The following is a 243,793-nucleotide window of genomic DNA, read 5'->3' on the forward strand; positions in this document are numbered from 1 at the left end:
TTTTGAGTCAATACAAACTGATTCTGGTATAGCGCTGCATGTGAGTAATGCAAGAAAGTCAGTTTATCTGGACCATAGAATGAATGGAAAATATATAGTGAGATTAAAAAACGGGGTTAAAGGCAAAATTGTGCAGGATTTAAAATGCCAAACAGAAGAATTTGTATTTGACCCTACAGGCCATTGAGAGTCACCAAAGTTTATTTGAATAGAGTAATGCTGTAGGAATACTAATTTGGTAGATTATGGGACAACAAAAGTCCTAGCCAGCTCATTCATTTTGGGGGCAGACACAATCACTAAAATCATCCTCCAGAAGGTGCTGAAAGATCCCTACAAAATAACCAATTCTCCTTGGAATAGTTCCAGTCATTGTGACTCATTTGGGAGTCTTGTTCTCATCAAGTTGTCAAAGTCTCCTATGGGAAGAAGCATGGCCATCAAAGAGTCTAAGCAAACAAATTAACTGTCTAATCCCAATCAGATTGATTTGGGACTGGCCTTTGACCTCACAGTAATCATGAGAAATAGTAATAATTAGGAACTCCAATAATGTTTGGGAGAAATGAAATGAGGTTTGGTTTGGTTTTTATAATAAAATCAAAATTCTAGAGGACAAAAAAAAAGTGGAATTAAAAACATCCATGAAGACAATATAACCCATAGCATAGGATCTGACATGACATTTTAGTAGCTACCAAAGTTTCTAAGCTCTTACCAATGTATTATCAAGATATATAAACTCTTCACCATGACACTAAAAACTTCTAAACATAAAATATTTACTTAATGATAAGGTAAAAGCAAAAATAATCACAAAGTGTAGTCATTAGGAAGCAAAAGCAAGAGTTATTAAATATCACAGTTATTCAACAAAATAAAAGTTGGAATAATCAAAACATTACAATTCATCCCTTTACACACATATAAATGGAAGGAGATGGCACATACTTAAGACACACACTTAAACAGTAAGTACATGAGTCATGAGAAAATCCATATTCCAGGGACAACACAGAAGTCTGAACTATAAGTCTTGATATTGTTGATCTTTCAGGAACAATCTACACCACACAAAGGCACTGATCTACTAATTGCTCCCATTTTTGTCTTCACTGCAATTCCACTGGACAAAGCTGCCTGTCTTCTGCTTTGAAACTGATAAACGTGTTTAGCTCGCAGCCATCGTTAATAGGGTTCTGAGAAAGTGGTAATATTTTGGTAAAGAAAAAAATTAATTTATTCAGTGACAAGTAGTTCCCTTAAACTAAAGTATTACAAAATTTCTCAGATCTACAAATAGTAGGAGATTTTGCTATGTGAGGCAAGTAGTGGCACAGCAGATAGAGCACTGAGCCTGATTTCAAATCCAGCCTCAGACAACTGTGTGACTCTGAGAAAATCATTTAATCCTGTTAGCCTCAGTTGCTTCATCTGTAAAATGAGCTGGAGGATGAAATGACAAACTACATTAGTATCTTTGCCAAGAAAATCCCAAATGGGGTCATAAAGAACAGAACACAACCAAAAATGACAACCACCATTGCTTTGTTCAGTCAGCTCACAGCCAAATTTTTTGCAGCAAAGTCAATGGAAAACCTATCTTTGCTTCTTTCTTCCCCTCAGAGTTGACAATAGAGATCAGGGAAACATTCCTGGGAAGCTTATTCTCTCTCGGGTTATTTGTTGTTGGCACTAAAAAGTCAAAGAAGCTCATTCAGGAATAGGATTCATTTCTCTTCTAATTCACAGTAAGAACTTTATAGCCTTCTCCAGCCTCTATTCCAAAGAGAAGGGTCTCAGAAAAAACAGCTGCAAAGTCTTCCTGTCATTTCAGACCTGAAAGATTCTAGATCTAGATACAAACAGTTTTTCTCATAGATTTCTATGCCATCTTTTTATTTATTTTTAAAATTTAACAAAAATCTAAATTCTCTCCCTCCCACTTCCCCCACCCAATCCCTCATTTTAAAATGAAGGGAGAAAAATACCTTCTAACAGTATGCATAATTAAGCAAAATAAATTCTAGTATTACCCATTTCCAAAAGTCAGATTTCAATCTGCACCCAAAGTCACCATCTCTCAATCAGGAGATGGACATACTTCATCATTAATCCTCTGGAATCATGGTTGGTCAAACTTCTAAAGTTGTCTATACAGTGTCCTTTTTGCTGTGCAAATTTAGGGCAGAATTTGGCTTCATTGTACCCAGAAATAGGAGTATGGGTCAGAATGTTTTATTGATACAGTCAAGCACAGAATTGGAAGTGACAGACAAATGCTATCAATTCTGTCAGGGAGAAAGTTACATGAGGCCTCTCTCACTACCATCTTGCTTTGGGACAGCATGTGGGTCAGAAGCCAGGATCCAAAGTAGAATACTGGATTTCTAACAGAAGATCCACAATAGTAGTGGGGTGATGTGATCAAAGAACATGGACCAATAGCAAAAAGAGAGGATGGCTAATGATTGAGGAGGCCTACTCAGGATAAAGAAAATAGAATTATAACTGTGCCACATAAGCATGCTTGTGAGAGGATTTCAAAAGTGGGTTTTTGCCAGAGCTAAGGGCAGTTATACCTTAGGAGTAGCAGCATTGTGTAGCAAGAGCCAGGAATGGGAGAGTAGGATCAAAGATTCCTCTGGCTATTCATTGTAATTCTATAAATCATTCTCCTGGTTCTACTCACCTCATTCTTAATCTGTTCAGACAAAACTTCTCAGGTTTATCTGAAATTGTCTTTTCATAATTTCTTATGGCATGATAGTATTCTATTACATTCATTTGCTTTAATTTGTTTAGCTATTCCCCAGTTGATGGGTAATCCTTTAATTTCTAGTTAATTTTGTAGTTTTGTAGTTTTTTGTAGTTTGTAGTTCACTACAAAAAGAGTATAATTTTTTTTTTTTACATATGGATCCATTTCTTCTTCCTTTGATCTCATTGGACAGTAGAACAGTGAGTCCTAAAGTGTCTATAATCTAGTAACTTTTGAGGCATCATTCTAAATTGTTTCCATAATGGCTATCCCAATTCACAGTTTCAATAATACTTCATTAATATGCTTATTTTCCCACAGTCCTTCCAATACCTGTCATTTGTGCTAGCAAAGAATTGGAAAATGAGTAGAAGCCCATCAATTGGGGAATGGCTGAATAATCTATGGTATATGAAGTATAGAATATTATGTTCTATAAAAAAAGATGAACAAGCTGATTTTAGAAAGGCCTGGAATGATTTACATGAACTGATGCTTAACAAGCAGAACCAAGAATACATTGTACATAGTAACAACAAGAATCATCAAATATCAAAGATTTGGTTCTTCTTAGTGATTCAGTGATCCAAGGATAGAAGATACCATCTGCATCCAGAGAAAGAGCCATGGAGATTGAATGTAAATCAGCACATGTCATGTTCACTTCTTTTTTCTGTGTTTTTTTTCTCTCCCTCGGTTTTTCTCTTTTGTTTTTATTTTTCTCTCCCAAAATGATTCATAAAGAAATATGTATTAAAACAAACAAATAAACAAAAGGGGGGAACAAAAGAAATTTGCGTTTCTTTAATTAGTAATGATTTCAAGCATTTTTTCATATGACTACTGAAAACTTGAATTTCTTCTTTGGAAAAGTACCTGTTCATAGCCTTTGATTATTTATGAACTGATGGATAATTCTCATAAATTTGAATATATTCATATAGATATAAAGGAGATCTTTATCAGAGAAACTTATTGCACAAATTTTTCCCCCTTACCTTCTTCCCTTCTAATTTTACTTCCATGTAGTTTTTGTTTATACAAAAAATTAAAATTTTATATAGAAAAATTGTTTATTTTATCTTCTTTGACCCTCTATCCTTTGTTTAATCATATTCATAGATCTAAAAGGTGATTTCTTCCTTGTTTCTCTAATTTATGATAGCACTCTTTGTGTAATACTATCACTTCCTCAAACTAAATTTTTTGCACTTTCTCATTTATAAACTTCAAAACTCTAAAGTAGTCACATGTCAGGGATCTCATGAGCCACAATGCCCTGATAGCCATCATTGTTTGACTCTCAAGCAGTTCTATCTGAGGAATATTTCTCTAGCTTGTCCTCAGAATAGTCTGTTTCTCATCAATATTTTTGTGAAGACAGTTTCATCACAAGTTGATTATTTCAATTCTCTTTATGAAAATATTTTTGTCCCTCTTAGAAACAAAATTGTTGATATGTAAAAAAAATTTATATGTAATATCTTACAGCCAAAATCAAAAGCTTAGAAAAGTATAAAAAATAAGATATCTAATATCAAACCTGGAAAATAGATTGAGGAAAGATAATATAAGAATAATCAATCTTCCTAAAAACCATGATCAAATTAAAAAGCCTGATCATAATATTTTAAGAAAAGTGCCCAGATCTATAAAAACTAGAGATCAAAGCTAAAAATAGAAAGAATCCACTAATCTCTCCTGAAAGAAACACCAAATTGAAAACATCTAGGAATATGATAGCTAGATCAGTTCAATTCAATTCAATTGATACAATTTAATTCAGTGTAAGGGAATAGTAAGGAGCTGATATAATCTTTATTGTGGTGTGATACTTTACAATAGAAGAAACCCACCTTATGGTTTGGAGCTTGCTCAAATACTCTATAGATGGCTCCAATCTGCTGATCACATGATTAGAGAAGAGTCTTTTTAATTGTGCATCCAAACTTAGGAAAAACCAAAGGCCAGAGGATGGTCCTGGCTGGCTAGTATCTTCTGAAAAAACTGCTATATTCGAGGGAAATTAGCACATAAAAAGCAGAAAGAAAGGTAGTAATGGTCCCTACTTGGGGGCAAGACTGCTAGGGAGGAGATAAAAGAAATCCTGAGAAAGAAATGGTGGTTCTGGTCTGGGACTCACCAATTGGAGAAGAATGCCCCAGGGCAGGGTCAATCCAGACTGCTGATTAGGAGGTAGAAAATTCTACAGAGTGAGAAGTAGTGTAAGAAACAGCAATGGAGATTTATTTGCCTACTGACCGTGCCATATTTGGAACAGAATTTGTAGAAATTGCACTGAGTTTGCACTCATTCTCCCCAGAGTCTGAATTAAGATAAGGGAAAGTGTGCCCAAGATGTTGGGGAGAAATGTTCATAAATTCAGTGTCCATCCTATCTTTGAAATAAATATCTAATTTATATTAATTGGCTAAATGGAACTGAGGGCTAATAGCTGATGGTTAAGGGGAGGAACAGGCTTCCTACTGAGATGGCTGCTTAAACAGGAGGCAGGCTGTTTAGCTCTCCCACACCAATGTCAGCAAAATCTGGATATTCACACCAGACTGAATAGTAATTAATTCAATGGCCATAAGTTACTTCTGCCATCACAGAACAACACAAAAAGTCAGCCACAAGTACGTGGCTAATATCCAGAGGGGGCATCTTAGAAAGGTGAACACTAGCATTACCTAGAGGCAAGATGTAAGGCAGCAAGAGATATCTCATTGGCTGCCATGAATCTCTCTTGAGTGTCCAGAAAGCCCCACAATAGGAACTTTGGAGGTTCTGGGGCAAGGCAGTAGGCATCAGGTAGAGAGCATCATAGTGTCACAAAGTTCAAGCTTTTAGGAAGCTGGTGATACAGTGGATGGAGTACTGGGCCTGGAGTCAGGAAGGCCCGAGTTCAAGTGTGACTTGAGAAATTTACTTGATGTGTGATCTTGAGTTATAGCTCCTAGGAAGAATGTAGCAATTTCTGACAAATCCTAAGGTTACCTGGCTTTGGAAGTGCAGCAAACAGTGCTGACTGTCGGAGTACAATCTGTTGGTCAGTAAGCCATAGAATTCAATGATGGCTGCTGCTCCACCTCTATTCAATACTCTTTAAGAAGCCATAGAATTTAACAACAGGTACAAGCACTCTTCAGTTGTACCTCTAAGCCATAAAATATGCTAATTTTTGTGAGTTGAACCTGATTTTTATTTCTCTTTTCTATAAAATTGTCTTCTTGCTTTTGACTCTGTGAAAAATTTCCTTGGAACTTAGCCCTCTGTCAAGCAGCTGTAATAAATATTTTAATACTTATTTGGAGTCAAATTGAGTTTGTGAATTCTTTCACCATACCTGGGGACCCTAATATTGTTGGAGTGTCTTCTGTCTCAATAACTTTAAACAATTACACATTTTCTGTAAAATGGGGATAATGTTACTCTCATTTATGGAATTGCTACCTGTGTAAATTCCAGTAGAATGCAAATTACTTAAGGTCAGAGACTTCTTCCATTTTATCTTTGTATTTGTACATAGCCACTCTATGCTGGCACCAACAGCTATGTCTGGCATTTCATTCATAATAAATTATTACTGATGAAGTAATGATTTTGGAATCGTTCTCCTACAGCAATTATGGCAACACGACCCTTTCAGGTTCTAAGAGTTCAGAAGTGTTTTCTCTACTGCTTGAGCCCCCATTCCAGTTTGTGCTCCTACAGTATTTTTTATTTTACTTTTTATTTTGAACCTTATTAGACACACAAAAAAGCATTTCTTTACACAAAACAGAATTAAAAAGAAAATTCTATATGGAACTATGAATTTCCATTTCTTATTTTTTTTAAGTAGATATAAATTCTACCTGTTACTTTCAAAAGTATCCTGCTTATTTGTGCTTCCTTCTGAAGTCCTTTTGGTTGTCTTCGATGCATTTCATTTATTTATTTATTTATTTTGCTGAGGAGTCACACAGCTAGAAGTGTTAAGTGTCTGAGATCCAGATTTGCCAGAGTACTCTGAATCTCTGTCATTTCTTACAGCTAAATACTATTTCATTATATGCATAAACCACAACTTGTCAAGTTATTATCTAATTGAGACACTTGTATTATTTTCAGTTCTTATCTACAAGAAATGTGACAATTTTTTTTTGTATGTGTAACAGTTACACAGACCAACCACTCATATATAGGTCAAACTTCAGTCCACTACTTGACTTGGTAACATATTCATTCTCATTATGCTGAGCTCAAGATAATCCAAGAATAACTTCATATGTTTCTTCATTAATTATTCAATGATAACCTTTTTATCAACAATAAACCAATTACATTGGAGGTTTTAGCACAGTCTAATCAATGTTGTTTATTTAATAAGCTAGAGAAATTACTTTTCCCATAAGCAATTGCTCATTATCTCTATATAGCAAAACCTCTAATCTCCTAGGATTAAATAAATATTGAAGTTACTGGCTACTCAATTCATTAATGATGCAATCATTAATAAGGAAATCTAAAATTATGTTTTAGCTGTGAGAATAAGTCAGTCAGTTACCTCTAGCGTTCATTGTATCTTGATTTCCCATTTAACCCTAATAACAACACTGATTAGTATCCCCATTTTACAGATAAGGAAACTAAGGCTAATAAAAGTTATAACGTTTTCAGGGTCACAAAGCAAAAGTCTAAAGTAGGATTTGAAACCAGGTTTATTTGATTTTTTACTCTTAGTCAAAAACTCTATCCACTGAGCCACCTAGCTGAGAATGTTTTATAAGAATTCTCCATATGAGATAAATCAATATAGTTTCATCAAGAAATAAGATTTCTTATCTACACCATTTAGATAGAAGAAGAAGCCAAAAGAGAAGAGCCAAAACAAAGAAAGAAATTTACAGACCAATCTCCCTAATGGATACTGATGCAAAATTTTTAAATAAAATATTAGCAAAGAGATTATAACAACTTCTCAGCAAAATAATATACTACAACCAACTGGGATTTATACCAGGGATGCAGGGCTGGTTCAATATAAGAAAAACTATTGGTATAATTGACCATATCAACAACAAAACTAACAGAAATCATACAATAATCTCAATAGATGCAGAAAAAGCTTTTGACAAAATACAGTGTCAATTCCAATTAAAAACACTAGAAAGAACAGGAATAAATCATGTTTTCCTTAAAATGATAAGCATCATCTCTCTGAAACCACCAGGTAGCATTATTTGTAATGGGAAGTGTAATGTCCGAGTTAGCTTTCTGGAGATTCTCCGGAAGGGCCTTGGTCACTGACAGTCTGCCAGTCACAACCATCTCCCCCACTTAGTGCAGGAGGCAGGAGAGCCACCAGGAGGATGGTCAAAGATAGAATGTCTATCTTCCAGTCTTTTTTATCCCTTATATAACTTATTGTAATTACATCATTATAGCATACTGATTATGTGTGAACTAGAGAACCATTACATCACCCATACTAAGTACTAAGTATATATGTGAACCAGAGAATCATTATCTCATCAGTTCCACTGAGTTAACACCTCGTTTCAAGCATACTTCTCCAGAGTTTCAGTGTTCTACAGGGGAGAAGCTAGATGCATTTCCAGTAAGATCAGGAGTGAAACATGGATATCCATTATCACTACTATTATTCAATATTGTACTAGAAATGTTGATTTCAGCAATAAGAAAAGAAAAAGAAATCAAAGGAATTAAGAGTAAGCAATGAGGGAGTAGGCAATGAGGAGATAAAACGATCACATTTTGCAGATGATGGTATACTTAGAAAACCTAGAGAATCATCCAAAAATCTACTTGAAACAATTAACAGCTTTAGCAAAATTGCAGGATATAAAATAAACCAACACAAATCATCAGAATTTCTATATATTACTAATGAAGCACAGCAGCAAGAAATAGAAATTCTATTTAAAATAACTGCACACAAAATAAAATATTTGGTTGTCTACCTACCAATACCAACCAAGGAATATGAACACAATTATAAAGCACTTCACACGAAAGTCAGATCTAAACAAATGGAAACATATCAATTGCTCATAGACTGAGCTAAATAAAAATGACAATTCTATCTAAATTAGTCTACTTGTTCAGTGCCATACCAAACTGTCAAAGATTATTTTATAAAGCTAGAAAAAATAATAACAAAATTCATCTGTAAGAACAAAAGGTCAAGAATATCAAGAGAATTAATGAAAAAAAATAGCAGTATCAGACCTAAAGCACTAAAGCAGCAGTCATCAAAACCATATGATACTGGCTAAGAAAGTGATGCCTCAGTGGAATAGGTTAGATACCTACGCCACAGTAATCAATAACTATGGTAATCTAGTGTTTGATAAGCCCCCAAACTCCAGATTCTGGGATAAGAACTTCGTAATTCACAAAAATTGCTGGGAAAACTGGAAAATAATGTTAGAAACTTGGCATAGACCTACAACTCACATCCCATACCAAAATAAGGTACCTAATTTAAGCATAAAGGATGATACTGTAAGCAAATGAGGAGAGCAAGGGATAGTTTACCTATCACATCTTTGGAGAAGGGAGGAATTTATGGCCAAAAAAGAACTAGAGAACATAATGAAATGCAAAGTGGACAACTTTGATTACATTAAATTTTAAAGTTTTTTCACAAATATAAACAATATAATCAATATTAGAAAGGAAGCAGAAATCTGGGGAGGAAATTTTATAGCCAGTGTTTCTGATAAAAGCCTCATTTCTAAAATATACAAATAACCGAGTCAAATTTATAAAAATACAAGTCATTTCTCAATTGATAAATGGTCAAAGAATGTGAATAGACAAGTTTGAGATAAAGAAATTAAAGTCATAGTCATGTGAAAAATACTCTAAGTCACTATTGAGTAGAGATATGCAAATTAAAACAACTGAGAGACCACCTCATACTTCTCAAATTAGCTAAGATGACAGAAAAAGAATGACTGTTGAATAATGCATTGTTGCATTGTGTCAGTGGAGTTGTAAAATGATCCAACCATTCTGGAGAGCATTTGGAGCTATACTCAAAGGGCTATAAAACTGTACATACCTTGTGATCCAGCAGTGCCACTACTGGGTCTCTATTTCAAAGAAATCACAACAAAGGAAATGTGCAAAAATTGTTCTAAACAGGGGCAGCTAGGTAGTGCAGTGGATAGAGCACTAGCCTTGAAATCAGGAGGACATGAGTTCAAATGTGATTTCAGACACTTAACGTTTCCTAGCTGGGTGACCATGGGCAAGTCACTAAACCCCAATTGCCTCAGGAAAAAAAAAAAAGTTCTAAGCAGCTCTTTTTATGTGGTAAAGAATTGGAAAATGAGTAGATGCACATCAATTGGGGAATGGCATGTGTGAGCTATTAGTTTGTGCCTCATTTTTGTCAGAAAACTGTTTTCCAGTTTTCCCAACAATTTTTCGCAATGCTGAGTTCTTTCCCCATTATCTAGGATCTTTGAGTTTATAAAACTGAATTACTATGTTCATTTGCTAGTGTATATTATGTACCTCATCTATTCCATTGACTCTCTTTCCACTACTCTCTTATCCCAATTTTGATAATTTCTGCTTTTTGATATAGTTCAAATCAAAAAATTAATTTAATTCATTATTTCTTGAAGCAAAAAGACAGTTCCCTCCCTAAGGAGCTTAGAGTCTAATAGGGGAACCAATATGCAAACAAATATATACAAAGCAAGCTATGGATAAAATAAATAGGGAAAAATTACAAGAGGGAACATCAGAATTCAGAGTTCAGAAAACCTTTCCTGTAAAAGGTGAAATTTTAGTTGGGACTTAAAGGAAGCCAAGGGGGTCTGTAATCAGAGCAGAGGAGGGACAGTTCCAGGAATGGGGGACAGCCAGAGAGAATGCCTGAAGGCAATAGATAGGAATCTTGTTCACGGGGGAGTCAGGAAGCCAGATCACTGAATGAAAGAGTAGGATTGGAGAATAAGATATGAAAAGCCTGGAAAGGTAGGAGGAAAGAAGTGATAGGAGCCCCTGGCAGTTTGGGGTGGTGAGAGATGAGATACAGTCAGAAAATCAGGCTTTAGGAAAATCATCTTAGTGATTAAATGGAGGGTAGACTTCAGTGAGGAGAAGCTGGAGGCAGACAGATGTACCTGCAGCTATTGCAGTGATCCAGTTGTGAGGTGATGAGAGCCTGTACCAGAATGGAGAAAGCATCAGCGGAGAGAAGGGGCAGATGAGGGATGATACAGAGTATTAATAAGTATTGGCAACAACTTGGATATGGGTGGGATGAGAGTAAGGGGTCCAGGATGCCTCCTGGGCTATGAGCCTGAGGAACTAGAAGGAGGATGGTGTCCTCTACAGTGAGAAGGAAGTGTAGAGGTGGAGAAGGTTTAGGGGGAAAGGTAATGATCTTTATGACCCTTCGTGGGATTTCCTTGACAGAGGTATGGGAGTGCTTTGCCATTTCCTTTTCCAGTTTATTTGAAAGTTGAAGAAACTGAGGCAAACAAGGTGAAATGACTTTCCCAGAGTCACACAGTAATAGCTGAGGTCAGATTTGAACTAAAAAAATGAGTTTTCCTGACTCCAGGCCAGGCACTCTGTCCACTGTGATAAGCCTTAGCTGCCCATGCCAGGCGATATCAGGAGTCAAAACTAGGGAGAGCAGCAGATGCAAAAAGAAGTGGAAGAACAAAAGGTCAAGAATATCAAGAGAATTAATGAAAAAAATTTCTGTCCTCTGTATAGGAAGCCTTTAGGATGAATTTGGTCCTCCACCCTCTAGTCCTCTAATCATATCATAGAAAAGAGGCTGAGGAAGGCTGTGTCCATCAAGGCTAGTTAAATTAGGGGAGATGAGCTGCTCTTGGGAGAGACATGAAACTCTATGGGGCTGAAACCAGGCAGAGCATCCCATGCAAAATGGAGTAAGTCTTGATCCAACTGAACTTTTGTTCTTCCGGATGAACTTTATTATTGTTTTCTATCTCTATTTACTGAATAAGTAAATTAATTTAGATAGCATTATCAATTTGGTTCAGCCTATTCATGAGCAATTAATATTTCTCTGATTAACGTGGAGTGTTTTGTAATTGTGATCATATAGTTCCTCTGTGTCTTGGCCAATGGATTCCCAAGTATTTTATGCTATCTGCAGTTATTTTAAATGGAATTGCTCTTTCTATATTTTCTAGCTGATATGTGTGTGTATGTGTGAAGATATAGATAGATAGATACATACAGATGTATATATGTGTACATGTATGTGCATATGCCAATGATTTGTATAGGTGTAGTTTATGTTCTACATTTTATATTTTGCTGATAAAATGCATCTTTGTTTCACCTCTGATCTTATTGGAAAAATTTCTAGTTGATCCCCATTACAGATAATGCTTGCTCTTGGTTTTAGATAGGTATTACTTATCATTTTAGGAAAAGTTCCATTTATTCTGGTGCTTTCTGATGTTTTTAATATGAATTTTATCAAAAAACCTTTTCTATATCTATTGAGGTAATCATATTTTTTGTTGTTTTTGTTATCGATATGTTCAATTATGCTGATAGTTTTCTTGTTACTGAACCAGCCCTGCATTCCTAGTAGAAATCCAGCTTATGTGTAAAGTATATGATCTTTGTGATATATTGATGTAAACTATTTGCTGGTATTTTTTTTTGCATCAATATTCAATATGAAAATTGGCTTATATGTATTTTCTCTTTTTTCCCCTCTAAGTTTAGGTATCAAAACCATATTTGTGTAACAGATATAAATTTGACAGGACTTCAATTATTTTTTTTAATGGCTTACATGTAATATTGCAATTAATTGGGTTTTTATTTAATTTCTTTTATTAAATGTTAAACTTCAAATTGTTTCCCTCCCTCCTTCCTTCATATCTTGCACCCTTCCCACTTACATTTGACATAGATTTATAAATATATGTAAAGCCATACTATTCCTATTTCTATCTATCAGTTCTTTCTCTGGAGGTGGATTGTATCTTCCTTTGTAATTGATTTGAGTATAATATTCAAAATGACTTGCTTGTTCAAATATTGCTGTTACTGAATCCAATTTTCTCTTGGTTCTGCTCTTTTCACTTTTCATTATTTCATACAAGTATTTTCTAAAATCAGCCAGCCCATTTCTTACAATGCAGTACAATTCCATCACAATCATATTTCACAACTTATTCATGCATTTCTAATTGATGGACAGCTACTGATACCTGTTCTTTGCTACTACAAAGAGATCTGTTGTAAATATTTTAGAACATTTGTAAAACTCACTTTTACATTGCAAATACTTTTTAAAAAAGGATATTTTCTTGGATCTATCATTGTGCAGTTTAAGCAAAAGAATATGGTGTCTGTATATGAAGATCATATAGCGTCCTCCAAAATCTATAAAGAAATTAGGAGGGATGGATGGTTGGGGAAGCAAAGGGTAAGGGAAGAAGACAAGGGAGGGATCCATAGATTGGGTGAGATTAAGTAATAGGAAGGCAAGTTAGGAGTATATTTAAAGCAGAGTCAACAGGAATAGGAAAGATGTGTGTGTATCTATGTATGGTGATGTGTGTGTGTGTATATATCTACATATGTATAAATATATCTTTTTCTAACTATAGCTTCCTTAGGGTGGTAGGGGAAATTAAAGGGGGAACAGTTTACAAGGAAGTAAAGAAAAGATCAATATGCTTTCTTACTCTGGTATTTGCTGTTATATATCTTGAGTCCTGCCTGATATTCTGCTGGTCACATGACAATGTTCTATTTTGTTTTATATCCCATTTCTGTTTTTCTTTATTTTTATTCTGTTTCTTTAAATAAAATAAATTTGAAAACTGAAAAAGAAAATTTAACACGAGAGCCAAAATACGAGATTAATTTCAAGGAACTTAATATAGACAAATTGTTTAGTTTTTTACATGTAAATGTATATCATATGTTTAAGATTAACATCAATAATTGGGTAGGTCAGAAGAAAGATTTATACAAATGAGGTACAGAGGAAGAATAGACCAAAGGCATTAGAAGGGAGAGGAGGTCTTGTAGTTCTGAAAACCTGCTCACATGAGAAATGAGGCAACATTACATATGTACCATAAAGAGTATAACACTCTCCAAAATCTATAAAGAAATAAAGGGGAAGGGATGAGTGGAAGGGGAAGCAAAGGATAGGGAAAGAAAACAAGAAAGGAATGCATGGAAAAAATTTTATATCTAAGGATTCTGATAAAGGTCTCATTTCTAAAATATATGGAGGATGAATCAAATTTATAAGAATTGAATCCATTTTCCAATTGATAAATGATCAAAGGTTATGAACAGATAATTTTCAGATGAGCTAGAGTAGCTTGGTGAAAATCATACCAGTCAGGTTCATTACTGAGAGATGACCTATATTATGGATTGGAAAAACTATGAAAAGGGGTGAGAGGATTGGTTATTACTGTGACAGAAAAGGTGCAGAGAAAAGATCTTGTAGAAGCCCCTTTATCCCCACATCAGATTGTTTGCTATCTTGGAGAGGCGGAAGATAAAGGAGAAAAAGGAGAAAAAATTTCAGAATTTTACAAAAATGAATGTTAAAATGTTAAAAATCATCTTTACATGTAATTGAAAAATTAAAATGCTATTAAATGAAAAAGAAAAAAGAATATCTTTATCCATAAACTGAAACTATTTGGGCAAGATCATCAGTCTTGAGAAAAGAACTTGTTATGAAATCAGCTTAATGAGAATTTACAAGTGTGCTTGTAATATTAGAAGTGATTTTTAATGATTAGTCTTTATAACCAGATGAGTCAGCTCAAGAAGAAAAACTTAAGTATATAGGAGTTCTGGTAAACTTTATTGCTTATTGCAACTCAATGAGAGCAAAAATAATTGTATCTAGACCTACACCGTGATTAAGAAAACTTACTATTTTAAGTAAAATATTCTGGGACTATAATTGATACGGTTTTGAGTTTTTAATGCAATATGGTTGTCTGATGAATCATTAAATCAGTAATCCACCATTCAAGAGCTATGCCACAAGCTACTCAGAGAGATGTGATCCATAACTATTAAAGATAGAGGTCTATATCTGAGAAAAGGCTAAGAGGACGAACTTGGAGTAGCCAAAGATAGGGTCCTTTTGACTCAGTTCCTTCCCACCACCCACCATATCCCCATTGTATTACATCCTTTTGAACAGTAATGTTTCCCACCTGGTTACTCCTGAGTCTGACTATGAGACAGAATTGTTACTACATGATTGGTTGTCAACTATGACTTTTACCGAAGTCAAACAGGACTAAGAGTGATTTATCCTGCTCTACTGAGTCATTAAGGACCAGTTTAATGTTGTTATAATCATCTCCCTATTGTTTCCTTTTATAGCAAATTTCTATGACCGGAGCAAGTGGTCAGTAGAAGATATGAGCACAATGTAAGTATATAAGATTTTTACTGTTTTCAGTATAAATGTATATGCATTCCATATCCCAAACAAATAAGTAAATTAGTACTTACTTAATCATATTAATCATCTGCCTGCTAATACTTACACAGTCTTATGTGAGATTAAATCCCTGAGGGGCAGCTAAGTGGCAGTGGATAGAGTACCAGCCCTGTTGTCAGGAGGAACTGAGTTCAAATCTGTTCTCAGACACTTCCTAGTTGTGTGACCCTGGGCAAGTCACTTAACCCTAATTGCTTCAACAATATATATATATAATCCCTGAAACATTCTTTCAGAATGCTATGGGAATAATTGAATAAAGGTTTAAAAAAAAAGCTTGTGAAACAAAGATATGAATCTATTAATATAAAAAGTTAAAGTTAGAAACTTCTATTTTATTTTAAGGAATAGAATTTCAGTAACATCAGTCATCTTAATGGAGAGTAATGTTTTTCTAATATCTATTCCATTTGAATATGATTAATAACTGAACATATTGTAAGCAATTCGATTGATACACACTGTTTTCTGTATGAGTCTTTTGTTACAATTGGAATAAAGTCAGCCTATTGTAGGCAAATTCATTGAATCTAGAGGTGGAAGGCTTCTATCTACCAAGAGTGATATCACCTATTTTTTCATATATAGTTTTAGATCTTCAGTAGCAACAGATCTTCCTAAAGAAATTGGAATTATTTCAAGTGAAAAAATTTGAGAAAGCAGTAAGATCAGACCTTCCTGTATGTCAAATATAAGTGATTTTATGGGGATATAGAAAAACCTAAAATCTCTGAAGTTTCAAGTGAACTAGGGATTCCTAAATTGCCTTTTATCTCTATTGTTAATAAAGTCAGAATTATAAGTTTGCTCTGGTTTTCATCACATGAAGTAGTTATTGGAGAACAACAGTTTGAGAAACTATAGTTATTTGTATTGAGATCTGTTTTGCAAAGGTTTTAGTGAGAAAATCTAAGGCATTTCTACAAGTAACCGGGTACCAAGGAAGCAAGCCTACTGAATAGGTGCCCCTGAAAACAAGACATTTTGTAGAATCCCCCAGAGGCCAGACAGCTTACTTGGAACATCTAAAATCCAAGATGAAATGTGTTGATTAGATAGAGATTGGGAGTGGGTTGAGAGTCATTAATGGTACTTCTTTGGCTTTTTACTTTACTGTACCTGTATACTTAGTTCTTAGTCAATCTTGTTGTCCTTATATTACCTCATCAGGAAAAATTGTCACAAGTCTACTAATTACATAAAGGGGAAATTGAGAAAATCAAACTATTCTAATCCCATTGTAATTGATTCTATTCTCTGTTATGTCCAACCCATGTTTCTTTATTTCAAACTTAGTTAAGTTCAGAACTTCAGTTTTCCCATTAATCACCAAATGCCATTGATTCTTCCTTTGTCTCCTTAAGGTTGGGATGAAGGAAAATTGTAATAGGCATGTGAAATAATTCATTTGGACCTCTACTCTATTCCAATCAATGTTAATCAACTTGATAGAATCATGTCAAAGTTCTGTATATAAGGCAGCAGAGCTGTAAACTCTCAGATTCTAAGTTCACTCACTTAATTATAAAAAGTGAACTGGAGGCCCTCCACCTTTGTTTTTCCTTGTTATTGTGACAAAGTCCAATGTGGCTGAGGTGACAACTATATAGAAAGTCTCCCAAAGTATTTTTGTACTTTCAGACCAATCATTTGTCCAATAGAAGAGGTTACTATCTTATGAGTATTTAGATCACTGACTGTGATATCTTATACCTTTTTCTCCTGCCTAACCTAAGGAGAACCCTGTCCACCTTATGTGGAGATATTCCTTGATTTATCCATTTTGTGACCCTGTTGACATTTTTTTTTAATAATTTTTTATTGATAGAACGCATACCAGGGTAATTTTTTACAGCATTATCCCTTGCATTCACTTCTGTTCCGATTTTTCCCCTCCCTCCCTCCACCCCTTCCCCAAGATGGCAAGCAGTCCTTTACATGTTGAATGGGTTGCAGTATATCCTAGATACAATATGTGTGTGCAGAACCGAATAGTTTTCTTGTTGCACAGGGAGAATTGAATTCAGAAGGTATAAATAACCCGGGAAGAAAAACAAAAATGCAAGCAGTTTATATTCATTTCCCAGTGTTCTTTCTCTGGGTGTAGCTGCTTCTGTCCATCTTTGATCAATTAAGGCTCTCTTTATCGAAGAGATCCACTTCCATCAGAATACATCCTCAAACAGTATCGTTGTTGAGGTATATAATGATCTCCCGGTTCTGCTCATTTCACTCAGCATCAGTTCATGTATTGACTTATTATTTTGCTCATTCAATGGAATTATTCTGTATGTGGTATAGCCGTTCTTGAATAACTGGAAATTTAACTCTATAAAAATAGGGCCCTGGAAGAAGGAGGACTCTTAGAACATGAGGAAGATCTGAGTTCCATTTCATTAGTGGGGACCATGTACCCTTTAATAAAGTGTCATTGACGCAAAATGCTGTCTCAGTCTCTTATTTTTTCAATAAGTTTTTTATTTTCAAAACATATGCATGGATAATTTTTCAACATTAACCTTTGCAAAACCTTGCGTTCTAATTCCCCCCCCCCCAGCAGATATGGCAAGTAATCAAATATGTTAAAGGTGGTAACAATATATGTTAAATCTAATATATGCATACCTTTTTATATAATTATCATGATGCACAAGAAAAATCATCAAAAAGGAAAAAATGAGAAAGAAAACAAAATGCAAGCAAACAACAACAAAAAGAGTGAAAATGCTATGTTGTGATCCACACTTAGTTCCCACAGTCCTCTCTCTGGGTACAGATGGCTCTCTTCATCACAAGATCATTGGAACTGGCCTGGATTATCTCACTGTTGAAAAGAGCCACGTCCATCAGAATTGACCATCATAGTGGTTATTTAGCATCAGTTCCTGTAAATTTCTCTAGGGCTTTCTGAAATCATCCTGCTGATCATTTCTTATAGAACAATAACATTCCATAACATTCATTTACCACAATTTATTCAGCCATTCTCCAATTGATGGGCAGCCGCTCAGTTTCCAGTTTCTTGACACTACAAAAAGGGCTGCCACAAACATTCTTGCACATGTGGGTTCCTTTCCCTTCTTTAAGATCTCTTTGGGATATAAGCCCAGTACTAACACTGCTGGGTCAAAGGGTATGCACAGTTTGATAGCCCTTTGAGCATAGTTCCAGATTGCTCTCCAGAATGGCTGGCTCCATTCACAGTTCCACCAACAATGTATCAGTGTCCCAGTTTTCCCACATCCCCTCCAATATTCGTTATTATCTTTTCCTGTCATCTTAGTCAATCTGAGAAATGTGTAGTCGTATTTCAGAGTTGTCTTAATTTGCATTTCTCTGATTAATAGTGAGTTGGAACACCTTTTCATATGACTAGAAATGGTTTTACTTTCTTCATCTAAAAATTGTCTGTTCATTGACCATTTATCTTAGATAATGGCTTGAATTCTTATAAATGAGTCAATTCTCTATATTTTAGAAATGAGGCTTTTATCAGCACCTTTGAATGTAAAAATGTTTTCTCAGTTTATTGCTTCCCTTCTTATCTTGTCTGCATTAGTTTTGCTTATACAAAAGCTTTTTAACTTAATATAATCAAAATTATCTATTTGTGTTCAATAATGAGCTTCAGTTCTTCTTTGGCCACAAATTCCTTCCTCCTCCACAGATCTGTGATTCTGTCTGTCAATAAAAGTATTGTAGATGGAAAAATATTAATCCCCACATAGGAATATGACCTCCAGTCTTAGCAAAAGAAGCTCCAATGATCCCATGAGCAAAGTTGCATCCCTAAAGTCTGGTCTTCTTTGTTCTATTTCTATATCATACCTAGCCTGGCTTGGGTCAGTGTCAGGATCCACAATATTACCTTGTCCTGCTGCTGCCTCTTGTGAACATACTCCCTTAACCAACTCAATTAACCTAATTAACCCTAATAAAACCTACCAATAACCTGGTATGAGTGTTTCGGGCCAGAACTCTGAACTTGAAACAAAGGATTCTTATAAGGTACTAAGTCAGTGGAATTGATAGAGACAGTACTTATCTAGTTCAGCATGGTTCAGTACGATAAATTTAATCCTACAACAAATAATGGTTTCCTAGTGATATAATGATTTGTTTATATAGAGCATATAAATTAGGAGCCTTAGCCAGGATTCAATTCGGAGAGATTCAGAGAGCAGAGAAGGAGGCAGGACCTCAAGCTCTGGGAACCAAGGAGAGAGATAGGCCTCTAAGAGAGCTAATTGGGCTCTAGGAAAGGACACAAAACTTTGAAGGAGACAATAAAGGATTTGCATTTTAACACCTGGCTGTTCTTGTGGTGATTACTGAACTGAAAGGAAGGCTGCCTCCAGAGACCCCAAGGAAACTGAAACAGAGAACATTACAAATGAGCCCCTCTTACTTTAGTATCTCACGATTCTCTGAGAGTATGTCACCCTATAATTGGCATAATGAGGACAGATCTGCCCCCCTCTACAGATAGTGCTCAGCAAAAATGTTCACTACACTCTGCCATCTTGGCTTTCCCTCCCTCCCCAATAACATATGTGTGTGTGTTTATATTTTAAATAAAATAAAATATAAGGGAGGCTTTGATCACATATCTAGGAAAGAGCTGAGAGACCAAATTCAGCTCCCTCTTTTTATAAAACCCCAGACAGTTTAAATGATTTTCCTAAGATTCACATAGTGTTCTCATGAGAAGAGAATTTTAATCCAGAACTTTGAACTTCATAATTAATTTAATGAGTTGAACTCAATCAGCCTGATGAGATGATAGGATTCCAACTTTTGTCTAAGCTGGAAGAATGTGAAAATAGCTCACCTCCTCACCTTATACACACATTAGTTCCCAGTGACTCAAAGAGCCTCTATGATTTTGGTGACTGAGAATGATGGGCAGGTTCAGACCCACCCCAAATCAGGATCAATAAAAATATACACAACTTTTTTGCTCTCCATTATCTTTCTTCTCCTTTCTCTTCTTGCCCTCTTCCCAGAGTGCAGCAAGATGGGGATTTCCTTTTTCCACCTCAGGCCCAGAAACAAAAACTGAGAACATAAGAGGAGAAACCTGAGAAAGGAATTCTTGGACACCTAGCTCCTGGCTATCTTTTTTTACTTATTTATATTCCTGCGCCTAGGTCTGGAATTATAGATCATTTTCCCCATTTGGGAAATGACCCAGATTTGGAAGTTTTCAAGTCCTAGTATCTGGAAATTGGCCTCCCAGCCCTGTTTGTAGTGGCTAGAAGCTGGAAAATGAATGGATGCCCATCAATTAGAGAATGGTTGAGTAAATTGTGGTATATGAATGTTATGGAATATTATTGTTCTGTAAGGAATGACCAGCAGGATGAATACAGAGAGGACTGGCGAGGCTTACATGAACTGATGCTGAGTGAAATGAGCAAAACCAGGAGATCATTATATACCTCAACAATGATACTGTTTGAGGATGTATTCTGATGGAAGTGGATCTCTTCGATAAAGAGAGCCTTAATTGATCAAAGATGGACAGAAGCAGCTACACTCAGAGAAAGAACACTGGGAAATGAATATAAACTGCTTGCATTTTTGTTTTTCTTCCCGGGTTATTTATACCTTCTGAATTCAATTCTCCCTGTGCAACAAGAAAACCGTTCGGTTCTGCACACATATATTGTATCTAGGATATACTGCAACCCATTCAACATGTAAAGGACTGCTTGCCATCTGGGGGAAGGGGTGGAGGGAGGGAGGGGAAAATCGGAACAGAAGTGAATGCAAGGGATAATGCTGTAAAAAATTACCCTGGCATGCGTTCTATCAATAAAAAGTTATTAAAAAAAAAAAAAGGAAATTGGCCTCCAAGAGGGAAATTTCCTCAATAGCAGCTTTCTGGGGCAACCGTTGCCCTAACAGCCAAAGGATGAAAGCTTATGGAAAGGGAAAGAGAGAGCACATGGTATTGGGAGAGATGCCATGTTGTGGTCCACACTTGTAACACCAATAATGATGTTACAAGATCAATGTCTCCCAGGGGTAAAATTTCTTAATATTTTTATTTGAACTTTTGAGTTTTAAATCTATCCCTCTCTCCCCTCCCTGATCCCTTAGGTGGTAAGCAATCAGATATAAGTTACACATGTGCAATCATGTGAAATGTTTCACTATTGGTCATTTTATATAAGAAGACTCAAATAAAAAAAATTGAAAGAAAGTTTTTAAAAATAGCATGGTTCAGTTTGTATTCACTCAATATCAGTTCTTTTTCTGGAGGCAGATTGTATGCTTCATCATTAGTGCTTTGAGGCTGGCTTGGATCATTGTATTGCGGAGAATAGCCGTGTCATTTGCAGTTGATCATCATACGATATGGCTATTCCTGTGTAATGATCTGGTTCTGCTCACTTCACTGGGCATCAGTTCATGTAACTCTTTCCAGGTTTTTCTGAAATCATGTTGCTTATCATTTTCTTGTAGCACAAAAATCTTCCATTACAATCATATACCACAGCTAATTGAGCCACTCCCTAACTAATGGCTATCCCTTTGATTTCCAACTCTTAGCCACCACAAAAAGAACTGCTGTGAATATTTTTTGTGCAAATAGTTTCTTTACCCTTTTGTGGATGTCTTTGGGATATAGACCAAAGAGAATGCACAACTTCATAGCCCTTTGGGTGGAGTTCCCAAATTGCTCTCCAGAGTGATTGGATCAACACAACTCCTCTCACAGTGCTCTGCCCTCCCAATTTCTCACAACCCCTCCAACATCCAGCATTTTCCGTTTTTGTCATATTAACCGCTCTATGGTGTGAGATGGTACCTCTTTTAGTTTTAATTAGCATTTCTCTAATCAATAGTGATTTGGAGCATTTTTTTATATAACTTTGATTTCTTTATCTGAAAACTACCTCCAAACTCCAACTTTTAAGAATGAAAGTTGCTTAAAAATGGAATAGTTTGCCTATATACATCATGGTTTCCTTTCTCAAAGAAGAGATTGCATGTCCACTCTGAGGAACATAGTATAGTGGAGATTTCTTCTTAGGTAAAGATTAAACTGATCTGAAATTCTGTAATTTTTAATTCTATTGCAAAAGATATACCACATTCTCTGTGGAATAAGGGTGCTGTCTAAATCCTAGGTCCCTTATTGTAAAGGGTAGAATTGTGAAAGAGTATACTTGAAAGAAGGTGTTAATTCAGTGGAATTGATAAAACAATAATTATCTAGTTTAGCGTGGTGATTAATAGTTCTCTAGTTCAGTGTGATTGATTTAATCTTACAACAAGGTGTTAACTCAGTGGGATTAAGATAATGGTTCTCTAGTTTACATGTACTTAGTACTTAATATAGTTCTACAAGATTGATACCTATGATGATGTAATTATAATAGAGTATGTAAGAGCCAATAAGGACAGGGAGAGAGACGTTCCATCTCCCACCATCGTGGTGGCTGTCCTGTCCTCCTGCTTTCTCCACTAAAACGAAGGCTGGTCCAGAAATCTCCAGAAAGCTAACTGGGACCCTACATCTTATGATGAAAAAATGCTATTCGAAAAAAAAAAGAAAAGAAAAAATGCTATTCGTTCCCAGAGAAAGAACCGATGCAGTCTGAATATAGGTCAAAGCATACTTTTAAATTTTCTTTATTTTTTCTCAGTGGGTTTTTTTGGGTCTGTGTTTTTGTTTACAATATGACTAACGTGGAAATATGTTTTGCATGATTTCATTGCATAATCTATATCAAATTGCTTGCCTTTTCAATGGAGGGACAGGAAGGAAGGGAATTTGGAACTCAAAACATTAAAAACAAATATTAAAAATTGTTTTTATGTTTTATGTAATTGGAGGGAAGTGAAAGACTAAATGGAAAAATAAACAAATAAAGTTACAGAAAAGTTATTAAAGGAGGTTAAATAAATAAAACCTAGGTTGCTGCCTAGAGAGAGTTCTGGGGGGGAAAAGTCTCTCCTCACCTCCTTTTCTGGAGTCCTTGCTGAAGAGAATAGGACTGAGGCTAGAAGTTTGGGAGATCTGCTAGGAGGCAGGAGCTAGTGGAGCATCCCAGAGCAAACCCTGCCCCTCCTCCCCAGGGGGAGTTGAGGTTCAGACCTCAGTGAATAGGTCTTTCTTCTTGAAGCTGCCTCGTGGATAATGATGACGGAACCGGATGCGGTTTCCTTGACCATAAGGAAATGTCCTGTCTGTATCTGAGGCGGATGGGGACTGAAGTTCCTGAACCTGATTGATGTGATTGGGGGAGGCGGGGGGAGGCCTGCAGAGTCCAAGGCCTTCCCCATCCCCGCTTTTTCCCAGTTCTTGAGGTCCTTGAACTGGACACTCTCAGTCAGATGCAAGGATGCTGGTGGAACTGGAAAGGGGCCAAGTGGGCAAAAGGGAGGAGAACTCTGGGATGATGTTGTTGTCTCGGATAAGCCCAGCACTTTGCTGGCTTTGTCTTTGTTATCTCTCTCTCAGCCTTTCCTGGGTATTTACTTTAACTCTTTTTCCTCATTGACTTTGGGCCCAGATCAACTCTAGTCATTTATCAGTTACTGATGGAGACCCACCCTGGGTGTGGGGAGGGAGCAGCTCTCAGAGGCCCGAACTCCCCAGGGAGGAGAGGTCAGGGCACCCACCTCAGCCAGTGGGTAATAAGTGGGGAGGAGCCCCTGGAGCAGCAGCTGCCAAGGCGTTGTACAGCATTGCCCTGCCTTACCAGTTGGGCTCGGGCCAGACGCCATGATTGGCAGCCCCTTCCCACTCTGTGGTTCATAATTCTCTTTTCTCCATCTCATCTCTGTTCCCAGGAACGTGGATTGGGGAGTTCCGATAGAAGGAAGAGGGGGTTTAGAACAAGCAAGACCAGTTCTGCTAGTCACAAATGGAAGTGGTGGGCTTAAAAACCCCCTCCTGGGGGCAGTTTAAACCTGATAGAACTAGCAAGAGCGATCCAGGAACCAGGGACTAGCTGCCTACAATCTCTGCCTGCGTCCCAGCTTAGGGCAGACTTGTCCATCCTAGGGTCTGAGTGCTGAGGTTGGGAAGGGGACCCCAAAAGTCTGGGATCACAGACCGGTGTCTGAGGTGTCTCAAAAGAATTTGCAGACTTGAATTCATCTCCTTAGGCAAGGGGCAAAGTTGATTGTAATAGTAACGCCATTACAAAGCAGACTGAATTCTAAGAGAATTCAGCAGAGAAACAGGAGCAAGGAGACACATCTCTGCAGCTTTCAATCATTGATAAGCTATTTCTATGGCTCATGGGTAGGAAGGAGGAGTGGGCTCCAATTTGGTTCTCCCTGACCCACTGACTATCCATCTGCCAGTCAGCAGTGAATTGGGGAGCAGAGTATCCAGAGGCCAGAAGCCATCAAACAGATGGGGTGTGGAAGTTTCCTGAGGCAGACTCCAAAGCCAGAAGAGCTAAAATTGCTGACTAATTGCCAGAACAGAAGCCCCTGTAAAATCAAGGGACCACCTATTACATCATGGGAAAAATCCAGATCTGGAAACTCTAACTAGAATTAGGGGGTGGGGAACAGGGAGACAGCTTGGCTATCACTTCACAGGCCATAACGCAAAGCCATTGGGCCAAAATCTGCCCCTAGTCAGGAGTCCCAGGACTTAGAGTTTCCTATCCCAAGCCCCTCACTTCTCAGAGAGGTCACTCCCCTAGGATCAAAGGCCAGATTTGACAGGGTCTCCCGATCCCAAGCCCAGAAGCCCCCTGGAGTTAGCCCCAGGCCATGATGGATCAGTCCCGGAGCCCCAACCTCTCCAAAGATGCTGGCATATTGGGGGGGGATGAATAGAGAAAAGCTGTGGGTGCTCCGCCTCTGGCTGGGGCATCTGGGTAGAGCACGTGCTCTGACAGAACTCCTCAGGGGCAGCCTGAGCAGTGAGCCCCAGGCCTCATCCCAAAGTGAGCCATGCCGGTGTGAGCAGCGCCAGAGGCGAGGGGCCACCCCCACTCCATTCAGTTCAGTCCAACTCTAATTAACAAGCATTTGGGGGCTGGATGCTGGGGGTGTGAGACAAGAATCAAGTAGCTCGTACCCTTGGAGGGCTTACGGAGGAGGGAATGGGGAGAGGGGAAAGGACAGGAGGTCCCAAGACTGAGCCCCAGCTGAAGACTAAGACTTGGGAAAGTGCCAGGACCCGGATATAGGTGTTGGTATTGTTGCTGGCAGAAACCAGAGGAACCTTGTGTTGGGGAAAAGGGCGGAGGGCCAGCGGGTAAACAGGGGCCCACCACCCACCCTCAGCCTTCCTCCTCAGCCCAGGGCCCACCTAGCTCCCATCTGGCACCCTGGTCTCAGGGCACCTCAGCCTCCATCCCCCAGCTGTCTACCGCAGGCTTAGATACAGCTTCGCTGCCTTCTCGGGGAGCTCCCCTATCCTCCCAGCCCCAATTCCTCGACTCCATCTTCCCTAGGACCAAGGTGTGGGACTTGCCCCTCCCTCCAAGCCCTTCCTCACTCCCAACCTTCCCAAGATGGCCCCTCTTCGCCCTCCCACCGGCCCACCTCAGCCCCTGCCCTGGACTTCCCCTCCATCCCAGAATTTGTGCTCACCCCGCCCCAGCACCCCCTCCAGGAAATTGGCACCCTGTGGGCCCAGCTGACCCAAGGTGTGGTCCCAAGCTCCCTTATAAAACCCGCTCGATGGGGCTGCTCTGGAGCTCCTGGGACCTGAAGGTGAGCTGGTCCTGCCCCACCCCAGAGCCCGGCCTTCGGCTCTCAGCAGGGCTGCGGACATCCCCCTCTCCGGGTCTCCCCTCCTCCGGGGCCCTCCTGGGGTCCCAGCCCAGGCCTCCCCTTGCCCGGTCCTGCCTCCATCCCTCCCACCCCAGAAGCTGGCTTAGACGGGCCCAGCCCCCCAGGGACAGTGTTCTCCAGGCACAAAAGACTTTCCTTCTCCCTTACAGAGATGGGGGCCCAGAAGAGCTGGTGGCCAATCTGGGCTGGAGTCAGCTTCTTGCTGGGTGAGTATAAGCCCGGACTCCTGGGACGTCCGTGGCTCCTCTCCTCCCGGGCTCCCAGGGCTGCCGTCGCCCGCCATTACTGTCCGCCTAGAACCCGCGCTGGCTCTTTGTGAGGTTGCCTAGTTGAGAGCCACGCTCCCCTTTCTCTGCCTCCCTTTCTCTCATGGAGTGCTCCTCGGCCTCCCCCCAGTCTCTGCCCTGGGGAAACTGAGGCACGGGGTGTCACCTCCATGAGCATTTGGCAACCACAGGATGGCGAAAGGCAGAAGGAAGGAGAGAGCGCTGGGGAGGGGGAGGATTCGTGAGCTGCCTGTGCTCAAAGTCTGGAAGACCCAAGGAGAGACTTTTATCCCCGCTTCTCCCCTGGCTTGTGATTGGGCCCGAGCTCTGGAAATACCCATCTTGCAGCTGGGCAGCGGAGAGCCCTTCGCCGGCCCCCTCGGGGGGGTGTGACTGGCATGGGGAGAGAGCTTGGTGATAACTTTCACAGGGCGGGGAGAGGGATTAGAAAGTGGGGGAGGGAGAGCAGAGGGGGAAGAGCTGGGGGCCCGGTGCCCGAGAGGGGGAGGCCAGCAGAATCAGGGGCCTCCGAGTGGGAACCCCAGCAAGCACCGGCTGAGACGGGAAGAGAGAGGGGTTGGGTAAGAGTTGGACACCTTCTGTGTCATTGCATAGACACGTGTGGGCAGATACATACGTGTACACTGTGTACATGTGTGTATATATGATGCATGCTGTGGGTGCTTATACACTTGCATAAATGAATACACACACATGCTTAAATATATATGCCCCCATGGAACACATTTATTCACATGTTACAAATGCAGTAGACATGCTCATATACATGTAGATGTGGCACATTTGTGCACATGTTTAATATGTTTATATCCATGGACCATGTGTTTATATGTATGTAGCTATAGCATGTGTGATATATTGATATGCTATATATGAACGTGTAGTGTGCACACTATACACACAACATATGTGCACATACATGTGTATATGACGTGTATATGTGCACACTGTGGTCTATATTTTATACACGTGTGTATGAATACACACATGTGTTTAGATGTCTCCATATCACGCTGGGAGCGATATATTTCTATATGTAAGTAAAATTTACATAGGCTTCTAGGCACATGTATGCACACTGGGTATGATCTATCTGTGTGCATCTGTCCATAATGTGAATCTGTATTAGGAACATATTTGTCAACACGTTTCGCTGCCTATGTTTGCACACTGTGTGGTGCATCTGTGTGCATGGGGGTACGAATGTTTATTGCAGGGTGTGGGTGCGCTGTGCTGACATGTTTAAATACATGTGTGTTTGTGTACATGTGTGCATTGTGTGTGTTATAGTTCGGTACAAATGTACATGCGTGCGTTTGTGTATGTATTTGTATATAAATGACACGGCTGTATCAGAGGCATAGACGCTGCATGGAGACATGCACCCTGGGTAATATTTATATGCACGTGTACAAGTAGACCTAGAGTGTGCATTTGCCCATATTGTGTAGCATGCACAGAGAGGAGCTGGAGCCTTTCTGGGGAGCGAACGAGGGAATGCACAGAGGAAAGGCCAGGGGGCCTAGGGCAGAGCCCGGGGACGTGCTCATGCACACCGTGCAAAGGGTAAAGCCCTGAACTCCCCAAAAGCCAGGGAGAGTCAGCACCAGCCAGCCCTGGGGAGGTCGTTGGCGAATCTTAGAGAAAGTAGCTGTGATTCATTGGCCGGGAGAGGTGAGATGGAGAAATGGAGGCACGGGGTGGACAGCTTTCCCCGGGCTCTCAGCTGCAAAAGGGAGAGAGACCCAGGATGACAAACAATAAGCACCTCCTCTCCCCCACCCTGCAAAAAAGTCCTTGCACGCAATAGCCCAATTCTGTTGTCAGTCTCCTGGCATTTATTAAGCACCTATTGTATACCAGGCACTGGGATAAGTGCCAGGGATATAAAAATAGGAAAAAAAATCCCTGCCTTTGGGGAGCCCACAGTCTAATGGAGGAGAAAACATGGAAGCAATTCTGAACAAACACATTATAGCAAGGATAAATAGTAAGAAAGCAACAGACTGGGAAAGGCTTCCTAGAGAAGTTCGGATTTTAGGGGGAGTTTGAGGGAAGCCTTCAGAGGGAGGTGAGGAAGGCAAGCATTTGGCCTTGAGAAGGCAAGAGAGACACGGGATGGAAGGAGGAATAGGGAGGGAAGGAAAGCTAAGAGGCCCGGAAAAGTGGGAAGGGACAAGGGCATGAGGGGCTTTAAGGGTTAGAGCATTTTATATTTAATGCTGGAACCAGGGGAGGTTAGTAAACGGTGGTGGGGAGGGGGGAGACCTGAATTTTAAAAGATTTGATCACCAAAGAAAGGATGGATGGGAATAAGAAGACATTGGAAGAGGCAGCCGCCATCCTAGCAGCTACTGCAGCCGTCCAGGAGTGAGATGATGAGGGCCGGTACCCAAGCAGGGGCAGTAGCAGAGAAGGGGACTTTTCAAGAGCTTTAGAAGTGGCAGGATTTGGCCACAGAGAGGGTACAAAAGGTGAGAGACGGACGCTATTACTTAGGTTGTAAGCCTGAAGGATTTGGGAGGGGGAAGAAGAGTATTACCCCCTACAGTAATAAGGTAGCAAGGGGGTCAGCTTCAGAGATAAAATAACACGGGGGGTTCTGGATGCTTAATTTAAGGCATCCAGGAGACATGCGGCTCCAGGCAGGTGGAGATTTGAGACTGGATGGTCCTCCTCAGCCTCTCCCCATGGGTGACCCCAACCTCTCTCCCACTCCCTAGGGCTGGCTCCCAGGGCCTCTGAAGGGTGGGTAAGCGCGGCTGGCTGGGAATTCCTCACTGCCTTCCTGCAAAATGATGACCCTGGCTACAGCTCAGCCCACCTCCACCTCCTTCTCTCCAGCCTTACCAGCAGCCCCGCCACTGTCACCATTCTAAGCCAGGTGACTAAGACCTCAGAGACTGTCACCGTGGGTACAGGACAGACGGTTACGGTCAATGTCAGCAGTGCGGCTGAAATGACCAGCAGTGCGACTGCCCCCCGAGCCATTGTCGTCCGCTCGGACCAGGCTATCATGGTCCAGGCGGTCAGCGCCAAGCCAAACTCGGCCGAACTGACCTTAGTTTACCCCATCGACATTCTGGGCACTGAGTACTTCGTGCTCACCCCTCCAGGGACCTCGGCTAAGAATGTCAAAGAGTTTGCGGTGGTGGCTGGGGCCTCCGGGGCCTCCGTCACCGTCCAGCTGAAAGGCTCGGCCACTTTCCAGGGCCGGTTCCACCCGGCGGGCAGTACCCTGGCGCTGGAGCTGGGGCCCTATGCCGTGGCGCAGGTACAGAGCTCGGCCGACCTCTCTGGCTCTCGGGTGGTGGCCAGCCGCCCGGTGGCCGTGCTCTCCGGCCATAGCTGTGTCCAGAAGCACACCTCCTGCAATCACGTGGTGGAGCAGCTGCTGCCCCGGGCTCACTGGGGAACCTCTTACGTGGTCCCTGCCGTGTCCTCCCAGGCTCGCTACGACATGGCTTATATAGTGGCTGGCGAGACCACACGGCTGACTTTCAGGCACGGGGGCTCTTCTGGCTCTCGGGGGCTCCAGGCTGGCGAGGTAATGGAATTCGATATCCGCCCGTCCTACCCCCTCTACCTCTCAGCCAGTGCCGGGATCCAGGTCCTGCTCTTCGGGACAGGGGCCGAGCGAGGGTCAGTGACCTACGGCCCCTTCCTGGCCTTGGTCCCTCCGGTGGATAGCTACTGCTCATCCTACGTGATCAGTGGGGTGCCTGGGACCGAAGGCATCGCCCTCCTGGTGGCAAAGACAGACGCCGTGGGAGGCGTTACTATGGACGGCCAGACTCTGGGGCCAAAGATCACGTGGGCAGCTGTGCCCGGCAGTGAGTTCTCCTATGCAGAGATGAGTCTTGGGACAGATGGCGGGAGACACAGTGTTGAGGCTGGAAGTCCCTTTGGGCTGCTGACTCTTGGGCTGGCTCCTTCTGTGGGGCTTGGGATGGCAGCTGCATGTGGCCAGGGTGAGTGACGGGAGGAGGTGGCGGCAGTGGGAAGGGGTCAGACCCATCGGCCATCCTCAGCCTCATCCACGTGTCCCTTTGACTTTCCTCATCACCAGCAAGGAGGCTTCTAGGCGGTACATTTTTTAGTTCATCAGAGTGCTCTACAGACCACTAGGACAGAAGGAGAAAATAGATGAGCAATTTAACAAGCAGATCAGAAGTCCGGCAGACGGATGTGGCCTAATAGTAACAGGAGATCTCATTTTATAGACATTTACAAAAGCAGCTTCTTCTTGTTGTCTTAATTAGATTCTTTACAAGGTAGAGAGAAACCAATAAGGCAGAATTCTATATTGGACTGGACGTTTAGCTAGTGCCGGGATAGAAAACTGACCATTGCATCCTGGAATTTGTGATAGAAAAAGAAAAAAAAGTCATTTTGTTTTATTTTATTACATTTTTAAATTTAAATTTTTGTTTAAATCTCGTATTTTCCCAATATATCTTTTTAACCAGAGAGCAATCCCTTGTGACACAGAATGAAATAAGAAGGGGAAAAAAGATAAGCAAAAGTGACTTGTCATCCAAGTCAGAAAACATACGTAGTGTAGTGTTCCATATCCATCATTCCCCACCCTGGACTTTAAGGGAGATTTCAAAGCGTCCAGAGGAAGAATACATAGAGGATGAAGATTGACCCTATAAGAATGGGAGCGTCATAATTAAGAATAAGTTATGAGTGATGAGAAGAGCTAAAAAAAAGTTATTTAAAAAGGTTTTGGAATTTTTTTTAAAGCTAAATTTAGGAAAAGGTAAAAGGTAAAAACTTCTGCCTGAGATGGAGAGGAATTAGAGAGATTAAATTCTCATCTCAGTTCTTTTTTTTGCCACCAAGTCTTAGAGTAGAAAGCAAATATGAGAAATGGCCAGTTGGGATTCAATACCCCCGATAAGCAATGAGCTTAGCAGGGAGCGCCCAACTGCCCCCTGGGAGTCTGAGCCACCGTGGCAGATGAATGTGCCCCTGGGTGATCGAGTGGCAATGGGAGGGCTGACCCGTGGTCAGCCATCTCTGAAAGACCGTGCCCTTGGATGTGCTCAGACCTGGATGAACGGCATTTTCTATTAACGAATGAGTCTCAGCTGGGGAGGGCTGGGGGGGGTGGGTAGATAGCCCATGTTTGGTCTCATTTTGTTTTAATGTTCTATCAGTGGCTAGTATGAAAGCATGAATAGTCTTATCAAATGTATCAAATGATCACATCACAGTAGCAGTCAGGAATTAACAAAGGATGAATTATTAAAAATTAACAAAAGAATCCCATTAATGGGAGTCAAGGTAATATTAATTTGGGGGTCTAAGAAATTTCCACCTAAGTACAACAAGGTCAAGATCTGGTTAGATTGCAGTTTGTTTGGAAAACAAAAAAAAGAGCCGAGGGTTTAAGTAGACCGCATCTCAATGTGAGACAGGGCAGCTGGAGAGGTTGGGCTTCCCTCACGGGGTAGAGGGAATTGAGTAAGAGCACCGTTAAAGGGGGTAAATGTAGAGACTCGGCCTTGGGACTAAAAGCCCCTCAGGAGTACAAGAGGGCGAAGATCTGGGAAGAACGTGCTTTTTCTAAGCAAGAGCTGGGGGCTTTCGCACTCAAGTCCAACGTGAGTTGCCAGGAAAAGGTCCCAGAGAGAAGCAAAGCTGCTAAGGATGAGGAGCTCCTCCTCTTCCCTTTAAACCCCGACTGTGGAATAGTGGTGGGTCCTGGGCGCCGTCTGTGGGAATTACACTGACAATCTGGAGCGGGTCCAGAGGAGGGCCGACAGGATGGGGAGGGGTCTCTGGTCCGAAAGAGGACCCCTAACTAAACTATAAGTTTCACAGCAGGAACTGTTCGTGGTTCGCTTCTGTCGTCCCCAGCCTTAGTACCTTTGTGCCTGGCACACAACTGATGCTTAATTAATGCCTGTAGAACTAATGTAATCTTTCCCAACAGTTTCTTGCTTCACTCCTCAGCTGCCCTTCCCATTTCTTCTCCCCGAGTTCTCTCCCCTGTACCCTCCATCCGCTCACCAGCCCTTCCTCCGCAAGGGCTACCTCTCCGCCTCTCCCCCACCCGTAACTGCTGTTATTTTTCTCTCTTCCCAGTCCCCCTGCCCACCGCGGACGCATCCTGCTCTGGGGTCAAATGTGGGCCCCAGGAGCGCTGTCAGATGGTGGCTGGCAAGCCCACGTGTGTGGCCGCCTCCAGCGCCACGTGCTGGGCCCAGGGCGACCCCCACTACACGACCTTCGACGGCCGCCGCTACGACTTCATGGGCACGTGCTCCTACACGCTGTCCGAGCTCTGCGGCTTTGACTACTCCCTGCCCTCCTTCAGTGTGGAGACCAAGAACGAGCATCGGAACAGCAAGAAGGTGTCCTCCGTGAGCCTGGTGACCATCAGCGCTTACAGCCAGGTGGTCTCCCTGGCTCGAGGGGAGCACGGCTTTGCCCGGGTGAGCTGGGCACTGGGATGAGGGCCCTGCCAGCCACGCCGGCCGGGGCCCACCCCTTGAATCCCACCCTTGGGCAACTCGGGAACAAAGGCGGGATCTCGGATCTAGAGGAGGAAAGGATTTCGGAATGCATCCAGCCCAGAAAAGCAAACCCCGTCCAGAGAAAATAAAGCCACGTGCCCAAGGTCTCCCGGGCAGCAAATGCTAGAACCCGGTCTCAGCCACGCCCAGTAGGGCCGGAGCCCCTGTTCGGGGGTGGGGGGACATGATCCTGTCCTTGGGAAGCCCTTCCTCTACCCCCCTGAGCTCCTAATTCCCAGAGGGACCGTTTCAGGAGAGGGGAGGAGTCGTTCTGGGGGCTCTGAAGGGGAAGAGGGCACCCGTGGAGCTGACCGACCCTGCTTCCTCCGCAGATCAACAACCAGAAGTCTCGGCTGCCGGTGTCCCTGCACGACGGGAAGCTGAAGGTGTTCCAGAGCGGGACCCAGGGGGTGATCGAGATGGACTTTGGGCTTCGCATCACCTACAACTGGGACTGCCGGCTGAGCCTGACCCTACCATCCCGCTTCCAGAACGAGGTCTGCGGGCTCTGTGGGAACTACAACGGGGACCCCGCAGACGACTTCCTCAAGCAGGACGAGACCCTGGCCGCCGACGCCGTGGAGTTCGCCGAGAGCTGGAAGCTCGACGACGGTGACCAGTTCTGCTCCAACGACTGCCAGGGAGGCTGCCCCAGCTGCACCCCCGGGCAGAACCAGCACTACGAAGGCGACAAGGTCTGCGGGATGCTGAGCCTGGCGACGGGCCCCTTCGCCCTCTGCCATGGCGTCCTGGACCCCCAGAGCTTCCTGAAGGACTGCGTCTACGACCTGTGCGCCAACAACGGTGACCGGCCCAGCCTGTGCCGCGCCCTCGACTCCTACGCCACGGCCTGTAGGGAGCAAGGGGTCACCATCCGGGACTGGCGGACCGCTGCTGGCTGCCGTGAGTGTCTGGGGAGGGGGACAGAGGCCCCGGGGAGGAGGAGTGGTGGGAAAAGCCCTGCGGGCCCCAGCACGGCTGGGTGTCCCAGCTGCTTCTGTCCTTCCCCTGCCTGGTGCGGACCGTGGGGGCGGGCACAGGGGGGCAGCACAGCCGGCCCGGGCGCTGGGCTGCTAACGCCCCTCTGCCTTCCCCACAGCCATGACCTGCCCTCCCAACAGCCAGTACTCCCCCTGCAGCAGCGCCTGCCCCGCCTCCTGCTTCGGGGACTTGGCCCCCGCTGACTGCGACTCCCGGCCCTGTGTGGAGGGCTGCGTGTGCAAGAAGGGCTTCCTGCTGAGCGGGGACGCCTGTGTGCCCAGCGCGTCCTGCGGCTGCCAGCACCAGGGCCTCATGCTGGCCCCCGGGGAGGCGGTCTGGGGCGATGAGCTGTGCCGCGAGCGCTGCGTGTGCAACGGGAAGACGCAGCAGGTGGAATGCAAGAACACGGGGGGCTGCCCGGCGGGAGAGCGCTGCCGGGTGCAGGGTGGGCTCCAGGGCTGCTACCCAGACCGCTTCGGGACGTGCCAGGCCTCCGGGGACCCCCACTACATCAGCTTCGACGGGCGGCGCTTTGACTTCATGGGCACCTGCGTCTACCTGCTGGCGGGCTCCTGCGGCCAGGACGCGGCCCTGCCCTCCTTCCGGGTCCTGGTGGAGAACGAGCACAGGGGCAGCCAGACCATGTCCTACACCAGGGCCGTGCGCGTCCAGACCCGCGGCGTGGAGGTTGCCGTCCGCAGGGAGCACCCCGGCCGGGTCCTGGTGAGTGCAGGGGCTCCGGGGGGCGGCCGGGCCGAGCAGGAGGGGGCAGTGCAGCGGGAGGGACCGGTCACTCAGAGGCCCGACACCCTCGGGGGGGCTTGCAGGCCACTTTGGTCACTCTCGCGCCTCCCACGGGCACCGGGGGTTACCGAAGGCCCCCTCGGCCCCCGATGACCCTGCGTCCCTCCGCCTGCCTGCAGGTGGACGGTGTGCTGCAGTACCTGCCCCACCAAGCGGCCGGGGGCCAGGTGCAGATTTTCCAGAGCGGGTACGACGCCGTGATCCGCACCGACTTTGGCCTGACCGTCTCCTACGACTGGAACGCCCGCGCCAAGGTCAAGGTTCCCGTCAGCTACGCCAACGCCCTGTGCGGCCTCTGCGGCAACTTCAACGAGGACCCCAAGGACGACTTCGCCCTGCGGGACGGCTCCCTGGCCGCCGACGCCTTGGCCTTCGGCCAGAACTGGCAGGAGGAGGCCCTCCCCGGCTGCGGGGCTGGGAGTCCGGGCGAGTGCCCACAGCTGGACACCCTGTTAGCGCAGCAGGCGCAGAGCAAGAAGGAGTGCGGGCTCCTGAAGGACCCGGCGGGGCCCTTCCGCGACTGCCAGGCCAAGGTGGACCCCGACAGCTTCTTCCGGGACTGCGTATATGACCGGTGCCTGCTGCCCGGCCAGCCCGACGCGGGCTGCGATAACCTGGCTGCCTACGTGGCCGCTTGCCACGCCGCCGGGGCCACCGTCCACCCCTGGAGGACTGACCACTTCTGCCGTGAGTAACAGCTCTGGGGGGCCGGGGCCCAGGTGGGGGAGGGGGAGGGTCCTGGGGGGAAAGAAGAGTCCTAGAGATCGGGCTTCAGGCCCCGCCTCGGACACTCGGCCCCATCACTAGTTTCCTGGGCTCAGGGATGGTCCCCAAGGGAGAGATGAGCCCCCGGTCCCCGGAGAGACCCCTCCCCGCCAGGGCCCAGGTGACCCCCTCCTTCCTCCCCCAGCCGCGGCGTGCCCCGCCCACAGCCACTACGAGGAGTGCTCCCGGGGCTGCCCCGCATCCTGCAGCGACATCTCTGTGCCCGGGGGCTGCGGCTCCGAGTGCCGCGAGGGCTGCGTGTGCGACGAGGGCTTCGCTCTAAGCGGGCAGGACTGCGTGCCCCTGGCCCAGTGCGGCTGCCTCTTCCGCGGCGTGTACTACAGCCTGGGCCAGTCCTTCTACCCGGGCCCCGGCTGCGACTCCCTGTGCCAGTGCGGGGAGGGTGGTGTGGTCACCTGCTCGCCCTCCGCCTGCGGCCCCCACGAGGACTGCCAGGTGGCCGGCGGCGCCCTGGGCTGCGTGGTCGTGGGCTCGGCCACCTGCTCGGCCTCCGGGGACCCCCACTACACCTCCTTTGACGGGCGCAAGTTTGACTTCATGGGCACCTGTGTCTACACCCTGGTGCGCACCTGCGGCTCTCAGAGCGGCCTGGAGGGCTTCGAGGTCCTGGTGGAGAATGTGGCCTGGGGCAGCGGGGCGGTCAGCGTCACTCGGGTGGTGACCGTCCGCGTGGCCGACGTCTCCTTGGTGCTGGAGCAGCACCAGTGGAAGGTCAAGGTGAGGGTCACCCGGAGAGGGCGGGCGGGGGGGGGGGGAGCGGCCCTCGAGGATTCTGGGCCGTCCCGCAAGAGGGGGGAGGCCGGAGGTGGGAGGCCAGCCCTGAGGCCCCTGCATCAACTATTACTTCTACCCAAAAAGGGCTCATTAAATCTTATTTCTTATCATTTATAGTCTCCATGACACTTGTCTTGCTCATCATAAATTAAAGACCTCGAATAACTTCTAAAACTACTAAAATAGTAATAAACAAAATTCACCCCTCCCTCCCTCTCCCAGGTGGACGGCGTGGCCCTGAACTTCCCCGTGGTCCTGTCCGGGGGCCATGTCCGAGCCTACCAGCACGGGGCGGAGGCTGTGATCGAGACTGACTTTGGCCTGCGGGTGGCCTACGACCTCGTCTACTCCGTCCGGGTCACCGTCCCCGGCAACTACCACAGCAAGCTCTGCGGCCTGTGCGGGAACTACAACGGGAAGCCCGAGGACGACTTCCAGAAACCCGACGGCCAGCTGGCCAGCAACCCCGCGGCCTTCGGGGACTCGTGGGAGACGGCCGTGCCCGGCTCCCCCTGCCGCCCCGTCTGCGACCCCGACTGCCCCAGCCCGCCCCAGTGCCGGCCCGAGCTGGCCGAGACCTACGGACAGGAGCGCTTCTGCGGCTTCCTCACCAGCCCCCAGGGGCCCCTGGCCGCCTGCCACGCCCTGGTCAGTCCCGGGGGCTACTTCGACGACTGCGTCTTCGACCTCTGCCTGGGCGGGGGCAGCCAGGACATCCTGTGCAACAGCATCCACGCCTACGTGGCCGCCTGCCAGGCCGCGGGGGGCACCGTCCAGCCCTGGAGGAGCGACAAGTTCTGTCGTGAGTGACCCGCGGGGGGCGGTGGCAGCCTGAGGGGCGGGGTGGGAGCGCTAAGGATGGGGGGACGAGGGACAAACGGGGACTGAGGGGCAGAGGGGACAAGGGAAAGAGGGACCGAGGGGACAGAGGGACAGAGGGGGACGGGGGGACAGAGGGACAGAGGGACAGGGGAAAGAGGGACAGAGGGACAGAGGGACAGAGGGACAGAGGGACAGGGGGACAGAGGGACAGAGGGACAGGGGGACAGAGGGACAGAGGGACAGGGGGACAGAGGGACAGAGGGACAGAGGGACAGGGGGACAGAGGACAGAGGGGACAAGGGAAAGAGGGACCAAGGGGACAGAGGGACAGGGGGACAGAGGGACAGAGGGACAGAGGGACAGGGGGACAGAGGGACAGAGGGACAGAGGGACAGAGAGACAGAGGGGGCCTGGGGGACAGAGGGGGACGGGGGGCTGGGGGACAGAGAGGTGACAGGAGAATTGGGGGGGCCAGAGCCCTGTCTTTTCACTCCTCGGCCATCTGGGACACATTGGGTGGCTCCCCTCCTGCCCTCACCCCTCGCCTATCCCCTTCCACCCCCAGCCCTGAAGTGCCCCCCCAACAGTCACTACGAGCTGTGTGCCGACACCTGCTCCCTGGGCTGCGCGGCCCTGAGCGCGCCCCCCAACTGCCCCGGCACCTGCTCCGAGGGCTGCCAGTGCGACGTGGGCTTCGTCTCCGACGGCCGGGCCTGCATCCCCCTGCAGGACTGCGGCTGCTACGTGGACGGCAGATACTACGAGGTGCGTCCCCCGCTCACGGGCCCCCGCCCCCCGGACCCTGCTCCGCTGTCTCCCGCCGCCTCTGACCCGAGGGGGCTGGGCAAGGCCCAGGCTGGGGGTGAAACGCCCGTTCCCTTCTCCCTCGCAGCCCAACCAGCCCGTGCTGCTCCACAACTGCAGCCAGCAGTGCACGTGCCGCCCCGGGCAGGGCCTGCAGTGCCAGGACCACAAGTGCGGCGCCGGGCAGGCGTGTGAGCCCTCAGACGGCCTCCTGAGCTGTGTGACCAAAGGTGAGCCTGGGGCCGGGAGGGAGGGAGGGAGGCCCCGCGGGGCAGAGGCGCTTGGCTCCTGGGGGCCGGGAAGGGACCCCAGGGACTGGGCCGAGGGCCCCGGGGGCAGGGGCTGAGTGGTTAAAGGGAAGAGAGACCTGGGGCCTCTGCAGAGAGGGCCCGAGGGTCTCAGCCCCCCCCCCCGGTCTCCTTTGTGCCCCCCAGACCCGTGCCAGGCTGTGACCTGCCTGGAACAGGAGACGTGCCAAGTGCAGAACGGCCAGGGCGTCTGCGTCCCCAACTACCAGGCCACCTGCTGGCTGTGGGGGGACCCCCACTACCACTCCTTCGACGGCCGAGACTTTGACTTCCAGGGCACCTGCTCCTACGTGCTGGCGGCCCTGTGTGGGGGGCCCTCGAGTCTCCCCGCCTTTACAGTCACCACCAAGAACGAGAACAGGGGGAATCCCTCCGTGTCCTACGTGCGCCTCGTCACCGTCACAGCCCACGGGACCAACATCTCTGTGCACAAGGGCGAGGCCGGCCGAGTGCGGGTGAGGGCCCGGGAGCCTCTGGGCGGGGGCAGCGGGGGCTCGGGGCCACAGCAGATGGAGCCTGCGCCCGGGGCTCGCTTTTGGGCCTGCGCAGCCGTGCCCTCATGGGCAAATCACAAGGTCCCCCCCGAGCCTTGGTCCCCCCATCTATCAAATGGGGATAATTATTCCTCAGGCATTTGTTTTGTTTGGGGTTTTTTCCATTCCATTTTCTTTATTTTTTCCTTACTTTTTAATTAAAGTTTTTGTTTCTAATACAAACACGGATAATTTTCAACACTCACCTCACGACACCCATGTCCTGATTTTTCCCTCCCTTGCTCCACCCCCTCCCCCAGGCGGCAAATGACCCAGCATAGGTTAACCGTGTTTCCACAAATCTCATGCCAGGGAACTGCTGGGAGGTTCAGACTGAGGGCCGGGCAGAGGCGTCAGCCCTCCTCGGGGGGGTCTCTGGCTGAGTGGGAGGAAGCCCCCGGGGTCCTAGATTTGGGGAAAGGAGACTCACCGAGCTGCAGGGAGAGGCTGAGAAGGGAGAACTTGAACTCAAGCCCAGCCCTCGGTCTCTCCCCAGTCCTTGGGTAGGGAGGGCGGGTGCGGGAGGCTCTGGGCCACCTTGGCCTGATGCCGCCCCCGGCTGTGCCCTTTGTCCCCCAGGTCAACGGCGTGCTGACCACTCTTCCGGTGAGTGAGGCCGGAGGGCGCCTGGTGGTGTCCCAGGGCCCCGGCCTGGCCGTGCTGGACACCGACTTTGGCCTCCGGGTCACCTACGACTGGAACTGGCGCGTGGAGGTGACCCTGCCCAGCAGCTACCACGGGGCTGTGTGCGGCCTGTGCGGGAACCTGGACAAGGACCCCGCCAACGACATGGCCTTCCCCAATGGGACCCTGGCTTCCTCCATTCCCAGCTGGGGCGGCAGCTGGCGGGTGCCCGAGTGGGACCCTTTCTGCTGGGACGAGTGCCACGGGAACTGCCCCATGTGCGAGGAGGACAAGAAAGAGCAATACGGGGGCCCCGACTTCTGTGGGCCCCTGGCCCCCGGCGCGGGGGGCCCCTTCTCGGCCTGCCACGCCCACATCAAGCCCGACCCCTTCTTCACCGGCTGCGTCCTGGACGTCTGCCTTGGAGGCGGCTCTCAGGACATCCTGTGCCCGGCCCTGGCCTCCTATGCAGCCGCCTGCCAGGCTGCTGGCATCGCCATCGGGGAGTGGAGGACCCAAGCCAAATGCCGTGAGTCTGGGGAGACGCTGCCCGGGGGGGGGGGGAGGAGACGCTGCCCGGGGGGGGGGAGGAGACACAGCCCGGTGGGGGGGAGATGCTGCCTGGGGGTCCCCGCAGCCAGCCCCTCTCCCTGCGGCTCTACCTCTCACCCAGACTCTGCCACTTCCGTCTCTTACAGCGTACCCTTGTGGGCCAAACAGTCACTACGAGCTGTGTGGGCCAGCCTGCCCGCCCAGCTGCCCGGGGCCAGACCCCGCCCCGCCGTGCTCCGGAAAGTGCTCCGAGGGATGCCAGTGCGACGACGGCTTCATCCTCAGCGGCAGCGTCTGCGTGGCCCGCGAGGGTGGCTGCGGGTGCTGGGCCAACGGCACCTACCACGAGCCCGGGGCCGAGTTCTGGGCTGATGCCAGCTGCTCCTCCCTGTGCCGCTGCGAGCCCGGCCAAGGCCAGCTGCTGTGCTCCCCGGCCAGCTGTGGGCCCGGCCAGGAGTGCGCCCTCCTCGCCACCGGCCTCCACGGCTGCCGCCCCCTCAGCACCGCCACGTGCCAGGCGTCCGGCGACCCCCATTACGTGACCCTGGATGGGAGGCTCTTCAACTTCCAGGGCTCCTGTGAGTACCTGCTGAGCGGCACCTGCACCGACCCCCAGCCCGGAACGGAGACCTTCTTCGTGACCGTGGCCAACGCCCCCCGTGGGAACAAGGCCGTCACCTACACCCGGGACGTCACTCTGCACATCTACGACCACAGCTTCTCCCTGGGCAGCTCCTTCCCCCGCAAGCTGAAGGTCAGTCAGAGGGCTCCGGAGGCGCCTGGGGGGGCTCGTGGGACGCCCACACCCACCGGCTGAACTCTCCTACCCTCCCCCGGGGGCCCAGAGACTTTTATCCAAAACAGCCCCGACATCAGAATGCCCCCAGAGGGATGGGGGGAGGGGGGCACTCGATGTCATCGCTCTAAAACCTCCTGGACCAGCTCGGCAAGCCCTTAGAGTTAGTGGTCAGAGACCCCGAGGGTTAATCACCTGCCCCTGGTCAGCCGGCAGCGGCCGGTCTAACAGCAGCCTCTCCATCAGGGGCTGGACCATAAGGAGTCACAAGTGAGCAGATAGCGATCCGAGGGGGGAAGCGGGGGGGGGGAGAAGGGCGGGAGGGGAGACAATCTCACTGACTCAGGCCCAGAAGGGGGGGCGGGGAACCGTCATGGAGGGGCCCCTTGCGCTGAGCCTTGGTGGATGAAAGAAGAGGTGAGCCGTCCATCCCAGCCAAGGACCCCACCGCGTAGAAAGGAAGGCAGAAGGGAGCAGCCCCCACAGACCGCGCCCTAGTTTGTCAGCTGCCCCCACCGGCCCAAGGGGAGGCCATCCTCCTTTCTCAGGCCCCTTCCTGCCCTTTCCCCTAGGTGGACGACCAGCTGGTGGCCCTGCCCTTCCGGCTGGACACGCGTCTCCAGGCGTACCTCAGCGGCGCGAGCGTGGTGATAGAAACGGTTTTCGGCCTGACTCTGACCTTTAACGGGGACAGCCTGGTGCGGCTGCAGGTCCCGGCTCCGTACGCAGGCGCTCTGTGCGGCCTCTGCGGGGACTATAACGGGGACCCCGCCAACGACCTCACCCCCAAGGGCGGCCAGCCGGGCAGTGATCCCGTGGCCTTCGGCAACAGCTGGAAGGTGGGCGGCGGTCCGGACTGTGGCGTCTGTCCTCCCAGCGAGTGCCCGGACAGCTGCAGCGAGCAGGAGCAGGCCCAGTTTGGGGGCCCGGAGGCCTGTGGGCTGATTTCGGCAGCCCAAGGACCCCTCGCCGCCTGCCACAGCCTGGTGGATCCCACCCCCTACTTCAAAAACTGCCTACTGGACGCCTGCCACGCCCAGGGTCATCCCAGCGGCCTCTGTCCTGCCTTGGCCGCCTACGTGGCCGCCTGCCAGGCTGCGGGGGCCCAGCTGAATGAGTGGAGGCGACCAGACTTCTGCCGTAAGAGCTCCTGCCGCCACCCCCCATCCCCCAGCCACTTTTCCTTCCCCATTCACTTCTGCCCCTGCTTCCCCCCCACTCTTCAAATCCCCTGATCTCCCCCATCTGCATCGGTCACCCTAACCCTCCCTCCCCCCTGCATCAGTCACCTCTCCCCTTCCCCTTCTCCCGCTCTTCCCTCCCTCTTATTCCCCCTCCTCTAACCATCTTCTTCCCCCCCCAGCCTTTTCCTGCCCTGCCAACAGCCACTACCAGCTGTGCAGTGACTCCTGCCCGCGGAGCTGCCCGGACCTCTCGCCCCCGCCGGGCTGCGTGCCCGCCTGCCGTGAGGGCTGCGTGTGTGACGCGGGCTTCGTTCTCAGCGGGGACGCCTGCGTGCCCGTGGGCCAGTGCGGCTGCCTCCACGAGGGCCGCTACTACCCACTGGGGCAGACCTTCTTCCCGGGCGCGGTCTGCGAGCGGCGCTGTGAGTGCGGCCCCGGCGGCAAGGTCACCTGCCAGGAGGGCTCCCCCTGCGGGCCCCACGAGGAGTGCCGTCTGGAGGGCGGCATCCAGGCCTGCTACCCCACGGGCTGCGGCCGCTGCACGGTGTCCAGCAGCATCCACTACGTGACCTTCGACGGCCGCGTCTTTGACCTCCACGGCTCCTGCTCCTATGTGCTCACCCGAGTGTGCCAGCCCCTGCCCGGCTACGAGGACTTCGCCATCGTCCTGGAGAAGGGCGCCGATGGAGACCTGGAGCACGTGCTGGTGACCGTGGGAGACCGGACGGTGGGCCTGGGCCGAGGCCTGAAGGTAGGGGCCGCCCAGCTGGCGGAGCCCAGGCTCGGGGCAGGGGGGAGGGAGGAGACTCAGAGAGCGTGGGCGCCCGGGGATGGGCGTGTGGCGGCCCCGACGTGAGTGCAGATCCCGCGGTCACCTTCAAGCCTGGTACGGCCCCCCAGGAGGAGGTCGGCCTAAATGCTTCCCTGCCCTGACCCGGGGCCTGGGCCGCAGGGAGCATCATCCTACCCAGGAGCACCTGGGGCCAGAGCGTTATCCGGGGGCAGGGGGGACCCTGAGGGGGCAGCAGGGCTGATGCCCCTCCCGGGAACCTGTGCCCACAGATCACCGTGGATGGGGAGCTGGTGGCGCTGCCCGTGGCCGCCGGCTCGCTGAGGCTGACCCCGGAGGGCCGCAACGTGATCCTGCAGACCACACAGGGGCTGCGGCTCCTCTTCGACGGCGATGCCCACTTGCTGCTGTCCGTGCCCAGCCCGTACCACGGCCACCTCTGCGGCCTCTGCGGGGACTTCAACAGCAACTGGAACGACGACTTCCGGCTGCCCGGGGGCAGCCTGACCTCGGACGTGGACACCTTCGGGGCGGCCTGGCGCGTGCCCAGCTCCCCCGGGGACCGGCCCTGTGGCGAGGGGGCGGGGGCGGGCTGCTGCCCCGTTTGTTCTGCGGAGGAGACCGCCCCCTACGAGAGCCTTCAGGCCTGCGGGCGGCTCCGTGACCCCCAGGGCCCCTTTGCCGCCTGCCACGCTGTGCTCAGCCCTTCCGAATACTTCCGCCAGTGCGTGTACGACATGTGCGCCAGCCGCGGCAACGCCAGCTCCCTGTGCCGCAGCCTGGGCACCTACACTGCGGACTGCCAGGCTTCTGGGGTCACTCTGAAGCCGTGGAGGAGCGATAAATTCTGTCGTGAGTGACCGTGGCCGGAGGACTGGAGCGGAGGGAGGGAGGGAGGGAGGGCCAGGCAGCTCCTGGGTGAGGCAGGGGGCTGCCCCCCCCCCAAAAAAAAAGCCCTTCTCTTTCTATGTGAAAATCACAAATAATGTCCTTATAACGTGTAAGGAGCTGAGGCCCTGCAGCCGTATGTCTGAAAAGGCTCCAGGGCTTTCAGTGGACCACAAGCTCAATGAATAGCAGTGATGGGGCGGGCCAAAAACACTCTCGGGGTCCCACAGGGGAGACGGGAGGAAAACCTGGGCCCCCGGCCCTCACCTGCCCCCCTTTTCTCCCCCCCAGCACTCAGCTGCCCGGCTCACGGGCACTACTCAGGCTGCGTTCACGGGTGCCAGGCCTCCTGCGCCGGGCTCTCTGGCCTAGGGGGCTGCACCCCCCGCTGCTTCGAGGGCTGTGCCTGTGACCACGGGTTCCTGCTCTCCCAGGGCGCCTGCGTGCCCATCCAGGCCTGTGGCTGTGTCCACCAGGATAGCTACCTCCCGGTAAGGGGTCGGGGCAGGAGGGAGCCAGGGCACCCCGGGGGGCACCAGACACCCTGAGGAGCACAGGGCACCCCAGGGAGAAACAGGACACCCTGAGGGGCACAGAAAGATAAAGGACACCCCAAGGGCACAGGACACCTCAAGGGGCACAGAGGGGCACAGGGCACCCTGGGGGAAGCCACACTTAATCTGAGCCCCCTTTCCACCTGCTGACAGGCCAACTCAACCTTGGTGAATGCGGACTGCTCCCAGCAGTGTACCTGCTCCCTGGGAGGCAAGCTGAGCTGCCAGGCCATGAGCTGCCCCGCAGGCAGCATGTGCCAGCTCCAGGGAGGCTCCAGGGGCTGCAAGGGCCCCATCGGCGTCTGCTCCCTCTCCAGCAGTCTCAACACCTTTGACGGGCTGGAGGTCCCGGCCGGCGCCGCCGGCATTTACGAGCTCTCGGCCCTCTGCTCCAAGGCCAGCGCGGGCGACTCGTGGTTCCGCGTGCTGGCCGACTTCCGGGCGTGCGGGAACGCCTCCGCGAGGGTGAGCCGGGCCCACCTCTTCTTCCCGGACGGCCTGGTCACCCTGACGGCGACTGGACAAGTGTGGGTGAGCACCCGCCCCTGCGCGGCCCCGCGCCCTTCCTGGCCCGGCCCCACGCGCGCTCCAGGGGCGCTGGGTCTCGGCTTCTCAGCCCCCTTTTGTCTCCCCCGCCTCAGGTGAACGGACAGCGGGCGACCCTCCCGGCCGAGGTGCTGAGCTCGGTGTCGGTGCGTTCGGCCGCCGACAGGTCGCTCCAAGTGCGCCAGGAGCGCGGGGTGCGCGTCTGGCTCAGCCCGGCTGGGGAGCTGCACGTGACGGTGGACGAGGCCCAGGCGGGCAAGCTGTGCGGCGCCTGCGGGAACTTTGATGGGGACCAAAGCAACGACGGGAAGGACTCGGGCACCCTGCGGGGCTGGGAGGCCCAGGACTTATCGCCGTGGTGAGGCCTCGGGATGTGGGATCCGGGGCCCCAGGGGAGCGGGGCTGGGGGAGCCCGGAAAGGGCCGGACTTGGCTTGGGGGGCCGAGGGCAGGCCTGGACCCGCTCCCTCTCTTCTAGCTCCGCGTGACCCACGGACCCGCCTCTGCTGGGACGCCTCCGCATCGGCGCTGGGACGCCGGCGCCCTCCTGTGATGGCTCTGTGGCCCCCCGGAGGGAGGGGGCGGGGCGACAGACCCCCCCCCCATTAGTCAATGAGACCATTTCTGAGAAATGTTAATAAATGGTTAAATACCGTCTGGAACAAGTCTGCGCCTCGTGTGTTCCGTTCCCTAGGGCACCGCATGCGCCTCGTGGTCCTCACCCGGGCCGGGCAGTCCGGGGGGGGGGGGGGGGGGGGGGGGGGGGGGGGAGCGCTGTCGGGCACACTCCCGTCCCAGGGCCCTCCTGCCCCGTGGGCTCCGCTTTCCCCTCCCCCTGCCTTGGAGGAGAGGGAGGGACTCTGGGAAACCGCGGCCAGTTCTGTGTCACCTCCCATTAACTTCCCCGGGAGCTGAGATTCCCACGCACAGCTCGGCCTTGTCCCCCAAGTCCCGGGCCCTCCGTGGCGGAAAGACGCCGCACCCGCTGCTTCCGACTAGAGGCCCGCTCAGACGCTGGGGGTGCGGCTGGGATTGGGGCCGGGCACTAAGTGTTAGCGGGCGCAGAGGAGGCCAGAACCCGGACCCATAACAGCGGCCCACCAGACCGCGAGAACCGACCGGAGGGAATCCCAGAAGGGGGCGAGGAAGGTCTCGGGTAGTGGGCCTGTAGCTGGAACCGGAAGGAAGTGAGGAACGACAGGGCGTGGAGATGGGGGAGGGGGGAGACAACTGGAGGCAGGAAATCCAGCCCGTAAAACCGTCCGGAGCCCGGTGGGGCGCCTTGTGCCCGCGCCTCTGCGGGGAGGAGGGGGCTTGTGGAGGCCGTGGCAGCTTCTGAAGGCCTGGAGGCGATAAGGACCCCCGGCTGGTTCTTGAGGAGGAGAGTTCGGAGTCAAACCCCCGCCTGAGGAAAGTCCTTCAATAGCTGAGTGGGAATCATTCTAGAAAACAAGGCCGGGAAGTTAGCTCTGGAGTCAGGAGGTTCAAATGTGCTCTCCAGGCACTTGACACTTACTGTGTGACCTTAGGTGAGTCACTGAATCTTGATTGCGAGAGAGAAAGGAAGGGAGGGAGAGAGGGAGGGAGGAAGGAAGGAAGGAAGGAAGGAAGGAAGGGGGGAGGAAAGGAGAGAGGCAGGAGGGAGGGAAAAGAGAGAAGAAAGAGAGGGAGGGAAGGGGAGGAGAGAGGGAGGGAGGAAGGAAGGAAGGAAGGAAGGAAGGGGGGAGGAAAGGAGAGAGGCGGGAGGGAGGGAAAAGAGAGAAGAAAGAGAGGGAGGGAAGGAGAGAGAGGGGAGGGAGGGAAAAGAAAGAAGGAAGGGAGCGGGGAGGAAAGGAGGGAGGGAAGGGGAGGAGAGAGGAGGGAGGGAGGGAAAAGAAAGAAGGAAAGGAAGGAGGAAGGAAAGCCAAGATGATGACTATATTTTCCATGGCTTGGAAAGAACAGATAAGCATCAATAATAATAGAGTTTGAAGGCTCACAAAGCATTTTTACATACACTAGTTCATCTGGCATTTATTATATACTTAAATAATTTGAACAAGAGGACAAACACTCCCAAGATGGCCAGAAAAAGGTGACACAAGGACACTCTCGAGGTCTCTTTCCAGAATTTCACAATTGATTGTATGACACAGGAGACACAGGCACAAGACTGTGCTCTATGAGCAAAGTACAATTGAATTAGCCCAAAGAAAACTCGAGATGCACAAAATTGAGAGCTAACCCACATGAAGGGACGCTTTCTGCCCGACCTGTGGCGGCACTCTGCTCCCAGATTGGTCTGATCAGCCACAGTCGCACTCGCGGTAACGCAACCCAAACACAACCATGTCATTTTGTCCTCTTCGAGAATGAAGGACGACAACAACCACTTAAGTAATTATTGTGTTACTGAAGAAAATCCAGCAGCTTTTAAATGTCACCCAGACACCGCTGGCTGTGGGGGATTACTAAAATAATCTACACAAATAATTTTAGCTCATGTTTGACTAAAATCAAAATGTGTCATTCGGTTTAAAATTCCTTCAAATGGCAACTGATCGGTTGTTCTTGAATTCGTTTCACGTTGAAGTTGGAGATGTTTCAGGAAGCCAGGTCTTTGAGAACTAGAGCAGATACTGCCGCCCCTTTTAATGTCATACCCGAAGATTATTCAGCCTCGTGGGCACAGGATCCATGTGACGGCGCAGCCAGCAGCTAGAGCCACAAGTCAGCCGTGCTACGGGACTCTGCCAATTGGCTGACGGTCACAGCCGCAGATCACTCCCCCGTGGAAACGGGTCCCAGGGGCCCCAACGCCAACTTGACCTTCCTTGGGCACACGGTATATTACATAATCGCCGGGCCACAGCCCTGTCAGTCAGAGCAAATTCACCAAGACTGAGCTCACTTGTATTGATATTGGTTTTAGCTTTTTTTTCCATTAAAAAAAAAAGTGAATGTGTTGATGTGGAATTGAACTAAAAATATTCAATAATGTTGACCACCACCTTGTGGCTCCCTTTTTGACTCTTTCCTGGACTGGGAAGATCCTACAATTTGGAAAACGATGCTTTATGGGGAATAAAAGGAGGTGGGAGTGTGGAAAAGAGGTTGTAAATCCCATCTGAAACTGAAGTGATGTATGAACCCTTTAATTTTTTTTTGAAAACCTAGTTCTGAGGTGAAATGTTCTTATCTCTCAACGCTGAACAATCTGGTTTCAGAAACACATTTTGTTCGATTTATTTGTCTCCTTCCCCCCAACTGGAGTTTTCTGCCTAGAGATACAGTACCTACAAGCCCCTTAAGCCCAAAGGGCCCACCCTGCAAGGAGTCAAAGCAATTCATTCATTCATGATTCATAAACTCCGTATCTCCATCTTTTTGCCGCACCAAATCTCTTCCCACAACTTCAATCTGCTTAGTTATGACTCAGGCTCCTGTTAAAGGGAACTCAGATTCAACTCTGACTCTCTTTAGGAAAACTAATGTAGCAGGGTGTCACGTGGGGCTCAGAGGGAGGCAAGGATAGGCATCTCTAGTGTCCCTTTCCCCCATCCTTCTCCAGGAGAGACTTGTAATCCTACAAGAATTCGGGGCCAGAGGCTGACCACTCTGTTCTTCTAAGAGAGAGGGGATACTGGGCAGGAATTAGATCTCTCTGCTCCCTTCAATGTTATTAGTCTAAACTGCAGGGCCCTCAAACTACAGTCCGCAGGCCAGACGCAGCAGCTGAGGACACTTATCCCCTTCACCCAGGGCTATGAAGTTTCTTTATTTAAAGGCCCACAAAACAAAGTTTTTGTTTTTACTAGAGTCCGGCCCTCCAACAGTCTGAGGGACAGTGAACTGGCCCCTATTTTAAAAGTTTGAGGACCCCTGGTCTAAAGGATGCAATCTTTAGGGTCAAGCTAATCTCCTGATCCCTATTCATTACTGGGGAAAGTGAGAGCCCACACTTTATATCCAACTCTTGATCCCCTTCCTGTCAAACACTAGGCCTATAGTACAAATAGTAAATAAATCCATTTATCCAACCCAATAATGAAATAGAAATCAGAGAAAGCATATGCATGAGAACATGTCATTTTAAAGATTGAAGAAGCTCTCCCATGAGAAACAAGGTAATTCAGCTCAACTAACAGAGAATCCCAGATCTCACCCAAAAGGAAAAATGTCTTGAATTCCCTAGAATACAAAATTGTGGATCGGGACAAAATAGAGACTGCCAACCTTTCTTATGATGGCTTCTTCCCAGAGTCTTTCTCTCCCTTTAGCTACTTGAAGAGAGGTTAGAATGACCCAACTTCTTTCTCAGAGGTGGAACCAGAACCCAAACACACTAAAGAGTGATGTCTTTTGTCTCTTGGATTCACCAATTCTACCTTGCCCCTCACAGTGCATTAACTTCTACTGATGAGGAAAGGATCTTATTAGGTTTAAGACTCAGGTTACATTCATAAAATACAATAATCCATAAGTCTCTAACATTACTCTCATCAGTGAAATGACCAACCAAAATTCTAGAGGGCTGATGATGAAATAGGTTACCCACTTCCTGATAGAAGTGATGGACTCAAGATGCACAATGAGATACACAGTGTATTATTTTTCAACACAGCCAATTTGTTTTGTTTGACTATGCACATTTATTATAAGAGTTTTTTTTTTTTTTAATTTGGGGATAGTGAGTAAAAATTAAAATATTTTTTGAAAGATTCTATCTTAGGAGACAAGATGGCAAAGTAAAGATGGGGGCACATCCCGGTCTCTCCCAGACTCCTCCAAAAACCTTTAAATAATTACTTTAAACAATTTTAGAGTGTCAGAACCCACAAAGAGATGGAGTGGAACAATTTTGCAGCTGAAGACAGCTAAGAAAGTCAGATCAGGGAAGGTCTTTTGTACTAGAGTGGAACTGATGCTCAGCTATCCTGGTCTCAGCAAACCAGGAATTGGCCTGGGGTCTCTAAGTCAGTGGTGGCAGTTGGGGCAATCCAGACCAGCTCAGCAATACCAAAGACTTAGAAAGTTGTAAAAAAAAAAAAAGTATCACACTACTATGTGAGGGGAGCTCCAGCAAACCAGGAACGGTCCTTGGGAACCACTGAATTAGCAAGGTTAGTGGAAGTAGCAACAGCTTTCAGAGGTCTACTTTAACAAAGAGTTACGAGTCAAGTAACAGGCTGGGAGCAAACAACAGAAAAAGATTCTGACCATAGAAATTTACTATGGTGACAACAAAGATCAAAACACCCACACAGAAGAAGATAACAAAATCAAAGGTCCTACATCCAAAGCCTCCAAGAAAAATAAGAATTGGATATGGAAGAGCTCAAAAAGGACTTGTGAAAATCAAGCAAAAGAGACAGAAAGAGAAGGAAAAGCGGAAGAGAAATGAGAGTGATACAAAAGGAAATACAGAAAGTCAAAGAGGAGAAATATGCTTTAAGAAACAAATAGGCCAAATGGGAAAAGAAGTACTAAAGCTCACTGAGAAAAAAATTCCTTAAAAATTACAATTAAGCAAGTGGAAGCTAATGACATTATAAGAAATCAAGAAACAAGAAAATAAAACCAAAGGAATGAAGAAATAGAAAACAATGTGAAATATTTCATTGGGAAAAAAAAACAACTGACTGACCTCTATAATAGATCCAAGAGAGATCATTTTAAAATGATTGATATATCTGAAAACCATCTTCAAAAAAAAAAAATTATCAAGGAAAACTGTCCTAGTATTCTAAAAACAGAAAGTAAAATCAAAATTGAAAAAAAAAAATACATCAATCATTTCCTGTAAGATATCTCAAGATAAAAACTCCCAGGAATATCATAGCCAAATTCCAGAACTCCCAGGTCAAGGAGAAAATATTGCAGGCCGCCAGAAAGAAACAATTCCAATGGAGCCACAGTCAGTATAATACAGGATTTAGCATCAATAAACGATCAGAGGGCTTGGGATATAATATTCTAGAAAACAATGGAGCTAGGATTACAACCAAGAATCACCTATCCAGAAAAATGAGTATCCTAGAAGGGAAAAGGTGGATAGTCAATGAAATAGAGGACTTTCAAGCATTTGTGACAAAAAGACTAGAGCTGAATTGAAATTTTGACTTTCAAATATAGGATTCAGAATAATCATAAGGGGGTAATTAGAAAAGGAAAATCCTAAGGGACTTCATAAGGTTTATCTATTTACATTCCTACATGGGAGAATGATACTTAAAACTCACAAGAATTTTCTCATTAAGGCAGTTAAGAGGAGTATATATAGACAGAGGGTAAAGGTGTGAATTGAATATAAAGAGATAGTCTAAAAAACTAAAGGAGTGAGAGGAATAAACTGATAGAAAGGAGAAGGGAGAAGTGGAATAACATAAATAATCTGCTATAAAAGAGATAATAAAAAGTTTTTAGAGTGGAAAGAGCAGCAGAGGAGGAGGAGTGAGTGAATCTTACTGTCATTTGAACTGGCTCAAAGAGAAAACATATATGTTCAATATGGGTATAGAAATCTCCCCTACCCTGCAAAAACATAGGAAGGGAAAAGGTTAGGAGTAGGAGGGAGGGGGATAGAAGAGAAGATAAATTGGGAAAAAGGTGATCAGAAGCAAAACACTTTTGAGGAGGAACAGGGTGAAAGGAAAGTGATAACAGACTAAATAATGTAAGTGGGGGGAACACAGCAATAATAATTGTGAAAAGAATTTTTAAAGCAAGTTTTTCAAATGAAGGCTTCATTTATCAAATATAAAAGGAATAGGGTCAAATATTTTTTAAGTCATTCCCCAATTAATAAATGATCAAAAGATATAATCTGTGCCCAAAGAGCTATTAAAATCATATATACCCTTTGATCGAACAATATGACTAACAGACATGTAAACCAAAAGAGATTTTTTTTAAAGAAAAGGATCTGTAAGTACAAAAATATTTATAGCAGCTCTCTTTTCTCAGTGCAGAGAATTGGAAATTTAGGGGATGCCTATCAACGGGGAAATGGCTGAATAAATTGTGGCATATGTGGTGATCTTCTTTTTAAAATAAGTAGGATAGTTCTCTCTGGGGGAGAGGGTGCAGATTTCTCGAGGAAAGTTTCTCGGGGGAGATTTTTTTGGAGGCAGCCTTAGTATCAGTTCAGATCAATAATTACTCCAAATGCAGCCAGGTGATAAAAGTTCAGATGTTTTATTGCCTCCAATATAGCCCGGTTAGCTTAGAGCCCTCCAAATGTCTCCAAATCCAAAGGTTCTGTCCTTCAGCCTCTGCCTCTGCTTTCTTCAGCATCCAGCCAGCTCCACTCGTCATGTAATTCTGGTGAAATCTCGACTCGTAGCTTCTTCCTCTGAAAACTCTTCTGCCATGAGCCAGCCAAGTGGGAAAATATTCTCTCTTGCTTCGGAGAGAGGGCTTCTGGTGTAATTCAGCCGAAATCTCCCAGAGTGCTCTGTGTCTGCACCAGAGTGCTCCTCTCCAACCCAGCTGAACTCTCTTCTGCAACGAGCCAGCCAAGTGGAATATATTCTGGAATAGATTTCTCTTCACTAGCCTTATATAAGACTCTTCTGAGAGAATGAGATTATGGGTTTTCTCCCATAGTGCTCTCTGGCCCTAAGAGCTTTAAGGGAGGTGTGAATTCACAAAGTTACAAAGTTTACTTTGTGAATCTGGCATACTTATGAACTCTGATGAGTAAAGGTGTAAACACAAGCATTGTACTAATTAGTTCTACTTAGTACCTTGTTTCAGGTTCTGGCCCAAAACATCTTCTTGTAAGATCAGATCAATAATCTTATCAACTCTAATGAGTTAGCAATTTGTAAGGATTCCAACAATGAAATACTCTTGTTCTGTAAGAAATGAAGAGCAGGATGCTCTCAGAAAAACCTGAAAAGTCCTCCATGAGCTCATGCAAAGTGAAATGTACTGTATACAAAGTAACAGCAATGTTACTTTGGGATGGTCAGCTGTGAATGACTTTGCTATTTTCAGCAGTACAATGATCCACAACTATTCTGAAGGACTTATGAAAAATGCTCTCCGTGCCCAGAGAAAGAATTTATTGTGTCTGAATGCAGATTAAAGCAGGCTTTTTTAAACTTTATTTTTCTTGGAGATTTTTTTTTGGTGGGGAGGGAGATGTATGTTTTCTTTTGTAACATAACTTTTATGGAAATGTTTGGCATAATTTCACAGGTACTTTCTTAATGTGGGGAAGTAGGAAGGAAAGGAGAGAATCTGGAATCGGCCAGTACTACCATTCATCAAACAGAAACAGTTTCAAAGAACAGAGATGTGCTTTGAATTTTGGGGAGTAATGAATAGGTTTGCAGTACATGAGAAGTGACACAACAGGAAAGAAGAAAAGATCTGGACACTAATAGCGAGGATTTGGCTTCTCTTCTGGCTGTTATTCTTAAGGTTTCAGATTTCCCAATTATCATACAAGCAACAGGAAGCAAAGAGATGATACCACTGAGTTGACGTGGACTTCCATATGAGTTTAGCCAGTGTCTCATTGACATTCAACAGAATCTCAGACCATCCAGACTGATCCAAGACCTGAAGCTGGCACAAGGAGAGCCTTGTGTTGGTGAACTGTGAAGACAGACCCCTGTCGCACTGTTCTTTAACTGTTTTCCCCTGATAGAGCTGTACCCTTCTACTTTTTCCATTATCTATGGGCATGAATAGTTTGGAAGTTTCTCCAATGACTTGAAGACTTAAAGACAAATAGAAGAATATTTGGGGACATGGTTTTAGGTGGATGGCTCCATTTGTGGTTGGAATTGTTCACTCATTTCAGTCGTGTTGACTCTTCATGAAACCATTTGGGGTTTTCTTGGCAAAGATACTGGAGTGATTTGCCATTTCCTTCTCCAACTCCTTTTATAGATGAGGAACTGAAGCAAACAGGGTTAAGTGACTTGCCAACAAGAGTCATCTAGCTAGTAAGTGTCCGAGGCTGGATTTGAACTCATGAAGATGAGAGTGGCTGATTCCAAATCCAGCTTTTCATATAGTTTAATTTTTTCCCTTCCATTTTTTGCTATGTCCAATAAATTAGGCGATCACCATTTGCAGAATAATTCAGTTCTGTGAATGGAATTTGAGGAGTGGGGGAATCATAACTAGAGGCACTCTTGTAGATATGTATTTTTTAAAAAATATGTTGGCCAAGATATCACTTCGTCCTCTAGATCAGTAGTTCTCAAAATATGGCCTGCAGATTCCTCAAAACAGCCCAAGGCTTTTTCAGGGAATCCATGAGGTCAAAACTAATTTTTATTTTTTATGACAGCTTTTTATTTTTCAAAATGCATGCAACGTGTTTTTCATTCATTGCAAAACCTTGTGTTCCAAATTTTTCTCCCTCTCTCTCTACCACCCTCCTCCCCTAGACAGTAAGTAATCCAATACACATTAAGTACGTGCAATTCTTCTAAACAGACTTCCACATTTACCATACTGCACAAGAAAAATCAGATCAAAAGTGAAAGAAAATGAGAAAGAAAAAAACAAGCAAGTAAACAATAAAAATGGTGAAAATGCTATGTTATGATCCACATTCAGTTCCCATAGTCCTGTCTCTGGATGCAGATGGCATTTTCCATCCTGAGGCTATTGGAATTACCTTGAATCACCTCATTTTGAAAAGAGTCAAGTCCATCAGAACTGATCATCATATAACTTTGTTGCCTTGTATGATGATCTCCTGCTTCTGCTCATTTCCCTTAGCATCAGTACATGTAAGTCTCTCCAGGCCTCTCTGAAACAAAACTATTTCTATAATAATATTGTTATTTACCTATTCAAAAATATGTCCCTTTTCCGACTGCTTACCTGGATGAGGTCAAATTTTCTTCCTCCCTTTCAACCAAAATGAAATATCACAAAAGCCTGAATGTGGCTGAAATAGAAATACAGCTGTCTCCTATTAAAAAGCTTTGCAAATAAATATACACATACTTATATGTAAAAGAATTCAACCTTCTCCCTAAATTTTTTGGAAAATGTTTGCTAGAAATATCATTTCTAACAGCGTGGAATAGGTTTATTACTGTACTCTCTGGACTTCATATACCTGCCCCCTCCCCTACTTTTCAACTTTCTCCTTTTAACTCCTTAGATGGATAATAAATATGAGACACGCGGCTTTTCTTTAGAGAGAGAGAAGCAATGTGGGAACTGTTCTGGAATGCGCGCAGCGGCCGGGCTGTCAGACAATCGTCCCGCAAAGACACGAACGTAACGTTCCGCTGCAATGACGTTCTGCTGAGATTTCATCCAAGACGGTCCTTGTCTGCTCAACAGAAGTGGAGTATCTCCCAACACTTTGGGGGGAGGGGGGAGGGAGAGGGGCTCCCATGGAGGCCTCACTGGGCGGACAGGGTTAGGGTGCATCCAGTTGAGATGGGAGTAGAAAGTAAGTTCCCTGAGGGCCTCCATTTTGTCTTTGTCTCCCAATGTCTAACACAGTGCCTGGTATACTGTAGTCGCTAAATATATGATCGTGAAACGTAACTGAATCCAGCATGTTTATCACGGGATCTGGCTGGTACCAGAGGAGGAAGGACAGGCAGGGAGCGAACGAAACCGCCATCTGGCGACCGTCCGACACACTGCGGTAGCAGACAACTCGAACATTCACAAGGCCACGAGCCACTTCCGGACGCATTCACGCCGTCTCCTAGGAGACTGACTGATTTCCCTTTCCCACCATGAGTGGTGAGCGCATGTGTGAAAAGAGCAACTACAAAAACTACATTTCCCATCAGGGTGCTCCGCTTCCAGTGGAGCGACTGACGTCATGACGCCCTACGCATACTCCCTGCCCCTTTTTCCTTTCCCCACCTTCTCGATCCCGGAAATATTGCGGCCGCGGCCTGGGACGTCGTAGGACTACTTTTCCCAGGATTCCACCATCCTCGCCGAGCTGACGTAGACGGACAACTCGGGAGGAGGGCACAAAAGGAAACGTACTGGGTAAACCTAGATTGCGCAGGCGAAAGAAGACTGGCCTCTGGCGCTCCTACGTATAGGCGTGTATGCGTACTGCGTGCGTACGCCCACGACTCAGCGCACGCCAATCCCCTCTTGCCTCCCTAGCAGGTAGTCAGGGGTGTTGAAGGCTCCGTGGAGCGTGGGAGCCGCGTGTCCGCTGGCGGCCACCGTACGGGCCGACCCCGCTGCCGCTTCCGCTTCCTTCGCAAAGCGAGCCGCGTGCCATGAAGCCAGGTGAGCGCGAGACCGGGCCCGGGAGCAGAGGCGAGACCGGGGCTCGGCCTGGTCAGCGAGCACAGACTTTGGTGTCCTGCCTGTGACTCGGGTTTCCTTTTCTGTAGCAAGAGGGCCGGGGGTGGAATTCTACCTGTGGCCGCCGGCTCTCACTCCAGCAGCCCCTGCTACATTATTTCCTTTTAAAAACCACACCACCACCCCCTCCCCGGGGAAGGGGGGGGGGGGGCGGCTCTATTATCCCTGCCTTGTGAACTAGGAAACAGACGGGCCGCCGAGAAGGAAGTGACCTGGGGTTACAACTACTTCTGGGGCAGGGTTTGAATTCGGGTCTCGCCACTTCCGGCGTTCTCCCCCTAGAGCTCCTGGGCTTGGGGCTGTTACGACCCTCGAAGAGGTGGAAGCCGGCAGTTTACCCCCTTAGGGCTGGGCCCCGAGACCCTTTCTCGCGGGGGCTTCCTGCCTCCTTTCTGGGGCATGGGAGCCTTCGTAGGGGGTGAGTCGAGCCCGCAAGTGGACTGACAGCACTTTGGGAGATGAGGGAGGCTCCCGTGTCCGTTACCTGAAATGAGGGGGCACAGAATCTTCCCCAGAATACTCAGCCTGGGGCTTTTCTTCTGCCTCCACAGGATTCAGCCCCCGAGGTGGGGGCCGGGGTGGATTCAGAGGGCGAGGGAGAGGCGGTGACAGAGGAGGCTTCGGGGGCCGAGGTGGCTTCGGAGGCCGTGGCCGTGGCGGCTTTGGAGATCGCGGAGGCCGAGGAGGGGGCCGAGGTGAGTGGAGGTCGTGGGGCTCACGGGGCTGACAGGGGAGGGCAGGCAAAGAATGAGTCCTCACTTCTGCTCTGCCTCCTGCAGGTGGCTTCCATTCCCCCGGAGGTCGGGGCAGAGGCACCCCCCGGGGCCGAGGCCGGGGCGGTAGAGGTGGCTTCCAAGGAGGGAAGAAAGTGACTGTGGAACCTCATCGACATGAGGGTGAGTGAGGCCCCGGGTGGCGCCGTCCTTGGGCTCTGGTACCGTCCAGGGGCGGGTGGTCACCCCGGGCCTTACTCTTGCAGGAGTGTTTATTTGTCGAGGAAAGGAGGATGCCCTGGTCACGAAGAACATGGTACCCGGGGAGTCTGTGTATGGCGAGAAGAGAATCACCGTGGAGGTGGGAGCTCCCTACGATGGGGGGGAGGTGGGCCTGGAGACAGTGGGATGGGGGGAGTGCGGGGCTGACCCTTGCTTTCTCACCCCTCAGGACGGTGAGGTGAAGATGGAGTACCGGGCTTGGAATCCTTTCCGCTCCAAGCTGGCCGCAGCCATCCTGGGGGGTGTGGATCAGATCCACATCCGACCTGGGGCCAAAGTGCTCTACTTGGGAGCAGCTTCAGGCACCACAGTCTCTCACGTCTCTGACATCGTGGGTCCTGTGAGTCTCCGGGGTACCTCCCCACTTTTTGGGAGGGGGGAGGAGCTGCCTTTGAACATAGGGTAAGGGGTGTGAGGGTGGGCTTGCTCTGGGAACAGCCCTGTTTTTTGCCACCTAGGAAGGTCTGGTTTATGCTGTGGAGTTTTCTCATCGATCAGGCCGAGACCTCATCAATGTGGCCAAGAAGAGGACGAATATCATTCCCGTCATCGAGGATGCACGACACCCCCACAAGTACCGGATGCTCATTGGTGAGGGCCTGGCATGGGGCCCTAATGTAGTGGGCACTGATTTAGTGGCTGAGGAAGCCGACATTGGGGGCAGAACTGATCAGCCCTGGGTCACAGAAGGTCCTGAGTTCAGATCCCACCTCTAGACACCACTTGTCAAGCAGTTTATACACATCTTAAAGCCCCATGAAAACGCTGCTGGGGGTTGGGTGGGCACCTGTCCTCAAGAGTCTGGTCAAGGGAATCCCTTGAGGTTGGATCTGGATCTGCAGGCTGCTGGGTTGAATGGGGGGAGGAAGAAGAAATGAGATGAGGAATAACCTCCTTAGGCCAACCCTCTGTGCTGCCCTTCCTCTCCTCTGCCTTCAGGGATGGTGGATGTGATTTTTGCCGATGTGGCCCAGCCAGACCAGTCCCGAATTGTGGCTCTCAATGCCCATAACTTCCTGCGCAATGGTGGACACTTTGTGATCTCCATTAAGGTATAGTGCCCTGGCCAAATTCATGACTTGGGGATATTGGGGGAGGAGGCTCCTGAGGGCTGGACAGAGGGACACATCCTTCTCATGACCATGAAACTTCTCCCAGGCCAACTGCATAGACTCCACAGCCTCTCCTGAAGCTGTGTTCGCCTCAGAAGTCAAGAAAATGCAGCAAGAAAACATGAAGCCCCAGGAACAGCTCACTTTGGAGCCTTATGAGCGAGATCACGCAGTGGTGGTGGGCGTGTACAGGTGAGCCTTGGGGGGGGGGGCCTTTGGCTTAGGGGATATCCTTGGAAGAGAGTAGTTCATGGAAACTAGAGGTCTCTTTGATTTGGGGGAGGGGTCCTTGACTTGGAGGGGTTTCACTGGAGGAAATGATCCTTGGGCTCAGCAAAGGCTGTGGGCTTCCCCAGGGGATTGGTTTCCACTGGAGGGCATCCCCAGGTGCTACCTGGGTTCTGAGCTCATCTTTCTCCCCACAGGCCTCCCCCCAAGCAGAAAGAAGTAGCTGCCAAGTAGCTGTCTGCCTCCGTCCTGTCCTGCCCCCCCCCCTTTTTTTCTACTCTAGCTGTTTTGTCAGATCTTTGTATTTTCTATTAAAAGGTGTGATCCCATGTGACTGCTGGATTCTCAAAGGGTTAAGGTGGGAGGTGGGGAGGATGGAGAAGCTCGCGCCTGCGCGCTAAGGCGAGCTGCTGACGCTCGCCCTGTTGTTACCCGGAGAGGTCGGGCGTCGACCTCTGCGACGCATGCTTGGTCTCGCTGTCTTCGGCGAGCCCTGGGTGGGTTCTTACCTGTGTTGTGCGCATGTGTCTTGAGAAGCTGGCGCAGGCGCAGCGAGTGGCAGCCTGCTGCCCGAGTCACGTGTCAGGGGAGGATGGGAGGGGGCAGGGGGCGGAGTCCAGGCCGGGGGGGCCGGTTTGTTGTGGTCGCCATTTTGCTGGTTGCATTACTGGGTAATTGGGGACCCCGGGCCGCTGCCGATCTGACTGGAGCCACCCGCCCGCGCTGCCGCCGCCGCCGCCGCCAGCGTTCCCGCGCGGGGATGAGCCCGGGGCGCTGAGCCGCCACCGCCTGCCCCTTGCGTTCCGCTCCGCCCCTCCCCCTACGGCCCGGCACCCCCGCCCACAGGTAACGGCCGCGCGCGCGCCCGCCGGGGCTGGGGGAGGGGAGGGAGCGCGTGCCCGTCCGCGCCAGCCCATCAGTCCTCCGGCGCGCTGCCCTCCACCCCCGCGCCGAACGTTAGCCCCGGGGAGGGGGGAAGCGCGGGACGCCCGTTACGGCCGCCCCTCCCTGGGCGGCGGGGTGGGGCGGAGCGGGAGCGCGCGCTGTCCCGGGGCCCGGCGGGGTGGGGGAGGGGCGCCGGGCCGGACCAGGTGCCGGGGGGGAGGGGAGGGGAGGGGGCGGGGCCGCTATTTATAGCCGGGTTCCTGGAAGGGGCCGGCCCCGGGGGAGCGCGGCGCGGGCCGGGGCGGGGTCGGGCAGCCGGGCCGGGGGCGGAGCCGCGGTCTCTCCGGCCCCCTCCCCCCGTTCCCCTAGCTCTCCCGCTCTTTGTTTGGGCAAGAGCCGGCGCGGGCCCCCACCCGCCGCATCGCGGTCGCTTGGCAACAGCGGGCCGGCTCCCCGCCATTGGCCGGCGCGCTGAGCCCCTCGGGCCAATGGCAGGCCTGTTGCCATGGCAGGGGTCATGTTGCAGCCGCCTCGTGTGCGCCGCGGGGAGCGGGAGCCCGAGCCCGGGAGGCGGGAGGCGGGGCGGGGCGGGAGCCGGAGCGGGCGCCCCTCGAGCTCAGCGCCTCCTCCCCCCTCCCCCGCCGAGGGGGGCTAGGGGAGGGGGGGCCCGGGCCGGGCCGGGCCGGGCTGGTGGGGTGCTATGGGCGTCGGAGGAGAGGCTTCTCTGGCCCCCGGTGCGAGCCCAGGCTTCCTTGTGAGACAGGCCGGGCTGGAAGTTGGGGGGAGGCCAGTCCTAGGCCCAGGCCAGCAGCTGTAGGGTTAACCCCATCCTCCCTTCCGTCCCCCGCCCTCCTCTCCCCCTTCCACCTGCTCAGCTCCCCCCTCCAGGCAACCTCGGCTGACCCCCCTCCCCCTCCCAGCGGCTGCTGCTGTCACCCAGCGGACGGGACAGGACAGGGCAGGGCAGGGGCTGGGGGACGCCTAGGGGCCTAGGGCCTGGCCAGGCAGCTCGCATTCGAGCACCCGTCCACTTCTGTTCCCCCTCGGGGCTCCCACCCTCCCTGCCTGACATGCTGACTGCCCGACTGCCAGACTGGGGACCCCGCCGGCCACCCGCCCGTGGCTCCCGACAGCCCCCCAGCGTGGGTATGAGAGAGGGAGGGGCGCAACCGCAGGGGGACTCCCCGGTGTCAGATGAGACCCCCCCCCATACCTCCATGCGGCCAGGAGCTCCCTTCCCTTTGTGCTCCCTCCCCCATGCAGAGTGGCTATCAGCTGGCGAGGGGGGACCAGGAAATTGGGGGAGTTCGAGCCTTTCTTCTGTTGTTGGGGGGTTGGGGGAAAGGGCTGTCCCAGGATCCTGACCCTTCCTGGCTACAGTCCCTCATATTCCTCCTCAGCTGCCTTTGCTCTTCTGTCTGTCCCTTCTGTCTGTTCTGTATCACTGATCCCCTCCCCCTGCCCCCCCCATCCCATTTCTTCTCTGTCCTATATCACTGATCTCCTCTCTGCACCCATCCTCCATTCTCTCCTCTGCCCCTCTGTCTGTCCTGTGTCCTGTCCCCCTCATCCCACATCTCCTGTCTGTCTGTCCTGTGTCATTGATCCCCTCCCCTCCCTATCTCTTCAGTCTGTCCTGTGTCACTGATCCTCTCCTCCCTGTGCCCATCCCCCATCCCATCTCGCCTCTGTTCTGTGTCACTGATCCCCTCCCCCCCTGCTGCCCAGGCCCCCCATCCCATCTCCTCTCCTCCCCCTCCTCCAGGTCCCGGCGGTGCTGGTGGCAGCAGCTGTGGTGCAGGATGCGAGAAGTCGCCCCCCAGCCGGGCTCCTGCTCCGGGCCTTGCTTCCCTTCGGCCCTCTGAGCCGGACATGGCCGCCCCTCCCAGCCATGGTCCTTTCTCCGGCTTTCCAGCCCCCCAGGAGCATACACAGGTATCGCCTACCCCAGCTCCTGGGGGGGAGGGGTGGGCAGGGGCAGGAGAACAGGCCTGAGGTGGAAGGGTCTGGGGGTCGAGTGACCAGACAGAGGTGGAGAATCTGGGTCAGGAAATGGAAATCATGGTTGAAGATCTGAGGGTCACAGACAGACCCTTTGAGGTCATCTCCTGGAGGAGGCAGCTGGAGCCTGGAGAGGGTTGTCCCAGCTCACATTGGGGGGAAGTGGCTGAGCTGGGATTTGGGCCCAGGGCCTCCGGCTCCAGCTTCAGTCATCAGACATGGAGAATCTGTGGGAAAAAGGAGCCGGAAAAAGGACAAAGTCATGGAGAGAGCTTCTGATTTCCCTTTTGTAAATTGGGTCAGAGCTCACGATTGTCCTGTTCTGGCACAGTGGAAGCTGGGAGTGGGAGGGGCGGAGGAGAGGTCAGGGGTGGGAGGGCCCGGCCCTGACGTGCCCTGTGTCCCCCCCCAGGTGGTGCCAGATGTCCGGCTGCTCCAGCGACGGCTCCCGCTGGCCTTTCGGGATGCCACCTCCGCCCCGCTCCGGAAACTCTCTGTGGACCTTATCAAGACCTACAAGCACATTAATGAGGTGGGCTGGGCCCCGGGCAGGGGCCGGCAGTGACTTCGGGGGAGGGGGTGTCTCCCAACAACGTCTTCACCACACTCCCCCCTCCCCAGGTGTACTACGCCAAGAAGAAGCGTCGGGCGCAGCAGGGACCCCCCGAGGACGCGAGCACAAAGAAAGAGAGGAAGGTTCTGAACCACGGCTACGACGACGACAACCACGACTACATTGTGCGAAGCGGGGAGCGGTGGCTGGAGCGCTATGAGATCGACTCGCTCATCGGGAAGGGCTCCTTTGGGCAGGTGAGGACTGAGGGAGGAGCCTCCTTTGGGGACCCGCGCCCCCACGCGCTGGGCCCGGCTGCCTCTGGTTATCGCCGCCTCCCCAGCTTGTGGCCAGCGGGATCTCCTCGCTTTAGGACCCATTCTGGGCCCCGATGGCCTCATCCACCCTGGCTCTTGTCCCTCCCAGGTGGTGAAGGCCTATGACCACCAGGCCCAGGAGCTGGTGGCCATCAAGATCATCAAGAACAAGAAGGCGTTTCTGAACCAGGCGCAGATTGAGCTGCGGCTGCTGGAGCTGATGAACCAGCACGACACGGAGATGAAGTATTACATCGGTGAGCCTGGGAGGGGGGCGAGCGGGCGGGGGCGGGGGTCAGAGGCCAGGGTCCGAGCCGCCACCACCTGCCCCTCTCCCTTCCCCCTCAGTGCATTTGAAACGACACTTCATGTTCCGGAACCACCTGTGCCTGGTCTTCGAGCTCCTGTCCTACAACCTGTACGATCTGCTGCGCAACACGCACTTCCGGGGCGTCTCGCTGAACCTGACCCGGAAGCTGGCCCAGCAGCTCTGCACGGCCCTGCTCTTCTGGCCACCCCCGAGCTCAGCATCATCCACTGCGACCTCAAGCCCGAGAACATCCTGCTGTGCAACCCCAAGCGCAGCGCCATCAAAATCGTCGACTTCGGCAGCTCCTGTCAGCTGGGCCAGCGGGTACGCGGCGGCGGAGAGGGGGGGCTCCCGGGCTGGGGGTGCGGAGGGGCAGGGGGAGTCCTGACCCCACCTCCTTTGTCCCCAGATCTACCAGTACATCCAGAGCCGCTTCTACCGCTCCCCTGAGGTGCTCCTGGGGACCCCGTACGATCTGGCCATCGACATGTGGTCTTTAGGCTGTATCCTCGTGGAGATGCACACGGGAGAGCCCCTCTTCAGCGGCTCCAATGAGGTGAGAGGCTCGGACTGCGGGGTGCAGGGGCTGGGCTGGGGACCCCAGGCGGAGGAGGCGGGACTGACGGCTCCACGCCTCTCCGTGGCCCAGGTGGACCAGATGAACAGGATTGTGGAAGTGCTGGGACTGCCCCCAGCCCCCATGCTGGAACAGGCACCCAAAGCTAGGAAGTACTTCGACCGGTTGCCTGGAGGGGGCTGGACCCTGCGGAGGAGCAAAGACCTCAGGAAGGTGAGCCATCCCGCGCCCCAGCACCCGTCCCCGCACCCTCCCTCTCTCCCCTCCTCCCTCCGTCTCTCCCCTTCCTCCCGTCGCTCCGGCCGCCCCTTCCTTCACGCTGCTCACCCCCGTGACTGCTCTGCTCCTCCTCCCTAGGAGTACCAGGGCCCCGGCACGCGGCGGCTGCAGGAGGTGCTGGGTGTGCAGACAGGCGGCCCCGGGGGCCGGCGGGCAGGCGAGCCCGGCCATAGCACAGCCGACTACCTCCGCTTCCAGGACCTGGTGCTGCGCATGCTGGAGTACGAGCCGGCCGCCCGCATCAGCCCCCTGGGGGCCCTGCAGCACGGCTTCTTCCGCCGGACGGCCGACGAGGCGACCAACACGGGGCCCTCGGGGAGCAGCACCTCCACCTCGCCTTCTCCGGCCCCCGACGCCTCCCACTCCTCCAGCGCGGCCAGCTCTGTCTCCAGCTCTGGTGAGGAGGGCGCCGGGGCCCCCAGCGGGGCTGGGGGGAGGCAGCCCACACACCTGGGGTGGAAGTGCTCGGTCCTTGGGCGTCCTGAGCATCGGGCTTCCCTGCGAATCCGGCCCGTGACCTTGAACCGAAGGGTCGCCCTTCTCTCCCTTGGCACACGGGGAAAGGGCGTTCTGCCAACCTGCTCTTTCCTACTTTTAGGTGGTTCAAGCGGATCGTCCAATGACAACCGAAGCTATCGATACAGCAACCGGTACTGTGGGGGCCCGGGGCCCCCGGTGACGGACTGCGAGATGCACAGCCCCCAGGTATGGGCCAGGGCCGGGACAGAAGGGGAGGGGGCTCTGTCCTAGCGGCCCATTACAGGATGTGCCTTTCTTCCCCGACAGGTCCCACCTTCCCAGCCGCTGCGCCCTTGGGCAGGGGGAGATGTGGCCCACAAGCCTCCCCCGGGCCCCGCCCCAGCCTCTTCTTCCTCCTCTTTCCACGGGGCCGGTGGCCGGCCTTCGGCCCAGGCTGGCTCTTCTTCATCCTCTTCACCGCCTCCCCCTGAGCTGATGGACGTGAGCCTTGGAGGCGGCCCTCTGCTGCCCCCACCTGCTCCACAGGACTGTGCCCCACTCCGCCCCGCTCCCCCTCTCCAGCACCCGGCCGCTTCGGCCTTCCGGACTCGGACCACAGGGGGGGGCGGCCCCAGGGGCGGGGGCCGGCCGCCGATCCCCCCACCTGAGGACCCGGCCCTAGGCCCCCGCCTGGGCCTCTGTGGTGTCCCCCAGAGTACGGCCGCCAGCTCGTGATCCCCTGCCCCCCTGGGGCCCCCCGAAGCCATACCCCTTCCCCCTTGGGGCCCCTGGGCTCATGCCTTCCCTCCCCCAGCCTTCCTCCCCTCTCAACTGGAATTGCTGCTACCCAGTGGGGGGGAGGGGGGGCACCTGCACTGACCTGACTGGGGGCTGGGGCCGAGAAGAGGAGGGGGTATGACCCCTGCCCCCCTTGTCCCCCCATGGACTGGCTCCTCGGCCCTGCTGGCCCCTTTGTTTTCTATTTATTGTACCAAAGACTGGCAGCCCTGGGGTGGCTCCCCTGCTCTCCACCCTGGGGCTGGGGGGGGTGGGGTGGGGAGGCATCCGCAGGAGTCTGGGGCGCCCTGTGCTGTACCCAAGTAAAGAGCTTTCTCACACGCCCGACAGCTCCTTTGCAGGGTCGCTCGTGCACTCCCTCCCCAGAGCAGACACTGGAACCCCAGAGGGGCAGAGATGGGAATAGTGGGAGACAGAAACGGCCCACCGGAAGTCACGGGGAGACTTCACCAGCCCGGGCATGGATGTGGACAGGGAGACTTGGCTGTCCCAGTAGGGACTATCCTGGTCTGCAAGGTGCCAGGGGAGAGCACCACCTTATGTGCTCCGGCACCCCATGCATTCATCCCCAGAGGGAGGGAGGCCAGGCCTGCTGGTCACCCCCCCAGAGCCCTAGCCACACTCTCCTGCAGCTGCTTCAGGCTTCTTGTGGCAATGGCGAGGTGGAATGCCGTCCCTCAGCTCCCAGGCTGGTGTGCCAGGCAGGACGGCCCGTGAAGGTGCCCTGGTGCCTCGGCTCCCCATTGTCCTCACTGCCAGTAATGACCTTGGGCTGGGGGGGGAGAGAGGGAAACGGGAATGGTATCTCAGGTAAGTGTCCTGCCTTTTCTCCCCCTTGCCCAGGCTTTGATGGGGGGAGGTTTTCTCCGAGGTCGGTGAGAGTTAGAGTAATTGGAGCTTTAGGGACTTGGAGAAGGTGCTCCCCCAGCCTCGGGCCTAGTCTAGAGGCAGGCAGGGGCTGGGTTGCTAGCACCCCCCTTACCCAGAGGCCTTTGCGCTGCTGCCGCTCGGGGGCATGAAGACCGTGGGGCTTCACTTTTTTAAGAACTTCTTATCTGGGGGAGGGGGGGATGCCATTCTGCAGTAAAGGGCATACCCTTCGAGAGGGGAAAGCCACAGTCCCAAGCCACAAGGCTAAAGAGGGTAGGGACGGGCCCTGCTCTAGCGCCAGCCAATCAGAAATCCGTCTCGCGTGAGGTCGGGGTGTTCCCGGCGTCCTCTTGGAGTCTCCGAAGGACAGAGCCAATCAATTCTCCGCCTTCTCAAAGCTGACCAATTGCCAGGCCAGGAAGGGGGGGGGGTGAGGGAAAGTGAGGCTAGGGAGGGATTGGTTGCTGCAGGCCGAGTAGTCGTGGATTGGCTGGAACAGCCACCCTCCTGCGGGGTGGGAGCGATGGGACCTCGCCCCCGGCTGCCCGCCCCTCCCTGCGCTCGGGGCTTCCCGGCTACCCCGCTCGTGCTCGGAAAGGCCCGGAAATCCCGGGGAGAGCCCTGAGCCGGAACTACCGCCTCCCCCCAAATGGGGAGACCCGGGCCCACGACGCGACGCCGCGGGGGGCCTGGGCGTGCCCCAGCTTCCCCATTTATAAAATGGGCGGGCATCTTAGAGGCCGCCTCCCGCGGGGTGGGGGGGAGAGGGAACGAAGATCCGATCTCTGTAGCGTCTTCGGGCTTCCGTTGCTGGCTCCACCGGGGCCGCAGTTTGAAGTGTCCGGGTTCAAACCGTTCCCTGTGCCTCAGTTTCCCCATGTGTGCGTGAATGGAATTCCTTCCCAGGCCCCCCCTCCCCTCCGAGTCGGGATTGCACCACACACACCCCTGTTCGCCTCCCCGCCCCCACCTGCCGGCTCTTGAGGTGCAGGAACGCACCGCGACATCCGGAGCCAGTGTTTGAAACCGCATCCAACCCCAGCAGAGCGTTTCCTGAGAACAGGCTCCGGGGCGCGTCCGCATGGCCCCGCCGCCCGCTGCGGAGCCATCCTGGGGAGCTCCAGGGCAACAATGCCGGCTGAAGGCTACAGTGCTGCGGCGGGGCCGGGAGGGGGGAAGAAGGATCAAACGCCTCCGCTTAAAACGGACGCACGAGCCCTGCCGAGGAACCCAAACGATTGTCGTGTCCGGGAGCATTTCCCTGGATCCGGAGATCCGGGGACGGGGAGCGGCCTTCCTCGCTGCTCCTCTGGCAGCAGGTCGGCCGCGGCCCGGGGACTTTCCAAGGCGCTTGCCTGCACCTGGTGCTTTCCTTCGAGCCATTCTGCTCCGGGCTCTCTCTACCCGGTATATCCAAGGTGTTCCCAACCCTCTCGTCATTTTTTGTGGCCAAAAAAAAAAAAAAAAAATCCCATTACAATTCCCATTCCACAATTTGTCTTCAAGTGTTTTGAGAGAAAGTTAAGGTTTTTTTCCCACCCCCACCCCCACCCCCCCAGCCTGCCTTTAATCTCTCTGGATCAGTAAATTTGTTTTTTGTGGGGACAATTCTCCCATCAAGTTGTCGTTTGTTTGTATAGCGGCTTTGATTTTTCTCCCCCAAACTGTTCAGCCGTCCACTGTCCATTTCAGATAAGAGAAAGCTTCATCTGAGGCCCTTCCATGTTTGTGCGCTCTTCGCTCATTCACACAAGAGAAAAAACCATGCTCCATCCCCTTCTTCCTCCTACACTTGCCTTTCCCCCTTCCCCCACTTATCCTTCTCTTCCAAGTCCCACATCAGAACTATTCTGCCCCTCCAGGACCTCTCTTCCTCAATTACCTCAATAGCGGTTGAAAACATCAAGGTTTTAATGTAAAGGGACACTTGTTTCCTCTCTCATTAGACAGTTAACACTAGATCATCACACAGCCCCCTCAGATTAATCAGATTTTTACAATGGAGCTCTGGATGGGGCGGCCATTCCTGGGAGATTTCCTTTTGGAGTGTCTTGGAGGAGATGATGGGTGGATTCTTTCTAGCTTCGCTTTGCACTCTGGTTCTGAAAAAATCTAGGCAATTTTCCCACTGATGATTTCTTGAAAATCTATGGTTTGTTTTTTTTTTTTTTTTTTTTTAAATCATGGTTTTCAGGACTCCAATGATTCTTAGGTATCTCTACTTATTTTTCTATTTTTTTTTTAATAGCTGGACTGGGTTAAGTTATTGGGGCAGAGAGAGACTAGAAGAGTTCAAGACCCAGGTCATTTTATCAGACAAAAAGAATCTCCTTTTTTCTGAGCTGGAAGAATAAGGTACAAACACAAATAATTGATAAAACATTAAGTACTTTCTGTGTGCCTGGAACTGTTCTAAGACTGGGGATATAAAAAGAGGCAAAAGACATTTCCTGTCCTCATGGAACTTGGGGGGGAAGAGGGGTGCGGCAATTAGGGTTAAGTGACTTGCCCAGGGTCACACAGCCAGAACATGTTAAGTGTCTTAAGGGTAGATTTGAACTCGGGTCTTCCTGACTTTAGGGCTGGTGCTCTATCCACTGCACCCCCTAGCTGCCCTGGAACTTATATTCCAATGGGAGGGAGGGGACAACATGCAAACACATTTATTCAAAGCACTCTACTGTATAAACAAAATTATTAACAGAGGGGAAGGCACTAGAATTAAGAGGCCTTGGGAAAGGCTGAACTTTATAAAAAAAAAAAAAAAAAAGCCAGAGGCAGAGATGAGGAGAGAAGGCATTCTAGGGTTGGGCAATGGCCAGAGTCAACATGATTGTATCTTGTTTATGGAACAGCCAAGAATCAACAGAGACTTGGGGTAGGAAAAGTAGATGTAAGAATCAGTACAGAGATGGTAATTAAATCCACGGGAGCTGATGAGATTGACAGGTGCAGTTGTTTGTCCTTAGTTCCTGAAGAGGACCAGGACGTTAGGAGCCAGAACAAAGGAGTAAATTGAATTTCCGGGATTGTGCAAAGTCACCAGCCTCACTTTCTCACTTTCTCCTCTGGAGCCATGTGGGGATGCAGGTGGCTCTCTCCATCACAAGCCCATTGAAAGTGGCCCCAATCATCTCATTGCTGGAGAGGGCCACGTCCATCAGAATGGATCCTCATATAGTATTGTTGTTGTTGAAGTGTATAACGATCTCCTGGTCCTGCTCACATCACTCAGCATCAGTTCGTGTAAGTCTCTCCAGGTCTCTCTGAAATCCTCCTGCTGGTCGTTTCTTACAGAACATTAATATTCCATGACATTCATATACCACAATTTATTCAGCCGTTCCCTGATGGACATCCACTCAGTTTCCAGTTTCTGGCCACTACAAACAGAGCTGCCACAAACATTCGTGCACATGTGGGTCTTTTTTTCCTTTTTTTATGATCTCTTTGGGATATAGGCCCAGTAGACACACTGCTGGGTCAAAGGGTATGCACAGTTTGATAAAAATGCGCACACACACGTGGAAGGTTGCATTATTTTTAGTCACCAACAAATGTGCAAGCCAGTCAACAAATACATTTGTATATATATGTATATATATTTTAATACACATTTCTTTATTAATTATGTTGGGAGAGAAAAATCAGAACAAGTGGAAAACAGAAAGAAAAAGGAAAAAGTGAATATAGCGTGTTCAACAAATATTTTTTAAGAGCCTACTAAGTGCCAGGCAGCTAGATGGTGCAGTGGACAGAGCCCCAGGGCCGAAGTCAGGAAGATTCTTTCCTGGGTTCAAGTCTGACCAGACACTCACTAGCTGTGTGATCCTGGGCAAGTTACTTCACCCTGTCTGCCTCAGTTTCCTCATCTGTAAAATGAGCTGAAGAAGGAAATGGCAAAGCCTTCCTGTATCTCCTCCAAGAAAATCCCAAATGGGGTCATGAAGAATTGAACACGAACGAACAATCGTATTTGCCAGGCACTGGACTAAGTCCTGGGGCTACAGAAAAAGGCAAGAAACCACCTCTTAAACAGCTCACAGTATAGTGAGGGAGATAGGAAAAGGACTACCATGGGGAGCAAGGATACAATGAGATATATTGGGGAGGCACTTTCTGATGTGATTGTATCATTGTTCATTTTCATAAGCAAAGGCAAACTGGGACATGAACCTGTCCCCCGGTTCCAGGTCACCTCCCTCACCCCAGCTTGTTATCACTGTCCCTCTACTGATTTTCCTAGTTTAAAAGAAAACTGAAAAGTATAAAACGAACCCCCAGAGCTTTTTGGTGTTTGTTGAATAAATGGCCTTTCTGTGTGGCCTAAAATGTGGGCATAAAGATTTAGGGAAGGCATTAGATGGCCACCATAAGTTGGGGTGCTCAGCCCTTCTCACCAAAGGGACCCAACCGTGTAGCATCAAAAGGAATGGCCTTTGATTTCCAACCTTCTGCCTGAGCTAAAGCTCTGAGAACAAAGTCAAGAAAGTTCTGTCGATCCTAAAGATCCCTACTTTTATTTTTAAGAAGAGCTGGGGCATTTCCATGGGGCGGTCCTGTAATTCTGTAGCATAACAAGACCTTAAGGGCCAGCAATTTCAGCACACTGGCCACACACGTTCCTAATTAACACTGTCATTTAAATTTGTACTCACTCCCCTAAGAACACTGTGGGGCCCAAGTAATAAGGGGAAGAGGACAGGGCTTCCTGTCCCCAATTCTTTCTGGGGCGTTTGAGTGATAAATGACTTTTCTGAGAACTAAGTAAGTCTACAGGCCGATTCATGGGAAGAACAGTGGTGGGGGCTTGTGAGCTACAATAGCATCAGGGGGTTCTCCCTTCAAGCTGAGAGAGGCCCCCAATTTGTAAGCGCAAATCCAAGTTGGGAGAGTCCTGCTGAAGAGCTGTGTGTATAATGTGGTTCCCCTCAGAGGAATAAGCTTCCAAAGGGAGAGACTCTTTCATTCTGGCTTGATAGCCCCAATACCCAAAAAAGTCTTAGTAGGCGTCCTATAATAATGCCAGTAACTCACGTTGGCTTGGAAATGGAGCCGGCCCAGCTCTGCGTTGGCTTCTTGGTGAAGATTCATCGCCAGTTATCTAAGCCACGTCGTGGTCTAGAAAGCAGAGTCCAGGATCACGGCCTGACCTTGGGCTCGCGGGAGATAATTTGGTACAAAGAAGAATTCTGTTATCCCTTGTATGGGCAGCAGCCCAAGTTGGTGCTGGGAACCACAGAGAGCTGCTACCCTCGGGCTGGGGAGACTGTGGAGATTTCACCTGAAGAAAAGATGTATGATAGGGGGATGAGGGGGGGCAGCTTTCCGTATCCATATTCTATTGGACTAAAGAGTCAGAAAGACCCAAATTCAAATCCACTCCTGCCCTCTCCTAGCTCTGTGACAAGTTACTTTCTCTCCGTTTGGTGGGTGGTGGGAGCCTTTAATCCCACTTATAAAATGGAATTAATAATACTGTAGTACCACAAGAGGTCGCATATGGTAAGCACGCTGCAAACTTTGAAAAGCTAGATAAATGTCAGTATTATAATTACATAGTGTTGTTGGTCAATCATCACTCAGTAATATGGAGTTTTCCTGGAAGAGATAATGGAGTGGTTTGTTATTGCTTTCTCCGGTTCATTTTACAGATAAGGAAACTGAGGCAGAAAAGGTTAAATGACTTGCCCAGTGTCACACCGCTGGTGTCTGAGGCTGGATTTGGACTCGAGTCCTCCTGATTCCAGGGCCAGTACCCTTGGCCACCCAGCTGCCCCAATTATTACCAAGTACCCAGACTCACCCTCCGGGATGAGACAGAAGTGGAGGGTGCAGCTTAAAAGGGAGAAAGCAGCCAAGGGAACTTTCCCAAGACAGACACTCATGAAAACTACTAGCTGGGGACAGAAAGAGTGAGGTCTCTGTGCAGAGGAAGAAGGAGGGGGAGGAAAGGGGAGAGGGGGGAGAGGTAGAGAAGGACAGAGAGGAGAAGAAGAGAGAGAGAGAAAGGAGGGGAGGGAAGAAAGGTAGAAGAAAAGGAACAAGAAGAAAAAAAGAGGAGGGGGAGAAGAAGAAGAACAAGAAGAGAGGAAGAAAAAGAGGAGGAGAAGGAGAAGAGGAAGAGGAAGAGGAGGAGGAGGAGGAAAAGGGACATAGTTACAACCTCCCTTCTCAAAACCCCATTTGAAGGAGACAGAGAGGATTCTTTTAGGTCTCCTCCAAAGCAAACTCACTGCCCAAATCACTGTAAACCATAAAAGGGCTGAGATAGTCCTGTCTCTACTCTCCAGTTGCACACATCTCCACCCCCCCCCCAAAAACTGGATACCCGGGCCTCCTGGGCACCTCCCCCCTTCCCACAGAGGCATTTATCTCTTTGTTTTGTCCTGTGTCTTTTTGTTCCAATCTGGCCTCCTACATTTGTTTCTTTTCTCCCTGGGCCATTTAGCTGGCCACACAAAAGCCCATTAAGGCAGCAGCTGGGTCCCCAGCTCCTTCTGCCAGTCCTGCCGGGAGCCGCCTCCTCTGGGGACCCTGGGGAGCCGCTATTCTGCCAGACCCCATCTGTCCAGAGCCGTCTGACCTCACGCGGTTCTCCGGGTCCTAGTCTCTGTTAATGCCATTTAAAAATGGGTTCCTCGTAAGTGTGATCATGAACAGCCTTTTGGGGGGGATCAGGACCCGGGACTTCAGAGGTCTGGCCGGAAACTCCCCAAGCAATGAACTCTTATACTGTATTTTTAAAATTCAAATTGTCTGAGGGTACTGTCCCTGTAGACAGATTTGTCTCAGGATGATTCCGGCCTTGAAGTCCTCCCCCTGAGCTAATATATGGAAAGTACTAGAGTAATAGCACTTGTTACTCTACCTCAGAGGTAATCAGTGAGTGTACTGGGAAATATTTTACACCCAGCTCTCCAAAAAAAAAAAAAAAAAGATACATACAAGATATATTTTAAAATTTAATCTGCGTTGGATGAATACAGAGAGGCTTGGAGAGACCTACATGGACTGATGCTAAGTGAGATGAGCAGAACCAGGAGATCATTATACACTTCGACAACGATATTGTATGAGGATGTATTCTGATGGAAGTGGATTTCTTTGACAAAGAGACCTAACTCAGTTTCAATGGATAAATGATGGACAGAAGCAGCTACACCCAAAGAAAGAACACTGGGAAATGAATGTGAACTATCTGCATTTTTGATTTTCTTCCCGAGTTATTTTTACCTTCTGAATCCAATTCTCCCTGTGCAACAAGAGAACTGTTTGATTCTGCACACATATATTGTATCTAGGATATACTGCAACATATTTAACATATATAGGACTGCTTGCCATCTTGAGGGGGGTGTGGAGGGAGGGAGGGGAAAAAACGAAACACAAGCGAGTGCAAGGGATAATGTTGTAAAAAAATTATCCTGGCATGGATTCTGTCAATACAAAGTTATTATTAAATAAAATTAAATTTAAAAAAATAAAAATAAAAGAATACCTGAAGAGCTAAAATCAAAAAAAAAAAAAAAAGAAAGAAAGAAAGAAAGAAAAAAAAATTTAATCTGCGTTACTAACATTTTCTGTCACTTTAAACTCATATAATCAACAAATCCATAAATCAAATCTTCATTTGTGGTCATCGATAATTTCCGCAGTGTAAATGCTCACACTGAAAATTTAACAATCAGCTCTGGAAAACCAATAGGAGCTAGCGCCAATATACCGCTGACTTGCAGCCAGTTTTCTTAATACACAAATTCAGGGCCGGCTGTATCTCTAAGGCATAGCTGGTGAAAATTACAGTGTCCTGAAATTCATATGAATTTCAGCTGTGTTTATAGTGCCTTCTCTCCCCCCAAAATTATCTTATCTTTAACTACTTTGTATATATTGGTACTTACTTTATTATTTTTTCTATTTTTTTTTTTTAACTGAGGCATTTGGGACTAAGTGACTCGTCCAGGGTCACACAACTAGGACATGTTAAATGTCTGAGGCCAGATTTGAACTCAGGTCCTCCTGACTTCAGGGCTGGTGCTCTATCCATTGTGCCACCTAACTGCCCCTTATTCACTTTATTTTTTAGGCCACATATATTCTATTATGTTCTCCAGCAATAGGATATAAGCCCCTTATAAGTAGAGACTTATTTCCTTCCTTGGACCTCCAGCCCCAGCACCTAGCACAATGCTTGGCACACAGTAGGTACTTAATAAATGTTGAGTGATAGAATGATCCACCACCAAGAAACTGAACTTCAGGACAACCAATTATCTGTGGTTAGCTATTATATACCTATATTACTTTTAATAATGTTTTATTTTCCCCAAACACATGCAAAGATGATTTTTGAAAATTCACTTTTGCAAAACCTTGTATTCCAAATTTTTCTCCACGTCTCCCATCATCCCCCTTCCCCAAGCCATCTGATATAGATTTAACATGTGCAATTCTAAATGTATTTCCACATTCATCTATCTACCTCTATTGGGGTGGTCTGGGCCAGGCCTTATCATAAGCTCATATATTCTTGGCCTTTTTCCAATCCAGTCACGGAAAACTTTGAGAATCTGGCTTTGCTACTACATGATAACAGAAAGTCTTCCAGTTGACTATTGTCCCAAAATTATTCGAGAGTTGCTGAGTAAGAACACTGGGGAATATAGAATGTACAGTAGTTCCTTTTCCCCAGGAAAGCTGGCCAGAGAGGACAAAGGGCCTTTCTCCCATTCATCTCAAGGACTGCGAACCTCTCTCTGTCTCCTTGAATTTATTCTTTCCTGATATGAAGCAGCTGAGAATTCCAAGACTGATGTATCCAAGAGCCAATCTTGTGCATTCAGGTGATCCAGAGATCTCATGGTAACAGAGTCTCCTGAAGCTGCCAATAGTTGTGCAGTTATTTCAATAATACCTGATTTTTTGTGATGCTGCCATGTTCCAGGCATTAGGCTTAGAGCCGGGCATACAGAGGTTAAAAAGGAACAGTACTGATCTTTAAGGAACCTCTGGTATCTTGGGGGAAAGGACCTCAGCGGGCACCTCGTCATGAACTATGGGTAGGACCTTTCTGAGACACCCGAGGGACAGGAGGGTGGATGGGAGATGTTGCAGGAGACGATTGGGCAAAAGCTCCCATGTCAAAAGCTGCTCACCATTTGCCTTCATTTTTGCTTTGTCTAATAGAGTGTGTATCTGCAATTAATTGAATATCGATTCTATAAGAACATTGATTGAAAGGGAAAGTTCAAATGGGGGGTGAATTCTTGGTTTAAAAAAAAAAGTTCGAGCAATAGTTCATTACTCCCCAGTCTAAAATAAGAGCGCTGCCATTATAGCAGTAGGCAGGGTCAGGGAATGGCAATGACCCGAGTGCCCTTTCGGGGGTCTGCTTTAGGGAAAGGATATTCCAGAGCAACTCTGGTGGGCCCCCTCTGTGGGTCAGTTGAGCATGCTACCACCTTCTGGGCAACTCAGATATAGCACTCCCTTTCGGAGAACGTTCATAAAGTGGTACCCTACCTACCTTCCCGTAGCTTTAAAAATCGTGGTTCAAAAGCCAAAAGGAGCTGCTTGTTCAACGGCACTGTCACGTGGTTACTTATGATTCAACAAATGTTACACGCAGCCTACACCTCTCTCTTATTGGTTAAATGTTTTATTTAATTCATGGCCTCGCGGTGTGGCCAACAGAAGAGTACCCGACGGGAAGGCCGGTGGTCAGGAGCTGAGGATTGTAATTGGTGGTTGTCCTTTGTTCTCAGAGAGGACCAAAATGACATCACTACGACAGGGTCAAAGTATCTGTGGTTATCAGACCGATAGGAGCCCAGGAGGTTCTACCACAGAACTGGCCACCAGTCCATGTGAACCTTTGGAGCGGAGATGGCTCTAGATTTGAGCATCTCATATTTATTTTGAGCTTTTATAATTCTGTTTTGCTCAAAGAGCACAACGCTTCCGTTAATGGGGGGCACGTTGTGCTGGGTGGTCCTGAGCTAGCATCTCCCATGTCTCACGTTGATTCCAAAGTTCTTAAGAGCTTGAGGATGTCTTCCTCTCACTTTTGGCCTCCATTGAGGGCTTGCCTTGTATGAGTGAGTTCCCCATAAAGGAACCTTCATATGGCATTTGGACGGTGTGGCCAGTCCAGCGGAGCTCTGCTGTAGAGTCGGAACACTTGGCAGTCCAGCTCAAGAAAGGAGCTCTGTGTCTTATCCTGCCAGGAGATCTTCAGAAGACAGTTCAAAGGGAAACGATTCGGTTTCCTGGCGGTTTCCTGGTGTGGCGCTGGTAAACTGCCCAGGTGTCACAAGTCCAACAACGAGGTCGGCCCGATGGCCCTGAAGACCTTCAATTTGATCATCATCTAATATCTTTCCTCTTCCATACTTTCCTTTGGAGCTTCCCAAACACTGAGTTAGCTCTGGAAATGTATGGTTCAAACTCATCAACAGGGATGTTCGCCCCTGGAAAGTAAATGAACTTGTCTACAGCATTTGTTGTCTGTAATTGATGGCTGAACATGCAGACGGTGTGATGGAGAACCTGTGTTTTTTTAATGTTAACTGTTGGACCAAAATTAGCACAAGTAACAGAGAATCAATCTGTGACATTAAAAAAGTTCCAAGAGACACAGTTTCTGGTTAATTAATCATTTTATTAATAAATTAATTAAAATAAATTAATAAAAAATATGCTAGCATATCATCAATAAAATGGATCAGTGACTCTCAAATTCCAAAGACAAATCCTGCTAGTGGGCTCACAGTTAATATGTCTATTCCTTATGGTGTCAAACAACTACTGTTAACAATTAATGAGAGAAAATGAATATTACAAGAAGAGGCAGATCTATTCTAATGAGCATGGGGGCATATAACTTTGATTCTGTCATTTTCCTTCTAAATCGCCCAAGCTGGGCAAGCTAATCAAAGAATCGATCCCTTCCCAAACCTATGGACTTCCCCTTCTAGATGGAGTCTGAACTAAGGGAGGAAAAAGTTAATTCAATCTCATTATCAATAGCGTCCTTCAGTCTTTGAAGGACTGAACAATCTACAGGCCTCTTTTTAAAAATCCTGGTTCTAATAAGTGGGAGAAATAATCATTTTTCTTAAACCATTCTTTGTTGCATCTCAGCCTGAGAGACTGCATGAAGTACTCTGTCATGTGGGTTTTAAAAGCTGACCCCAAAATCATATAGTTTGAAAGTCATGAATTTTTTGTTTCTATTTGTTGTTTAGTCGTTTTTCAATGGTGGCTGACTCTTTATGATCCTTTTTTGGAGTTTTCTTGGCAAAGGTACTGGAGTGGTTTGCCATTTTCTTCTCCAGTTCCTTTTACAGGTGAAGAAACTGAGGCAGATAGGGTTAAGTGATTTGCCTAGTGTCTGAGACTAGATTTAAATTCGAAGTGCTGTCTACTCTGCCACCTCTCTGCCCCCAAAAGGGACATCTTCTTGGCCATCTTGGCCATCTAATTAATTCACATCCAAGAGGGATTCCTTACTCTAAGAGGTCTGACAAGTGGCCATCCAATCTTTGCTTTTCCACCTCATGCAGAGGAAATCCATCCCACTTCCCACCTCAAAGCTGTATTGGGGAATCCCAATGTAGTGGGAGGCTGTGTAGGCTACATTGTTTCCAACATGAACTACTCTCCAGAGGCACCTTCCCCCCCTTACTCTTGAGAAGATGTTTTGAACCCCTTGTAACATATACATTTATCCCTATTAAATTTAACGTTAGCCAATTAAGTCCAGCATTCTTACCTTGTAAGAACTTCCTCTGGCCCATACAGTCAGTCAGCCATCCCTTCTCTTTAATCAGCTTTAATCAATCAGAAAATTTTATTAGGCTACTAGAATTGTTTTCCTCCAAGTCATTTGTGACAATGTTAGAAAGCTTAGGAACAAGCACAAATTCTCCAACTAGATGAAGGTCACCACTTAGATAAAGAGCTGGCTTTAGAGTCTGGAAATCTGCTTTAAATTCTAACTCTCTGGACTTCAATTGACCTCATCTATAAAATGAGATAATTGGACTCCCTTGCAGCTCTAAATCTTTAACCTGATGGTCCAAGTTGACCTCAAATCATTAATTTTTGGAGTTTGGAATTTAACTAGCTTCTAATCCATTTAACAGTACTATAATCTAGCCAACATTGTTCATCTTGTCTACAAAAAAAAAAAAAAAAGTAGAGATTTTGTCAACTTTGGATTTTGTTTTTTTTTTTTTTTTTTTTTTTTTTGCTAATTTAAAATATTAGAAGCCAAGAAATTAGGCTTCAGACTGGTAGAGAAAATAGGGGGTGATGTGAAAACCAAAAAAATTGAAGTTGGTTCTAGAGATGCATTGAGTAAAAACTGAAATAATTTGGAGGTTACTGTAGAGGGCCAGCACTCTGGAGACATAGACTTGAAACAAGGTGTTAACTCGGTGTGACTGATGAGATGATGGTTCTCTAGTTTACATATACTTAGTACTTAGTATGGTTCTCTAGTTCACACATATTCAGTATGCCATAATGATGTCATTACAAAAAGGTAAGAAAGGGCTGGAAATGGAACCTTCCATCTTTGACCAGCCTCCTGGTGGCTTTCCTGCCTCCTTCACTTCTCCACCCAAAGACCAAGGACTTGGGCTGATCCCAAGGAAAAGCTAGCCCGGACATTACAGATGACGCTGGGGAATATCCATGAATTATACAGAGTTAAAGAGCCTGTGGTGACAAAAAAATATTTAGAGCAGCACATTTGTGTAACAAAAAAATTGTCAACAAAGTAGGCGGCCATCAATTGGTGAACAAATTCTGATAGGAGAATGCAATGTATTTTTGTTCTGTAAGAAGTCGGGAAAGGGATCTATTCCGAGAAACCAGGGGTGACTTGTATGAAATGATGCAGAGGGAAATGACAACTAGGAGAACAAAATGTATGTGATAACAACATGCTAAAGGAAAACTACTTTAAAGGGACTAACAATTCTGATCAATGCAAGGACTATTCACAATTGCAAAAGACCCACAAGGAATAAACGGTTTCCATCTCTTGACAGAGAAGTAGAAGTTACAGATGTAGAATGAGACACATTTTCAGCCATGACCAATATGTAGATTTGTTTTGCTTGACTATACCTATTTTAATCAAAGGCTTTGTTTTCTTTGGGTTTTCTTTTCTGCTCCTTTTCTTGGGAGGAAGGTATGAGCATAAGGAGATCTTCCAAGGAAGGGCCATGATAATGATGAAGAAAAGAAGAAAAAGAGCCAATAAAAGACTTAAAAACTATAGAAAGGAGAAGGAATCTGGTATAACCAAAATAAATGAACATATATATTTTAAAAAATAAACCACCATAGAGATCAATGTTTTCATTTTCTTTATATGTGGGACATTTGTCGCTTTCATAATTTAGGATTAGGGTAAAATGACTGGTCTTTTCAATGTTCCCTCTGAGTTCATCACAACCCAGAGCTTCATTTACACACTCAAGCACACAACGTATTGGACAATGTCTCATGTTTTGTGACCTAAGATGCATGTGTTATGCCCTGAATGTCCCAAAGAGATGTGAGGTTTTGAAAACCATTCACTCTCCTGGAAGAGAGAGAAATAGAGAGGAGAGAGAGAGATAGAGACAGAGACAGAGACAGAGAGACAGAGACAGAGACAGACAGAGAGATAGAGAAACAGACAGAGACAGAGACAGAGATAGAGACACAGAGACAGAGACAGAGAGAATGGGATAAGAAGAGGAAAATTCTGTTGTCTAGGACTAGGAAGGTGAGGCACCTCATCTTAGTCAGTCCTGAGCTGGGTCCCAAGCGTCCCTCCTGAACATTGCTCCTTACCTCTAAAAGCATCAGTGCTGGACTACCTGTAGGATTACTGACAGCTGAGCCTTTCTTTCTGCTCCTGCTGGGTTGAGTCCCACTAGGCTGGATCCTAAAGGTCCCCCCCAATCCTCCGAGCCTCAGAGTTGTATTGATCAGATACAAACATTTGCATAATCTCTGGGCTCCACTCTTGGAATCCAGGGGATTCAATCTACTGACCTCTCAAAATACTCAAGATCATAGTTATCTCCTATACCTAAAAGAAACAAATAAAATCAAGGCAAAGAGCTAAGACCCACCTTCATGGGCCACATGTCGGAAAGGATCCAAGGCTTTTCTTCTCATAGCTTTTTCTTTCGTCCTTCATCAGGTTATTCTTCAGTCTCCCCTATATGGCAAATTGGGAGTATGTCTGCTCATAGGCCTGGGATCCTTGGCCAGGCCATTACACTTATAATGTAAGGTTTAAAACAAAGAAATATTCCAGATAGATCCAGAAACATCCCCCGACTTAGATCAATTTTGAATCTAGTTACAATTTTCTCCCTTTCCCTCCCCCATCTAAGTCTGCCCAGTCTGGCAGAGTGGTCCGGAGAGGGGATGTCCCTCAGAGAGACCTTTCAGAGACCCCCGGGGCAGTGGGTTAGGTAGAGGCCACATTGTACATCGCCCTTCCTTGCTGGTTACTGAATAATAACCATAATAATAATAATTGCTCCTCTTTCCCAATCCAGGATAAGCAGCCAAGGGACACCGTGCCTTTCCACGGGTGTAAGGAAGTTGCTACCCAAGCCTGTGGTAGTTGTTTTAGAATAGCAGGCGTCCCAAGCATCATATGGGACACCAGGGTGAGACCCACAAAGCCTCCAAGTGTTAACCTCCCACTGTTAGAGCGGGTTAAGGTTGGCTAAGTCCTTGCTCTCATTTGACCCTGCCAAGGGCCTTGTGAAGGAGTTGTGATCATCATCCCTATTGTAGGAGGAGGAATATCCACTCAACTCACTTCCCAGGTGGACGGGGCTCGTTCTTTTCCCTGAAAGACATTGAAATTGTCTTTTATACTTCATTGATTCAGAGAACCAAAGGCTCGGGCCGTGGGCAGATCATAGTTATCTCCTGTACTTAAAAGAAACAAATAAAATCAAGGCAAAGAGCTAAGACCCCAAATATCTGTTTGCCTGAATGCAAAAAGGAAATCTCCTTGGACTAACTGGTAGGGGGACAGCAAGAATTTCACCTCATTCAACATTTGATCTAAATTACCAAGGAATTGGTTTAGTTTTGCTCCGTTGCTGTTGTTTTTCCTTCCAGACCAACGACATCACAGGATAATGGCCAAATAGGGGAAGAATTGAATTTAAGTGAGAGCACAAGGTCATCAAACTCACTCTCTCTTCCTGAGTCATCAAATTCCAGTCATAAAACGAAAATCAGGGTGACTGCAGTGGATTGCTTTGACCTCTGACCAAGCTCTAAGCACTACTTCCTGGCCATTGGAACAAATTCTTTCATCCGTCCGTTGAGGAGAAGTCTTCCTATGCTTAGGGTAGATTCTCCCTAACTCACTGTGTGAATGTGGAAGGGGAGAGGGACAGAATGAAAACGAGAGCGGTGGGCTGTCCATCAGCCTTGTGGAGGGCCGGCCCAGGGCTCCCATTTTGCCCTCCCTTCACCCCCAGCCTTCTTTATTATTCAGTCTCTCTTGGACTGACTTTTGGCTGGCAGACCTCCCGGCCCAGAGTGGGCCGGGCTGCTTGGGGAGCTCCTGGGCCTCCCTCACCGGAGGATCCCTTGTTGAAGACATCACAGCAAGGATGAAGGAAGAGTGATCTTGAGTCCAGCTTCCGAGCCTACAGATTATTGTTCTCAATGAGCATCTACCCCTTCTACAGACTCATGAAGAATGAACTTTGGAGGGAGACTTTGTGAGCAGCTCTGGGGATTCCTCATTTTGTAGACTTCTCCTCCCTCTTCTCAGATTTATTCACTTAAATTTATGCCTCCTGGCCAGCCCCCACACCACATGCTGCCTTTTCCTTCCCCTCTCATTATTTGTGTCAGCCAGTGATTTCAGTCTTGTCCAACTCTTCACAACCCCATTTGGCTCTTTCTTGGCAAAGATACCGTAATGATTTGCCATTTTCTTCTCCAGCTCATTTTACAGATGAGGAAACTGAGGCAAACAGCGAGAAGTACCCAGAGTCATACAGCTAGTAAGCATCTAGGGTAGGATCTGAATTCAGGTCGGATCTTCCTCAGTCTAGCTCTAGCACTCTACCCACTGAGACACCTGGTTATCTATTTTATCTACCAGCTATTTCCTTTGCCACCCTTCATCCTTCCCAGTTCATTTAATTCTTCATCAAGAATATGTCCATGGAGAAGGAAAGTGTTACCCAAATGCTATCCTTCCTGAGGTTCATCTTGACTGTTCCCCCATATTCCCTTTGAAATCAAAAGATGTGACAGACCTCTTCCTATCATAATTTCACCAAAAATGGGCAGGGAGGATGGACCTGTCAGTATGCACAGGACAGAAAATTCTTCATCCAGCCTCAATCCCCCTTTTTATCGTGCTGGCTCCCAATGTGAATTTTGTTTGTTTGTTTGTTTCTCGGCGGTTAGAAAGGCGTTTTACCTTTCTAAGATCCAGAACTAGAAGAGACACAATCCAAGACCTAGAACTGGAAGAGACACAATCCAATCCATCACTTCCATTTTTGCATGACCCATTGCCCAGTTTGACTCAAACAGGGCCGTGTCCCCACAGGAATAGGGCTGCAACTGCTGCTCGGGACGCAGTTTTGGGGGAAGCCACCAGGAGGAGGCAGATACCAATGAGAAGCACCTGCAAGTCAGAGAAGTGCCCAGGTGGGATGACAAGGGCATCTCGGGCAGCCCAGCTCTTCCCACTCCCCCCCACCCATCCTGGCCATCCCCCCAGGCTGGGAGGCCAGTGATTCCACCTCTCCCAGCAACATCAGACCCCTGGCTTGTCTGTCTCACAGGGCATAGGATGGGATCTCCATGGTAGAAAGAAAAGGCAGCACACACAGGGACCTAAGTGAGGAGTGGGAGTTGTCATTTGTAACAGACCAAAGAGACCAAAGAGAAGCTCTTCTCAAGAGCAGCACCCATCAAGGCTTCAGGGGTGTTCACCAGGGAGCTGGGACATTTCCCAGGGATCCCCCTGGCTGATCCTGATTTTAATTTAAATTGAATTTCTTTTTCTAGATCTTTCTCTTGAACTTTATTGGTATTATTTTTTAAAATGCGGATAATATGTGTGAGTTTGTTTTATATCTTGCAACTTGGCTAAAGATATTCAGTTTTTTAGTTGATTCTCTAGGGTTCTCTGTACGTAAACCATCATCTGTCCCTTAAGGAGGTGATTTTGTTTCTTCTTTGTGTATTCTTAACCTCTCTGTTTCTTCTTTTTAAAAAATACTTTATATAAAGCTTTTTATTTTTAAAACACATATAGCTAGGTGGTGCAGTGGACAGAGCACCAACCCTGAAGTCAGGAGGACCCAATTTCAAATCTGACCTCAGACACTTAACCCTTCCTAGCTGTGACCCTGGGCAAGTCACTTAACCCTAATTGCCTCAACCAAAAAAAGAAAAAAGAACAAAACACATGCATAGATAGTTTTCCACATTCCCCCTTGCAAAACCTTGTGTTCCAATTTTTTTCTCCCTCCCTTTCCCCATCCCCTAGACGGCAAATAATTCAATGTATGTTAAACATGTGCAGTCCTTCTATACATATTTCCACAATTATCATGCTGCAAATTCTTGTCTTATTGCTATAGCTAGCATGTTGAATGATAATATTCCTACTTTATTTCCATCTTATTATAAAAGCTTTTAGTTTATTTCCATTACAGATAATGTTGGCTCTTGATTTTATTTATGTTAAAGCTGAATTTGTTCTTATATTTCCTAGTATTTGTAACAGAAATGGGTTATTGTAGTTTCTCCAAAGCTTTTAATGCATTTGATAGAACCAATTTTTGGATTTCATTATTAATACAGTCAATAGTATGACAATAATAATATGTTGATAGTTTTCTTAATATATAGCCATCCCTGCACTTCTGGTATAAATCCATCCTGGCCACGAAGCATCATCTTTGGGATAAGTTGCCGTCTCCTGGCTGGTCAGCTTTACCATCAGCCTCCTTACCCCATCTCGGGTGGCTCCCGCTCAGCTCCTCCTTCTAAAGGAGCAGAAGACTCCAAGGTCATCCATGACATCTGGTGACCATCACCAGCCATGGTGACGTTTGTCTTGCCACTGGGCTTCCACGAAGAGAGAAGCTGATGACTCCTTACAACTCTGCCTCGTTTAAACACAATATTCTCAAAAGTCAAGACAATATCCCATGATGTCATCAGTCTTCTTCATAAATGAAAGATGGCCAACAGAAGAAACTCAGATCTGGGGAGGTTAGGAAATACCAAACTGGCAAGATTCTCGTCACCTTGAATGACTAATTATTATGATAAATTGTGAGAAGACTTGCTAACTCTTCAATCTCTGTAAGAATGAGTTATTATAATTATGAGCATAAAAATGTGAGTCAGACTTTCTGATCGCATGTCCCCTGCCCCTCTTCACTCAGCCAGGCAGCCTGGATAATGAACTTGGTACAGTTTCCCCCCAAAGTTAAAACAAAAAGCCCCAGCCCTTTCTTTAATGCTCTTAACTGAAATGGATCCTTGTCTCCCACCCATCCCTGCCCTGCTCCCCAGGTCCCAGGTACGTTTTTCCCTGTGGCTTCAATAAAGATTCCGACATTGCCAATCAATTCACGTCCACTGGAGCCAACATGTGTCAACACACAGCTACACAAAAATAAAAATGGATGAATAAAGAGCGGCTGAAATTTTGCCCTTTTCTAGAAAGCGATGAGTAAACACAGTAGTCGGAAAGAGTGTTTAGGGGAGAAATTAGACAGAGGTGTGTTGTGGACTGGTGAGAGGCTTTCAAGAACTGTCACCCCTCATTGGCCCCGTTTCACCAGGTGAGTGGATGGCAATCCTGGCGATGGAGCTTGAACATCAGCAGCTGTGAAGGTGGCCTAGATTGGTGCACTCACTGAGATGCGATACTGAAGACGTTTTAATGTATCTAGGCAGTCTTGTGCAATAATGAGGGCAGGAGAGTTCATTCTCAAAATAAGGAGGCTTCCTTCTTCCCTAGGATTGTGTGTCTGTGTGTGTGTGTGTGTGTGTGTGTGTGTGATTGTGATTGAGTGAGATTATGTGAGTGTGTATGTAATTGTGTGTATGTGTGTGATTGTGTATGAATGTGTATGATTGTGTGTGGGGGAGTGAGTGATTGTGTGTGTGTGTGAATGTGATTGTGAGTGTGATTGTGTGTGAGATTATGTGAGTGTGTGTGTGATTGTGTGTATGTGTGTGATTGTGTATGAATGAGTGAGTGTGATTGTGTGTGTGGGAGTGAGTGATTGTGTGAGTGTGTGTGTGTAACCAAAAATAAATTCTCACCCTCTCTGCCGATCTCCCTCATGTTTCTCTCCTAACAATGATGATCGTGAGTAGAGTTGATTGGGTGTTTGTGTCTAGAATTATGGGCTTCTGGGAGTGTCTGGGATTTGTAGGAGTTTGTATGTCTCATTCATTTTGTCAACTTGCATTTATTATCCAGTTGCACTCATGAAAGGAGAAAAGGAAAATTGATCAGCAGTTAATAAGAGAATAATAAGTGAGCTTTTTCTAATGAGTCTGGGGGCCATCACTGTGATCATATCCCAGCATTCTCAGATCATTCCACTGCCAGTAATCTATTAAAAAAAAAAAGGATCTATTCTCTACCCAGTCCTACTAGAACATAGTAAGAATTCTACCTAAAGGGGCAGCTAGGTGGCGCAGTGGATAGAGCACCAGCCCCGAAGTCTGGAGAACCTGAGTTCAACTATGATCCCAGACATTTAACACTTCTAGCTGTGTGACCCTGGGCAAGTCACCTGACCCCAATTGCCTCAACAAAAGAACAAATTTAAAAAATTCCACCCAGATAAGATGAAGCAGAGGGGGGTGGGTGTGTGTGTGTGTGTGTGAAATTTTAGACAGTCAGAAATTTCCTTAAGAAACTGAGTTTTGAATAAGAAAGCAAAAGTAAGGCCATAAAATTGGTTAATATAATAAGAAAAGAGCTCTTCTTTTAAAATATAAACACAATGGTTATTTGGTTTTTGTTTTGCTTTTTACCAAATGGAATATAACATGTGGCTAGGTATAGCCTTTCAGTGCCATGAGGCTTTAATTAACCCTATTCAGAGCGGTGGGTGGTGGCCTTTTCCCAACTGACTCACATGTGTGATTGTGCTAATTGGCTCTAGTATACTCAGGATGATGCTAGCCCTGCCTTTATTATTTGCTTGGAGAAGCCATGATTTGGTTTACCTGCTATGAAGATGGTCAAAGCCCTATCTGGATGGATTCCCGCCCTCTGGGCTTCCTCTACCACCTTAATCTCATCACAGCTCTCCAGGACTGGGGGCTGGGAAATTCCTTTCCAGGGTTGGCTCTCTCTCTCTTGAGTTCACTTCTTTGTTGTCAAGGATCCTACATTTTGAAGCTTCTAATGGCCTTGAGTGACTGTGAATCTGGGTTCATGCCGTCTCAACTGCCTTTGCCCTCTTGATTGTGTCTCTAATTATCTTAAATTAATTCTGTGATTGCTAGAAGTGTTTATTTCTTAGAAAATAGCTGGTTCTTGATGCCATGGCTAATTCTAAGGAAGAGAAAATTCCCAAATCCACTCAATTCCCATGCTCCCTTCATTCTCCCTTGACTCATCCCTAACTATCCAATGAGAGGGTCATGACATTGATTTATCATCCACAAGTCTTCCACTTCCGTAGTCATGAATTCAAGCTTTACCTATTCCTTATGATACCAAACCAATTTTCATTCTCCCTCGATTTTTTTGCAGACCACAGCTCTTACAACATCTCGGCATTCTTCTTGCTTCTCTCTTTTGGCCCCTAGAATCAGGGGCCTAAATTCAATTCAAATCTAAACTGTCCTCTAGTCTCAAATTAGAATTAACCAAATAAAAGCTAATAATTCCATGATACAATGAAAAATATTAAAAAAACAAAATCAAAGGAGTGAAAAAATAAAGGCTGTAAGATCTCATAGCAAAAAAGAATGATCTATAAAACAAAAAGAATAGAAATTATTTAAGAATTATCAGGTGGTCTGAAAATCATGAGTTAAAAAGACTTGGACAATCTATTTCAAGAAATCCTAACAATTAATGGCCGAGATCTCTTGGGCAGCTAGGTGGCGCCATAGTGGATAGAATGTTGGACCTGAACTCCGGAAGACTTATTTTCCTAAGTTCAAATATGACTTCAGATACTTACTGGGCAAGCCACAAAATCCTGTCTGCCTCAGTTTTCTCATTGCTAAAACGAACAAAATGGCAAACTACTCCATTATCTCTGCCAAGAAAACCCAAATGGGATCTTTGATCCAAGAGACAGGTGGCCAATTGACCAACCTTTTATTGAAATGCCGGCATTTTTAAAATGATTAAATTACCCAGAAATTATTTGTTTCAAGCATTACCTCAAACTTTTGTTAATACCACAGTTATGAAAAACCATGAAGGGATTTTGCACTCCATATTCTTGACAAAAAAAATCCTCCATGTATCTTCAATCCATTTGGAGAGTTCTCTGTTAGTGATTTTCTTTTGTAAAAGATAAGCATCTTGGCCGATGAAACCATTCAATGATTTTTATTCATTGTCTTGCAGCCAGGTGTCCCAAAACGGGCACCAACGTCAGATTTTTTATACCCCATCCCCGAAACACAAGTACCTCCCCTGACTCTTCATTGGCTGGGGACTACAGAGGTTACAATCAACCCAGAGTACCTAATTCCCCCACAGTGGGGACTCTGAGTGCAAGCCCCCACCCCTGATTATATTTCCCATTCCCCACATTTCAGTAACCCCTAGCTCTTATTTTCTTTTACTTTTATTTGGATGTGTATATATCCCTTTTGCATCTAATAGCATGTTTCTCATTCTAATTTATGGCCTCCCTTTATACATTTCCTTTCCTTTGTTCCACATCAGCCTAACATTTAGGTTTCATTTCTTAAGAGTTGTTTCATTTCTCTCATTTAAGTTTCATTTCTCTGATTTATTTTTTCCCATAACTCTATGGAAACTAAACCCTCACTCATTCAATTCTCATCTTTTACCACTAATTAAATTTTATTCAAGTAAGTTTATATGTCCACTGTCTATCTTTTTCTTTAATGCTACAGCTCTCTAATTTTCACTCTTCTCACTAGCAGAGCATTCACTTGCACAGACCACACGTCCACTGTGTATCTTTTTCTTTAATGCTACAGCTCTCTAATTTTCACTCTTCTCACTAGCAGAGCATTCACTTGCACAGACCACAAGGACAGAGTTTGCAAGCAAATGAAATTCCCAAAGAGGGCTGCTTTGAAAAGAAGTTCTTCCCTAAAATTGAGTTTTGGGGTGTCAGCAGAAATGTGGGAAGCTGTCGAAGGAATTTTGGGGTCCATTTTGAGACTCCTGTCTCGCCATTTCAGTTCTTTTTTTTTTTTAAGAGTTAATAAGCAGGTGTGGTCCAAAATTTTTTTGTAGATAAAACTTTCATTAAGAGCCCTGGGTTGATAAGAGGACTCAATGAAATAGGCAAGCTGTGAGGGTTCCAACTCTTGTAAAAACTATGAATTTTAAGGAACAAATGAGGATTGAGTATGGTTAAAATTCTTAGGGTTTCAGGCAGAGATGTGTCAAGGAAATTAGGTCAAATATAGAATTGATTGAATGTGATGATGTGGTCATAAGAATTAGACAGGGTCAATTTAAAAAAAGTTCTCTCAAGAACATAGTTTTCATCTCAACTTTTGATTTCTGTATGTTTTTGTCTGTTTTGTCTTTGTCTTTAGGATATGACCTTCATGGAAAGGGTTCTGTATGTGCAAGAATGTTTGTGGCAGCCCTCTTTGTAGTGGCCAGAAACTGGAAACTGAATAGATGCCCATCAATTGGAGAATGGCTGAATAAATTGTGGCATATGAATATTATGGAATATTATTGTTCTATGAGAAATGACCAACAGGATGACTTCAGAAAGGCCTGAAGAGACTTACACGAACTGATGCTGAGTGAAACGAGTAGGGCCAGGAGATCAATATATACTTCAAAAACAACACTATAGCTGATCAATTCTGACGGACCTGGCCATCCTCAGCAATGAGATGAACCAAATCAGTTCCAATAGAGCAGTAATGAACTGAACCAGCTACGCCCAGCAAAAGAACTCTGGGAGATGACTAAGAACCATTACATTGAATTCCCAATCCCTCTATTTTTCCCCGCCTGCATTTTTTGATTTCCTTCACAGGCTAATTGTACAATATTTCAGAGTCCGATTCTTTTTGTACAGCAAAATAACGGTTGGTCATGTATACTTATATTGTATCTAATTTATACTTTACTATATTTAACATCTATTGGTCATCCTGCCATCTGGGGGAGAGGGTAGGGGAAAGGAGGGGAAAAAATGGAACAAGAGATTTGGCAATTGTCAATGCCGTAAAGTTACCCATACATATAACCTGTAAATAAAAGGCTATTAAAATAAATTTAAAAATTTTTTTTAAAAAGGATATAATCTTCATTTGCTGAGAATGGGGTGGAGGTGGGGGAGATGAGGATGACTAAAAAAGCAGGGTGAGGCTCGCCTAGGCTATAATATTTAGAAAGGGGTAATTTTAATTTTGACTGTAAGTTCACAGTTGTAAAAGTAGAATCAGAGATCTCTGTAAAAATGCCAAGTTTTTTTTTTCTTTCGATTTGGCAGTGGATAAAGATGTAGACCAAGCAGCCAGAAGATTGCAAGGGTTGATTAGGGAAAGTTAAGAAAAGGGATTTTTAAAAGAAAAGATAAGGGTAAGTTAAGTTAGAAAAGGGAATCTGAAGCATGAGGAGTCAGACATGATTAAACAATAACAAATAAAACTTATATTCAATAAAAGGCCAGTGAAGAAATGCCTAAAAATTAGTTCGAGACTAGATAAAGTAAGCCCATAGAATTGGTGGGTCAAAAAATGAGTCAAAGAAACATTCGATAATTTCTTTAAAAATAATAACAATGAGACAAATACCAAAATTCATGAATTGAAACCAAACTAGTCCTTACACATGTAAACAATTTCAGCAATAAAAGAGCAAATTAACAAATTGGGCATGAAACTAAAAAACAAACAAACAAGTATCAAAATGAACAAATTGCAACACACAAATTAAATACCAAAATAAAAATCCTGAAAATAGAAGAGGTTATTAGCAAAACTGAAAGCAAAGAAAAATTCATTTAACAAATAAATCTTGGAACTAGTTTTTTAATCAACAAAATGGATAAACCTTGATTAAAATAAAGAAAACAAATCGCCAGTATCAAAAGTGAAAAAAAAATTCACAAGGAATGGGAAAAATTCATATGATAATAAAATCGAACATTTAATTGAAATGAATTAATATGTACAAAAATATAAAATCCAGATAAATAGAATAAAAATAAAGGACTTAACACAGACTTTTAAAATAGTATTTTATTTTTCCAAATACATGTAAAGATAGTTTTCAAAACATTTTTTGTAAAACTTTTTAACCCAGGTGTAAAAAGAAGAAAGAAAAGAACAAGCCATAAGTGATATCCCAATAGAAAAAACTTCTGGACTAGATCAATTTACACTTGAATCCTATCAAACATTTAAGAGTTCTTCATAACCACTGACCATTTCTTGGTTACCCACAACAGCTCTTTCTGATCCTTTAAAAACCTTTGTTTGACCCTACCATGTCCTCATCTTATATCTTGCTTTCCCAGCCAAACTTCGTGTGGTTTTGAATAGAACTGGAGGAAATGACAAAAATGGATAGACTGATCCCACTACAAATTTACTTTTTAATCTGAGCTGGACCCTCCCTGCTCCATAGCAATTATTCTACTCCTCCCTGACTGACTACACTACTCTCCATAGTAGATGCTCTGATCCTCTGTCTCTCTTCAGATTTCTCATGGCAACCCACCTTATACTTTTCTACACACGAAAGCCATCTTGAAGCCATCTGGCATGAGTTCTTTCTTCTTCCTCCTCGTTTCACATCACTCTGACATCTTCCTCCATCATACCCCCTTCACTCTTGTTTCTGATGGAAAGATAGTCCTTCTTGCAAACCCTTCTCCAGCAGTCTTTGACCTCATCCACTTCTTTGTCAGATGGCCTCTATTATCATTCCCGCTTTCTCTTTTATCTTCAATTTTTCCCTATTTGTTAGATCTTTTCCTATTGCCTAACTGCTCTGCATTCTGGTTTCTAATCTTTTCTTCAGGCTCAACCTCTCTGTGACATTTGTCTCTCCTGATCACCTTCCTCTCATAGTCTCTCTTCCCTTTGTCACAATGGTTTTCCATTAGTCTGACTGTTCTCCATCTCCCTTTGCTGGTTCTACATCCTGCTCATGCTTTTGGGTGAGAAATGTATTCTTTTTATTTAGATTTTTTAGGGGATGGATTATTAATCAAATTAAAAGAAAAACTATTATAAAAGATAACTCTGATAGCATAAACCTAGAGGGGGGGAAATTCTGCCCCCACAAAAAAATTAACAAGCCTGAGATAAGGAAAAAAGTGGAAGAATGAAGAAAAAAATTGTATTAAATTTCTCTGGAGAGATTTTATATATATATATCAAACAATTAACATATAAAACAATTCCCAAATAGTGTTAGCATTAAAGATAATGAATAAATGGCTCTCCAAATAAGAATTACAAACTAACAGCCACATGAAAGAATACCCCAGATCGCCAAGAAGAGAAGGCAAATTAAAAGAGCCCTAAGGTTTCACCTCACACTCTGTAAATTAATAAAATGATAAAAGATGTGACTTGCCATTGTTAAAGAGTTTGGGGAAGAGAGGTGTGCCAGTGCATTGCTGGTGGTGTTGTGAATTAGTATGACCATTTTGAGAAGCAATTTGGGATTATGCAAATAAACTGACTAAAATGTTCATACCATTTGACCCAGAGATCTCATTCTTAGCTTTAAACCCCAAGAAAGCCACTGATAAGAGGAAAATGTACACATACGCCAAAATGCTTAGAGTAACACTTTCTGTAATAGGAATTGGAAACAGGAAATTCCAATTGATTGGAGAATAGCTAAACAAATCATGGTGTATGACTCTAATAGAATATTACTATGCTATAAGAAATGGAAAATGTGATTAACATAAAGAAACGTGGAAAGACCTGTGTGAATTGATATGGTAAAAAAAGTAAATAGAACCAAGAAAAAAAATTGTATGAAGTGAATGCAACAATGTAAATGAAAAGAACAACTACACAAATGTACGTATACAAAAATCAAAAGTATATGTAAAATTATAAAGAACTAGCGTGGCTCTAAAAAAGAGAAATTTACCCTTTTACAGAGTCAGGAGATCCACAAGTGTTACACATTGCATATATATATTCAGGTTTTTTCAATATATTGTTCAGTTGTGTTGATCCCCCACCATTTTTTTTTTTGTTTGTTTTAAAAAAATACTATTTCTTATATGGAATGACCATCTGAGAGTAAAGAGAGGGATATTTGAAAAAACCATAGTCATGTAAAGAAACAAAATACATCAAAAAAAAAATTAAAAACAAGTAAGAGAACTAGAGGAGAAAATGGGAAAAGAAATTTAAAATTTGAAAGAAAGATTTGAGAAAAGAATCAAAAGCTTGAAATAATAGGTACAACCCCCTTCTTTTTTGAGAACAAACCCCATGGAAAGTAGAATTAAGCAAATATAAGCCAATGACTTCATGATACAAAAAATACTAAAACAAAGTCAAAAGATTGAGGGGGAAATAGAACGAAATGTGAAGTATCTCCCAGAAAAAATAAATGTTAAGAAAAAATGGAGGCAACTAGATGGTCCAGTGGTTACAGTGCTAAGCCTGAAGTCAGGAAGACATCAAATTTGACCTTGGACCTTATTACTGTGTGACTTCTTGTAAGTTATTTAACATCTGCCTGCTTCAGTTTCTACAACTATAAAAATTGGAATAATAATAGCACCTCTATCGCAGGATTTTTGTGGGAGGAATTGGTGAAATAATATCTCTAAATTACCTGTTACATAGTTGGCATTATGTAAATGTTAACTGTTTTTTAATTTATATTTTGTTCAGATTTATTTAGACTAAAGGGGCTAAATTGAGGTTTCCTATTCATACTTTTTACTACTTCTTTCTATAATTCATTAATCTTTTCCTTTAAGTACTTAGACATTATGCCATTTGGTGAATATATGTTTAATATTGATAATAACACATTATTTACAGTACTATTCAGCACAATGTCATATCCCTGTTTATTTTCTTTAGCTTCTTTTTTTGCTGTTTTGTCTGAGAACATATTAACACCTCTGCCCCTTATTTTAACTGTAGCTTTCTTGTTTCAAGTGTCTTTATTTTATCCTCTTACAGTCTATGTGTCGGTTTTTACCATTCCCGTACAGAATTATGACTGTTCATTTTGTATTTTCTTCCATCTTATTGTCTTCTGCTTTTTTTGTTTGTTTGTTTGTTTGTTTGTTTGTTTCCCATTCCCTCATAAAGAAGAGGACGCTAGGGGACAAGGAGTGAACTCTGTACTTGTACTCACATTTCTGTTACCTTGTCCCATTTCTCTTTATTTCGCTGGAATAACTAACCATTTTGGAAAATTGGAACGATGCCCCAGAAGCTGTAAACTATGTATATACTTCAGCCCAGCAGTATAGCTACTAGATCTATACCCTCAATGAGATAAAAGAAAGAGATAAAAATAGCTCTTTGTGGGTAGAAAAAGAAGCCTTTGGAAACCAAAGGCTTGCCCATCAGCTGGAAAATGGCTGAATAAGTTACAGTATGAAAATATGATGAAATACTATATGTTATAAAGCTAAAGAAAGAGAAAGCTTCAGGAAAACATGGGGAAACTTGCATGAAATGATGGAAAATAAAATGAGCAGAACCAGGAGAACAATTTATACAATAATAACAATATAGCAAAGATAATCAGCTTTGAAAGACTTAGGAATGTTTTGTATCTAATTAAATGATAGAATCACAAGAGATAAAATGAATAATTTTGATTTAGTAAATTAAAGAGATTTTGCACAAACAAAACTAATTCAGCCAAAATTAAAAGAAAAGCAAGAAACTGAGGGGAGAGCACATTTTTACAACAAATTTCTCTAACAAAGGTCTTGCTTCTTCAATATGTGGGAAATGGAGCCAAATTTGTACAAATAAGAGCCATTCTCCAATTGTCAAAGAATACGAACAGGCAATCTTCCGAAGATGAAACTAGTGCTATCAACAGTTGTATGAAAAATACTCCAAATTACAATTAGAAAAATGCAAATTAAAACAATTCTGAAATATCACCTCATACCCATCAGATTGGCTAACATGACAGAAAAAGGGAAAGGTATGCTAATGTACTTGGGATGAATTGATCCAAACATTCTGAAGACTATAAAGACTATAAAACTATATATATTCTTTGACCCAGCAATACTTCTACTGGATCTATATCCCAAAGAGATGAAAGAAAGGGGGAAATCGTTCTAGCAGTTCCTTTTATGGTAGCAAAACTTAAAATTGAGGGAATGTGCATCAATTAGGATTGTCTAAATAAGATTATGATGAAATACTATTGTGCAATAAGAAATGACGGAGATGGTTTCAGAAAAACCTGGGGATACTTATGTGAGTTAATGCAAGTGAAGTGAACAGAAAGAGTAGAACACTATACACAGTAACAGCAATATTGTACAATGATCAACTGTGAGAGACTTAGAAACTCTGACCAATACAATGATCCATGACAATTCAAAAGAATTCGTGATGAAAAATGTTATACAACTACCTCCAGATATAAAGCTGATAGACTCATGATGCACACTAACGTATATATTTTTTCTTTATTTTTTGACATGAATAATGCGAGAATTTGTTTTACTTGATTAGGCACATTAATAACATTTTGATTTTTTTTGTCTTCTCAATGGGAAGGAAAAGGAGACGAGTTTGCAACTGAAAATAAAATTTAACTTTAAATATAATGAATTAAAATGCATTTTGAGGTTAAAAATACAGAAGCAAAGACAGTCCTCAATCCCAAGAAGCTTACATTCAAATGAGGAAAGTAAAGGGTGAAGGGATGGTAAAAATGGAGAAGCACTTTGGTCTGAGTTTATTATTGTTTTTTTTGGTGATGTTTCTCTTTTTTTATATTTTATTTTATTTTATAATAACTTTATATTGACAGAATCCATGTCAGGGTAATTTTTTTTACAACATTATCCCTTGCACTCACTTCTGTTCCGATTTTTCCCCTCCCTCCCTCCACCTCCTCCCCTAGATGGCAAGCAGTTCTATATATGTTAGATATGTTGCAATATATCCTAGATACAATATATGAAGCACTTTGGTCTGGAAAGTTACTGAATTGCTGAGTAGGGCTATACAGGAATAAGTTGACACACCCCATCCAAGGACATTGACAGAATTGGTTTGATTCTTGGTTCCAGATCTGGCAAGAGAAAGTGCAGAACACTGGATTTGGAAGAACTAGGCTACAATTTCAACCTTTTCCCCTTTTTTTCCCTGCATATCCCCAGCCTAGTCTTTTACTTCCGGGGTTCAGTTACAATACTTAATTCAATTACAATATTTATTTAGCATTTGCGTTGCACTAGATTTTGTGGGAGGCATAAGGGATACAAAAATTAAACCAAGGTCCCTTTATACAAGTGCCACCTCCTCTGTGAAGCCTTCCCTGGGCCTCTCCCTCAGGTGAAAGTTACAGAATCGAGGATCCATCCAAGACGTAAGAGACCATGAGTGCAATCTCCTCCTTTTAGAGGGGAGAATCACAAAGGTAACTTGCCCACGGTCACCTAAGGATGGGATTTGAACCTGAGTCTTGAATTTAGGGGTCAGTTAAAGGGCTCAGTGGATAAAGTGCCAAGTCTGGACTTCCAAGGACCTGAGTTCAAAACCAGCCTCAGACACTCACTATGTGACTGTGGGCCAGTCACTTCACTCTATTTGCCTCAGATTCCCCATCTGTAAAATGAACAGGAGGTAGAGGTTAGTATAGATGGAAAAGGAAATGGCCAATCCCTCCATTATCCAGTTTTCTTGCCAAGAAAACTTCAAATGGGGAACATGATTGAACTTGAATCCAAGACTAGTACTTTTTCTACTGTGCCCCATGACCCCTCTCTCATGAAATTTCAATTTCTCTTAACGCATTGATTAGACTTCATCCCACTCTCTCATATCCATTTGAGTGCTAGAGTCTGCTCCTGCCTGGATCTGGAATCAGAAAGTGCAATCAGAGTGCAATGGCAGAGTGTTTTGTATGTATTGCATTACATTGAGAAAGAACATGGCCAAACAGAACAGCTTCCTGCTCCTGCCCCTGCTCCTGCTCCTGCTCCCTCTCTTACTCTCACAGATCCATCCTCAAAATATGACACCCAAAACCAAATGTAAAAGATCAGTGAGCACTACCACAACCATGCAAGTGGAAGTCAACTAGATACCTTTCATTCTCCCTTCTATGTGTCTAGTGTTGAGAGTCAGTCAACAGCAATGTTTCCCTCATCCAGGATCTTGAGCTCTCCAAAATGACTGCATCTACTGGTTAATGTGGCACAGAAACAAAACCAAGAGTCAACGCCATGACCCCACCCACTTTATTGGAAAACCTTAAATTTATTGGCACATTGGTTCTAGAGAAGATCTCAGACTGATTTCTTACATATTGAATAATCTGAGAAGAATCTGCATGACTTCAAGGCAATGAATGACAGTGGATTTAACTCAGTGTTGAAACCAGTTGGAACTTCTCTTTTATGGCAGATCATTCATTCCATTCCACCTCTTCTTTTCCCTTCCTCACACGATATTTCTTGCTCACCTCCAAAATCGAAACTCCTACATCCAAAACTTCCAAAAAACAAAAAATAAATAAGAATTGGCCTCAGGCCATGGAAGGGCTCAAAAGGAATTTTGAAAATCAAGTAAGACAAGTAGAGGAAAAATTGGGAAGAGAAATGAGTAATGCAAAAAGAAATACAAAAAGCCAAAAGAGGAGAAGAATGCTTTAAAAAACAAATTTAGCTAAATGGGAAAGGAGATAGAAAAGCTCACTGAGGAAAATAATTCATTAAAAATTAAAATTGAGCAAATGGAAGCTGATAATCTTATGAGAAATCAAGAAACAATAAAATAAAAGCTAAAAAATAAAGAAATAGAACACAATGTGAAATATCTCAATGGAAAAACAACTGATCTGGAAAATAGTTAAATGATTGCTCTACCTAAAAACCATAATCAGAAAAAGAGCCTGGACAGCATCATGAAGGAAATTATCAAGGAAACCTGTCCTAATAGTTTAGGACCAGAAAGTAAAATAAAAATCGAAAGAATCTACTAATCACCTCCTGAAAGAGATCCCAAAATAAAAAAAAAAAACCAGGAATATTACAGCCAAATTCCAGAATTCCCTGGTCAAGGAGAAAATATTGCAAGTATCTGGAAAGAAACAATGCAAATATAGTAGAACCACAGATATGTTAACACAAAATTTAGCAGCTTCCACAGTAAAGAATCAGAGACCTTGGACTATGATATTCCAGTGACCAATGCAACTAGATTACAACAAGAATCAACTACCCAGCAAAAATGAATATAATATTTCAGAGGAAAAGGTGAGCATTTGATGAAATAGATGACTTTCAAGCATTCCTGATGAAAAGAACAGAGCTGAATAGAAAATTTGACTTCCAAATATAGGACTTAGGAGAAGCAAAAGGGAAAATCAGAAAAAGGAAACCATAAGGGACTTAATAAAATTAATCTGTATATATTCCTACATGGGAGGATGATACTCATAACTTGTGAGAACTTTCTCATTATCAGCACAGTTAGTTTATATAGATTGAGGACACAGATATGAGTTGAAAACGAAGGGAAAATATCTAAAAAAAATTAAGGGGTGAATGAGAAATGTAGTGGGAGAAAGGGAAAGGAAGAGGTGGAATGGAATGGATTATCTGCCATAAAAGAGGGAAGAAAAAGCTTTTACAGTGGCAAGAAAAGGGGGAAGGGAAGAGGAATGGATGATTCCTCTCATCAGAATTGGCCCAAAAAGGAAAAAACATATACAGCAAATATGAAATCTATCTTACTCTTTTGGAAAGTAGAAGGGGAAGGAAATATGAGAAGAGGGGAAGGAAATATGAGAAGAGGTGAGGGGGCAGAAGAGAGAGCATATTGGGGGAGAGGAAGGTCAAAGGCAAACCACTTTTGAGGGACAGGATGAAAGGAGGAATAGGATGAACAGGGAGAAATACAGTTAGCAATAGTAATTCTGAAAAGAATTTTGAAGCAAGTTTCTTTGATAAAAGCCTCATTTCTCAAATATATAGGGGATTGAGTCAAATTTATTTGTAAAAAAAAGCCATTCCTCAACTGATAAATTATCAAAAGATATATGAACTTTGCCCAAATGGTTATGACATTTGCATATGCTTTGATCTAACAATTAGTACTAGGTATGAATCCCAAAAGAGATTTTTTAAAAAGTAAAAAGACTTATATGTATTAAAATATTTGTAGTAGTTCTTTTCTCAGGGCAAAGAATTAGAAATTCTCAGAGTAAAAGAAATCCATCAATTGGGGAACGGCTGAATAGATTATGGTATGTGATTATGATGGAATATTATTCGATAAGAAATGGTGTGCAGTATGATCTCAGAAAAAAACCTGAAAAATCCTCCATGAACTCATAGTGCAAAATAATAGCAATGTTGTGGGATGATCAGTTGTGAATGACTGCTAATTCTCAGCAATACAATGATTCAAGACTACTCTGAAGAACTTAAAAAGAAAAATGCTACCATTCTCAAAGAACTGGTTGTATCTGAGTCCAGATAGAATACATTTTTTTTCCCCAAGTACCTTTTGAAAAGATTGCATACTTTTTTTACTTCATTTTTCTTGAGGGTTTTTTTTTTTTGGTGGGGTGAAGGGAGAGCTATTTTTTTTCCGCATGACATTTATGGAAATGTTTTCTGTAACGTCACATGTGCCTTCTCCATTGGGCAGGAGAGAGGAAAGAAGAAAATCTGGATCTCAAAGTTTTAAAAACGAATGTTTATATGTAACCCAGGAAAATTAAAAAAAAATTTTAAATAAGGTATCACTATTCTCATAAGATCTAAATTCTTCTGAGTCTTTGGGCTCAACATAGCATTTAAATTGTTATACCGCAAATGACATGTGGCAGAGTAATGATGGGTTACAACCTTCTCTCAATGAAAGTAGAGTAAATCTGGTTTTCACAATATTCTGTAGAAACTAGATATTCCCATTACGCCCCCAACCAACAAAATGTTAGATTTCATCGGCTACTTTGCTTTCCTTAATTCCAAAGATCTTTGAAGTTTGCAGCCTCTTAAATGACTTTTTTCTTAACTTATTCCAATTACATGTAAAGAGAGTTTTCAACATTCATTTTTGTGAGATTTTTGAGCTCCAAAAAAAAAATGTTTCCATCTCTTCCTTCCCCCGACCCAAGACAGCAAGCAATTTAGGTTACACGTGTACAGTCATGTCAAACATATTTTCCACATTAAGTTGTGAGAGAAGATTGAGTAACTTTCAAATAATGGTACAGCTCAAATAATTACCAGTTTTGATGATCGTTTCAAAACAAGCTGATTGTTTCAAAATCTCAAAATGCCAAACAAGATAAATTGAGTTTGGGGAACTTAAGGATTGGGAGCTTCATTGCATCATTTTAAGTTCACAAGACTTTTGTTCTATTTTTGTAATTTTCTGTTTAATCTTTGGGATGTTTAACAGATCAGAATGGTCACCATCTCAGAGAGGAAGAAGAAAAGGAAAAAATTTGGAATTTAAAACTTTTTTAAACGTTTAAAAATGTTTTTACATATAATTGGGGAAATATATATATATATATTTTGCACTCATAGTGCAAAATATATATATATATTTCCCCAATTATATGTAATATATATATATATATATTTTACCTCTGTGAATCAGAGGAACTTACAACTGAGACTTGCCATCTAATATTTTTTAGATACTAGAATCTTGGGACGAAGAATAACAAGCCTGATCCATTTTGCAGCAGAATAGTCCTTTGAATGTTTGAGGACAGCTCTCACTTCCCCATACCGGCCTCCAAGTTTTCTCTTGTTCAGGCTAAATATGCCCAATCCCTTTCAAGCAAGAATCTACTGGTAGATATTTAACAACTGCCTCTCCAAAAGAAAAAAAAAAAAAAACACACAAGACACACTTTTAAGTTTAATTTGTATTATTAATGTTGCCTCCAGCACTTTAAGTCTAGACTATCAATAAAATGATAAATTAAGCTCTAATTTGTAGCATTTGCCAACTTCCGAGGTTTAAGTGCTGCCAATTTAATTAACTGCAATGATGAGCTGACTCCAGTCTAGTCTTGCTTCATTTGGGTACTGAGAGACTGGCAATGGGAACACAAAAATGGGAATTCCTCGGCCTTCCAGAGTGTAGCCAATGCCAAGGGCCAAGATTCTGAGGGCCCTTCGTGTGGGCCCCTAGATTAGTAAATTAGAACAGGGCCTGCCGATGGACTTTTGGAAACCAAGTGCTCTGTGACAGCCAACAAAAACCAGGCAGGACAACTGAGGAGATTCCCGGGGAAGAAATCCAAGAACAGTCCCAGCTGGGGGGATAAGGGAGGGCAGAAGTGGCCTAAGCCAGATTAAAATGAAATTGGGAAATAGCTAATAAAATAAAATAAAAAATACAATGATACATAATGTTAAAATATGGTTTTCTAAGACAATATGAAGCCTCCATGGATCCTGGGATGGTTTCTATATGAGATTGTGACCAATTGGCCAGAATGTCCCCTAGAAAGAGGGCTCACACTCCATCCGTTTGTTATCGTTGTACAATCATGTGGGACTTTTCACAATCACATTTGGGGTTTTCTGCCCAGAGTCCTGGGGTGGTCGGCCATTTTCCTTTTCCAGCTCATTTTACAGATGAGGAAACTGAGGCAAACGGGATGAAGTGACTTACCCAGAGTCACACAGTTAGTAAGTGTCTAAGGTCAGAATTTGAATTCCAAGCCAAAAAAAAAAAAAAAAGAAAAAATGGCTCTACTTACTTAGTCATCTAACTGCCTAGAAAAATGGTGTTTCCTGGCCACAGAAGAAGGGAAGAACCTAATTCCTTTAGCTATCATTACTATCATTCTTATTATCCCCATTTTGTAGTTAATCATAGAAAATTTGTAAATCTTTACCTTACATTGGATTATGGCACAAGTGAATGAAAATGACGGCCTTTTGTAACTGACTCCAAGGATGGGGTGGAAGTACTTGGCCTTTAGGCTGCCTGCCCCTGGGCCCATCGTCCTCCTGTGCAGCGCCCCGGGGTCCGAGGCAGCAGGAGGAGCGTTGTGTCAGGGCCAGGCTCCCAGAGCCTCCCACGAGGATACCTGCGTCCTCCAGCCTTCGCCCCCATAAAGCACCTTTCCTGCTTAGAGCTTCCAAGCCCAGCTCTCCTAAATCTCACAGGATTAACAACTGTAAGGAGCCAGAGGGTCTAACCCCTTTGTTATACAGACAGGGAAACTGAGGCTCCGGGAGGAAATCGCCAGGCCCACAGTAAGAGGCCGGAGCTGGGATCCCTGAACGCCACGTCCTGTTCCCCTTCCGCGTACATCCCGTACTGCCTCTCTCCCCGCTTTAAATAAAGACAGACAGAAGGTAAAAGGCGCACACTTGTTACATCTCTCCCCCACGGTGCCCAGCAGCCATCAAGGAAGGACCCAGCTTCTGAGGTATTTTCCATCTTTCCTGTCATTAAGCTGGAGCCGGGAGGGGGGGGGGGGGGGGAAGGACTTGAGAGGAGGAAGATGGAAAAAGATAACCTGATAGGAAGTTGAGCAGGAGATAACATTCCCAGGCTCCTCTCACCCCTGTTCCCCAGGGTTCGAGTCCTGTGGGGTTGGGTGGGGGGAGCCTTCCATCCTCATCTTCATCTGTTCAGCTGTGAAGTTACAAGTCTTTCAGCACTTCCTGGATCTGAGCCACGACTTTGACCAGTTTGGGCTCATTGAAGTAACCATCCAGAAACCCATCTCCTCCCTGGGAAAGCAAGAGGAACAGCCTCCTGAAAGCTCCCCCAGATCGGCCTTCCCCGGCCTCAGCCCCCCACCCCCAGCCCTCCCACTGCTTCCGCCGGGAATAAAAAATAATCCTAAAAACTCCCATTTAAAATTCGTAAAGCATTTACCCCCTAGCAGCACCGGGGAATTAGTATAGTATCATCTCCGTTTTCCAAATTAGGAAATCGAGTCCGGGAGATGTGAAGGGCTTGTCTTGGGTCACGCTTTGTGGCCCAGCTGGAAAGTCAAACCCGCGCCCTTTGACTCCCGAGCCAGAGACTTTCCAGATCCAGTCTCACCTTTTTAGAATGCACCAGCTTGCCCGCCACAAAGACCTCAAAATCCTCACAGGGCTGGGGTAACTGCTCTTCCACCTAAGTCAGAGACGGGGACGGGGCTCAGGGCTGCAGTGCCCCCCCCCCAGCTGCCCGTGGTGTGCCCGACAGACCCCCACCACGGAGGGAAGGGGATGGCCTCCGCCAGCCTGGGAGGGGTCTACTCACAAAGACAAGGCGTGAGGGGAAAATTTCATTCAGCTGCTTCTTCAGTCTCTTGAACTAGAAATGGGGAAGAGGGATCAGCGGGAGAGGGGGGGAGCCTCTGCCTCCTCCAAAGGGCCTCAGATAGGATCTTCTTCTCCCCCTCCTCCACTCCCCCCACCCATTTCCCAGGAGAAAACTCACTCACCCGAAAATGGTAACTTCAGGAGTTGCTGGAACAGATGCAGAGACAGATTCAAAGACATAAAGGCAGACTCAGACAGGAGAGTCCCCGCGCAAAGATACAGCCAAGGGGGGCAGAGATGTTCCCCAGGTTGGGGGAGAAGAGACACAGATAGACGGGAAACACCCGAGATGGAGGAGAAAGAAAGAAGAAATAGACATTGATAGAAAGAGCAGGAATATGGACAGAGACAGAGACAGAGAGACAGAGACAGAGACAGAGAGACAGAGACAGAGACAGAGAGACAGAGACAGAGACAGAGAGACAGAGACAGAGAAAAAGACAAAGAGAGAGAGAGAGAGAGAGAGAGAAGAGAGAGAGAGAGAGAGAGAGAGAGAGAGAGAGAGAGAGAGAGAAAAAGATAGAAAGAGATACACACACACAGAGAGACAGAGAGACAGACAGACAGAGAGACAGACAGAGAAAGAGAGACAGAGAGATAGAGAGACAGAGAAGGAAAAAGACAGGCAGAGATAAAGTTATCAATAAACAATAAATCAAAAAATCAGACTCATTTATATGTCACCCTTTCCCCCGTTTAATAAATAGAGACCAGTTACTTTATAGATTTGCAATCATTATAAATATATTATTGGATTCAACCTTTACAACAACCCAGTGAAGTGTGAAACAGATGCTAGTGTTAAACTCCTCATTCTCAAAAAGGGGAAACTGAGTCTCTGAGAACTTGTTAACGAGATAGCGTAGGCAGCGAGAGTCGGGAAGGGGATTCCAGCTCCCCACGCTCAGCATTACCCCGCCCCTACACACACACACAGACACACACATACACACACATACACACACACATACACACACACGGACACACACACGGACACACACACACAGACACACACAGAGAGACACACACACACAGACACACACACAGACACACACAGACACACACACACGGACACACACACGGACACACACACACACACACAGACACACACAGAGAGACACACACACACAGACACACACAGACACACACAGACACACACACACGGACACACACACATACACACACAGAGACACACACAGAGACACACACAGAGAGACACACACACACAGACACACACACACACACACACCCGCACTGCCTCTGCTCAGAGAATCCCAGCCCCGGCCGGCGAGCCAAGCGCGCCCGCACCCGTCCCTGCCCGGAGAAAGTCCCTCCTGACCCGGGACTGGAACTTTGCCTCGCGCTGAGCCCCGGGTGGGGACCCTGAGGCAGAGAGAGGAATAAGGAGCGCGGGGGAGTCCGAGAGAGGGGCCAAGGGCTCTAGCGCATCTTCCTCCGCCCCGCGGGACACGGGGAGCCCCCTGCGCCTGCCCGCAGTTCGGCCCCCGGCTGGGAGGCGGGGCCGGAGCCTCGTTTACCCGAAAGCCACCCGGATCTGGATTTGAGCGAGCGGTTCGGGTTCGCTGAGGGGGGGGCCCGGGCCTCCGGGCTTGCAGGGATCGGTTTCCATGGCCCCGGGGGACGGCGTCGCCCTTCTGACAGCGCCCGCCCGCCCCGCCGCCTCCGTTCCGACTCGGGATTCGCTCACAAGAGGGAACGGTTCCATCTCTGTTCGGCTGCACTCGCCGCCCCAAGGGAGCTGGAGGGGGCTCCCGGCCAGTCCCGCCCGCCAAGGGGACCCCTCCAGCCCGCTGGGAATCACGGGACCGCGGACGGGGAATTAAGAGGGACTTCGGCCCATTATTTTGGAGGTTAAGAAAGAGACCTCAAAGGGGACAAATCCTCGCGGGAGGCTCTCCAGGTAATACCTGCCGGGGGCTGGACCGCGACCCAAGCCCCAGGATGCCCTTCTACAGTATTACTTTGACTCAGGACTCCCCCTCCCCCAATTCTCTGTGTTCTCTATCTCTCTCGGTATCAGTCTTTCTCTCTCTCTCGGTGTCTCTGTCTCTGTCTGTATCTTTGCCTCTCTCATTTCCCTCCTCCAAGATGGTCTCAGAATCCCCAATCTCCAAACAGCAGCTAGGCAGAGGAGGGAGAAGGGATTAAAGACTGTGGAAGCTGGGAATGGCAAAGGATTTTTAAGGATATTTCATAAGAACCCTATAAAACCATTTATTATTATTAGAATCCAAATGAATCCTCTCTTCCTCAAACCTGGATGCAGCCATTGGAGGAGGGGAGTTTTGGACCCTTGGAGCCCAAACTAGAACCCAAGCTTTCTGGAAAGACTGGAGATGAGGAATAAAGGAAGCATCAGGGGAAGTGGGGGGAACTTTTAGCAGATGGCCTGTTCTCCCTCCATGTCTGGGTGGTCCTGCCTCAAACCCCCTTGCATAGAGCTACAGTCAGTGTCAGGGGCTGAAGAAAACCTCAGGCCCGCTTTCTGGCCTCCTGCCTTTGGCCCACCTTTTCCAGGACGCTGCCGCCCCACACCCCCCGAGATTCTCCAGAACCAGTGTGGCGGCAAGGGGATGGTGTTGGGATTTCTAAATCTTCTGTCCCCCTTTCTCCCATTTCCCACTGAGTGCCATTAGTCTCCACCTCTCCCAAGCCCGGACCGAGAAGTCTGCCCTAGCGGGATCCTGGGGCCACGACCAATAAATAAATACTGAGTAGAATAAAAATCATTCACATATGAATCCGGAGAGATGAGGAAGGGGAACTGTTGTAAATATTCTTTTTACACAAGTCAGAGCGGGAGGTGAGGTCCTTGACTCCCCCCAATCCAGAACTCCTGAGTTGATCGGGAAGAGGCGCCCCGAAGTGGGCTATCAGGGCAGCTCCCTTTCTCCAGGTGACTTTTCCTGCCTGCTGCAGGCCTCGGTTTCCTCCTCCCTTGAGTGTGCCGGGAGGAAGAGGGGAAATGTCTGCACAAACAGCAGCAGCGGAATAAATATGTTAATGTCTCTGTCTACGAGGAATCTTGAGTGTGAAGTCCATGGAAAGGTTGAGTCAGACCTAGAACAAAATGAGAAGCCTGGAGCGGTCGTGGAGGAGACCCCGGCTTGTGTCCTCCCCCTCCTGAACCACCCATTTTCCAAAGGAGGAGAAAAAGAGCTTCAGCCTTTTCCCCTTCTTCCCCCGCCCCAGACAAGTAAAAGGGGGAAACCAGAGGCTGAGGGCAGCTAGGAGAGAATCGGAGGGTGGAGTCTCGAAGGGAGGGAAATGGGAGGACACTGACCTCTCTGCCACAGAGGGAGCAGTCTGGGATGACGTAAATGGGTCGGGGATCTCTGTCCTCGGGAAAGCACCAATCTTCAGCCCTGACGGGGAAGAAAATGGGGTTGGAGGGAGGAGGGCCCCAGGCTCACCCCGCGACTGAGAAGGCGCCCTCAGAAATTGTGGGATAACTCCCTGGAAGCTCGAAGGGGCCCTTCAAGCCCCGGATCCACTTCCTCCTAACCCCGCAAGCCTTTTCTTTCCCCTAATCCTCTAACCCGATGCCCAGCTGTTCCCCGGCCCAGCAAAGAAACCCGACGGGAGAACTAAGCGATGGGCCCCGCCCCACCCGTCCGAGAGAATGGGCGGAAGGGGAGAAGACTTAGTCACCTCATCCCCGACGGGTACTCCAGCAGTCGCTGCGTCCGCTCGCACTTGGGCGCTTTCAAGTTGCCGGGACCCTGAAAAAGGGGCGCCGAGGAGCCGCCGTCGTGAGCCCGGAGATTGTTGAGTGCGTCCGCTGGAGGCGGGGGTGGCGGGACGGGGTCCGGGGAGGAAGGAAGGGGCCGCGCCCCCGGACTCCGCCGCCGGGCCCGGGCTCTGACCAGGAGGGCGGCGCCTCCCGCCACGATAGCCAGCAGTAGCACCAGAGCGAAGGGAAGCCCCAAGGCGGGGGGCAGGGGCACGTGCCTGCGTCGGGCCGCCTCTGGGGGCCCGTGGTGGGGTCCGGGCGGGGGCGGGGCGGGAGCAGGCGGGAGCTCCGAGCCCTCTCCGTCCGCCGGTCCGGGATTCACGGGGAACTCACAGCGCGCGCCCATGTAGCCCGGCGCACAGGAGCAGACGTGGCCGGAGAAGTGCGCGTAGCAGCGGCCACCGTGCGCGCAAGGCTGGGGATCGCAGGGGTCTGCGCGCTCCCGACAGTCGCGGCCCCCAAAGCCCAGCGTGCACGAGCAGCGGAAGCTGTGCGCGCCGTCCACGCACGTGCCCCCGTTGGCGCAGGGCCGTCCGGCGCAGTCGTCCAGGTCGCGCTCACAGCGCGGGCCCCCGTAGCCGGGCCTGCACCGGCACAGCACGGCCCGGCCCAGGTCCAGGCAAACGCCACCTGCCAGGGAAAAAGCCCCGCGCGTCACGGCCCCTGCTCGGCCCGGCGGAGCCTCCTCAGCCCGGCCGTCCCTTAGGGCGCCACGCTGGAGAAGCCCAGATCTCACACCGGGAGACTGGGATCCGAGTGGGAGAGACCTCCGAGGGCGCGCGGTCCCTTCTCCTCAGCATGATTTTCTCTTCCAGATCCCGTCCCTCTCTGCCCTCCTTTCCCGCCTCCAGCTACGCCCCCTCGATCCCCCGTCGCTGCTCACGGCTTGGTCTTCCCCAACCCTGCTCTCCCTCTCCCTCCTCTTGGCTCCCCAATAAAGGAAAGAGCGAAGGACTCTGGTTTCTAGGTCCTTCTGCCGCTGCCCCTGGCCTCCTGGTCCCTTTGCCCCAGACCTCCCGCCCACGGCGCAATGGGAAGATTTGAAGGGCCTGGATTCGAGTCCAAACCACCCCTGACCTTCGGAAACTGACTCAACTCAAGCTCTCGGGGCCTGTTTTTTCCCTCTGACTTCTCATGGGACCAAATCGTTTCCAGTTTTAAGCCTATCTATCACCCAGGTATCTTTGGGCCTCAGTTTCCACTTTATTAGACGAGAGTAATGGGCTGCACCATCTTGAAGACTCACCGTTGCGACAAGGCTGGAGGCTGCAGCGATCCATCTTCTTCTCACAGTTGGACCCATGGAAGCCTGGTGGGCAGCGGCAGGTGTAACCAGCAGGGGTTCCGCCATCCACACAGGTGCCCCCATTGAAGCAGGGCCCATCAGCGCACGTCATCCCGATGACCTCACATCGTTTCCCATAGAAGCCCCGTGGACATGTACATTCGAAGTCCCCGGCCACCTCCTGGAAGCGGAAGGGGTGGGGGTGAAATCTTGGCCCTGCTACCTATTATTATCTTCCCTCTTCTGAGTCTCAGTTTCCTCATCTGTAAAATGAGGGGACTGAATAGATCCCTAATTGATCCCTTGTCCATTGCCCACCCAAGGGCATCTCCCTGTTTCCCTCCCGTCCTCCTTCATTCATCTTCCACATTTCTACCAGAAAAATCTTCCTAAAGCACAGCTCTGGTACTGAATGGCTCTTCTCTGCTCAGAAAACTTCAGGGACTTCCTCTTGCCTCTAGGATAACTCCTCAACCTGGCACTTCCCTCTCTTCCTAAGCTGAGATGCTGCTCCTTGAGGCATCTTTCTAAATATTTCCTTTTATGGAGTTTCCTTCTAGATGCTGCCCTTCATGGTATCTTTCTAGATACTTAAGAAATTCGGGACTCAAAACCAACTGAACTTGTGACTTTTCCCTAAACTCGAAGTCGCATCCCACCTCCACCTGGGAATTCGCTTCCGATTCTCACCTCTCCAGGTCTGTCTTGTCTTCTGTCAAGTCTCAGCTGAGGTATTGCCAGCTGCTTTAAATCCTCCCCAGCCCACTTCCCACTCCCCTTCCTTGCTAGTGCTTCCCTCCTGCTCCACCTCTCTCCAGGTGACTTATTCCTATACCTTTTCCCTCCCGTGTAAACCCCTCAAGGGACTTTAATTTTTGTCTTTGTCTTCCCAGAGCATAGCACAGTGACCTGCATCCTGTGGGTGCTCACAGTGACTTGGATCCTGTGGGTGCTGAATTAAACTGAGTCTAAGCACCATTCCTATTCTTAGCCCTGGGATGCCCTACTTGTGTCCTCAGGTTGATTCGTCCAATTTCCCTCCCATTTTATAGATGAGTAAACTGAGACTCAAAGGAAGATGAAGGAACTCTCCCCCTTTCTCTGGCCCTCAACTCCCAAGGTCTTTCAGTCCTGTTCTCTGAACTTTGCCTCCTGCATATATCCCTTCCTCTCCATGCTCATGGCCTTCATCCCAATTCCAAGGCCTGGACCCAGATCCAGCACAATTCTAGATAATCAGAGGACTGAGCGACAATTTGCTGATGGATTGACATCAGGGATCATCATGATGACATAAAAAGTGTCCTGGATTCCAGTTAGGCAAACTGGATTCAGGTCCTGATTCTCCCACTAACAGGCAGGTGACCTCTCTGAGCCTCAGTTTCCCCAGCTGTCAAATGGGAGTACCGATCCATGTAATAGATGGACTGTCAGGAGGCAGGACTTTAAGGTTCCCAAAACACTTTCTGCACGCTGTCCTGTATGAAGTATTATCCTTATCCCCATTTAAGAGACAGAGAAGCTAAGGTTGTTAAGGGAAAAGCCACTTGCTATTCACACGGCTAGCAAGTATCAGAGACCATATTTGAACTTAGGTGTTCCCGATTAATTCCAGTACGCCGTGCTGTCCCGCACGTTGTAACCTTAATGTTCTCTAAAGCCTCAATTTTAGAGCATATGGGAAAGGGACACGGGAAGGTCAGAGGGAAGGTCAGAGGTCAGGAGAGCAGGGCTCATACTAACACTGCAGCTGCCACCGTTGGTACACGGGTGCTCGTCGCACAGGCCAGCTGGGAAGAGGCACCGGCGGCTGGAGAATCCTGGGAGGTTGGAGCAGGTGGCCCCGTTGGCACATGGCTGGAGGCTGGAGCAGTCGCCGCCGCTGGGGGCCCGGATGGTGCAGAGGGGGCCGGTCCAGCCTTGGTAGCAGTGGCATTCAGCAGGTCGCTCACAGTAACCGTGCGCAGCGCTGCAGCCTGACTGACAAACGGCTGGAGGGGGAAAGGGGCCCAGTAGGAAGAGGGAGCAAAAGGAGGGAGGAGGCAGAGGGATGGCCAGAGACAAGAGCGGAAAGGCATGAAGGTTTGGAGCAGAAATATTGGGCAAGTGGGGGGAGGAGAAAAAGAGAGAATCAGTCTGGGGAGGGGGAAGGGTTAAACCCCAAACTCGAGGTGTTGGGGGCTGAAAGTCCACATCATTCCGGGGGGGAAAGAGAATAGGGCTTGTCCCTTAGCGGGAGGTAGGGTCCCGGGCCCCGCCCCCTTCCCCTGGTTCGCTCACGCCGGGCGCACGTGCTCCTCAGCCCGGTGCGCACCCCCCTCCCCCGCCACCGAGCCAGCCCTCTCACTCACGCCGGGCACACATGTCTCCAGTCCAGCCGTCCATGCAGACGCGCTCCCCGTTGGCGCCGCAATGGAAATGGCCCAGGGGGTCGTCCCGAGGGCGGCACAGGCGGGCACAGGCGGGACCGTAGTAGTGAGGCTCGCAGCGGACCCGGTAGGAGAAGAGCAGCTCCCAGCCCCCGGCCTGCCGGGCATCCCGGGCCCAGGGTCCGCCCACCGCCAACCTGTGCCGCCCAGCCAGCCGACTCAGCAGACTCCGATCGGGACCTGCCAGCAGAGGGGCACGGTGACGGGGACCTGCGGCCTCGGCCAGCCCCATCTGTGCCCCGAGGCTGGCCGCGGGCCTCCCCCCTCGCAGATTTGGGAGCTCTCCAGAACCCAGCCCCTCCCCCCAGAAAGAGTCCCCATAAATCAGCTCCATAAGAAACCTCGAAATAACCGCCCCGCCCACCTCCCACCTGGAACCCCGTAGTATCAGCCCTGCCCAGTCCCACCATCCTCCCAGCTGCGATTCGAGACCGCAGGGTCCCGGGAGGCTCTTCGAAGCAGACGCAATCTCTGACCCGGCGGCTTGGAGCCACAGAACTCCCTATTAGGGCGCAGACCTGCCGCCCCCTCCTCCTGCTCGGTCCCTCTCCCACAGGGAAACTTCTAGATACCCAGTTCCCCCGCCCCTCGGAGATCGTAGGCCACGCCCCCTATCGAGGCCGGAGGGTCCCTGCCCCGCTCCTTGCTCTTTGGTCTCCCCCGCCCCCGCCCGCGCGCTCCCCATCCCACCCAAGGGCCTCACCTGGAAGCTTCTCCCCCGACTCTTCCTTGCTCCTGGATTCAAGTTCCTCCCTCCAGGACTCGATGATTAGCGAGAAAGTCCCCTGGAGGAGAAGGGCAGAAGGGACGGGGGGAGGGGGAGAGAGTGTTAGCAGCGGGGCAAGGGGCATTCGAGGAGGCGAAAAATGATGGTGTGAGAGAAGGGAGCTTTCCTAGTTAACGGGGAGAGAGGCGTTGGCGCGAGGGGAGAAAGGGTCCCCAAAAGTTTTAAAAAGAGAGCAGAATGCTGGGGAGACATGAGCCTGAAGGAAGAAGGCGCTGCTTGGGGGAGAGAGGATCTTAGGGTCCCGGGGTCAGCAGCGAGGGTCAGGGGGGCGCTGACCTGGAAATGGGGAGAAGAGGCTGTGTCTGCTCGTCCCCAAGGAAACAGGAGCCCATGAGGAAAGGAGCCCCGGGACTGGGCAGCGGGGGCTTCCCGGATACCAATCTATCGGGACAGGGGCCGTTTCTGGCGGGGGGAGGGGGGGGATGAGGAGGGGAGGTTTGGGAATGGAGGTCCCTCAGAGTTTCAGAATTAGAGTCTGGGGAGGAACGGGGGTCCGTCCTGCAGGACCGCAGCATCTTGGGAGATGGGAGTCTCCGAGTTCTGGGGATGGGCTTCGTCCAGCGTCTGGGGAAGGCGGCTCCATGGGATGGGAGACCCGGGGAGGACATTCCTGGACACCTGAGGGCGGGACTTCTGTGGAACTGGGCGGGAGGGGGGGACCAGGGGCGCTGGTGGGAGCTGATATGGAGATCTTTATATGGTGAATGGGGGGGGGAGCGGAATCTAGGTCCTAAGGCTCTTGGGGAGCGGGAATTCTCTCGGTTCAGAGGACTCCTCACCGGCCAGGCGGTACGGAAGGGCACACGGATGAGGCCGTCAACCAGGGAGAGCTGCGGTCCGGGATCGGTGGGGTCCTCGGAGTTCGGGGCCTCCGGAGAAACGAGCGCCGCTCCCAGGACACACGGCAGCTCTGGGCTCCGATCTGGCAGCGCCGGTTTCAGGCAGACACGAAAGACGAGACGGCAGGAACCCTGAGGGCCACACGGGGAGTTCGGGGTGCCCGGGGACCCTGGGTCGGGCCGGAAAGAGTGGATTTGCAGTTCGAAGACCCCGGCGCAGCGGACCTTAGGGAGTAACAGAGGGATAAGAGGTCAGAGTCCCAAGAATCCCCCCTTCTGCCCCAGTATCCTGCCAGCTCTTCTCCCCTGGGGCCACCCCATGCCCCCACCTTGCAAAGGCAGAGCAGAGAGACCAGCGCGGCCAGGAGCCCGGCGGTCAGCGGCCGCCTCGAGGCCATGGCGCAGGGTCTGGAGGCACCCGAGGCTTGGAGAGCTTTATAACTCGAGGCGAGGCCCCGCCCCCAAGGAGACCCCGACCCAGCTCCGGGGGAGGGAGAAATGCGAGTGTGAGAGAGACTGAAACAGAGAGAACAGCGACGGGGGGGGGGGGGGGGACACAGAAGGAGGGAGAGACAGAGAGAGCACAGAGAGGGAGGGACAGAACAGAGAGGGAGGGAGAGACAGAGACATAGAGACAGAGAGGAGGGGGACACAGAGGGAGGGGGAGAGAGAGAGAGGACAGAAAGGAAGGGAGAGAGAACACAAGAGAGGGAGGGAGAGACAGAGAGAGGGAGAGACGGAGGGAGGGAGAAACAGAGCACAGAGAGGGCGGGAGAGAGAGAACACAGGGAGGGAGAAAGAGAGACAGAAAACAGAGAGGGAGGGAGAAAGACAGAGAGGACAGAGGGAGGGGGAGACGGAGGAGGGAGAAAGACACAGAAAACAGGCAGAGAGGGATGGGGAGACACACACAGAGACAGACAGAGATAGAGACAGAGGGAGGGGAGAGACAGCCAGAGATGGTCTGGTTGTCTCTCCGTGTAACAGGCGGGTGTACTTGTGGGATCCCTTAGGCTTCGCCAGCTGGGTTACTGTGGGTTCCCGGGTCTCCCCGGTCATTGCTCCCCGGGTACCCGAGTCTCTGCTTTCGCCCCAAGAGCCCCGGGCCGCGGTTGAGCGGACACCTCCTCCCTCCTCTCCCTCCTCCCCCCTCCCCTCCTCTCCCTCCTCCCCTTAACGCCGCTGGTGTCCGCAGAGGTGGCAATGTGGGCGTGTTCAAGGGGACCGCTGGAAGCCGGGGAGAAGGGCCGGGAGAAGAGGGCCCGGGGTGGGCAAGCAGGGGAGAATCGCAACTGGAGGGGAGTGCCCACATCGGAGAGCGCGGGACTCTCAGGAACCTGCACCGGTCTTTGTGACCACGTGCGGGACGGGGGGCCTGCGGGTGGGGGTCTGTGCCCGGGGCCCTTTGTCTAGGCGCAGGGAGCAGCGTTTCCCCCCAACTCCCTCTCCCGGCCTCTCCTCCTCGCTGGGGCAGTCTCTGGGTCTCTCTGGGCAGCGTTGGGGTGGGGGGCAGGGCGGCGCGGAAGGGAGCAGAGGCAGCCTGTCACCAGGCTGGGGCTTACCAGCTGTATGTAAATCCGGCCATCTGCCTCCCAGGCTGCCCACGCCGAGCCAGCCCCTCCTTTCCCGGAGGCCCCCCTTCTTTCTTCGGTCTCCCCCCCTCTGGCTTTATGACTTGGGGGGAGGGGTGTTTCCATTTGCTCCAGAGGAGGTGTGAGCAGCAAACGGACAGGAAATGTCCCGGCATTACGGCGGCAGGCACCTGGGAACCAGCTGGCCCGAGAGGGCGCTGACCCAAGCCAGCTCGGGCTCCTCGGGCACATCCCGAGCTGATCGGACCCCAAACTTCTCTTCGCAGCCTTCCACACTCTCCCCTCCTGCTCATGACTGCACATTCACCTCTTAGGGTCTCAGGGAGGGATCTCGGGAACGTCCGGCTTCAGGGCGCCCACCGCTCAGCTCAGCCGGAGAACTGGCTTCTCTAGGGGCTCCTCCAGCGCCCCAGTTCCCTGCCTCCTTGGGCAGCCCGCCCCACAGTGTGTCCACAAGTAGGCAGCCCTTTCTTACAAGACACTGAATGCGGCGTCCTCCAAGTGGCCCTAATTGACTCTGGGGATCCTTTCCCAGAACCCCTTGCAGGTTCTGGGAGACTGTAGCCATGTCCCTCCAAGTCAACATTCCTCAAGCTAGAAGTCTTCCCATTCCCTAGGTCTGCCGTCCACCTGCGGGAATCGGGATATTTCTAGTCAACTCTTCCCCCTCCCCCACCAAGTCTCTCCTCTTTCCAAAGTTTCTAGCTTAGGGGGGGTGAGTAGAACCAGGAGAACACTGTGCACTGCAACAAGGTCATGGGGGGATCAATTCTGATGGACGGGGCTCTCTTCAACAGCGAGGTGATTCTGGCCAGTTCCCTTGGACTTGTGATGGGGAGAGCCGTCTGCACCCACGGAGAGGACTGTGGGAACTGAGTGTGGATCGCAACAAAGTGGTTTTTGTTGTTTGCTTTTTTTCTTTTTAATCTGATTTTTCTTGTGCAGCGTGGCAAGTGTGGAAATATGTATGTGGAAACATATATTGGATTATTTGCTATCTAAGAGGGAAGAGGAGGAAGAAGGGAGGGAAAAAAATTGGAATACAAGACTTTGCAAGGGTGAATATTGAAAACTATGCATATATTTTGAAAAGAAAAGGCTAAAAAATAGTTTCCTACTTATTGCTTTGTCTAGAGCTCTCTGTTCCTTAATTTCTCTCCATCTTCCCATCTCTTGAGCCCTATTTCCTCAGTTCAGTCCATGTCTTTGTTTTCTTTTTTCTTTCATTCTTTTCGACTTCACTATCATTTGCTCCCTCCACCCCAGAAGGGATGGAGAAAAATGTGGAACTCGAGATTTTGCAAGGATGAGTGCTGAAAACTACCTTTGCATGTATTTTGAAAAACAAAACAAAACCAAAAAAATAATCTCCCTCCACTCCCAGGATGCTCTCTAGTACAAAGCACAATCATGCCAAATAGATGTTAATCACCCCTGTGCCTTATGCCCAGTGTGAGCTGGTCTCTGGTCCTGGTATTGGGAGACCAATATGAAAATTACTAACAAACATATTCCGAAATCACTCCCAAAAGTGTATGTAGCCCCGCTGGGCCCCCAGAAGGAACACTTGTTCTGTACGCTGTTCCTTGTTCTGTACGCTGTTCCTTGAACCCAGGTTAACCAAATTGCTGTTCTGATAAAACTGCTGTTAGCAGAGCCCGTGGCTAGGCTACTGGCCAAAAAAAGATTTGTTTTCAGTCACCTTAGTATCCCTGACATAGCTGAGAGCCAAAATGTTGGTATAAAAGCTTTCTTCCCCCTGACTCTAAAAGCCAATTAGCTACCCATGCTATCTGGCCCGGCGCTTTTGCCAAAATAAGGCTCTGACTTAAACAGAATCCTGTGCCAGCATTCTCACTCCGACTCCGAACCAAACCGCTCAGTCCTGCCGCAGCAGGACTGATCATGCTTATAGATTTAAAGTCAGGAGGACCCTGGGCCAACCAGCATGTGCCAGGCACTGTGTTTCTGGGCACCAGGCACATAACCACGGTCACTGCTGCAGGAGCTCCTCGTCTGTAGGCCATCCAGTCCTGTGCCCTCATTCCACGGGCGAGGATGTGAGTGCTGAGTCTGCCACCCCGCAGCCGGGACTGGGACCTGACTCCAGACCTCGTTCCCCCGTGGCACCTCCCTGCCTCTTGCTGCTGAATAATCTAGAACCAGCTCCTGCAGGACTGATGTGTTCAGGACCAAGGTTCTCAATACGAGTTTGGGGCCAGAATCGGTCGACCTGCCCTCAATGGGAGTCAGAGGATGGCAGAGTCCTCTCCAGCATCACACTGCACTAGCAGGGAAAAGGGCCGACCCTAGTGGGGGTCTCACCTTCACACTGACGTGGGGGAGGGGCCAGATCATTTTAAGGGTGAGAAAATAGATTCAGGGAAAGTCAGGGAGTATCATAGCCAGCATTTAACTGAACTGAAGGATTTTCATTCAAAATATTCCCTATCCTCTTCCCCCAGCCAGGCTGTTCCCAGGAGAAAGAGACAAAGAGAAGCTCAATGTCCTTTAACAACTGAAATGATCTTCCTCCTCACAGCTAGTTCGATGGAGAGAATGCTGGGAGTCAGAAAACCTGAGTTCAAATTGAGCTTCCAAAACTTAAATGTTTGACTCCAGATGACTCTTTGCCTTGGTCTCAACTGTGAAATGGGAATAACAACATCTACCTTGCAGGTTGTAAGCTTAGCATTGTGCTTGGCACATAGTAGGCCCTTTATAAATTATTATTCCCTTTCTGCTCATACCTCAGATATTTCAGTCCAGGTCCTCACCACCTTTTGCCTGGATGAGATACTTTTAGAAACGAATAGACAATTTTTAGAAGAAATTAAAACCATTCCTAGACATATGAAAAAGTACCGTAAATCACTATTAAACAGAAAAACGCAAATTAAGACAACTCTGAGGTACCTCTCAGGTTGGCTAAGATGACAGGAAAAGGTACGACAAATGTTGTGGGAAAACTGGGACACTGATGCATTGTTGGTGGAACTGTGAGCAGATCCAGCCACTCTGGAGAGCAGTTTAGAATTAGGCTCAAAGGGCTATCAAACTGTGCACACTCTAATCCAGCAGTGTTACTCCTGGGCCTCTAGCTCAGGGATCTTAAAGGAAAGAAAGACACCCACACGTGCAGAAATGTTTGTGGCAGCCCTTGTTGTAGTGGCAGGAAACTGGGAACTGAATGAACGTCCATCAATCGGAGAATGGCTGGGTAAATTGTGGTGTACGAATGTGATGGAATATTCTTGCTCTGTAAGAAACGAGCAGCAGGAGGATTTCAGAGAGACCTGGAGAGACTTACGGGAACTGATGCTGAGGGAAATGAGCAGGACCAGATCATGGTACACGGCAACAAGATTATACGATGACCGATTCTGATGGACGTGGCTCTTTCCAACAATGAGATCCAGGCCAGTTCCAAGGGTCTTGTGATGAAGGGACCATTTACACCCAGAGAAAGGACTGTGGGGACTGAGTGCGGATCCCAACATAGCATTCTCACTCTTTTTGTTGTCGTTTACTTTCCTTTTGTTTTCTTATTCCCTTTCTTTCTTTTTTGATCTGCTCTTTCTTATGCAGCAAGATAACTGTACAAATATGTTTACACACATTGGATTTCACATATATTTCAATATGTGTAACATATACTGGATTACTCTCCATCTGGTTGGGGGAAGGAGGGGAAAATTTGGAATACGAGGCTATCCAAGGGTCGATGTTGAAAAATTATCTCTGCATGTTTTGAAAATAAAAAAACTTTAATAAAAAATAAATTTAAAGGATAGCAGACCTTTAGCAGAGATATTTGATGCAGTTTCTCTCCACCCCCCATTGAAGTTCTTTTCTTTACAAGATCGGAGAAAAAATTGGAAGGAAGCACATACAGACCACCTAGCCCCACCTCCCCCCATTCTACAGGTAAGTAAACTGAGAACTAGAGGTTAAGCAATTTGAAAGCACACTGATTTTGTTCATACGAATCTCTCCTTTATATGACTAAATTGCCTACTTTGACTTTGGTGACTGCCTCTGTCCCTTCTTTGGTTATGAATTCTCCCCCAAACCACAGACTTGAAAGGCAGCTCCTTTCACTTTCTATTTTCTTGCCTTTTGCATAAAAATTGCACATTTGGTCTTTATCGTGACATATATGAAATATTGGTCTAATTCTTCCCAAATCGATCCCCAATTTACTCAGCAGTTCTCGTGAAATGGGGAGATCTCACTCCTCAGTGACGGCTACTTTGGGGTCAATCACCGATGGGTGATTTTGATTGTGTCTGGGTCTAAAGTATTCCACGAAGCCACTTTTCCCCCAACCAGGACTAAATAGTGCCAACAATTCCTGCTGTTTAGGTCTGAAATCTAGAAGTCCCAAGCGCCCTTCACTGCTCCCCTTGAGCTTCGTGACCATTTGCTCCTCCACTCGCTCCTTACAATTGTTCCCTTCTATAAAGTAGCCCTTTCCCAGACAGGTACGATGCCAAGTGTTAAGGACCTTAGCTGCCACAAAGGGAAACAAATGAAGACCTACTGTGTGCCAGGTGAGTGCTTTACAAATATTATCTCGCTCCTGATCACCTTAGGAGGCAGGTGCTGTTATTATCTGCATTTTGTAACTGAGGAGACTGAGGCAGAAGGGACACGCTAGGGAGTTTCTAAACTGACTTCCCACCCGAAGAACCTCCGTTCTATCCACAGCCCCGATCATCTCCCCAGCGGTCTCTCCCCGTTTCTGTCGGGGGTTACGTGAGTCCTGGATAGGCTTTCAAAGGCTAATTCTCAGGGAATTCCTAGATTTTGCAGTTATTCGGGCATTTTCTCCCCCCCGGCTGGGGTTGTAAGAGGAGCACACCAGATGACCTTGGGGGGTTTCCCTGGGGTCCTACTGGGCTGAAGCTGCGAACCCCTGGGAAGCAAGGGGGAACCTTCATGGTCCAAGCTTATTCCCTCAATTCCTTTCTCAGGGCACGACAGCCGACGTCTCCAGGATTAGTCGGAGAACCCCTGGCGCTCCGGGGCCCTGCTCCTCTCGGCTGCCCCGTGGGGCGTGCCCACCCAGAGCCTGCCCAAGGGGTCCACGGCACACACAGGGTCAGAGACCTTTGACTGACAGAATCGGGGCCTCTGAGCGAGGAAGGACCTTCAGGACAGAGAAGAGCCAGCCAGAAAAGGGGCAACTGAGGCCGAGAAGAGAAGGAACTCGACCCCAGTCATTGATGCGAATGGCTGAGCTGGGACCAGACCTCCTATCTCCTGGGGAGCCCCCGATAATCTCCTCTCCTTCCCCTGCGCCCCAAAATGAGAAACCTGCGGACAAGGTGGCTCCAGGACGGACTTTATTGTCAGGCTGAGCGTGGCCCAGGGGAGGGGCAGGGGGCCCCCAGGCCAGGGAGGCAAGGACAGGTGGTCAGGGCTGCTTGGATCGGGGCCAGAGGCGGCTGGTGAGAGAACTAAAGAAAAGGCTCTGTTTGGTGCTCTTGGCCAGGTCAGCCATGCGCTGCTGCTCCTCCTGGGGCGGGGAGAACAGGGTGAGGCCCCCAGACTCTAGACAACCCCTGAAGACCCAGGTTCCGCCCCCCCAGTCCTCCCGGCTTCCCCCCTCCAGACCTGCTCCAACCGAGACTGCCGCTGCTTGAAGGCCTCCAGCGGGTCGTCCTCCAGGGCATAGTTTTCTAGGACCGTCCGGACGTCCTCCACCCCATTCAGGGCGATGGCTGAGGGGAGGGGGAGGGCGAGGTCAGGCCCCCAGGCCAACACCCTCAATCTGCAGACGAGGGAACTGAGGCAACGCGGGATTCAAACCCGGACTGCCCCCCCCTCCTTCCACTAAACCCCGCTGCCTCCAGGGGGATCAAAGGCCTGTGTCTGGGCTCAGGGTAAGAGCTGATGGAGAAAGCCACAGGGCAGGGGAGAAGCGGGAGAAGGGGGAAAAGGGGCAGGGGAAGAAGAGGCAGAAGAGGCAGAAGGGGCAGGGGGCAGCTCACTCTTGAGGAAGGCAGAGAGGTCGAGCAGGGTCCGGTCGTCAGAGTTCCCGTCCCAGGGCCGCAGGGCCACGCCGTTGTTGGGCTGAAGCCGGAAAGCCTCCTTCTTACAGTCGACCACAACCACTCGGGCTGGGTCTCTGTTTAGGCAGGAGATGTCCTGGGCGGGGGCGGGAGAGCTCACTGGAGAATTCGTCACCATGCGCTCCCCCCCAAATTTCCCAACCACCTTCTGGGCACCCCCCCTCCCCCGGCAGTCCCCATCGCCTCCTCTGCCTTCCTGGGGGGCCCCAGGCCCTCCCCCCTCCCTCGGCGCGAGCGTAGCTCTCGGTGGTACCTTGATATGGTGCCCATCCATGTAGCGAGTGGCGTCCCGGAAGAGGCGGTACGAGATAAAGCCGTGGGGGTCCACACTGTCAATGAGGGGAAATGCTGTCTGGGAAGGAACACGAGGGTCAGTGTCTTGTCCTGCCCAACCCCACGGAGGACAGGGGGAGCCCTCTCCTAGCCCCAGGGGGGCCTGAGAAACCAGACTGCCCCCGCCCCCGCCTGCCGCCTCACCATGCCAGTCTCGGAGGTGAAGATCACAATCTCGTAGAGTGGAGCCAGCTGCTGAAACAGGGTCTCGATGCCCGGACGCTTCTTGAACCGCCAACCAGTGGCCAACTGCAGGGGGCAGGGGGCTTGTCAGGTGAAGCGAGACCCCCGGGGGGCTCCGCTGCCCACCCCGTCTCAGGCACTGTGGCCCCTGTCTGGCGGGCCCCTCCCAAGATCCCCCCTGGGACTTATTTCGATGGCATCAATTCTTTGGCACTAACACAGACTTAGCAGCCGGCACACAGTAGATGCCTAATAAATGCTTATCACTCAGCAGACTGACTGACTACTTCTGGTCAAAGGTCTTCAGTATCTGTTCTGGCCAGAAATTTCACCCCCACCTCCCCCTCCCTGACCCCATTTGTGATGAGCTCTTGGGACTCAGAGGCTGGCCCCCACTCACATGGGGGGCCCTCACCAAGCAGCACCCCTTTCCTGGGGGCAGCAGAAAAACCGCTACAAACTCAGATACTCCCTCTCAGGAAACCTAGAAATCCCTCCAAAGCCTGGACACTAGGGCTCCCCAAAGCTCCAAATCCCACAGAAACTCTCAGGCCCACCCACCCCAGAGAGCCCATCTGGGTCCCCCAACACACCGACCACTCGGGGTGCAGCAGGACCCCCGTCAGCTCCAGAACAAGCGTGTATGGAGGCTGGTAATATGGCTCTCGAAGAGGGTCCGGCAGGAGGCAGGGGCTAGTAGGCTCAATGATCATCTGTGGGAGGGGGAGTCACGGGAAAGTCGGGGGGGGGGGGTCATGGGAAGGTGGGGGGATCTATGAGGGGCCGGGGGGGCATCTCTGGGCTGCACGTGGGGTGGGACATGAGGGCAGGGAGTCTGGGGGCATCCCTGTCTGCGAGGCTCCTGGAAGCCTCGCGGGGGCCCGGTGGGTAGGAGGAGGGAGAGGAAGGAGCTGGGGCCGGGGAGCCTGGAAAGGAGCGGGGACCTTCCCACCTGTCGATAATCCTTAAAATACTTGTACGTCCTTCGGAGCTGCTGAACCAGCACGGGATCTGAGGGGAGAAGGGAAAGCCCTCGCCTGCCAGGCCCCAGGAAGCCCGGGACCCGGACCAGGAACCAGCCCCCCTCCCCCAGCGAGGAAAAAACATCAGCCCAAACCAAGCACCTCGCTCTCTAAGGCTTGGTGGGGGTCGCACTGTCCCCCCTCCCCCCAGCTACCCCCCTTGAGACCAGAGCACCCCGGGCTGGGCCTGGAACGTGGCGGGGGGGGGGGGGATCAGGACACGCCGACACCTGTGGGTAGAATGGGGGACACTGGACGGCTGAGGGGCTCAGGCACCTGGGCCTAGGAGGGGCTGAGTCCTCAATAGGGGAGACATTCCTCAGTCCCCAGGGGGGCTAGAGAAAAGACAGAGAAGGCATGTGGCCGGCCCCTCCCCCAAGCCCCTCTCCCTCCTCCCCCCTCGGGCTTGCCTCCACCATCTGCTCCTTCTGAGGCCCCCCAACAACAGGACAGCCAGAGGCGAGGAAGATGGGAAGGGGTCTTTGTCTACCCCCCCCAGGCCCTGCAGCTGCCCCCAACACTCAGGGGGAGGGGCTGAGCTACCAGATGGGCTGGGGGAGGGGCTTCTGGACAGTGGAAGCAAAGAAAGAAGGGGGAAGGACCAGAATCTAGAGGATTCGGCTCCCCCCCCCCCCCGCTTCCATCCCCTCCCCCACTCCTACCCCCACGGACACTCACCATTGTCAAACTCATCCGGAATCTAAGGAGAAGACACAGAGAGCGTCGGGGGAGGGGGGTCTCGGGGGAGGACCCCCAAGCACCAGGAAGGGATCGGGGGACCCGGGATACTGGCCCCTTGGGGCTCTGTCTCCCTTCCTGCCCCCCCTTCTCCTTCTGGGGGAAGGACATCAAAGGGACCGGAGGAGGAGATGGGCGGAGGGCACTTCAAAGCCAGAGGGAGGGGCGGCCGGTGTCTCCTGCTTACCTTTTTGCCGTTCTCATCCACCGAGTTGTTTCCTGGGACAAACAGGAGGGAGGGTCAAGGGATGCCTGTGGCCCCCGCCCCGGGGCCCCTCCTCCCCCTCCCCCCACCGGGGGCCCCGGGCCCGCTGCTCACCGAAGACATAAATGATGCTGACGGTGCCCCCGGCCCCAAGGAGCCCGGCCACCCAGATGGCCAGCCTCTTGGCGTAGCTGGGGCCCTGCTTCTGCTGCTGCTGCTTCCGGTGGGTGGGCAACGGTAAGTCTTGGATATGGCTCTGGAGGAGAAACAGAGTGGGGGAGCCTGGCGCGGGGGCGCAAAGGGACCAGCGAGCACTTAGTAGGTGCCCCCTGGGTGCCAGGCAGAGCAAGCCTGCGGGAGGCAGTGGGCAAAGAGCCGGGGCGAGGGAGGGCAGGGAAGCCCCTCGGCCCAGCGGCCCTGCTGATCAGCCCAAGGAGGGGTGGGCAGTGAAGGGACGGAGCGGGCCGGGCCCGAGGGACCAGGAAGAGCCGGCTCGGAGGCCGGTGACAGAGCTCCGGTCCCTGACCCCAAGTCCAGCTGGACACCCGGTCCCTGAGACCCCAGGGGGAGTAATCCCAGCCGCTAATCCAGGAAGCGAACCCCGAAGGGACCTTTGCCCCTTTGCCGGTGCCAGGCCCATACATGCCAAGGAGGTCACTGATAACTGGGAAGGGCCGGGGGTCACCCTGTGTAAAAGCAAAGAACTGGAAACAAACCCAGCGGGAGGACGTGCCCCTCCCAGCCCCAGCGGAGCCAGGGGGTCTCACGTGACCTGGCGCAGGACGTGCCCCCCACAGCCACCCCGTAAGTAACAGAATGGTCCCGAACCAGGAAGCCAGCCTGGCAGCAGAGAGCCCGCCGGGCGCCCAGGGCCAAAGGCCTGCATGGTGCCCGTTACAACAAAGGCAGGAATCAGCATTTATTAGGTGCCTGCTGTGTGCTGAGCACTGCCCTGAGCGGTTTAATAGCTTAATTCCCTAGGAAGGGAGGGCTGTAGTTACCCACTTTTTACAGATGAGGCAACTGAGGCCTCTCTGGGTCTCTGCAGGAGGGAACGGGAGGGCTAAGGGGATGCACATGGCCGCCGGGCTAACCCGGGCCCCCCGAGGGCTCAGCCCCCCTCTGGCCTTGAGGTGGACACTTCACAGACCGGCCCAACCCCTTCCCAACAATCTACGGTCCCAGGAACTGGGCGCTCCCCCCCCCCAATTCTGGGCTCGGCCTTTGCCCAGCCTCAGTATCCCTGCTGCCCCACCCCCCACCAAAGAGGCCTTCTGGGCGTTTTCTCTACACATGCTGTTACGGGCCTGAACTCTGACCTGGAAACAGAGAGTTCTCCCAAGGGGACGAGTCGGTGGGAGCCACAGAGACAACAGCCATCTGACTTAGCGGGTCAGGGCCTGCCCAGGAGGCACCAAGGGGAGTGAGGAGACAGGGGCCGACTCCAGTTCGGCCCTGATTTAATCCCACAACAAGTAATGGCTTCCCAGCCATAGAATGATCGGCTTATGCTCAGTGTGGAGCATCCAAGCCAGAAGCCTCAGCCAGGACCGAGGCGGGGAGACTCAGGGGGCAGAGAAGGAGGCGGGAGCTCGGAACCAAGGAGAGAGAGAGCTACGGCCGGAAAGAGACAATAAAGGGTTTGGGCTTTAACCCCCGGCTGCGCTTGTGGTGATCACTGAACTGGAACAGAGACCCCAGGAAACCCCAACAGAGAGAATGCTACAGTGGGTCACACCCACGGGCACAGATACAGGCTTATGGGGCCTGGGGGGCCCAGGGGGCCCGGGGGGCCCAGGGGGCCGAGGCCCTGAAAGGTTTGGGAAAATAGATGGGATACTGGGGGAGGGGGAGCTGGGGGTCAGGACACCAGGAACACTGGGGGAGGGGGAGCTGGGGGTCAGGACACCAGGAACACTGGGGGAGGGGGACGCTGGGGGTCAGGACACCAGGAACATTGGGGGAGGGGGACGCTGGGGATCAGGACACCAGGAACACTGGGGGAGGGGGAGCTGGGGGTCAGGACACCAGGAACACTGGGGGAGGGGGAGCTGGGGGTCAGGACACCAGGAACACTGGGGGAGGGGGAGCTGGGGGTCAGGACACCAGGAACATTGGGGGAGGGGGAGCTGGGGGTCAGGACACCAGGAACATTGGGGGAGGGGGACGCTGGGGATCAGGACACCAGGAACACTGGGGGAGGGGGAGCTGGGGGTCAGGACATCAGGAACACTGGGGGAGGGGGAGCTGGGGGTCAGGACACCAGGAACATTGGGGGAGGGGGACGCTGGGGATCAGGACACCAGGGACATTGGGGGAGGGGGACGCTGGGGATCAGGACACCAGGAACATTGGGGGAGGGGGACGCTGGGGATCAGGACACCAGGGGTGCTAGAGGAGGGGAACTGGGGGTCATGGGGGAGGGGAAGCCGGGGGTCAGAACACCAAGGACATTGGAGGAGGGGAAGCTGGGGTAAAGATACCAACGACATTGGGGGAGGGGGACGCTGGGGGTCAGGACACCAGGAAGGCTTAGAGGAGGGAACCTGGGAGACATGGGGGAGGGAAAGCTGGGGGTCAGGACACCAGGAAGGCTTAGAGGAGGGAACCTGGGAGACATGGGGAAGGGGAAGCTGGGGGTCAGGACACCAGCAACGCTGGGGGAGGGGGACACTGGGAGCTAGGACACCAGGGACATTGGGGGAGGGGAAGCTGGGGATCAAGACACCAAGAACGCTGGGGAAGGGGGACACGGGGGAACAGGACACCAGGGACATTGGGGGGTCAGGACAGCAGGGGATCCTGGCAATAGGCACCTAGGGGCGGGGCCAGCAACTAGGTCTTAGGTTCCACGTGGGAGCCAGCCACGAGTTGGCGTGGGAGCGGGCGGATTGGGCTTAGAACCTGGCCAACCTAGAACCCAACCTGGGCTCGCGCCGCACCTCTTCCTCCCTCCTCGCGCCCCCCTGCCCGCTTCCCGCGCGCACGCGCAGTGCTCACCTGTCCTGGGCCGCGCGGCGCGGTCACCATCCGCGCGCACAAGGACCGGGGCAAGGGCACGAGACCGAGCTGGGGCCGCAGCCGCAACCGCAGCCGCAGCCAGTGCCCGCTCAGCAGGCGTGAGGGCAGCGCCACCGCCGCCACCGAGGCCGCCATCTTGCTCGGACGCTACCGCCGCCGCCTCCAAGCCCCGCCCGGTTCGACCCTCTCTCACGGGGACCAACCAATGAGCTCACGGAGCGGGCCCGCACTTTGACCAATGAAGAAACACAATTCCTCTTCTCCCCGCCCCTTCAAGAGCAGCCAATGGGCTTTGAGAAGGGCCGCGGCTTCCACCAATGAGAGGCCTTCGTCTTCTACATTTCTCCCCCTTCCCCCAATTCGGACCTCTCTTCTCCCTCCCCTAAACCACCTGCGTGCTAGTAGTATGAAGTTGGTCGCGACGGGACCCAGAGAGGTTCAAAAGAGCTTCGGGCGGGCGAAGCGAGCGAGTTCACGTGTTTGCGGGGCGCCGGAGCACGGATAAGGGCTCTTCCCACGCCTGGGCTGCGGGGGCCGGGCCTCCACCGCGAGGCGTTGATGAATGGCCTTGTGAGGGGGCGCGAAGCCAAAGGGAGGCGACTTAGCGAGCGTCCCGGGGCAGGCGGGGTGGGCACCGAGGGCGGCGTTGGGAGCTGGGGATAGGAAGGGCCTTGAGCCCTGGGGGAGTTCGGACCGGACGCTGAAGGCCTCGGAGCCCCCGAGTTGAGAAAGAGGCAGATGAGACTCCCAGATGAAGTCCTCAGGCGGGAGAAGAGGGCGCAGGCCCGCTCTGGGGCTGCCCCTTGAGCAGAAGGCTGATTTGGGGGAGGAGCCACTTACAGGGTCAAAGATATCAAGGGAGATCCACAGTCAAGGCCAGGAGGGCGCCCTTGGGCCAATGATCTGGACCACTAAGAGGTCCTCGTGGAGGCCCGTTTGTCCACAAGAGGCAGGAGAGGGACCACATGGAGGAGGGATGGGGCAGAGATCCTGGGGAGGGGGCTCCCAATCTTCTGGTCTTCTCCCCCCACCCCTCCTTGACCTTCCCCAGATCCTTAACCCCCCCCCACCCCCCATCCTTCCAGACTCATGAGGACAGTAGTGATCAAACCATCTTTTATTCAGAGCACAGACGGGGCCAGCTGGGTGGGGGCTGCCTGGGAGGCTCCAGGCCCTGCCTTGGGCAGTGGGAGGCGGGCAGAGACTCTCCAAAAAGGGACAAACAAAAATAGGGCGGGCTAGGTCTCCCAGGGTGGCTGGTTGGGGGGCGTCTGGCTCCCCTAGGCTTCCAGGAGCTTCCCCAGGAAGCGCAGATTGAGGATCTTGAGCTGCTCGTCCAGGTCCATGCGCACAATCCCGTCCTCCCCATCAATGCTCAGCAGGTCGCCGGTGGCTTCCCGGTCCTCCCCCAAGATCACCTTCACCTGCAGAAAAGCACAAGGAGCTAGACCCACTTGGGCCTGGGGTGCATGGGAAGGAGCTGCTTTCTGGGGAAAGGAGGTAAAGGACTCCCCTTTGCCCTCACCTTGTTGCTCTTGGTAGGAGTGATGGGCTCCAGATGTTCACTAGAGATGCTGACCACCTTCTCACTGTCTTTCAAATATACGGAGCACATGCCACCCTGGAGGGAAACAGCATCCGACAATCAGTCCTCGGCCAGGCTAACTCCAGGCTCACTGCAGGCCCGAGGCCCAGAAGCCCACTCCCACCGCCCAACCCCCCCCCCCCCCTTCAGCTACTCCCCAGAAATAGGCGCCCTCTTGAGCAGCCCCAGGGGCAAGCCGCCTCAGGCCCCTCCTTACCGTGACGCTGCGGATGACGCCCGTCTGTCCCACCACCTGGCTGTCCAAGTAGGTGTCTCGGACCTTCACTTGGATGTCTGTGGTCACCCAGTCACTGGAGTTCTGCTCAATACCAGAGCCTGGTGTGTGAGGGTTGTATCCACCAGGGGATGGAGCCCCAGGGGTCATTGGACTGTAGCCCACTGGACTAGGGCTAGGACTAGCCTAGAGGCAGAAAGGAAAGGAGGATGCTCCAGTTAGTTCAGCTATGGTCTATCATTTGATTCAATAAACGCTCATGAAGCACCTACTGTGCACCAAGTCCCTCAGGGATCTCAGCCCACTTCCACTCCAGCTCTTGTTCAGCACCTGGTATGCCATGGGCGAGGGTGTGGGGTGGTAGCTGGCCGGTGAGTGTGTGTTCTGGTAGCCAGCAGGACTCGGTGCCACCTGATGGTAACTCTGGGGGCTGGGCTGGTAGGAGCCTTGTGGTGAGGGGGCTGCATAGGGTGAGAACTGGTCCGTGTTGTACCTGGGGAGAGGCGGAAAGGAAGCCCCAGCTCAGTCAGTGGCCCAGGGAGGAGGGGGCGGGCAGCGGCCAGCATGGGACCACATCCCGTTGTCTCCCCTCCTGGGTTTTCAGCTGGGTTGTTAAACATTTGCGTAGCTCTGAGGGTGTCCTGCCAACAGTAAAGGCAAAAAAGCCTTTGGCTTTTTTTTTTTGGACAAGGGCCAAGGAGGGGGAGGCCCCAAGATAAAGAACCTGAAGGTCGGGGAGATCTGGGGAAAGCAGGAAAGTGGGCAGGTGGTCCTGATCACTTACATGGCGGGGGTTCCAGGAGTCTGGGGGTTATACTGCGCATTGACCTGTGGGGATGAGGGGTCTGGATAGCCTGGTGTCTGTGGGTTGGGGGTCCCACCATAGGCCTGGGGGGATGGCGTGGGCTCATCATCAAAGGCATACTCATACTCCTCCTCTGCCCTGCATGGGGAGAAAAGAAAAGGACGATTAGTAAGGGGAAGCATTCTTGCCCTCTCACACATCCCCACAGCAGCTCTGGAGCCCCCTGCCTGGGACCAGGTCTTACCTGGATGGCGTGTTGGGGTTGTTGGGGTCCCAAGCACCGCTCTGAGCTGGCGTGCGGCTGCCATCGTGAAGGGGCGTCTGCGAACCATAATGCGGAGTGCGGCTGCCTGCATGGGGGGCAGAGAGTCCTTCAGATCCATCCCAGCCCCCTGTGCTCGTGTCAGCCTCAAGGGCAGGTGACCGTGCTGACACGTCTACCCCCTTCTTTTCCCGGCCCCCTGACAGCCCCAGGATGAGGGGACTCACCATCATGCAGAGGGGTCTGTGAACTGTACATGGGGGTCCGGGAGCCTTGGACATACATGGGTGTCTGAGAGCCATACATCGGGGTCCGTCCGTAGGCGGAAGTCATGCCCCCTGGACGCCTGGAGCCACTGTGGGCAAACACGAAGGTGGTGTGAGAAGAGGAGATGGACAGTCGATGGACAAAGGGGTCAGGACCCCAGACAGGGAGCACAAAGGACTCCTCCCAGGCCCAGACCATCCCCTCCTACTGACACAGTGGTGAGCCGCTGGCGATCCACAGAGATGGTTTGGCAGGTCGAGTGAAGCTCTACTCGGGCTGTAGACTCCGTGGCGTCCTTCACCACCCCGATGTAGCCTGGGCAAGGAAGGAGCAGGAGGGATTGGGGGCCATTCGTGCTCTGCATCTTCAAGAGCCGTCCAGGATTCCCCCGCCTCCCAATTCCCAGAGTCTTACCTTTATAAGGCCCCTGAGAGATGCGCACAGTCTGTCCTATCAGGTCGTTATCTCTCCGGCCGCGGCCCCGGCTCATCCCCCCACCGCCGGCGCTACCAAATCCTCCCCGCTGACCTAGGAGAGGGGAGGACCAGAGATCCGTCTGTCTTCAGCCCACGCTGCTCCACTGCTTCCACCCATCCTGGCCCCCCACCCCGCTCACCTCCAGCACTAGGGTGCATGGGACTGCTGATCCGAGGGCTCATCGGTGCAAAGCCCCCCACGGTGAAGTTGGTGACGTCTCGAGGCTAGGAGAGAAAGAGAGGGGGCAAGAGATGGGCTGCCTTTCCCTGTCCTCCTCCCCCACTTTCAAAATCTCCATGGCATGGGGGCCTCCCTTATTACTCCTCCAAGATGGTCTCCAGCCCCCCTACCTTGGAGCCCCCTGCCAACACCAAGTGGCGGGTCTTGCAGACAAACATGCCGCCGTTTTCCACCAGCTTCTTGCAGTGGAGAAATGCAAATCCTCGGAACAGATGCCTGATCTCTCCCTCTCTGCCCTGAGAAGACAGCCAGAGTCAATGTGGGCCTGGGCCGCCCCCGCTTCCCTCAGGCGCCCGGCCCCGTCCTTACCGAATGAGGGCCATCGATGACCTTCACGATGTCTTTGACATGGATGTTGTTCTGCTCTGAGTCCAAGGCCACGGCGAAGCGGTTGTCCTTCTTGCGAGTCACTGCCTGGTGCCGCACCGTCACCACCTTCCCGTACATGTTTAGGACCTAGAGGGGCCAGAGGGCAGGGTGAGTGCCCAGAGAACGGCGGGGCTCCCCCCTCGGCCTCCCCTCACCTACCTGGAAGGTCTCCCGCTCCAGCCGAACGATGACTCCCACCGTCTGGGGATCCAGCTGCACCAGCTCGCCCCACTCATGCTGGCCCCCGACATCCACGCCCGAGGCCGTCTCGGAACAGAGCTGCAGGTCCCTGGGAAGCACTTTCAGCTATGAGGAGAGATGAGGGAGGATGAGGGCAATGAAGAAGTCTCCCCTGGCCAGACCCTCCTGCCCCCATGCCGTGCGCCGCCCCTACCTCATGCATGGTGAGGTCGGAGAAGAGGATCACAAAGTTCTCCTCAACACGCACAATGAGGCCTGTGTCGCCCTCGAATCGCCCAGCAATCACTTTCACGTGGTCTCCCATCTTGAAGTATTTCCGCAACTCCTGGGCTGGAAACTCGAGCATGTCCTGGGAGAGTTGGCCAAAGGCTCGTGAGGGCCGCTGCTCCCTGTCCTGGGAGCCCCCCCTCCCCGGCCCAGCAGCCCACCTTCAGGTCCTCGTGCTTGGGCATGATGGTGATCTTGTTACCGTCCACACTCAGGATCTTGCCCTGGAGGTTGATCAGCTCGCCTTCGCACACCTCCACGTTGTCCCCGGGCTGGAAGTTGTGCTCCCGTTCCTTCCCTAGAGCGGAGAGGGAGGGGTGTGAGGGCGGCAGAGGCGGGCGGGGGTCTCCTGCAGCCCGGGGGCAAGGTTCCTACCTGTGCTCTCAGTCACCACCTCCAGATCAATTCCCTCTGGCTGGTCCTCAAACTTTTCCAACTCTGACAGTGTGGGCTTCACACCCTCTGTGATCTAAGGAGAGGAGAGGGACAGAGGCGCAGGTCAAGGAGGGCCCGCAGCTGCCGAGTGCATCCTCGCCCTGGGGAGCCACAGGAAGAGGGGCGCAGAGCGCACAAGGACGCGACCTCTCCTGTGTCCTCCAGGAAGGAGGCCGGGCCTTCAGAGTCCTTCCCTGCCTTGGGCGATGGGATGGGGGTGGGATTGTACAAATGCTCATGGGCCCAGGCTCCACAAGCCAGGCCGCAGAAGCAGCCTGGAAGTGTCCTGGGCCCCAGGAGCCTGAGAGGAAGGACGCCACAAGGGCGGCCTGGCAGCCCCCCAGCAGACACTCACCACTGCCGACATCGCGAAGCTTTTGAACAAGAAGCCTTTTCGGCTGTAGCGGTTCCCCTCAAAGATCAGAAAATCTCCATCAGAAGCCACGTCTCCTCCCAGGGAACTAGAACGGGAAGACCACAAGGTGACAGAAAATGAGAGGAAACCCCCAAGAGTTCCTCAGGGGAACACAGCAGCCCTCACCAAGGTGCTCCTCCAAGACCATGGCGGCCTGAGGGAAGCTTCTTGGGGATTCGGCCTGAGCCTCATCTCTGCTCTCCTCGGGGACCCACACGGTCCGGCCTGACCACGTCAGGAAGTATTCCCTAAAATGGGCTGCCCCTTCCCTGGCATGGGCCTCCTCCCAGCAGGCGCAGGACGACTTGTTCCAGAGGAAGAGTTGTCCTCCTGCTTTAGTCTAAGGTGACCCCAAGGGGGCCGGACTGGCCCAGGACTCCGGGACACACAAAGAGCCAGAAGAAGTTCTCAGGCCGGCGCGGGGCGCAGCAGTTAGAATCCTGACGGCCACCCCTAAAACACCTTCCGCTCTTTACAAAAGCCAAGGGGAGGGAAGAAGTTGCTGAACTGACCTATGGGGGGGGGGGGGCGCGCTGCAAAGCTGGCAGGAGGGGGCAGAAACAGGAGGTCAAGGGGTAGCCCACAATCAATTCCCAGAGGATGAATTTTACCGTATTTTTTCAGCATCAAACAATCGCTGTGGGGGTCTCTTGAACTTCTTCCTCTTGGCAAACCAGTCTTTCTGTGAGGACATAGGAAGAGGGAAAGGACACTGAGCACCAATTCTCAGTGCAGGGGAGCCCCAGGATTGAATCCCCCCCAGGCCCGCCTCAGCTTCCCTACCAGACTCATTCGAGCTTTGATGCGGTCATAGTCAATGCGAGGAATCATCTTGAGGGAGATGGTATTCTGGCTGGGCTCTACGTAATCCACCTGGAAGGAGGGGAGGCACGTCAAGGAGGCACCCAGGGCTGCCTCCAAGCTGCCCGGGACCCGGTGGAGTCTGGATTTCTGGCATCCAACACGTGAAGACTACATGATTCTGGGCAAGTCACTTCAGGGAGCCCCTAATCTGTACAATGGGCTCATTATTCCTACATTTTCCCCCACCACAAGTTTGCTACAAGACCCAAAGGAGAGATGGAAAGATAATTCATTTATCCAAGTCCAGGGAAACCGCCTCATGGCAGAACTTGGGTCAGACTACGGTCACTTTCTGTGAACTTTCCAGTCTGCCCTTCCCCCCATGCACCAGTAGCATGCAGGGTCACCACCTTGAAGGCCCAACCCCTGGCACAGGCTGAGTCTTCTGACCTCACCAGCTTAGGGGGCACTCCCAGAGAGGCCCTCCCCACCCTTGGTACCTGGGCAATGTCGTCTTTGTAGATGCCCCTCTTGAGGCGGACCCAGGACTTGGGCTTGAGGTTGGTGACCTCCTTGACCACCTTGAGCACATCCGTCATTTCTTTGATGGGCACCATCTGCTGGTTCCAGTAGCCCAGGCGCAGGTTGCCCACCCCCTCGATGGCCTGCTTCACGTGGGTCTGCTTGTAGGCCTCCACGTAGATATAACCCTTGACATGTTCTGGAGCCACCACTGACTTGATCTGCAACGGCTGCGAGAGGAAATGCCTCCTGTGAGGCGGCAGCCCAGAAGGGGGCTGTCCCTGCCTGCCTGGGCCAGGGGACCCTCCAAAGACTGACCCCTCATCCCCAATCCAGAAGTTTACTCAAGGCCCCCTTCAGCTCTGAGAGTCACCAAATCAACAGCTAATCATCAGCCTTGGAAGCCTGGGCACAGGGTGGGCACTCAGGAGACACGACTGCCCTCTGGAAAGGATACAATCCTCTGAAAAGCCAGATCTGCATAAGCTCCTTGGACAGCCCATGGGAGGAAAGCAAAGCAGCCAGTCCCGTTGGTCAGATAGGGGAAGAGTGAGTTCTCCCAGGCTGCACCCAGGAGGGCACTGTGTGCCAGAGCTCCTGAAGGCCTCCCCCAGCGTGGCAGCAGACGGGCCTCCCTCACCAAAGCCTAACTGTTCACTATTACCCCAAACCTGGGGGAGAATCACAGGAGACCTTCCGAGAGCAGAAACTTCTTTTGAGGAAGGGGAATCTCACTCTCTGTACCCTGATCCAGATTCCCCATCTTGGGGTACCATAGAGAGAGATGGAGGGAGCAGGCTCATCCTCCATTACTGACCATCCCCTACCAGGAATATCTCTCCCCCGCCACCTCACCCCCGGCCCTTCCCAGCAACCATCACTTACTGTGTCTGTGAACTGGTAGGCAATGAACTTTCTCATGAGGGCGATTGCCGTGGCTCGTTCCTCCCCAATCTAGGAAAGAATCCAGGGTAAGACAAGGTCGAGAAATAAATGGACCTCTCCCGGCCCCCCATGGCTCAGTCCCATTCTCCAGGCCAGGAGACTCACCTTACATTTCACAGTCCACAAATTAGGGTCCCTAAGGAAAGAGAAAGGGTATTCCTGAGGTCCTGCCCCCCACAGGAGGGCTCCCTCCATCACCTCCCCACCTGGGAAGTTCTCCTCCTCCTTTCCCCCATGGGCCCAGCCTCAAAGCCGCCCCTCTTTCCTGACTCTCTCACAACCAGCTCACTCCCGCCCACGACCCAAGTCCGCATCCCAGAGATCACTGCCCCCATGCCCTCAGCCCGGCCCAACAGGAGCCTTCCAGCTGGCTTGTCTCTCAGGGCCATCGGTCCCCAGCGTGGTCCCTGAGATCCCCGCCCCCATGCCTTTCTTCCAACCCCACGTACTTGACCCCAGGCAGCAGCTGCTGTTGAGTGATGTCATCTGAGAGTTCATCCGACCCTCCATACACACTGTGAGGAGAGAGAAGAGGTCAAACTCAAGAGTCCCCAAGTCGGGCCCCCTGGCATCCCACCTCCCCGGCCCCCGGCCTTGCCCCACTTACGTTTCTCCCACAGATGATTTAGCATATTTCTTCATGTAATACTCGCCCAGTTCCTCCTCTCGCTGGTCCCTGTGATGGGAAAGCAAATGTTACCCACGAAGTCGCAGGACTGAGGCTAGACTAGAAACCGTCAGCAGCTGCGTTTTACAGAAAAGACCTGCCACAGTCTCCCAGGGCGGCAGAGCTGAGACCGGACTCCAAAAGCTAAAGCCCTGCTCCGTGCCCCCCAGTTACCTCCAGAGATTCTGGAGGCGCCGGGCCCCAGAGCGGTCCTCGTCCAGAACGACATTGTCAATGTTGGATGCTGCAAGGAAGACCAAGAGCCAGTGGGACAGAAGCTCGACGCGCTGGCGCAGCAGCGAGTGAACGAGACAGGGGACGGGAGAACAGGATGACCTGCATCCCTGGCAAATGACCGCTGAGCTCGGCTGGGGAAGGAGCTGGCCAAAGCACAGCGGCTCCAAATTGGGGAAGGGGGTGAGAAAAGCTGGATGGTCATTAAGGCTAAGAAGTGCCTTGAGCCTGGCCAGCCCTGACCTGTCCAGCCCATGGGTGCCTAAAGCAGACACTCACGGGCTAGCTAGCTGGACCGTGGTTGTCACTGATGCACACCCTCAATAAACACATACGAACATCCCAGAGTCCTAAACTGCAGACTTTTCCCTGGCACTGATGAGCCCCAGACCAGGGTCCTCCTCCCTCCCCTGCCATCAGGAGGCTACGCTGTAGAGGGGACAGCAGGAGGAAGGGGAAGGGTTGGGGGGTGAAACACCCCAGACTCTTACCTTCAATCTCTTCTACTCGGAGGAGGTGGAGGTGGTGGTGGAGGTGGTGGTGGTGGTGGTGGTGAAGGGCGTGAGCAGACACAATATGAGCCAAATTATATCAGCAAAATCAACCAAGGTGGGGTGGGATCAGGCCAGGGAAGGGACCGGGAATAATGAGTAAAGGAACATAGGAAGGACAAAATCAAAATTGAAGGCGAGGCACAGGGAAAGCCGAAATGTATGAATCGCACAGCACGAGAAAACAAGGGGAGGGGCTGGGGGGCAGCTTGGGGTGGGCCAGAGGGCACAGGAAGAGAAGAGAAACCCAGAGTGGGAGGATCCACCCCCAATCCCCAAATGATACACCTCTCTAGGAGGAAAGGGTCCCAGTACTCCCAAAGTCCCCCAATATACCCACTCCTAAGCCCCACTCCCCCATTCATGTGCCTAAAAGAAACAGGTATAAGAGCTGTCTCTCACGTAGCAACAGAAAGAAGCAGAGTGGTAGAGGAGGGGGATGCAGGTCAAAGGGAGAGAGGCTCTGGATCATCTCCCCCGAAGGGCCCTGTCTTAGACTCTCAGATGCTTCCCGTTCCCCCTCTACCCTTTTCCTTCCCCTTCTTCCTCTGCCCTGTCTAGGGAAGTAGAGACCAGCTCATGATCCCCACCCCACCTACCAGACCCTGCCCAGCTGAGCCCCAATCTGGGGGCCTCCCCAAACCCCCCCAGCCCAAGACACAGGAGGCTGGCCTCTCTTTGCCACTTACCCTTCTCTAGAATGTCCTCCGCTCCATCTTCCCACTGGTCTTCATCTTCATACTCATCATCCACATCTGAAAAGGTTCCAGAAGGAAGGGGACTGAGATTGGGGTGCTTTATATCCCACCCCCCCGAAAGCCCAGCCCACTGAGAGCTAGGGAAAAAAGAGGCTGAAGGGCTTCTCCTGAGCTTGGGCCCTGAGAGCACAAGGGTCCTGCCATGGACCCCTCGGGCAGTCTGGGAAAACCTACTATTTGCTACTTGTGTAAAATTTGGAAAACCACCAATTCTATGGAAATATGGAAGTCGTCAAATGTTTTTAAAAACACGTGCACATTTTTGATTTCCTTCACAGGCTAATTGTTCACTATTTCAAAGTCCGATTCTTTTTGTTTTGGACACGTATACTAATATTATATAAATTAAATACACATTTTAACATGTTTAACTTTAACACATTTAACATGTATTGGTCAACCTGGCATCTGGGGGAGAGAGTGGAGGGAAAGAGGGGAAAAATTGGAACAAAAGGTTTGGCAATTGTCAATGCTGTAAAATTACCCATGCATATAACTTGTAAATAAAAAGCTACAATAAAAATAAATAAATAAAATAAAAGTAAAAATAAAAACATGTTGCTAAGACATCAACCTTAGCAAAAAGGGCAAAGAAACAAGCCAGAGTGATCCGGGTTCTGGACAGTGTCCACGGAACTCATCTCCCCAAATTTTCCAGGCACGTGGGAGGAACCCAAAGCGAGCGCAGAGCTCAGGCCTGCTCACCAGCTTCATCCAGGATGAAACCCCCATGTCTTGGCTTTTTAGGGGGACGGTCATCATCTTCTTCCTCCTCCTCTTCATCATACTCCTCCTCTTCCTCCTCTTCCTCCTCCTCCTCAGGCTCCTCCTCCTTTTCACTGCCCGCCACACTCCGTCGCTCCTCCTCTACCTGCTAGAAGGATGGAGGTGATGATTAGGGAGACAGAAGAAAAGCATTATCCAGACCGCCCTCCTCCCCCTCCCCCCCCACCCCCTGCCCAGGACAACAGCGGCCAAGGTACATAGAACCCTGGAGCTGGGAGGGTCTTCAGAGGGCCTGGGGTCTCAATGTGAGGGAGGCCGGAGCTGGCCCTTGAGACAAAGCCCCCCTCCCCCCACCCCATTTTTGTTTTAATTTAATTTTTTTCCCTGAGGTAATTGGGGTTAAGTGAGTTGCCCAGAGTCACACAGACAGGAAGTATTAAGTATCTGAGACCACATTTGAACTCAGGTCCTCCTGACTTCAGGGGCTGGTGCTCTATCCACTGCGCCACCTAGCTGCTCCCAAAGGCCCCTCTCTAGATGAGCCCCGCCCTCACTATGAGGGACCCCCTTCCTCTACCACTCATAGGCCCAGGCCTGGGTCAAGGGGCTGCAGGTGCAGGAGGGGCTCCTTCCCAGGATGCTCTGAGGAAGCTTCAGGAAGCCAGCAGAAACTTCGGGAAGCCAGCAGAGGGGGCCAGTGAGCAGCTCCAAAGGTGGGGTCCACCACCTCCCCAATCCTCACCTCCACCTCCTCTGCCTCCTCGCTGCTCCGCTCACTGTCCTCCTCCTCCTCCTCTGAGAAGTTGCTGTCATCACTGTCAGACATCTTCTGGGTCTTTAGGTCAGACTGGGAGGGGGAAGGTCTGAGTCAGGGCCAAGGGCTCCCCAGGACCTCATCCCCCCAGGGGGCCCTCAGCCGATCCTCATGCCCCTTCTGTGTCCCATTACCCACAAATCCCCATTTTCTGCCTCCAAACACACAAAGTTACCATTGAGGACCGCCCTGCCCCCCCATATACAACCAGGCCCAAGGCGCCCCCCTCCCCATGTACGAAGAATAGCAGCCAGACACAATAGGAGCAAAAATAAACACAAAGTAACCCCAAGTTATGGGGGAGGGGATGTTGACAACTGGGCCAATCAGCAAAGGCTGTCCAGAAGGGGGAGGGGAACCTTTTGGGGAGCAGAGGCCAGAAGGAGGCCCCAAACTAAGGTTGATTGGTCAAGGCGAAAAGGACCGGGGACCCTACGATGGGGGGGGAGAGAGAGGAGGTCAGGTCAAGGGTCTTGGGGGATGGCCAGGTGCATCATCTCCAAGAGGGGGAAGGGGGCCCTGCACCCCCACCCCCCCATTTGCCCCTTCTTCCCCTTTCCATCATCTTAGGGACTCTCCTGGACCCACACCCTGCCTTGTAAGCTCCCCCCATGCACACACACATCAGGACAACAGGCTGTGACCCCATCCCTCTTGCACACTTCCCTGCACACCCTTACCTGTAAATTGCCCCTTTACACACTTGCTCTTACTATGAGCTTACTCTGGAGCACTCCCCATCTCATCCTAACAGGCTCCCCCAACACACTCGTCCTTGGGGAATCCCTAATAAGCTTCTCCTTACACTCCCCTGACACACTTGTCCCCACACACCCATCCCTCTCAGGCCCCCCGACACACTTATATTTACACTAATCCTGACACACTCGCCTTTGCACAATCACAACACACTTATCTTTACACACCCCCTCGCAGGAATCCCTAATACGCTTCTCCTTACACTCCCCTGACACACTTGTCCCCACACACCCATCCCTCTCAGGTCCCCCTGACACACTTATCTTTACACACACCCTCGCGGGAATCCCTAATACACTTCTCCTTACACTCCCCTGACACACTTGCCTTTACACATCCAATGCTCTCAGGCTCCCCTGACACTTATGTTTACACTAACCCTGACACACTCATCCTTGCACAATCGCTCCCGCGAGGTCTCCCTGACACACTTATTTTTACACTCCCCCGACCCCCGCGCCCTCCCCCGACCCACTCATCTTCGCACGATCGCCCCCGCGAGGTCCCCCTGACACACTTATTTTTACACTTCGCCGAACACACTCATCCTCAGCCCCTCGCCCTCACGGGGTCGCCCTGACACACTCGCCCTTACACACGCACACGCACAGCTCCGCCCGGCCCCTCCAGCCACGGGCCTTACCCCCGGGCGGGTCAGCGTCGCTCACTCCCGGGTTGCGCGGCTTCGGCTCTGGCTCCGGCGGACGCGACGTCAGACGAAGCGGCGGCGACGGCGACGGCGGCGGCGGTGACTGGGGCGGCTTATCTCTCGAGAATTCGCGAGAACCGGAACCGCGACCGCCACCTTGGGAAAGGCAGAAAACAAGCCCGACTTCCGGCCGAAGGGCGCCATCTTAGGAGAGGCATAGGAGACAGGATGTGACGCATTGAAAGGAGGCGGGGAAAGACGGCGGGGTGGGAGAAGTTGGAGCCGAGGAGGAAAAGACTTCTGAACGTGCTGGGGAGCGCACGTGGGCTCTGGAGCGAGGGGGGGAGGGGTGCCCGTGACGTCACAGAAGGGCCAAACCCCCCCCCCGGGGGGGAGGGGGCCGAGGGGCCCGAAGTGCAACTTCGCGTGCGGCGTCCCAGATGGCGGAGCCCTCCTTTTGTGCATCGCCGCTTGCTGAGAAGCTGTTTGCCTTTCCTTTCTCAAAAAACGCTCATGCCCCTCGTACAACTAGTCCTAACTTCGGGCCAAGGAAAATGACATCATTATTTCATCTTCCATTTTACAAAAAAGGAAACTGAGGCCGAGAGTGTGACCGGCCAATAAGCAGCCCGTGGCTTTGGGGGTGCTTTTTTGGGTTATGTTTTCCATTTTTTTCTAGCAAGCATTTTTTTTTTCCTCCCCTTGCATTGGGAAAAAAAAAAATTGGAACAAACTTTCCTACTCAAGCAAAACAAAGTGCTGCAATGTCGTGTCAAAAATGTATATCTTTTAAAAATAGTATTTTGCTTTTTCCAAGGACATATAAAAATAGCCTTCAACATTGCATTTTTGTAAGGTTTTGAGTTCCAAAGATTTTTCTCTCCCCCTCCCCCCCAGCACACAATCTGGTATATGTTATGCATGCATAATTATTTTGAACATATTGCCATATTAGTCACGTAGTGGAAAAAAAAATCAGAACAAAGGGGTGTGTCTAGCTGACAGCTAGATGGTGCAGTGTTTGATAAAGCACTGAAGTCCCCAGGCCGAGAGATCAAATCTACCCGCAGACGCTTAACATAGATCCTGGGCAAGTCCCGGAAGCTAGAGGGCCTAAAAGAAAAACAAAAAAATTACGTCTCGGTATTGTAAGTCCTGAATGTCCTGTCACGAGGTTGGTCGGACCATCAGAGATTTGGTCTCTACGATGCTGTTATCATGATGTAAATTAATATTTCCATTTAATTCTGCATCAGCTTGTACAATCCTTTCTCAGAAACTCTGTCTTGTCATTTCCTATGGCTCACATTGATAGGCTTGTAGGGGTTCTTCTCTTCCTTTGACTTCTTTGGGAGCATCCTGGGTGTGTATGTATGTATCCAGATGGCCTGAGCTCACAGCTCTACCAAGAGTGCATCAAGTGTCCATCTTTTCCTGAAGCTCCTTCAGTATTTGTCACCTTTGCCAATCTGATGAGGATGTGGGTTGGCACTGCAAAGTTAAATTTCTTAATTATTAATTTGGAGCATTTATTTTTCCAAAACATTTTCTTTTTAATAACCTGGATTTTTTTTTCCCATTGAAAATTGAGTTTCACATCCTTTGGCCACTTATCTATGGGAGAAAAGCTCTTGTTCTTATCGATTTAAATGAATTCCTGTATATCTTAGAAATATCAAATACATTTTATGCAAAGATTTTCCCCCAATTAACTTTCCCTTCTAACTTTAACTATATTGATTTTGTTTGTGCAAAAGTTATTTCATTTTACGTAATCAAAATTTCCCTTTTTATCTTATTTTGTTTCATCTCTTTATCTTCATTTAAATTTTTTTTCTATTCACATTTGATCATAAACTCTTTCCCCAGATCTGAAAGCAAATTTTTTCGTTGCTCCCCCAATTTGTTTATAATGTGACATTTTCTATTTTAACACATGAATCTATTTAGTGTTTGTTTACCTTGATACATGATGGGACGTATGGGTCTAACTAAGCCTGGTTTCTGCCAAACTTCCAGTTTTGCCAGTATCTTTTCCCAAACTGTAAGTCTATCATTATTACACCAATGTTGCTCGGTGGTATCCAACTCTTCATGACCCCGTTTGGGAATTTTCTTGGCAAGGACACTAGCATGGTTTGCCATTTCTTTTTCCTGCTCATTTTACAGATGAGAAAACTGAGGCAAACAAGGTGAAGTGAGTTGCCCAGCATGATACAGCTAATCAGTATCTGAAGCTGGGTTTGAACTGAGGAAGATGAAATTACCTGATTCGGGGCTCAAATTTCTAATACAATATCAAGTAAGAGTGTTGATAATAGACTTTATCTCTGATTTTACTAGAAAAGCCTCAAGTTTATTTTCATCACCTATAATATGAACTCTTGGGGACAGCAAAATGCTATTTACCATATTAAAGAATCCATTTTTCCTATATTTTTTAGTATTTTTAACAGAAATGGGTGTTGTATTTTGTCAAAAGCTCTTTCTGCATCTATTGCTATAATAATATTTGTTTTTTCTTGTTCTTCATATGGTCTATTAAAATTTCCTACTATTGAACAAATACTGTACTTACAGTAGACACACAGCTCGGTCAGAATGTCTATCCTTTTTACTATGACATTGAAGCCTCTGTCAATGTTTTCTTCCCAATTTTGCATCTATATTCATTAGGAAGTTGCCTATAATTAGCTTTCTGTTTTGACTCTCTTTGGTTTAGGCATCAAGATCATACAGACTTACATAGTAGAAGAGATTTCTTTAGTATCTCATATTTTCCCATACTATTAATATTATAAATATATTTTGAAATTTCTGACTCAATCAGTAAACATTTATTAAGCAACTTTTATTCTCAGGTACCCGTCAGTCCTTGCCTTCGGGGAGCTTATCTAATGGAGAAGAGAATATGTAAAGAAATATATGCAATTTTTGTTTTTCTTTCCGAGTTGTTTTTACCTTCTGAATCCAATTCTCCCTGTGCAACAAGAGAACTGCTCGGTTCTGCACACATATATTGTATCTAGGATATACCGCAACATATCTAACATATATAGGACTGCTTGCCATCTAGGGGAGGGGGTGGAGGGAGGGAGGGGAAAAATCGGAACAGAAGCGAGTGCAAGGGATAATGTTGTAAAAAAATTACCCTGGCGTGGATTCTGTCAATATAAAGTTATTATAAAATAAAATAAAATATTAAATAAAAAAAGAAATATATGCAAAATAAGATATATACAGGATAAATAGGAAATAAAAATTAACTGAGGGAAACTGGAACTTAGGAGATGTTAGGGAAGGCTTTCTTTATTATTATTATTAATGCTTTTTATTTACAAAACATATGCATGGGTAATTTTTTTCAACATTGACTTTGCAAAACCTTTTATTCCAAATTTTCCCCTCCTCCTCCCCCACCCCCTCCCCTAGTCAGCAGGCAGTCCCATACATGTTAAATATGTTAAAGTATATGTTAAATCCAATATATGTATACATAGCTGTATAAATTGCTGCACAAGAAAAATCAAATCAAAAAGGAAAAAAATGAGAAAGAAAATAAAATGTAAGCAAACAACAACAACAGAGAGAGTGAGACTGCTATGTTGTGTTCCACAGTTCCCACAGTCCTCTCTCTGGGTGTAAATGGCTCTCTTCAACACAAGATCACTGGAACAGGTTTGAATCATCTCATAGTTGAAGAGAGGCACGTCCATTAGAATTGTTATTGTTATATAGAATGATCTCCTGGTTCTGCTCGCTTCACTCAGCATCAGTTCCTGTAAGTCTCTCCAGGCCTCTCTGAAATCGTCCTGGTGGTCACTTCTTAAGGGAAGGCTTTCTACAGAAGATGGGATTTTAGTTGGGACTTTAAGGAAACCAGGGAGGTCAGCAGGCAGGTAGATCACCTGGTATTCCAGACCTGGATTGGAGTTGGGGGTCAGGGTACATAGCTAGAAAGAATGCCTAGAGCCTGCAAATGAAGTGTCTTGTTTTGTTGTTTTTCCCCTTGAGTGTCACTGGATTGAGACCCAATGAGGGGGTGGAGGGAGAGTAAAGTATAAGAAATCTGCCAAGGTAGAAAGGGGCCAGATTATGAGGCTTTAAGGCCAAATAAAGATTTTGTGTTTGATCCTAGAAGCAATAGGGAGCCCCAGGGGTTTATTGAGTGAGGGTGATGGCTCCACCAGGCCCTCGCTTTAGGAAGATCACTGGTGGCTGAATGGGGAATAGATTGGAGTGGGGAGAGACCTGAGGCAGACCTCCCACCCCCACCCCCCACCCTCAGTAGCAATGGCAATAATCCAGGCAGTGTCAGAAGAGAAATTGACAGGCCACAACTTCGATGAGGGGAGAGGGGAATGAGGTCTGTTCAATTTGTTTTTCTAAGATTATTTACATTATTTATATTCTCTACTTATTTTGTTGGTCTGGGCACTTTATATTTTTGTAATTATCCATATCATTTCAATTGTCAGTTTTCTTGGCATATATTTGGGCAAAATACTTCCAAATAATTCCCTTTATTTTTTCTGAGTATTCTCCTTTATCATTTTAGTTACTGGTAATTTGGTTTTCCTATTTAAAAATTTCAATGAGTTTTTATTCCGGTAACTTTAACTTTCAATGCTGATATTAGTAATTAAACGGGGTTTTGCTTTCAATTCTATTAATCTCTTTGATTTCCGGAATTTTGGTTTTGGAGCTAAATTAGGCTCATTAAATTCGGTGGTTTTCTAAGGTTTGTTTTACTTGCATGCCCATTTATTCGACTGTCCTCCCTTTTGTTGATCTGTGTTTAGAAAGATATATTTTTCCCACAGGGCCGTTTTATCTGTATCCTAGCAACTTTGATATATTGTCCCAGAGTGGTAATGAAATGATAAGTCATTTCCATGATTTACTCTGACTCATAAATTCTTTGGTTCCCAATTGATCCCACTTGCCCTATAATTTACTGAAGAAAATTTGTCATTCAATGGTCAATAAAGATTGTGTTCCATATTTCAGCATTGGCGTATTAACTTTGCACCAGACCATGAGTCAAAGTACCATCCTCATCCTGCACAGAGCCATAAATAAATGGATCATTGATAATTGAGTCACTTTGTCAAAGCCCTACCCAGAAGCTCTAATCCTACTTGGGGAAATGAAGGGATGAAAGGGGAAGAAACAATGAGGAAGTCTGGCCTCCCTTGAGTGATGGTGATGTGAAACTTCCTAGCTCATTCTCAGATCAGTTCTCCCAGCCCTGTCTGAGGGTATAGAATGATGAGAAAGAGGTGGAAACCCTTAATCAGGTCATTCAGCCTCCATTATCTCAGTGACACGAGGCAGAAATTCTCGATCATATGCTCTCAGAGGCTGTGGTGCAGGGTATGAGCAGTTAGGTCTTCACAGATATTGTCAAAACAGGATGGAGGGTGAAATATCTGGTTAAGAGATCTCTAACCAATCACCCAGTGAGCTGTGAACTGGCTAAGCAACCGATGCTGACAAAGGGGCCCGGGCCTACACAGGCTAGGGTGAGTACAGGGCCACCAAGGGGACTGCAGGTCCGGCAGTGCCACTTTGTAATCCGGGCCTTGAAGGGGGGCTGGCCGGCTCCCACATTCAGAGTGTCTCGCCTGGGAGAGTCACCCTAAAGGAGTGACACTGCTCCCGGACAAGCTTGCAACTGGGGAAGCGGCGGGCTTGCTCCCCAACCCTGCTGCATCCCAAAGGGCCTTTTTGAGAAGACCATCCAGTCAGTGTCTTTTGGGACAAACCTGAAGGGAACTTCATTTTTTTCAGGCTATCTCTGGGACAAACTCCACATCTCAATACACATCCTTGTTACTCCCGGATCCTGCTCCCCAGCTATAAAGCTATAAAGCCTCATTCAGTATGGCTGCCTTTGCTATTTGTACTTGCTTGAGCCCATGAAGCTGTTTCACATAAAACTCGTGAATCTTTGATAGGCGCCTACCTCACGCCTTGTGTCGGTTGAACCTTTGTGCTCTCCCAAATCTACTTCATGTTATCGCTTCTGGTTTTTTTTTTTTTTTTTTTTTTTTACCACTTTGGTGCCATTCACAGCTTGACTGTGCTCACAGTACCCAGAGCAAAGCAGAAACCAAAGCCATCTCTCAGGGTCAAATCTGGCCTTGGCACTGAATAGCTGTGTGACCTGGGCAAGCCCCTTCACCGTTTGCCTTGGTTTCCACATCTGTAAAAACAGCTCTCCACCCAGGCCCACCCAGCCAAGAGCTTGTCCTGGAGCCTCCTCCCTTTACCGCAGCCACAGTAGTGCAAGTTCCCAAACTTCAGGGACAATCTTTGTTTTTTTCCTATTTGTATCCCAGGACTTAGCATTTAAGAGTGAGGCACTTAGTAGGTGCTTAATAAAGATTTATTCATGGACTGACAAGGTTAGAAGGAGTGATGATCCTTAGAGCAATTAGATGGAATCACCATCCATAAGGGCAGTGACCCCGGCTCTGGACAGGGACTCCACCTTTGGAACCTTGTCCTGGGGAGGATGGCATGACCTGCTGGGGCTCCCTCCGGGGGCATCTGGCAAAAGTGCTAGGCCATGACAGTGGCCCAGCTAGTTAGGTGAACTGGTTGTCTCCTCCCTCCCGGCTCCGGTGCCATGATCGCTCAGGGTAAACAGCCACAGTGGGTTCTAGGGGGGCGGCCCCTGGGGACTCCCTTATGGCCCAGCACAGGCTTGGCACTTTAGAAAAGGGTAAGGGCACCTTTCCTCCACCTCCTTCCTTCCTGCTCTTTGCTATCCTAGGGCCTCTTGATCTGGCCTCCCCACAGTATCAGAGACAGCCCCTAAACCTGGGTGACCTCGTCAGCCTCGCTCTTCTCTCCCCCACACACGTAAGGCAGCATCCCATCCTTCCCACCCCCAAAAGTCTTGGGCAATAATTCCAGGATCCCGGGGACTTTTGTCCCCTGTGAACTGAGGGGAACGTTGTTTTGAAACTGGTCAATTTGGAAGAACAGTGATAACTGGGAGGAAAAATAATTGCTTTGTGTGGGCTTCAGAAACGAGCCCCCCTAAATGTGATTTTCCACGTGTCCACGCTTGCTGGGTCAGTCACAGTGAAGGCCCGGCCTCCAACCACAGTCCAGGAGGCAGGACAGGACGGGAGGAACCCACTCGGCAGCCTGGTAGCCTCGGCAAAGGCCCGGAGAAGGCAGGACGGTCGCAGGAGGACTTGTCCAGGGTCCCTCAGCGAATCCCAGAAGCCCAGCCTTCTTTCCACTCCAACACGCCGGGCTTCGAAGGACGAGTGGGTGAGATGTGGACAGGGAGAGTTAAGTTAGCGGGGGTCACTTGAGGAGGAACCCGGAGGGCAAGGGAGCTGAGGCGGGAACCCTGGCACCCCCTTTGGGGAGGTGAGCGGTGCGGCGTGGCCGGAGGGAAGAGATGGGAGCAGGAAGGAGCTAGGGCAAAGGAGAGATCACTCCTGACACTTAAGTGCCAACTCAGTGCCTCGCCGAGCGCCGGGGGCTCGTGAAAAGTGGGCACAAAGGGGCACTGGAGGAAGGCCGCGGGCAGAAGGAGAGGGCGATGGCAGTCACAGCTGCCTGTGGACAGGGCCGGGCTCTGAGCTCAAGCCCACTCCTCCTTCTCGCCAGGGAACAAGCCCCTGGTCCCCGAGCTCCGCCTCCGGCCCCGTCTAGGACCCGAGGCCCTCCCTGCAGGGGTGGGTGCCCCATTCACCTCCTCTCTCTTCTCTGGGACTTCCCTAGTTCCCACCCGCCCTCGGGCCTGCTGGCGTTCCAGATGTAGAAGCAGTGACGGGACCCCAGAAGCCGAGGCTTCTAGAGCCCAAAACTAAGGGCGGAGGTAAAAACTGGGGTGTCAAGACCGGATTAAGGGAGACCCTTTTCATTCCCCCACTTCCGTCCCCTCCCTGCTTCCCTGAGGGATACCTGGGGACGTCTCCGGGGAGCGGAGGGCTGTGCGCTGAGGAGGGTTGGGGCCGGCTTGGCCATGGCCCCTCACCCAGGCTGATGGGCTCCAGCACAGGCCACCTGCAGCAGCTCCAGAAGTTTGGCCAAGAACTGGGGGACAGGCCTCTCGGGGTGCCCCTCGCAGAGGGGGCAGGGTCCCGAGGCAGCTCCCCCCCTGGGTCCCCACAGGTGGGACCCCAGGTGTTCCAAGGAGCGCTTCAGCCGGTTCACAGTCCTCCCTGTCAGTGGACCCTCCTCGTAGCCAATCACAGACAGTTCCAGGGCAAAGCAGTGCAGAACCTCCTTTGGGCACACCTACAGAGACCGCCATCTCCGTCCTGCCCTGCGGCTCCCCGGGCACAGCCCCAGCCCCATCCCATTCTGCGGCCTTCCCCTGGCGGGCCCACCGCCTCCATCCTGCCCCGGGGGGCTTCTAGCAGAGACGCCCGACTAGCCACGCCCTCCCGAGGGGCCCCATCATGGGCCCAAACAGCGGCTCCTCAAAATGTGCCCCCCAAGACCCCAAACTGCCAACTTGAGGCACATCCCCTCCCAAGGCAGGGGACTCCAAGGGAAAGGGTGGGGGGGGCGGGGACACTTGCCTCAGACCCCCCAGGGCCAACAGGTTTGCCTCTTCTTAAGGGCCCTTTCTCCTCCCCCCCAAATATCAGAGAGAAACGAGGGTCCCCCAGGGGAAGGGGACAAGGCCGAGCATACTCACAGAGAGACTGTCCGGAGTATAGAGGGTCCCATCATTTCTACTGCCCTGGGATTGGAGGGGGCAAGAGCTGGCCACCGGAAGGTCCAGGCTTCGCTTCCAACGCGCCTGCCATCCCTCGCCCCCTCCCGGCCCCACCAGCCTGCCCACTCACTAGGTCCTCCATGATAGCTACGAGTCCCTCGAAGGGCTCCCAAGGGCAGCTGGGGGGCCCCAAATCGGGGCCCCCCACGGAATGAGTCAACACAAGGAAGGCCCAGAAGAGCCACATGAGGGGTGGCAGGGAGGGGAGGGCCACCCATCTCCCCGGCCTAGGGAGCAGGGAGACTCAGGCACCTGGAGGAGACAGAGGGGAGGGACAGGGTTAGAGTGCAGGGGGGAAGGGCAGCGTCCTGAGAGCCTGCGGTGCACAGACGCCCCCAAACCGCAGGCGGAGGTGTGCCGGGGAGACCTTAGCTTCCGTGCCCCCCCATCCCGTGTGCCAGGTTACCTGCCACATGTCGGCCCTGGTTCAGGCAGCCGAGGCATCTGGGAGGGCAGGGGAGAGAGCCCCCTCCCTAGCGGGAGCACTTGCCCGCCTCAGTTTCCTCCTTTCACCTGGGGGGGGGGGTCCTACTTGGGCTGGGCTGTGCAAACCTTCCTGCTAGCTCTTCTGCACTGTTTGGCTCTGCGTCCTCTGTCAGCCCAGGGCTCACCAGGCGGGGGCCCGGCCACCTTGGGGTCCCTTTCTCTCCCCTCCCCACCCCGTCACTCACTCATCCTTGCATCTAGGGGGCTCCTCCGCTCGGCTTCAGCTAGGAATGACAAGTGGGCGGTTTCTGGCTGGACTTGGAGGCAGCCCCTCCCCAATCCGGCCGGGCAGCCGGAGAAGGTGAAGTGCCGGACGTCATCGGGGCGCCAGGGATACATGGACACACCCCCTCCTACCTTTGACCTCCCTGGGGAGAAGAGTAAGCTAGGGAAACTGAGGCGGCTCAGAGGAAGAGGTGCCCCCCTCCCCCCGACCGAGCAGCAGGGACGGGAAGGGCTGGCAGGCTTCTTGGGGGGAGGGGCTCGGAGGGGGCTAATTTGGGAAGGGAAGACCTAAGTGAGTTTGGGGAGAAGGGTCTTGGGGGGGACTTGAGGAACTCTAAAGCGATGGGAGACGAGGAGGAAGGAATCTTAAAATGGAGAGGGTCCGGAGCAGGGAGGCGGTCTTGAGGGAGGAGCCTGGAAAGGTCTGGAGGCAAGTCTTGGGATCCGGGGTGTGGGGGGAGTCTTGGGAGCAGGGGGAGGGAGGGGCCTGGGAGGACTCGGGAGTGTGGAATGGGGGGGAAGAGAAGCTGGAGGCAGAAGTCTTGGGGTTGGGGAGCTGGAAGAGGCTTGGAGTCTTAGATTGGAAGAGTTGGGGTGCGGATCGGAGGTGGAGGGGTAAAGGAATCTTGACGGGGGGAAGGTTGGGGAGAGAAAAGAGAGAGCAAGGCAGGAGTTGGGACTGATGGGAATCTGGGAGGGAGGGAGTCGGCTAGGATTGGAAATGGTAGGGGGCGGGCTCAGGAGGTAAATGATGGGAGACTCAGCCAATAAGGACCGACGTCACTTCACGCAGCTGGGTTATTGGTTCCTCCTTCGTATAGAAAGGTCAGGCTCCGCCCCTACCGTAAAGTGCCACCGCCGTACTTCCCAGGCCCTGCCCTCTTTCTCCGCTGACTGGCTTTGCCGAGTGTCTGCGCCTGCGCAAACTCTGGAAAACAGCCCTCGCCTCCGCGCCCGTTCCTTTCGTGCTTCGGCGCCGCGCGGGTGAGGAGCTCACGTCTCCAGCTTCTGTCGCCGCCGCCACCGCTTCCGCCGCCTCCATCCCTGCTCTGCGCCCGCGTCGCCCATCGACAGCATGCCGTCCAAGGGGCCGCTCCAGTCCGTCCAGGTCTTCGGACGAAAGGTAGACGCGAGGGTCCGCGCGGGGGGGAGGGGGAAGAGGGACTTCCGGTTCCGCCGGGCCCGGGCCCACGTGTTTGCTCCTGGGGGAGTCTCCGGGGCGATCTCGGGCTTCTGAGCTCGCCTTTGACGCCTTCCAGTCCATTCGTGCTCTCTCCTTCGGGTGGGGGGATGTAATGGAGTAACCGTGGGGCCGGTGGGTGCGTGGCGTGACTTGGGGCTGCCGGGAAAGTCGCGCGGCTCCGTGGAAAACTCCGACAAAGCCCTAGGAGGACCCTAGATGCGAGTGCTGTGGAACCCGGCCCGCCTCTGCTCCCTAGCACCCCCCTCCCTTCCCATAAGCTGCGCAGGGCCTCTGGCTTTCCCGACCTCCACACGTGCACATGCGCATGCATACGTGTGCATATGTATCACAGAAGCTTGCAAACTTTGGGCAGAACAAAAGAGCCCCCTTCCCCACCCCCGAGTTCCCTAATCTCCCCCACCTTCAGCTTCGTAAGAGATTATGGGGCTCCCCTGCGGGCGCGGTCCCTGGCCTGGGATATCCTGCAGACCATCCCCCCTCGCATGGAAATAGTCACCTGCCAGATGGGGCACATTGTGTCTCACTCAGACCAGACCCTTCCCAAACTTGATTGCGGCTCTTCTCTCCCAGTGCTAGTTCTTGAGCCTCCCTCATGTCTGGCATCTCCCCAGCCTCTCAGGCGATGGTGATAGTTATTTGTCAGTCTCAGCATGGAAGGAAGTTGGTCTGTCAGGGGATTAATTGCCCCTTTTTTCTTAATGGGAAAAGTGAGGTCAGAAGAGGGGGGAAGCTGCAAGGGCACTATGCCTTCAGACTTGTGAGTTACTTGTTGGTAGGTCAGTTTGCGTGTTATCTTACATTCAGCAGTCACAAAAAGAGCATCCAAGGCAGGATGAATCTTGCTTTTCCTGAATTCTTATCCAGCACGCTTTATTATGCCATAGGTTATTAAGCCATACTTCTTCACAAGGCCTTTGCCTGTTTTCCTCAGTTAAATGAAGGTTTTTGATTGGGAACTTTAAAAACTAAAGATCTTAAATGCTTAGCTGATTCTTGGTGAGTTTGAATTCCTCCTCTCTGTATAACTGAATCTCAGGCATTTTACTGTTTCTTCATCTTTAAAATGGATTTAATATTCCTGCCTACCTTGCTGGACTTTTCCCAAACGGTGCTCTTGGCACATCTTAAAACAGTACTTAGGAAAAATTTGTCAAAAACCACAATAAAGTGACTTCTGATATTGGCCCTTCAGCAGTGCTGAGCAGGCCACTACATCCATAATTTAATTTTGTGTCTAGAAAATGGAGGAACTACTTTTAGAACCCAACTTTTATTGTAATTGTGAGAAAAGGACTTAGTAGTCCTTAAAGCCACATAGAAATGTGAATTGTTTTTCTTCCTAGAAAACTGCCACCGCTGTGGCCCACTGCAAGAGAGGCAATGGGCTGATCAAGGTGAATGGGCGACCACTGGAGATGATTGAGCCTCGCACTCTACAGTATAAGGTACTTGGACTGGCCTGCCATAGCCCTAACCGAGTATCCTCCACACCTGCCTGACTCCTTTAGCTCTCCCTTCATCTCTTTTGGGAAGAGAAAAGGCAAAGGCAACCCCAGCTCCCTTGCTTTTTTCTGCTCAGAGTGAGGGGGGCGTAGCTGTACCTTCTGTTAAGACATTGAGCTAGAGCAAGGTGGCCCTCTGTGCTTATGAGCTAATCAGTGGAAGACATCATTCCTCCACTTACTCATTACCTTTGGAAGAAACTACAGAAATTGTCACACTCTTTAAATGGTGTCATGTATACTGAGTCCCCTCTATATTTGGCTGGCAAGCATTTATTTTATTAAGTTTGTGCTTTGGAAATACAGGTACAAGCAAGAAAGCCCTGGCTCTCCAGGACCTTATGAGAGAAGACAACACATAAGGGAAGGATGTTGAGATCTTGAGATCTCATGAAGGATGGCTGCCTTAAACCCCTCCCCAAAAGAGAGGCCTTGGAGTAGAAAGGGAGGGGCCTAAGGGATGGGAGACATTTCAGAGTCGGAAGGTAGCTGAAATGTGGTAGCTAAGGCTAGGAAGGACTGCTTGTGTGATTCCGGGCAGGTTCAGGCTTTTATAGATGTTCAAAGTGGGGCTCTGAGCCCTCTCTGCAAATCATTATTACATAACTGATTTTCTTTACGGGTTCTCATCACTCAGTGTCATCTCTTCAAGAACTGGGGCTATTTCTATTTAACTTTGTCATCTAGGCGCCTAGTGCTGTCTCGTTTATAGTTGGTACAGTTGGATACCGTCACAAAATAGTGTTGGGGGCCCCTCTTCAGGCAGGAAAATGAGTCTTCTTTGAGTGGAAGGCCATCATAGTAGGAGAGCAGGTCATTTCTCTGGTCATTTGCAGTGACTCCTGTGGTATCCAAGGAGCGACTGCTGATACCGGCCAGCCCCTGATTTGGGTTTCTATTGTCTTGCAGCTGCTGGAGCCTGTCCTCCTACTGGGCAAGGAACGTTTTGCTGGTGTAGATATCCGGGTCCGTGTAAAAGGAGGAGGTCACGTCGCCCAGATTTATGGTGAGTTGGGTTTAGGTGTAAGGAGGAGCCTAGGAATTTTTCCATAAACCAAGAGGCTGATGGGGATGGAGTTACAGATTAATTGCTGACTTACCTCTCTGCCTTGTCCTTTCCCTACAGCTATCCGGCAATCCATCTCCAAAGCCCTGGTGGCCTATTATCAGAAATGTAAGTGAAGGCTGAGTGATAGGTCAGCTGAAATTCATCATTTCCATAACCTTCTGATTCCTGTGTACCACTGTTGGGCACTGGTGGGAGGGGGGTTATGACTTGGAAAAAGTATGGTCTGAAATTGGTCTATTAATTTGTCTTTGGGGATTATGGTTGGTGGGTGATTCCCTGGAATGCTCCCCATAGTGAGGGCAGGTGAACTGGTCGGGATTTAACCTCATTTGGCTATTACAACCTGTGGGTTGGTAGGTGCGATTTTTGTCCTCCATTTGTAGGTGAGGAAATTTGAGAGTAAGAGAGATCAGGATTTGCTCTGGGTCCCTTGGCATCTGCCTCTAAGACAGTGTTTGTACTTGGGGCCAAATGAGAGTGAAAGCAGGTGTGCTGGTCAAGTGGTCAGTGCAGTCACAGTCTGCCCTCTTCTTCCTCCCTCCTTCTAGATGTGGATGAGGCCTCCAAAAAGGAAATCAAAGACATCCTTATCCAGTATGACCGCACTCTGCTGGTGGCTGATCCTCGGCGCTGCGAGTCCAAGAAGTTTGGTGGACCTGGGGCCCGGGCTCGCTACCAGAAATCCTATCGTTAAGGCAACTGCTACCATTGTGGGGGTTTTTGCAATAAATTTGGTATAAACCTTTTGAGATTTGAGAAGCTTGAATGTGGATGGGACCTCTGTCCTAAAGAGCCAAGCCCTGGATCTGACTCTACCCATGTGGAGGCTCCAATTTGAAGTAGCGGTTGTTTTCCACAGTCGCCTTCTACATGTGGGTTTGAGTCCTTTCCCCTAGGCCTTAAAAGCCAAAGGCCCAGGTCCTTGCCCTAAGGAAGCCATCACTTAGGAAATTGCTTGTTCAGTACTATTTACCACATCTTCCTATCTTGATTCTGTTGATTCCCAGGGAGTCGGGGACAAGGGGCAGGATTAGTCAGGAGAGATAGGAAGTGATGCAGAAATTTGACAACTCGGCTCCATGTAGAAAGGTGAAATGAGCTTTGTGTGTGCTGATGTGCCCCGGAAGGCCTTGCAGGGCAAGGTTAGAAGAAGGGATTGGTGATGGGCCCAAGGGTCCTTCAGGAAAGATGAGGGCTTGGGCACTGGCTGCAGGCCCCACCTGGCACTGATCCAAGGAGCATGAGGACACATTTGCCCTTCAGAAGCACAGAGGACAGGAAGGGGAGCCCACTGATGGCTTCTGGATGAAGCCTCTTGAGCTGGTCAGGGTGCAGGATCTGAGGGCTTGGGTAGATTATCTGATAGGCCCTGAAAGACCTGCCCTTGAAGATTGGTTTTTTGGCAGGGAAGGAGGGAGGGAGGAGACCCAACCCTCCCAGGGCTAGAAATTTGAATGGGAAGGAAGAGGATGTACGAGACCTAGGGCCAAAGATATTGTGCCCTGGGCAGGTGGCCCTGGACAAGTAGCATGGATCCGTTGACCTCAGGCTCCTCATCTTTAGAGTTAAGTGGGACCAGCTGATGTCCCTTCCACCTCTGAAGTTCGGGTCCTAAAAGCTCCAGGGGGAGAACTCTGAGGGCATTTGCCTTCTTGTTTGGCTGAGGGTCCAGCCCCTCACCACCATCACCCTCCGATGGGTTCACTTACCAAGTCCTCCTAGCTCTGAAATGTCTGCACGTGTTGCCACAGCCATTATTTGGATTTAGGTTGTTGGGTTCAGAAAGAATTGTTACTTAGCTGACTTTAAGAGCCGATCCGGTAACAGGGACGCGAACCCGATTGCAGATGGGAAAATGACAAATGAGCACTTTCCTACCCGGAAAGGAAAGGTTTTACGAGAGGATGGAAACTGAAAGAGTCTGGGATATGTGCCTTAAATGACTGGAACTAGGTTTCCCAGGGAACCCGGGTAAGGGTAGAAACCCTGCTCCAAGGGAAGCCCTCATTTTCTCACTTGGCACACCTTTGCGCAGGTGGAAGATAGAGCTCTTTGCCTGTGAGCAGGTTCCTTCCAACCTCAACATCTGGGCCTCCCTGCCGCCTCAGCTTTAGAGGGATGTGGCTTGCCTCCTCCCTCACCAGGAACAGCTGGGATGCATCTGGGGCTGAATGATTGCCTGTATACCCCAACCCCTCCCCTAGGGGGAGGAGGAAGATGCAAAACAGAATTCCCCCCCTCCTACTTGCCTTAGTTGAAGGGGGGAGTGGAATGCTGGGAATGCTCCTGACTGGGAGCGTTGGCTGGGAATTTTCCTTCCTTCCCTTGGATGGCATCCTGGAAAGCCGGGGGCGGGAGAAGCATGGCCTGGGAATAGCCCTTATACGGTAGGTCCCTAGCCCGAGCCTTCCCTCCCCCCTAGCTGCAGAGGGCTGCAGCCTGTTAGAAGCCATGGGGAGGGAGCCCATCACCCACAGAGCACTGTGTGGGTGGGAACTTCTAATCCTACAGCTGGACTGGATGGAGAGTCCAGAGAAGGCCCGGATTGTCCGAGTCTCGCCTGTGGGTTTGCGGTAGGCAGAACCTGCAGGCGGAGAAGCCCCGGCTCTGGGGGGAAGACAAGCTCAGGATTGCCCTTCCTGGGCCAGATGTACCAGCTACTGCCAGGGCTTGGCCCACTTGGACCCAGTCTCAACTGGGGGGGACTAGCAAAGTGGCTTGGACTCGGGTGTAGGAGTAGGGACTGCCGAGCAGCCCTCCACCCTTAGGCCTGGGAAGCTGGGGGTCCTAAACCATGGGAGGACAGGCCCCTGGCTGGAGTTCCCACAGCTATTTCTACATCCCGTCCTCAGAAAGCCGCTGCCCGGGGGAGGCTCGCTCCCTGTGTTTCTCATTTCATCCACACCACCCGGTGAAATAGGTACATTTTACAGATAAGGAAACTGGCAAGTGGCGAGACTTGGGGGTCAGGGGCGCTATCTGAACTTGCGGCATGTGATCTGGAAGGAAAGGAAGGCCATTCAAAGGCCCATTCTGGACTGAAAGAACCAAATCTCCCTGAGCTCCAGAGGACCCGGAAGTGATTGTTTTTGGAGTTGGAGCCCCTGGCTTTGCCCCTTTGGGCTCTGAAGACTCCAAGGCACTGATCTTCAGAGATGGGCTCCTGCCCAACCAGTACACTCAGGCTCCTGAATTGTTCCCAGGCTTCAAACCCACAAGGTCTCTGGCCCCCGTCCAGCTCTTCCCACTAGACCAGGTTTCAGGCTTCCCAGGAGTCGAGTCTCTGCCCTTGGACCAGGAGCTTCCCCAAAGCACATACCGTGTCCCCCATATCCAGCCACTAAAAATGAAAGAGCTTCAATCCATTTATTGGGGGGTTGGGGACCTTGTGTTTCTGGAGAGAAAGTGAGGGGCTGGGATCAGTGCTGCATAGAGAGGGGCTTGGGAGTTAGGGAGCACTGCCCCTTCAAGGTTAGGTGAAATATGGGGTATTTCTTTCCCAGATCCCCAAGCCCCCACGCCCTTCGGAGAACTCCCTTTCCCACAGAGTTTTGAGAGGAGTGGGATGGACAGTATTTGGATGGAGCTGTACAAGAGAAAACACCCCCATGTGCAAACATAGAAAATAACATTAATTATTAATAACATTAAAGGCAGCCCCCTGTGGGTTTTCAAAGCACTTGATGGGCCCAGCAGACCTCTGTACGGACACCTGGGGCGTGGCCAGGAACCTGAGGCTCCAAGCCCGCTCCAGAGCAGGCCCCGAATGTCCAGATCCTCACAGGCCCTTCGATAGCTTCAAGTCTTTTTGGAGAGCCCCGCCCTGCCTCAGCTCACGTTCTAGGGGCGCCCTCAGCAGCGCCCTGCACCCGCCGCTGGCCCGGGAGGTCCAGGGAGGCCAGCAGAGGGGCGTGATTCAGGCGGACCTGGGCCTTGGCCGGACCCAGCCTGCCCCCTCCCCCCACTCGGATGCTGACGGTGGTAGAGTAGCTGGGCCGCGCCACGGGGGGTGGTGACGGGGCTCGGGACGAGGGGGCCGAGGCCCAGGACCCCCGGGCTGGGGAGGGCCTCCAGGCCGCGGGAGCCTCCCCTTCTGGGACCCCCGCCCCTCTCCTTGCCAGACTCTGGCTGATGCAAGAAGCGGCCAGGTACCTGGACAAGGCGGCTGCACTTGACCCCAAGAGCTGGCGCCCCTGGGGAGGCAGGCTTGGGGCTGGGGGAGGGGGCGGGGCTTCGGGGGCTGGCTGAACAGCCTCTGGAACAGGGAGGTTCCAGGCTTCCTCCCCGGGGACCTCGGCCTCTAGGAGCCCACCGGCCTCAGCGGGGAGATGCTTTCCAGCGGGGGGAGGCTCAGGCCTCTGGGTGGCCAGCGGGGCGGTGGCCTGGGATCGCAGCGCCGGGACCAGAGCCACAGAGGCCTGCGCACAGGCCATGGGGAAGTTCACCTCCCGGACTAGGACGTGGCCAAAAGCAGGCAGAGGCCCTGAGGGAGAGAGCCAGAGGAGGAGTCACCTTCCCCCTTTCCTCCACCTCCCTCCGCCGCCCCGGCCTTCACCTGCCTCCCACCCAAGGCTTACCGGGCTGAAGTTCCTCCTCCTCCTCTGGGGGGGCCAGGAGCTGGTGCGAGTGCACCAGGCCCCGGGCTCTCCTCCGGGAGCCGGCGCCAGACGCCTGGTTCCCGGCCCTCTGGAGTCTCTCGATGCGGTCGCTGTACATCCGGGCTAGCTCGCGCACCCGCGTGGCCACCCTCTCCGAGCCAGCGGCCCCCCCGGGGCCGTCCCCGTTCCTGCTCCCATCGCCGCCCCCCAGGAGCTGGGACAGGGAGCCCACTCTGCAGCCGGCCCTGAAATCGGACTCTTCCAGGATGAGCAAGGGCTCCAGCATGGCGCCCTGGGAGCCCCTCGCCTCCAGGGCCTGCCAGGCTCTCCGGATCTCCGAGCAGGAGTGGAACTCGGCAGTCTCTAAACTCTCAGGCTTGGTGGGAGAGCTGGGAGACGGCCGCCCTTCTTCGCCTCCTCCTCCTCCTCCTCCTCCTCCTCCTCCTCCTCTTCCTCCTCCTCCGTCCAAGACGACTGGCTCTCCTGTCTGGACTGGGCTCCATCGTCCGCCTTTTCCGACGGGGCTGGCGTCGCTGACGGAGCAGCCTCCGAATCCCCCTCCTGAGCCGAGGCCTCGGAGCAAGGCTCCCCTTGTCCCGAGGGGGGCTCGGGGGTCCTGGGACCGGGCTCACAGCTGGGCATTGGGGGAGCGTCAGAAACTGCCGCAGTTCCGGGGATTTCGGAGCTGCCGCAAACGTCCGTGTCGTCCGGCCTCTCGAGGACGTGGAGGGGGGACGACCGCTGGTCTTTCGGCCGTGTCCCCTCCTCTTCTTCAGAGGACTCGCCACTTAACCGGGCCGGGCTCTCAGGGCCAACGTTCCCACGATGATTTGGAGACGAGGGCTCCCCCTGGAATCTGGGGGCTTCAGGAACTTCCAGCGGGGAAAGCTGGAGAAAGGAGAGGGAAAAGGTCAGGGCCGGACAGCTGGTCCTCGGAGGTACGGGTCCCGAATCCGGGTCGTCTCAGCCACCACCAGCCCCGGCAAGGACCCAGGGGCTGCCATGGGCTCACCCCGGGTTCCTGGAGACCTCTCTGGGTCAGCAGCTCCATGATCTCCTCGGTGATCGAGAGCCCCGGGGGGCCCAGGGTAGGGGGAGCCGGCTCCTCCACGTCTTCGGGGGCTCCTGAGGCCGGGGCCGGCTCCGGGGCCTTGCAGAGGGACTGCGACATCGGGAACAGCTCCCCCTCGCTGCCGGCGTGCTACAGGGGTGAACAGTGAGACCGCGGGCCACAGCCAGGGGCCCAGGGCCCAGCCCCCCCGCCCCCCGGAGCACAGCCGCCTCTCTTACCTTGAGCCTGGATCCAGCTGGAGGGGGGCCGAGGAGAGAAGAAAAAGGTTAGGAAGCCCCTGGATGGCTGCTCGGGCCCAAGCCCAGCCCCGCTAGAAGTGGGGACAAGGGACAGACACGCTCACACACACTCACAGACACAATCACACACACACACACACACACAGGAACCAGCCCCAGAGGAGGCCCTGGGGGACACACTGACCGATCTTCGCAAACATGAGGTGACACTCCTTTGCTGGCTCTGTGGGGGTGGGTGGGGTGAGATGAGTGACCGGGGGCTAGCTGCACCCCCACCGTCCCTATCCCCGCCCAACCCCGGGCCCCCCACTTACCGGACTGCCTCCGGCCTCGGCGGCCCGGGGAGGCCCCCGCGGGGCTGGTCAGAGACGGGGAGGGGTCTGTGGGGAAGAAGGAGCCGCTCATCCTCTGCCTTACTGCTCTCCCCTCCCCCCCTTAATCAGGTCCCACTGAGGGACGGGCCCATGGGAGGCCGGGCCCTCGGATCCGGGGGAGACCAGGGTGGGGCCGGGTGCTGCTGGAGGAAGGCTGGTGGGCCAGCCGCCCGAGCGCTCTCTACCTGTCTTCCTTCGTCCGCTGAAGTTTCGGCCCTCGGGGAGGCGGGGGGATCCGAGTGGGGGTGTCAGAGGCTCACAGCTGGGCTGGCCTTCAGGGGCACCTGCAGAGGCAGCTGGGGAGTCAGGGCCCCACGGCCTCCCACACAGGTCTCCTTTATCCCTCCCCGCCCCCCTCCTCCAGGGGGATTGGGGAGAGTCAAGTTTCTCACTCACAGTGGAAAGTGTTTTCCAAGAGGACTTGCTTTGCCTGAAAGAGAGAGAAGGGGCTGCAGAGGGGGCTGCAGAGGGGGCTCCCCGGGGGCTCCGGGCAGAGCCAGGGGCTGGCTGGGCTGGGGCAGGGTGGGTAGAGACCGTCTCACCTTAGCGGGGATGGACGCTGGGTGGTTTTCCACTATTAAGCGCTGCAGGTAATGGAGCCACAGGCGTTTCTCCTCATGGTTCTTGGCCTGGGGTGTGGGGTTCAGGGGAAGAGACAGATAAGGGCCAGGGCTCTGGGAGGCACCTGGAACCGAGGCTCTCAGAGGAGCCGGGCCCAGCACCTGGAGCTGGGGATCTTGGAGGAGCTGAGCCCAGAACCTGGGGCTGGGGCTCTGGGAGGCACCTGGAACCGAGGCTCTCGGAGGAGCCAGGCCCAGCACCTGGAGCTGGGGATCTTGGAGGAGCCGGGCCCAGCACCCGCGCCCCGAGGTCTCTGTTACCTGCAGCAGGTGCTGGTGCTTTGGGATGGTCACATCCGCCACCTTGAAGCTCAGAGGATCTTTGGGACTCTCGCTCACCGACAGGTTACAGCACTGGAGGGTTAGGGGAGAGGTGATGGGAGGAAGCCTGGCTCCCAGAGCTAGCCTCCAGGCCCCCAGCCCCCCCTTGTCCTTAGCTTCCCACCCCTGAGAATGGCTCGCCTCCTTCCACCCTCCTAACCCAAAGGTGTCTGGGTCTCCAGCCCCCCACCTCTCAGGGCCTCAGCTCTGGCCTGCTGGGCCCTTTCTGCCCAGTTCCCGCGTCCCCCCGCCCGGGGGAAGCCCCTGACTCACAAAGATGTGCCCCTTGTAATTGTAGCCGGGCCCTCGTCTTTTGGCCACCAGGAGCATTCGGGAGAAGAGGAAGAGGAGGCGCTGGCCCCCTCGAAGCCGAGGGCCGCCCCCGCCTCGGAACACGCCCTCCAGGACCAGCTCCCCAAAGGCGCTCAGCTCCGGGCCCCCCCAGCCTCCCAACCGCCGCTGCACTTCCTGCAGGACATGGAGACACACAGGGGCGTGCACTGAGGGGGGTCCGCGGCAGGGGCCAGGAATAGGAGCGGCTCCGGCCTCGGGCTCCCCGGGGGGCCCCAAGCCCCAGGCCCACCTGCAGACGAGCTGCGTGCTCCTGCTTCCTCTTCATGTCATTGATGTACCAAGCCACAGCTGTCATGGACACGATGGCGTCTTCCACCACCTCTCGGCCCCCAGGCCCTTGCTCGGCCCCGGCTCCCTCCGGCCAGTGCTTGCCCAGCTCCTGAAGTCGCAGGGGGAGGGGGAGGAAGGAAGGAAATGGGCCGCGGAGGCTCCCTGCTCGGCCCCCGTCTCTGCCCGCTTGTCTCCCTCTGCTTCAGCCTCTGCGCGTCCCTGGCTCTGGACTCCTGGTTCCTGTCTTCCCCAGGGACTGCAGGTCCAAGGCTAGCCCGCCAGTCGGCCAAGGCTCCGGTTTTCCCTTCCCCAGCCCCGCTCCTGGGCCCTGCCCACTGGGGGGTCTTACGGAATGAAATCTCTCCGACGAGACCACCCTCCAACGGCCGGCCCTGCCCTTCGCTTGGGTTCTCTCCCCGACCCCTGCCCCCTGGAGGGCGCCCCGATTCTCCCCAACGACGGGGGCCCCCGGGGCCAAGTCTGCACCTGCAGTAGGAGGTGATACTTCAGGATTCTCTGGACGGGTTTGAGGAGGAAGCTCTGCAGGGGCAGCGAATGGCGGAGCTGGGCCTGGCGTTCCTGGAGCCACTGGGCCACCGGAGGGCAGAGGGACAGGTCCCGGAGTAAGGCCATCGAGCTGGGGAGGGGCAGAAGTCAGAGGGCTTCCCAGGGAGCTGGGGAGCCCCTGGTGGGGCTAGAGCACGGACTGGCCGGCCTTTCAGCAGCAGCAATCAAGCGTCGTGCAGGGTCAGGGAAGGAAAACCCGGCGCTTGGAGGTCAAGGAGGCCCAAAAGGAGCCGGGGGAGGGCGAATGGGCGTACCTCGGGTAGTTCATACAGTAGAGGGTGTAGATGTCAAACTCTTCGCTCTGTGGGCAATGAGAGTGTCAGCAGGGCAGCCGGGGGTCTGGCTGCCCTCCCCCCCCCCGGGCGCCCAGAAGTGCCCCGACTCCCAGGGAGGGGGTCCCTGCGCCTGCCCGACGCTCACCCTCTGCACAAAGCAGTCTGCGATGCCGTGGGCGCTGCTACTGTTCTCCAGGTCTTCCAAGAGTTCACTGTGGGGCAGGGAAGGGCCAGTCATAACAGGAACTCCAGGTTGTGACACAAGGCCCCCTTAGCCTTCTCTCCTTAAGTCCGGGAGCCCTCAGTACCCCCCTATTCAGCGCGCAGCCATGCCTCAGATCCCATCCCCTGGCACTGCAGCAAGAGTCAATGATACCCGCTGCCCCAGATCCAGGGCCCAGGACTTCAGGTTTCAGAGGCGACAGAGTCCTGGGAAGGGGGGACTTGTGGAAAGGCCATTTATAAGGGCCCTGATGGAGCTCCCCTTCCCCCAACCCAGCATGGTGGCTCGCGTGTAGAATAAAACCAGGAAGATTTCCCTTCAAATCCTGCCTCAGACATTTTGCAGCTGGGAGACCCTGAGGAAACCAATGACTGTCTTGAGCCATTTTCTTATCTGTGAAATGCAGCGGGATCTGGGATCTGGTGTGGGGTCTGGCTTCCCGGCACCGTTAAGTGGGGAGAGGGAGAACGGGATAGAAAAGGGAAGCTCCATCCAGGGACCCACCCGATGAGTGTCTACACAGTTGCTACCCATCTGGGTCCCTTCTGACCTGCTAAACTCGTAGATATCTTCGATGTTGGAGAAGAGGGTCCCGAGATGTTCTGGATTCAGCCCGGGGGGGCCATTGGCCACCAGACAGCCCAGGTAATCCTGCGGGGAAGAAACTCGGCTCTCCCAATTCCCTTGTCCCCAAGCCCAGGGGCAGGAATCAGAGGTGAAGGAAAGCGGGGGGTTAGGGGGCATGGGACGGAGCGAGCTCCTGGGAGAATTAAATCAGAAAAGATTTCTGGGGGACCCGGATGGGCACTAGATTTGGGGAGTCTGAGGAAGGACCTCCTCACCTCCACGATGCTCCTCAGGTCCCTCACGTAAGCCCGCTCGGTCTCCACGATTTCCCGGACCACACGCTCCAGGTGGGAGGGCTTCTTGGTCCCTTGCCCTGGCTCCCCTCGAGGCCCCACCGGAGTCAGGTGCAGCTGAATGGGCGGGCCTGGTGGGGGCTCCAAGGCTGGCACAGGACAGGCCTGGCTGGAGCTGGGGCCTGGGCTGGGGCCTGCATGAGGCTCCCCCTCAGAGCCCACCGTACTCAGGGATGTAGAGCTCCCAGATCCTCGGGGGGAGGCCATGGGCAGGGCCGGGGGGAGTCCTGTGGGAAGGAGAGGCCAGGCTAGACTCGGCAGCAGGGCCCCCTCAGCCCCTTCCAAACCAGCCGGAACACAAACACCCTTCCCGCACCTCGATGGCTACACCCGGGGCTTGGGGTCGGGCTGGGCTTGGTGAGACTCAGGCGGTGGGCTCCCTCAGGCATGACTGGCAGATCTCAAAGCACCGTCCTGGGGGTGCAGAAAGGAGAGAGGCCACTGGCAGGGGGAGTGCAGGGACGGTTAGCAACACCCACAGGTTTGGGGACCCCCCCACTCGCCCCCCCAGTCAGGGGCTCTCCCAGAGTCAGGCCTTTGCAAGGGGAGAAACCTGTCTGGCAGAAGAAAGGGACCAGAGATAGACCGTGAGAAGCAGAGTCTGAGGGAAAGAGGGAGAGCCGGAGAGGGGGAAAGGAAGGGACAGATATGAGAAGGGAAGGGAGAGAGGAGGGGAGAAGAGAGAGAGAGAGAGAGAGACAGACACGGAAAAACAGAGAGACCCAGAGCCATGGAAAAGGAAAGGGAAAATGAAAGAGACTGAGAGACAGTGGAAGATTTCTATTTTCTGTCTTGCCGTCCCTCGGAGGAGAGAGAGAAGAGAGGAAAAGAGAAAGAGAAGAGAGAGGAGAGGAGGGAGGGAGGGAGGCGATGTGTGTCTGAGGGGAGGGGCTGGGAAAGGCTGCGGGGGCGGGAGCCTTGGAGGGTCCCAAGGGGAAAGGAGAAGAGGAGGCTGGAAGGCAGGATGCCAGGGTCCCAGCTGAGCCTTCCCCCTTCCACCCCTCGGTCGGTGTCTGTCTCGGTCCCTCTCCCTCCCTCCGCCTCAGTGTCTCCTCCTGTCTATTTCTGGGCTGTGAGAAGGGAACACAACTCCCCAGCCCTGAAGTTCGGCCGTGCCCGGCAGTGCGTTACCTCGCAGCGGGGAACGGAGTCGCACTCAGGCCCTGAGGAGCCCACCATTCCTCCCTCGTCGGAACCAAGCCACGGTTACGGGACTTCCTATGCCCGCCCCCCCGCGCCCCCAGGGATCAGCTCTGGGAGCCGGAGCGCTGGGGAGCCGAGATCTGGAGGGAGAGGAACGCGTCCGGGCTCCGGATCCGCACAAAGGTCCCCTCTGGGCTGGGGGGCCAGCGGCGGCGCTGCGGGGTCTGAATCGCAGGAGCATTGAGGGAGTCTAGTCCCCACGCCCACCCAAGGGACCCAGCGATCGAGGCGACTCCCGAGCCATCTCTAGGCTCCGGGAGGAGAGGAGAGGGAGGGGACCGAGGAGGAAGGCAGCCGGAGAGGAAGGGGGAGCGGGGCTCTCCTGGGTCCGGCGCCGGCCCCGCCCCCTCTCCGCCCGCCCGCTCGCCCCCTGTTCATTGTTCCCGGGCCGGAGCCGCCCCTCCCCCGCTTCCCTCCGCTTCCCCTCTCAGCCTCCCCCTCCTCCTCCTCCTCCGGCCGCCTCTCCCCTGCCGCCCCCCGGATCTCACCTTTTCCTAGGGGGGGCTGGCGGGGCCCAGACCCCGGGGCCCCTGCGGGGCCGGAGCTTGCAGCAGCCGGCAGCGCGTGTCCCGCTCCGGGAGTGTTCGCAAGCGGAGTTGGAGCGGGGCCACCCGAGGGGGCCGGCGTGTCCGTCCCGGGAGCAGCCGAGGGGCCCAGCGGGGCCGACTCTGGCCGGAGGTCCGAGCTGGCTCCGGTGGCACCCCAGGGTCGGGGCGGGGAGGCTGGCAGCCAGCGGTCGGTCTGCCTGTCTGTCTGTCTGTCTCCCTCCTCGGGTCCGTCAGTCCCTGGGCGCGGGGCCGGGCCGGGCCGGGGGGCGGCGGCGGCGCCACATCTGGGGAGGGGGGCCGGCTCCAGCTGTGGGCCGGGAGGAGGGGACTAGGCGGGCAGGCAGGCAGGGGGCCTGGCTCCTCCCCTGCGTCCCCGCCCCCTCCCGCCCAGACATCCTGTTCCCGCCAGCGGGGGACTCGGGAGAGGGTGGGGTTAAACCGAGCCGGACCGCCGGCGGTGAACGTGCCTTATGAATATTCACGAGGGAAGACCTCGCCCACTTCCCCTGCCCGGGCCGAGTCCCGCCGGGAGGGGGCCAACCGGGCCGGCTCACCCGCCCCCTTTCTTGGGCTGTGGGGCAGCCCCGGGCCGGACTCTGGCTCCCTCTCTCTTAACACCTGGAAAACTTTCCCTTTTAAAACCCTGGGCCCCCGGGGTGGGAGCGTGGGAACCGGAGGAGGAGGGGCCTGGGGCTCCCCGCCCTGCTCCGCAGTCCCCAGCCTGGGGGCTCTCCGGCCCGAGCTCCTGCTGGCCGGCCCTTTTCCGGAGCTTCCGTCCAACCGCTGATCCCCTCCCGAGCATCTCTCTCTTTTTGTGGCTCCCTAGTGTCTCCGTCTCCCATCTCCGTCAGCCTCAACCGAGATCTCTCTCTCTCTCTCTTCCGATAAGGCTTGGGCCACTTAAGATTAAGTGACTTGGCCAGGACCACCCCTCCGTCCCTCGGAAGAGGGACGGCCTGGGCTCAGGGTTTCTAAGAATCTAAGTTTCAGAGCAGCGGACGATTGTGCCAGAGGTGACGGGTCGGAACGAGGATCAGCTCTAGAGAATTAAGCGCCGTGTTTTCCCTGAACCTTCGACTTCCTAGTGCTCCCAATTCAACCGTCAGCTGCGTCCTCCTGGCGTGCTTTTCTTTCCACCGCCACACCTCCAAACTGTCGCTTCCTAGTGATCCTGGGTGGACTCGTGGGTGCCTCTCTGGTGCTCGCTAGTCTCGCCGGATTCGATTGTGAGCTGCTCGAGGTCAGGGACTTTTTTCCTCTTCAGAATCATAGAATAGCTCAGCGCCCGGCCTATATTAATAGACTATTAAGAAGTCTATTCGTATAGAGTTTTTTCCCCCTGAAGCAGTTGGGGTTAAGTGACTTGCCCAGGGTCACACAGCCAGGAAGTGTTAAGTGTTTAGGGCGGATTTGAACTCAGGTCCTCCTGACTTCAGGGCTGGGGCTCTATCCATTGTGCCGTCTAACTGCCCTTGTATGGACTTATTAACCCCGCGCATGTAGGCACTGGTTCCACAAAGATCTGACCCCATAAAACATAGAGTCCCGGGTCACCAGGAGCTTCCATTCGTGAGGAGAAGGGTGGGGCTGTGGGAGACTAAAGGTCAACAGATAAGGAAGGACAAAGTAATTTTGGAGATAAGGCTGGGTCAATTCCGAGGGCCCGCCTGGGTCTCTCCGTCGCCGCCGCCCCGGGGGCCGGAAAGGGAAGCTTCTGGTTTCCCTTGGAATTTACAAAGAGCCCTCCGGCATTAACTCCATCCGTCCCCCTGGCAGCCGGTCACTGATCGCTCAGTACCCGGCTAAGGGCTTCCTGTAGGAGGCTGCGAAGAACAAAGCACACAGGTGCCAGCCCTCCCGGAGTCGGCCTAGAGGGACGGAGCAAGGCCCGGGCGAGAAGGATTCGCTTATTCAAAAAGAATGCTAATTGAGGGGGGAGGGGCAGTCTAAGCCTCGTGCGTTTCATTTTCTGCGGGTTCGGAGGTCAGAACCCCAAAGTGTGGCCGGGACAGCCACGTGGCGGTTGCTCAACCCGGGGAATGTGGGATAACGGCACAGATAAGAAGGGAGAGAGTTCCCAAGTGCGCCTAATAGGTGGGGTGTGGGAGCAACCTGCCTCCAAGCAAGCCTAACTCCCATGTACTTGTCAATTCGCAGAAAAGGCGTTAGAGCACTCACTCAGCCTCCTAACCCCCGAAATCCCAGGACGAGTCTTTTCTCCCGAACCCCGCTCCCGGTTTGTTGTCAGCCAATGGAGACGGAGCGCCGAAGAGCGTTTTTCTCACTGGCCGACAGGGGGCAGGGGCGCTCTGTAATATGGGCAAGGCGAAAGTGGCGTGGGTATGCGCATGCGTTCCCGGAGCACCAACGCGCGATGGTGAAATGCCCGTGAAGAATCTAAGGGACGCCACGGGCGGTGTCACGCAGGCGCAAGAAACAAGAGACGAACGAAGAGGGAACCGGGATGAGAAGGGTCACGTGGCTAAGCCTGAAGGGGCCCGCTCCGCGGAAGCGCGGCCGAAGCTCCAGTGGCGCAATCGGTTAGCGCGCGGTACTTATAGAGCAGTGCGGCCGTAGCGATGCCGAGGTTGTGAGTTCGATCCTCACCTGGAGCACAGATTTTTTTCCTTCCACTTCTTTAATATTTGAAAATTAAAAGAGATTTAAGAGTCTGGAGCAGCCTCCGGCTCGTGTGCCCGCCAGGTTCCGGGGATCGTGGCTGGGGGCACGCGAGCCGGACGCAGGGCAAGTGGCACGCGGTGGTCGGGAGGGGACAGCCGCAGCCCTCCGTTCCGGGCCCATCCCCGCCTTCCTTTCGGTCCCGGGGGCTCCGCCTCCCCCTGTGACATTTCTCCTCTCACGGCATCTTCTGCCTCTGTGATTGTCTCTCCCGGGTCTCTGTTCCCGCCTCCCCCCGCCCCCCGTCTCTGCGTCCCTCCCCCTTGGTCAGTGTCCCTCAATTCCCTCTCATCAGATCTCCTTCTAGATCCCTGAGTTTCTAGGACTCCCTCTATCCTTGCCGTCCTTCCCAGAAGAAGAGACCGAAGGTCACCGGAGGCCCAGAGAAGAGTCCCGACTCCAGCTCCTAGCTGGGCTGACGCCGAGACCCCGCCCCCGGGGAGGCCTCCTGGCCTTATATGGGCATTAGAGGCCGAGGCGGCCCCGGGAGGGAGCACCCCCTTCCCCCCCCCCCCTCCGCCCTGTGAGGGCGGGGACTCCGAGGCACACGCGCGCACAAACACACGCACCCACCGCGTCACTGACACGTCGCCTCCCTCCCAGCCAGGGCTGGGGCACATTCCGTCTCCGCCCCCTCCTCCTTCCCCAGGGCCTGCGAGACGGAAACTTCCCGTCCCCACCCACGGCCGCAGAGACCCGAAGCCCTTCTCTGGCAGCAGCTTGTTTGTCCCGAGTGGGTGGCGGGGTAGACTGGGAGCCCTTGAGGACACGGTCTATCTTGGCCTTTCAGGACCGTGCACGCAGTAGGCGCTTAATGTCTACCGAGTGACGTGGAAAGGCGAAGACAACTCTTAGAAACAAGGAAGTGGAAGCAGAGATTGGCAGGGAAGGACGAGTTACAGGAAAGAGAAGCCTTTATTAAGAGCCTGCTGTGTACCGGGAACTGTGCTAATCGCTTTACAAATCTCTCACTGGCCAGCGAAGGCTCCGGAATCACCCCGGGAGGGAAGGAGGCAGAGACGCGGATTCCCCAAAGGCAGTGAGGGGAGGGAAAACAGCAGGAGGCTGGGGATTTCTACGATAAGGCTCCGGAGGGAGGGAAAGGCAGAGACCCCTTAGAGACAGACATTCCCCCTCCCCGCCCCCACTATCCCGAGGTAGAGATGAAAGCTCGTAATCGCTGATAGCCAAGGCAGAGAACACTCCAGATAAGGGGGGAGGAGGCGGGAGAGATGGCCCAGGAAGTACGGAGAGCAGCTACCAGGCCAGAGAAAGGTAGAAGGGATGGGGATTGTGAAGAGGGACCCAGTCGGGCCGGCCCCGAGCACCGCCCCACTTTGTGAGCCAGCCGGCGGAGTGACTGAGTCCCCAGAAACGCGTTCTGAGCTTCAGGAAACCAGCCCGCAGTCAAATCTCTTTCCCCACAAGTCCTTCCCGGTGACCTCACCCGAGCCACCTCCTCAGGTGAAGGGGGAAGTGCCCTCCCTTTCCCGGTGAGTTCACCTGGACCCGCCCTACCCTGGAGCCAGAGGAGTCAGGAACCAGCTAGACCGGCCGCCTAGCTCCCAGGCTAGCCCTCCCCACCCCTGAACCCCAGGAGACAGACACCAAGAGTCTTTCAGATTCCTCTTTTGTGTATTGTATTAGTTTTAATTAAAAAAAAAAACTCCACCAAAAACAAAAATAGAGATTTCTTTTTTGTTTAGCTAACAATATATATATATATATATTTATTTATAATATATTTCAAATATATATTATAGTGGCAGCAATCTCCCAATATTAAAAAGGGAGAAGGGACGACTGCATATATAAATACTATAAAACCCATCGGAATAAATAACGTCGTCACCATAAATAAAGGGGCTCCGAGGTGAGGCTGGGAAACTTGGATTTGGTCTGGTTAGGTGGGGTTTGAGCACCAGGATTGGGGAGAACCCCATCCAGGGGAGACTTGGGGAAGCCTGTTCACAGCATGAAGAAAAGGGGGGGAGAATTTTATCCCGACCACCCCCCCCCCCATAACAGGGTGTCTCAAAGACTACAATCTTAACCTAATAATGCTTTACAACTGCATTAAGACTTTTGGGACACGCTGTACATATATAGGTCGTTTCAGTATGCTACATTAAAAAAAAAAAAGAAAAACCACCCCCCCAGAACACCTTTGTGAGGGTTTTTGCTCCCCATGGGGACCTGCCCCGGGGAGTCTAGACATTGGGTTAATGCTCTGGGGGCTAAGCAGGTGAGAGACCTCCACATCTGGGCACAACCGGCAAGGGGGGAGGAGATTCCTGAAGCCCATCTCTACTAAGTTTGGAGGCACAGGGGTGTTCAGTCGGACACGGACAGCCGATTGAAGATGGGGAGCCGCCGGGGGGGCACCGGGGTCAGGAGCTGAGAGCTAGAGGGGGCGAAGGCGCCCCCCACTGCCACCTCAAACACTGGGGAATCCGATCCCCCCAAGCTGCTTCCCCCACTGCTGGCCTGGTCGTCGGGCTCAGAGCCCAGGGAGTGAGCAGAAGGGCTCCGGGCCAGCCCCAGCCCCAGGCCCAGCCCCAGGGCATCCCTTGTGGGCCCCCAGGCGCCCGTGGTCTGGCGGCAGGAGGGGCAGCAGGTTTCTCCCGCCGTGGCTCCCCGGGGCACTGGGCCGGGGGCGGCCGAGAAGGCAGAGGGGGAGAAAGGGACCTCCCCGGGGGTGGTGACCAGTGGGGGCGGAGAAGAAGGAGGGGAGAAGAAGCCCAAGGGGGAAGGCAGGTCCGGCAGCCCTGGAGGGCTCAGGGTGGGGGAGCCCCGGCGCCGGGCGGAGGGCATCCCGGAGAAGCTGAGACTCTGCCGGAGCAGGGGAGGGTGAGCCGACCCCGCCGACAGGACGTCGTAAGGGGTGTGGATGAAATGGCAGCGGGTCCCATATGGACAAGCGCCCAGGAGCAAGAACTTGCGGCACAGCTCCGTCTTGTACTTGGGGTGGCGGCTGGCCGGCCGCAGCTCTTCGAGCCCGTGGGCGAACTGGCACTTGGAGCCGTAGCGGCATTTGCCGCTCTCCGAGAAGGTCCGGCACAGCTCCGTCTTGTATCTGGACGAGGAAGCCGCCCCGGCCGGGGAGCCGGAGCCGGGCGCGCCTTCCGAGGGCGCGGCGGTGGCGGCCGGCGCGGCCCTGGGCGGCAGGGGCTCAAAGCCCGGCGGCGGGGGGACCCAGGCGCGACTCTCCACCAGGCTGGTAGAACGGCCGGGGAGCCGAGGGGCCAAGGGAGCCGAGGCCCGCGGGGGGGACGGCGACTCCAGGTCCGCGAGGCTGGGACTCCAGGGGCTTCGGGAGCCCCAGCCCAGCTCGGGCTCCAGCTCCCCGCGGGCCGCCCGTGCCAGGTCCGGACTCAGGGACAGGAGCCTCTGTGAGGAAGAAGAAGGACGAGGAGCTCAGCGAGGGAGCGACCGTCGGACCCAAGGTCGCCGCGCCGAGCCGACCCACCCCACCCAACTCCACTTCGGGGCCGAGATAGTTCCGTCCAGGCTCGAGAACTCCCCCAAACTCAGCCCCACCCTAAAATGGGGGGTGCGGGCCCGGACCCAGCGGCAGGCTTTGCCCCTACCTGACTCCACCCCAAGGCAGCTACGAAAGTGGAATCCCGTTCCAACAACCCCCCAACTTAAAGAAGCCCAGCGCTCAGCCCCGACACCCCCGACACTCACACGCGCGCACGCACACGCACTGACACCGACACGCACTCGCACCTCCGCTCGGGGGAAGCAGCCCCCCTGCCAAACTTTGGGTTCCGGGCCCGGGGGCATTCTCTGACCCTAGGGGACCCCCAGCTTCCCAGGCCACCGACTTAAGTGCCCCCAAGAAGGGCCCGAGGGACCCCAGCGCTCGGACTCCCGACCCAGAAGCGAAAAGGGCAGAAAGAAGTTGGCCGTCACCGCCGCTGCCACGAGACCGCCGGCGGGGGCGGCCGGGGCCCGAGTTCGTGGCCCCAGAGAGGGGAGGCGGGAGGCAAAGGTGGGACACGGAGCAGGGAAGCTCACCTCGTAGAGGGTGCACAGATCCATGCCCGCGGACTTGGGCTTCCCGCCTGCGGCGGCGCTCGCGTCCATCCGGAGGTGCTTTGGTCGTGCGCGTATCCAGGACTGTGGGGAGGGTGGCCAGCGCGCTCTTCTTGAAGGGACGGGTTTGGGGGCGGGGCCTCCCGGTGCCGCCCAGAACCCACCATCAGGGGAGCTCCAGGAGCTAGAGAGAACTGGGGGAGAGGGAGGCGGGGGACCGGGAAAGGGCGGGGACGAGGGAGGGCTCGGGGGAGGGGCGATTCCCGGACTGAGCGCCCCGGGCGGGGCGGGGGAGGCCCAGCACCTTAGTCTGGGCGAAAGGCTGGCCCTAACAGGTCCCTCCCAGTTACTGCCTGGTAATCCATGGGACTGAAGGGAATTCGCTTGTCTTCCAGTCTAACCCCCTCTTTTTTTGTTTTTTGTTTCCCCAGGAGGGGAAACTGAGACCCAGAAAGGGCCAAACTCCCTCCTTTTATCTGAGGGGCGAGTTCAAGGTCAGAAACGGGAAACCGGATTAGGGTGATAGAGCCAGAACCAAAAGACTGAGATACCAAGTCCTGAAAGTCAAACCCCAGGCCCAGCGGGAGAGAGAGAGCCCCCAGTCAGCTTATTATCTAACCCCAGCCAGGAGAGAAAGCTGGGAGGCAGTGCTAACTTTCCCAGAAAAGGAAACTGAGGGCCAGAGGACAGGGATCTGGGCAGTGTCAGGACTGGAGCCCAGAGTTCTCGGGATAAGCTCCACCTTTTTGAGGGAGTTTTTTGGAGAGACGGCCTCTCAGGTGGGGAACTGTCTGATTCTAAGCCTGGGCTGGGATCTGTCTCTGACCTGAACACTTTTCAAATAACAAAAATCTTCATTTTCCCAAATGAAGACTTTTCCTCCAACAGAACGGAGACTTGGGTTAGGCTGGAGAGCTGGGAGCTTATGGGAAGCTTCTCTGGGGAAAAGGGGTTGGCCAGGAGGGGCCTTCCCAGGAGCGGGGACCTCCCCAAGTCTCCCTAGGTCCCGTGAGCCTGTGGTCTTTAAGTTTCACCTGCCAGTTGAGTGGCTGGCTCTCACGCTCCCCAATGACTCACCCACCGCAGGGTGTGTTATGTGTGGGGGCCCTTCCTGGAATCAGGTGACGTAAGGGTAGGGGGGGGGGCCTGGTCTGATGCTGGGGTTCCTCTCTCTTTGTAAACAGAGCTGAGGGACCCAATTCTTCAGGGTGCTCTTTAGATCCGAACCTTGACTCAAAGACAAGGTCACTGTCCCCTGACAGGGAAGATGGAATGGCTTGCCCCCACCCCCTTAACCAAGAGGTTCCCTGAGGTCTCCAAGGAAGCCCCTTCCCCACTTCCCAGTCATCCTCGAGGAGGATCGGTTTGTCTTTCTCTTGGCATCGGAGCTTGTGGGTGCATTCCAGCATCCTGACTCATTCCAGCTATGCTGTGAGCTCCCCATGCTCCACCCCCTAACCCAGAGCCTTTCCTCTCCATGCCCCAGGACTAGGACGCCTGGGTCTAGGCCCAGCTTTAGAGGTGAGGTGCAGAGGGACAGTCTGTGACTCCCACTGAATTTGTCTCAATCAAAGATCATCGTTTTCAGCCCCTGGCTGGTGTGCTTAGGGATCCAGGCTTTCTCTTCTCCCTCCTGTCCTTCCCCACAATATATATAGATATATACATATGTTATATGTATATATTATATATGTATACTTTCTATATGTATATCTATGAATATCTATGGATATTTAATTTCAAAGCTCCGGCAGCTTGGTTTGGAGGATAAATGATGGAACACAGAAAGACCTGGATTGAAATTGTACCCCACACACTTATCAGCTGGATGAACTCAAGCTAGTCCAATAGTAGTCTCAGTTTCCTTTTCTGAAAGATGAGCGAGTTCCCTTCAGGTTTTGTCCTGTGGGGTGCCATTGGACTGCCAAGCTCCCCTCCTGCTCTAAAGCTATGACCTGACAAGCCCGTTTCGCCCTCCGGCCCCACTCCTTGGGGTCCCAAGTTTCCAGCCTCGCGTCTGCCCCCTTAGGCTCAGATTTCTCCCCTCTCAGGGGGAGACTCTCAGGAACTACGGTCAATTTTCATCCTTATATTGCTAGTGCTTAGCACCAAGACGTGCACAGAGTGGACGTTTTAGATTCTTCTACCATCCCTCCCTTTGAGGCCCATAGAAAGGGAATCCTTGGGGTCCCCAAGCATCCAACCCCTTCAAGGAGCCAGGCTTTCACTCTCCTTCCAAATTTAGGGCCAGCCAGCCCAACCTGAACTCCTGAAATTCTATAGCCTTGAACTAGTCCCGGGCTCAGGGACTAAGATCTCAGGGTGTGAGGGCTGAGCCCTCTTCCTCCCTTCTTCCCAACCCTTGACAGTTACAGGTGCCAGATCCCCAGCCTCTGACCCCTCGGGTATCCTTCTTACCCATCAGCCCCTACCCAACCTTTAGGGCCAGATCAGATCTCATTTTCCAGGGTCTCCCAGAATCCCTTTGGGGAGGGGGGGCTCCCCATTCTCAAAGCCAGCCCTTGGGTTTCCTTGTAGGGATTTACATAAGCAAGCACTTAATGAATTATTGGAGACAGCATCACCTCCTTTGGGGGATCTAAGATTAAACGCTTTTTGTCCTTTCCCTTAGCACGGGGCTAGGCACACGGCATATGCTCGTTCTTGATTTGACTTAGCTCACGTTCTCTTCAGCAACACTGGCTTCCTCTGGCCCGTGAACACTCCAGGTGGCCTCCGGTCCCTGGCCCAGGAAGTGAGGTGCCTGGAGATGTTAAGAGGGAAAATCCTGATTTGGGAAGTCTGGCTCTTAGAGCTGATGGGAATCCCCTCTGGAATGAGGTTAGGGAAAGGGTGGGACTGGGGGCCAGGGCCCTGGGATGGGGAAGGGGGAGGGGAGGGGGCGGAAATTGGCGGATCTAAAAATATCATCAAGTTTCCGGCCCAGAAGGTGGGCAGAGTTTCCAGAACAACAAGGGAGAGGGAGGCCAGGACCGGAAACCGCCAAGGCCTGAGAGAATGAGAGATTGAGAAAGAGACAGACAGAGATGGGGAGAGAAAGGAGAGACCGAGAGAGGAGGAGCAGAGGGAAGGAGACAGAAGACGGGGGAGAGGGTGGTGATTGAGGTGTCAGACAGCTCACACACACAGGAGACAGACTGGGCCAAGGGCTGTGTGTCTGTGCCTCACTGTACCTTTCGGAGGAGATGGGGTTGTACTGGGAGGAGGAAGCAGGGAGGGTTTACTCAATTACACGGATGGGGGTCCACTGGGCCGTCTGCCTTTGAGGGCTGCTGGTGGAGCCCAGTGACATCTTGCCTCATGACCGCATGTGCTCCCCCCACAGGCAGGGGAGAGGACACTTTGTCCTAAGCTGCGTGTCCTCCCTACCCCTGGCTAAGGGGCCAGAGGAATTTCCCAGGCCTGGCAGAAGGGCAGGGACCCTCCCGTGGGGGCTGGCCACAGCTGGATCCCAGATGTTCCCGGAGAAGCTGGGTCAGGACACCCCCCTCAGATCTCCCCTCCCCAGCGGTAATGGGCACAGTTGCAGGACACTGCTCCGCCCTTCTCACTTCTCCTTTGGGGCTAAAAATACTCCAGACCCTGGCCTCCAGGCTCCACCCCCCTTGCACAATCAGCTGATGACGCAGGCAGGCCCAGGAGGGGCCTGAAACTTCCCCCAACCCCCCAAGGCCTCTAGAACAGCCCCATGGGCCAGCATGGGGAGAATTCTGGAGAGGAGGAAGAGTAACTCCATGATCCCTGCTCCCACACTGGGGCCCCAGCCCTCACTTCCCAGTCCCCGTCTGGTTTCCCTTTCCCCAAAAGCAGGCAGCGAGGCTTCCCCTAAACTGGGAGCCTGGGGTGACTTGGAATCAGCGTCACAGCTGCCCCTTGCCTGCAGGACTTCTCCAAAACCTCCTTCCTCTTTTCGGGGTCCTGGAATCAGAGGGCCTAAAGGGGATCTTAAGAGGTCAGATCAGATCAGGACCCTCACAGGGGAGAGAAAATGAAGCCCGGGGAGGGAAAGTGGCCGCCTGCCCAGAGCACCAAAACCCAGGCTCCAGGGGCACCCTCCCCAACAGGCTCCTAGGAGGAGTCCTCAGAGCCCCCAGCAGAAAGATCCTCCCTTCCTCAACCCCGACCCCAGGGGGTCCGTCCCGGGGCCAGCCCGTAAATGAGGGCGTTTGGGCACTGGGGGCGCTGTAGCTGTGATTATATAACTGGGGGATTTCCTCCTCCTGGGAGCCCGGGGTGAGTCAGGAGCTGTGTCAGCAAAGCTGGGCTGGCGAGAACCCAAGGTCCCTCCCTTCCCCCTCTTCTTCCTTCCCCTCTCGGGGACCCAGGCTTTCACCCCAGAGCTCTTCACTCATCCATGTCCCAAGTTTCCTGGTGAAAGGAGACAGAAGGGGCGGGGGAGAGAGCAGAGATCCAGGCCTGAGGCGTCCTCCTGGCAGAGACACCTTAGCCACAGTCAGGGACAGGGCTGGCCAGAGGGAGAGACAGAGAGCTCCTGCCAGAAAGCGCCGGAGGGCTGAGCGGGGAGAGGAAGGCAGACGGAGCCAGAGACCCAGCCAGGGACAGTCCCCGGCAAAGGCAGGAAGGGCGAGACCCGCTTAGAGACAGCGCGGGCAGAGGGAGCCAGCCGGAATCCCGCAGTGCTGAGACCGAGATCCAGACGGACAGTCCCGGGAAAAGAGAGAGCCCCAAAAAGAGAGTCCCAGGCACAGAGATCCAGGGGAAATGCACGGTGCTGGGAAGGGGGGAGGGGAGAACGAGTCGGGCGTAACTGACAAGGGTTCCAGGCGCTCTCCTCCCTCCCACCTTTTTGCCCCCTGGGAAGAGGCGCAGGCGCAGATGCAGACGCCGGATGGGCGGGGCCGCCCAACAGATGGTTGTGCTCTGGCGCCCCCTGCTGCCAAGAGGCGGGGCTGCTCCCTTCTCCCAGGCCCGGGCCGGACACCCCCTGCCCCGCCCCCAGTCTTGGAGATCCAGCCCCAGAGAGGAGAACGAGCCGTAACTCAGGAACTTTTAATTAAAAAAAAAAAATCTAATCCCGTCCTTAAATCCACCTCCCCCCCCCCCCCCCCGGTCGCCGTGGGTGTCCCGGGGTCAGAGGCCTCCCGGGGCTGGCAGCTTGCCCGTGACCTTGTTGGAGCACTCCAGCAAGGCGTTGTGGATGTCCTTGGCACAGCCGATCTGGGCTTTGATCATGCTCAGGTACTGCGGGTAGGGCAGGCTCTCGGCCTGCACCGCGTCCGGCTTCGTGGCTGTGGGCACCAGCGTCGGGGAGTGCTTGGCGCTGTCGTAGCTCTGGGACAAACACTCATAGGCCAGGCGCTGGAGGGGGAGGGGCAAAGAAAGGGAGGAGGGGGAGGGGAGACGGACAGGAGGGGGAGAGGAAGGGCAAAGGAGGAGGAAAGGGGAGGGGGAGAGAGACAGGCACAGAAAGGGGAGGGAAGGGCAAAGGAAGAGCAGGGGGGAGGGGAGGAGGAGACACACAGAAGGGGGTGGGGCGGAGCAAAGGAAGAGTGGAAGGGGAGGGGGAGAGACAGACAGAAGAGGGGCAAAGAAAGAACAGGGGGAGGGGAAGAAACAGAGGGGGGAGGGAAGGGGCACAGGAAGAGAAGGAGGAGGGGGAGAGAGACAAAGTCTTAACCTGTCAGTCAAGTAAACTTATCATACCTTCCCCCAAAAGAGCCATTCTGTTCCCAGAGAAAGCCAGCCCCAGGACTCTTGCATCCCAGTAGAAGCTCCCCACTTGGAGGTGCCGGGCCGCTAGAGCTGCCCAGATAAGTCAGAACGGGGAAATTCACCCAGCTGTTAAGGAGTAGGCCTCTAAGCGGCTACCTCCAGCCAGGCCTAGCCCTTGGTCCCCAAAGAGCCTCAGGCTGGGCCAATATCCCTAAGCAGTAGCTCCATCCCGTCCGGCTCTCCTAGATCCCATTTGGGTTTTCATAGCAGAGATACTGGAGGGGCTTGCCACTTCCTTCTTCAGCTCATTTTACAGAGGAGGAAACTGAGGCATATGGGGGAAGTGACTAATGTCAAGTCTTCCTGACTCCAAGCCCAAGCCCTCCATGCCCTGTGGTGCCCCCGGTGACCCTTGCTTCCCTCATCCTATCAGTATTTAGATCTAGGAACTGGCGACTGAAAAGATGGGACCAAGCCTGGGTCCCCCACATCATCCCTAGAACTCCGCAGGAGGTCCGTTCCCTGGGGTGTGGTTTTCCCCCATCAGAAGCTGCTTTTGGCACAGGACCTGACAGTGAGAATGGCTTAGTAAATATCAGAACAAAACTTTTCAAGTCAATGACAAAAATGTCCTGTTTTCAACGAGCAAAAAGGGAAGGAAGGTGAAAAATTTAAAAAGAAAATCTATTTCTGGAGAAAGTGGATTCTTTTAAGAGGCAAAGGGAGGCAGGTTCTCAGGCTTGGAGAGGAACCCAGAACAGGCCGGGAATGACAGGACAAGCAGCCCAGGCAGAGTTGGACAAAACGGTCTGAGTCTTAAAGACCGAAGTGAGGGACCTGAGAGCTGAAGTGGGGAGTCTTCTGACTCTTCCTCTTAGTAGAGGTAGTGGTAAAACTCAGGGAGAGAGGCCAGGGATTTGCACCAGGTCACACCACTCGCTAGGGGCGCCACAGTGCACAGAGCGGGAGCTTGGAGTCAGAGTCAAATCCAGCCACAAAACACTCCCAGTGGGGTGATTCCGTCTGCCTCCGTTTCCTCATCTGTAAAATGAACTAGAAAAGGAAATGGCCTTTGCCAAGAAAGGCCCAAGAAGGGGTCAACTGACAAATGACTGAACAGCCTGCTGCTTGCTGGCCTTTGGAGGCTCTTTCCACTGCTGGCGGAACGACTTTAAGCTAGCAAGACCTGGCTTCCAGATGGGCTGCAGACACATGGGTGTGTCTGTGTGACCCGGGGGGAGCCAATTCAATTATTGAGTTCTTACTATGAACCTGACACTGGAGATACGGAAAAAGGAGGCAAAGAGAGCAGGTGCAAGGGGGAAAGTGCAGACTTTAAAGGAGATCAGGAAAGATTCTCTAAAGAAAATGGGAAAAAGCCAGGGAGCAGAGGTAAGGAGGGAGGGCGGTCTTGGCAGCCAAAGAAATGCCCGGAGCCTGGAAATGCAGTGTCTGATGGAGGAGCAGCAAGGAGGCCGGTGCAGCTCGAGTGGAGGAGTGGAGAAGTGGAAGGACAGCACAAGAGTGGAAGGGGGGGGCCAGTAACAACGAGCTTTAAAAGCCAAGCAGAGGCAGAGGTTATTAGTCCTAGAGGTTCCAGAAAAGAGGGGTGATTTCGGAAGACCGTTTTGGTAGCTGAGTGGAGGATGAGCTGGAGAGGGGAGAGACTCGGGCAGACCCCACACCGGTTACCGCAACAGCCCAGGAATGAAGCCATGATGAACTACAGCGGTGTCGGTGTCACTGGAGACAAGGGGGCATGCTGGCGAGATGCTGGGAAGGCTGAAGTGACAGGTCTTGGCAACTGGTTGGATGTGAGGGGTTGAGAGCAAGGGAGGAGTGCTCATGGACAATCCTTTTGAGTCTGGGAGAATGGCAGTGTTCTGGATGGTAACGAGAACATATGGAAAGTGGGACGAGATAATTGTTTGGCTTTGGATGTGGTGAATGTTTAAGATGTTCAATAGACAGCCAGAGGTGGCAGCCCCTGATGATGGGAAGGGAAGTCGGGGGAAACAAACAGAACAGAGAATCATTATTAAAATGGTTAATTGAAGACTTTACATTCTCTAAGTCTCTTATGTTGCAGAGAAAGTGAGAAAGTGCTCACTGTCACCGACAGAAGGATTTCTCCAACGTCAGCCTAGCAAAGGCCAATTTAAAAAGGGCAAAGCCTGGAATGGGGGTGCTGCAGACCCTGAGGCACCCTTTCTGCCTCATCCTTCTATGGCTCCCTCCTTCTGGAGTTGCCCTGGCAGTCTTCTCATCTAGAGTCCATCCCACCTCAATCCAAGCCTGGACTCGTTCCCTAGTGACATGCCCCAGTCCTGATCTTCTCTGGGGCAGCATGGTGCCATGGATTTGGAAAGGCCCTGGATTCAAATCCCAGCCTCATCATTTACTGCATTATTATATAGGGCAAATATAGGCTCTCTCCTGGCCTCAATTTTTACCTCTGTAAAACGGGGCTGCACTTGAGGTTCTGGAGTCCCTTATAGAACTAAGGTCCTATGAGCCTAGCTTTGGCGGACCTGATCTCATCCTCCCTTCCAGTGCAGAACCACTTCTCAGCTTGGCCCCAGCCTCCCAAGCCCACTGCAAAGGGTTCCTAGTCTTGGTCCTTAAGAGCAGCCCCATCCAGACCCTTGGGCTTGGGGTTGGTCTCAGCTGGGGGGGCCACCCTGGGGGCCTTTGTCCCCAGGGAAGGGGGAACCTCTCACCAGGCAGAGCTCCAGCTGGTCACAGAGGGCATAGAACTCCTCCAGACTCTTGTCGAAGCGCTGCAGCCCGCCCTCGCTGCTCTTCCTGGGATGGAACAGAGAAGGTGGCTGAGAGGGGGCGCCCAGGGGCCCTGGGCATGGGAGGACGGAACCAAGCCCTCAGATACTCACTGTCCATTGTCGATGTTGGTATTCTGCACCAGGTTCTGGGCCGCCACCTTCATCAGGTTCTGGGATGGGACGAAAAGGGCGTGGTCAGTCCAGAAAACCACGCCCAAGGTGGGCCCAACTCTCCCTTCCCACCAATGGCAGGTCAAACTCTGAACCGCCCCCTCCAGGCACCGCCTCTTTTCTAACTATCGAGCCAATCATCGACCCCAAAATCAGCCTAGCTCCACCTTCGCAACCACACAGCCGACGACCAACGGGCTCCCACTCACTCTCCGCTACCTCCCCCAGTCCGCATGCGCATATTCCGGCGCTCTCGTAGTCCCGCCTTCCCCCTTGTTCAGAGCCAATCCCAGGGTTAGCGTCCTCAAACATCCAGACCAGGCTCTTTACCGAATCCCGCCCCCCTCAACAGCCCACCTACCAATTGCCACCCCCGCTTAGTGCCGGACCCACCTCCCTCGAGGTTGGGGGCTAATCACCTGTAGGCTCTCTTTGAGCTGAGGAATCAGAAGCTTGTAACGCTGTACAGGGTCGAAATCTTGCTGCTGCTGCTGCAGGAGACCGCTCTGTGCAGCCTGAATTTGTGAGGCTGCTACAAGCTGTGCCGAGGGAGGCTGTTGCCCTTGCGGCCCCTGAGACTGCGGAGGGCCCGGAACAGAGGCACCTGCGGATCCCGGGCCGGAGACGCCGGCCGTAGACGGTGGCGGAGGCTGCGGCGCCGTCTGCGCTGGTGGCGGTGCCGCCATCTTTTCTTCCTTATATCTGCCGCCGCCAGTTGGTCACAGCCTCGATCACTCAAGGCGATCGCGGATGTGCGTCACTTTTAGGCCTAACCTTAGCGAACCGATCAATCCCAAGCTCCGAGGTTGCATTTGGGCCGCCTCTTTCCTCTTCATCATTCCTGTTTGTGCACGTCCGCCCAATCACAAGATTCTCCTTCCTAAAAAACCCGCCTCCTTCCACTGTGGCCAATCCGTCCCGATTAAAAAAAAAAAAAAGACAACCCGAACTACGTTTCCCAAAAGGCATTTTATCGGCGGTAGCTAGTTAGGCCCTGGAGTCCCGCGGGGTCCTCGCTGCCGCCGTCGACTGGGAGGCCGGGAGGCGGAGCGGCTCATAGGGTTGCCTGGAGAGCCGCCTGCGTGGCTCGCGGGCCGGGGTTGGCCCCCTTCGTGACTAGTAGTCCTCGTTGTCGTCATGGCGCCCACCATCCAGACCCAGGCCCAGCGGGAGGACGGCCACAGGTGAGAGAGCGCTGCGCCCCCCCCCCCCCCCCTTTTAGGAACCGCCCCCAACCTTGGAGCTCCGCCGCGCCGGGCCGGCAGTGCGCTGTGGACGTCACCGGCCCTCCCCGTGACGTCCGCGCACCCCCGGTTCTCGGTGATGTCACTGAGCTCCATCCTGGGTTGCTACCCCCTCTCCCCAATGGGAATCCCGGGTTTCTCTCCTCTTCCTCGCTTGGGAGGCCTCGGGAGGTTCTAGCCCAGTCAACGCTTTGCACTCCCCTCTCCCAGCTCTTGGGTGCTTATTCTACGCTGTGAGATCGCATCCTTGGACTCCCTATAAAGGGGCTCCAGTTCGGGGAGTGTGCCCAGGGAAAGGGGGGCGTCATCGCATGGGGCAAAAATGACCCGAATCCTTGTGTCCCCCCCAGACCCAACTCTCATAGGACTCTGCCGGAGAGGTGAGTGCAGGTCTAACCTGCATTGTATGGGGAGGACCCCCCCCTCCCCCCCCCCCCGCCCCGGGACGGCAGAGTAGGGCCCGAGCTGCATGTGTACTGGAGTGGGGGCTGGGGGGAGGGGGCTGTCCCCGAGGACAGCGCGGGGCGGGAGGGGGCAGCAGAGGAGGACCCGAGCTTCATGTACACAGTGGGGGAGTCGGGATCCCTGGGCCAGCAGAGGAGGGGCTGCCCAGCATGTGCACGGGGGGAGGTAGGGACTCCTGGGGGCAGCAGAGGAGGGGCTGACCAGCATGTGCATTGAGAGGGCAGCAGACGATCTGAGTTTCACATATACAGTGGGGGAGAAGGGATCCCTGGGCCAGCAGAGAAGGGGCTGACATCATGTGTAGTGGGGGGAGGTAGGGACCCCCTGGGGCCAATAGAAGAGGGGCTGACTAGAGGTACAGTGGAGAGTCCGAGGTGCATGTGTACTGGGGGGGCCGGGGAGGGGCTGCAGGGGAGCACCCCTGTTCTGAGTTGTTGGCTCTTAGGTCGGGTGTGGTCTGTCGAGTTAAATACTGCAACAGTCTTCCAGACATCCCTTTTGATCCCAAGTTCATCACCTACCCCTTTGACCAGAACAGGTGAGTTGGACCCAAGGCCTGGCCCTCCGTGGCTTCCAATCCCTGGCGCCCCTGGGTCCCGGGCCTGACCCCACTCTCCTGCTCTGCAAGGGTTGGGATGAGGACATTAGTTCCTGATACGGCGCCGGAGGTGGGCCAGGGCAGCTGGGGGGCACCGGGCACAAAAGATGCCAGGCCCTTCCTCCAGGAAGGTCTCTTACTCCTTCTCCCTGCAACTCCCCCAGGTTTGTCCAGTACAAGGCAACCTCTCTAGAAAAGCAGCACAAACATGATCTGCTCACGGAGCCAGACCTGGGCGTCACCATTGATCTCATTAACCCCGATACCTACCGGATCGACCCTAATGGTGAGGCCCCCAGGGGAGATGGGCAAAGACGGGGAGGAGCCCGCTCAGGCTGCCCCCCTCCACTTCCTCACACCACGACCTGCTCCAGTTCTTCTAGATCCGGCAGATGAGAAGTTACTGGAAGAGGAGATCCAGGCCCCGACTAGTTCTAAAAGGTGATTTTAGGGGGGGTAGCTGTCAAGGGAAGGTGCGGCTGCAGGTGGGAGTCCTGGAACCCAAGCCGGTCACTCCTCCTGCCCTCCAGGTCCCAGCAGCATGCCAAAGTGGTGCCCTGGATGAGAAAGACAGAATATATCTCCACGGAATTCAATCGCTATGGCGTCTCTAACGAGAAGCCCGAAGTCAAGTAAGCGAGGCCGGGGGAAGGAGCGGCTGTGGGCAGGGGATCCAGGCCCTCCGGCTCCCAGGCCGCCATTCCTGCTCCTTTCTCTCCCCTAGGATTGGGGTGTCGGTGAAGCAGCAGTTCACCGAGGAGGAGATCTACAAAGATCGAGACAGCCAGATCACAGCCATCGAGAAGACTTTTGAGGATGCCCAGAAGTCGGTAATGGCGGGGTGAAGGCCGGGAGCTGCCTCCAGAGTGGGGGAGGGCCTGGGAGCCCCGTTTTTACAGATTCTTCTGCTCCTCAGATTTCTCAGCACTACAGCAAGCCAAGGGTTACTCCGGTGGAGGTGATGCCCGTTTTCCCAGACTTCAAGGTCAGTCTCACAATCTGGAGGTGGGAGGGAAGCAGTGGTCTCCTGGTCTTCTCTGAGCCCCCTGTCGTGGCTCTTCTCAGATGTGGATCAATCCATGTGCCCAAGTGATCTTTGACTCAGACCCAGCCCCCAAGGATACCAGTGGTCCTGCAGCCCTGGAGATGATGTCTCAAGCCATGATCAGGCAAGTCAGAGGAAATGGCGTTGCGCCCTCCAGGCCGTGCGTCCTTCCCTTCCAACACCCTCCCTCCTCCTTCCAGGGGAATGATGGACGAGGAGGGCAACCAGTTTGTGGCCTACTTTCTGCCGGTGGAAGAGACCATGAGGAAGCGCAAGCGGGATCAGGAAGAGGAGATGGACTACGCACCAGATGACGTGTAAGTGGCGGGGACGGAGGGTGACTGGGCCGGAAGGCAGGAGCCGGAGGAGGGCTGACCGCACTTTGGCCGCCTCTCCCCAGCTACGATTACAAGATTGCCAGGGAGTACAACTGGAACGTCAAGAACAAGGCTAGCAAGGGCTATGAAGAAAACTACTTCTTCATCTTCCGAGAAGGTGACGGGGTCTACTACAACGAACTGGAAACCAGGTGAGCGGGGGTGTCAGCCCGGCCCCCCAGAGCTCAGGCCCAACTGCAGTAGGGTTCCCTGACCTCCTTCTGCCCTCCCCGTAGGGTCCGTCTCAGTAAACGTCGGGCCAAGGCCGGAGTGCAGTCCGGCACCAATGCCTTGCTGGTGGTCAAACACCGGGACATGAATGAGAAGGAGCTGGAAGCACAGGTAAAGGAGCCGGGCATCCAGGTGTGACTGGGAGGGGGGAGGGGAAGCAGCTGCCTGAGCTTTTCATCCTTCCCCACCTTAGGAAGCTCGAAAGGCCCAGCTCGAGAACCATGAGCCAGAGGAGGAGGAGGAAGAAGAGCTGGAGCTGGACAAGGAAGCCCCAGGCTCTGGTAAGTGCTCCGGGGGCCTGTTGGTATGCCCGGCAGAAGCAAGGGAAGGAAGCAGGGCGCCAACCTCCTCCTCCTCCTCCCCTCAGATGAAGAACGGGAAAAGGGGAGTGGCAGTGAAAAGGAAGCCAGTGAGGAGGAGGAGGAGGAGCGCTCAGGAAGTGAGAGTGACCGTGGAGAGGAGGAGAAGGAGGAGAGTGACAAGAGCGGCAGCGGGGAGGATGAGGCCGAGGAGGAGAGCAGTGAGGACGAAGCCCGCGCCGCGCGAGACAAGGAGGAGATCTTCGGCAGCGATGCAGACTCGGAAGATGAGGAGGAAGAGGAGGAAGAGGAAGAAGAGGATGATGATAGGGGAGGCCGGGCCAGGGGCAGTGGGGAAGAGGAGGAGGAGGAGGAAGATAGCGGCAGTGAGGCCGGGCCTGGGCGGCGCAGTCCCAGCCCCTCCTTCCTCAGTGCCAGCGACCACTCGGCCCAGGAGGATGGCAGCGAAGGGGGCGCCTCGGACTCCAGCGAGGAGGCCAGTGACAGTGACTGAGGCCGCCAAGCGGGCCGGGAGGGGCTGGGCCTCTCCAGCTCAGGCACCATTCTCAGGACAAATGGAAAATACCTATTCTTTTTTTTTTAAACTTTTGCTGTCAATAAAGGCGATGTGTTTACAAGCTGAAAGCCAGGAATCGGATCTGTTCCCTTTATCCCAACACACTTCCCCCTTCTCCAGCAGAGGATGCTGGGATGGCCGTCCCCATCCCTTCCCCCCTTGCAGACAGAGGGGAAAGGGGACACACCCCTCCAGCACCTCCCCCACCCCATACACACCTTCCCCCACTCCACACTATGGGGCCCTATCCCAAGAAGAAGGCGGCCAAAGATCGGGTCAGAGTAATTTTGGGTTTTCATTAAATGTATTATAACAAAGGTCAGAATTTTTTTTTTCCAAAATAAGCCCGGACCATTAAACAAGTGAAACTCCAACAAATGTGTTTTCTCCAACAGAGAGAAAAACTGTGTACAGTTACTCAAAGCTGCTTCTGCCAGTGGGGCTGGGGGAAGATGGGGGTGCTGAAACCATGGAGGGCCCGGGAGGGAGGGGAGAGAGGGGACGGGGGACTGGGTCCTGCCCGTCGGGGTGGGGGCCGCCTGCGTCCCACACTCTGGTGTCAGGCTGGAGGGTGACGAGAGGATGGTTTTCTCCTCTCTGGGGGTCCCCACCCCCTTCCAATAGGGAGGTCCTTGCTGCTAGGCTGAGCCGGCTCATGCCTAACAGCTTGATGGGATGGGACCCGGCTGGGGAGGGGGGCAGGGGGGTAACCTAGAGTGGACAGGAACCCCTACCCCACAAAACACCATTCTGCTGATTCCAAATCGTGGTGTCCCCTGTCCCCCCCTTGGGGTGAGGATCCCCAGGAGACGGGGGACAGGCAAAGGCACAGCAATATGGAGGGGATGGGGGAGAGGGGCTTGCATAGGTTGATGAGTGCAAGAGGTACATAAATAAACCCGAGCCCCTCCCCACCCCTCCCCCCAGCCAGGGTGTGGGAAGGCCCCCCTGGAGATGAGGCCCCTGGGATTCCCTGCCCCCTCCCTCCCTGGGCAAAAAAGGAGGGCAGGAAGGGGGAAGGGACCAGGAGCTGAGAAGGGGAAGCGGAGCCAGGGGCACCAGACTGGTGGCTGTTGGGAAGAAGGGAGGGGCCAGGAGGTCTGGGGTGGGGGGGATTTTTGGTTTTTTTTTTTTCCAACATTTTGTTTCTTTAATAACATACGTAATGGTTACCAGCCATAGTCATAACAAAAGTTATTCATAAAATGTATCTAAAAATAACATTTTTTTTCCTTTTCTGTGTGAAAAGCTTGAGAGAGTCCCAGCAGGAAGGGGGTAGGGTGGGAAAGGCTTCTGTACCAAGAAGAGGCCCACCTGGGGGGCGGGGGAGGAGAGGGCCGGGGCTCCGCCGGCTCCCCTCCGGCCGCCCCAGTTCTCTCCACCCCCCCCAAGGGGCCGGGGGTGGGACTCTAGGCTATGATGTAGTGTTCCACTTCAGTGAGGTCACGACAGAGCAGGGAGAGGGTTAGAAGAAAACAAAAAAACTTAAAGAGAAGCCCTTCCACTGCCCACCCCCAGTCTCTCACCTGCTCAGGGTGGGGCTATAGAAGGGGTGTGTGTGAAGGGAGGGGGCATTAAGGCAATAGACTTTCTGACCCCACTGGCCGCTCCCCCACCTATTTGCCCTGCCCTACCTCCCCCCGGGGGCCTCCAGGAGCTAGGCAGGGGGTAGAGGGGAGTCTGGGGGGCAGGGTGGAAGGAGGATGGGGGCAAGAAGGCGCTGCCTTCTCCCCTGGTTCCATCCCCCAAACCCTCAGCCTCCCCCGTCGCCCTCCCTCCACACATCATGGCTCAGAGAGACCCAATGAAGAGATTAAAAATGAGAGGAAGGGAGAGTGTGATTGAAAGAGAGACAGAGAAACCGCTAAGAACTATATAAATATATGTCTTAAATAGGCCTAAGAAATTAATCGTACGGAAACTCTGGGAAGGGAGAGAGAGAGAGAGAAAAAAAGAGAGAGAAAGGGGAGGGGGGGGGAAGAGAGAGAGAGAGAGAGAGAGAGAGAGAGAGAGAGAGAGAGAAAGAGAAAGAGAGGGAGGTGGTCCCCCTATCCTTGGGGGAAGATGTGTGTGTGTCTGTGAGAAAGGGGGAGAATGATGGAAGAAAACAAGACTTTTGTCTCCTCCCACAAAGTGTTGACCAGAGCAGGCAGATCTGTGCTCTGTCACCCCCACTGCTCTCAGGCAGGCCCCCCCAAGGGGGGCAGGGGGGAATCTGGTGATCTCCTTTGGAGTCAGTTTCCCTGGGGAGGGGTGGCCATCGTCCGGAAAGGACGCAGGGGAAAGAGGAGGTGCCCAGGGCACTTGCCCTGGCTCCCCTCCCTACCATGCCCTGGCCCTCAGCAGAGATCCCCCTCTATACCCTGCGTCATAGCAACGTGGGGCTTCCGGGGGAGGGGGGCGAATGGTGTATATCAATATTAAACCAGAGTTAAAGGGATAATAAAGTAGAAAAATATTAGAACATATAACTGAGCCAACACCACCCCTCTGTCACTGAGGGGATAGGTGGCCCCCTCTCCCCACCCCAAGGGGACGACGTGTCCGCTGGGCTCTCAGTCACATCAGATCGTGGAGGTTTTGTCTGTCCCATCTGCCGTGAGAGAGAGAGAGAGAGAGAGAGAGAGAGAGAGAGAGGGAGGAGGGAAGTCAGGAGCTGAAGCGGAGAGGCAGAAGCGGGCCTCCAGCCCTCCCAGCCTCCCTGGGACTTGGGCCTCCGGCCCAGGGAGCTACCACCAGGGGAAGGTCCAGGGAATATTCTGGAGAAAGGAGCCTGGGAGAGGAAGGGGAAGAGTTCTCACCACCCAAGGCGTGCTCCGTCATGCTGAGGCAGAGAGACTCCAGCGTGGGGTTGATCTCCAGGTCTGGGCCCGGAACCTGGCAGTCTAAACAGGAAAGGGACACGTGTGAGGAGAGGACAGACAGAGGGCGGCAGCAGGACGCAGAAACAGAGCAGAGGCAAGGGCAGACCCTGAGACGGGACAGCGCCCACTAAAGTGCCCTCCAGGAGGAGCCAGTCTGTCACACATAGCTCCCTCTGCCCATGCTTCCTTTTCCAAGGCAGCCTTCCTCATGGAAAGGTGGAGACCACTCCCTGGACAAAGCCGGCCAGCCTGGGGTTTGTTCTCAGCTCACCAAGCGGGAAGCCAGCATGGGGCAGAGCCTCTGTCCCAAGCTCCGTGGCCTGCTTGCTCACAAAGGCTTTGTTTACAGAAGGCCCAGGTCCCTGAGAATACACGCTGAGGTAAAAGGGACATCTCTAAGGTCCAAACCAGAGTGAAATTCTGGCCCCTGCATGTCCTACGTGGGCAACACAAGTCCAGCAGTGGATTCCCCACCCCCACCTCCTTGCCTTTTTGATATACACATATATATACATACATATATACATATATATTTCTTAGGTTACACATGTACATTCAACTTTTCACATATTTCCATGAGTCATCATGTTGGGAGAGAAAAATCAGAAGGAAAGGGAAAACCCCGGAGAGAAAAAGGAACAGAAGAAAGAAAAGGGTGAAAATAGTACATGTGGATCGACATTCAGTCTCCATCTGAATCCATCTCTCTCTGGATGTAACTGGCATTCTCCAAGAAAGTTTCTTGGGATTGCCTTGGAGCATGGAATTGCTGAGAAGAGCTAAACCTATCCCAGCCGACCATCACACAACGTTGTTGCCATTACAACACTCTCCTGTTCTGCCTACTTCTCTCAGCACCAGTTCACATCAGTCTTTCCACCTTTTTCTATAATCATCCTGCTGATCATTTCTTATGGAACATTCATATAACATCACTTACAAAAAGGGCCGCCACAAACATTTTTGCACATGTGGGTCCTTTTCCTCCTTTAGGATCTCTTTGGGATACAGACCCAGTAGAGACACTGCAGCATCAAAGGGCACACACAGTTTGATTGCCCTTTGGGCATAGTTCCCTATTGCTCTCCAGAATGGCTGGATGTATTCACAACAATGCATCAGTGTCCCAGTTTTCCCACATCCCCTCCAACATTGTGCATTATCTTTTCCTGACATCTCAGCCAATCTGAGGCATGTAGTGGTGTCTCAGAGTTGTCTGATCAATAGTGATTTAGAGCACCTTTTTTTTTCATATGAACATAGCTACCAGCACGTGCATTTCACAGGCATAACCCAAAGCCAACCACCCTTTATTAAGTGCCTACAAGTGTGTCAAACTTGTGTACTGGGAAATTCACATTACCTTTCCTCTCCACTCAGGCTTATGAATATTCCTGTATTTTATGAGCAATGAGCTGGCATTTAACTCAGTGAACATCACCTATAAACTTAGGAGGCTTCACCTGACCATATTCTTTCTGAATCTTTTATTTATTCAGGCAGCTGGGTGATTCAAGGGTTAGAGCACCAGACCTGGAATAAGGAAGACCCGATTTCAAATCTGGCTTCAAACTCTCAGTTGTGTGATCCTGGCATAGTGCTTTCATCTCTGATTGCCTTAATCCACTGGGGAAGAAACTCTGAAATCTCTGAATCAAGAAAAACCCATGGCCAGTCGTGGCTTAGGTGATAACATCCATGGAGTCACAAAGAGTGGAAACAACGGAACACCGACAGGATCATCCCAGCACTGATCCAAGTCTCCAAGCCTTAACTGAGACCTCACAGTGTACTCTAACCAGAGAAGTGGCCATTTCTTTGCCCTATTTCTTCTCCATTTCAAAATCAATCAATATTATGACAAACAGCCCACACCTCCCTAATTCCAGATGAAGCATTAAAAAAAGATGTCTCTTCGGAAATGAAACTCTGCTAACGGCTTTTGATGACATGAAGTTTACTTTCCTTTTGTTCTTTAAATGTAGTCACAGAATCTCAAGTCAAAAAGGGACCTCTGAGGTCACAAAATCCACACCGCAATCTATAGCAATGCCATGATAGTTTTAATCTGACATGCAGAAGCAAAGATGAACACCAAAAGATTAAGACGCAACGAAAACGTGAGATCTCAAAATGCCAGGAGGCAAAGAGCAAACAAGAAAAAGAGGAAGGAAAGAGGAAGAGAAGAAAGTGGCACCAATCCCCGAACTGGAGAAGAAGAGCGCCGGAGCCCAGGTCCATGGAGAGGGAGGCTCACCTGGTGGGAACATGAGGAGAGCCTGGGGGGAGGAATGCACAGGGAGGGAGTGGGTGCGCTGCACGGAGCTCCGGCTCTGGCTGGGCATGCTGTTACTGCCTCCAGGGTTGGCAAACCACAGGTTCTGTAGGTGAGACGGTTGGGCGCAGAGAGACGGTGATAAGAGTGGGGAGGACCTCCTTCTCTGGAGCACTCCCCACCCGAAGTGAAGGTGACGCCTCCCCGAACTCCCCCTAGCCATACCTGTCGTCCTTGTCCCCCGAGACTAGGGCTGGTGAGGGCATGCCGAGGTGAGACGCCCCCAATGCCCGCGGGGCTCAGGATGCCCATTCGGCTAGGCGGCAGGGCCCGAGGGGGCATCTGGAATTGGCGCTGGGCCCGTCGGGTCACTCCCATCCCCACAGAACCAGCTATGGGGAGCGAGTTGGAGCCAAAAGCCCAGCTGTTAAAACAGAAGGGTGAGGAGGTGAAAGGGAGTGACAGTCCTTGTCCTGCCTCCCACCCTGAAGAGGCCTGTGTGGCCCACCGTTTGGGAGGCTCAGCAGGAAGGGGCTGCGGTTGAATGCACCCCCAGCCAAGGCCACAAGTTAAAAGTAGAGCTGGGAGCTCTTGGCCACCTGCAGCGGTCTATGCTGGCACCCGTCAATGCTCTTGTGCAAGGGGCACGCTGGGAGCTGGGCCGGGGCTGGCCCTGCTCGTCTCTTACCCCTTCTGCTGCTGCCGGTAGTTCTGCATCTCTAGGGCAGCTTTTCTGGGAAAGGTTCGGAGCAGCTTGAGGACCTGCTGTTTCCAGGACAGCAGGCGTTTCTTCTGTGTCTCGGTGAAAGCCTGGGGGGAAGGGAGCAGGTGAGCGGCTGGCCAGGAGCTGGGGGGGAGCCCCAGGGGAATACTGGGGAGGCCTCACCTCATGTGTCAGGCACTTTTCGATGAGCTGGAGGTAACTGGTAATGTTTTCCTCATCTGGCCGGGACACCAGCAGCTGGGTGCACACTGCTCGGAGAGGGAGGAAGGGGAAGAACTGAGGGGGGGCCCTGTCTGCACTGGGACTCAAGGGGAGCAGACAGGCCCACTCCAAGAGACTTGTGCCGGCACGTGGCCTTGCAGCAGGATGGCAGGGGAGCGGGCCAGAGACACTCACTCCAGGAGGAAGCTCCCGGCTACGCTCCAGGCTCTGGACAACTCCCAGGTCCTCATGCTTTCATCCCCGCCCCCCTGCGGCCCCCAAGACAGAAACTCTCAGCCGCATGTCTGTGAGCCCCAATACCAGGACTCTACCTGCTCTCCATTCAATAGCACAAGGCGATCCAATCACCTCCACCCTAAGCGGTCACTACCAAAGCAAAGAGGAAGTGAGTCCCTGACCTCAGGGAGCACCCCGTGTACGGGGAAGACGAGCCCAAACAAACAGAGCAGAGGGCACAGGGGAAGCTTCAAAAGTACAAAGGACCCTGTGTGGGAAGGGACTGATCTAGCCCTGCCCCTGCAGCATCCTTGGCCCTGCCCTAGATTCAGTAACATGAGTCAAGGGGGGCAGGCAGCAGGGCCCCAGTTTTCATCTCTGTTCCCTCACTCCCAGCCTTGGGCCCCGTGCTCTGGAAGGTTGATAGCTCAGATGGTACCCAGGAGGAGGTCTTCACCTTTGCCCATCACTCGGGTAAACTGGCTGGGGAGGTCTCCATCGGCGACGGGGGCTGTGGCCGGCTCGCTGCCATCACTGGGGGCGGGGGCCGGCTGGGGGGGATAGCTTTCTGCTGGGGGATCCTTGGCCTCCGGGTTCTTCTCCGGGCCGGGGCGAGCTGGGGGGGGCTCGGCGCCCAGCGGCGGCTCCCCCCTTCCCCCCTCCTTGGCAGCAGCCACCACAGCTGCCTGTAGGATGCTGTAGGCCTTGATAGGTGTGACGATGATCTGCTGGAGCTCCTGTAATGCATTCCTCAGGTTCCCACCTTCCAGGACATCCTGGGGATGGGTCAGAAAGGGCGTCAGGAAGCACAGTGAGAGCCCAGGTGAGACAGAAAGAACTCCAAGGATCCCAAGGCCCCAGACTTAACACGCATTCGAGGGCCTCCTCCTCGCCTGTCTAGAACCTGTGACTCTGGACCTACTCTTCCTTTCTTTCTCTCCCCCACAGACACAGCCTGACCCGGATAGCTAGGGGCTTAATAACGTCTCAGGTGGGAGGTCTCTCGGGTGCCCCCTACAGGGCTCTGGGCTCCTAGGGTCCTGAACCTTAAAGCCAAAAGTGCTGAGTCTGAAGACCTAAGTCCCCAACCTGGCAGGGCCTTCAGGTGCCCCGCCCCCACTCCGAGTCGTCACCTTCTCCAGGGACTTGAGGACACTCTGCCTCTCACGCAGCTTCTGGATGCTCAGGGCAATCTTGTGACGGGCACCTTTGGTCACGTTCTGTGTAGGGAGGAGGAAGTCTCAGAGGAACCCAGAGAGGGCCTCCCGGGCTCCCGCAGAGCCAGAGTTGAGGAGGAGGGTCTGGAATGGGCCGGGGCTTCCCTGAAATGCCTTTAGAGGCCCCGCCAGAGGCTGGGCCGGAGCCCAGGACCTTCAGAGTCAGCAGAGGAGAGGCTGCTTCGGGATCTCTCTGGTGCTGGCAGAACAAGGTGGGGGCTCACCTGAGATTCCAGATGCTGCTCTGTCAGGGTCATCATCTCCTCGTAGCTCATCTGGGAGAAGAGGGCTGCGTACTTGTGTAAGCGAAGACTCTTGAGCCACAATGGCACATCTGTGGAGGGAAGACGAGGGGTCCCATCTCCTGTGGGTGGCCCTTTACGCCACCTGACTGCCTACGTCAGGGAGACTCTCCCTGCTCTGCTTTATGACTCACGTCCTCCCCTCAAATTCACCCCTTTGTTTTTGTCTTTGCATACAAAGAGGGAAACACATGGCTGGCTCCCGGATCAAGTGGGAGCTCCCTGCGGGCAGGCCCTGTTTTAGCTTTGTGTACCCCCCAGAGCTGAGGACGGAGCCTGGGACTCAGGAAGGACGTCCTAAGTGACTGAAGATGAGGTCCTTTGCTGCTACGTGCTTTGCTTTGGGAGTCTGCAGGGTAGGAGAGGCAGGACCAGGAGGGCCATTTCTATCTCTGAGTGAGGTCTCCCCCACCCCTATCCCCAATAAACAGGGGCCCAGCCTTTCCGAAGGCCACATTCTCTGAAGAGCCCAGGCTCCGCTTCTCCCAGTTTTATTTTTTCCATGAGTAGCCTGGCATTTCCCCGGGTTTCTCTAAGAATTCCATGGCTCTGGCTATCCTGCCTGCCAAGGGGGCCGGGCCGGCTAAAGGAAGGAGGTCTACTCCATTTCCTTTTCCTGGAGCCAGCAAAGGTAGAGTGCTCCCCACCAGACTTCCCAGCTCACCTTTCATACCACTACCATCCTCCTGAAAAGTGTTCCGGCTGGAGCCCTGCTCCTCCGTCTGCTCGCTGCCTGAGGAAGCCACGCTGCTCTGGGGTGAGAGGGGCGCGTGGTCGGGTGGGGCAAAGGCGGCTCTTGCCCCCAGTTCCTCTGGGCTCAGCCATTCACCAGGGCCCTGTGGGCTCGTGGGGATGAGCGACATGGACCGCTTCAGCGGGCTTGGATGGATTTGGCAGGGGAGGCCTAGGGAAGAAGTGCAGTGGGGAGAAGGGGGTCAGCCTCCTAGAGCTTGGGTGCTGGGAAGCCCAGCCACCACCCCAGGCAATCACCCTACAGTGCTAGCAGTGCTATTCCAGTTCAGTCCACCATCCTCTCCCATCCATCATCACACTTGACCTTCACAGGAGCCTGCGAGTTGCAGGTTGGCCAAGTGTTGTTATACCCTTGTCCCAAACGAGGAAACTGAGGCACAGAAAGTTGACTTGCCTAAGGCAGAGGGAAGACTGAACCCCACATCTTCTAACTCCCAGCTCAGCAGAGCTCCCAGAAGCCATGTGCAGGCAGACCTAATCCTCAAGAGCCCCTGGGGTTGCTCAGCTCTGGGGGGCCAGGGGCACCGCGGGGCCTGGCTCTGGATGCTCTCACACAGCAGGCTGTGCTCAAGCATCTCTGCAGATGGAAGCACTAACCTGATGCTAACTCAGAGGCCTGAGTAGTCGCTAGGCATCTGCTGCCGGCTTTTCACTTTATGAATAAAATTCTAACCTTGCCTCCTTTTTCCAGGCCCTTTCATCTCATCCTTTGTATCTTCCTTCTCTGCAGGAGAACCCTGAAGTCCAGGCTCCCCTATTCCCGGCTTCTGCCCCCTCAGGCATAATGAGTTCTCAAAGAGGAAGATGCTAGACAGATCCCAGGCCAGGGGAGGGCAAGGTTTCCAGGATCTTGAATGGAGCGGAATGGGAACATGGGAGAAGATGCTTGACACTGGCAGGGAAAACTCTCTTCAGAACAAAGTCGTGACACCCTTCAGCCCCATTTTCCACCTGCCTGTGGTGTCCAGTCTCCTCTGCCCCCATGAACACAGGCCCCTCCCCATCTCCCTCCCCATATCCCAGGACCATTTAGGGGTGGGGAGGACAAAGGAAGGAAGGCTAGAGCAGTAAGGCCGGGATGGAAGAAAGTGAGAGATGGGAGTGAACATTCTGTCCCTACACAAGACCTGAGAGTGACCAGAGAATAAAAAGAATACAAATCCTCTCACCAAGAGCTTTAAACTTTTCATCAAACTCCTGTCTCTTTCCCACCTCCAGTTTATCCCGCACATCTGACAGGATAATTTTCTTTAAATACTGCTTTTACTACATTACTCCTCTGCTCAAGAAACCATGGAAGATTCTAATTTCCTGCTGCATCAAGACAAACTTGCTCCTCCTAACCGTTAAGGTCTGGCCCTCAACCTACCTAACGCAGTCTTCAGTTCCCCAAAGGAAACCCTCCACTCATTTCTGTCTCCTCTCACGCCAAGCCTTCCCCTCTCCTTCCCACTGCACCCATTCCTCCAATCCTTCCAGGAACTCTTCTCAGACTGTTCCCGAGCAGGCCCCCTGGCACTTAACAAGACCGGGTGACCCGCACAGCCAGGCTTTGCTCGGCCACCACCGTGTGACTGCAGGCAAAGCACTGCTCCCCAGTTTCTCACTGGAAGGTAAAAGGCAGGCCTCAAGATCTCTACACCTCCATCTCCTGCAACCAGTCTGTGACGCCTTTGTTTCAGTGCACTGGGGCTGGGAGCTGGAACTGCATCCGAAGGGCTCCCCACCAGGCTCAGGCCAGGCCCTGGACCCGCAGCTGCTAAAGGGTGGCCGTGGGCCGGGCCTCACCTGCATTTGCGTTGCTCCCAATACTGTTGATGGTGGATGGCACCGCACCAGAAGGGTGGAAGGGCACATGTCCGTTTTCTCGTGGCGGCTTGTCCTGCCAGCCGGGCCCGAGCTCGCCAGGGCCAGCCTCCCCGGGGCCACCCCACTCATCTGAGCCCTGGCGGGAGTGGTAGGCCGTCTCTGCGCGGGTCCGGAAGCCCCCGGCCAGCCGTTCCTCAAGGTGGCTGAGCCAGAGGGCTAGCGAGTTTCGGTCCTCCAGTGTGGTGGCCGGGTGGATGAGGGCGTAGGACAGCAACTGCCGACTCTCCTCAATGAAGGCGTTGTTCTCAATGGAATAGGCCAGCACCTTCTGCAGCAGCTTCATATACTCAGACTTGGCCTCTGTGTTGCCGGGCTGGAGCAGGGGCAGATGGGACAACAAGAGGGAGACTACCTTCTCTTTGGACTCTTGCTGCCATTGGTTGATGATGGCTGAGGAGAAAAGGCAAACAGAGGAGTAGGTGAAGGGCTCATGGTGAAGGATCCTGGGAAAGGCGATGGGAAGTCTGCTAATTTCTGGATTCTGGCTCCATCTCCGAGCCTCTCATCCCCACAGCACGACCTATGCTTTTCCTTCTCCCCGCCAAAACCCTATCCTCCCACAGGCCCCTCTTCTAACCCTTCTACACTCGCCTAGGCCTCCTCCTCCTCCCAGCCACATGACTCTTACCACTAGATCACCGCTTTCCCATTCAATCCCACCTCCTCAATTTGAAGAGGAGAGCAGGGCACAGAGGCAACTTCTTGACTCCAAATCCACCCCTGCATCTTCCCTGCATCCCTAGGCTTGCCTTCCTCTCCCAATTCACCTGGCAGAGAGGCTCCTCCTCAGACAGCTGTGGGGTGCCCTCTCTGCCATGGACGTCATGGCCAGTCCCAACCACATATTTCTCAAGCCTGGGATCCCAGGCTTCTTTCCCACTGCCCCCCTTTGGAAGCCCCAGAGGAGGCAGCTCAGCATTTCCTAAAGCACTGTTCTAGGAGCTCTTTCCCTCCACATAGCTCACCTCTGCCGGGAAGTTTTCTCCAATCATCTTTGTCCACAATGACCCCAACCTCTGAGCAACTGAAATAAGCAGGCCTTATCCAGAGTCCAGCCTCCCCACTTCTCTATCGGTGTGACCCATCTCCTTACTTGGAAGAGGCTTAGGGGAAGAAGCTACCCCTGCCCCAATGGGGAGGGGGAAGGGGCAGAGAGTCCCCCTCCCCAAACCTGTTAACAGACCTCCTTTCAGTTTTTTTTTTGGTCATTTCCTTTTAGCCAAACTTAGCAAATAGAGCCCCCTCAGGAAAGGGGACAAATGCCATTTCACTGGCAACACCATCCCCCTTGGTATTTTTCAGAAAGCAGCGACAAGGACCCGGAAAACTGTCGATCTGGGCCTGCAACTCTCAAGGGCTCCAGGCACATCTACAGCATTTCCCAGGCAGCTGTACTCTGGTATTAATTCAGAAATACTGAAAATCAAGGAGGGCCAGGGGAATGGACCTGCTGTCCTGACCTCCTAGACACAGGCAGAGGAGTTAAGTCTCTGGGTAGAACCATAACCCTGCCTTTCCCCTCTACCATTCTCCCCCCCCCCCCCCCCCCCCCCCCAGGTTAATAACCATCTTCCATTTACAAAGAAACAGACCAACCCAAGAGGTGCATCAAGTTTGCCCGCTGAGTGTGCAACACAGAAGGGGAATGGAATCTTGCCAATTACAACAGGAGGCCAGCATCTGAAGAATCGAAGTGCCCCGATCTCCGGGTCTCTGGAGAGCCCAAATAGTCCTATACTCTGCCTGAATTCCCCCCTTGTCTCCAAACCCCCAACCCCCACAGTGAATTCTCAAAAGGAGCTTTTTCCCCCAACTTTAGGGCCTTCCAACTTGCTTCTTGCCTTGCCTCCCCATTCCCCATTCCTGTCCTCTCCCTCCTTCCTGCCCATCAGCCATGGCCAGTATCCACTGTCTGGACCTCACATGACCTCAAAAACACTCAGGCCTCAGGCCTGCAATCTTTCAAAGAGGAACAAATGGCCAAACTTCATTTTTGGCCCAGGACATCCCCAAATACCACAAACTTTCCTCAATCGCAGCTTTGGGGTCAGTCATTCAGAAATTGAGCTGAATTCTTCCCGAACTCCCAGATTCTGCAGCCTGCACTCCCTCTTGGGGATAGCTAATACGGGACAGATAATAGATTTAGAGCTTAGACGGGACCTCAGAGGTAATTGGAGAGCCTGACGCTACACAACGAGCAGCAGCAAGGTCTTCTAGACTCAGAGCCCCATTCCATGTCACCCAAAAAGCTCCTTACTCGGACCCCACCGTGGTCTCCTAGTACTGGGGCAGAGGAAGTTCAATGACTTGCCTGGGGTCACATGGCCAGGGAGGCAGAGAGGAAATGGAAGGAAGCTCCAATCTCCCATCAACCTCTAACCTCCCCCCTCCCCCTCCCACAACCTCCCTGGATTAAAGAGGTGCTTTTATTCGGCCTAAGCCTACTTAACCCTTGACCCGATTGTGGAGTGGAGGCAAAGCCTAATTTTAGCACCAGGGACTCCAACAACTGATCAGACAAAATGAGGGCGTCAAGTCCACAGCATGGGCTCACACTAAGAGGCCTGGAACTCTCCTGAAGCCCAGCTCTTCCTACTCAACCTCTGTCTTCCGAGAGACTCAAAAACTTCAACCTTTCAATCTGTCAATCTCCTTCCCCTCCCCCAAGCTTGTGGACACAAAAAGTCTGAGACAAATGACAAGACCTGGACCCAGGAGGCTGGGCACAGATGCCCCCTGGTTTAGGATAAAGGAAAGGAGACTTTGTTTCCCTCCCAATCCCTGTCCTGAACTCCTCACCCTCCCTCCCACCTCAGTCCTTATACCTGATTTTGAGACTCAAACCACACTCCCTCATGGAATCCTGGGAGGGGCCATCCCTAAGCCTCTCTGGTTCCCTCCCTCCCCTCATCATTGGAAAATCTGTCAGGGAGGTTTTCACGCGTGGCTTCCCACACCCAGCCAAGGGCTCTATTCTCACTGACATCTGGTTAGACCTCAAGAGGAGCAGAGGTCTCTGGGCTGCTGTGCATAGCTCCCTGCTGGGGCCTCCAGGAGACGCAGCCTCTGGGGGGTACAGCCAGAAAGGAAATACTGCCCAAGGGAGGCGTGTGCTTCAATGAGGGACCTTGTTCTGCTCTGGAGAAAGGCAGGAGTTGTTTCTGACGCAGAGTCTCACATGGGGGGTGGGACCCGACACAGAATCAGCAGATGCCTAAGAAACAGCAACACCCAGGAACTTGGATGGGGGCCCTCGAGAAGCTACCCCCGTTGAGACGATGGATAATGGGTCGGAACTGTTCTGTCAGGGTCACCTATAACAAAACTAGGCCTTCAGCAGAGCAGGTACCTGTGAGGCTGTACACAATGGTGGGGACCTACCCAGGAGGGTAATGCATTCTGGGACTTCACTCCTTATTCTGAGACTCCCCCCACCCATCCTAGAAAAAGCAGACCTTGTTTGTGGGAGACCCTGTGGAGAACATAATGTACCTGGTCCCTTCCCCATCCGAGGATGACGAACCAATTTGGATCTCACAAATTTGTTATTTTGGGGGTCCTCTAAAGGCAGACTTGACCCCAGGGGTACAGAGGGAGGAAGGGAGAGCACCATGTTCTGTCCCCATCTCTCATGAAGCCACAAGTATTGATGAAGAAGGGGGTGGAGGTAGGGCTTGGACAGGAAGAAGGGCTGGTCCTGGCAGGGGTGGCGAGTGGGCAGGCCCCATACGGAGGTGGCAACAGCAAGAAGAGGGCCAACTAGAGCTAAGTAGGGCACGACCCTGAGGCTTGGCAGCTTTCGGGGGCCAAATATATCTTTGAGGCTCTGATGAAGCCAAACCCATTTTTATATCCCTTACTGTTGCAATCGTGTTGGGCAGCTGCCAGAGGGGCTGAGGTTTGGCTGAGAACAACTGCCCATTCCCCATGCTCCAGCCATTGCTGTTTGGGGGAGAAGGGGGAGGAGTGAGGGGAAATAGGACAAGAGGGAGGCTCACATTTTTGTATAATGAAGTGGACTGAAGGAACTCATGAAAGAACAGCATTGCTGGGCTCACTCTGACGGGAAAAGGAGAAAGATGAAGTTTCCCCAAACTCCACCCCAGGGTGGATAGTGTATGTGTGTGTGGGTGATGATCTGGCTGGGGAGCAGGTCCCTGATCTAGTGACTCACTGTCCCTTTCCTGACCTCAGTTTCCCCACCCAGACTGAGCTAGAGTGAAGCAGAACAGGAAGGCAGAAAGGAAGGTAAATAGAACTATCCTAAGCTAGAGGTAGGTTTGTTTGTTTGTTTGTTTGTTTTCAGAAAGGGAGTGGGGGAGGGAGGGCAGGGAGAGGACAGTCTCTGATTCACAGAACTCAATACAGGCAGGAGGCATGCTGGGAGTGTTGCTCAGGGAACTTCAGGGGCAAGAAATGAAGTCCAGTTCATGTCTCCCCAGGCTCCTCCCCCATCCTGGAGCCAGAGACATCCCCGTCCAAGTCTGCCTGGCTCTGACCCTCCAAGAAGGCCTAAATTTATGTCATTTGCTCACAGCTGGATCATAGCTGGGAAGACAGAACAGGAGTAGAGAAGGAAAAGGAAAAGGGATGAAGCTACTAACTCCCAGATCCTCAGACCATCTGTATCTTCCCACTTCTTGATATTGAGATACCTCCATGAAGATGCTATGAAACCAGCTCTCATTCCCAGGGCAAAATAGGAGTTGGCCAAAGTTTCCTCAGATTCTCAAGAGAAAAGGAGTTGACCTCTGCCTATTCCCCTGGACTCCAGAGCAGGGTGCAGTCTATCAAGCTTCCTTAGTGGGAACCCTTCCTTCTAGGTACAAACTCACACAGATAGATCCTGACAGGTCTAACCAAATGGACTTAGCCTGAAGCCCATGAACACCTTTTTTTTTTTTTTAAAATACTGGATAACTGTTTGTTACCTTTGTAATCTTAGGCATTTTATATTATGCTTAAAGGTAGCAGTGAACCACAGCTATGGACTTGAAGTCAAGATTTGGGTGCAAATGCAGCCCCAGACATTTCTTAGCTGTGTGACACTGGCTTAAGTTGATTCACCTCTGCCTGCCTCAGTTTCCTCCTTTGTAAAGTGGGGCTATTAAATGCTCCTACCTCCTGGGACTGTTGTAAGAATCAAATGAAATAATATTTGTAAAACTTTTAGCACAGTTCTCGGCATATAGTAGGTGCTTTATAAAAGCTTATTCCTTCATCTTTCCTTCCATTCTGATAATGGATACGTGGGTTTCACCAGACTGCCAAAGGGGACCTCTTGACACAAAGAACAAAGGTTGGACAGGAGTGTTCTCCATTCCTGAGTTGATCATATAACACCCTCACTTCGTTCCTATGAAGGAAGCACCCTGGATTCTACCCAACAGTGCCTTCTGCCTATGCCAGGGGAATGCCAGAGCACTGTAGCAACAGCTCCAATTTTAGGGTATAAACTTAGAGGGTCTGGGAGTCCCTTGATGGACGAACACCCATAGGCGTAGTGTACAAAAAGACAAACTCCATTTTATCCTCCTACATGAAATCCTGGGCAGGTCCTCATGGACTTCACCAACACATTTCCCAAAACCATGACGAGAGGATCATGGGGTTCTTGCCATTTGGTCTGAGGCCTAAGGGCCCCTGTGTCCATTCGAAGGACACAGTTTCATTTACCTCCTGAGGTTGACATTCTAGGCCCTCCAACAATCTATCTTCTCAGACTTGCACCCTTTTCTCTACGGGTGACTTTTATGCAGACCCAGATTGCCCTGTATCAGATGACGGCCATCCCAGTCTCTTCCTTTCTCTTTCTCCTTCAGGACTAGCCCACCCCCAGAGACCCTCTCTGCTCTTTACTGCACTGGGCAGAACATGGGCGAGGCCTCTGACTTAACTAAACAGGCCAGTCTCTGCTACCATTTTTTTGAAGGAATCCTGGCTTTCCAATGATCTATTATTCTTTTTGTTATCTCTTTGCAGCCACAGGCATTCGGCTAAGTTAGGAGAAGCCCCGGGAGGAGGTTTTGTGGTTGTTCAGTCCCCTCTGACTCCTCTCTGCAGCCCCATTCTGATTTTCTCAGCAGATACTGGAAGGGTTGGCCATTTCCTTCTCCAGTACGTTTTACCGATGAGGCAGACAATGACTTGCCCAGGGTCACCCAGCTAATAAGTCTGAGGCTGTGTTTGAACTCGGCGAGATGAGTCTCCCTGCCTCCATGCCCAGTGCTCTGGGCTTGGCTCCAGAGGGGAAGCAGACAGTAACAGAGCCCTCTAAGGCTCACAAAGGACTTCAAACCCAATATCCCTTCTAATACCCACAGGCCCCCAGGGACAGAGACCCTTCAGGACTCCTCATTGTCCCCATTTTATCGCTGATGTGAAAAGAGAGGCTGAATGAGTTATCTAACACGGCAGGGGCAGAATTCTCTCTCAGAGCACTCTCCTTGCCTCCAGACCTGACTCCTGGGTTAGCTGGGCAGGGGTGGACTACATCCCTCCACATCAACAGCCAGAAGCTGGTCTGACTGGGACCTTCTGTCCCTCTTTCCTTTTCCATAAACCATAGATTAAAAAGCCCAAACACTCTAGCATCCAGAGCTCAAAAATGGGGGGGAGGGGGGGAGAGGGAGAGGGGGGAGAAAGGGAGAGTCCAAGGGGAAACAGGGAGAAGGAAGACTGAAGAGAGAGCTAGGAGCCCCTTTCTGGGGCCAAATCTTTGTAAGGTGGCAAGAGAAAGGAGACTGAGGTCAGGATGACTAGGTGTTGTTACCAGTCACCTCCTCAGGTAAAGTTCTTCCCCCTCAGCCCCTACTGCCTTCCATGACCATAAATCTCCACTGGTACCCGGCCTCTATATGCCCTGAGCCTTGGGACCTCTTTGTGTCCCAATCTCCCTCAACCGCTTGTCCTAGCTGGTAGAAGTCCTGGCAGGCACCTCAGTGGTGACCTGGAAATCCACTGGTTGGTGCCCAGGCCTAGGGACACCTCGCCATGCTCTTCCTGAGTCACATGCCAGACCCCAATGTCTGTTCCAGTCCTGGAGTCTATGATTCCATTTTGTGGTCATGTGCCTCATTTCTAGCCTGAGACTGATCATCTGATTATCCTAGAAATCCCAGTCAAGGCCCAGGATGAGTATTTACCAAAGACAGGCATTTAATGTGGATCTCACTGAACTGCTGCTGGGCCATGGCAGTGCACAAAGACAGCTTTCCCCTCCTAGACTCTGAACACACACCCAAGATTCGAGACCTTTTTCATAACTTTGCTACTTGACACACAACATGAAAATCCCTAAGTGGGAGACAGGAGGAGGACCTCAAGGAAGCTCTCTGCCTCCCGGCTCTGGGGCGGGCCTTGGTCTGAGAGGGCCACAGACTCACCAGCACTGTTGGCCTCCGACTCCAGAAGGTGGATGTCGTTACAATCTGCCAAGGAGTGCTCCAGGCAAAGCTGCAGAAACCGGGCCTGGGTTCGGGTGACCCGCTTCAGCAGGGACAGCAAGGCCACCGTCTGCTCACACTCATTCCAGCCCTTGAACCAGCCGGCAAGGATGCCAACCTGGTCTCGGAACATCATGGTGCCGTGGCCAGGGCCTGGGCTTGGCACCGGCAGAGGCCGGGGGTGGGGGAATGGTGGGGCAGGGCAACGCTGTCACATGGTCTCGGCTCCAGAATCTTGTGGTCTCTCCCCAGGGGATCAGGGTGCTTAGAAAATCCCGGGAGGGGCAGCGGGGGCAGAGGCCTGCTCACATCAGGGAGGTCTCCATGGGCTCCTAGAAGACAGAAAAGAGGGTATCAGACCCAGTCCAAGGGCTTAGGAGGCCTCAGTGTCTCAGTGTGCAGAGCCAAGTCAGCAGTCGAGCTTCTGGGAAAAAAGAATGCAGGACGGATGAACCCTTAACTCTGTTCCCCAGTCCTCTAGGCCAGAAGAGTTGACTTAACGGGCTGCTCCCAGACGGCTACATGAGAATGCTGACCCACTCATTCACATTCTGAAGAACTGAGCTCAAAATGCAGTAAGACACACACGATCTGACTGACCCAAGAGCTTTCAGAAAGCCTCGGCTGTCCAGGAGGGCAGAAATGCCAGCGTGCTCCTCCAGGAAGCAGGCCACCCGAGTTCTGGCCCACAAGTGACTGATTTTGCAACCTTGGGTGTCACTTCCCTAACTGCCTGGATTTTAGCTGCCTCACACCTAACCTCCCTGAAGGAGACAATCTCTTTAGACCCCTTTTGGCTTAAATACTCTTTTCTCTCTAATCCCATGATTAAGAGCCTCTGAAAGGCCACCCAAAAGGGGTCCTGAATAACATGAGAGATTTATCTCAGGATGAGCTCCTGTCCCAAAGCAAGAGCACAAGCTGAATGATCTCTTCAGAGAGCTTTCACAAGAAGCAACTTATGCTTTTGTAAAATATTCTTTCTTTCTAGATAGACTCTGAGAGACTGCTGAGTAGAGAGACTTATAACTTATAACTCCAGGGGTGAGTCCACTTCCCTGACTCTCAGATTTTAGGCAGGGAAGGCAGAAAGGAAAAACCATTTATTAAGCACCTACTACGTGCCAGGCACTGTACCCAATGCTTTGCAAACATTATTTCATTTGTTTCTCACAAGAACCCTTCACTTCCCAGATTCATTTATTCATTTATTTAGGATTTTTTTTTTTTTGGGGGGGGGAACTATGTGAAAGAGCAGATTCTTTGTTGCAATTGCTATCTAGCTTTAATCACTGAATGGGTGCAGCCTCAGTCAAAGGCTGGTGACCTTGCACAGCCCTCCCTCACTTAAATCCAATTCACATGCAGGTCATGGCAGACCCTCCCTGATGTCATGGTCTTCTTGGAGAGGAAAGGAAGGACAAACAACAACCCTGCAAGGTAAATACTATTAGTTTAACCCTTTTACAGCTAAGGAAATAGGACAGAAAGCTTAAGGAAGTTGTCTAGGGTCTCAAATCTGGGAAGCATCTGAGGCTAGCTGTAAACTTAGAACTTAACTCCAGATTGGGCACCATGCTAACTAGTTACCTACAAATTCCTGGACTGTCACATATAGGCTCCTCTCCAGTAATAATATTCAGTGGCTACTTGTTCCAACTAGGAGCTGAAAAAAAGGTCCTATACAACATCCAAGAGGTCACCGAGCCCTCCCTTCTGAAGCACTGTCCACAGGAAAAGTTCCTGGCTCTGCCCTCTAGGGCCAAGCAGGACAAGGCCATATATAGCCTCTTCCAAACGGGAAGCCACCTGCAGGCAAATATTATGCCTTCTAAGTCTTCCCTACCCTAGAATTTTTTCAACTGACCACATGGCCTGAAATCAAGGTCTGGCACTCATCCCCACTTCCTTCTAGAATCTCTCTCATTTTTCAAGACTTGGCCCATATAGAAGATATATGAGATCTTTCCTCAACTCTGTCATACCTTCCCTTCCAAATTTATATTAATTTTGTGTTTGTTTTATGCCCTTCTGCTTCCCCTGACTGAATGTTAAATTTTTGGGGCAGAGACCAATCACTTCATTATTTGTTGCAGCTCAGCACCTAGTATAGTACCAGGCACACTTGATTGATTGGCAAAAGGCCAAAGGGGCCAGGGTCCTGGGTCCCCTGTTAATGACTGAAGACTGGAATCAGAAAAGCTAACACCAATCTCACTGAGTTTGACGTGTCTGGCCCTTGCTAGAAACCCAAAGTGGTCACAGCTTACTCAGCAAACTAATGCCTACAGGTGGGAAGGGGGAAATTACCTTGTAGCTCTTTTGCATGGAACAATGTGATCTAACTAGTAATATTCCTTGTATCCCTGAGGGGGTGGGGGCAGGTACAGTTCTTTGCTTATTTAATAGGATTTGGGAAATCAAGAGTTTTAAGTCGTAATGTTGGAAAGACCTGGGTTCAAATTCCCATGCTTACTGTGTGTGATACCATTATCTATAAAACAAGGACAATAATATCTACTTCATAGCATTGTTATAAGGCTCAGATAAGATGAATGCAAAACACTCTGCAAATAAAGCAACATACAGATATCAATGGGCATGACGTAAATGTCCACAGAAAGGAAAAGTGAATCTAGAAACTTTGAGACACAGTTGAGAAAACTGAAGGTAGAAAAATGGAGAAAGTTCTTAAATAGGGGGAGGAAGATGACCCAACCTGACAGATTTTCACAAACAAGAAACAAATTTGTTTCTTTGTCTCCATTAACAGAAAACCCAATGAACAAAAGGGACAGGCTTCATGCAGGAATGGAAAAAGGGAAAAGCCTCTCTTCCCAGATCTCTGTTATAAATATCTATGACCACATAGGCAAAATCTGTTCCTCCCCCTAAGCCTTAGTTTCCCCATCTATAAAATGAGGGGACTGGACAAGATGATTTTTAGGGGTTATGCTGCCATCAAATCTGTGGTGTGGCTAGGCCAAGTCCAGCTCTCTTTGCTATCCCCAACAAGGCCAAAAAAAATCTCTCCAACAATAATGGAAAACAAGAGAAATGGAGGAAGGATTGGCTGAGAAAAGTCTAGAATCCGGCAAGAGGGCATGACCCTCATCTGCAAACAGACTTTGGGGGAAAAAGTAGTTTTAACATCAGCAGTATTAAAATTTCATCTAAAGAGGAAATCTGCAGCTCCTTTCAGGAATTGAGGGCTATCCAGTTGTTTGGAACACAACTGAATGATGAGATCCCTCATCATGAGGGGCTTAGGATGGGGGATTCATTCCCTGCTACACCCTAATGCTCGCTCAGTCCTAGCTACTCTGCGGCCACTGGGAAGGACAGCCTGCTTGACGTGGGGACAAAAGCTGCCTTAGCTTCAAACATGGCCAGAAAAGAATCCCTGGATGTCACAAATGAACAGGCATCACAGGGAATCCTTAAGGTAAAAAGTCCTCTCAAGAGAGTTCATCAAGCTCCCCGCCAATATCTGTGTGTAAACAAGGAGCTTGACACTGAGGAAGTACTTGCTAATCCCAAAAGTGAAGGTCAGAGGGATCATCCAGGAAATCACCTAGTCAGACCAACAGGTGATCCTGAGATGTTTTTTTCTTCATAACTCCTACAGAGCAGACAAGAGGGCCCTGTTCCAAAAGAAGAGGCCAAAGAGGATCCGGAGTGCTGCTCATTTTCCTGGCTTCTACTGGCAGTCTCCACGGACGCCAACACCACCTGAACAAACAAGGTGGCACGGATGCCTCCCCTCACCCTTACTGCCTCTTACACAGAAGAGGTATTAACAGTTCAGTAACTGAAGGCAGGTGCCTATTCTAACAGGAGAAAGCAATCATCAAGTGAAGAGCAAAGCCAAGGAAACTACTCCAGGTCCTGAGCAGAACTGAAATGTGATTTTTTGTGAGGCATTCCTAAAGGGCACAGACTTGCCATGAGAAAAGGGAAGATCTTGCTTCTGGGATGGAAATTATCATAAGGGTAAGAAACAAGAGAGGAGCAGAGCTTTCTGGGAAATGACCAGAGCACAGGAATTCCTTGGAAATCCTTGAAGCAGAGAGCAAATAGCGCTGGTTCTTTTTGGGTCCTACCTGCCATGAGCAAATGGCTCCTAAAGCTCTGTGCTGCATAGTCAGCTCTTCTCTATCACACACTTGCTCTCTTGGGAAGCTCATTCCTTCTCATGGGGCAGATACCTCCTCTATGCAGATGTGCCCCCAGACTCTCCAACCCTTGTTTTTAATTCCAGATGCCTGCCAGTGGAACATATCACCTGTACTTCAATCTTAACATGTCAGGCAACAAACATTTAGTAGTTATGTCTAACAATATTCTCCTCGTCTTATCCTCAAACTGGCTTCTCTACCTGACATCTCTATTTCTGTCTCAGTGGGATCCCCATTCTCCCAGCACCCAGACTTGGAATTTCCAATTCATGTTCAGGCGTATCATACAGGTCCTCACTGACCTGCTAAGTCTCTTCCTGTTTCATCCCAACCGTCAGAGGTATCCTAAAATACAAGTCTGACCATGGCCACCCCTCACCTCACACACCCCAATCTTTCAAGAACTTCCAGTTAGATCCCCATTATTTTCAGGATCAAATACAAAATCCTCTGCTTGGCGTTCAAAACTCTTCATAATCTTGTCCTCCCCTCCTACTCTTCTAGACCTCTTCCAGGGTGCTCCCTTGCCCATACACTTCAATCCAGTGAACTTGGTATCTTGGCTATTCTGTGGACAAGACTCTTCATCTCCTCACTGTGATTTTCACTGACCTGGCAATTCTCTCCTTCCTCACCATTGCCTCTTAGCTTTCTTTGAATCGATGCTAAAATCCTCCCTTGTTCAAGAAGTCTTTCCCGACCCCCTTGATGTCAGTGCCTTCTGAAAACATTGCCATTTTAGCCTGCAAAAGTCTCATTTGTACGTGTCTGTCTGCATGCTGTCCAGGAATTTGCTAGAGCCAGCTTGACCATGAAAGCCATTTTCAGTGTGAGCATTTACACAATGGAAATCAAGAAACACCGAAAATCAAGGCTTGTTTGTTTTTCTGATAGTCTAGATTTAAGAAAGAGATAGAGAAAATGTTAATAATACAGTTTAAATTTGAAGTTGTGTACTACCCATATCTCCCTCTTCCTCACCAGTTGTCCCATTAGACTGAAAGCTCCTTGAAGAGCAAGGACTGTTTTTTGCCTTTCTTTATAAACCCAGTCCTAGCAGTGTTAGGTACCTATCAATGCTTGTTGACGTAAACAGTTCTGTTGTATTCTGCTCTGATTAGAATACATTTGGAATACAGATAGTTCTCAGTTCTCTTCTTACACAAATTTGACTTTAAGTAAAGAATTTTGAAAGAAATCTGCATTCCAAAAAACCTTAACTTTGCTGTACAGTACTGTGCCCGGGCCCCCAAGCTCGCTCTCTCCCTTCCTACTCCTGCCCCTTGGCTCAGCACTCCTAGGCCTCCCCCCCAAAACAATCCCCTTCAAGTAAAAGTAGAAAAGACCACCACCGTCACTGTTGCCATAGTGGATCACAGACTTGGCCTGAGAGAAAAGACCCCTTTGCCCTGCTCTGCCTACTATCAGCGTGTCTGTTTTCTGTCTGTCAGTCCTCAGGTACCCAGTGTCTTCTCCTGTCTGTGTCCATGTCTGGGCCCTGCTTCTTGTTCTTCCAGCTCTCTCTTCTCCGTCCCTAGTCCCCAAGTATCCTTGAACAGTCCCCTTCCTTCATGGGTGCACTGTCCCCTTTTTGCCTCCCTCCCTCCCTTCCCCATGTCTACAAGTAAATTCACATTACACAAAAACTGCTTTATATTTACATGAAGTGAGAACCATTTGTTGTTCTGTGTTTAGTTTGGTCACTTTTAAGAAGGAAACTGACAAACTGGAGCATGTGAAGAGAACATAAAACCATGACATACAAAGATGAACTAAAGGACTTGGGATTTTTAGCTACAGAAAAGAGGACTGAGAAAGGAAAAGCTAGCTCTCTTCAAACTGGAAGCACCTTTTGTATCTTGGTCACTGTCCTGAATTAAGAGCAATGAGTCAAGTTGCAAAGAAAGAGAGGTTACTATATAGAAAAAAAAAACCTGATGATTAAAGCTGTCCAGAAATGGAAGGGGCTTCCTCCATAAATAGCAAACTCCCCATCTTAGGAAGCTGAATGCTGGCTCATCAAGTATGTCGCAGAGGGGATTTTTGTTAAATACAGATTGGATCGGAGGAACTCTGGGGTTCCATTCATTCCTGATATGACTTCTCTCTCCCTGGAACCCTTCCCCCCATATCCACTCAACATAACAACTCTTCCTTCCTCACAGCCCCAAGACCACATTCTCACCACTTCACACCAAGCCTATTCAGCTGGTCTAAACAGTCCCATTTTCTCTCTCCTTGAAACCACAGTACACTTGGCTGCTGGAGTCATTTTTCTAAAACACCATTTTCATTATGTGACTCCCCTGTCCCAAATACAAAAATGGCTTCATACTGCCCGAAAGAGAAATTCTTAATTGCTCTCCTAACCCAACCCACCTTATCTCCATTGCTCCAGCCAAACTGATGCCCTAACACCCTCACACAGACAGCACCTCACAAACTGCCAGCTCTGCCCTTTGCTCACAGCAGGCTCCTGCCCAGCTGAAATCCCCTTTCCTTTTAGTTTATCTGAATCATGCTCATTTTAACTCCACTTCTTCCATAAAACCTTCTGTGGTCACAACAATCTCATTTTCCTCTGAATGGCTATAGCATACATATGTTCTGTACCACTCATCTCTCCTTCCATAATAAGTTAGCATATACTGTTATTTTTTTCTGGCCACGTGTTAACTTACCATGTAATTCAAGTCCCCTGAAGACAGGCACTAAACCATACTTGTCGTCCTAGCTCACACCCATGCCTAAGAGGAATAGCAGTGGTGAAGGAAAGTCCTCTGTCTCAAGGATCCTCTCCAAATGCCATTTCCACTGTTCACCACTCCCATTCCTGCAATGCTTCCTTGTAAAATGACATCAACACATGTTTCTTCTGAGCTCAGAATCTGTCCAGTGGCTAGGGTACTCTCGATTCAACTTTTTTATCTTCTGCTCAATGATGTCAAACTCAAAGAGAAATAAAAGGCTGCTCAGAAAATTACAAATTCACATTCTCTATGTTGCACTGTATTCTTATTTACTTTCATACATGTGTCCCAATAACATGTCAGTCTGGTTTATCTACAATTTTCCTGGCATTCCTGACCTCTTGTAGTCCCCACCATAAGCTTCTCTGCTCAATAACTGTTTTGTATATTACTCAACCTTTGCAAGAGTCCACTGCACAGAAACCTGACAGTTAAAAAAAAAAAATCAACACTTCATTCCACCTACAGAGATCTTCCTCTAGTCCTTCCAATACTCTGAACCTAAGTGATTATACTCAATGTCAGAGAAATCACTGAGGCCAACTTAAGAGTGAAGAGAGAATGGCTGGGCACCAGGAATGATGGCTATGGATGCTGCTCCCACCAGAATGGACTCTTCATTCAGCTCTTCTTTAAGCCTGGAGAAAAGGCCATGATGGTTCAATCAGTCAAGTTAGCCAACACAGCTAGCAATTACATCATCCCCTCTGATCTCACAGCAGATTTGTGTTGTGGGTCCTACAGATACTGTTTCCCCAAATCAAGAGCAAAGGAAGCTAGATCGAACAGGTTAAATTGGGAGGCAGGATGCCATAGTGAAAGAGAGGCCTGCATTTCATCCAAAGACCTGCTCTGCTCCTATTACCTGTATCACTCTGGGCAAGTCATTCCACCTCCTGGCTCTCCTCACCTGAATAAGGTGCCCTCTGTAGACCTTTCTGGTCCTACTTCTATGCTCCCAAAATGCAAAGTACAACCTCTTTCTTCTAACCAAGCACTAAGAGTTGGTGTGGCTTTTCAACAGCAAGTATTCTAGGAAGCCCTTTTGCTCACTGAAACTCAAAGTAGTCGGAAGAAGAGTTCAGAAAAGCAAATGAAGTAGAACTATATACTGAACAGCTCCAGATTCCCACCTCTATTTAATTCAACCAACAAATTGAGACCAATGGACAGTGATGAAGGTCTTGGCCAAGACAGGATCTTCAGCAAAACTAAATGATACAATGACTACTAAGGATAGCCTTTCTCCTATTCATTCCTCTTTCTTGTTTAAAATAATTTGTGTTGGCTATCAAGGATTCATGGAAAGACTTCTCATCTATGGGCAAGAGAGCTCAAAACACCATACCTTTTATTCCCTCTCATGCTTCACTATTCAACAGAAATGTTCAGAAAGGATTCTTTCAGAGTGAGGAAAAGAAAATGAGGCACAGAAAGGGTAAAGGGGTAATCTGGAGCATACAAAGAATCTAAAGAAATTAGGTACCTCTGCCCATTGTGGGTCCTGATTAGGAATCACTGGTTGGAAGGTCATCTACTCCAATTCCTCTGGAATGAGAAATGAACTAAAGACGCTAGTGTTTAAAAAGAGAACTGACAGGATGAGGAAGAAACACTCCAGATGTTGGGCAGTGAGGAGGGGAAAGGACAGGGGAAGTTAGAAATGAAAAAGACCCTCTTTCCTCCTTCCTACTAGGGTGGGAAAGATTATAATTCTGGAGAAGTTTAAGATGTCAAGGGAAGTAACCCAGGTTAAAGTGTAGGGAGATTCTGGGGTTTGTTTCTGGAGAGCACATTTTTAAAAAGATACTATCAAACTGGAGAACTAGCCAGGGTGGAGCTAGGGTTTAGAAATCATCTCAGAGGAGGAATGGCTGAAGGAATGAGAGGTGTTTAGGCCCAGGGAGAGAAGATTTAGGGGATATCCTCATTGATCCTAGAATCCCTGAACACCTGTCACATAGAAATGGGAGCCAACTCTCGCTTGCTTCTACAGGGCAGTTACGAGCCCAGTGACTGGAGACCAAAAGGAAGCAGGCTTTTGCTCAACTAAAGTAATCATGAGACATCTCATCAGACTAAGGGCTCCTCATTCTGTGCTATATTCAAGCAGGGGTGCTCCCTCTCAAACACGTGGAAGAGGAGATCCTTACACTGAGAAGAATGGACTAGGTGATCTCTCAAATCCCTTTCCAATATTAAGGTCCCACAAGACAATTTTTCTCTTCTTGGAGGCCCAGGGGTCTGCCTGACCTGGCCTAGTCTGGCCCAACCCTCAGAGAGGAGACAGAGCTGGAGGGACAGAAAGGATGTCCAAGGGCAGGGAGCTCCTGGCTTCCATGGGCAGAATGGTGCAGCACAAAGGAAAAAAAACAAACAAGTATTGATAAGACCATGGAAGAGGATAAGTTCTCTTAAAGTGTTGGAGAAGGCCTGTTGGAGGTAAGGAGAAATATGAGAGAAAAGATTTAAAGGAAGAAGAGGACATATACCGAAAGGAGAACAGAGCTGCGCCAATGAAAAGGGACTTTAGAAAAAGTTGTGAGAGTTCAAAGGGGTACAGCTTAAGAGTAGAATTCAATAGATTAAGAAACCAAGGTGATGAGGGGAGGCAAAAGTATGGAAGTTGTGAATAATTTTAAGGGAAGAGTGAAAACTGAAAAGAAAATTAACTTGAGAAATGGTCAGAGGGTAGAAGTGGGGGAAGAAGTCCTGGCAGAGAACTGAGAATTAATAAGACTAAATTAGAAAGTTCTTAAATCTTTTCTGTCTCATGTCTGGTAAAGTCTGTAGATTGCTTCAGCATGTTTTCAAATGGATAAAACAAAATACATAGGATTCTAAAGGAAATCAATTATGTGGAACTATAGTTACCAAAGAGTAGAGGGAAAAAAGTTCACAAACCTTAATTTGAGAATCCCTGGTCTAGAAGAGAGGTCTCTCTAGGGGACCCAATAAAGGCTGATGAGGTGGGAAAAAGAAATGGCTAGTAGTGTCTGCTGGAGGGTGGAGGATGATAAGGAAATGAGGAAAAAACTTTTGCCTTCCCACATCCCTCAATTCTTTTCCTTTCTATCCCTCCTAAATTAGGTTTTCAGAAAGTCCTGCCTAGACTATTTTAATCTTCATTAACCTCCTTGTTTCTTTTCTCTTCTTTCTCCAAACCATCTTTCACTTGGCTGCCAAAATAATCTTAAAACCTAGTTCTGCCGCTTTCCTGATCAAAAATGCTCCCAGAGGTCCCATATATACACAGGATCAAGAAGACTCCTTAGATTGGCAATGAAATCCCTCCATAATCTGACCCCCACCTAACTTTCCAGCATTACTTTCTAATACTCTGATCCATTCATTCTATTCTCCAGTCAAATTGGACTATGAGCATACCCCAAATTCTAGAATCTGCCCTCTCTCAGCTCCTGCATCAACCATTCCTCATGCCTAGAATGTCATCCTTCCTCACATCCATTTGTCTGAAGCTCAGTCTTCCATTGACCCTCAGCTCCTCTCTTCTGGAAAGCCTTCTTTGATTTCACCTTCTTGTAAGCATGTACTCCTACCCTCCATTTTCCTTGGACCGTGCCAATTTGGGCACCTGTTTTATCACTCCATTAGAACAAAAGCTCCTTGAGGCTAAAAGCTCGTTTTCCCTCTCTTTCTTCAAGGAATGTCCAAGTACTCTGTCCATCATCAGTGTCTAATAAATGTTTGCTGAGTTGAAGAAAGGACAGGGAGCAAGACCAGGAAAGGAATCCCGACCTTGAGAAGATGGATAGGAGCAGGAAGAAAGGAGGTCAAAAGCTCTGAGGCAGAGAGGTAGTTAAAGGCTTTGGGAGGGAGAGATGGAAGGCTGTTCTGGATCAAAAGGACCTAAGTAAAGATACAACCTGAGTCTCTTTAGGAAAGAAGGTCTGGGGGCAATGGTCTCTCAAAGGTTTCAGGGGTGAGGACGCCAAGGGTGAGCTCATTTTTTGGAAGGAGTTTGTCAGGGATGGAGACTTGGGAACTGATGATGGGGCCTGATAGAGAGCTGGGAAGGGCCCACATAAGGAGGATGGGAAACAGGTATCTGCACTGCTGGGGTGGGAAGGTGGAGGACAAGCACACTGACATCAAGGACTCTAGGGAGCTCTCTGGAAAGATTGTCAAAAGGGACACACTCGCCCCCAAGGGGCTGTAAAAGGTCCATGGACAATTGGATAGATTCTCTAACCAAGGAAACTAACTGGAGAATAGGGAATGGGGGGTCTGCAGAACTCTGTGAAGGGGAAAGAGACAGGCTGAAGGGCATTACTAAAAGGGGCTGAGGGGAATCACTAAGGGGAGTAGGGGACCTGTAAGACCTTCTGAAAGGGGAATGGGGACAGGCTGGGGGGTCACTAAGGGAAGTGAGAGATCTGTAGGACCCTCTGAAGGGGAATGAAGACAGGCTGGGGAAGTCACTAAAGGGGAGGGAGGGTCTGTAGGACCTTCTTTAAGGGAAAGAGACAGCCTGAGGGCCATTACTTAGGGGAGTGGGGGTTGTGTAGGACCCTCTTAAGGGAGAATGAGAATAGGATGATGGTTGTCACCAATGGAAGTGGGGGGTCTATGGGACCCTCTGAAGGGGATTGGGGGCTGGCTGGGAGGGATCACAAAAGGGAGAGGGCCTAAAAGATCCTCTTTAGGAGGAAGAAACAACCTGAGGGACATTACTAAGGGGAATAGGATCGGGTAGGATTCTCTGAAAGGGGAAAAACAACAGGCTAATGGAGGTCACCAACGGAATTGGGTTTGTAGGACCCTCTGAAGAGGAATGGGGACAGGCTGATGGGGGTTACCAACGGAAGAGGGGGGCTTGTGGGACCCTCTGACGGGGATTGGGAACAGGCTGGGGGGGTTACTAAAGGGAGAGGAGGGGACAGGACCCTCTTTAGGGGGAAGAAACAACCTGAGGGGCATTACTAAGGGGAGCGGGAGTAGTGTAGTACCCTCTGAAGGGGAATAAGAACAGGCTGATGGGGGACACCAAGGGAAGTGGGGGGGGGGCTTGTAGGACCTTCGGAAGGGGATTGGGGACAGGCTGGGGGAACTTCTAGGGAGGTGGGGCCTCTTGCGGGAGAGCCAAGGGGGTCCTCTTGGGGGCGGAGTATGGGCCGCGGCCCGGCGGCCGGGGGTCCCCGAGGGGCGGGGCCGCGCGGCTGGGGGGGTCGGGCTCGCGCCGCGCACGCGCGCGGGGGGGCGGGGCCGGGCGGCCTCGCGCCTCTCCCTCCCTCCTCCCCGGAGCTGCGCCGCGGTGAGGAGAGGGTGGGTAGCTGCCCGTCTGTCCCTCCCTTCCTCCCGCCCGCCCGCTCCCCGAAGTGGGGAGGCCTCTTCAGGTCACTCGGGACTCACCGCCTCGGGCCCGCGCCACCGCCGCCCTCACTCGCCTCGCTCTCTCCGCCTTCCCTCCCTCTCTCCTCACACCGACCGACGCCGTCGCCGCCGCCGCCGCCGCTGCCGCCGCCGTCGCCGCCGCCACGCTGCGTCACCGCGCCGCTGCGTCACCCCTCCTCCCTCTCCGCCCTGCTCGCGCCGTCGTTCCGCCCTCACCACCGCCTCCTACTTGGCGCGCCTTTTCATTGGGTGGTCTTTTGCAGATGGACGGCCCGTCAACCAATGGGTACTGCAGAGGTCGGAAACCGAGAAAGGGTGAGGAGAAGAACGCCACGGGGTTAGCTGAAGCGCCGCCGGGGAAGGGCCCGCCCCCAGATCCGGGCGAGGATAGGCTGGACGTCGCATGATTGGCAGATGAGAGGGAAAGGCGGAGGACTGGGGAAAAGAAGGGAGGGAGGCAGGACCGCGCTGTCTGGAGCGTTGCCATGCCAACGGGTCGGGCTGTACTGGGCTTCGGGCCTCCGCCCTGCAGGAGGCGGGTTCAGATCGACGCTTCACCCGCCGGCTCTGCACTCCACACCCCATCTCCTGGACTCCCCTAGCCTCAATATCTCCTCCTTTATTAAATCCCTCTACTCTCACGTTCCCTCCTCCTTCGACAAATCCCTTTCTCCCACACGGACCCTCCCTTTTCAGCAGGTCCCCTCCCTCTGCACAGACCTCTCCGCCTTCAGTCGGGCCCCCTTTAGCAAGTCTCTCTCCCCCTTCAGCCGGCCCCTTTCCCCTAACAGACCCTCCCCCTTCGGTAGGCCCCGCCCCTCTTTTAGCCGGGCCCCCTCCCCCTTCTTCTGGGCCTCCTCCTCCCACAGCCCCTTCCTTTTTAGCCTGGGGCTCCCCTCACTCCCACACCTCTTCCCATTTCTGTCACTTTCACAAACATTTCACTCCTTTGAGGTCTCAGTTTCTTCGTCAGTAAAATGAAACCTTTGGACCTGTGAAGTCACTCTTAGGAACAAATCTATGATTTTATAATCCCTTCCATGAGTCTTTAACCCCTTTACCCAAGTCCCTGTACGCCTCTCCCAGTCATCAGTCCCATACCCCTCCTCACATTTCTACCTCTGTCTTCCCATTCCTTCTCTTCTCAGATGTTCCTCTACTCTTCCCTTATCACCTCCTGTCAACCCTTCAGCCTCATAACACTCATATATCCTTCCTCTTCCCCTTCTAAATCCTCCAATCTCCCCTACATCTCTCTCCTCTAAAATGCTTGCCCCTCATCTGTTCCCCTTCCCTCTCTAATTCCCTTCTATGTCTTCTCCAAATCCCTTTCCCCTAAATCTCCTCCCCCCAGATCCCAGCCTACAATTCTCTCCCTCTAAACCTCCCCTCAAATCTCCCCAAGCCCTCCTCTCCTCAAATGCCTTCCTTCCAAATCCTCATGCCCTCCATCCACCTCTCAGCAATTCCCTCCTCATACATCTCCTCCAAACTCCATCCTCAAATCCTCTAGCCACACACTCGTCTCCTTTATCACACATTTACTCAAATCTCTCCCCAGATCTCCTCCCCTCCGTAACTCTTCTTCCTCATAGCCCCGCTTCCAAAAGTCTCAGTACCCTCTCCCTCTATCTCTGACCACATTTCTGTCCAGTACATCTGAACCACAGATCTCTTGAGAATCACCTCGAATTCTTGTCCATCCCAAATCCCCATGCTTTATCCCATGTTTTCTCCTCCCTTTTCTCTTCATACTATCCTGTCTCGGAGTCTTCTTTTAAATACATTTTAAATACATTTCCCTCAAATCGCTGCCTCATTGTCTGTCTTTCCATGTTACCTTTAAACTAGTTCTAGGCCTGCACCTTATATCCTTTTCCCCTAGACCCCTTCTCTCTCCCATACCCATAAAACCCTTTGCAGCTCTTCCAGTGCCTCTTGTTCTGTATTCATGCCTTCTTCCATCAAACTGCCCCCTTCCCAGCCTTCTCTCTCAGCCTAATTTACCAGCAACCCTTAATTTAAGGATGTGGAGATATTGGAGGAAAGGAAGCAGAACTCAGGTGTGTGTTATGAGAACTAGGAGACAGGCTAAAGAAAGTGGGGAGGGTGTGGACAACAGGTGTTACAATGTACTTGTACAGAGAAATGGGGGTGCTCTGACTTACTGTAGGATCCTGCCTAAATTTCTCAAACCCTTAGTTTCCCTTTAGGTAGACTGAGAAGTTAAGTCCAAGATCTCTTATTAACCTTAGAATTATATTCCTGGAGAGAATCTGGAGCAGGGCTTCATAGTTTTGTATGTCCTGGACTCCTCGGAATCCTGTTTTAAAATTATAAAATGAAATTGGATTAAAAAGGAAAAGCAATTAGATTGAACTAAAGAAGTTTTTTCCATCCAAGTTCCCAGATCCCTTCATCATGAATCCCAAGTTAAGACTCCTTTGATTTAGAGGCTGGAAGAGTCAGTGGATCTGGGAGGACTTCCTGGAAGAAGTCAGAACAGAATGGACATTGGAGGCCTGAAGATAAGGCCTGGAGTGCAGAAGTTGGGGATGGGAAGGAAGTAGGGGAAGAGGAAGTATGACAGGGCTTAAGGGAAGAGGAGGGGCTCGGGCAACAGTTACCCCAGGACAGATATAAACAGGATGTGGTATCGGAGCAGACCTTCCCTTCTCCTCAGAAGGCAGGAATCAACCCAAGGGAGACATCCTTGGGACCATGGTTAGAGTATTTGGGGATGGGAGGGAGGAAATGGGGGAGAAGGTCTGAGGAGGCCTGGGAACAGGCGTGAGGGAAGGACAAGACTGGGGGACGAGAGAGACAGATACTGGGACAGAGCTGTGGGGTCGGGGAGAAGTAGAAGAGGTCAAAAAATGAAAGGGTAAGTGCAGGGGGGAGGAGAGAGAGAAAGAGATGGAGGGGGGGAGAAAGATGGAAGGGGAGGGGGGAGAGATGGAAGCAGGGAGGACAGGACAGGGCAGGACTGGAGAAACCGAAGGAGAAGCTAAGAGATGGGAGACAGCCATGGAGGAAAGGAAGGTCATCGTACATTTATGGAGTGGGGCTACAGAACACACTGCAGTGAGACTGGGAGCAATATGAGGAGAAGGGGCCAAGCTTCCCTGAGCCCTAACTGGCCCTCTTCCCACCCCTGGGGTGCATGGGCAGGAAGGACTCCTGAAGGTTTGAGGTTCAGTGTTGTCCCCCTGCCCTTCTGGATTGCTGACTTCCATTTGGAACCCTCTAAAATCTCCATTTTGGAGAATCCAATTCTTCCCCAGGGTTGCCACATTCTCCTTAATAAGTAGAGGGAGCCAGCAGCCCCCTGCTAAAAGCCCACAGGGTTCCCTCTAGGCCCTGGGGTGGCAAGAGGGGCCCGGTCACCAGCTGCCTCCCTGGCTCCCCAGCTCTCTCCACTGTCGCTCTTTCTGGATGCAGGCAGACTCCTTGGTGGTGTGTGAGGTAGACCCAGAGCTGAAGGAGAAACTCCGAAGGTTCCGCTTCCGGAAAGAGACGACCAACGCGGCCATCATCAGTGAGTGGTCCCCGTCCCCTGGGGGATTGTGATTGCAGGTCTTCCAGCTTCCCTATGGAGAAGGAGAAATTCAAGGGTAGCCTGAGCCCCCAGGATTGGAGACGGAAACCTCTAAGAAATTTAGAGGTCCTGGGTAGGTGGGGAGTCTAATAGTTTCTCTGTCCTTCCCCCTGGGATTCCTCCAGTGAAGGTGGACAAAGACCGGCAACTGGTGGTGATGGAGGAAGAATTTCAGGTGACAAGATGGAGGGGGGGCGGGAAGGCCTGGGCTGGGGCCAGCCAGGGAGGGGGCCCCCAATTCACTGCTGTTTTCCTTGCTATCCATAGAATATTTCTCCTGAGGAACTGAGGGATGAGCTGCCTGAGAGACAGCCCAGGTACTATCCCCCTCCTCCCCGATCCCCTAGAAGAAACCAGTCTTGAAGGGAGGGTCGGGCCTGGGGAAAGAACAAGAGGGAGGTGCTGAGGGCTTCCATCTTTCCCCTCGGAGCTCTGTCCCAAGCTTTTATTTTCCCTACGCCAGGTTCATAGTTTACAGCTACAAATGGCTCCACGAAGATGGACGCGTGTCCTATCCACTCTGCTTCATCTTCTCGAGCCCCGTAGGTAAAGCCTCCTCACTTGACACCCACTTCCATCTGGGGGGCGCAGAACCCCTACACGGACTCTGCTGATCCACCCGTCCCTCCTAATTCCTGACCAGCTCAGGTCCTGAGTCTAACAGTCCTGCTCCCAGTAATACCTTCCCACCTAATCTTTCTCCCCATTAACCAGGCTGCAAGCCCGAACAGCAGATGATGTACGCAGGAAGCAAAAACCGACTGGTACAGACTGCTGAGCTTACCAAGGTCAGGAGCCTTGGGTTCAGAAAGGGGACTGGGTGTGTGTGGGGGGATCCGTGGGGTTTGGGGGCCGGACCCTCAGAGGCCTCTCTGGCCCAGCCAAATGTCCTCCAGAGCCCTAAGCAGGCAGCTCACTACTGCTCTCGGGGCAGTTTGGGGGGTCGGGAGGTTTCCCTTCGGCCTCTTTGTAACCTCCCCCTCTTCCTGCTCTGGGGGCACAAGGAGTAATTTTCCTTCCAAGTGAGGGCACTGAGAGCCATGAGGACCGATGGCCGGCTCCCCTCTGGCCGCCCTCGATCCCCGGGTCGTTTTCTCCGTCTCTCATTAGGTGTTTGAGATCCGCACCACGGACGACCTGACAGAGACTTGGCTTCAGGAGAAACTGGCCTTCTTCCGTTAGCTGGGGGTGTCTGGAGCTGGGGGGATTCAGCTGTCCAAGGATCCAGAGGCGGGACACGGGGGGCCCTGGGAAATTCGATACCCTGAGACAAAATAAACCAGGGAAATCTGGCCTGGTCCCCTTGGTTAGCACGACTCCACCCACGCAGGCTCTGCAGGGCTCCGGGTGGCCAGCAGAGGTCAGTCAGCGATCGCAGAAGGGGAGGCGGAGCGCGGGGCATCCGGGTCCCACTCCCAGAGGCTTGGGGAAAGGACACCAGGTTCCCGAAAAGGGGAGAGCGCCAAAGGACGGGCCACTTGGGTGTTGAAAGGGCAGAGGCCCGTCGATCCAGGAGAGCTGGGAGGCAGAACCCCTGGGTTCCCTAGAGAAGAAAGCTGGGGGGGAGGGGGAAAGGGGGGAGGAGTAATTCTTGGAAGAGCCTGCCAGTCCTTTTAAACTTTTCCTCTTCCTTCAAGGAAGGACTCAGTTTGGGAACTGACGCTCAGGGAAAGATCTTGGGGAGATATGGAAGGAGACTCAAAACCGGCTGTCTGAGAGAGGGAATAGTGCTACATGGAAGTGCTTCCTGCCCTCCAGCCGCGGCCTTTGGGGTCGGGTCTGTGTTCTGCTCCCTCCTTTCACGAGTCCACTTTATTGTGTGTGGGGGGAAGGGGGAATGGGGGGGAGGGGCGAGAGGGGAGGCAGGAAGGGAAGAACCCAGAGGCCAGAGTGCACGGGCCAGGCCTGTGCCCCACCCCCCTCGGAGAGCAAGGTACACCCTGGTCCAGAACATGCTGCTGCTGCTGAAGCTGAGGCCATGTTGCCATGGCAACCAGCTACCATCCCCAGGTCTCCAGGCCAGAGCACTGTGTCTCCAAGCTCCAGATGAGGGGCCTGCACCCCAGGACTCAGGGGGCAAGAAAGGAACTCAACAAGTTCTCTCTGTGTTAGAGTATTAACCTACCTGTCCCCATTCACAGAAGCAATCCCTAAATCTTGATGGGGGAAGAAAAGAGGGGGGACTGAAACAGAGCTCTCCCCATTTTCCTCCAAAGGTGACCTCCCTCCCTACCTCACATCCTTCCTTTCCTTGGTATAGAGGGTTCCTGTGACCTCTATTATGCCCCAAATTTGGGGGGGGGAGGCGGCAGAAGGAAGCACTCGCCTACTAGACAGCAGGGCTTGTCAATCTGGGAATTAGCATGCAAAGGAGGAGGTGGCAGCAGGAGGAGATTAAAGCAGTAAAGTCACCAAACAATTTAATTGCTTCAGGGAATGGAGAATTAGAGGGAGGGGAAGGACTGATCTTCCAAGATTACTCACCTTGCCTGAAAGGAGGATGGGGTCCAAGTGGACCCCATGATAAAGGGGCCCGGAAAGCCACGGTTGGGGAAAGAGAACCAAAGGATCCCAGTGTTAACCTTCTCTGAGTCTTAGTCTCTAGGGCCAAGAAAGCCCCTTCATTCCCAGGTTACTGGAAGGGACCTGGTGGCCTTTGCCATGGAAACAATGACAATGACCTTGGGCCCCCAGCCACCCTTTCACCATTGATTGAGATTTCACAGTGGAGGGGCAAGAGTTTCCAACCCAGTCCTTCCCTCCTCCCCCTTCCCTTTCCTTCCCTTCCTTCCCTTCTCCTTTCCTCTACCATCTCATCCTCACAAAGTAAGGAGAGAGAAAGCCAGGATGGAGATGTTAGTACTGGGGCTCTCCACAGTATAGAAGTCTTGTGATCAAGGAGCACAGAGGCAGACTCAGTCCTCTTCCCCTCCAGTTCAGATGAAACCACTTCCCTGATCACTGGATGGACTGTCCACCCTCATTGGGTCTCAGCTTCCTGAACCTAAAAATGGGCAGGTTTTAACATTGTGATCCCCTCCATTTTTTTCTCTGATCTGTTGCTGGGGGAAGATGTCAGGGTGTCGGATTGAGAGACTCTGAAGGCCAGAGATGGAAGGGGTAGGGCCTTCCAGAGAAAAAGAGTTTTCTATGAGTTAGTAAAAAACTACCACCTTATAATTAGAAAGAGAAATCTGATTTAGTGGATTTTAGGAGGGAAAAGGAGGGCTCATGGAGTACCTTTTGATTTCTCTGTCCCAGGAAGTTTAGAGTAATTTGTCCCTTCCAATGCACTTGGAGTCATTTAGACAAGGGTGGGACAAGGCGGGGCCATCTGGATGGTAGAATAATCAGAATAGAAATTTCAGAGGCTTTTGTCCAATCCAGGTTGAGAAGAGCAGGGTGTGATCTGAGGAATTCTGGAAGATCCAGGTGGAGAAGATACCCAGTAGGCTTCTGTTCAGGAATGGCCAGTACAGGGCAAAAGTACAGGACTCCTCTCCTGATGGCTCCCTCAAGGCCACTTGAAGGGTTCTGGCCAATCACTTTGTCCCTTAGCTCCCAACTCAGTTGAATGGGAAGGCTTGGCCCAGGTGACCTAGCCCCTTTCGACTCAGAGGTATGTTCTTATCATCCTCAAGGTCCCTCCCAGCTCCCAGTCCTGCGATTCTCTCAAGACCGGAGGGTGTCTTGGAGCAATGGACTTGAGCAGCCACCAGATGAAGCAGGAGATGGAGAGGATGTTGTGAAAGGCTTTTGGGGGACCAGGGATGCTGAGCAGCAGGATTGCAGAGAGGCCTTGGGGAGGGATGAGTGGGCTGAAGTCTGTTCTAAGTATACCTCCCTCCTCCCTTTCTCACCCCTCTGCCGAACCAGACTCTGAGCCCTGGCTTTCCAGGTTTTGCTTCTCCCCAGTTATCCCATCCTTTTTAGGCTCAGTCCAGGTGGGGGTCTTCTTGGGGGCGTTCAAGAAAGAACTGAATCATCCTATCATAAATAGAGCCATCAGCAGGCCTGATGGGTAGACAGAGAAAAGGTTGGGGTTTGGAAAAAAGGAAGGCTGTCTGGTTTGGGCGAGGCCAGGAGGGCGGGGACATAGACCACAAGGATGCAGCCCCAGGTGTCCTTTCCCTATCTGCAATTATTGAGCACCTCCTGTGTACAAGGGCTAGTAACCATAGCTGTCTCTCCCCCAGGCGTTCCCTGGCTTTGTCTCGGTCCCCTCTGCCAGTAGGTCCCGTCAGGGTCCCTCCCAGGTTGGGCTCCAGGGCTCCCTGGCTCTTCCTGGGGCCTTCTCCTTCCATCTCTATCACAGGCTCTTCCCCCTCTTTCCCGTTCCACCGGGACCCTCCTCCTCCTGCAGCATAATCTCGCCCCCACGTGTGTCCATCTGGTCCCCTTAGGCAGGGAACCCAGGTATCCTGACATCCGAGGGTCCCAGACCTGGCACGGCCCCTCCCTCTGCGGAGAGAAGAGGGGGCCAAAGCCCGACCGCCATGGTTGGGGGCGCTGCGTCTAGGCTGGGGGCCTGGGTGGGGAGGGGTCCGCCGTGCTCCGGCTCCCGGGGCCGGGAGCAGGGGAGGGACCCAGGCGCGCCCGCCTCCCCGCCCCCTCGCCCCTCCCTTCCGCTCCCCTCCCCCCCCTTTGCAGATCGGGCGCCCGCGCCCCGCGCTGTGCGGAGGGAGGAGCCGCGCGCCGAGCTCCGGCTGTACCGCGCCCCCCCCGCCCCCTCCCCCCAGCCCTCCCGGCCCCGGCCCCCCTCCCTCCTTCCCTCCCTCCCTCCCTCCTCCGTCCCCATCCCCCTTCCCTCTCCGTCCCCTCCCCTCCCCTCCCCCCGCCATGGCGCGGACCGAGGCGGCGGCGGCCGGAGCCAGAGCCAGAGCCCGGGGCCGGGCCGGGGCCGGGGCCGGGCCCCCCCGGAGGTGAGCTCGGGGCCCGGGGTGGGGAAAGCGGGGGACGGGAGCGTGTGTGCTGGGTGCTGGGCGCTGGGGCGGTGGGATGTGTGCGATGTGGGATGTGTGTGCGCGCGTGTCCGCGCCGCTGCGGCGCCCCGGTCTGGGTGTCCGGGTGTGTCTGTGTGCGCGTGGGGGGCCGGGGTGGGGGGCGGGGGTCGCGGGGGTCCGCGGCTGCTCGCGTGCCTCGGCGTGCCCGGCGCGGCGTGCTTGTGGGAGCGTGTGGGCTCCGGTGTGTCCGCGGATGTGTTTGCTTGTCGGTGTGTCCGTGTGTCTGTCTGCATTTGTGTGCTGCCGTGTGTCTGCGTGTGAGTGTCCGTGTGTGTCCGCCCGTGGGCCCGGATGTCTCCCCGGCGTCTCCGACACTGTCCATGTGTCTCCGTGGGTGTCCAGGTGTCTCGGGGACAGCTCCTACCTTAAGCCCTTGGGAGGGGGGGGGCAACGTGGGCCTGGGTCCCTGGGGCTTTTCCCTCCCCTGTCATTTCCTCCCCGGGCCGGGAGCAGACCGGGGCTGAGCCCGGCAGGGAGCTGGACACATGGACCCGGACTCCAGGGGAGAAAGGTGGAATCGCCGGGAGACCACCCCCTCCCTTCCGAAGGGGGAGGCCTGCCCAGCCCTGCCCCTCCTAGCTAGATCTCCCAGGATCCTTCAGAATCTGCCCGGATCCATTGGGATCCTCTAGGCCTCCAGAGGGAGGGGGGCCTGAGGGACCCTGCCACAGGCCCAGGTCTGCTTTTCTTTGCAGGATTCTCTCCCCCCCCCCCCCCCCCCCCCCAGCACATTTCAGTGTTTGGGGATTGGGGCCTGGAGAGAAGCCATAAGACAGCCCTGGAGCCCATCCTCGCGGAACCCAGACATCCACCCCCCTCTCCCTCCCCCTCCCTCCCAGACCCAGCCCTACCTGGCCCACTTCCATCTCAGGAGCCTTGACCTTCTGACCCCTCCTCTCTGCTCCTTAAATCTTGACTCCCAGCTCGGGCCAGGTTTGGCCCCAGACAGTCCCTGGGGGTGGTGAGTACTGGACCAAGGTGAGGCGGAGGCTGGAGTGAGATCCTGGGAGGCCAGAGTGCTGGATGTGCTGGCCACTGGCTGGCGTGGGTCTGTCTCCGGGACGGGGCGTGTGTGTGTGTGTGTGTGTGTGTGTGTGTGTGTGTGTAAGGAGCCATGTGCTGCCAGCCAGTCTCCTCCTTTCCCACAGCTTTCTGTGTCTCTATCTATGTGTCAGGGTCCCAGCACATTTCAGTGGCTGGGCTTTTTGTCACCTGCCCGTGTACGTGGGGACGGATGTTGAGTGTGTGTGTCAGAGTATGAACAAACACAGGTGTGTCCCTGGGGCAGGCCTTGCACGCCTTCCCGTGGGGACCTGGAGATGTTGGGGGGGGCGACGTGAGCCGGGGCCAAGCATGTCCAAGCATGTGCCGGGGGGTTGCATGTCAGCGAGATGTCCCCGGACCCTCCCTCCTTCCTCAGTGGGCGTCCTGGGGGGGGACTGAGCTTAGGGTACTCCCGCTCCCTTCTGAGGGGCGGTTCGAGGTAGGGGAGAGAGTGCTGAGCCCGGGATCCCAGAGACCTGCGTGCAAATCCTGCCTCTGACACTTCCTCGCTTTGAAAGCACTGCCAGCCGTTCAACCCGATTCCCTGTTTCACCATCGGCAAAATTGGGGTGGGGGGAGATGACAGGCAGTGTCTCCCCCAAGGAATGTCGGGAGACCCAGATGCTGACTTGTGGGAGTGAATATCAAAGGCAGTAGTTGTCCTGGAGGGCCTGGAATCCAAAGCCTGGGCCAAGGTTCCCCTGGGCTGGGGAAGCTGAAGCATGAGGGATGAGAGGCGGACCCCAGCAGGGACTTTCCCGGTCCCCAGTGGGGCTGATGGGGCAATGTTGCTGTCTTTCCAGGTGGTGCCGGCCATGATTTCGTGAGGAGAGGTGAGCTGAGGAGGCAGGTGCTGGGGAGGGGGCAGCTTGGGCTGGATTTTAAGCCTCAGGAGCCCTGGGTGGATGCTCTGCTGTGGTGGGGCCAGGGAGGAGCATGTCTGGGGGGAAGGGTGGGGCTTAGGCTGGGATGTGAAGGGGGAAGTTGGAGGAGAAATGGGAGGGGGGCAGGTGTCCTCTTTCGCCACGTGGATGGCCGCTTATGGCACTGGGAAGGATAGCCCCACTAGGAACTTCATGCTGAAGTGGAAGGAGAGGCAGGTGGGCCCACTGTCCCTACAGGCTAGGGGGAGGCTTTGGGCAGAGGGAGTGGGAGCAGGAGCCAAGCTGTGGGATGTATGGCCAGTTCCGGGGAGAGATGGGATCGGGGGTCACCACACTAGGGAGGCAGGAGCTCCCTCCCTCCCTCTCTTCCTAGGCAATGGGCACCGATGAGGCCCAATTTCACCCCTGCTGGGCCAAACTCAGAGAGAGAGAAACTCGGCAAAGGGGGCTGAGAAGTTCAGGAGACAACCAGAGAGAAAACCCAGACAGAGATGGAGAAGCAGGCACGAGGACGCAGAGGCCAAAACAGAGATAGAAGAACCGGGGGGCTCTGAGACAGAGGAAGATGGTGGGGAAGGGGGCAGAGGAGGACCTCGGGAGACAAATACACAGGAACTGAAAGGGAGACAGAGACACAGACAGACACTGAAGAACTGAGGGAGACAGAGAGATAGACATAGGGAGAGACAGAGGCAGGCAGATACAGGGAGACACACACAGATGTAGGCACTGAGAAGGACGCAGAGATAGAGACACAAAGAGAGGCAGACAGACATAGGAACTGAGAAAAAGAGCGAGAGAGAGAGAGAGAGAGAGAGAGAGAGAGAGAGAGAGAGAGATAAAGATAAAGACATGGAGGACTCCAAGAGGGCGAAAGAGGGGCCAGGAACTTTGCCCTGCTGGCCTCTTGGTACTTGTTTCCTAGGAAAGCCCTGGCTCATAGGGTGGGGAACATAAGGTAAAGTGGAATATGGAGGCCCCCCTTTGCATCTCTCCCCATTCCCTCCACACTCCTCCTCGGGCCCTGTTGTGATGGGAGCTGACACACCGTGGGCTGGAGCTGCCGCAGGGGGATTCCCAGACGAAAAGTTTGCCGGGAGCAAGTGGGGGGCTCTGTGTGTGTGTGTGTGTGTCTGTGACGGAGCAGGCATTCCCACAATTAGAGCTGTAGGCTGACACTGCAGTGGGAGGTTGGAGGTTAGACACCAACAAAGACTACCCACAATCCACAAGCGCCAGGGCCCAGCCTCTGAGTTCCTGCTGTGTTATGGCACATGCTCCAAGCCTGCTCCCTCCAGTCCTGAGGAGGAGGGGCTGGGTCCCTGGAAGAGGGAGCGAGGTGAGTCCGCAGGAAGCCCATCACTCCTGGGAAGGGCAGCCGCATTCGAGTGGAGGACAGAGAGACCCTCCCTCCTCCCCACATCTCAAATGCTTCCTCTCCTTCTCCTCTAGGACCAGTCGCTGAGGTCTCCACCATGGCCCCAGGATCTTCTTCATCATCATCTCCTCCATCTCCAGCCCTGCCCCTCCTTCTCCTCCTGTGGGCTGGGGCCCCCCCATCCACTGGGCAGCCTTGCCCAGGCCGCTGCATCTGCCAAAATGTATCCCCAACTCTGACCATGCTGTGTGCCAAGACTGGCCTGCTTTTCGTCCCACCGGCCATCGACCGCCGGGTAGTTGAGTTACGCCTGACCGACAACTTCATCGCCGCCGTGCGCCGCAGGGACTTCGCCAACATGACCAGCCTGGTCCACCTCACCCTGTCCCGCAACACCATCGGCCAAGTGGCCCCTGGCGCCTTTGCCGACCTGCGGACCCTGCGCGCCCTCCACCTGGACAGCAATCGCCTCGGGGAGGTGCGGGGCGACCACCTGCGCGGCCTGGTGAACCTGAGACATCTCATCCTGGGCAACAACCAGATCCGCTGGGTGGAGCCGGCCGCCTTCGATGCCTTTCTGGGAACCGTGGAAGACCTGGACCTGTCTTACAACAACTTGGAGTCTCTGCCCTGGGAGGCCGTGGGCCAGATGGTCAACCTCAACACCCTCACCCTGGACCACAACCTCATCGACCACATCGCCGAGGGCACCTTCGTGCAGCTGCACAAGCTGGTCCGGCTGGACATGACCTCCAACCGGCTGCACAAGCTGCCCCCCGACGGGCTCTTCCTGCGCGCCCAGGCCTCGGGCCCCAAGCCGCCATCCACGCTGACCGTCAGCTTTGGGGGGAACCCTCTGCACTGCAACTGTGAGCTCCTCTGGCTGAGGAGGCTGACCCGGGAGGATGACCTGGAGACTTGCGCCACGCCCGAGCACCTGACTGACCGCTACTTCTGGTCCATCCCGGAGGAGGAGTTTCTGTGTGAGCCGCCCCTCATCACGCGCCAGGCGGCCGGCCGCGCCCTCGTGGTGGAAGGCCAGGCCGTGAGCCTGCGCTGCAAGGCGGTGGGCGACCCCGAGCCTGTGGTGCACTGGGTAGCCCCCGATGGGCGGCTGCTGGGCAACTCTAGCCGTACTCGAGTTCGGGGGGACGGGACCCTCGAAGTGACCATCACCACCCTCCGAGACAGCGGCATCTTCACTTGCATAGCCTCCAATGCGGCCGGGGAGGCCACGGCCCCCGTGGAGGTGTGCGTGGTGCCTCTGCCGCTCATGGCGCCGCCCCCTGCTGCGCCGCCCCCCCTCAGTGAGCCCGGGTCCTCGGACATTGCCACGCCGGGGCGGCCGGGGGCCAATGAGACTGGCTCTGTGGGGGCCGAGCGGAGACTGGTGGCCGCGGAGCTGACCTCCAGCTCGGTGGTCATTCGCTGGCCCGCCCAGAGGCCTGTCCCTGGCATCCGCATGTATCAGGTGCAGTACAACAGCTCCGCCGATGACTCGCTGGTCTACAGGTGAGTTTGTGGTGAGCTCGCCTCCCTCCCGGGCACCTGGACCCCTTCTTCCAGCCGGGACTCCAAGTCTCTTTTTCTGTCTCATCAGTTTTCTCTTCCACTCTCTGTCACTCTGTCTCTCCATCTCTGTCTCTCCATTTCTTCCTCTTTCACCTGTTTTTCTTTTCTTTTCTTTTTTTTTTTGCTGAGGCAATTGGGGTCACACAGCCAGGAAGTATTAAGTGTCTGTGGCCAGATTTGAGCTCGGGCCCTCCTGACTTCAGGACTGATGCTCTACCCACTGCACCACCTAGCTGCCCCCTTCCACCTCTGTTTTTCGGTCCCTTTTTCTTCCTTTTGCATTTCTGTCTGTAGGGCCCTTTGACCCAAACCCTCTTGACTTTCTCCCCTCCCTAGGACTGCCTCCATGTAGTCTCCTGAAGTCTCAGAACAGAAAAGGGACCTGAGTCCCCTCGGTTTAAGGATACCAAGGGAGGGGAAGGGGCTCTGTGGGTTGTACCAGGCAGACTCCCCAAATGTCTGGAAAGTCCAGCTCTTCTGCCTCTGTCTCTTCCCATATCCCTGTCATGTTTGGGGTGCAAAAATAAGCCGCCCCTACATCTTCCTCCAGTCCCCTTGGGTCCCAAGAAGGAGAGGATGGGTCTAGTTCCAGTTCCTTAAAGGAATGATAGAGTAGGGAACCAACCGAAACACTACCTTCCCTCCCACTTATTCCCCCAACACCCCCCCTCCCAGTGCGGCAAGGGTTAATTTGTAAGCCTGCCTAGATGGGCTGAGGTCTCACCCAACCAGAAGCCATCTTTTACTCCAGGCTGTAAGCTCCTGACCAATGAGAGCCTCTTGGGCCTGGAGGGTCTTTAAAGAGCCCGGAGGCCCAATAAGCCCGATTAATCCAGAGAGGATCCCTGAAGTTTGGGGGAGGGAGTTCAGTGGCGATCTGGAGGCTGAGGAAGACTTTCCTTTTAGAACCTGGACCTAGACGTGGGGGTTAGAGGAGGTCGGGGCTTTTAGGAAAGGTGGGGCGGAGAGAGGGCTGGGGCCTGGGGAGGGGCGGGGCTTAGGAAGAGCAGTGGGCGGGGTTTCTTGCATTTGACATTTCTTGGAGAGAGGGGGAGGGCCTTGTATTGTGAGAAGGGCGAAGGCTTCTGGGGCGTGGCGTATGCGGAGGGTGGCTGTTGGGCTAGCTTAGGGTCGACCTTGCTGCCTGGGGGCACGCTTTGGCTTTGGCTTGGAGCGGGAAGCCCCTCAGGCTAGAATAAAGGAAAGCGTGCTCCTTAATGATAATAACCGCCATAATAATAGTAATGGCCTTTTAATTGCACTTTCAAGTTTGCTAAGTGCTTTTCTTCGTTAACTCTGTGGAACGTTTTCTTTGGCCTGGACTCTGGGGACCACCACCCGATGCGCCCCCACCTGGTTTAGCATCTCAGATAAGATGAAACAAGGATGCCCATAATTACCACTATTATTTACCCTTGTGCTAGACATGTTGGCTTTAGCAATAAGAAAAGCAAAGGGAATTAGAAAGGAATTAGGGAAATCTCATAAACCGGGCGCTAGGTTTTCTGAGTGAGGCCCCCCCCCGGTGGTTTAGGGGTTAACGGAGTTAAGGGAGGTTCCAGGTTGAGGCTATTTCTGGCCCACAGCAGTGGGAAAAGGTCAGGGTTTGAGGGGAAGGTGCCAGCGATGGCCACGGTTTCGGATAGCCGGCTGGAGGAGCTGCGGGATGTTGTGGAAAGAATGCTGCGCCTGGAGGCAGGAAGCCTGGGGTTCAAATCGCTGCCTCGGGCACTTATTACCCTTGTCACGAAATCTCTCGCCTGCTTTTACGCGCGATATATCCTGGGCATGATAATACCTGTCCCCACAGGGTGATTGTGGAGGCCTAATGAGATATTGCGCGCAAAGCACTTTGGAAAGGAGCCATAAAGCGCTATATCTCCGAGCTAGGTGGGAGGCTGGAGAGACACCCCGAGGCCCGACTTAATCTAGCCGCCAGAAGGCTCATTAAGTCCCGGGATTCAGAGCCTGAAGAGTTTAGCCATTTTCTCCATTTAAGATGTAGGGCTCCAAGGGACCTTAGAGATCCGGGCCCCATTTTTACAGAAGAGGACACTGAGGCACTAGTGGCTGATGTGACAGGTAGTGAGCTGAGCTCCGGGGATGCAGAGACACGAGACTGTCTCAGCTGGGATTCAGAGGCGTTGGGAAAGCCTTGGAGAAAGTGGGACTTGAGCAGAGACTTGAGGAATCGGAATTTGAAACGAGGTCCATAGCTCGAAATCCCGAGAAGGGGGGATCAGGCCTAGGGCTTCCCAGATCGCCTGGCCCGGGGCCAGTTCCGAAAACTACCTGGACTAGGGCTTCTGAAACCAGGGGGCGGGGCGTGCGGGGAGGAATCTGGGGGCAGCTCCAGAGGAGGCGGAGTTTAGGGAAGGAGGCCTGGTTGGCGGGTGGGTGGGGTTTGGTCAAAGGGGCGGGGCCTGCTCAATGACAGCCAAGTGCAGTCTAGACTGGAGAGAAGAGCAGCCGGGGTTTGCTTGAAGGGGTGGGGCTTCCTGGACGGGAGGGGCGGGTGCTCACTCCCGTTCCCCCGCCCCTCTCTCCCTCTCTCCCGGGACCCCAGGATGATCCCGTCGAGCAGCAAGACGTTCCTGGTGAACGACCTGGCGGCGGGGCGGGCGTACGACCTGTGCGTGCTGGCCGTGTACGACGACGGAGTGACCGCGCTGACCGCCACGCGCGTCGTGGGCTGCGTGCAGTTCACCACGGCCGGGGAGGTCACTCCGTGCCGTCCGCTGCACGCTCACTTCCTGGGGGGCACCATGATCATCGTCATCGGCGGCGTCATCGTGGCCTCGGTGCTCGTCTTCATCGTCATCCTCATGATCCGCTACAAGGTCTATGCGGGCGGCGACGCCGGCTCTGGCCACAAGGGGGCGCCGCCGCGCGTCAGCCACGTGTGCTCGCAGACCAATGGTGGCGCCGCGGGCTCCGGCTCGGCCCCGCCCCCGCCCACCGCTCTGGACCAATACGAGGCTCTGCACGAGCTGGCGCCCGCGCCGTCTGGGCCAGACAAGGAGAAAGTCAAGGTCGAGGCCGAGGGGGCGGTGGCGGCGCAGCCCCCGGCGGGGGAGGCGGAGCGGCTCCCGGCCCGGCCGCTGGGCGGTGGCGGCTCCTCCACGTCGCTCTGCCTGCTGCCCTCGGGGACCGAGGCAGGGACGACCGGGCCGGAGGAGGATGGGCGGCCGCAGCTGGGACCCGCGGGCCCGCGGCGAAGCCGCTCGGGGGCTCCCCTGGGGACCTCGGCGCCGGCCTCAGCCCCCGCGCTTCCCCCGGGCCGGACCCCCCGGCAGCGCTACTCTTTCGACGGGGACTATGGCGCACTCTTCCAGAGCCACAGCTACCCGCGCCGGGCCAAGCGGACAAAGCGCCACCGCTCCACGCCCCACCTGCTGGACGAGGACGGGGGCTTGGGTGGCCTGAGCCCCGCGCGGGCCCGCCTCGCCTTCACCAGCACCGAGTGGATGCTGGAGAGCACCGTGTGAGCGGGAGCCCTGGGACCTCGGCCCGGCCTGGGGCGCCTCCTACTCCCCGGCCGCGGGGAGTGCGTGCCCTCCTCTCCACCCGAGGCACGGACTTCCGGGGGGGACACTTCCGCCATCTGGACGCCTGGGACCCGAGGGGAGAAGGGGGATCGGCTGGGGGGAGAGGGGAGGGGAGGGAGCCAAAGGGAAGCCCCGCTCCTTCTCGGCCCGGCCCCGCCCACGCGCGGGGGAGGGGCTGAGTTGGAGGGGGAGGGGAGTAGCATGGACGCGTCGGGTCTCCTCTCTTCCCCTTTCTACCCCACCCCGGGTTCTTCACGCGCGCTCCGGGACCTCGCGGGAGCCGGTGCCTTACACAGCGGAGCGCGGGGCGGACACTTAGCAGCACTGAGACACGACACTCCCCACCGGGGACTGGTGGATGCAGCCCCGGGAGGCCCTCCGGGGAGGAGGCGCCCACCGGGGCAGGGGAAGGGGGGGTTGCTGGGAGGGGGAGGGGGGCCTATTTATTGTATCTGGCTGGACTAGATCTTGTTCTGTCGCGTGTTTCCCCGAATCATGACCCCGTAATCATCCCCCCTCTCCCACTGCCACTCTTTCTCGCTCTGCTCCCAAGGACCCTCACTCATCCCCTCCCTGACTCCAAGGATCACAGTGTTAGAGCTGGAAGGGGCTTAGACACCCTAGTCTGCTCCCTGCTCCATTGTACATGCGGGGAAACTCGCCCAGAGAGGGAACGGGATTTGCCTGAGGACACACAGCCAGTTAGTGGCACAGCCGGGCTAGAATCGGGGTCTCCCGATCGCCAGTCTGTGGCTCTGATCGATGCACCACACTGCCTCCTCTCCCCCCCATCTTTCCCATCTCTCCCTATCACTTCCATCACCCTCATCTGACCCCTGCCCCCAATCATACCCATCTCTTTGACCTCCCCAACCTGGCTCTCCCTCCTCATCTTCATTCTGGGCTGGTCCTGGCCTCGGACTCAGGGTTTCCCTTTGTAGGCCTGGAACTAGGACCTACCCCAAACCAAACCAAATCCTCTTCCATCAACACCCCTCCCCCCAGCCGGGGGCTTCCAGTCGCAGCAGAATTAAACTTTTCTGTGTCTGAGCCCCCGAGTGATGTGTGTGTGGAGTGGGCGGGGAAGGGATTTAGGTTAGAGTTCAGGAAAGGGCAAGAGATGGGGCCCAGAAAGGCAGCAAATCCATGGCCGGAGGAGGAGGATGGGAAAACGATCCTATTTGGAAGGGGAAGAGTGATGGGGCTGGGGAGGGGGGAGATGGAAAGAGGAGGTGAGTGGCAGACTGAGTAAAGGGGCCAGCAGTATGGGGGTACAGAGCTCCTGGTGGCAGTGGCAAGCTAGTGTTGGATTTGGAGAGCTGGAAGGATCAGCAAAAAGGCAGAACACAGAAATGGTCAGGGGGGGGGGAGAGGTGTCCTTGGGGACTCAAAACTCCTCCCTACCTGGTCTGGGGATGCATATATGAGGCCCCAGTTTCCTGGGTTTGCCGGGGGCAGAGCCAGCCCTATGTCCCCTTGGGGCCAAGCAGGCGGGGGATGGAGAGAGACGGAAATAGAAGCAGAGACGTCTTTGAGAGAAGGGGGGGATGGAAAAGACTGCAGACTGCAGAGGGGGGATGGGAGGCAGGCAGGGAGGCTGAGAAACAAGCAGGGACAGAGACAGTGGAGTGGGGAGAGAGGGAGAGGGAGAGACGGACCCTGCAGGGGCAGCAGCTTCTCAATAAATGTTCTAGTAATCGATGGGGAGAGAGACAGGCTAAGAATGGAGCCAGAGAGAAAGAGGGAAGGAGATAGATGAAAAAAAGGAGGAAGACAGCTCCAAGAGAAAGGGAAGCCGGCAGAAACAAAGGTTATTTTGGCCAAGATGAATTCAAAGGAGGCTTTCACTTGACATAGTAGCTCCTGATGGGCTCTCCCCGGAGCACCCTTAATCATACTTTGGGACGCCCCAAGGTCTTTGCCAACCGGCTCCAGATCTCTGGAGGCCTCCACTGCAAAGAGGAGGTACTACACCCCCAAGAGAAGCCCACAATGGCAGAAAGAGAGGGGGGTTAGAACCCATCACCTCGAGCTTGGAACAGTCCTGTGAACTGGGCTCACTTCCATAAGAGGCAGACGACTTGACTTTAAAATCAGAGCATCTTGGCAGGGTTACCAGTTGGGACTTGGAAGCCCCCACACTTCAGATGGAGGACAAAACTAGGCAAGAGGGGAATGCTGGGAAAAGTGGATTTCCAGGAGGCCGGAGGTCAAGGGCCACTTCTGCCATCAACATTGGCTAATTTCTTTCTCATTAGCTTCATCTAACTGGGGAGCTTTTCTCTGGCTCCACAGGTGACTGGGAGACGGGAGCAAACCCCAAGGATTCAGAGAATAAATCTTGACTCCAATGGCATAAATCTGGGGGTGGATTTTTGCGAAATAGAGGGTTTTGAATGTGTACTGTGTGGATTAACTCTTCATACTTTCCCTACGGAAAGTTGGAATTAAAGTGAATTTTTGTGTTAACAGCTCACCCTCTCCCCCATTGACTCTGAAACCATTTTCTCCTAAAGAAGCCATCCCCACATTCTGGTCCATTATGGACATTGTTTTAAGCCAGTTCTGTGCCCAAACCCAAGCAGTCCAAGGATTCTGAAGTATCGCCAAAAGTGATACTACGCTATGGAGATGATGTGAGGTTCAGAGGTAAGCACACTGCATTTGAAGTCGGAGGACCTGAGTTCAAATTCTGTCTTTCATCTCATACCAGCTGTGTGACTTTAGGCAAGCCATTTGACCTCTCTGGGCTTCAGTTTCCTCACCTGTAAAATGAAGGAATTGGACTAGGTAACCCTTCTCGATTGAAATCTAGAATCCTATTATGGAATTGGACTAGGTAGCCCTTCCAGTCTGAAATCTAGCATCCTGTTGTGGAATTGGACTAGGTGGCCCTTCCAGACTGAAATCTAGAATCCTATTGTGGAACTGGACTAGGTAACCCTTCCAGATTGAAATCTAGAATCCTATTGTGGAATTGGACTAGGTAACCCTTCCAGATTGAAATCTAGAATCCTATTGTGGAACTGGACTAGGTAACCCTTCCAGATTGAAATCTAGAATCCTATTGTGGAACTGGACTAGGTAACCCTTCCAGATTGAAATCTAGAATCCTATTGTGGAATTGGACTAGGTAACCCTTCCAGATTGAAATCTAGAATCCTATTGTGGAACTGGACTAGGTAACCCTTCCAGATTGAAATCTAGAATCCTATTGTGGAATTGGACTAGGTAACCCTTCCAGATTGAAATCTAGAATCCTATTATGACAAAGCCCTTGATTTGGAGTCAGGGAATCCAGACTGGAACCCCAGCACTATTTATGCTTCTGTGTCTGTCTCTGCACCTGTGAGAGCCCATCCGAAAATTAAACCAATAACAGGACAAGAAGCTTTAGAGGCAGCGTCGGGGAGAGCCGCTCGCAGCCCTTTAAAGACTCCCTCCCCTCTCAAATTGGATGATCTTCCTTCTCGCCTGCCTAGGGAATAGTGACAGTTGTAGGCCTGCGGGGCCTGCCAGCCTCCTCCCAGCCCCGCCCCCGTCTTCCCTCCCTCCCCACTCTCCACCTGCGCTGTCATCTGAGTGGCTGTCCCGTAGCCCAGAAGAAAGGCCCCGCCCCCTTGTTTAGTCCCGGGTTGGAGAATCCCTTTATCGATGAAACGCAAATGGGTAAAAAGAAAATGACTCACAGGAGGATCAACAGCCAGCTAGGTCACAGGCTGTTGTCACCTGTTAGGTCATTGGAAAACCCCTGGGAGGGACTTCCCCGTCGCTAGCCCTTCAAGCTCCCTGCCCCCTTCTCTGAAAAGACCCCCGAAATTCAACATCACTCCTCCCTCCTTCAGTAACGCTGTCACCCCTACCTTGAGACCCTGGGAATCCTCTCTGGAAAATGAGCACAGTTGCTGGTGTCTGTGCTGGCAGGTGGCAGGCAAGGCCCTCAGAGAGGTCCAGCTGTAAGGTGGGATAGGCATGGGGGGAAAAAGAAGCGATAAAGTGCCTACTATGTGCCAGGCACTTTACTAAATATTTCACAAATAGCTCATTTGATCCTCACAAAACGCTGCATGATGGATGTTATTATCACCCCATGTTACAATCAAGGAAACTGAGGCACAGAGAGGTACGTTTTGGGGGGGAGGCAATCAGAGTTAAGTGACTTGCCCAGGGTCACACATCTAATAATTGTCAGAGACAGGATTTGAAGTAAGGTCTTCCTGATTCTAGGCCCATTGAAGATGAGAGGAAAGAGAAACACAGGAGTAGAGAGCCAAATACAAGGTGGATTGTTGGACTTGGGAGTTTAAGAGACTCCCTTTTAAATCTCCTTTAGAAGTCTTCTGGAAGGAAGAACGATCCTTGGCTTAAAAAAGAAAGCCCTCTCTGGAGGCAGTTAGGAGGGCCAGTGGCGAAAATGCTGATTCTCCGGCAGGAGGACCTGACTTCAAATCGGGTCTGGGACACTTGCTAGCTGTGTGACCCTGGGCAAGTCATTTAACCCTATTGTCTTCTCCTAAAACCCACCTCTCTGTTCCTCAGTTTCCTTAACAATAAACTGAACCAGTCGGATTCCCTTCCAACTCTATAATCCTTTAATTAGAAAATCACAGCAATAGGACAGAGGACGGGTGGGGGTGGGGTAGAAGGGAAGAAAGGAACTGCAGGAGAAATAGAGGGGTGGGGGAGAAGAGGACATACACCCAGAGGGCTGGGAGAGAAAAAGTGAAGAGAGGCAGAAAGACACAAAGAAACAGAGACTCAATAAGGGAAACCCAAAGAGACAGAAACGGGGTAGAGGAGATGGAGAGGTGAGAGGGGGAGGGGGTCTGACGTAATCCTGGTTTTGGGTGAGGAAAGCACGGCACGTGCCCGTTTGAAAAGCCAGGGAAGGTCTTGGCAGGCCTGGCCCTCGCTCCTGAGGTCCTCGAGCGCTTTTATTGATTTTCCTTTTTCCCTTTCCCTCTCCGACCGCCCCCTCACCGCTAAAAGATAAAATCCAGCATCATGGGCCCGAGCAGAAGCGCAAACGATCCTGGGTATCTCCAGATCGCACCTCACCCAGGAGGGAAGGAGGCTTCGCGCCGGAGGGCACAAAGGCTGGGAGGGAGCCCCTTTGTCCTCCACTTTAACCCCGATCCACAATGCCATCGGGACTCAGCTTCCCGATCTCCTTCATTCTGGCGCTCTGGGTGCTTCAGGGCTCAGGGGACCCCGACGTCCCGCGCCCGAGGCACTGCAGCCTCGGACATTATTACTCCCTGAATCCTAAGACACTGGAGGCTGTCAAAACGTTCAGGGATTTATATGTGAGTCACGGAGCCGGGATTTCCGAAAGCCCAATTCACTAGCCCTTCAGCCCTTCCCAGACCAGGGGTCCAGATAGCCAGGCTCCCCACCTTTTGCCCCGAGCTGCTCAGGGACGCAAGTATCTGGGAACGTAGCCAGTTTGTCAGCATAGTGGAGCAAGAGACCGCTGAGACCGCTGGGATACCCGCATTCGAATTCTGCCCAGGATATCGCCTGGCTGTGGAATATAAGCCTTAGCTTCCTTAGCAGACGATGGGATGATGACCAGGGGTCCTCCCCAGGTTGTGGCTAAGGCTAAAGGACAGAATACAGGGGAAAAGCCTTGCAATCCTCCCAGAACTCTCTGGAGCTATAGTCCGCGAGCTGGCTTCGAGTTCGGGGGTCACCTGGGGCACATCCCGGCTGGGGGACTCTGGCTAAGTCACCTCCGGGAGTTCTAGGTGATTCTCTAAACGGTAGAGGAGTGGTGACCTACCTTGGCAGCTGTAGCCCCCGTCCTAAGGGTTTCTGAGTGCGCTCTATTATTATGAGATTCGACGTCCCGGAGCCCCGAGCCCCGAGCCAAGCCTCCCCGAGTCTCAGGACCCAGCACACTCTAGCCTCGTCCCTTTCCCAGCAATCTCCCAGGAGTCCCCCCTCTATCTAGGGGATAGAGTTCCCCATTCCTCCTAAAGGTTTTCTTCCTCCTCCTCCTTCTCCTCTTCCTCCTCCTCCTCCTCCTTTTCCTTCTCCTTCTCTCTCAGGAGCAAGAGATGCTGAGTTGGGGAAAGAGGAATTGCACGTTTTTTAGGCAAAAGGAAACCCGGAAAGTCTCGGTGAGACCCTAGGACACGGGAAAGGGGAGGGAACCCTGGGAGGGTGCTCCCAGGACCATCTCTCCAAGTGGCGTGTCTCCCCCAGCCCTGCACCCGGCTCCATCAGGTGGCCCTCGCTCTGGCCGCCACCGAGTCCGTTCTGCGGAACCTGAGTCGCCCCGCTCTGGCTGCCAGCGCCGTCCCGGTCCTGGAGCTGCTCTCGGCCGTGAGGAGCGACGTGGTCGCCTGCGTGTCCCGGCCCAGCCTCGGCTCCCTCTCTCAATCTTCCGCTAGTCCTGGCGCCCCAGACTCTGAACACGGTGGAGCCCGGGCGGGCAGATCCAGGGAAGCGTCCCGCTTAGCGGAACGCCGGCTTGCGGAAAATCCCTCCATTGCACAGCCCTGGACGCGGGCCCCAAAGAGAGCGCGCCCCGGACAGGGGGGATGGGCTCAGCCCCTAGATTTCGACACTCAAGCGCCCCCCATCCACGGCAAGCCGGACGGAGTGGATCGGGGCTCCGAGAAAAAGAAAAGAAAACACAAAGCCAAGACATCGGTAAGAGTGTAATGAGGCGGGAGGAAGGAGAGCCTGAAGCCTGCGGGGCGGGGAAGTTGGGGGGGGAGGGGAGAAGGGGAGCGATCCCGAAGGGAAAAAAGCGAGGATGCGTGCGTTCTCCGCTAGGAAAGTCCCCGATGTCGCGAAGTCCGGACGGTTCTCAGCCTCCTGAGGCTGCTCACCTTTGACCTGAAGCTGGCGATTCTCGCAGGGCCCTGTGCCTCAGCTAAGTAGTCCCGGATCCAAAGCGCTTTGCTCCACGGGCGCTTTCCACCAGCCGGGACTGTGTCCCTGCGCCAACTGGCCAGTGAGGGGGTCGGGCTCCCCGTTGTGCCTTCGCCAGCGCTCATTTCCAGAGAACATCATCAGATGGCAGGAGACCTGGGATTTGTGCAGTGCCTCAGGTTCAAAACCCCAGGCCCGGGGCCGGGTAGGGCGCGCGGGAATGGGGGACGTTATAATCACTGAGGTGGGGCGGCTTGGTGGCGCAGTGGGTAGAATCCCGGCCCTGGATTTAGGAGGATCTGATTTCACTCAGAACTAGCTGCGTAACCCGGGCAAAGTCACTTAACCCCGATTGTCTCAAAAGAAAAATCCGGGTGGTCCGGTTGGACAATTCACGTCATCTCCTTGAACCTCAGTATCCCCACAGCTGCAAAATGGGACTAAAAAAAAGGGTAGTGTGATAGAAATTCGAGGGATACCTGCAATCGGGAAATCTTGGTTCAAATCCTGCCTTTGTCATTGTCTACCCAATTTCACTTTGGAGAAATTATCCAATCTGGAAAATGGGAATAATACACCAAGTCGTTGGAGTGTGATGCAAAGGAAAATGGACCTGGAGTCTGCAGCCTTCGTGATGACTGTGGAACACTGCACAAGTCACTTACCCAACCCGATCACAATTTCCTCCTTTAACATGGAGATCATACTTGAAGTATTTCGCTCACAAGATTGTCGTGAGAAACGTGTTCTGTCCATGAAATGGTTTTGCAAATGTGAATGTCATTATCCTGCCCACCTCCTAAGGTTGCACATGGGGAAAAGGCCTTGACTTTTGCAGAATGCTTCCTAAAATACGATACTTTGTGAAGAGTAGATTGTGAAACCTCTGTGAGGTATAATTCTGTCAATAGGCTACAGATGTTATTTTTTAAGTCATTTTCCTTCCCCTTCTTTTCCCTGATAATTTATCGTTATTTATAAACCTCTTCCAAAAGATGGCGTCTTGTAACTCACTCCTTGCACACCCACTCCGGGCCTACAGGACGGCAGCTCAAAGTCTTCATCACATTCTTAAAAATCTCAGGGTCCCATCAAAAATAAGTGAAGGGCAATGTTTTGGGGTGGAGAGGCGGGGAGGAGCGGGACTGCTCCGGGCCAGTTCTGCAGCCAATTCCTGAATCACTTGGTGATTGCACCTTCCCAAATATTTCTTGTTTTTGTTTCCCTACAAAATGTGTGTGTATGTTGGGTGTGGCGGGGAGGGGTGGGGAAGGGAAAGAAAGTAGGAAGATGGAAACGGAAGTGTCCCATAAATCCTTCTATCTCTGACATACTTTGGTTCCAAGGAATGAGTCAGAGATATAGACTTGGTGTGGGAACCTGAGCTCCCTGCTTTGGAGAGCTGCCACTCAAACTCAACAATGGGTAAAAAAAAAAAAGTCTTTGAGGCGAATCTAAGAGGTCAATCAATGTAGCTCAGGGAAGGCTCCCATAAAGGACTGGTGGTTGTCTCACTGGAATGGAACTACAGCATGGCAGCCCTTCGACATAAAGGTGCTCATTAAGAAGTTATGCCTTATGTTGGGACCAGCCAAGGGAGGAAATGAGTAACCGAGGAAGGGAGGAAGAAAGAATCCTCCCCTTCTTGTCTATCTTCAGAGCTCAGTTTAGGAGGCACCTTCTATCCCACCCATTTCCTCCTCTCCTCAGCCACTTCTGCTCCCTCCTGGCCCCCTAATGCATTTTGTACTTTCATATGTAGGTATGTTGATCTTTCCTACTCATTTCCCAATTAGATCATGTGACAGAATCACAGAACTTGAATTCAAGGATACCTCACTCACCATCTAGTCCAACCCATACAAAAAAAATTAAATTAAAAAGCAATCCCTATTATAATTTACCCAATAAGTGGAAATCTGTCTGCTTGAAGACCTCTAAGGAAGAGGAACTCAAACCTTCCAAGCCATCCTATTCCTGATGGGACAACTCCAATTGTTAGGAAATTTTTCCTCATGGCTCCTTCACAACTTCCACCCATTTGGGTCTAATCCTTCCTTGACTTCAATCAATCAAAGAACATTTATTAAGTGCCTACTACATGCCTGGCATTATGCTAAGCATTGGGATACAAGAAGAGGCAAATGATAGTTCCTACCTTTACACATCAACTGTGGGAAGACAACATGGAGACAAATATAGACAAAGCAAGTCATATACAGGATAAATAGGAAACAATTAATAAAGGGAAGGCACTAGAAGTAAAAGAGATTAGAGAGGAGAGAGGGAGGGAGAGAGGGAAGAAAAAGAGACAGAGACAGAGAGACAGAAAGAGAAAAAAAATTTAGCTGGAATTTAAAGGAAGCTTAGGAGAGCAAAGACAGAAGGGCATCCCAGGCATAGGGGACAGCCAGCCACAGAAAATGCCCATAGTGAAGAGAACCGGTGTCTTATTCAGGGAGCAGCCAAGAAATCAGGGATCAAAGAGTTTCATGGGATAGTCCTTCAAATACTTAAAAGTGGCTATTAGACTTCCAATCAAAGCCAAAATAGCTTTCTTAATGGAAGCAGACCACCTAGCTCCCCATCACTACTCTAGCAAAAATCTGGAATTCTCATAAAGCCAAATAATGATTCAGAAATCCAAGAAGCCACTAGCAGGTCACAGGAAATAGGAAAGCAGCCACTGCAGGTTAACAAGACTGGAATATCCCAGCATGAGAGAGAAGTGTAAGAAACAATTATAACCTAGAGAGTCCTATGTCTGGAGTAAAAGGCTGCATTGAAAAAATCCCAGGTAAAATATAATCCTTCAAACGGTCTCTGGAAGCTCTTGGAAAGCAATAGCTATCAGATGCAATAAGGTAGACCCACACAAATAAAACCAAGATCATGCACCCAGAGGCTTCAAGGTCCTGAAAGGACTGAGATACCACTACACACCTGTCAGATTGGCTAGAATGACAGGGAAAGACAATGCGGAATGTTGGAGGGGATGTGGGAAAACAGGGACACTGATACATTGTTGGTGAATTGTGAACACATCCAGCCATTCTGGAGAGCAATTTGGAACTATGCTCAAAAAGTTATCAAACTGTGCATACCCTTTGTCCAGCAGTATTTCTACTGGGCTTATACCCCAAAGAGATACTAAAGAAGGGAAAGGGACCTGTATGTGACAAAATGTTTGTGGCAGCCCTGTTTGTAGTGGCTAGAAACTGGAAAATGAATGGGTGCCCATCAATTGGAGAATAGTTGAGTAAATTGTGGTATATGAACGTTATGGAATATTATTGTTCTGTAAGAAATGACCAGCAGGATGAATATAGAGAGGACTGGCAAGACTTACATGAACTGATGCTAAGTGAAATGAGCAGAACCAGGAGATCATTATGTACTTCAACAACGATACTGTTTGAAGATGTATTCTGATGGAAATGGATCTCTTCGATAAAGAGAACTAATTCAGTTTCAATTGATCAAAGATGGACAGAAGCAGCTATACCCAAAGAAAGAACACTGAGAAATGAATATAAACTGCTTGCATTTTTGTTTTTCTTCCCAGGTTATTTATACCTTCTGAATCCAATTCTCCCTGTGCAACAAGAAAACTGTTCGGTTCTGCACACATATATTGTATCTAGGATATGTTGTAACCTATTTAACATGTAAAGGACTGCTTGCCATTTGGGGGAGGGGGTGGAGGGAGGGAGGGGAAAAATTGGAACAGAAGTGAGTGCAAGGGATAATGCTGTAAAAAAATTACCCTGGCATGGATTCTGTCAATAAAAAGTTAAAAAAAAAAAAAAAAGGTCCTGAAAGGACTCTGAAGATGCAGTGTTCTAAATCTCAAAGATCAAGGAGGACCTAACCCCAGAAGAAACAGGTCAGCATTGAAATCCATGGAATATAGTGAGATCAAGCAGAATGGTCAATAAGAGTTAAAACCTGACCATTGAAAAATTCAGGAATTAGACTAGGAGAGATGAGTAGATCCCAGAAGATGCCATCCAGAATTGAAAATGATTCCAAATGTAGAGAGTCCCCCTCAAAAGAAGAAAATAACTCCATAACAACTTCAAGCAGAAACTCTTAAGGTGAGGAGTGGCGAGGTGGGAGGGGTGTATGAAGATTTCCCCACAAGCACTATATGAAGGTTTACAAGAAATAAAGAGGTTAAAAATTTTTTTTAAAGAGTTCTATATGAAAGAGTCAAAAGAAGGATAAATTTAGAAGAGAAAGGGGTAAACCTTATTTAGTAATGGACTATTTGAAAACTAAAAGAGTTGAAACAGAAATCATTGACTCCATGAGACAGCAAAAAGTATTAGAATAAATCAAAAGATTGAAAAATGGGGAAAGGGATAGCTGATTAAGGATAACCAGACTCTGAAAAGCCTGATTTTTAAAAAATACTATATTTTGAGAAATCATAAAAAACAAAAATTGCCTGTATTTAATAGAACCAGAGGATGAAGGAAGAAATAAACTAGTGATCACCCCAAATGGAGAAGTCCCAGGAGTATCCTATTAAAAAATCCAGAGTTTCAATATCAAAGAAAAAGTATTGTAAGTAGCAAGAAAGAGGTAGTTCATGTACCAAGACAGAATCCTATAAGACCTGGCAGTTTGTATTATTAAACTAAAGACCTTAAAATCCAATATTACAAAAGGCTATATATACACTTACGACAAATAACCATTTACCCTACCATGTTGAGTATTATCCTATGGGATAAAAAAAATGAACTTTAATGGAAAAGGGAACTATAAAACATTTCTAACAACAAGATCAGAGATGAATAGGAACTTTGAAGTGCAAGCACAAGAGTCCAAAGAAATCTTAAAAGTTAAATGTATTTGAGGAATTGGAATTAGTTGTATGATGATGTAGTGCTAACATTCTAAATGGGAGAAAAGAAACCAATGACCCTTCAGTACTTTAATATCTTCAAAGGACTCTGAGGGAGTTAAATAGAAAAAACAGAGTTCTTGGGAGTTCATTGGTTCTGTTTTGAGGATTTTAAAAGGGAGAGAAGAAAAGGAAAAGGAATATCTAGAAAGGAACAATCAAGGGATGGAACTTAATATTTTTCATAATTAAGAGAGAGTATACAAACATGGAGGAATGAGTAGGGGTATGACATCAGGTGAACCTTATTTTTATCTGATACAGGAAAAGCCAAATAGATACAAGTAGTTCTCAATAATGTCTCAATAAGGAGACAAGTGGGGAGAGAGTAGGGGGGAAGGCATGGCATTCAGAGAGAGGATAATATCAGGCAGGGAATAGTACCAAGGAAAACAAACTTCCCTATCATGAAGGGACAAGTAAAAACAGAAGGTGGAGGGAGAAGAGGTGATGATCAATTAGAAAATGGGTGAACAAATTATGGTATATGAATGTAGTGGAACATTATTGTGCTGGAAGAAATGATGAGAGACAGTTTTGCAGAAAATCCTGGGCAGAATGAGTTGATACAGAGTGAAGTGAGTGGAGACAGAAGTACAGTACTTACAAAAACAACAAGATTGAAAAGACAAACCATCTAGGTTTCTTAGGTTTCTTGGATTCCGAGGACCTAAGAACGATGATCAGTGTCTTTAGAGAACATATGATCAAGCATGCTACCCACCTCTTGACTAAGCAGTGGTTCTGTTCTTGGACAATCTACTAGCACCATGGCCAGGAAACTAAATCACTTCCATTTGAAATGTCTTAGGAAGATTCTGAAGATCATCTGGCAGGACAAGACACTGAAGTCCTTTTTTGAAGTAAATTGTGAGTGTTCCAACTCTACTTCACAGAGCATGACTGTTGAGTTGATCACGTGGTTCAAATTTGCACTTGACAAAAAGGGCAAATGCTCACAAGGTAGTTAGAAAAAGCAATAAAAGGACAACCTCAAAGTCTCTCTTAAGAACTTTAGAATCAATTGCATGACATGGGAGATTCTGGCACAAGATCCCTCAGCATGGCATGCTCTCATCAGAGAAGGTGCCATGCTCTATGAGCAAAGCAGAATTGAACAAACTCAGAAGAAACATGAGATATGCAAAGTTAGAGAAGCATACCATATGTCCATAGGGACTATTTGTGCCCAACCTCTGGCAGAGCATTCTGAGCTCATATTGGTCTGATCAGATACAGTCAAGTACACTGTAACTGGACTCTAATATAGTGATGTCATTTTGGTCCTCTATGAGAAAGAAGGTCCTCTACTACCAAGTGGTGGTAGACTCAAGGTAAAGAAAAAGAAATGTGCTTTTGGACATCCAAATTCAAAAACCATTTATTAAATACTTACTATGTGCCAAGTACTGTACTAAGTGCTGGAGAAGCAAATAAGAAAAAGAAAGATAGTTTCTGCTGTTAAGACACTTACATTCTTTCCCATCTGTGTAATCCTGGCCAAATCATGTAACCCCAATTGCCTCAGCAAAAAAAGAAAAAAAAAAGAAAGAGAGAAAGAAAAAGAAAAGAAACTTAATAGGAGAAGACGATCTGGATATTGTAAATTGTTTTCTTTGACTGTGCTTGTTGATTATGTGTTTTTTCTCTAACTGAAGAGGTGGTTGGTTAGAGCTACCTGGAGCAAACTCAGCACTACTCATTTCCCACCAATAAATAAATAAATAAACAAAAAATAAAACTATATTTCAAAAAATTGTTAAAATGAAAACTATTAGAATCAAAGTATGAAAGTAGATACAATCTACTGATCACCGTCTGAAAGAAACCCTAAGAGTAAAATCCCAGGAATATCACATAAAATATGCACTTCTTGAAGCAGACCATTATCTTTTTTTTGGCTTGTCATATCCCACTGTGGAATTATTTTGAGCCTATGAGCTAGTAAGATCTAATTCTTTTCAGAATAACCACTGTTTACCCTTAACTTCTTAATTTTATTGAGAGAATGATGATTTTTTTTTACTCCAATGCAAGATTTTGCATTTATCCCAACTGAATTTTCTAACCTGAATTTACCCTACATTTATCTTAACCTGAATTTTATCAGGTTTAGCCCAGTGTTCTGGTCTGCCATGATCCTTTGGATGCTGTTGTCCACTATGTTACCCTTCGCAGCTTTGTGTCATCTGCAAAAAGGATGAGCTCATCATCTGTGTGTTTACCCAAGTTATTGATAACCATGTTAAATAGCACAGAGATAAGCAATGTTGACACTGAATCACTAAAAATTACTTTTTACCTAATCAGTCCTGAACCCATCTGATTGTATTATCATCTATTCCATATCTCTCCATCCTTTCCAATAGAATAAGACAAGATTATTGAAAGCTTTGCTGAAATCTAAGTAATTTGTTTCCACAGCATTCTTCTCATTTATAAGACTAGATTTCTTGTTGAAAAAGGAAATAAGATTA

At 51.6% G+C, this 243,793-nt stretch overlaps 16 protein-coding genes, 2 long non-coding RNA genes and 1 other non-coding gene across 35 annotated transcripts; 12 read left to right on the forward strand and 7 right to left on the reverse strand.

Annotated features, from left to right (window-relative positions):
• Positions 1-26,185: 26,185 nt before the first annotated feature.
• On the forward strand, positions 26,186-45,281 carry FCGBP (Fc gamma binding protein). Its single transcript, XM_051989008.1, has 19 exons — positions 26,186-26,263; positions 32,441-32,790; positions 33,204-33,774; positions 33,971-34,575; positions 34,776-35,343; positions 35,567-36,159; positions 36,439-37,018; positions 37,604-37,803; positions 37,931-38,072; positions 38,277-38,605; positions 39,263-39,836; positions 40,006-40,613; positions 41,228-41,795; positions 42,019-42,590; positions 42,902-43,481; positions 43,809-44,008; positions 44,225-44,602; positions 44,713-44,975; positions 45,095-45,281. The coding sequence occupies exons 1-19, from the start codon at positions 26,209-26,211 to the stop codon at positions 45,102-45,104; spliced, it is 7,746 nt and encodes a 2,581-aa protein (XP_051844968.1). The 5' UTR covers positions 26,186-26,208; the 3' UTR covers positions 45,105-45,281.
• Positions 45,282-45,385: 104 nt separating this feature from the next.
• Positions 45,386-47,556, forward strand: LOC127556123 (uncharacterized). The gene is made up of 2 exons (XR_007952357.1): positions 45,386-46,145; positions 47,189-47,556. It is a non-coding gene; the product is annotated as an uncharacterized LOC127556123 (long non-coding RNA).
• An 8,147-nt stretch (positions 47,557-55,703) lies between these two features.
• FBL (fibrillarin) lies at positions 55,704-58,584 on the forward strand. 2 transcript variants are annotated; one of them, XM_051989011.1, is made up of 9 exons: positions 55,704-55,842; positions 56,472-56,615; positions 56,700-56,816; positions 56,900-56,994; positions 57,085-57,255; positions 57,374-57,506; positions 57,855-57,967; positions 58,074-58,219; positions 58,453-58,584. In XM_051989011.1, exons 1-9 carry the CDS (start codon positions 55,833-55,835, stop codon positions 58,487-58,489), a joined length of 966 nt encoding a protein of 321 aa, XP_051844971.1. In that variant the 5' UTR covers positions 55,704-55,832; the 3' UTR covers positions 58,490-58,584. The 2 variants fall into 2 exon arrangements, with proteins under 2 accessions (XP_051844971.1, XP_051844970.1); XM_051989010.1 differs by lacking the exon at positions 55,704-55,842 and adding an exon at positions 56,305-56,338.
• A 1,168-nt stretch (positions 58,585-59,752) lies between these two features.
• Positions 59,753-64,754, forward strand: DYRK1B (dual specificity tyrosine phosphorylation regulated kinase 1B). Its single transcript, XM_051989009.1, is given in 12 exon segments — positions 59,753-60,286; positions 60,906-61,075; positions 61,554-61,673; positions 61,763-61,951; positions 62,121-62,268; positions 62,360-62,518; positions 62,521-62,645; positions 62,731-62,877; positions 62,971-63,111; positions 63,256-63,574; positions 63,776-63,882; positions 63,964-64,754. Coding segments are annotated over 12 exon segments (2,109 nt in total). The 5' UTR covers positions 59,753-60,210; the 3' UTR covers positions 64,372-64,754.
• A 36,320-nt stretch (positions 64,755-101,074) lies between these two features.
• On the reverse strand, positions 101,075-111,536 carry DLL3 (delta like canonical Notch ligand 3). Its single transcript, XM_051990867.1, has 13 exons — positions 111,468-111,536; positions 111,079-111,381; positions 110,216-110,297; positions 109,435-109,692; positions 108,827-109,074; positions 107,045-107,306; positions 105,717-106,428; positions 105,349-105,430; positions 103,583-105,125; positions 102,167-102,191; positions 101,983-102,036; positions 101,779-101,853; positions 101,075-101,459 (listed from the first exon to the last, which is right to left on the reverse strand). Exons 1-9 carry the CDS (start codon positions 111,534-111,536, stop codon positions 105,120-105,122), a joined length of 2,022 nt encoding a protein of 673 aa, XP_051846827.1. The 3' UTR covers positions 101,075-101,459; positions 101,779-101,853; positions 101,983-102,036; positions 102,167-102,191; positions 103,583-105,119.
• Positions 111,537-118,065: 6,529 nt separating this feature from the next.
• TIMM50 (translocase of inner mitochondrial membrane 50) lies at positions 118,066-124,463 on the reverse strand. The gene is made up of 11 exons (XM_051989012.1): positions 124,289-124,463; positions 121,403-121,544; positions 121,271-121,302; positions 121,024-121,045; positions 120,276-120,334; positions 119,917-120,036; positions 119,285-119,389; positions 119,061-119,159; positions 118,727-118,883; positions 118,350-118,456; positions 118,066-118,251 (listed from the first exon to the last, which is right to left on the reverse strand). Exons 1-11 carry the CDS (start codon positions 124,442-124,444, stop codon positions 118,150-118,152), a joined length of 1,101 nt encoding a protein of 366 aa, XP_051844972.1. The 5' UTR covers positions 124,445-124,463; the 3' UTR covers positions 118,066-118,149.
• A 948-nt stretch (positions 124,464-125,411) lies between these two features.
• On the reverse strand, positions 125,412-137,402 carry SUPT5H (SPT5 homolog, DSIF elongation factor subunit). 4 transcript variants are annotated; one of them, XM_051989015.1, is made up of 30 exons: positions 137,291-137,402; positions 135,817-135,921; positions 135,054-135,219; positions 134,280-134,345; positions 133,531-133,542; positions 132,980-133,049; positions 132,746-132,814; positions 132,588-132,653; positions 132,244-132,274; positions 132,079-132,147; positions 131,172-131,423; positions 130,651-130,740; positions 130,479-130,549; positions 129,808-129,913; positions 129,393-129,486; positions 129,179-129,315; positions 128,944-129,099; positions 128,709-128,855; positions 128,490-128,636; positions 128,291-128,416; positions 128,080-128,164; positions 127,878-127,991; positions 127,676-127,778; positions 127,424-127,551; positions 127,179-127,284; positions 126,914-127,072; positions 126,460-126,622; positions 126,112-126,315; positions 125,835-125,930; positions 125,412-125,733 (listed from the first exon to the last, which is right to left on the reverse strand). In XM_051989015.1, the coding sequence occupies exons 2-30, from the start codon at positions 135,898-135,900 to the stop codon at positions 125,590-125,592; spliced, it is 3,261 nt and encodes a 1,086-aa protein (XP_051844975.1). In that variant the 5' UTR covers positions 135,901-135,921; positions 137,291-137,402; the 3' UTR covers positions 125,412-125,589. The 4 variants fall into 4 exon arrangements, with proteins under 4 accessions (XP_051844975.1, XP_051844974.1, XP_051844977.1 ...); XM_051989014.1 differs by having other exon boundaries at positions 135,054-135,222; XM_051989017.1 differs by lacking the exon at positions 133,531-133,542.
• Positions 137,403-146,202: 8,800 nt separating this feature from the next.
• LOC127556127 (uncharacterized) lies at positions 146,203-147,885 on the forward strand. Its single transcript, XM_051989019.1, has 2 exons — positions 146,203-146,917; positions 147,584-147,885. Exons 1-2 carry the CDS (start codon positions 146,203-146,205, stop codon positions 147,748-147,750), a joined length of 882 nt encoding a protein of 293 aa, XP_051844979.1. The 3' UTR covers positions 147,751-147,885.
• RPS16 (ribosomal protein S16) lies at positions 147,793-151,283 on the forward strand. Its single transcript, XM_051989018.1, has 5 exons — positions 147,793-147,885; positions 149,310-149,411; positions 150,378-150,474; positions 150,595-150,642; positions 151,086-151,283. The coding sequence occupies exons 1-5, from the start codon at positions 147,838-147,840 to the stop codon at positions 151,229-151,231; spliced, it is 441 nt and encodes a 146-aa protein (XP_051844978.1). The 5' UTR covers positions 147,793-147,837; the 3' UTR covers positions 151,232-151,283.
• A 4,126-nt stretch (positions 151,284-155,409) lies between these two features.
• Positions 155,410-162,249, reverse strand: PLEKHG2 (pleckstrin homology and RhoGEF domain containing G2). Of its 6 annotated transcripts, none has more exons than XM_051989024.1 (19): positions 162,062-162,249; positions 161,502-161,653; positions 160,687-160,784; positions 160,293-160,597; positions 160,001-160,101; positions 159,373-159,439; positions 159,207-159,253; positions 158,872-159,022; positions 158,345-158,494; positions 158,035-158,229; positions 157,702-157,794; positions 157,363-157,449; positions 157,217-157,250; positions 157,006-157,104; positions 156,761-156,826; positions 156,631-156,669; positions 156,426-156,442; positions 156,148-156,336; positions 155,410-156,023 (listed from the first exon to the last, which is right to left on the reverse strand). In XM_051989024.1, the coding sequence occupies exons 3-19, from the start codon at positions 160,757-160,759 to the stop codon at positions 155,499-155,501; spliced, it is 2,238 nt and encodes a 745-aa protein (XP_051844984.1). In that variant the 5' UTR covers positions 160,760-160,784; positions 161,502-161,653; positions 162,062-162,249; the 3' UTR covers positions 155,410-155,498. The 6 variants fall into 6 exon arrangements, with proteins under 6 accessions (XP_051844984.1, XP_051844986.1, XP_051844989.1 ...); XM_051989026.1 differs by having other exon boundaries at positions 161,502-161,737; XM_051989029.1 differs by lacking the exon at positions 161,502-161,653.
• Positions 162,250-163,263: 1,014 nt separating this feature from the next.
• On the forward strand, positions 163,264-166,948 carry LOC127556138 (uncharacterized). The gene is made up of 2 exons (XR_007952358.1): positions 163,264-163,361; positions 164,279-166,948. It is a non-coding gene; the product is annotated as an uncharacterized LOC127556138 (long non-coding RNA).
• Positions 164,644-164,736, forward strand: TRNAI-UAU (transfer RNA isoleucine (anticodon UAU)). Its single transcript is given in 2 exon segments — positions 164,644-164,681; positions 164,701-164,736. It is a non-coding gene; the product is annotated as a tRNA-Ile (tRNA).
• Positions 166,424-170,474, reverse strand: ZFP36 (ZFP36 ring finger protein). Its single transcript, XM_051989033.1, has 2 exons — positions 168,824-170,474; positions 166,424-168,190 (listed from the first exon to the last, which is right to left on the reverse strand). Exons 1-2 carry the CDS (start codon positions 168,890-168,892, stop codon positions 167,135-167,137), a joined length of 1,125 nt encoding a protein of 374 aa, XP_051844993.1. The 5' UTR covers positions 168,893-170,474; the 3' UTR covers positions 166,424-167,134.
• A 3,384-nt stretch (positions 170,475-173,858) lies between these two features.
• Positions 173,859-178,389, reverse strand: MED29 (mediator complex subunit 29). 2 transcript variants are annotated; one of them, XM_051989035.1, is made up of 5 exons: positions 177,906-178,389; positions 177,427-177,485; positions 177,256-177,340; positions 176,221-176,418; positions 174,085-174,181 (listed from the first exon to the last, which is right to left on the reverse strand). In XM_051989035.1, exons 1-4 carry the CDS (start codon positions 178,170-178,172, stop codon positions 176,224-176,226), a joined length of 606 nt encoding a protein of 201 aa, XP_051844995.1. In that variant the 5' UTR covers positions 178,173-178,389; the 3' UTR covers positions 174,085-174,181; positions 176,221-176,223. The 2 variants fall into 2 exon arrangements, with proteins under 2 accessions (XP_051844994.1, XP_051844995.1); XM_051989034.1 differs by lacking the exon at positions 176,221-176,418 and having other exon boundaries at positions 173,859-174,181; positions 177,906-178,266.
• Positions 178,390-178,513: 124 nt separating this feature from the next.
• PAF1 (PAF1 homolog, Paf1/RNA polymerase II complex component) lies at positions 178,514-182,390 on the forward strand. Its single transcript, XM_051989032.1, has 14 exons — positions 178,514-178,670; positions 179,081-179,110; positions 179,641-179,733; positions 179,958-180,079; positions 180,168-180,234; positions 180,324-180,425; positions 180,518-180,623; positions 180,710-180,778; positions 180,859-180,962; positions 181,039-181,155; positions 181,239-181,367; positions 181,452-181,557; positions 181,640-181,727; positions 181,814-182,390. Exons 1-14 carry the CDS (start codon positions 178,624-178,626, stop codon positions 182,257-182,259), a joined length of 1,626 nt encoding a protein of 541 aa, XP_051844992.1. The 5' UTR covers positions 178,514-178,623; the 3' UTR covers positions 182,260-182,390.
• Positions 182,391-184,753: 2,363 nt separating this feature from the next.
• On the reverse strand, positions 184,754-214,870 carry SAMD4B (sterile alpha motif domain containing 4B). Its single transcript, XM_051989031.1, has 14 exons — positions 214,746-214,870; positions 212,514-212,784; positions 200,153-200,544; positions 192,684-193,154; positions 190,807-191,046; positions 190,065-190,174; positions 189,757-189,843; positions 189,081-189,399; positions 188,348-188,433; positions 188,150-188,271; positions 187,687-187,885; positions 187,444-187,567; positions 185,124-185,207; positions 184,754-184,915 (listed from the first exon to the last, which is right to left on the reverse strand). Exons 3-14 carry the CDS (start codon positions 200,346-200,348, stop codon positions 184,887-184,889), a joined length of 2,067 nt encoding a protein of 688 aa, XP_051844991.1. The 5' UTR covers positions 200,349-200,544; positions 212,514-212,784; positions 214,746-214,870; the 3' UTR covers positions 184,754-184,886.
• GMFG (glia maturation factor gamma) lies at positions 212,368-217,385 on the forward strand. 4 transcript variants are annotated; one of them, XM_051989039.1, is made up of 8 exons: positions 212,368-212,426; positions 212,759-212,810; positions 215,937-216,033; positions 216,219-216,268; positions 216,361-216,410; positions 216,557-216,639; positions 216,808-216,881; positions 217,204-217,385. In XM_051989039.1, the coding sequence occupies exons 2-8, from the start codon at positions 212,778-212,780 to the stop codon at positions 217,273-217,275; spliced, it is 459 nt and encodes a 152-aa protein (XP_051844999.1). In that variant the 5' UTR covers positions 212,368-212,426; positions 212,759-212,777; the 3' UTR covers positions 217,276-217,385. The 4 variants fall into 4 exon arrangements, with proteins under 4 accessions (XP_051844999.1, XP_051844997.1, XP_051845000.1 ...); XM_051989037.1 differs by lacking the exons at positions 212,368-212,426; positions 212,759-212,810 and adding an exon at positions 212,997-214,558; XM_051989040.1 differs by lacking the exons at positions 212,368-212,426; positions 212,759-212,810 and adding an exon at positions 215,111-215,219.
• Positions 217,386-220,932: 3,547 nt separating this feature from the next.
• Positions 220,933-230,572, forward strand: LRFN1 (leucine rich repeat and fibronectin type III domain containing 1). Of its 4 annotated transcripts, none has more exons than XM_051989020.1 (4): positions 220,933-221,015; positions 222,944-222,973; positions 224,477-225,914; positions 228,541-230,572. In XM_051989020.1, exons 3-4 carry the CDS (start codon positions 224,500-224,502, stop codon positions 229,460-229,462), a joined length of 2,337 nt encoding a protein of 778 aa, XP_051844980.1. In that variant the 5' UTR covers positions 220,933-221,015; positions 222,944-222,973; positions 224,477-224,499; the 3' UTR covers positions 229,463-230,572. The 4 variants fall into 4 exon arrangements, with proteins under 4 accessions (XP_051844980.1, XP_051844982.1, XP_051844981.1 ...); XM_051989021.1 differs by lacking the exon at positions 220,933-221,015 and adding an exon at positions 222,211-222,367; XM_051989022.1 differs by lacking the exon at positions 222,944-222,973 and having other exon boundaries at positions 220,943-221,015.
• Positions 230,573-235,537: 4,965 nt separating this feature from the next.
• Positions 235,538-236,420, forward strand: LOC127556136 (interferon lambda-4-like). The gene is made up of 2 exons (XM_051989036.1): positions 235,538-235,644; positions 235,730-236,420. The coding sequence occupies exons 1-2, from the start codon at positions 235,582-235,584 to the stop codon at positions 236,189-236,191; spliced, it is 525 nt and encodes a 174-aa protein (XP_051844996.1). The 5' UTR covers positions 235,538-235,581; the 3' UTR covers positions 236,192-236,420.
• Positions 236,421-243,793: the final 7,373 nt, after the last annotated feature.

The sequence above is a fragment of the Antechinus flavipes genome, chromosome 3 (assembly GCF_016432865.1).
Source record: "Antechinus flavipes isolate AdamAnt ecotype Samford, QLD, Australia chromosome 3, AdamAnt_v2, whole genome shotgun sequence".
Classification (NCBI taxonomy): domain Eukaryota; kingdom Metazoa; phylum Chordata; class Mammalia; order Dasyuromorphia; family Dasyuridae; genus Antechinus; species Antechinus flavipes.

Coding starts and splice junctions, on each gene's coding strand:
- LOC127556136 (XM_051989036.1), top strand. CDS start 235,582: ATGCTGAGTTGGGGAAAGAGGAATTGCACGTTTTTTAGGCAAAAGGAA. Junction 235,645..235,729: donor AGGAAACCCGGAAAGTCTCG/GTGAGACCCTAG, acceptor TGTCTCCCCCAG/CCCTGCACCCGGCTCCATCA.
- TIMM50 (XM_051989012.1), bottom strand. CDS start 124,444: ATGGCGGCCTCGGTGGCGGCGGTGGCGCTGCCCTCACGCCTGCTGAGC. Junction 120,037..120,275: donor ATTTTAAGGATTATCGACAG/GTGGGAAGGTCC, acceptor CCCCTCCCACAG/ATGATCATTGAGCCTACTAG. Junction 119,160..119,284: donor TCACCTCCGAGACTGGCATG/GTGAGGCGGCAG, acceptor GTTCCTTCCCAG/ACAGCATTTCCCCTCATTGA.
- SAMD4B (XM_051989031.1), bottom strand. CDS start 200,348: ATGATGTTCCGAGACCAGGTTGGCATCCTTGCCGGCTGGTTCAAGGGC. Junction 189,844..190,064: donor AGCAGCATCTGGAATCTCAG/GTGAGCCCCCAC, acceptor CTCCCTACACAG/AACGTGACCAAAGGTGCCCG. Junction 188,434..189,080: donor TACCCGAGTGATGGGCAAAG/GTGAAGACCTCC, acceptor CTCTCCGAGCAG/TGTGCACCCAGCTGCTGGTG.
- ZFP36 (XM_051989033.1), bottom strand. CDS start 168,892: ATGGACGCGAGCGCCGCCGCAGGCGGGAAGCCCAAGTCCGCGGGCATG. Junction 168,191..168,823: donor ATCTGTGCACCCTCTACGAG/GTGAGCTTCCCT, acceptor TCTTCCTCACAG/AGGCTCCTGTCCCTGAGTCC.
- FBL (XM_051989010.1), top strand. Junction 56,616..56,699: donor AGGCCGAGGAGGGGGCCGAG/GTGAGTGGAGGT, acceptor TGCCTCCTGCAG/GTGGCTTCCATTCCCCCGGA. Junction 56,995..57,084: donor AGAAGAGAATCACCGTGGAG/GTGGGAGCTCCC, acceptor CTCACCCCTCAG/GACGGTGAGGTGAAGATGGA.
- GMFG (XM_051989037.1), top strand. CDS start 214,523: ATGTGGAGATATTGGAGGAAAGGAAGCAGAACTCAG. Junction 214,559..215,936: donor GGAAAGGAAGCAGAACTCAG/GTGTGTGTTATG, acceptor TTCTGGATGCAG/GCAGACTCCTTGGTGGTGTG. Junction 216,640..216,807: donor CATCTTCTCGAGCCCCGTAG/GTAAAGCCTCCT, acceptor CCCATTAACCAG/GCTGCAAGCCCGAACAGCAG.
- PLEKHG2 (XM_051989029.1), bottom strand. CDS start 160,759: ATGCCTGAGGGAGCCCACCGCCTGAGTCTCACCAAGCCCAGCCCGACC. Junction 160,598..160,686: donor CCCCGGGTGTAGCCATCGAG/GTGCGGGAAGGG, acceptor TCCTTCCCACAG/GACTCCCCCCGGCCCTGCCC. Junction 158,230..158,344: donor AGCACGCAGCTCGTCTGCAG/GTGGGCCTGGGG, acceptor CATGTCCTGCAG/GAAGTGCAGCGGCGGTTGGG.
- SUPT5H (XM_051989014.1), bottom strand. CDS start 135,900: ATGTCTGACAGTGATGACAGCAACTTCTCAGAGGAGGAGGAGGAGGAC. Junction 127,992..128,079: donor CATGCACCCTAGTGCTGGAG/GTGAGCGGGGTG, acceptor CCCCTCTCCTAG/GTCAGCGGGGAGGATTTGGT. Junction 126,316..126,459: donor CCTCGCCCATGGCATACCAG/GTGCTGAACAAG, acceptor TTCTGCCTCTAG/GCTAGTCCTAGCCCTAGTCC.
- FCGBP (XM_051989008.1), top strand. CDS start 26,209: ATGGGGGCCCAGAAGAGCTGGTGGCCAATCTGGGCTGGAGTCAGCTTC. Junction 36,160..36,438: donor AGCACCAGTGGAAGGTCAAG/GTGAGGGTCACC, acceptor TCCCTCTCCCAG/GTGGACGGCGTGGCCCTGAA. Junction 38,073..38,276: donor CCTGAGCTGTGTGACCAAAG/GTGAGCCTGGGG, acceptor TGTGCCCCCCAG/ACCCGTGCCAGGCTGTGACC.
- DLL3 (XM_051990867.1), bottom strand. CDS start 111,536: ATGGCCTCGAGGCGGCCGCTGACCGCCGGGCTCCTGGCCGCGCTGGTC. Junction 109,075..109,434: donor TGGAGACATGTGTGCCCGGC/GTGAGTGAGAGG, acceptor TTCCCCCTCCAG/CCGTTTGTCAGTCAGGCTGC. Junction 107,307..108,826: donor CCAACGGTGGCAGCTGCAGT/GTTAGTATGAGC, acceptor AGATAATAATAG/GTAGCAGGGCCAAGATTTCA.
- MED29 (XM_051989034.1), bottom strand. CDS start 178,172: ATGGCGGCACCGCCACCAGCGCAGACGGCGCCGCAGCCTCCGCCACCG. Junction 177,486..177,905: donor AGCTCAAAGAGAGCCTACAG/GTGATTAGCCCC, acceptor GTCCCATCCCAG/AACCTGATGAAGGTGGCGGC. Junction 177,341..177,426: donor ACCAACATCGACAATGGACA/GTGAGTATCTGA, acceptor GTTCCATCCCAG/GAAGAGCAGCGAGGGCGGGC.
- PAF1 (XM_051989032.1), top strand. CDS start 178,624: ATGGCGCCCACCATCCAGACCCAGGCCCAGCGGGAGGACGGCCACAG. Junction 179,111..179,640: donor CATAGGACTCTGCCGGAGAG/GTGAGTGCAGGT, acceptor GTTGGCTCTTAG/GTCGGGTGTGGTCTGTCGAG. Junction 180,624..180,709: donor TTGAGGATGCCCAGAAGTCG/GTAATGGCGGGG, acceptor TCTGCTCCTCAG/ATTTCTCAGCACTACAGCAA.
- LOC127556127 (XM_051989019.1), top strand. CDS start 146,203: ATGAGTCAACACAAGGAAGGCCCAGAAGAGCCACATGAGGGGTGGCAG. Junction 146,918..147,583: donor TGACCTCCCTGGGGAGAAGA/GTAAGCTAGGGA, acceptor TCCTTCGTATAG/AAAGGTCAGGCTCCGCCCCT.
- LRFN1 (XM_051989020.1), top strand. CDS start 224,500: ATGGCCCCAGGATCTTCTTCATCATCATCTCCTCCATCTCCAGCCCTG. Junction 225,915..228,540: donor GATGACTCGCTGGTCTACAG/GTGAGTTTGTGG, acceptor CCGGGACCCCAG/GATGATCCCGTCGAGCAGCA.
- RPS16 (XM_051989018.1), top strand. CDS start 147,838: ATGCCGTCCAAGGGGCCGCTCCAGTCCGTCCAGGTCTTCGGACGAAAG. Junction 150,475..150,594: donor TCACGTCGCCCAGATTTATG/GTGAGTTGGGTT, acceptor CTTTCCCTACAG/CTATCCGGCAATCCATCTCC. Junction 150,643..151,085: donor GGTGGCCTATTATCAGAAAT/GTAAGTGAAGGC, acceptor CCCTCCTTCTAG/ATGTGGATGAGGCCTCCAAA.